This window comes from Balaenoptera physalus (genome assembly GCF_965194825.1).
Source record: "Balaenoptera physalus genome assembly, chromosome: 7".
NCBI classification, from domain to species: Eukaryota; Metazoa; Chordata; class Mammalia; order Artiodactyla; family Balaenopteridae; genus Balaenoptera; species Balaenoptera physalus.
The window spans coordinates 30,482,608-30,770,965 of NC_138886.1; the positions used below are offsets into that span (position 1 = coordinate 30,482,608).

A 288,358-nucleotide genomic window follows, 5' to 3' on the forward strand; every position below is an offset into this window, starting at 1 on the left:
TAAAGACAAATACTGTATGATCTCACTTATATGTGGAAGCTAAAAAAGCCAAACTCACAGAAACAGAGAAGAGAAAGGTAGTTTCCAGAGGCTGAGGGGTGGGAGAAATGGGGAGATGTCGGTCAGAGGTGTACAAACTTCTGGATACAAGATTAATAAGTTCTTGGGATCTAATGTAGAACATGGTGGCTATAGTTAACAATACCGTATTATATATTTGAAAGTCGCTAAGGGAATAAATTTTGTGTTCTCATAATAAAAAAGAAAGAGTAATTATGTGAGGTGATGGAGGTGTTAACTAACCATACTGTGGCAATCACTTCACAATACATAATTATATAAAATCAACACACTGTACACCTTGAATTTACACAATGTTACATGTCAATTATATCTCAAAAAGCTGGAAAAATAAATAAATGTTTTAAAATATGACTAGCCAATGGGCTGTCTGTTCAGCACAGATTGTATCTATAGCAACGCTGCTTAGAAAACAGCATCTGTTAAAACCCTTTTTACCTCAATTTCCTCATTTGCAAGATGAGGGCAATGACACTTTTACCTACTCCAAAAATATGGCGTGATTATAATGAATAAGGAGACTACATCAAACGAAAACACTTTGCACAGCAAAAGAAACAACCAAAAAAATGAAAAGGCATACCTACAGAATGAGAGAAAATATATTTTCTCAGGTTGTGAAATCACCTAAAATAGTTAAAAGCCATATACTGTGGTTCAGTTATTATTATACCTAATATACTATTACTGTCATTATCAAATTAAAGATATAACAATAGAATTCTACCATATTGCTATAATATATTAAAGGAGAAGGATAATACTTGTGATCTCAATCTCCACTTTCATCATGATCTCACTTCTTATTGCTGTATCATTTATCATAATATCTGTGTATATCTCTATCTCCTCCACTAGACCATTAACTCAGCAAACAATTTTTGAGCCAGGCACTATGCTAGGAATTGGATATGTAACACTAGACAGCTTAGAATGGTCTCTAAACTCAAGGAGCTTATTGTTTAACCAGAAAGACAGTCAACTAAAAAGCTATACCTCTAAACAGTATTAAGCATATAACAGCTTGTATGTCCTCCTTAATATACAGCACCTAAGTAGGTATTCATGGCGGGCAGTGACCATATGTCTTTAGGTTCTGGGACCCAATTCCACTTTGGGAGTGGTAGTTCTACATACCAAAAAGCCATTTTCTGAACACCAATTGGTTTTCCAATAATTCAACTCAATTCTGACATTATCTACTGGAAGATAGCATCAAATTCCACAGTTAAGGGTTCAGTTCCACAAGACGCCCCCCCACCCCTTCCCCTACCCCCGCTACCGACTTCAGAGGCCAGTTACAAGCCCAGATAACTGGTTTATTATAAAAGGACATAACTCAGGAACAGCTAGATGGAAGAGAAGCATAGGGCAAGGTATGGGGAAAGGGCACCATTCTCTCCAAGATCTCTATGTGTCCACCAATCTGGAAGAACTCTGAACTCAGTCCTTTTGGGTTTTGATGGAGGCTTCATTACATAGATATGACTGACTAAATCATTGGTCATTGACAGTTGATTCAATCTACAGTCCTCTCCTCTCTAGAGATCAGGAGTGTGGGAACAAACGTTTTAACACTCCAATCACATAATTGGTTCTCCTGGCAACCAGCCCCCATCCCTCCATAGGTTCCAAAAGTTGCCTCATAGCATAACAAAGCACACCTTTTTGCTCTCTCCACTTAGGAAATCCAAGGGTTTTAGGAGCTTTGTGACAGAAAAGGGGATGAAGATTAAATATATATTTCTTATAAATCACAATGTGCAACTGTTACTATCATGCCTCTCAGTAGATAATGCAAGTGCCTATCACCTACCAGAGGGTGAGTACACGTTTAATAAGCTCAACCTTATGGGACCCAGTCTGGAAATAAGAGGAGGAATTCTCAGGAGGAAAGCCTTTGCCAACTTAGGCCAGTACCAAAGAGTCAGTTGCTAAAATAAATAAATAAATATGTGTATATATATATACACACACATATATATATACATACATATATATTCTATAAATGGAAGTAATAGGCATATAGGAAGCATTCAATAAATGTTAGCTACTATTATTATTGTTATTACTATTACTACTACTATTGTCTCTGAACTGCAAATATTCCATCACAGTGAAGAGCCAAGCCAAGCATTTAGACACTTTACATATCATATTAAAAAGCTTCATGTAAATTATGTACAAAGAGCAAATTATTTGACTGGCATTGCAATTGAATCAGGGCTAAAATGAGGTGTCTCCTAGTGGAGGCTAAAAAATCATTCTTATTCCTCTCATTGTCTTTGAAAAATGACCCTGTAAATATATGATAGAAACAATAAGGACAAAGAGGGAATGATCAAAGGAGTTATATTTTGTGTGAACAATGATTGTTCATTGTGTTTAAACTTCTAGGAATGTGATACACTGCATAACTGTGTTTCACTCTCATTGCATTTCATTAAGTTTGGAAGATGGTTGGTTATGCTGAGTGCTTCTTTTCATTGTCCTTAGAGCACAAATAATAAGTTGATTTGAAAACTGCAAATGCTTTCTTTTTAATCAAGCCTTTGCCAGAGTGGAGCTTAAGTTCAAGAGTTGTTATTACCTCAAAAATCTGTTTTAACAACACAAATCACTACGGTTTCTAAGCACTCTACTGCCTCCAAATCATGTTAACATGTGTACTCAGAGACTTGGGTGTTGGGCCAAATCTTACAAATCAAAATGAGGAAAAAAAAAAAAAAAGTTCAGTGACTGTAGACAGAAAAACAAGTATGGTGAATGCCCTGGTTTAAACACTTTTGGTTATTTTAAAGATCATATAGACAAATAACGTGAAGACATTTTCTACATATTTGTTCTTAAATTACTGAGTCTGAGAAGTACAAAGAATGTCTTCATTGGATATGTGCATGTATGTTGATTTAAAAAAAATTTTATAAGAATAAGATCTTCACAATTAGGTAGAATACCACATAAATAAATGCTTGCCTCTACTGAATTTGTTGGTGAGCTTTTAGGGTATCAGTTTAATCACTTAAATGATTATTCTAGGATCAATTACCCAAATTAAAGATAGACTATTGCATTTCTTTTGCCAAAAATTCAAAACAAACTATGCTATATTTCATGACTCCGTATGATGTTTGACTAATACCAAGAATTCAATAACTCTAAATCCTAAAATTGCCAGTTTCCTGTGGTATCATCTACAGTTTCTATTTTACCTGCTTCCTTAATCTTCTCAATGTCAAGCCTGAGGAGCAGTCATCCTACCTCTGTCTGAACACCCCCAATGGCAAGGAAATTACTATTGCTAAAGATAACTGAAACCCTCTCCTAAACTAGGCCCAGAACCTTAGAATTTACCTCCAAATAGGACCAAGAGATTACAACTAGGTTCTCCTTAGGTTCTGCCTTTCCCTCTTGAATTTCACCCTTGGATTCCTGCAGCCACCATTACACCAGTCTTTGGAGATTGTACTATTCTCTCACTAAGTCTCTGGCTCAGGAATAGATGATAACTCTTCTCTTCTATTTTTTTAGTATAGTTAAGCAGGCTGAGAGATTTCAAAATACTCCTGAGTGTAAAGAGAAAGCATAGAGTCTAAAAAGGCTGCAGTTTGGCTCCTATTACAGCCAGTGCTCTTCCTTCTCCTTTTAGACCAAGCCTAACAACATGTTGCCATCACCTTGTCCTTTTGCTTCTATTATACTAGATCCCCAGGAGCACCTGGGCAGATTGTTGGTTGCCTATAGAAATAAAAAGCAGGATTATGGGCCTAAGATGCCTTCAGCACAACAACCCTGCTATCACCAAAGACAAACATTGTCCATCATATTGAGAAAAGACAGGCAGCAGGTAGGGGGCGGTGCGGGAGAAAGATGAGACCACAATGAAGAGCTTAATGGAGCATGAATGAAGGAGTCTAAGCAATGTCTATAAGTAGTGTGCCATGACCACACTGAGTCTGAGAAAAACGTGCATCATTTAGCAGAACAAGGTCACTTTAGCAACTATAACCCATGTCCTTATTTTTAATTACCACACATGTTTCTTGTGGTTCCCTCATCCAGTCTCTGGCATCACTCTCACTGTATTCATAGTTTTTTCCCAGGAAACTTCTGGCCTGTGGCCTGGGAAGCACAACTCACATTATCGCTACTTTGCCTCTTGGACAGGGGACCAAAGTACAATGGTTGCTTCTTACATATTGACCTCCCATGTCTCCCAGTTTCAAGGAGCTGAAGTCCTTCATAGTAGCCTTCGGAGGTCCACAATATTCAGAAGCCTGCCTAGTCCATTTTAGGATCATGGTTTTGCCTGAGGTTGGAAGCACAAGATTATGGGCAATCAGAGAGACTATCAGTGGGTTCATTAGAAAAAGTACTGAGAGCTATCAAAGATATCACTGGGGGGAAGGGGCAGATCAAGATGGTGGAACAGAAGGATGTGGAGCTCACCTCCTCCCACAAATACATCAAAAATACATCTACACGTAGAACAATTCTCACAGAATACCTGCTGAATGCTGGCAGATCTCATAAAGCTAAAATTACAAGAAAGATCACCATGTAACCAGGTAGGATGAAAGAAAAAATAAGAAATCTGGACGGGATCTGTACCCCTGGGAGGGAGCTGTGAAAGAGGAAAAGTGCCCTCACACTGGGAAGCTGCTGCACTGGCAGGGAGATCAGCCAGGATAGAAAGGGAGCATCAATGGCTCAGAGGAAAGCGCAGCAGCTGGTCTGCAGCCGGCAGAACAGAGAGAGAATAGCACAGAGGGTCCTAGCCACTTCCTGGAACTGTCCAGCCCAAGACACACATCTGCTGGTGTGCTTCAGGGCTGGGTGCTGAAACTTGGGCTTCAGAGGACAGACCAGGGAGAGGACTGGGATTGGCTGCGTGGAGACAGTCTGAAGGGGCTGGAGTGTGCTCCAGGCTGCAACCAGGGTTGTACGCAGGAAGGAGCCTGGGTATGCCACTGAAGTCCCACTGTTAACCTGTGCGCTTGAAGGGAGGGGCAGAGTCTGCCATAGCAGCCTCATTCTAGGTGCACTCCCAGTGAGTATGGCTCTGCCTCTACAAGTTCTGGTAGCACGCAAGCACTGGCGGGCTGCCCACACGCAAAGGTGGGGCTAAAACCTGAGCGGATCTTCAGGGACCAAGCAACTTTGGGAGCAGGGCTGAAATCTGAGTGTCCCAGCAACTGTGAGATCCACGGATTTACTTGCCACAGCTCATTTGTAAACTCAGTGCCTGAGGTGCATCTGAATGGAACACTGGTGCTCCTGTGGCTGGGGTGGGCATTTGATAAAATTCAACATCCATTCATGATAAAAACTCTTACGAAAGTGGGTACAGAGGGAACTTATCTCAACCTAAAAGCTATTTATGACAAACCCACAGCCAACATAATACTCAATCGTGAAAAGCTGAAAGCCTTCCCGCTAAAATCCAGAACAAGACAAGGATGTCCACTCTCACCACTTCTATTCAACATAGTATTGGAAGTCCTAGCCATAGCAATCAGACAAGAAATAAAAGGTATCTAAATTGGAAGGGAAGAGGTAAAATTGTCATTATATGTAGGTGACATGAGACTCTATATAGAAAACCCTAAACAGTCCACACAAAAACTACTACAACTTATAAACAAATTCAGCAACGTACCAGGATACAAGATTAACATACAGAAATCTGTTGCATTTCTTTACACTAACAATGAAATATCAGAAAGGGAAAGTAAAAAAAAAAAAAAAATCCCTTTTAAAATCACATCCAAATAAAATAAAATAAAATAAAATACTTAGGAAGAAACCTAACCAAGGAGGAGAAAGACTTATATGCTCAGAGCTGTAAAACACTGAAAAAGGAAAATGAAGGTGATTCAAAGAAATGGCAAGATATCCCATGCACATGGATTGGAAGAATTAACATTATTAAAATGGCCATACTACCCAAAGCAATCTACAGATTTAATGGAATCCTTATCAAATTACCCATGACATTTTTCACAGAACTAGAAAAAGAAATCCTGAAATGTATATGGAAACATAAAAGACCCAGAATTCCCAAAGCAATCCTGAGGAAAAAGAACAAAACTGGAGGCATAACCCTCCCAGACTTCAGACAATACTACAAAGCTACAGTAATCAAAACAGTGAGGTACTGGCACAAAAACAGACATATGGATCAATGGAACAGAATAGAGAGCCCAGAAATAAACCCACACACCTATGGTCAATTAATCTTCAACAAAGGAGGCAAGAATATACAATGGAGAAAAGACAGTCTCCTCAGCAAGCAGTGATGAGAAAGCTGGACAGCTGCATGTAAATTAATGAAGTTAGAACAACACCATCACATCATACACAAAAATAAACTCAAAATGGCTTAAAGACTTAAATACAACATATGACACCATAAAACTCCTAGAAGAGAACATAGGCAAAACATTCTCTGACATAAATTATACCAATGTTTTCTTAGGTCAGTCTCCCAAGGCAATAGAAATTAAAGCAAAAATAAACAAATGGGACCTAATCAAACTTATAAGCTTTTGCACAGCAAAGGAAACCATAAACAAAACAAAAAGACAGTCTAAGACTAGTAGAAAACATTTGCAAACAATGTGATCAACAAGAGCTTAATTTTCAAACAGCTCATACAACTCAATAACAAAAAAACAACCCAATCAAAAAATGGTGGAAGACCTCAATAAACATTTTTCCGAAGAAGACATACAGATGTCCAATAAGCACATGAAATAATGCTCAACATCACTAATTATTAGAGAAATGCAAATCAAAACTGCAATGAGGTACCACCTTATACCAGTCAGAATGGCCATCATTAACAAATGCTGGAGAGGGTGTGGAGAAAAGGAAACCCCCCTACACTGCTGGTGTGAATGTAAACTGGTACAGCCCCTATGGAAAACAGTATGGAGGTTCATTAAAAAACTAAAAATAGAGTTACCATATGATCCTGCAATCCCACTCCTGGGCATATATCCAGAAAAAACTATAATTCAAAATGATACATGCACCCCAATGTTCATAGCAGCATTATTTACAATAGCCAAGATATGGAAACAACCTAAATGTCCACTGACAGATGAATGGATAAAGAAGATGTGGTATATAAACACAATGGAATACTACTCAGCCATAAAAAAGAATGAAATAATGCCATTTGCAGCAACATGGATGGACCTAGAGATTATCACACTAAGTGAAGTAAGTCAAAGAAAGACAAATATCATATGATATCACTTATATGTGGAATCTAAAATATGACATATATGAACTTATTTATGAAACAGAAACAGACTCACAGACATAGAAAACTAATTTATGGTTACCAAAGGGGAGAGGTGTTGGGGGAGGGATAACTTAGGAGTTTGGGATTAGATACAAACTACTATATATAATGTAAACAATAAGGTCCTACTGTATAGCACAGGGAACTGTATTTGATATCCTGTAATAAATCACAATGGAAAAGAAAAAAATAAAATAAAAATTTTTTTCAATTCAAAAAAACAAAGATATCATTGGAACATCTGAAATCCAAGGGTTAAGCCTATTTGGCATCCAGATGAGCTGGTCACATAAAGGGAAAAGAGTAAACCCAACATTTAGAGGGTCAAGTTAGGCTGCAATATTGGGCAACTGAGTAATACAGATAAGAACAGTGGGGTTTGGACCTTGGGAAATTCTAATGAATTGTGCTAAATGATTGTTGCTATCCCCCTGTCATTTAAGTCCACTTTGCCTTGGAGGTGATATACAAACACTAGGAAACTTTTGATGTTAACCTGCCTTGATCATAGGATAGCCTCTTATGAGTAGATAGAAAATGGTCAAACAATAGCCCTCTTCTGCAGTCCTCTTCAAAAAAGCAAATAAAACAAAGAGGAATAGTATGGTAGACACAAACTCTTTGTAAAAAGACATACATTTATTTGCTTTCTTTAAATGTACACACAAAAAGAAAGCCATGAATGTATTTGTGTGTATATATATAAAAACTTCAAACAATAGTATGTCCACTTTCCAGATAGCTTTCCCCAATATAGCTGCTACTCTATTTGGTTTATATGCATATGGTATACATGTTCATATAGAGGTGTGTAACTTTGTCTTTCTTTGATTAACAGGTACCTTTATTTTTCTAAAAATTGCCTTTTTGGGACTTCCCTGGTGGCGTAGTGGTTAAGAATCCACCTGCCAAAGCAGGGGACACGGGCCCAATCCCTGGTCCAGGAAGATCCCACATGCCACGGAGCAAATAAGCCCATGCACCACAACTACTAAGCCTGCGCTCTAGAGTCCACGAGCCACAACTACTAAAGCCCAAGTTCCCTAGAGCCCACACACAGCAACTACTGAGCCCACGTGCCACAACTACTGAAGCCCGCGTGCTCTAGAGCCCTTGCTCTGTGAGGCTCTAGAGAAGCCACCGCAATGAGAAGCCCGCGCACCACAATGAAGAGTAGCCCCCACTTGCCGCAAATAGAGACAGCCCGCGTGCAGCAAGGAAAACCCAATGCAGCCTAAATAAATAAATAAATAAATAAAAATAAAAATAAAAATAAAAATTGCCTTTTTGCATAGTAATGTATCTTGGAGCTTTTCAGATGTCAGTACATATATATTGGGTTGGCCAAAAAGTGCTTCAGTTTTTAAGTAAAAATAAAAGACACATTTTTCATTTTCACCAAGAACTTTATTGAACAACGTATTCACCCTTTTGTTCCACTACCTTCTGCCATCTTTCAGGCAAATTCCTAATTCCATCTTCCAGAAGAAACTTTTTATCGTTTTAAGCAAAGAACTGTTCCAGGTGCCTTTTACAGTCTTCCAGGGAATTGAAATGTTTTCCATTAAGAGAATTTTGTAAAGACCTAAATAAATAAAAATCCAAAGGTGCAATGTCTGGTGAATATGGTGGATGAATCAGAACTTCCCAGCTAAGCTGTGACAGTTTTTGCCTGGTCATCAAAGAAACATGTGGTCTTGCATTATTATAATGGAAGATTATGCGTTTTCTGTTGACTAATTCTGAACTCTTTCCATAGAGCGCTGCTTTCAGTTGGTCTAACTGGGAGCAGTACTTATTGGAATTAATCGTTTGGTTTTCCGTAAGGAGCTCATAATAGAGAACTCCCTTCCAATCCCACCATATACCCAACATCACCTTCTTTGGATAAAGACCAGCCTTTGGTGTGGTTGGTGGTGGTTCATTTCATCTGCCCCACGATCTCTTCCGTTCCACATTATTGTACAGTATCCACTTTTCATTGCCCGTCACAATTTGTTTTAAAAACAGAACGTTTTCATTACATTTAAGTTGAGAATCCCATGCAGAAATATGGTCAAGAAGGTTTTTTTCGCTTAACTTATGTGGAACCCAAACATCAAAGTGATTAACATAACCAAGCTGGTGCAAATGATTTTCAGCACTTGATTTGGATATTTTGAGTATGTCGGCTATCTCCCGCGTGGTATAACGTTAATGTTCTCAATGAATGTCTTTATTTGATCATTATCAACTTCAACTGGTCTACCCAACCATGGAGCATCGTCCAGTGAGAAATCTCCAGCACGAAACTTCACAAACCACTTTTGACATGTTCAATCAGTCATAGCACCTTCTCCATACACTGCACAAATTTTTTATTTTTTTTTTGCATTTTGGTTGCATTTTTACCTTTCTTGAAATAATAAAGCATAATATGCCAAAAATGTTGCTTTTTTTCTTCCATCATCAATATTAAAATGGCTACACAAAAATTCACCAATTTTGATGTCTTGTTTTAAATGCACGCTGATATGACATCTGTCACATACAATCTAACAAAATTGTTTTGAATGAAGTTAAAGACAACTAAGTGCTACTAGAGCCATCTTACAGAAAAAAAACGAACAAACCTTTTGGTCAACCCAATATTTACCTGATTTTTTGGAACTGCTACATACATGATGTTCTATGAATACAAGTACCACAATTTATTTAACTTATTATCAATTTGTGGATTTTGCTTTTACTAATAATGCTATGGTATACATCCTTCTACTTACTATGTCCACATCTGAACAGTTCTCTAAGACAGATACCTAAAAGTGGAATTGCTGTCTTGAAGATTATACATATTTAAGTCTATAAAATGCTGCCAAATTGCCATCCAAAAAAGGCTATACCAATGTGTACATCCAGCAGCAGAGCATAAATGGGACTTCCCACAACTTTGTATCATGAGTAAAATTTTGCCAATGTGTTAGGTGAAAATATTTTATTGTTTTTATTAGCATTTTCCTGATTATTAGTAAGGTTCAGCATCTTTTCATATGTTTATGGAGCATTTACATTTCTTCTTCTGAGTCACATTACTTTTTACTATACATCCCCTATTACAGGGGTCCCCAGCTCCTGGACCGCAGACCAGTACTGGTCCGCAGCCTGTTAGGAACTGGGCTGCACAGCAGGAGGTGAGCGGCGCACAAGGGATCTTCTGCCACTCCCCATCACTCCCCATCACTCCCCATCACTCGCATTACCACCTGAACCAACCCCCCTCCCCCATCCGTGGAAAAATTGTCTTCCACGAAACCGGTCACTGCTGCTAAAAAGGTTGGGGACCACTGCTCTATCAGGATTTTCTCCTAATAAGACAATTAAAAGAACTAGGCTTTGAGGGGAAGGATGGTACTTCAATGGGGAAATGAGAAACTCTATAGACAAATGTATCTTACATTGTTAACTGAATATTGTAACCCAGAACCCACTTTTTTTTTTATTGCATCCCACTTGGGGATGAAGAATCCATACTGTCAGTGATTGAGTAGACTTAATGTACTAACATAGTTAGAACACTGTATAAGTTTCATTTAGTAATATTTCAGGTAACCTTTGATGAATTACTTAACTTCTCTGCAGCTCAGTTATCTCATATGTAAAATGGAGATAATATTACCTACCCAACAGAGTTGAGGATTAAATAAGTTTGATGTGTATAAAGTGCTTGGAATAGTACCTGGCATACAGTAAGTGCTATATAAACATTAGTTATTATAATTTCCAGCAGGAAACACGTGAAAATAATACATGTGTGCAGTTGAGCAGAGTTTATGCAAGAAATGGTGGTGTACAAAGCAATTCAAGAATTGTATATAATATATATGAATTTATCATGTGAGTTGGGGGATGGGGTGGTGATAATTATGAAATCCCCCAAGAGTGGGGCAAGTATCTGAAGAAGTCTGCCTGATGCCGCCAACCAGCTGTTTGGGTTGTATTATCTTCCTAGAGTGTAGGCAGGTAAGTAAGTTAGGAGCAGGAAAGCAAACTAGGGCAGGGTATCCTAACAGAGGACATTCAAAGCAGTAAAATGTAGAAGTCAAAATCTCTGAGGCTGACATGGAAGTCAGGAGCTCCTCAGACACAATGTAAAGAGGTGGAGAGACTCAGTCCAGTGCCAGGAATTGAACAGGAGCTGAGTCAGAATGAGAACAGGCAGCAATAGAAAAACAGAAGAGAGAAAAACAAATACCACATGCTAACACATATGTATGGAATCTAAAAAAAAAAAAAAAAAAAAAGAAGAAAATGGTCATAAGAACCTAGGGGCAAGACGGGAATAAAGATGCAGACCTACTAGAGAATGGACTTGAGGATACAGGGAGGGGGAAGGGTAAGCTGGGACAAACTGAGAGAGTGGCATGGACATATATACACTACCAAACGTAAAATAGAGAGCTACTGGGAAGCAGCCGCATAGCACAGGGAGATCAGCTCGGTGCTTTGTGACCACCAAGAGCGGTGGGATAGGGAGGGTGGGAGGGAGGAAGATGCAAGAGGGAGGAGATATGGGGATATATGTATATGTATAACTGATTCAATTTGTTATAAAGCAGAAACTGACACACCATTGTAAAGCAATTATACTCTAATAAAGATGTTAAAAAAAAAAAAGAAAAACAGAAGAGGAAGTGGGACAACTGCATCAATCTTGTTGAAACTACACGCCTCACTGTTGAGTTAGTGGATGTTAGGCAGGCTTAAATGCAAAAGATAGAAGGATTCAACAGCTAAACGAAGTGGAGAATCACTGTGATCCAGACTGACTAGACTAAAACCACCATGGCCTTGAATTTGTATATTGTTCCTTTATGCCACAGACACGATATGCAGCAGGCACCCTAATGTCTCTGAATATGATGCTAAGGACCTGCTCATCACACTAGATTCCAGGGTTCAAAGACATGGGTCAATTTTATTAGGTACTGAAGCAGTGGACATCCAGCATTAACTTGTTTCTTCCACTCAAGAAAACGCTGCACTCCCAGTTGATAAATGTGAACACTAAAATGGATTTTAAAGATGTAAATATTGAAAGGCTTCTGTAACTAGCAAAAAAAAAAAAAAAAAGGACTTTAATGAGGCAACAAGAGATTGTATTTGATTTTCTAAACCATGAAGTGCAATTATCATGAATCCTTCCTAAACTAAAAGAACCACAATGAAAAGTTTACTTTCATGCTCTTCTGCCACTTCTAATCTGCGCTTTGTATTTACAGAAAGTTATCTTTAGTTCTCTTCTTAAAATTCTGTCTGAATATTTAAACTTGACATATCCTCTGAATTATTTCTGGGGATTCATTCAGGTATTGTGGCCTTCCACAGTTTGACATAGTTGTATGTTATTGAAACCTTGCTGGGATTTTCCATGAGTTTAATTTTAGTTTTAGGATCCATTTTGAGTATCAGGTCTGTGCAATTATATTACAGTTACATCAGAAGCATAAACTGTAACAGCATCTTACCCATGTTTTGTTGGGGAGGTGAGGACAAGGTGTGGGGCTGGGGGTGAGGGGAAAGGGAGTATGAGGAGGGACCGGAAGCAGGTTGTGGGAAAGGCCCTGAACTTGGAGTCAAAAGATCCATGACTGAGACAGCGTCACCACTTACTAGCTAGACAAATCACTGAACTTCCCTTCTTGCATTTGTAAAATAAAAAACTGTGAGAGTTAAAAAGCTATCGTGTATGAAAATTTCCCATAATAATAGCTAACACCTTTGAGGGCATACTATGTGCCAGAACTCAGCTAAGTGCCTCATATGGATCATTTCATTTAATTCTCAAAACAACCCTGTGAGTTTGGAATTCTTAGTTGTATCATTTTACAGATGAGCAGCTTAGAGAAGTCAAATAACTTGCCCAAAGTTACAAAGCTTATAAGTGTAGTAAGTGGAGTTTCAAGCTCAGCACTAACTCCAAAATTAAACTTAATCACTGTTTTATACACTACTTTCTTCCATGTTTTATTGGCTCCTAAGACGCATATCAGCACAAAAATAACTTTCAGCTATTGTGCCAACTCTGACTCTTAGAGTTCTACCTTTCACAAGGATTTTTTTTAATAATGCCACTTATTGCTCAATAAACTGTGCTGAGGGTTTTACATATATTCTCATTTAATTCTCCTAACAATCCTATGCTATAAGATTATCCCCATTTTACAGAGGAGGAAAATGAAGCATGAGAAGTTAATTGAATTCCCCAATATCACCAATGTTATGTGGGAACTGTGATTTGAACCCAAGTTTACCTGGTTGCAGGATCCATTTACTTAAGGACAATACTATATGAAGTCACATCATATTCAAGGGTTAAGTTCTAAAGTCAATATACAAGGCAAAAATTGCATATAATCAAAACTACCACTAAAAATCCCTGTAATCACAGATCATGCCTACCATACATGGGCATATTTTATACTACACTGGAGACCAATAAGCTCAACACCAGAAATTTTTCCTTCAGGATTGGAACAGATTGCTGTTTCTTCAATTCAGCACAGATTAAATAGTTAGTTTATGTTTAGAGGCTATATTTTTGAAAAGTAAGTGTCTTTAACATGAGAATCATGCCCAGCTCGATAAAGTGTTCATATCATAGAAAATAAATGGAAACTGAAGTCAACTGACTGAATAGCAAAGTAATGTTTCCCATTTCATGCTCTCTCCAGGGCATATAGCCATTGAATGAAATAGCTCACCTGTACCACGATGATTTCACTTTTTTATTTTCCTTTTGAGCACATGTAATGTGCTTCTACTACATGCTGTGAGGCCACATCAAGGGTCAGGCGGAAACAGGGTGATCATTAGTGATTCTTGTAGGTTATGAGTATGAGAGTGGCAGTTTTTGCCATAAATGTAGTAGGTTCTTAAGTATTAACTAAATCTGAAACTCGCTCTTCCTCTCATATCCACATAACTTATACTTATCTTTTATAAAATTTAGCACGCTATTCTGATTTGATCATAAGTCCTCAAGGGGAGGAAAATGAGTCTTGCTAACCGCTTTAATACCAGAGTCCAGCAGAACAGCTGAAACACTATGGCCCAAGTCAAAAAAAAATTTTGTTGTATAATGAATGAATAAACAAATAAATGATTATTTTCTCATATTATTTTATGGAGTTAATCTTCACACAGTTGGACCCTCTTATCCAAAAGGCATGGACAACACAATTTATTAGATTTCCTGGACCTCTACCTATCACATATACTTAGCACTTTATTACAGAAAGTGTTCAATAAAGGTAAGAGAATGGACTCAGTAGTCAAATTACCTGAGTTCATGTGCCTTAGCATTTACCTAACCTCTCCAAGCCTCAGTTTCCTCATCTGTAAAGTGGGAAAAACAATACTTATAACTAACATTTCTTAAGTATAAATTATATGACAGCACTGATCTAAATGCTTTATACAATTAAGCTCATTATTTTAATATTTCAAGGTGCTCTGGGAGATAGCATCTGTAAGTTTAAGTATCTTGTTCTGGGTTGCACAGGTAAAAAAGCAGAAAGCCAAGCTGGCATTTTACCCAAACACTTTGACTCCAAAACTTGTATTTGTAACCACTGCTCTATATTGCCTCACAATGAGGTCACGCTTAAAGTGACCAGCCTCACAAAGCATTAGGCACAGTACCCAATGCATGAAGAGGTCTCAATAAATGTTAGCTTTGATCACTAATAATAACAATAGTAATATAATCATTGCATGCTCTACATTCAACAGGGCCTGGTAATCACAAAGAATGCTGTGGTCAGGCCACCATAATCCCCCTTCAGAACAGAGACCTCATTATCCCAGCTACCAGGAGTACTGATAGCTGATAGCTCATGACCAAGACAGTCTTTGGCAAATGCCCAGTAATAAAGGGAGCAACCCCACCCAAGATTCACACCCTCTTGAGGCAGCCCTCTTCCAATGCCTGGTTGATAAGGGAAGGTCGGAGGAGGTCGGAGGAAACAGAGCAAAGGCCCTGTCCCCTTGCCTCAATTTGGGACAGCTCTGAGAGGCCAGGCCTGCTCCAGGGCTCCCTGGGGGTCTATTGAGGACTCTGCTGCAACTACATCACCTTCCCTCTCTGCCCAATTCCTCACCCCTCACAGGTGCTGTTCCCAAGCACATTCTCCAGTAAACTTCCTATATTCAACTCTTCATGTTTCTGGAGAACCTGGCCTAGGACTTCAAGAGAAGACTCCACAATGCCTCACAGCTACCTGAAGCCACAAGATGCTCTACAAGTGCTTGGTTTTTCACAGAGAACTGTATCCTAGATCTCTTACAGACCATGAAGAGTGGGACTTACCCATGATGGGCCCACTCTGTTTCTGGCATCATCTTTCCTTGACTGTTACATTCCTGCCCAAACACCTTTCTTGATACATAGCTTTCTCTACCCTCCTGTTTCCATATTGAATCTGTCATAATCATTTTCACTGAAAAACCAATGATAAAAATACATAAAAGTACTTAACAAGTATGGGGTCAATTAATCAAGCATAATGAAAATAAATAAAAACATTAAAACATGCCAAAATTAGAGTTTCCCAGGACATCTAAAACTGTATCCAATTTTAAATGTCCTTATATTTGTTTCTTAAATTTGGTGCCTAAATTGGGGTGTCATCCTCAACATAATCTCGATATGACTTATGCACAAAGATCAGCTGTCATGTTTGTAACTTAAAAATTCAAGTCATTAACAGAAAATTGGTAATAATCTTACAGCTTCCTTAAATTTTACTGTAAAAACAAAATCTCCATCTCAGATTATTCCATGATGGAACCCAAGAGAGGCTGCACTTTTATATACTCTGCGTTGCCTGAATTGAGCTTTTCTGACTAGAACTTCTCCACGCAAATTATGTATAGGTTAATAGAATTAATCAGGAAAAAAAAAAATAAGGAAAAAGACGTTCATGATTTTTCAATGCCTGAGTATAAAAACACCATGATCCACACTGAATTCTAGCAGAATTGTGTGGGTCACTTGCATGCTCTGGCAAGTGATACTGTCTCACCTGACAGTTGATCAAGTCTGGTTGGAATATTAATATTTGAGTGACCTTGTATGGACATTATTTTGAAAATAAAAAGCCTGTGTGTTTTTATCTATATCCAAACACTTCCACGTATGACAATAATTTTACACTAATTGGCTAACTGAACATGTGATGTGCTGAAGTGATACTAACAAAGCACAAACATCAGAGAAAGAAAAGAGCAAACACAAGCTGTCATCCCAAGACTGCAATCCTCAAAGGAAATGCGGCATTTGCCCATGAAGAAATGCCCGTGGTCTTCCATTTGGAAAGCCCTCAGCCTATTTTTGGTACTGGTATAAATTTAAATTGGAGGAAACAAGGGACATTTTGCAAAAGGTTTGCTATGGTCTGAATGTGTCCCCACCCCCAAATTCATACGCTGAAATCCTAAACCCCAAATGTGATGGTATCAGTAGGAGGGGCTTTTGGGAAGTGAATAAGTCATGAAGGTGAAGCCCTCAGAAACAGGATTAGTGCTTTTATAAAAGAGACCCCACAAAGCTCCCTAGCCCCTTCTGCCATGTGAGGATACAAGGAGAAGTATGCAACCCAGAAGACCATGCTGGCACCCTGAAATCACACTTCCAGTCTAGAACTGTGAGAAATAACTTTCTGCCATTCACAAGCTACTGAGCCTGTGGTATTTTGTTATAAGCAGTCCAAACACACTAAGACGGGGTTCTCACCTCTAAAGAAATCTTCTCTAGGCACCCAAAGGAGTACTTTAAGTCTACCCAAAGTAAATGCGTGAAGCTTTTCTCCTTTTCCTTTTCAGGGAAAGGGAACTTCACAACCATTTGCACATGACTCAAGTTTTTTTAGAAGGAAATGTTTCCACAAGACAAAGCATTGGAAGAGGCTCACTGAATCAGGAAAGTGGATGATTCTATGGGCAGGATACTACCACAACAGCTAGTGGGAACCTCTTCTCTCAACACAGTCCAGCAACCCCAGCTGTGATGACTGCCCATTCCTACACAAAACCAACCATATCTGGCAGTTTTATTTTTTTTGGCAGCTACTTTCATGATTCAGATGTCCCCAGTTCCTCAGTTAGATTTTCCAGGGCTCCTAAACAATCTTTCCATATTTTCTGCAACTTGACAGAGTATTGGGTGAGGTGGGATGTAGGTTACTGACCGAAACTACAATTCACTTTTGTTATTCTTTACAGCTAGGGTATACAGATCCCTGTGTTTGAGATTAACTATTTACTAAGTTTCTACATTTTTAAAACTTACTACATTTTCAGCTCACACCCAAATTTAAATAATAATGAAATAAATTGCTTTCTCTTTTTTCTCAAGCTTAGAAAAGTTTACAAAGGCACAAATTCGATGTTATTTTTAGATAGAAGATAACTCTTACTAGCATTTAGATGAATATAAATAATTCAGAAACAAGTGCTTTGAATAAGCCTTAGGATATTTATAAATGTATAAATTATGAGGAAAATAAAAGAGAACAAAATACTTTCACTTTTAGTTAAAATTATTTGATATGCTGTGATGTACATTATCATTATTGAACAATCCTACCTTAATTTGAGTGCATCTTTTAAATGCTTATTTATCACAAGATTTAAAAATGGAAGAACTGTATACCGAGCTTTACAAAACCTTCAGAAAATCATGTCAATAGGAATGCAAAAGCTAAGAGATTGAAGGTGTAACTAGGTGACCTCCAAAGTCCTTTCAATCCTAAGGGTCTAACATCTAGAAGTTCTTTGTTTGCATTTTGGCTGAGTATTTCCCTTGTCAAATTTAATAAATTTAGATAAATGCATAATGTGTCCATTTTAAATGTATCATTTGCACACTTCTCTCTTAATTCAAACAACATACACAGAACTTGGTGGAATTGATTGATTGCATGGTTAAATTTTGATCACAAATAATTGTGATTATTTTCCACAAAGGATTTGAGACAACAGGCCACCAAAAAAAAAAAAAAAAAAAAAGCATGAAATGTAATAGTGGAATATAAATGATATAAAACACAAAAATCAAGAAATTGGTATTTAAAAAGGCTAAAAAAATGTCAATATGCTTGCTTTAGCTAAATTTCTAAGTTGGTACTACTGAGCTTCCTGGTAAAGACAGTGAAAGAGGTATTAGAACACATCATATTTCTCATTTCTAGAAAGGAAGGGGTATCACAGTTCTTAAAGGGGAACCAAGATTTTTCTATAAATTATTTCTAAAAGAATTATTCAGAGAATTTTATCTAAGCGCAACTAAGGTAGTAGAGAAAATTTTCAACGTTATTTCCAGAAAATGCTTAGCAAATCTTGTCATAGTAATTAAAATAAAAGACAAGTGCGGGACTTCCCTGGTGGCACAGTGGTTAAGAATCCTCCCGTCAATGCAGGGGACACGGGTTCGAGCCCTGGTCCAGGAACATCCCACATGCCGTGGAGCAACTAAGCCCACACACCACAACTACTGAGCCTGCACTCTAGAGACCATAAGCCACAACTACTGAGCCCACGTGCCACAACTACTGAAGCCCATGCGTCTAGAGCCCGTGCTCCGCAACAAGAGAAGCCACCGCAATGAGAAGCCCTCGCACTGCAACGAAGAGTAGCCCTCGCTCGCCGCAACTAGAGAAAGCCCGTGCACAATAACAAAGATCCAACGCAGCCAAAAATAAATGAATAAATTCTAAAGTTTTTTTAAAAAAGACAAGTGCATAATATTAAATAAAATTCATTACATGCAGTTCTTCAAAGGAATAAACTAATGCAATCCAAGTGTACAGGTTTGTGATGATTCAATCTAATTGAAAGAGAATAAACAGCTGTCTACTGTACTCTATTGAAATGCAGAGATGCTTTCGAAGACTAATACAACTTGCCTATATACTAAAACCCTATGCTTTTCAAAGTTGTTTTTGTAGTTTTTTTATGGTATATAGAGTTTGTTTTCAGTCAGTAATAATTACAGTTAATACTGAGTGCACAGTATGTGCCAGAGTGACAATTCAGAAGTTCAGAAAGGTTTCTCCATTAAAAATCTGAACCTTCTTTCCTACTCAGATGCTAGGTCCTCTTGTTGATATTCAATCCATTCCTTTCCCTCTACACACCACTTGGTTAACTTTCTTTATGAATTTTCTAAAATCACCAGTAATATTCCCCATCAGTTGTCACCTTAACACAAAGAAACATGTATTAGAACATTTCAATCTAAGATTTGATCCCAGCTGTGGCTTAGTCTAGTTGGCCACAGTCATAAGCTCAAATGTATCACAAAAGGGAGGACACAGCCTGGCATTTTAGAAAGATTGTCTCCATCTGTAGGTCCTAACCCCAGTAGCTTCTACCAGGTGCTTCTCTGTCTTGTTTGTTTGTGAATGAGGATTTTGTTTTGTTGTTGTTCTATTGTTTTGTTTTTCAGAAGTGTTTATGAATCACTTTTGTATTCTTGCGGACGAGTTGTGGAGGGTGGGAAGGAGGACCAGAGCTGAGACCTTCAGTGGTCCCTGCCATTTATTCATTCATCCCAGTATGTGATACATCTGTTCTTCTGACTGCTAGAAGGCAAGTAAAATATGGTTAATTCAGCTAGTACCTGGTCTGCTGGAAGTAGGAAAGTCTGAATTTGCCACTACTTATTGCACACCTATTTGGTACCATAAGCAATTTTGGAGAGGTACCAAAGAGTTAAGTGCATATATATGACCCAAGAAAGAGTAAATCCCATTATCTTTTTATACACACAATCGGGTCTATTTCCCTGGGTTCAAAGGTTTACCTATTAAAACAAAGACATGACAGAAATTCGATACAGGGCAGTCAAGACAGTCGAGGCCAAGGATGTGTGGTATGTGTGTGTGTGTGCTTGTGTGTGTGTGTGAAAAAATTACCAGCACCAAAACTATTTCTTTGATTGGCCCTTTTATGGGTGTAAGATAATCTAGAAAATACCAATTAATCTGGCCAGAAGGACTTTAAAAAATATATTAAGTACTTCATGAAGTCAAAAGACAGCATGAGAAAGAATAACATGATGCCTCAAGCTCATTTCAAAGGAGTACCACTTGACTCAAGTTTCTACAGGTCACAGAAATCTTTTCTTATGATGGAAGCTTTTGATGTCCATTTTTTCTGGGCCTTGTATTCCTTCTAAAAATCCACAATATAAAGTAGCATCAGGTAGAATTCTATGTATTTCCAGTCATTAAGATTTTCTGGAAGGAAAACTGTTACCTGCACTTGAAAAAGCACAGTGTTCCTAACTTTTTAATTTCGTGATTCGAATGAAAACCATGGAAGCTAAGAGAACGATGAAGAAGCATAGTTCATCGCATATAGGCATAGTGTAGGCGTTTAAAACTTTCCATATTACTCTAGACTCTAGACTCTAGGCCAAGCACTCCACCTGCATTTTCTCATTTAATTAGCACAACAGCCCAATAAATGTTTTCCCCATTTTATAAACAAAGAAACTGAGGCTAAGAATTCTCACAAAGCTGGTAAGCCAGGAGGCAAAACAAGTCTGACTGATCCAGAACCCACTATGCTGAAAAGTGGGAAGACAGTCAGATGTCACATTTCACCATCTTGGGCAAACACACTTAACTATTTAAGTCTCAATGTCCTCTTCTGTAAATTGGACACACTCTAAAAATAGTATCTCAAAAGTCTTGTATGAATCAAATGAAACAATGTATGTGGATGCATTTTATAAAAAGTACAAGATATTATATGGATTTTATTATTATCATTAATTTTCTGAGGTTTGCTCCCTGTCTTCTGACCATCTCTTCAAATCTGCTGTGATATAGGAATAAGGCTGGTTTGAATGCTCTGAGTAACAGCTGGAAGTGTTTTTTATAAATAAAGTGTGTGAACTTTGGAGCATCAGCATTCCCAATTTTTTTTTTTTTTCTTTTTTGGCTCCTGGGATATGTTTTTGCTTATTTTCTGGTTCCTAAACATGTTTCAAATATGAGAGGTAACTGGGTAATCACTTGCTAGATTAGTTATAACTTTAATTTGTATATTACTTTTTCACTTTAAAATATGTAAATGAGGCACTAATTTTTTTTTAACATCCTTATTGGAGTATAATTGCTTTACAATGTTGTGTTAGTTTCTGCTGGATAACAAAGTGAATCAGCTATATGTATACATATATCCCCATATCCCCTACGTCTTGTGTCTCCCTCCCACCCTCCCTATTCCACCCCTCTAGGTGGTCACAAAGCACCGAGCTGATCTCCCTGTGTGATGTGGCTGCTTCCCACTAGCTATCTATTTTACATTTGGTAGTGTATATATGTCACTGCTACTCTCTCACTTTGTCCCGGCTTAACCCTTCTCCCTCCCCGTGTCCTCAAGTCCATTCTCTACGTCTGCATCTTTATTCCTATCCTGCCCTTAGGTTCATCAGAACCTTTTTTTTTTTTAGATTCCATATATGTGTGTTAGCATACAGTATTTGTTTTTCTTTTTCTGACTTACTTCACTCTGTATGACAGACTCTAGGTCCATCCACCTCACTACAAATAACTCAATTTCTTTTCTTTTTATGGCTGAGTAATATTCCATTGTATATATGTGCCACATCTTCTTTATCCATTCATCTGTCGATGGACACTTAGGTTGCTTCCATGTCCTGGCTATTGTAAATAGAGCTGCAATGAACATTGTGGTACATGACTCTTTTTGAATTATAGTTTTCTCAGGGTATATGCCCAGTAGTGGGATTGCTGGGTCATATGGTAGTTCTATTTGTAGTTTTTTAAGGAACCTCCATACTGTTCTCCATAGTGGCTGTAGCAATTGACATTCCCACCAACAGTGCAAGAGGGCTTCCTTTTCTCCACACCCTCTCCAGCATTTATTGTTTGTAGACTTTTTGATGATGGCCGTTCTGACTGTGAGGTGATACCTCACTGTAGTTTTGATTTGCATTTCTGTAATGATTAGTGATGTTGAGCATCCTTTCATGTGTTTGTTGGCAATCTGTATATCTTCTTTGGAGAAATGTCTATTTAGATTTCTGCCCATTTTTGGATTGGGTTGTTTGTTTTTTTGATATTGAGCTGCTTGTATATTTTGGAGATTAATCCTTTGTCAGTTGCTTCATTTGCAAATATTTTCTCCCATTCTGAGGGTTGTGTTTTCATCTTGTTTATGGTTTCCTTTGCTGTGCAAAAGCTTTGAAGTTTCATGTGGTCCCATTTTTTTATTTTTGTTTTTATTTCCATTTCTCTAGGAGGTGGGTCAAAAAGGATTGTGCTGTGATTTATGTCAAAGAGCATTCTTCCTATGTTTTCCTCTAAGAGTTTTATAGTGTCTGGCCTTATATTTAGGTCTTTAATCCATTTTTAGTTTATTTTTGGAGGCACTACTAATTTAAAAGAAATAATAACCATTATGTTATTTTAATATTTTTCTGACATTCTCCAATTTCTATCAATGTGTATGAAATGGAGCAGAACCCTGTGGGGTCCTCCCTGGTACAAATCCTTTCAGTGTCCCCCATTTCTTGTTTGTAGGAAATAGGCTTCATTCAGCCTCCTTAACCTTCCCTGAGTTCCAAAGGGCAGATTCAAACAGTTCCTAATCAGGGAAGGGAGGGAATACAGAGACAAGGGAGGAGCAATCAAGAAACAATAGTGCAGCCTTGGGGCGGGGTCCTGGTTCCTCCTCAAGGAATATACATAACAGTATCTTGAGTTCTTCTTCAGAACTAAGGCCCCCAGCCAGGTGGAGGATGGTAACTTCAGGCTGAGCACAAGATGCCCGGAGCACTGCCCTGTTACCTCATCCCCAAGCCAATCAGAAGAAAGTCACATGCCCTGCAGCCCTCACCCCAAATTTTCCCTATAAAAACTTCTCCCCAAAAACTATTGGGGAGTTCAGGTTTTTTTGAGCATGAGTCACCCATTCTCCTTGCTTGGCCCTGCAATAAACCTTTCTCTGCTCCAAACTCTGACTTTTTGGTTTATTTGGCCTCACTGCGCATCAGGCACAGGAACTTTTGTTCGGTAACATGTAGAGTCCGTACACAGATTTGTAAGCAAAGTATATGCAATACATACTCAGGTTTTTTTTCATATTTGTAGGTGATTTACCAAAAGCTAAAATTTTCAGGTTCATCATTTTTACTGAATGAATGAAATAACATAGAATTAATATGTCATAAATAACTTAATCATTCCTCTCTTGTTAAATATTTATTTTGCTTTCCAGGTTTGTACAGTGTTTCAATTGTACTGCAAAATACCTTTCTATTTACAACTTTTAGTTTTTCTTCCTTTCTTCCTTATTTTTCTTCTTTGTTTTTTGGTATTAATTTCCATGTACCAGATCATTTTATCAAAAATGTGTGCAGCCCTCCATATTTGTTGATAGCTTGATTTTATAATCATCATAGGAATATTCTTGTTTCTTCAAAGCATCAACAATGTAGCCTTAAGTACTCTGATCTATATATTTTAACTTTCCTATGTGATTATACTCAGCTCTTTAATCCAACTGAATTATATTTGGTAAAAAGTGAGCTTTCTCAATGTTGATATGCAAGCTTTCAAGAAGTAGTCATTTAATAATAGCATTCCACACTGTTTTCATGCCTATGGACAAGAATTATATTTTGAAATATCACCTGATCTATTTTTCCTTCTTGATAATTTGTTTTTAATTTTGCATCTATCCCATCATTAGAGCTAGACAGAGAAAAGAGGTTTATTGCATAATTTAAGGCAGAAAGAGAAAAGATAGAATCATATTTTGGCTTTTTAGCTGCTGAGTAGATTTTTGCAAAATTACAGCATAGAGGATCATTCTTAAAGCCCACATTTTCAAGAGCCAGGCTTGAGAGAGAAAATTTTTGTTTTTGTTTTGGAATTCTAAAAACTTGAAAGATCTACAGACCAACCCTTAGGTCATAAATTTTATCCATAGATAGATTAGAAAAGTGTACATGATAATGTAAGAGTTAGCTGAAGAAATACAAACATTACCAGCTGACAGGAAAAGGAGAAGTAGAGGGGATGTGACTACAACTTTTCTGCAGTGGGCCTCTGAAGGTACCCAGCTCTCTACCTCATTTTGGGGTCTGTGATGAACAGACCTCAGGGTGGTCCCCATAATCCCCACCTCTTTGTGTCCACTCCCTTAAATAATCCCTACCCTTGAGTAAAGGAAAGACCTGTGACTTGATTCTAACCAATAGAATATGGAAAGTTAACAGGATGTCAATCCCATGATTAGGTTATGTTTTATGGTAAAGGTAATGGGATGTTATTCCTTTGATGATGTTTACATAAGATTATCTTAGCTGAGTCTCTCCTTGAGGGCTTGAGAAAATAAGCTGCCAATTTGGAGAAGCCCAAATGGAAAGGAAAGCAGCTTCTAGGAATTACTGGTGGTCTCTAGGATCTGAGGGCAGCCAACAGCCAATAGCCAAATACCAGGGCTCTCAGTCCTACAGCACCAAGGAACTGAATTCTGCCAACAACCTGAATTAGTTGAAAGTAGAGTCTTTCCCAGTTGAGCCTTCAGATGAGAACACAGCCTGGCCAACACCTGGCTTGCAGCCTGGTGCGACCCTAAGAACAGGACCCAGGTAAGCCGTGCCTGGACTCCAGACCCACAGAAACTGTGAGATAATATGTATGTTAATTTAAGCAGCTAAATATGTGGTGATTTGTTATTACCACCAAGAGAAAACCAATATGGGGTTGAAATCCTTAAGGGGGAGAAAGATTGATTATATGAACCCCAAATAGGTTAAGAGGATCCCACAGAAGGAAGAACTATTCCCTAGGAACTTGGAGCATAACTTATGGGTTTGGAAGCCTTGTAGAGAAGTCCTTAAGCATTTGAACAGTAGCTGAGGGCAGCACCTAGATAGAGGCCTGAGGGCAACCTCCCCATATTCCACACTCCCCGGTGTTGTATGGACAAGCGTCAGAAAATAGCTGCTTAAGAGATGTGTAGAAGTGGCTGAAAAGCCAATGGCTCAAAGAATCCTGGAGTTAGAACAAGGAGGACACAGAAGGCATGTTGCTTAAGGCTTCAAAAGAAGATGCAGCCCACATCAGGAGATGCCAGTGTAAGCCAGAACAGAGAGAGAGGTGCCCACAAAACTAACTCCCCTCACTGAACACCAGGACAATTCATAAATCCACTTCCACCCCAGGAAAGGGAAGAAGGGAGAATGGGAGAGAAAGAACCCTAAGGGATTGTGTTAAATCAAACAGATTGAATACCCTTAAATTGGCCTATTTTGTTTTTCACCATCAGTAGGAATGGAAATTTGAAAGCTATATTAAATTTTAACTATAGAAAGTAAAGTGGCATTTTTACAACCCAAAATGCCACTGATTTGGAGACCATAAAATTTGGGAACCCCTATATTTACTATGTCAAATTAAAAACAATATTTATATGTATATATGTGTATTAATAATATATTTAGGGCTTCCCTGGTGGCGCAGTGGTTGAGAATCTGCCTGCTAATGAAGGAGACACAGGTTTGAGCCCTGGTCTGGGAAGATCCCATATGCCGCGGAGCAACTGGGCCTGTGAGCCACAACTACTGAGCCTGCGCGTCTGGAGCCTGTGCTCCGCAACAAGAGAGGCCACAATAGTGAGAGGCTCGCGCACCGCGATGAAGAGTGGCCCCTACTTGCCACAACTAGAGAAAGCCCTCGCACAGAAACGAAGACCCAACACAGCCATAAATAAATAAATAAATAAATAAATAAATAAATAAATAAATAAATAAATTTATATAAAAAAATAATATATTTAGGCTTTATTTTATCCTATTAGGCCCACTTTCTGATTTCTGGCATATATTGTATTTTCTGTTGTCTAACATTTTTCTGTTGATTCCTTTATGTTTGATATTCTTACAAAGAACTCAGTAGCAATTCAGGAAGTATCTTCCATTTCAAGCTTTATTTCTCATATCTTTTTAATGCTTTGTTGGAACAACAAAATTCTCTAACACCAAAGCAGGGACCTTTTCACTTGTGTCTGCATTCTACACCAAACATTTATCATATCCCTAACACAGAGCTGATTTCGTTTCCACAAGTGATGTGTCAACAGTTATTAAATTATGAGTGTTCCCAGTCTTTATCCTAACTCTGGGCACTAAAGAAGATTCTGGCTTGAAGTCCTCAGTCTCCTGACAGCTGGATTGGGCTCAGTTCTCTCAGGGTTTGTTATGCAGAACCCCGAAGAAAGCTAGAGGCAGAGAAAACAGGCTATGGCTGAGAAAATCTTTGAACAGGGAAAAGGAGATTTTAAGGACAATTTAAAATGAAAGAAATGTGGAAAAAGTTGCAGTGAATAAAGGAAATGAATGGGAAAGATAAAAAATGTTTTAATATTACTACACTGTATGTATCTCTCTTCATGCTATTTGAAAAGTGCAAATAAAGTATATGTTATTTTAAGATTATTTTGTGACTAGATGTATTCATTTTAACCTTGATAATGCTTATTCTAGGCACTATATGAATTTATGTAATTGTTTTTCATAAGTACTTGCTGAATATGTTCAATTTCACGCTGGTTCAATATCTTCATTGTGTTGGGTCATGAAAAGAGTGTGAATATTCACGGTGTGAGGTTACAAAAGCATTGGATTGGCCAAAAATTTCATTCTTCTTTTTCTGTAACATCTTACAGAAAAATCCAAACGAACTTTTTGGCCAAACCAACAAATTTAAGAGCTTGGACTGAATGTGGGCTAACCCCAGGATATACTATGGAGATGTTTGAGAGTTTTTTCTTAACCTGTAATTCTCTGGTTTATCTTTGGCATGTTTCTCCTGAAAGTGAACACAATGCATCTAATTAATTTTTCCCACAGATTTATACATGCGTATCAGTCACTTTGCTGCATAACAGATAACAAAACAATCTCAGCATAAAGCATAGCACTTATTTCTCACTCACCAGACAGTTGTTCACTGGAATTCAGCTGATCCAGGCTGAAGTCATTTGGACTTGGCTTCAAGCTGCAGTTGGGTCCAGGTCTGTTCTACATACCTCTCATGGTCTTTGGACCAGCAGCTAACCAAAGAATATTTTTCTTTAGGTGAAAAGTGGAAGCTCAAGAAAACAAGTCCAACTGTGCAAGCACATATCAAGCCTTTGTTTGCATCATATCCACTAAAATTCCATTGGTCAAAGCAATGGGTTAGGGCTTCCCTGGTGGCGCAGTGGTTGGGATCTGCCTGCTAATGCGGGGGACACGGGTTCGAGCCCTGGTCTGGGAGGATCCCACGTGCCGTGGAGCGACTGGGCCCGTGAGCCACAATTGCTGAGCCTGCGCGTCTGGAGCCTGTGCTCCGCAACAGGAGAGGCCGCGATGGTGGGAGGCCCGCGCACCGCGATGAAGAGTGGCCCCCGCTTGCCACAACTGGAGAAAGCCCTCGCACAGAAACGAGGACCCAACACAGTCATAAATAAATAAAAAATTAAAAAAAAAAAAAAAAAAAAAAATCTTTAAAAAAAAAGCAATGGGTTAGCCAAGCCCCAAATCAAGGACTAGGGATATATATTCCACCTAGCATGAGGCCATGTTACTAATACAGGGGAATAGAGAATTGAGATTAGTAATTCAACTCGTACCTACTGATAAATTATATTTTTATTATACACACATCTATTTTATAATACATTATACATGAATATATTACTAAAGACTTTCCTAATATACTCATAGGATTCAGTGTAATTTCACTATCATATTTTCTGACCTTGTGAAAAATATAGTCAAAGATTGCATTAGCTAGTTTCATTTCTTTAAACCACAGCCCCCGACTATGTAGACAAAGACTTGCTGGCATTACAGAATCAGAACAAAATAATATACAGGCAACCTACAGATACTGTAGTCACTTGAAAATTATGGATGCAAAAGCAAAGAAGCTATAGACAATGGGAGATTATATCCCATATACATACAGACTGTATCCCATACATACACAGATGCCTGCACCACTAACTGTGGATGCTGCCAGGCCACCCACTTCTGGAGTGAAGATGATATATTTCGGCACTGGAGAAGATACCAGTAAAAAAAAAAAAAAAAAAAAAGTCTCTAATAGCAAGTTTAAACCCCATGATGTTGAGGCTGATAAACCAGGAAAATCACAGCTTGATTTAGAAAGCAGCAGGGAGCTAGCAGGGAGTCTTAAAAAGGAAGATTGAATAGCTGGTACAATAGCAAAGGGAGATTGCTTTTGCTGAAGACCATTTTCAAAACTCCGCAGAAACATGACTGAGCCACCAACCAGATGAAGGACTTCAGGAAGAAGCCATACTAAGGCTGGAGGAAACTGCAAACCTCTCAGCTAAAAAATACAAATGAAGACTAAGGCAGATACAGCCATTATAAACAAATGGGCTGCAAGTGTTTTCATTACCAGAAAAGCTCAGCCCTCACCTTAATGGCATCAAATATCAGAACCAAATAGGGGTCTCTTTGCTTGAGAGCAGATCAGAGGAGAAACACCAGACTACACAGCACCAGCTCCCCCATCTGTGGTCACAGTAGTAAATTCTGCCTCCCATTTTTACTGCTATAAAAGAAATGGGATTTTAATTCTGCTGTGGAACCTTGGGCTATTCATTTATTGACCCTCTGCTGCAGGCATCAGCTATTTATAATTGATTTAAAACTACATAAATATATTGTCTACCCTCTTCTTTAGAGATTTTTTTTAATTTTGCAAAAATGCATTAAGCTCTTCCAAAAAAAGAGGTGTCATCCTATTCCAGAATACAGTAGTTATTATTTTCAACCTGCTTCATCCTAATCAGTCTCATTATACCAGCATTTTTAATGGACGGAATGTTTTCCCACTGAGCTCTTGGTAGAATTCCATGTGATCATAAGCTAATCACTGCTGCTACTGTCTCAGTCTTTCTCAGTCTGCCCTCCATAGTGTATACTACAGTGATAGAACTGTTGGGGAGGGGAGCAATTGATTTTTTAACCCAATTATGGCACCCCCCCAGAAGAAAAAGGTACAGTGTTTTTTAAGCGGGTTTCAAATTCAGGAAGAGGTAATTCCTCTTTCACTAACAATTTCTAGATGACTAGCTCTCATTTCAAAGAGAGGTTCAGTTCCCAGGAGGTTATCCTTCAGCAAAATCATGAGATCTTTTTCTTTTCTGTCTGCATCAATTGTAGCACTTAGAAATGGCACAGAGGATAACTCTGTTTAGCCAAAACTCACACATCACAATATAAAGTATATCCAAACTCATTTTTGAGTGAGCTAGCTTATACCAAGCAAACTCTTCAATATTTTGATCAGGATAGAAGTCTTGTCAATTACAGTCTATGAAGAAAAGACTCTGGTCTTCCTTATGGAGAATAAAGGTTGACCTTGAACTAAACTTTTCCCAAGAACGTTCCAGAAGCACCATCCCAAATCACCTAAACTTTTACATATTGAAATATTTCTTGATATCCTATATGGTTGCTGAACAGAGATCCTAAAGAGGATAATGAGTTATGAGATAATATTTCCAATGACATTCCAACTGTAGCCATGGTAGGAGTCATTTCACAACTGAAATAGATAATATATCTCCTGGATATTTTGTGGCCCAATATGAGAATAGAAAATTATGATTCATGCCTATTTATGTGCATTATTAAACAGTGAGAAAACCATTCCCTAAGACCTCCTTCAATGTTAAAACTTTTAGAGTTTTCATTTATATACTCTGACAAGTGATAATCAAGTAGCTCTGTGATTATGTTCATCCCTATACATTAGTTAGATAATGGTTCAAGAGTCAGCCAGGTCTGAAGTGGAAATTAAAAGAGCATGGACTTCGGAGTCAGAGAATCAAATCTAGGTTTGCCTCCCAGTCCTTTGCAAATGACTCAACCTCACCAAGCAACAGTTTCATCATCTATAAAACATTAGCAGATCATGTATACAAAGTGCCTGACATGAAAAAGACACTCAAGATAATAAGCTCTAGAATAACGAAGATTTACCAATTCTTGTGCATGTTCTGAAAACCTCCCTTAAAATCTCTTTCTAAAGAAACAAAAACTATTTTTTTAAAAACAAAATGCTTTTCACAGATGTAAGGCATGAGATCTAGAAAGGCAAATAGCCTTTAGAAAATTCCCAAATTCTTTTGGCTAGTTATATAATTCATGCTACAAACTGGGCAAGAAAAAGTCCTTTAAAAATGTCACAATCTGGGCTTCCCTGGTGGTGCAGTGGTTGAGAATCTGCCTGCCAATGCAGGGGACACGGGTTCGAGCCCTGGTCTGGGAAGATCCCACATGCCGCGGAGCAACTAAGCCCGTGAGCCACAATTACTGAGCCTGCGCGTCTGGAGCCTGTGCTCCGCAACGGGAGAGGCCGCGACGGGGAGAGGCCCGCGCACCGCAATGAAGAGTGGCCCCCGCTTGCCGCAACTGGAGAAAGCCCTCGCACAGAAACAAAGACCCAACACAGCCATAAATAAATAAATAAATAAATAAAATTAAAAAAAAAAAAAAAAAGTCACAATCTGTAATGGGCCAAGTTTTATTCTATAACTCACTTGGATAAACACTAAATTGGAATGATTAGAATAAAAGAAAGAGAGAGATGGAGGGAGACTGCCATATTGGCCTCTCCGAGTCCTATTTGAGTTCCCTGTGGTGCGTTGTTTAGGACAAGAATCAGGAGATCCAAACGCTCAGCTAACAATCCTGGTGGATGTTGAAAAGGCCACGCTCTCGTCACAGCTGATAACTTACTGCCCTGACAACTAGTCTGAAGACACCACAGCTGTGTTCTTATTCACAGCTGAAAGACAACTATTGTCAGTTCCTAATTTATATGTTGGTAATAACTTTGCACTGAATTTGGTTTCCCAGGTATAGGTGATCATGTGGTACAAAAGAGAAACCATTTCTCTTTATTTTTCCAGTATAAGGGCAAAGCTTAAGCACTATTTGAAATAGTCAAGATGGACTAATAATTTTTTGCTTCCTTTTCATCATCCCATTTTCTTAGTTCCTAATACTCTTTTTCTCCTGTTTCCAGTCCCTCAGATTGCCCAAAACTTCTTTAGTGAAATCCCACTGGTTCTTTTCTATATCCCCAAATTCCCTTATAATACAAAATGAATTCCTTTCCCCCCCCACCAAAATTCCCAACACGATATTAATTTTACAACAATTGGGGTAAAATAATTTACACTAATGTGTGATGGGTAGTCCCATAATCATGAGAGTTATTTGCATTTTTAGAAGAGGATGACTACTGCCAAAATTAATGCCTAATTAGTAGAATATAGGATAATGTTACAAGGTTTCAAGCCGACCTAGGCTTTTTTTTTTTAACTAGGGGAACAAGAAAAGAATAATTAAGCTTTATATAGATGAGCCCTCAGGGTCTGCTCCTCTAAACTGACTTGCTTTTTTTCTAGATTCTCTAGATTCATTCCCTCCTCAAATTCTGCTACCATGGCTCCTCTACCAACTCCACATATTTTCTGGTTTGTTTGTTTCTACCCAGAAAGCTTCTTATAACCATGAGGTCTCTCGCAACAGAGACAGAGAAGTTGACGTGGGAGAGGGCACAATTGGGCTCATGCGTGTTATTAGTTAAAGGTGAGCACACTTTTCATCTGAATATTGATTTTAAAAACCTACACGGTTACTATTGCATAAAAGACAGACCCAGATAGAAACACGCCATTTAATATTGTTGCCATCTACAAAAACAAAGCTAGATATGGGTAGAACTTGAAATATGTCAGGGTATAGGCAAAAAAAAAAGATAGTTTTCCAAACCTTTATAAATGTGACAGAACTGATAGCCCTACAAGAAGCCTCCTCTTCCCGTGGAACTTGAAAGGGTTCACAGGAGTCCATGCACTGCCATGCAGACAACCACCAAGAGCTGTCACCACAACCCCAGTACACAGGTGAAAGCTTGAGCTCCAGGAGGTTAAATGTCACATCCATAGGGAACCAGAGATGAGAACAGCACCCAAGTTCTTGACTCACACAGCATCCTTCACTGCAGCCTTTCCTGGGCTACCTCCGAATATCTCAACTTTCAGTCTACCCGTGCCGGGTACCAGAAAACAGAGATGTGCACAAAAGCACATTTTAAATTGTGAACATTTGGATTTGTTTTTGTTTATTTGACTCTCCAACGTGGGTTCTTAGACTAGTAGTTCTCATCTCAAATCTGGTAATAAAAAGAGCTTCATCTTCTCTGAGTGAGCCAATTTCGAAATTTGGCTGATTCTTGCTACCAACAATGCAGCTGGGATGAACTTAAAATTTCTAATCCACACTGCCACTCACTATGTGATGACTTTGTGCAAATAACTCAACTTTCCTCAGATGTGATTTTCTATTCTGTAGAATGTGAATCATAAGACTAATGCAATAAAGTTGTTTTATGATTTGACAGTAATATTATCTCTCGTGGATTACTGCAACAGCGTCGTACCTGGTCTCCTGACTTCCATCCTAGCCCATCTTTCCTCTAATTATCAACAGAGCAGCTAGAGTGGTCCTGCTAAAACATAAGTCCCTAAGTTCTTCTTAACTCTCTCCTTTCCAGGGCCTTCTCATCCCTTTCAGAGTAGAAGTCAAAGTTAATGATTGGCTTACTTTATCTGCCGCCTCCTCATTGCCTGTCTGACCTCACCAGCCATCACTCTCGTACTGGGTCATGTTGCTCCAGCAACTCTGGACCCATCACTACTCTTCAAACATACTGGAAACACTCCTGCCTCAGGGCCTTTGCATTTGCTGTTTCCTCTGCTCTGAAATTCTTGCTTTAAGTATTCATATGAATCACTTCCTCACCTCCCTTTAGGTCTTTATTCAAAAGTAATCTTCTCAGAGAGGTTTACCCTGGCTCCCCTATCTAAAATTACTACCCAGTCTCCTCCATAATACTTCTTTTTTGCTGCTTTATTTTTCCCCTTAGTATCAACTAACACATCCTACATTTACCTACTTGTATGTTTTATTGTCTATCTCTCCCACTAAAATATAAGCTCGATGTTAGCATTTTGTTCACTCATTAACTATGTGACTTTGTGGAGGAAAAAAAATATCCTCAACTTCTCTGAAGAGTTTATTCATCCATTTCCCTGGACAGTTCTGCAGCAATGCCTGCACATAGTAGGAGTTTCATAAATGGTCATTGAACTGATGACTGAATCTTTAAAAAGCTTTCAAAATTATGACCACTGAAGCGTGAAAAAGGGGAAAGAAAAAGGAAGATGTGGGGAAAGGAGAGAAAAGAATCATGTCAGAGATGTTCAGATTACAGGGATATGGAAAGAGAGCCAAGCAGCATGAGAAAATGGGAAGGAAATCAGGGTAGCATAATTGAAAAACCCTGAAAGAAACCAGAGGAAGCACAAGAAGGAAGGGCTGCTCTTCACCATTCAAACAGCATTTGAACGATTTGGCTATAGTTTTATCATGAGCCAGCACTGTCCTCAGAACTGTGGGAAGCATCCTCTATTCGATGAGCAGCCAGGGGAGGCATTCCCCCCCAGTAGCCCAGGACTCGTGAAAGGCCTAAAGGACACACAACGGGCACCAGCAGAGCCCATTAACAATTCCCAAGAAGTAAAAACAGAACCCGGGTAATAAAATAAAGCCTAACCTTTCTTTCCTTGGCGCTTAGTCCAGTTTCACTTATTCATGGGGTGCCGGCGCAGAGGCCTCACGTTCAGCACTTCAGACCCGTGTCCCTGTGAGAAATGGCTGCATCGACGCCGCAGCTCGGGAGCGGTGTGAAGAAACCGCGCGGGATACTCAATTCAAGATGGCGGCAGCGGGCCCCGCCCAGAGACCCTGCGTGCTCCGTCTGGGGCGTAAGCAGCACAGCTGTGCGTGCCCGGTGAGGACGCTGCCTCCCCCCCGCCCCGCCCCGCCACTGACGAGATCCCTATAAAGCAGCCCCACCTGTAGCCTGTCAGGGAAAGCATGTTCTCTGGGGTGCGAGCCTGCACCTCTCTGTTCTCTGATCAAAGAAAAAAACTTTACTTTGCTTCTAAACTGAACTTGGTCTGTTCTATTGGCTCCAAGGACACGGGGCAGTAGGACCCTTGTTAGGGCCTGACTGGAAAGGGTTAGTAACACAGCGGCTCTCGGATGCCATTAACAGATGAGATCCAACTGTTCTTCATCACCGACTACTTTCTTGGGAATCTGGTTTGAACATACACGTAATGCCAAGTACTAAGATAATCACTCGAGGGCATGGTCATAATGTGGACTGTCATATTCCTCCATGCACACATACTCATACACAAACACGCCTTCTTCCTACACAATTAATTCACAGTCTTCCTGTAAGGCAAGGACCACAAAATTCTATAGTTTTCTTATTCAGATCCCAATCAGTGGAATCATCTGGAGCAAGAGGAAAGTTCCAGCGTCCATGCATGAGAGCCCCTCTATAGCCTCAGGAAGAATCCTTCCCTTCTGGTTCAGACTCTACTGTGATTTCCACTTTTGCCTCATGGGAGTCTTTTCTCCGGCATCCCAGTCTTGCAAGAGCTAATTAGAATGTCAGGTAAGGTTAGCTCTGAGATGACTTTCAAGATCTGTGCTGAGGAAAACAACATTCACTTTGCAAGCTTCTTGGGAATTTTATTTAGCTAGAGCCTCTTCAGCCCAAGGATTTAAAGCAAGATGGAAACTGTAGCGCATGAATCAAAACAACTCTCCAGAGCTAAAAGCTAGCTGCATTTGCATAACAATTTACCAGATCCAAACAGCAGGGCAAGGTCAGGTGAAATAAATCGCCAAGGTCATGGTTCTCTGGAAGTGTTACTGAAATTCAGAACTCCTGATCCCGGGTGCTTGCTCTGCCCCATGGACATCTCTCCTACTCTCCTTCTAAATGAAACTGTGGCATAAAATAAAATAAATGTACTGTATGTGTGGAAACCACAGGCCTACCCTTAACCCCCTCCTTCCTTCTAACTCCAGATCGTTCAGATCATGGAGGAAAAGATCAAATCATAACTCACTGACCTCATTGTATTACCACACAAATGAAAGCACTTACTAGTAACAGTGATCTGGAGGACCCTTGGTCTAAACTACAAACTGCTGTTGACTGTGCTTGAAAGTATACTTTCAAAGTATTTTAAATCTCTTTAATTTCTTGATCAAATAATTGCTTCGAATTCACTGTTATAATTTTGAGAACCCCAAAACACTGGGATCCTTAAAAATTGGCAAAGGCCCATGTGCCAGAGAGCAGGAAGCCGAGATTCAACGTGTATATGATTCTTGCTTTAATACCCTCAGCTAGAAAAACCGTTAAAGCAAGACATCGAAGAGAAGCTTCTTAAAATCACGGCCTCTTTCAACCTACTGGATTTCAGATTCCTCGGGCGCAACTCCGAATCCAGAATTCTCCCTCTTAGGTCGCAAGGAATTTCGCGAACTATGACCCCTAGCCTTGGAGGGGAGAGAACTTGCCAGGGGCGCGTGAAGCGCCACCCGGGAATCTCACCAACAGTGGGCGTCTAGCACAGCCAAGCGACAGGCTGGCGCCAGGGCTCAGCAGCAGAGAGGCGCCGGCTGAGGCGGGGAGAACTTTGCGCTCCCAGCAGAACCACCCTTTGCTGGCCAGTCGCGTCGCTCCTCTGAGGAAGCCAGCGGCGGCGGCGACTGGGCGGAAAGAGGACGAAAGAAAGGAAGAGAGGAAGTAGCGAGGGAAGAAGAAAAATGAAGCCAGCGCTGGGGGAGCCCGCGAGAGGGTGGCCGACGGTGGAGCAAGGAGGCTTTGGCTGCTTTTCCGCACCCCGGGCGTGAACGCCTTCTCCTGCGCGACCCCAAGGAAATAACTGGGTCTCGCCTGGGCGAGACAAGAAGCCAAGTGAGAACCTTGCCTCCTCGGTCACCGTTGCCCCCTAGGAATCCCAGCCGCGTCTCAGTCCAGCTTTCCCGCGGGGCCGGACGCAGTGCCCGAGCCGCCCTGCGGATGGGGCGGGCGGGGAACAAGCGCCCAAGCCGCGGGTGACCAGCGCCGCCCGCCCCGCTCAGCGCAGGGACCGGGCGGGCAGAGGATGCGAGGCGGAGGGACTTGGGAGCAGGTCCCGAGACTGCCTAGGGCGCGCTAGGCTCCAACTTGGATGGCCCGGAGTCCGCTTCAGCTCCTGGGACAGCTTCGCTGCGCGGAGTGAGCTGCCAGCGGAACCTGGGGGCGGAGACCTTAGGCGGCGGCTGCCCGGGGGAGAGCCGGGGGCCGGAGGGGGCGCGCTTTCTCCCTGCGGGTCTCAGTAATGAGGAGACTGAGTTTGTGGTGGCTGCTGAGCAGGGTCTGTCTGCTGCTGCCGCCGCCCTGCGCACTGGTGCTGGCCGGGGTGCCCGGCTCCTCCTCGCACCCGCAACCCTGCCAGATACTCAAGCGCATCGGACACGCGGTGAGGGTGGGCGCGGTGCACTTGCAGCCCTGGACCACGGCCCCCCGCACGGCCAGCCGCGCCCCGGACGGCAGCCGGACAGGCGCCCAGCGAGATGAACCTGAGCCAGGGACTTGGCGGCCCCCGGCGCCCTCGCCGGGCGCACGCTGGTTGGGGAGCGCCCTGTATGGCCGGGGGCCGCCGGGCGCACGGAAGCCCGGGGAGGACGACCAGGCCGAGACCCTGTGGCCTCGGGATGCCCTCCTCTTCGCCGTGGACAACCTGAACCGAGTGGAAGGGCTGCTGCCCTACAACCTGTCTTTGGAAGTAGTGATGGCCATCGAGGCGGGCCTGGGCGATCTGCCGCTCTTGCCCTTCTCCTCCCCTAGCTCGCCGTGGAGCAGTGACCCTTTCTCCTTTCTGCAGAGCGTGTGTCACACCGTGGTGGTGCAAGGGGTATCGGCGCTGCTCGCCTTCCCGCAGGGCCTGGGCGAGATGATGGAGCTCGACTTGGTCAGCTCCGTCCTGCACATTCCAGTTATCAGCATCGTGCGCCGCGAGTTTCCGCGGGAGAGTCAGGTGAGAGGAGTCTGGCGCGTGGAGTGGAGATGGGCACCGCTGGGGGCCGGGACGGTAGCGGGGGCGGAGGGAGGGCGAGGAAAGGGAACGCGGATGAAGACCTGAGGGTCGTGGGGCTTTGCAACTTTGATATTAAGGATCGGACCATATCCGTAGGTAGAAGGATCTCAGTAGAAGTAAAATAAAACATTTTAAAGCGCAGATGGACATAAAATGAGAGGTAGAGTAGCAGATGGAAGTAAGGAAGTGGGAGAATAAGCGAAAAAAATCTTCACATTTTGACCAGTTGGGAGAAACCTAGTGGATACCCTATGGAAGTGTTGAATAGAAGTCGAAGTTCAGGAGCGTGGAGAGCAGTCGAGGTTCTAATGACTAGCGCGGGGAATGGGCATAGAAGATCCCAGACTGCCAGTCTTTCAGTCCCCTGAGGAACTCTAAAAGCACCTGTCGGAAAGAGCACCTGCTCCTTCTGACTTCTTTAGACGATGTCCCTGAGCTTTAGGCGACGGGGTAAAGAAGAAAACACCTCCCTCTGAATTCCTTTGAGTAAACAGGAAATCTGCAATTAGTACAGAAGCAATAGGTAGAGTGGTTAATTAGTCTTGGGTATTGAAAGGCATTAGAAATATTATCTGATACCGTAAAAATGGATGGGAGGACTCATTTGGGATTGTTTCTTTGTCCCTACTCTCTCTCTATGTGATGTGTGTTCAAAGACTGGCTATATTTAGTTGTGTTCAGCCCATTTCTGCTCCAGTTATCTAGAAGTAAAGAAGACTATAATGATTTAATTTCCTATGGGTTAAAAAATATATATATATATGTATAGTTTCAATAAAGGAAGCTATTTGAGAACTTAACTGTTGACAATTAATAAGACAAATATTTACGGAGAAGGTGGGGTCCTTTTAGCAATAGGAGTTTTCTGCATTTTGTGCATTATTTTTAAATAAAATATCAAGCATTACTGAGTCTTGCACAAAGTATTTATGAAACATAGGTAGTTGGTGTTGGTCCCATTTTAAAAACTGAGAAACTGAGGAAAGTTCTGGGGCTTGATCAACATTGGTTGGTGTACTAATAATAGAGTCCAGACTCGGGAGAATTTCTAACTCTATATCATTTTCATTCTATCACTGCAGCTGAAAAAAAAATATTTCTAATCTCTCTTCCATTTTCGATATATATACAGAGATAAAAAAATAAAATGAGTAAGAACAAATATATGTGAAAAGTTTGATCAAATCTATGCGTGAAATATAAAGAGAGTACTAAAGGTTTCTTTTTCTAGAAAAACGAATCTTACATTTTTAATTTTAGGAAGGGCAGCCTCAGGCTACTTTCAGCAGTTGCTCAGAAGATTTCTATTTAATGCTGAACTGTAGAGATTTGATCTGCAGAGTGCAGGCTAATTAACTTTTATCTGAAATATTTCCATCACCTGAATCTGAATGACTGTAGGCAGCAGATGGGAGGGCATGGAAAACACAGGTGCACAATGCTGCCAATGCCCAGAGTGTTATAAACATGAAATTGCATCCATAAGGTGTATCATTATTAATAGATATGCAGAATAAGATCTAACAAATGCAAGAGTCAGCCTCACTTGCTTCTCATCATTGCTTCTTTATTACCTAGTACTTCATACATGCCAATAGTGTTCACATTCTCCAGACTCCTTTCCATTTGTAGATTGTTTGGCAAGAGTCTTAAATAGCAAGAATTTTCCCCAAAATTAGTGTTCCTTAGTTAGAAGTGAAATTGTCTGTGCTCCATGATGAATTTTTGTAGTATACAGCACACTACAACTTGGAGACCAGAGAAAGTGTGAAGAAGCATCTAGAATAAGTAAATTTCAAAGCTTTAGGACCACTGGAGGACGAAGAGTCCTCCAGGGACAACCCTTGCAAGCTGACAATAAAATAAATACTCTGTCAAGCACATTTACTTCTGTATTTCAATTCAGAAGTGTATTTTAAATCACTGTTGTCATTGTTACTTTCATGGCACACATCTTGAAAGGGAGGGATTATTTTATTAACGCAAATCTAGTTTGGCCAACTGAGGACATTTCCTTTCATTCATCTTTGTATTTTAAATTCAAACATATCTAACCTGTCTTACTTTTAGTATATAATTTAAATGTCATTCTATAATGTTCTATATTTAAAATGTCCAGCTCAATGTCAAGTCACTGTAACATGTAATTTTAAGATATGACCATCAAAAAAAAAAAAAAAAAAAAAAAAAAAAAGATATGACCATCATCTGCTTTCAGCAAAAATAATAACCGATCTTCCCCTGGCTTCTGAAAAGTGGACCTTTCTCTAATACAATGATGTGATTTTTTTTTTAAACTTTCTAAATATAAAAGAATGATGAAGTCATTTTACACATTAAATCAAATTGACTTAATTTAGCCACTGTCCTTATTAGAGTCTATGGCCAGTGACCTAATTTGTTGACTGTGCCAGTGCATGATTAAAGGATTCTAGAAGAGAGTGGACTTGTCCACACGATCAGACAAATCAAAATTGCTTTTAGAGCGGGAACAGCAACAATGTTTTCTCCCACTTTCTTTTGGGCTACTGATTTCTTGCATATGAAACCTTTAATTAGTAAATAATGGTTTTGATAGCACCCTGCCACAACTCCTGAATGGAAAGAGATACCACTGATATGATCAAACCCCTGAGAGTAGCATAGTCGTTTTTTTTGTTTGTTTGTTTTTTAATTTTTATTTATTCATTTATTTATTTATTCATTCATTTATGGCTGTGTTGGGTCTTCGCCTCTGTGCGAGGGCTTTCCCTAGTTGCGGCAAGTGGGGGCCACTCTTCATCGCGGTGCGCGGGCCTCTCACTGTAGCGGCCTCTCTTGTTGCAGAGCACAGGCTCCAGACGCGCAGGCTCAGCAATTGTGGCTCACGGGCCTAGTTGCTCCGCGGCATGTGGGATCCTCCCAGACCAGGGCTCGAACCCGTGTCCCCTGCATTAGCAGGCAGATTCTCAACCACTGCGCCACCAGGGAAGCCCAGCATAGTCGTTTTATTTCAGTATACTATTTATTCGAAATATAAACGCATAGGTTCATTAGCTTGGAAGGAACCAACTTCCTTCAATCAGGGAAATCCATTAAAATAAGATAGTTAGCTACCCACTTTTGGAAACCGTATGTGTATTATCACTACATAATAAAAGCTTAATACAACATTACATATAGGATAGAGTCAAAGCATGCTTCCACCCCAAAAATTCTGACTTTATCACACCCAAACCTCCACTTGAGGCCAACTAAATTCTGTTCCCATGACCTTCAAATAATGATTCTGCACGTGGATGTAGTTAACATTTACATTTAAGTAACATTCAGCTCCTACAGTTCTTTCTTTCTCTTCACTCCCCCTACTACTTTTTCTTCTGAGAGTTTGTATTGTTTCTCCAAAGTTAATGCCTCAAATTTACCTACTGAGGTAGTGACAGATACACATTTCTTTCTAAAATGTGTATTTCATGTTAATTCCATATTGGTTTCATTAGGCAGAGTTAATGGAGTAATATAATTGGCTTAGATTCAAACCCATGCAATTAAAAGGTGACCACACTACTACTTTCTTCTCTTGTTGAATGTACCATGTGCCTGTCTCGCAAGCCATATATGCTAACTAATTAGCATATGTTTATTCCCATGGAAATATGTTTTGGATGGTCCATTTTTATAATACAGGACTAAGTACTGAATTCTGTTTATTAGAATTTCGCTAGCATGGTGCCGCTTTTGTATGGTACAAGGGACAAAGCAATGATATCACAATATAACTTATGTGCCTCATGAGGGGACAAGTAAAGGACATTTATTTTTAAAACATCTGCTCTCAACTGTGGTGGTTTTCCTTGACTTTCTCTATTCAAGGCACTGTTCTCTCTCCTCTGGGGGAAATGTATTCTTCTGCAATTCATGATGAATGGCTGATAGTAGCACCTAATTGTTGCTAACTTGAAGATAAATGATTTCAAATTAAATGCCAAGTGATGCAAAACTTTTCTTAGCAGTGATCTTTTAGAGGTTCCTCTTGAAAAACAGAGACCTGGGATTAATTTGGAAGTTTTTATTTCCATTCTGGGAATTTTGTTTACAACACTTACTTATTTTTCTAGATAAATAGAGCAGAAGAGACTAGCACACACCATTCATTGGGCAATTAATCTGTCTCACTCCTTTTCTTTGCGCCTGCCATAGAATAGTCATAGAGAATCTTGGGTCTTGATCTCCTTGGCTATTACATCTTGGAGTTAACTTATGATTGAATCAACTGAAAACCAGTTTTGGTGTCTAATTCCCTAATGTTTTATCTTCTGGTGTGGCAGAAATCACCTTGGATTTTGTGCCACTAGATTTTATTTCATGAATACCTCCAGTCAAATTCCAGTCATGTTGGTTAAACGAGCATGACATAATGGAAGGTATATTAAATAGTACTCAAAAAAAGACTCAGTGTACCTCTGCCTCTTACTGGCCATGGAATCTTGGTGACTCTATCTGTGAGCATATCTGTGAGCTATCTGTGACTCTCTCTGTGAGCATCTAGGCTTGTCAATCAAAAGAAGGTTACTTTACCAATCTGACAGAGTTGTTGTGTGAATCAAATAAGAAAGTGAAGTACTTTGGAAAAATTTATAGTGTTAGCTAAATAACCAGTAGAGAGGTGTTGGTTTTGATCTGCTAAGAATCATCCTAGTCTTAATTCACCACTAATTCTCCATTAGTTGCTACTAATCAAAATAGAATGTGATTCACAGTGTAACATGTCTTCATCTTCCACCTTACTCTCTACCCACTCCCTCATTTTATTTCTCTTAAAAAAAAAGTAAGTGGGTTTAGTACCCACTCCCGAAAAGAACTATGTTCCTAACTAGCTTGCACACTTGCCTAGGATTAGAAGACATGCCATAGGTACTGTTTCTATACCAATGGCAAATCTTTATAAATGCACATCATCAATGCAGTTTCTAGAGCCTTAGGTATTGCCATAGAAGCTTCAATAAGATGCCCAAGGTTTTTCAGAAATGTTGGTGTCTCTCATTTCTCCTATAGGAGAAATTATAGTAGATTCCTCATGAGACTATGGACACAGTCTAACCTCTCTACCCCAACTCCGCCTACCATACCACTAAGCCCACTGTTTGGCTCATCTGACATTATTTTCTTGGCAAGTCTTTCTTGATGAAGAAAGCAGTGTGTTGGTTCATATTTGGTTCATACTGGCACAAGCTCCTTATCTCATCTTGGATAGACAACAGTTTGCAAACCAGCTACTTTGAGTATCATTGCCCTAGGCAAATATGTGGAGCTCTCATAGCAAGGTATTGTACACTTTAGTGGCACCACTAAATGCAGAGATGAGAATCTCATTGTCTTTTCTTCTGCCTACTCTAGCTACTCACATTCATATACACAAAAGAGTAGAGAAACAGTACAGCACTAGAAATGGGATGTGGAATCTCTAAAACTAGGCAAGAAGGAAGAAAGAACATCTCAGCATCTGCCACATTGCTTTTTGAGTAAATGCATGAATAACAAACTAATGGCAATCTTTAAGCCACTCATTTCTTTCTCAGATCTTTCCTGTATGGGATGGTGGGAGAAGAGAGCAATGGGGAAAAGGTAAACAAGGAGTAAGCCAGCCACCTTCCCTCAACCTAACACCTCAGCTAGACTTTCAGATCTCGTGACTGTGAAGGAGTCAGACACTTTCAGGGGAGACTGTGTCCCTCCTGTACTGAGGGAGTCGGTTGATCCTACTTACCTGGGCTGGTATTGTGTCAGCTGGAGTAAACTCTGACCCTGAAAAGCTAATATCTGCTTGGCCAGGGATGGTCTGTCTGTAGAGATGAGCCTTCAAGGGTTCAAGTGGTAAAGAATTAAGCAGGATGACTTTTAGTGAGGCTGAATTATGCCTCACTGCTTTTCATTTGAGACAGATTTAGGAAAAAACCCAGCCATATATATTTTTGTAGAATGTATGCTTTTCAAGGCTCCTTCACAAATGCGCTTATAGCAAGCATCCTTTTAACAGTCCTGTGAGGTAAATAACAATGTATAGACAACATAAAAGGACTAAAAGAGTTATGCATTGTAGGAAGTGAGACGTCACCAAGGGGAAAATAGACTAAAAGCTCCTTCTGAATTTAGTGTATTTGTCAGCCTACAATCCGAGAACAGACTGGATCCATCACTGCTTTTGAATTATTGCAGAAAAAAGAAAGATAAAAGAGAGAGAGATCTACTTCTAGGTTCTATGGTTTAAAGCATATTTCACACTAAATATCCAATAATAGAAGTTTATTACGTATTAACTTTGTCTTCATTTTCCTTATATGCACAAAAAATAGTGGAATAAAAAAGTTCAAGATTAACTTGGAAGACTAACCACTTGATCTAAATGAAAAATCACTCTTTACAGCGTGATATCTAAATGTAGCATCTGCTGCTGTACCAATTAAACCATTATATTAGTGCACAGTCTGCTGACAATGACTTTTAAATTATGAAGTAGAGGTCTATACTTCTTAAACAAATTTTCGTTTTCTGGCTTACATGTCGTTAAGTGATAGTTCAAAGTCCTCCATGATGAACACCAAATTTTGATAAGCTGTACAAGACACATTCATTGTCAACTTTCTTGAGAAACAGAGATGTATTTCTTAATTTATTATTTAACAAATACTTTTTAGTAAAGTATTGATACCAAGTGTGTTTATTTCAGAATAAAAAGTTGTTACCAAATATAAAAAAAAAGTTTAATTAAATGAATCATGATTTATCAATATCTTTACAATGGAATACTGCATACCCATTCAAAATGAAAATGTTTGTTGACACAGAGAGATAAAAAAGTATACATTGTATGTAAAGTGTAACCTTCTGTAAAATATAAAGTCTAGAATTTTATTTATAAAAATGTTAAATGTGATTGTAACTGAATGGTAGAAGTCCACATTTTCCCCTGTGCATGCTTCTATTGATATTTTTCTAAAAATAAGTATGTATTGCCTACACAATTAAAAATAATAAGAGAAAAAAAAAGACAAGTTTCCTTCACATTTCCTCACCAGAGCTTTTAATACTTCATATGAAAGTATAGACTTCAGGAACAAATTAATTGTAGTATATGTTTAAATTTATCCTTTCACATCTATATTTCGATTTTATCCTCACAATTATTTTGTGAAGTGAGCAAGACAGTTAGTATTTATTTTACAAATCAGACAATAATAACATATAGATGGAAGAAATACAAAGTAGGGGTGAAGAGAATAGGTTTTTGAGAAGCACAGACCTATGTTTGAATCTTAGCTCTACAACTTTCTAGACATCTTTCCTTGAGAAAACATGCCTGATGTCTCTATGCCTCAATTTTTGATCCACAGAATATGACTGTCTCATAAAGTTACGGTGAGGATGATATCATGTATGCAAAATTCTAAGCACAGTACCTAGAGCACTGTGTATTCTTATTCTAATGATCATTCTTTTAGCACGTAGTATTGACGTAGCTTACTAAAAAAACAAAATAATCAGAATGAGAACTCAAATATTCTAGCTTGCTCTCTCCAGAGTACTTCTACATGCATTTTCAGTATGTATATGATATTTAGGCTTAAGAGATCTGGTTCCAGTGGACCAAGCCTAAGAAAAAAAAAAAGATTCTGCTGTTTTGAAACCCCACTTAGAATTCCAACTCACTGAGGTGCACCTCAGGTTAGGTATGTGTAAATTTGTTCAGCAATGAAGTGAATTTTGAGGTCCAGTTTCAACTAGTTGCTTTTTTTGTATGGATTCTAAATGATTGGATCTCTGGACCAGTTACGTCAGAGGTAAAAAGCAGTGTTCTATTTCTATCTGTCGGTATTAGTGAGGAACTCACAAGTCTTGTCTTATCTACTACCCTGATTTCTCATAGGAGGCTTCTAGGAACTAAACTTAAGGAACAGTGGAAACATGACCCAGTTGACGGTCTAGACTTCTTGGGGGAGAAGGGGAGAAAGGGGTTGTTAGAAGGGGGAGAAGGGGAGAAAGGGGTTGTTAGAAGGGGGAGAAGGGGAGAAAGGGGTTGTTAGAAGGGGGAGAAGGGGAGAAAGGGGTTGTTAGAAAGGGGAGAGTCTCACCTGACATGGATTGAATGTTCAGAAGTTTCCCTTTTTTAATGCAGGCTTTATCCATACTAATGGAACTGACTTATGGCATTTATTAGATCAAAGTTTAGACAGTAGCACTGTTATATACTAAGGATTATAAAAAAGGATATCCATAAGGCAGACTGTGTTTGGTTGAATCCTGACTATAACAAAATTGTTTGACGCATACAATTTTCAGGGACTTTTAAAATGTGTATCGCTTTTCTGATTATAAAAGTAATGCATATGCGCTACTACCCCATGGGTGTCCTCATATAACCTTGAGTAACATTTTGATATACTTTATTCTCTCAAGGATAATGGTTTAAAATTTTTAGAAACACTTGGGTCCAAGTAAAAAAAAGCCTTATTGTCACTCCAATTGGAAGATGGCATCAAAGAACAGAAGAAAGGAATTCATCTTTTTTTTTTTTTTTTTCTGAAAAGTCAGAGTTGACATGGCTTTTGAAGCATGGACATTCTGAGTTGATGGTATTTCTGTATTAAAGGGTGGTATTTTCCTTTGTATTTGAGCCTAGCTTTATATTTTCATTGCTCTGCAAGTGCTAAGCCTGTACAGTTCCAGACAATGGCTCTGTCTGGATCTTTCAGTAGCATTCTTAGGAATGACTTAGACATGGGTTGTCACTACTTTCTTCTCAGTTAGGGGTGGTCATTAACTGAACTTTCAGTATCAAGCACTTTGATGGCTGCACAACCTGCATACAATCAATTGGTGTATTTTTCTATTGAAAGCCTCAACTCAAAGCCAAACAGAAGTTGGGTGAATACTCTCCAGTTTAAAATTAAAAAATTTTATTTCCATAAACGAAGTTAGATGCTCAGCATGTCTTTATCTAATAGAATTACAATCTGGCTCAGTTGTGGAATTCTATTTGTTCAGTCCCAACCAGATGTACTTAAACAGGGATTCCATTAAACAAAGAATTTGCTTCTATGTATTGTGAATTTAATAGGTTCATATAGAGCGCTGTTATTGTTTTAATGCTATACAAGGAGTTAATTTGAGTCATGACACACAGTGTGTTATACACATAAGGAAATGCTTCGGTGTATACCTGAAAATGAATGATAAACGCAAGCCTGAATTAATCCAATGTGTCTTCACCTGGTTGCAGGCACAGGGCGCCATCTAGTGGTCTCTAAAATATAGCTTTAAGTTAGAGCATCCTAAGAATTCAACCTCTCAAGGCAGGAAAGGACTCCAAGCAGCGTTTAGTCCATTTCTTGGTCTTTTGACTATGGGAAATCTAGGTTAGTCCATCTAAGAAAAGATCTTCTTCTGCCTTCTAAGAAGATCCAACAATCTCTGCTGTTCTGTCACCATAATTGCAGTTATAAACCTTAAAGTAAGATATCTCAGAGTGTGTGTCTAGAGAGGTTGGGAGGAAAATTTGAATGACTAACTTTAGAAATGTAAGATAGATAATTATTTTTAGCAGCTGTATTTACTATCACTTTGGTTTATGATGCAGCTTGAAAAGATGTAGCCATTTTATTGTGTTAAGCATATCATTTGTTCCTTTATTTCTGATTATTAAAAATTATGTTCTTTGTAGATAATTCTTCAAGTTAATAAAATGCCAAAGAATAAAATTAAAATCACCCATAAACCCACAGCCCAGAGATCTAGACATATGTATGTGTTATAAAATTGGGATCATGATATTTTATGAAATTGTTTAACTTTTGTATTATAAACATCTTCCCATATCATTAATGATTTTTCTATTTTTTTTAATGGCTAGTTTGAATGAGTTGTTTCATGATTTGTTGAACCAACCCCTGTTGTTTGGACCAGGTATTTACTGTGAAAGGATAAATAACACTGCTACTAATGGGACTTTACCAGACTCATCCTCCTTAGTTTTTGGTGCTGTGGAACACCCTCTACTTGAGTTCTGTGACACCATTATGGTTTCCTTTTTTCTTTTCTTTTCTTTTTTTTTTTTTTTGGCCCTTTCATTGTCTTTTACTAATTGCGCTTCTTGTATTTGACCTCTTGTAGTAATAACCATAGTGCTGGGCTGTCCAATATTGATAGCTACTAGCCCTATATGAATACTTAAGTTTAAGTTAATGAAAATGATATAAAATTTAAAAGTCAGTTTCTTAGGCACTCTAAACCCATTTCAAGTGCTCAGTGGCTACATGCGGGTAGTGGTTCCTATATTTGACAGCACAGATATACATTTTCCCTCTTCACACAAATTCTGTTGGACAGTTTTACTGCTGTCTGGGGCTTGGAGTTTGAAGGAACAGAAAACTCACTCCATGGAGCTCAAAAGCAAAGGGTTTGTGCTGAAAAACTACAGGAAAATGACGAGGAGTGGAACTGCTTGAGTAGAAGCTGGACTGCACCACTGGGGAGTGTTGGGCAGCTACTCTCTTCTTCCCTTCCTCCGGGGACCAAAAGCTCTTCTCTTGGCTCTCACTTCTCATCTGCTCCATCCTCCTGTCTGGGCAGCAGCTTCTTCCTCTTTCCTGCTATAACTTCTGCATGGACGTGGTTCTAATTTACCATGACAGAACTTAGCCTGAACTCTGTATGACTTTATAACTCTAATCAAATCATCTGACTGTGTTCCTTAAATCTCATAGCCCACATTCTCTGGACACCTGATTGGCTCAACCCACATAGAATGGTTTCCCCTCCATGCCAAGTTATATGTCCTCCCTTACTCCAAACAGCAGTGACCAGCCTCCCAAGTTAAGTGCTCAATATAAAGCTTAGAATACAGCAAGAAATAAAACAGCAAAGCCCTTGCTCTTAAAGAACTTATATTCTAGTCAGGGAGGCAGACAATAAGACATACAAACAAATAAATATATAATATGGTATTATTAAGTAAAGGCAAGTACAATGGAGAAAATAAAGCAGGGTAAAGGATTAAAGAATGATGATGGTTAGTCACAAAGTCCTGTCTGAAGAGGTGACATTTGACCAGAGATTGAAGTAAGGAGTGAGCCATGCAAATTTCTGAGGGAAAAGCATTACAAGCAAAGAGAACAAAGGTGCAAAGACCCTGAGGTAGGAATGAGCAGAGCAATAAATATTTGTTGAATCCATAACACCATTTGCTGACAAGTTCAAACAATTTCAAAGAAGGAGGTATAAATAGTGAGGCAATAACCAGCTTTAGTACACTCCTACATATGGGCATTTCCCAAGGTTTAGACTCTTGATTTTGTCTCTTTGCATATGGCAACACCAGGAATTTCTAACTGGAACCTCCAGTTATATCTCTCATTCTCACCTTAAACTCAAAATATTTAAAGACATCCTGAGATGGTGTCCCCTCCCACCTATAACGAGATTTCTCATAGCATCTTTGACTTCTCCCTTGTCTTGGCATCTGGTTCTGTTGCCTTCCTCAGTATGTTTTGCATGTCCTTATTCTTCCTTCTTATTTTCACAGGACATTAGCTCCTCCCACCAATACTCTTGAATAGCCCCTAATATCTCTAGTTCCTTTCCTCCAAACCATTCTGCACACCACTGCTAGATAAATCTTCTTAAAGCAAAGCAACTTTCATTCATTTATTCATTCTTTCTTTCATTCAGCAAACATAAAGTATACTGCACTGAGTCTAATGCCTCCCCATTGCTCAAAACACACTTTACTATGGCAATATTATCATTCTTTTTCCACTCATCAACACTCCTGATGGATGAAACCCATACCTTAATAACAATCACTACAAGAGTAATTCACAAAATTGGAGCAGGATCCACCAGCCTTAAAGGAATATATCAGATTCTCTAGCTTTTTTGAATATAGTTCAAAAAAGCATTCCATCCCCAAATCCCAAGATTCTGACATGCCTCCCCTAAAGCCAGAGAAACACAGGTCAATAACTATCAGCAATCTTACAGAACCTGGTCCTCAACGCCTTCCACAAACATGTGCAGATAATTCTTTCCAATTCGTGACATTCTGTTGAGATACAGGTGCCCAGAAAGCATAAGATCTCTAGGAATTAAAATGTGGTGTGATTTCTTTTTAAAAAATCAATAAATGTAAATCATTATATTAAAAAGCATTTCTGTGTTATATATCTATATAGAAAGATATGCACCAAGTTGTCGTGATTTGCAGATGAATTAATCTCCAATACAGAATTGATTTTTCCATTGAAACAATGTTATCTGTGGCTGTTAAGACCTCAGGCCAAGGCACAAGAGCCTGTTTGATGATAACATAGCAGAACTCTGATTTTTATAGTTCTATAGACACCAAACACTATCTGTAACAAGGCTCTTCTTGTTTGAGATCAAGGGGATGTGGAGTGAGGAGGAGAACCAGAAGACCTGTCTTCAAGTTATAGCTCCAGAACCATCTGAATGGCTTTGGAAACCTCTCTGAGCCTCAATTTTTTCCATTATAAATTATAAATAGTACTCATTAAACAGGTATTTATTGAGCACCTACCACGCTATTTTAAAGAATTGATAAGGGTTTCAGTGAGTTAATATACATAAAAACACTTTGTACATTCAAATCTTAAAAACAGATGAGAAGCATTTTTATTGAAACATCTTTTTCTTTGGGAAAATGATTCTAATTCCAGTTTGATAAGGCCAGGGCACATTTTCCTGGGTACTCATTTGGCAGTAGGAACAGCCCACCCATGTTCTATCGCCCTGCATTGAACTGGAGTGTTCGTACTGTAACTCCTAAATGGTCAGCAGCAGCTGGAGAGGGAGGAAAGAGGAGCAGGGTTTCCCACTTCCCAAACGGACTAAAAAAGTGCTCACCCTAACTGCCTGCATAGTCTGCCACCTATCTTAGACCTGAGGGGGACTGAGGGAGTTTAAGGAGCTAACAGGATAGGAGACCCACAGCCAGGACACAGATTAGAATGAGACACTTTGGAAACCAAATACTAAAGCTAAGATTGCCTGCTTATATTCATAAAAATCCATTAGTTAAGAGTTTTGAGATTGCATCAGTTTCTAAATAATAGTCCATCATAGGTTAGAATACTGGAAAATAATTAAATCTCATTCTGACCTTTATTTCAAGTCTGCCTTTAACACTTGCTGGGCAGCAGCCACTTAAAGATCTTTGCATCTTCATCAAGAAATAGCCGCAGCTCAGGACAGGAGAATGCTTAGGATCCCCTTCATGTGATGATGTAACCCTAGGAAAGATCAGGAATAAACCAACAGGCTAACCTTGGCCACACCACGTCTGCCAGTAGTTCAGTCACCTCCATTCTTGACTTCTCTGCCTCCATTCTTGGATCCTCCATTATATTCTCCAAGCTGCTGTCAGAAGAGTAGTTAACTAGCTGCTTGAACCCTTTCCCTACTTCCTAAAAACAACAGCATTGTTTCCCAAACTTTAGGCATTCATGTACTGCCCTCATAATTTCTGCTGTATCTCTGATCACCTATTGCTATTTTTAAAATTAACTGTTTCATTTAAATTTATTTTTAAAGATCTTTTCATCATGACACTAATGAAAAACCAGTACCCCTTGCCATAAACAGAAGTTAACTGTGAAAATAAGTACACAATGAAAACAATAATTCTGGCTAGGTAGAATTGCCTGAGCTTTTTTTTTAAAAGGGAACTCTTCCAGGTGTTAGAGAAGTGTTAAAGATATACTGACACCAAACTGAGGCCTTCTCCTTGATTTAGCAGAAGGATTAAACATTTAATTGAAAAGGGATTAACTTTCTTACTATGCAATTCAGAGTTTTTTAACGTCAAGCCCCCCGAGGAACCTAAAATCATCTCAGGAACCCCCAACACTCTGCAAAGCTCTAACCTATAGGATGAATTCTAAGCAGCTTTTGTGTGGTATTCAAGACCTTTCATCACCTGAGCCTGGCTTAATTCTTCTCGTATCTTCTAGATACTAACCTTCACCCCGTGCATTCCGCTCAGCAATGCCCATGTTCACATGCTGCTCTCACTGCCTGGAATGCCCTTTCCCCGGTGTCTGCCTGAAACTCCTATTCAACATTCAAAACTTTGCTTACGTATCACCTGTGCAGTCCGCTGCCCACCCTATCCCTACCCCAGTTTATCACTTTAACTTCTGTGTCATTTCTACCATGAGCATTCTTCTTCTCTAGATCTGTTGCACAGCCGTGTAATTATTTGTTGACATATGTGTCTCTCTCCTCCACTAAATTGAACCCTAAGCTTCTAGCACAGTGGGTGGCTCATAAGAGATGCTCAGTGACTATTGATCAAACTGAATCAATGGTCCGTTTCCATCCTTTCCAGTGTAACGGAACTAAGTAACACCTGTGGAAAAGTCCTCATCTGTCAAGGTGGGGGTGATGTGAACCTAAGAAATGTCCCACTTTATGAAAAAGAATTCTCATTGACTGGGGGGATAGAGTCCACGACCACCCAGAATTTACTGTGTTATGTAGAACAAAGCTGGAAGAGTAAGGCCTTGAGGAAATTGATTTTGTAAGAAGTAGAAAAAGTGTTTCTACTACCCTATTAAATTTTTCATTGTCCCCAGATAAAAGTGATGTCGTTCTCCTGGCTTTGAGTCACTGCTTTCCCAAATTCTCGCCCCCATACCCCATCCAATGTCACTATATTGTGTGGCCAAAAATTCTTGACATGTAAAATTAGAGAAAGTCAGAGTTGATGAAAAGTAAAATTACTGGAAATAATCATTAGTGAAAAAGAGAAAAAGCCTGGAATTGTATTTTATCCTGTCATCTCTTACCAAACAAAATATCAGGGAATCAGACAAGAAAGAATTCAGATCTGGCTAAGGTTAGCCAGTTCTATTCCTAGCTTCCCATTGTCCTCACTGTTTTTCTGTCAATCAGTGTAATTCCTTAGGCTTTCAGCCCCTGGAGTGGTGGCCATCTGTGTGTCAGCAACACCCAGATAACTTTTCAAAATATGTATTCTCAGACTTATCAAATCAGAATCCCTGGGGTTGGAGTGTAGAAATCTATCCAAAAACCAAACAACTTCGCTGATGATTGTGTCCACAGGTGATTCCGAGTATATTTTGGGAACCACATTATCCTAAGAGTCTCCCCTAATGTTCAGACTGTGACTGGGTACCACCTGAAACAAAATCACAAGTAGGTAATTTCTTTAAAGTCTAGATTCTAGACTCACTGAATTCCACTAAATTATATGCCGTGGCCTGATATCTGCTTTTTTTTTTTTAAAGAAACTCCCCCAGGTTATTTCTATATATATGCATAGTACAGTTTGAGAATCTGTGACCTGGGGCAGAGGTCTCAAACTCAGATGCCATATAGGAGCCAGGATGGTAATGGAAATGTGAAAAACAGTCCCAAATAATTCAGTAGGGAGTAGTAAAAATTTTAGTTAACTGAAGGGTGCCTAGCCTTTCTGAAGGAGACAGCTGGCCACCACTCACCTCCAACCAGCTGTTACTCATGGGATGTTGCCAAATATTCTGAGTGTTCAAAGGAAGCCAGAGTGTGGATTTTTTTTAATGTAAAATTGTCCTTAAATGTTGACAACTAACCCCCTTTTTTTTAGCTTTACTGAGGTATATTTGACAAATAAAATTGTAAGATATTTAAAGCACAGAATGTGATGATTTGATATACATATACATCGAGTGAATTAAGTAACTGATGTTTTAAAAAATAACCTGCAGGCCTGCTAGAGCTTGGGGATCAGCCATCTGGATTAGAAATGTTAATGCATTTGAGTAGGCAAGTATTAACCAGAAATGCCTCAGTGACTGGCTAAGCAACAGGAGGTGACATAGGCCTGTAACCATAAGTACAGCAGCTTTAAGGTGCAGTTAGGAAAAACTAGAATACGTACCTGTTGTAAAGGAGGGGTGGCCACCCTCACGTGAAGCAAGAGAACAAGAGGGAAAAAAAGGTACTAAAAGATAATGAGGGCTTCCCTGGTGGCGCAGTGGTTGAGAATCTGCCTGCCAATGCAGGGGGCACGGGTTCGAGCCCTGGTCTGGGAAGATCCCACATGCCGCAGAGCGACTAGGCCCGTGAGCCACAACTACTGAGCCTGCGCGTCTGGAGCCTGTGCTCCGCAACAAGAGAGGCCACGATAGTGAGAGGCCCGCGCACCGCGATGAGGAGTGGCCCCCGCTTGCCGCAACTAGAGAAAGCCCTGGCACAGAAACGAAGACCCAACACAGCCATAAATAAATAAATAAATAAATAAAAGATAATGAATGTAATCCATTCCAGGTGTACCCATAAATGAATCTTAGAAACCTTACTCATAAAATAGAGATAATAAGATGATGATAACTACTCATAGTGTTGGAGGTACTGATTGAGTAGAATAATTTATCTCAAATGGATTAGCAACATCATATGATACATAGTAGGCACTCAACTTTTTTTAAAATATGTTAGTTCCTTTTTTTTCCCTTTCCCTAAACCTCTGTTCCCATACACTAAAATTCAACAGGCACTAAAGAAAAGCAAGCTTATGGCAAAAATCTGACAAACTCCCTTGATTTTGTGGGGTTTTCTTAAAGAAAACTGATAACTTTTCTATGATGAGACAGTTAATGAGATAGTGATGACAAAGTGATTCAAGTCCCTCATAAGAGGGACTCATAAGACATGTCATTTCAAAATACAAAAATGTCCTTGCATCTCATCACTGGCATTCTTTCTTCTACTGTGGGTTCAGTGATTCTAAATCCTGTGCAAAGGAAGTTGCTAAGCAAATGGTCTGCAGAATTCTTGTGGATAATTCTGAAAAAGCTGATAGAACTCTGGGCCAGAGTGGTCTAGGAAGGTTGCTTTTACTTTATTTTATTATGTATACATATTTACTTATATTTATGTAAGTATTTATATAAATATACATATATGTATTTAATATGTACATATTACTTATGTATATCACATAAGCATTTATATATTCATATATATACATTTACTTACTTATTTATGTATACATATTTATTTACTTTATTAATTATACTCTTATTCATTGACTTTTAAAAATAATCATTTTTATACAAAAAACAATGCAATGGTGATGTTGAAAACTGTCTTTACAATTTAAGAAACTAATAATTTCACCATCATAACATACATTTCCTTTCAATGTTTGTCCTCTTGTATACATGTTTGTTTGGTTTTTTTCTCATTCTATTTTATTTTATTACTATTCTTTTTAAATCAGTCATCAATTTTATACACATCAGTGTATACATGTCAATCCCAATCGCCCATTTCAGCACACCACCATCCCCACCCCACCGTGGTTATCCCCCCTTGGTGCCATACGTTTGTTCTCTACATCTGTGTCTCAACTTCTGCCCTGCAAACCGGTTCATCTGTACCATTTTTCTAGGTTCCACATACATGCATTAATATATGATATTTTTTTTTCTCTTTCTGACTTACTTCACTCTGTATGACAGTCTCTAGATCCATCCATGTCTCAACAAATGACTCAATTTCGTTTCTTTTTATGGCTAAGTAATATTCCATTGTATATATGTACCACAACTTCTTTATCCATTCGTCTGTTGATGGGCATTTAGGTTGCTTCCATGACCTGGCTATTGTAAATAGTGCTGCAATGAACATTGGGGTGCATGTGTCTTCTTGAATTACAGTTTTCTCTGGGTATATGCCCAGTAGTGGGATTGCTGGATCATATGGTAATTCTATTTTTAGTTTTTTAAGGAACCTCCGTATTGTTCTCCATAGTGGCTGTATCAATTTACATTCCCACCAACAGTGCAAGAGGGTTCCCTTTTCTCCACACCCTCTCCAGCGTTTGTTGTTTGTAGATTTTCTGATGATACCCATTCTAACTGGTGTGAGGTGATACCTCATTGTAGTTTTGATTTGCATTTCTCTAATAATTAGTGATGTTGAACATCTTTTCATGTGCTTCGTGGCCATCTGTATGTCTTCTTTGGAGAAATGTCTATTTAGGCCTTCTGCCCATTTTTGGATTGGGTTGTTTGTTTCTTTAATATTGAGCTGAATGAGCTGTTTATATATTTTGGAGATTAATCCTTTGTCTGTTGATTCATTTGCAAATATTTTCTCCCATTCTGAGGGCTGTCTTTTTGTCTTGTTTATGGTTTCCTTTGCTGTGCAAAAGCTTTGAAGTTTCACTAGGTCCCATTTGTTTATTTTTGTTTTTATTTCCATTACTCTAGGAGGTGGATCAAAAAAGATCTTGCTGTGATTTATATCAAAGAGTGTTCTTCCTATGTTTTCCTCTAAGAGTTTTATAGTGTCCGGTCTTACATTTAGGTCTCGAATCCATTTTGAGTTTATTTTTGTGTATGGTGTTAGGGAGTATTCTAATTTCATTCCTTTACATGTAGCTGTCCTGTTTTCCCAGCACCACTTATTGAAGAGACTGTCTTTTCTCCATTGTATATCTTTGCCTCCTTTGTCATAGATTAGTTGACCATAGGTGCGTGGGTTTATCTCTGGGCTTTCTATCTTGTTCCATTGATCTATGTTTCTGTTTTTGTGCCAGTACCATATTGTCTGGATTACTGTAGCTTTGTAGTATAGTCTGAAGTCAGGGAGTCTGATTCCTCTAGCTCCGTTTTTTTCCCTCAAGACTGCTTTGGCTATTCTGGGTCTTTTGTGTCTCCATACAGATTTTAAGATAATTTGTTCTAGTTCCGTAAAAAATGCCATTGGTAATTTGATAGGGATTGCATTGAATCTGTAGATTGCTTTGGGTAGTATAGTCATTTTCACAATATTGATTCTTCCAATCCAAGAACATGGTATATCTCTCCATCTATTTTTATCATCTTTAATTTCTTTCATCAGTGTCTTATAGTTTTCTGCATACAGGTCTTTTGTCTCCCTAGGTAGGTTTATTCCTAGGTATTTTATTCTTTTTGTTGCAGTAGTAAATGAGAGTGTTTCCATAATTTCTTTCAGATTTTTCATCATTAGTGTATAGGAATGCCAGAGATTTCTGTGCATTAATTTTGTATCCTGCAACTTTACCAAATTCATTGATTAGCTCTAGTAGTTTTCTGGTGGCATTTTTAGGATTCTCTATGTATAGTACCATGTCATCTGCAATGTATACATGTTTTTATCTCTCTGAGGTTAGTGTTTTCTGTTTTACTTGCCATTATAATCCAAGGGCCTATTATAGTGCTTTGCACATAGTAGTACTCAAATATTTGTTTAAGGGATGAATGAATGAACTTCTGAAATTATAAATGTACAGTCAATTTTGTATTCTGCCTTGCTCACTTCCATCATGTCATGAATCTTTTATAAGTCACCACGGACTTCAAATAAATCATATTTCTCTGTTTTGTTTACCTTTTTCTAATTAAAAATAAGAAAAATATGAAAGCTTAGAAAAAAGTTCTTAATTTCACTATCCAGAAACAATCACTCTTAACTTGCTGAAATATTTCTCCTAGTATTTGTTATAACGTGGAGAATTTCTATTCAGATTCTGTTATTTGATGTGATGTTGCTAGTGTTTTCCAAGTCATGGGAAACCCACTGTCACCATTATTTTATTAACTGCATATTATCCCAAGCTTTTGAATATGCCTAGAATGTTGACAGTTAAGTTTTTTACAATTTTTGTCAAAAAATTGACAATTATTGTGGAATAAAGTGTTCCACAATAGAGATCTTTGTTCATAGACTCTTTGTCCACTTGTAGATTATTACCTTAGCACAGATTCCTGGAAAGGGAAAATAAGTGCTAGTTAATTGGAGTATTTCCAGGGATCTTTTTCACATGGGATATATGAATGGCATATTTTTATTTTCTACACCTTTATATATCCCAGCATGGCTTTGTTATTTTTCTTACAGATAAAAGACAACTTGACACAGCATAAAATTCTTTCCCAAACAAATTCAGTTAAGTATCATTTTATTGTCTTTGAGCATCTAACGTAGCAGTAATGAGAAACCCATTTTTTCTTTCTCTTTTTTTCTTTTCTTTCTTCCTAAATGCTTGACAGTTTTTTTTTTTAATTTTTTTTTTAATTAATTAATTTATTTATTTTTTATTTTTTTTTTTATGGCTGTGTTGGGTCTTCGTCTCTGTGCGAGGGCTCTCTCCAGTTGTGGCAAGCGGGGGCCACTCTTCATCACGGTGCGCGGGCCTCTCACCATCGCGGCCTCCCTTGTTGCGGAGCACAGGCTCCAGACGCACAGGCTCAGCAATCGTGGCTCACGGGCCCAGTCGCTCCACGGCACGCGGGATCTTCCCAGACCAGGGCTCGAACCCGTGTCCCCTGCATTGGCAGGCAGACTCTCAACCACTGCGCCACCAGGGAAGCCCCTTGACAGTTTTATTAAAACATTTTTACCAGATATGTGTCTAAGCACAGTTTGTTTTTATTGATTTTGTGAAGAATAAGGTTGGTCCATCGAATTAAGATTTAAAAAAAAAAAACAAAATTTTTCTGCAGATATGTCTTTGAATAGTCCTTCTGTTCCTGTGTATATGGCTTCTTTCTTAGGTACACCATAATTCTGAGGTTTGTCCCCCATAGTTAGGTGATCAAATAATTTATATTCAAACCAGGACAATTTTGAAAGTGAAAAAGGAGGGAGTGGTTAATAATTACATAGGACAGTGGGCATAAAACTGGAACTGAGTACAAACTTAGATGCACAGTCACCTTCCCCATCCTTTTCCATTATTTACAGTTCTTGATCCTTTTATTCCGTATTCTGAAAGGTTTTCTAAATTTTGTCTTCCATGTCAGTAATTCAGTGCTTTGCAAGAGCTATCATGCCTTTTATGCTTCCAAAGCATATTTGAAATCTGTTATTGGAGTCTTAATTTCCGTTTCTTTCCATTTAACATTTATTCTTTTTCATTCCATTCTATTATTGTTCATCTCAGCATTTCTCCTCTTGTGAATTACTCATGTTTCATAGAGTCATGTTATCCATCTTAATGTTTAAAAATCAGGGGTTTTGGTGGGTTTTTCTTTTCTCTAATTTTCCTTTAGTTTCTAAAATAAAGTATTTTCAAATTATGTCTTTCCTTTCCTTTGTCTGTTCTACAGCATGTTTATAGGGCCCATGGCTTGTTTTGTTTGTTTGTTTGTTTGTTTTTAAATTGGGTGGAAGGAGTTCTTATCCTAGAACAATAAGAAATCTATCTATACCCTCTGTCTGCCATCAAACAGACTGCTTAGATTGCTAATTGCCTTACACTGAATTCACTTTTGTTCTGACTAAATCCCCTTCTAATAAATAAAGCTAGACAGGATGTTACTGTGCCTATTGCCTAAACCAAACCTCAGTCTTTAGCAGTCATCAAGCATGTGGTGTGACTCTGCTGAACCAAGCTGGAATCTGCTTCTCTGAATCAGCGAATTTGCTGAGTCACTTTCAGATTATGAACCAGTGACTCTTAATTAGTTCCTCAACCTAGGCAACCTTTTCAAAATACACACCTAGGCTCCATTCTAGACCTCTTGGCTCAAAATCTTGAGAGACATAGGGTTGTGTATGTAAAAAATTTCCCAGGTGTTTCCAATGTGCCCTCTTTGTTGAGAATCATTGATCTGAACCAATGAATTACATGAAAAAAACGAAAACAAAAAACCACCATAGCAGTTGGTTTTGCATGTTTCTAGAGTAATTTCTGATCCTGCTACCTTCTATGGTGCTTTGCTTGTGGGCATTAAACCTCTCCCATACACACTCCTCTTGGATATGCAATTTCTCTTTTATCTAGATTCAGGAATAAAAATACTAATCAGAGAAGGAAAGTAATTGAATGTCATTCTGACTACCTCAAAAAGCAGAACTCATGCAATGGAGAGGCCTTGGTGACTCTTCTAATTGAGCTAAGTGATAGAAGGAAAGAGGTGATAATCATTATAGGAGTCAAAAACCAGGGGACTGATGAGGATGATTATAATTTTTGTGACTTTCTGTTTGAATTAAAAAAAAAAAAACAAAACCAGGGGACCCAGAGTACTGAGTTTTAATCCCATCCCTGCCATTGACTAGCTAAAGGTAACCAGGTAAATCACTTAACCTCTCTATGCCTTAATTTCCTCATTTATAAGATAGAGATAGTAGGATCTATCTTATTGAGTTTTAGGAAGATTAAATGAAATAACTTATAAAAAAGTATTAAGAAATGCCTGGTATATATTAAGTATTCAAGAAATATTAGCTATTATTTTCAGATACAATATCAATTTCATATTTTTTTCTTCTGGTTCCACTAGCTTGCAGTTTGTGCAACATCTTTCCATTCTAGCAATAAGTTGATTGTTAACAGAAGCTTTTAGAGTTGTGAGCTTTCATATTTTTATGTCTTATTTGATATTTTAATAGGAAGTTGAGGAATGTTGCATCAGACCAGTTCCTGAATTTTATTGGAATTTTATGGATAAGTTCTAGAATGGTGATTCATCACTGTAGTTTTGCTTTGAACAAGCAATCAATCATTTCATTTCTATCCATGCCTTCATGCCATTTCCTACTGGCTGCCTTGTCTACCTCATAACTTCCACCTAGTTATGTGACTTTGGAGCAGTAACCTTATTTGAAACATGTCAATACTGGATAAGCTGGTGAAATTCAGAAAGTTGTTCTGTGTGGTTAAAAAGGGCCCCCTCTCAAAACTGAGATCTTTCTAAGCTGTCCAAATGATTAAATAAACTGTCAGATATTGAGTGTGTCAGTGAGCACTACTCAGGAAGTAGAAACCATACCACTTATTTGAAGAGAGGAAATTTAATACAATAAATAATTAACTAGGTACAAAGTTGTCAGTCTGGTAACTGGAAGGATAATAAGAGAACTCTGTGGTGTGAAGATAGCAAATCCTGAAAGGGGTTACCATCCCTGCAGCTGAGGAAACAATAGGAAGAGGCTAGAAATACTAATACTTCAAAGCTTAGAGGAAGAGCCCTGTGAAGCTAAAACTTGGACATCTGAGAAAAAGGGGTGCTGCTCAACTAGTGATGGTGCCTCTGAGCTCTAAGGAGGGCACATCAGGGCTCAGATACAGAGCTCTAACTGGCTGGTTGGTGGTGGTATCTCTGAGTGTGCAGGATAAAGTGGTTCTGCAAGTGCCAGAAAAGCTGCACTGGATTTGGCTTCTGCTCTGGAAAGAAACTGTTGAAAGAATGAAGAAGCATTGCTTCAATCGAAGCAATGCTTAATGGAAACTGGAGCAGGCAGAAAACCCACAAGAAGAAAGTCCCTTCTCTTCTCCAGCCCTGCAGTCTCCCTCTAGTGGCCTCTATTGGCAGAGCCTACCAGAATCCCCTGGCAAAACAGAAATGTGATTTGTAGTACACTAGCTCCAGCATCCCAAAGCAAAGAAGAGGAAGGTGGGTCTGGAGCTGAGAGACAATAGACACAGTGTGTCACTCAGATTTCAAAGAAATAGTAGTAATGATTGGTAGCATTCAATGCACCATTACTATGTGCTAGGCATCATGCATTATCATATTTAATTCTCACCAGATCTTCTCACATAGCTAATATTTTTCTTCTTACATTATTGGCAAAGAGATTAGGGAATACTTACTTAAGGTCACTTACTTAAGGACCTTACTTGCTTAAGGTCACTCATCTAGTAAGAGGCACAGTCAGGAATCATATTCATTCTTTGTAGCTCCAAAGCCTCCACGCAGCTCTGACTAGGCCTATAGTGGATGCCATTGATGCTATGACATCTTCTAACTCTGAGATGTATTTGTGAGTGATTAATGTCTCCTTGTTCAACATGGTTTGATACTGTTTTATTATCAATAAAATTATTATTTCACAACATTTACCATAGTATGTTAGGCATGTGTACCTGAGTGCTGAGAACTGTGGAGACTGGGCAATTTTCCAATTCATCTGAACTAAACAGATGATAGTTGAATCAGACAGTACAGAGTTTAAAGAAAAATACATTAATGTGAATTATTTGCTTTGGCCATCTACTTTGTCTTTCAGATTGCCTGGGACAATGCCTAGGTGCCAGTTGACTTTATGCCACATAATGTCACTGTAATTGTTTGGCAAAATTCCTCCCTCAGGTACCTCATCACCAGAGGTTGACTCTCTTCAGGAGCCTCTCCATTAAGAAAGCAACTTGATTAAACTGCCTATACAATTTTGCCATAAATATAAATCTCTGAGTTATAATATGGCTCTATGGACCAGGGTAGAAATTGGAAAGTATCAGCCTACTACAGACCTCTACACTAGTTGAGCTCTCTTTTTAGCTAATAAATTATTACTGTTGAGAATAGACTTGAGACACTGGTCATCTGTCAAGACTTAATATATCCACTGATAACTGCAAAAGATTACTAGCATTTGCACATATTTGGGCATTCTCCATGCAACAATAAATGAACTTTTGTCTTAATTTATATTTATGCTTGATGCTCAAAAAAATAATAAGAATTCTCTGACATAGAGAATTTGATTCAACACAAAATCGCTATTATCTGTCATTTGAGATTTTTTCATAATTGAGACTTAGATCCTTAATAATCTTAGCTCCCTAGTTTCCACTCGCCCACCCCTAATCTGCTCAGACTCTCAATTATCATTTACCTATAAATAATTCTCGGGCTTCCCTGGTGGCTCAGTGGTTGAGAATCTGCCTGCCAATGCAGGGGACACAGGTTCGAGCCCTGGTCTGGGAAGATCCCACATGCCGCGGAGCAACTAGGCCCGTGAGCCACAACTGCTGAACCTGCACATCTGGAGCCTGTGCTCCGCAACAAGAGAGGCCACAACAGTGAGAGGCCCACGCACCGCGATGAAGAGTGGCCCCCGCTCGCTGCAACTAGAGAAAGCCCTCGCACAGAAACGAAGACCCAACACAGCCAAAAAATAATAATAATAATAAATAAATAAATAAATAAAAAATAATTCTCTCGTTTTTAAAGACTGGACTGTTACTGCCAGCACTTTAGTTCCTTCTTCCAGCCTTCCAAATTACTGAGGTAAACTCAAGAGTTCTCTAAAACAAAAGATTTCCATGAAAAAGAATTTAGAAGAATAACTGTAACTAAAAGAGACAGGTTGTATATATAATAAATTTGTTTGGCATATACAAACAATACTTTTTGAAAGGCCTTTTACACCATCATATTGATAGCATAAAAACACCATTCCTACATTCTCCAACAGACTTTTTTTTATAACTGAAGAAGGAATAAGTACAGTGTGAGGTTATGACAGAGTGTCTCATTCCCTTTAGGTCTTGGGGACAAGGCATGAGCTTTTTTTTTTTTTTTTTTGTATCTGTATAATAAAAACAATCACTCTCATTTGATGAGTCTTTTACAATTTACAAAATAATTTTAGTTCACATAACCTCACACAACACCCTACAACTCTAGGAGGAAGATATTAATCCATCAAATTACAAATGAAGTTTTAAAGAAACTGAGCTTCAGGTGTACTATTTACCAAGCAAGTATTAAAATGAATTTTTCTGATCTTAAGTTCAGTCCTCTGTTTTCTAAATCACTACAGATTCAGAGATTCTCCTTCTGAGAACTTAGATAGTAAGTGTATGAGCTGCTCTGGCACCAACTTCAGAATCCAAAGGTCCTGGCTCCTCTCTTGAGACTTTAATCACCAGGTTCTGCTGCCTCAAAACACCAGGGATATTCTACCAAAGATTCTATAAGCAGGTAGCTGTACTCTGTTTCAATAAATGGTGTGTTATTTAAAACTGCCTTTAGATGACCCCTTTGGCATCTTAAAATGTTATTTATTATCATTGGAAGCTGCTGAGATGGACAAATAATGGCTCTTGTTTCTTTCTGGAAAAGATTATTTGAATTTTCTGAGACCTATCTGACCTTGACTACATATTAACATACTTACCATTAACTTCCCTTACTCATGTCCAACCTCTAGAAATGTTAAGCAACCCATCTTCCTAGGAAAAATCAATTTCAAAAGAGAAAAAAAAATTAAAGAATCAGGATACAGGTTATGGCTGGGAAAATATGAACATGCCGTTAAAAGAGTAAGTCCATTGCCAAGGGTCACGGGAGAATTTTGAAATTGCCTGTGTGTTATGATCATTTTGAATCCTTTTCAAAGCTTTTTGAAAACATTTATAACAGTCAAAAATTTAATCCTGAGCTTTCTGCTATCATGTGAGATTCATAAAATACGTCCTAAGACATATGCATATATTGGGGAATTTACTGCGAAATTTTATGTGAGAGTCTGTATAGTTACTTTGAGGACTTTTGATAAACATCTGGGAGACATTAGTGTAGACCTTATAACTTTGGAGCTACATGCTCACTCATCTGGTATAAAAATGTCAGGCTAGCCATAGAAATGCATAAGACAAATCATTATCCCATTCTTTCTGAAGATTTATGCCTTGAACAGATGATAAATTTAATTCTGGGTCTCTAAACCAAAATGACTTATTCATTATTAATTATAATTATATAAATAGAACCCTGTCATGGTAGGTATCATACAGATAATTCCCAGGCCACATTAATATCAATGACCTTCAGCTCACTGGGGGCTAAGCCACAGTACCCCATCTCTCCCTTTCGTACAGAGCATTCTACTCCCACTTTGGCTTAGCAATACTATCATGTAGTCCTCTAGTGCCGCTGGAGCAAAATATGCTTTAATTGGCTCTACCTATAAAAAAAAAAAACAAAAACCACATTATCTTGTTTGAAGAGGTATTTAAAAGGCATATGATGCTCGTCTTCCCACCACTGGACAACCCATTGCCCATAATAATGTTAAATCCCCGAAAATCATAAAATCCAATTAGCTATTCAAGTCCTAAAATGGGATTGCATTAGTCAGTAGTGATCTTTCGACTACTGTTAGCACTCAATCACTGACATGGCCTCAGGACCCTTTAGAATGACAAATATTTTACTCTCATCAGCAAACTCATTTTAGGCTCTTCCTCCAAACGGTAGGATTGTTCTCATTCTCTTCCTGTCTATTACACATGCAGCACCTCTGAGCACCGCCCCCTACCCCAGTCTTTTTCATTGAGGGACTCCATCTTTTCTTCACCTAATGATCGGGGAGATGCAATTAATTGGTTAACATTAAAGGGAAAGCCTTGCCAAAGAACTATCAAAAGCATAGTGAGTAACTTCTGACTTCGTGCTCCTTTTCACTCTCCTCTTTGGCAGAAACGTTAAGCATAAAAAAGAGTAGAACATTACCCTAACATTCCAAGAAGGGAGTCAAAATTCACTGCCTGCTAATCCCAAATTCTTAGGATGCCACAGTTAAGAATGAAAACAATTGCCTTGATATTACCTGAAAACTGTAGGCATATTGTATAGTGTTAGAAATGTCTCTATTAGTACTGGGAGCAATTGTAAAAAGTTAAATCAAAACAAAAGCAGTGTTTGCTTAAACTAGAAAGATAAGTACATTAATAATTTGTTTACTTTTTAAGTAATATGACTCCCATCTATATCCATTTCTTATTTCTGAGGAGCTGTCCATCTGGGATATTTTAAAAGACATATGAGGAAAGCATCACCAGGGCAACCAAAAGGGAGGCCTTTCTTGATGGTGCCAAAGATATGTAGGATCAGACAATAAACTAGCCTTCAAGAAGAGCAGTCAAATGGGTGATATAGGATTTGGGTTTGAATTTCATCGTTTAACCTTATTAGACATAGACAATTAACTGGTGATAATAAATTAAGCTAGCCAGTGTGTCCCCAGTTGCGTTCACTAGTGATTACCATGGACAGAGAAGTAAAGAGATTTCTGCTGATGTAGCTACAACCCTGAGGCTACTGATGGACTATTGTGCATAAGGCTACACCTTATAAGACAAAATATACTGCTGGGAAATTTTGCACTGCATTTTTAACATACTATTTCCACAGTTGACATTTCAACATCATGATCGTTCACTCTCCTGGGAGATACTGGCATATTTTGCAAATTTCAGCGGCTGTTGAATTGCTGTTGGGATGTTTCCCGCTTCTCATTTGCTGATTTAGTCTCACCACCTCATTACACGTCTGTGACTTCTTTTCTGAAATCCGTAAGTTTCATCTGCAAGTGAAAAAAATAAAGAGATCAATCCTCCTGGATTTGAGAGACTATAAAACTTTGTCATTTGGCAACACATTCATCTTCATTCTTTCTCTTGGTCTCCCTTGTGTGCAACGTTCTACATTTTTAGATAAGTGCTGGGGTGAAGAATGAAATCTGTACCCAAGGAACAAATTGAAGCATCCTGGCCTATGTGGGAATTAAATGAGCTGTTGCTTAAAAAGAACCTACGATGACCTCCTCTGGCAGCACATTCTAGTGTTCTGTCACATGGACGGTGAGGACTGTTTTCCTAATGACCTGTGTTAAAAGGAGAGGTGCCATTTCCCTGAAATGATTTACTACAGTGTCATAAATTAAATGCAATAGTGTCAGTCCTTCCAGGACCTTAATTGCATAATCTGATTATGATGCTCTTAAATAATTCCTCTCCAGATTGTAGCTAATCTACAAGTGGCTAGAATGGGTCACAAAAGAATTGGAGTTAATATTGTTCACTTGTTAGGGTTATTATTGAAGGTGCCACATTCATCCTGAGACAGACCCCATTGCCACCCAGGGTGTTTTTACGTGTATCTGACCTATATTCATTTGTTCTGACTTTGCACTATGTTAAGCAACAGCGAAGATTGATTATATTGCAGGAAGTGGAAAGGTCAGAGAATGAATTAACTACCAAATTGTCAGTGAGGAGCTTCTCAATTCCTTTGAAAAGAAGGTTCTTGTAGTATTAGGTAGGGCAGAATAGGGCTGGAGGGAATGAAATATAAATTAATTAAATCCTCCCCCTCTCTTCCCTAAGAAAATCTTCCCTGATTCCCCAGACTAGGTCACTCTGGACTGTACTCTCTTTATACTGTTCACTTTAGGTTCGTAGAACTTATCATTATAATTATGAATTTACTTGGAATGATTCTTGCCTTTCATTTTTTTTTCAACAAGTCTCTCCAGGCAGGAAAATGTAGTGATTAAAAGTATGGCTCCTAGAGACTGATTCTGAATTCCATCTTGGTTTCTTACCAGATATGTGATCTTAGTTTCTTCCTCTATAAAATGGGCATGTTAGTAGTTCTTACATCATAGAATTGTTGTAAGGATTAAATGAGTTAATAGTTGTTAAGACACTTAAAACACTGACTGGCACATAGTAAACATTCACCCAATAACTGTTACCTACTATTATTTTTTATTTTATTAATGTATTATTTTATTAATATCCACCTCCCCCTTAAGACTCTGAGCTCCATAGAGACAGATGACATGTCTGTTTTGTTCATTCCCATCACACTTCCAATATGTATTACAGTGCCTGCCATATCGTAGCAATTCAACAAATAAAAATATACTTAAAGTATATTGCCTAAAAACATGAGTTACTCTGAAAGTGAATACGACTTCAGACACCAAAGAATTAAATTGAGACTCTCTGTAACATTACATTAATTTATTGAATGGACTAGTCCTATTCTATCGAGAAATACTGTATGAGAATATTTTAGGAAACATGATTTGATCCACAGATAGCCAATTTTGCAGTAAAGAGCTGTGCCATAATGAGTCATATGTGCCATAATAGCTAAAATGTCTCATCTTTCAAAGACAGTAGCCAAAACAGCAAGCTGTTTGAATATGATAATGGTTTCTAATGTTCAGTAAATACAGTCACTTGCCATTATTATGTTCCTTTTAAAGGAAGCCCTTTGCTTGTGTTTAAACAAGAGGGAAAGCTAGAGATAGGGCCACAAAGGAGACAAATGTTTAGACAAAGAAATTTAGACACAAAGATAGAGATTAAGATCAAGACAGAGACAGAGGGAGAAATAAAGGCAAAGGGAGCACCATGGAGGCATGGATGGAGACAGGTAGCAAAGAAGACAGATTTCTATAGATCAACCACCCCAAAATTATTCTACTGGGACAATTTCTAGGATACGCCTTATTGCTCAAAAAATGACCTTTTGAAGTTTTTGGTAGAAAGTTCAGTTTTAATATGTGATAGAGAGATATCTTGAGTCAGTCAACCAACAAACACCATTCAACAATACTCTAGGCCCTGAGGAGATAGTAAGGATCTAGTGTCTGGGCCCTCTAGAAACTTCGTTTTAGCAGTGAGAAAATAGTCAACAAATTCATCAACAAATGAATAAGATAATTTGTTTTTTTAATAAATTTATTTATTTATTTATTTTTGGCTGCATTGGGTCTTCGTTGCTGCACGCAGGCTTTTTCTAGTTGCTTCCAGCGGGGTCTGTTCTTCGTTGTGGTGCACATGCTTCTCATTGCAATGGCTTCTCTTGTTGCGGAGCACAGGCTCTAGGCACGCAGCCTTCAGTAGTTGTGGCAGGCGGGCTCAGTAGTTGTGGCACATGGGCTTAGTTACTCCACAGCATGTGGGATCTTCCCAGACCAGGGCTCGAACCTGTGTCCCCTGCACTGGCAGGCTGATTCTTAACCAATATGCCACCAGGGAAGTCCCAATAATTTCTGTTATTGAAGAAGATAAAATCATGTTCTGTGAAGAAAATGATAGGAGGGTGATGCAGTGGAGAGGCTGCTCATGTTAGATAGAAAGTCCAGAAATTTGAGCTGAGGTCTCAATGTTGAGAAAGAATCAGCCACATGGGGGAACAGTATTCCCACTTTGCATAAAATAAGAAGGAACACCAAATACAAGGTTTGAGTATAAGGGCTTTGAGACCACACAAGTGGAGTGGGGAATTTAGAGAAATAGGCAGAGCCAGATCATTTAGGGCACTGGGCAAACAGCTTACATTTTGCTTTAGTTGCAGTGGAAAATTATTAAAGTATTTTAAGCAAACGAATGATTTTAGATTTTAGATTTTTTTAAAAGATCACTTTTCCTGCTATGTATAGAACTGATTGCTGGACCAGCAGTGGTAGAGGCAGGGAGACTAAATGAGGAGGCTGTCACATTAGCATAGGTGACAGAGGGGAGGGAGGCTTGCTCTAGAAACCGTGAGATGGGGACTTCCCTGGTGGCGCAGTGGTTAAGAATCCGCCTGCCAATGCAGGGGACACGGGTTCGAGCCCTAGTCCGGGAGGATCCCACATGCTGTGGAGCAACTAAGCCCGTGTGCCACAACTATTGAGCCTGCGCTCTAGAGCCTGCGAGCCACAACTACTGAGCCTGTGTGCCACAACTACTGAGCCTGTGTGCCACAACTACTGAAGCCCGCCCACCCTAGAGCCCGTGCTCCGCAACAAGAGAAGCTACTGCAATGAGAAGCCCACACACCACAATGAAGAGTAGCCCCCGCTCTCCTCAACTAGAGAAAGCCCACGCATAGCAACAAAGGCCCAACACAGCCAAAAATAAATAAATAAATAAATAAATGTATTTAAAAAAAAAAAAAAGAAAGTGAGATGACGAAGGTGATTGAATTTGAGATATATTTTGGAGTGAATGAGACTTACTGATGGATTAATGAGGGATATGAAGACTTCTTAGTTTTTGGTCGGAGCAGTCAGTGTGGATGATGGTACTTGGGGAGGGCTTTCAAGGAAGTGGATTTGGCAGGGGTGGAGTGGGGGTAAGAGGAAAGAACACAATGAATCTCTTTGGACTTGTTAGGTTTCAGATGCCTAACAGGAATCCAAAAAGAGATATCAAGAAGGCAGTCAAATACACAAGGCGCAGGTTAGAGAATAAAGGGTATACGTGGTACTTAAACTTAGTAGGCTGTAGCGTAGATAAGAAAACAGGAGGCAAGGACAGAGCCAGGGGCATCAAATTTAGAAAAATGATAGACTGATAAACTGGTGAGGTAAGAAGAAAACAAGGCCCATCTATGGAATTGAGAAGCCTAGAGGATAAAGTGTCTCAAGAGGGAGTGAAAAACTGTGTTGTATGGTATTTAGAGGTGAGTCACCTGTACAATGAAAATCATCCTTTCACTTCAGTAGTATTTGGTCATTGTCTGCTTCAATAAATGTTGTGGTGGTGAATTCAAAAGCCTGATTAGGTGAGAAAAATGAAAAATGAGGAATAAGTAATTTTAAGTATTGATACATCTTCAGACTTGTGCTGCAGAAAAGGAGTAATAACCAGAATAGTAGCTGGAGTAGGAAAGTGGATGATATTGAGGATATTTGTAAGCTTATGGGAGATCCCAGGGAGAGAGAGTAACTGCTGAAGCAAATTCCAGAACAAGGTCATTACGGAGGTGAGAGAGAAGAAAGAAAAAATTCCCCATCTTTTCTCTAATTGAAAATTACTAGGACTTCCCTGGTGGCACAGTGGTTGAGAATCTGCCTGCCAATGCAGGGCACAGGGGTTCAAGCCCTGGTCCGGGAAGATCCCGCATGCCACAGAGAAACTAAGCCTGTGCGCCAAAACTACTGAGCATGCGCTCTAGAGCCCGTGAAGCCACAACTACTGAAGCCCACATGCCTAGAGCCCGTGCTCTGCAGCAAGAGGAGCCACCGCAATGAGAAGCCCGTGCACTACAACGAAGAGTAGCCCCCGCTTGCCGCAACTAGGGAAAGCCTGCGTGCAGCAACGAAGACCCAACACAGCCAAAAATAAATTAAAAAAAAAAAAGAAAATTGCCAGACACTGTGTGTTATGATCATTTTGAATCCTTTTCAAAGCTTTTTGAAAACATTTATAACAGTCAAAAATTTAATCCTGAGCTTTCTGCTATCATGTGAGATTCATAAAATACGTCCTAAGACATATGCATATATTGGGGAATTTACTGCGAAATTTTATGTGAGAGTCTGTATAGTTCCAGACACTGCAGGTACCAGTTCTGGACCCACCTTACTTCAACTCATAACAATCTACACTTTATTTTCTTGAGGAAGAGTAAGCATCTTCATACTTCCACCATCTACAGTAAGTGGCAAACTAGACTAACGCAGAGCGAGGAGGGGGGAGAGTTCATACTGTAGTTCAGGTGTCCATGTTCCCCTCTCCCATCCTCCAAGCCAAGTTGTGTCTCTGAATTCAAGGAGAAGCTTAATTACTTTCTCTTTTATGCAAACTCCAAGATACTTTCTGTTATTCGTAGTAATAATAGGTGTGTTATTTTAAGGTTTAAAATCCTGATAAGACTTCTGTCATCTTCCTTTGTCCTCTTCTTTCCCTTAACATAGTTTTTATTTATTGTCATTTCCAGTTACTTTGTTAGAATCCCATTGTAGGTTGGTCACGGAGATTTCAAAGTCATTTCTCCAGTTCTATAATGGTACCTCACTCTAGATAACAGATAGGTAACTGAAAGGTTGCCTCAGTATTTCTACTTTTGTATATTGAATCATGTTTTAAATGCATCACTGTTGAGCATTTAAACAAATTCAATTATGAATAATTTATAAAGCACAATAAATATTTCTCTACAACCATCTTTAGTGTAAAGAAAATGACTGACACACACTGAGTTTGAGCATATCATGATTCACTTGTATTTCTAAACAGTGCCTGGGGCGAATATGCATTTGAGCAATTCTGTCAATCCTCTTGGCATTCAGGTGCCACTTTTCTGATTGACATTAGAGAAGATTTGTGTCATCTGGAAGGATAGGATTTTATGGGAAAGCAGATAATAATCATTCTTGGCTCTAGAGAGACACCATATTAGTCAAACAGGAAGGAAAATGACATAAAAAATAGACACACATCTCAGCTAAAGGTCAGACTTCTCTAAATCTAAACTTACATATCACCATTTATTCATTCAACCAACACTTCTCTGTGAGTCTCTTATTTTCTGGGCAATGTAACTCAGGATTTTCACTATATGAGGGAACTTCTCTAGCCCCCAAATATTCCAGGGAAGGAGAGAGATGAGTAAACTAATGATTATGCCATGTAAAAAATGAGAGGCAAATGTACAAAATATGGTGGGGCTGCAGATGAAAGGCAGGCAAGTAATATAACTTGAGGGTGAGGCAAGTAACAATGTTTAACCAGAGAAAAGAAACCTGAGCACAGCCTTGAAAGATGACTGGGAGTTAGTGATGCAAAAAGAGAGGTAAAGAGTGTTCTGGGCAGAGAAAATGATCCATGGATGTAGAGGCAAGAGAGCTGGGAATTCCAAGGTTTTTGAAATGGCTTCCAAGATCAAAGGAAACTAAGATATATTTAGACAACTGAATAAACAGTACCACCCCTGTTGTGCTTCAAAGGAGATAAGGATGAGGCTAGAAAACAGAGATGTAACAGTCAGCTCTGATGGATCTTGCATAATCTGGAAAGGGAGGCAAGAAATAAGATATCAGGACTCTCCAGGATCACCCAAGACACAGGCAGAGGGAGAGAGAAAATCATCAACATTGTGAATTTAGCACTTTGAGATGCTGGACTGAGTTACAAAGGCTGGGTTATCAACTCTCTTTTATTCTGGAAACAGTAAAGACCTCTCAAGGTCCCTGATCTCTTTGTGGGTCTATGTTCCCTGGACTGACTTAGAAAACATAATGATGATCTTTGGTGGTTCTTCTCATTTTAAAGCCTAAAGGCCTTTGGTATGATATGCAAGAGTTTAAAAAAAATAATAATGCCAATAGAGGCTAAATAATGCTAACAGAATGAATATATATGGACAGTAAGTGATTCCAGAAAGAGATGATTCCGGAGTTCATATAGTAAGTTGGATGGAAACCCAGAAAATCCATTTTATTTGATTTAATTCTTTTTAGCACTAGATATGTTAGCGATTAACGTTTCCCTTTCAAGACATGATGTGATTGTATATGTTTGTCACAGTGGAGAAGAAAAATTAGTGAATTCATAAATCAGTACACTCTTTATACCTCTTTTATAAAGAGCAATTATTTGTGGTTTAAGGACTGCAGAGAGATATTAGAGTGTGCAAGTTTGGGCTGAGCCTGAATCTTTCCTTTAAAATAAAATTAAACACAAGTAGATATTCATAAATATTAAAAATTTAGTCATATTCACAAAAGACTGTAAGGAAGACAGACCACCTCAATTAAACAAATTATCAACTTTCCAAATAGAACGAGAAAGACCTTTAACTCACTCTTGCACCTTAATACATGGCATTCTGTAAACTGTACAGGAGCTTGAATTAAGTGAGCTTTAAGGTCCCTTACAAACCAAATGATAAAATCATAAGTGCACTGATTAGCTTTTGGTGGACCTTCAAACTTAATATTTCTGCCTTATCTGATTATCACTGGGCTTGAATGGATACGGGCAATGATGTGACAAGTGAGTTCACAACAGGGCCAGATGCAATCCAAATCTTAAATTTGAAAATAACCAAATATTTCATTTTTCATTTCATAATAAGTGACAGTGCTCACATAGACCATCCTGAATGAACATAGGTCTGTTCATTCAGGATTCATCATTCTGGACCTGAAGTCACCAGAACTGCTTATAGAGGCTTTAAGAGTTTGAAGGCTCTAATTCTACTTTCTCTAATTCATGAGAAAGTACTGCCTCTGTGACCAGAGACTTTGAAACTAAATTCAATATTTCTAATGCCTTCTTACTTTGAACCAGGATTTGAAAGGTACAAAGAATTAACTATGCTAATGTGTGCCTATTAATGCAAGTGAAATAAAATGTATTGCAGCAAAGCTTAATCATAATGAATAGATCACAAGTTTTGAAATAAAGTGGTAAGATGGAAATTTACTTAGATACTATTTAAGGTCATGCTAATACTATTTCTAGTATTAAACTGGTCAATGTCAGGCAGCAAGCAATGAATGTGAGTCCATTTAATTTTTCAAATGAAATAAGAAGCCATTATGCAACTAAACTGATTTTATAAATTTTATGATATTATGAAAATTAATCTGGAATGCTAAACCAGAATATACGAAAGCCATGTTACATCACAATTAGTTGAACCATGGTTTAAATGTACAAAACATGTACTTGTATCAATTTAAAAATGGTGTCAGTTAATAGAAATAATCAACATTTAGCTGACTTTTCATTCTTAGTATAATAAAGCAAATTAGCATGTGACATAAGCCATCTCTTAATAATAGTTTCAAGCTGCACTGACATAAAATAATCAAATTTCCATAGGAAATTTAACTTGCATGCTAGACAGTTTATCTGGTGCACATTTCAACAGTTCCCATTATAAGAAAATATGCTCCAGTTTGTCACCGAGAGAGCGTCTATAACAACAGTTTGAATACTTCAATAAATTTTAATTATCTTATAAATCATCTGCCCTGCTGATAATATAAATGTGGAGGTTCATTCAAATACTACTTAATTTGACGAAAACCTGAGCGTGGAAATAGGAACTAAAATCAGTCTTAAACCAACATCTTTATTCCAAAAGTTTTTGAAGTGTAACAAATAATGTTATCCTCTGTAATATGAAGATGAAAAAGTTGGCATAGAATTTGAAAATTATATCTAACTTGAATATTCTACTCTAGAAATGCCTCCTTTACCTCTATCCAGCTTATTGATCCTGCCAACCCCCTACTGTCCAGAAAACAGACATGCAAATGCATCGTGTCCCCTACTGTAACAGTGCTTTCTACTTCATAAATCACTTTCACATGCATATCATCATGTGGTCTCCACACTGTCCTGAGGTAGTTGGTTGACTATTATTATTCTCTTGTCGCAGTTAAAGAAGTGGAAGTCAAGTTCCCCAGAACAGTCCTGATATCAAATCTAGTCCACAGCCTCCTTAATATTTGCTTATGAGATGGTCTTGATGTATTTTACTCTTATTTGAGACAAAATAGTGACATGAGAGTTATACCCTTTCTAGCTCAAAGTATAATAAAAAGAGGCTGCAAGGAGTTGCTGAAAGTTGGCAAACTGACAAAACAAAAGGGGATAGTAGGTAACCCTACGCCGTGGCAGGAAACAGAAAAAATATACTTTCGAGAGAGGCTCAAGAGCTCCAGCATTTCCATAAGCTCAGCCCTACTTAGTTCAGTCAACATGGAAAGCAGCTGGCTCCATGGCCCCTGAGCACATCATGGTCCCGCAGTCAGGCACAGTGACTGGTGCTGACATCAGAATGCTCTGAGTCATGAGGGAAGGATCAATTGTGCCAGCCCAAGTAAGTGGGCTAATTTTGTTAACAACACCAATGACAGTAATAAGGCTAACATTTACCAGATACTTACTACATGTCGGGCATGTGAGGACACCTCCTTAATTGTCAGATCCTGACTTCTTCTAGCCTCCTCCTCCCTTCCATGTCATCCATGACCTTCACCTGTAAACTTGGTCTTGCCCCAGTACCCAGGGCTTGTCTGAAATTCAGCAAAGAAGGGTGTGAAGATATTTGCCTCATAATCTAAAACTGAAAAACCAAATCACCATTCCTTTTAGTCTGGCTCAAACTTTGGGCCCTATTTCTTGTCACTGGTCTGCTGCTTTATGTCTAAATTAATCCTCAGTTTGTGTCTTGGTGCTGGTAATAGTATCCTCTAGACTTTAAAGTCCATAAAAGAAAAGAAAAGACAACTCTGGCCTTATTCGCTACTGTAGTCCCAGTAGTCAGTACCCAATGACTGGCACAAAACAGATACTCAATTATTCATTCAATAAGCTGAATGTACCACCAGTCTAGCCCTTATACTTCAGTTCTCTTAGCATAATATTCCTAACCTCATCAGCAACAGCATCATTATTATAAGCTACCGCTTACTGTTTACTGTGTGCTGATGTTTTATATATATTATGTTATTTAATAGTCACAAACTTTGCAAGGTAGGTGGTATCATTTTCATTGCACAGAAAAGTAAAGTGAAGCTCCACGAGGCTAAATGATTTTCATAAAGTCTACCACACAGAACTGGTAAATGGCAGAGCCACAATTCAAACAAAGGTCTGAGTTACTCCAAATAGAGCCAAAGTATTCTCTCCTCTGGGCTCCCCTGGGAGTTGCAGTGACCTACTGAACCCCAAACCAAGGTTTTGGACCTTGTTGCCTGCTACTAGTCTTTCCTGATGTCAAATGGCCACATTTCCAGTGACTCCCTGTCCCTGGTTCACCTTTTCCTACACTGGGCCATTTTGCCTGTACTGACTGCTCTCTTGAGCACCATATGACTACATATCTTATGTAGCCACATCCTTTTAAACAAAGTCCTCCCCCTCCCCAAGTATACTGGTGACAGTTTTAAGCCCCAGAAATTGTACCTGGGCAGGGTATATCTTGTATGCATGGGCTGAGAGGATAGAGCTCAGAGAGTGAGTGGCAGCTAAAGGCTTTCAAGATTACCAAAGGTCAGGTGAGAGAAACAAAGTATAACCATCCACAACAAAAGGTAGAAGTGGGTGGAACACAGATGAAAGAGTTGAGTATCGATAATTAGATGGATCTAGAATGGGAAAAAATACGTGATCAAAAGCCCAGCACAGGAAGCTTGAGTGATTGCCACAAGCTGACCTGCTATGCCCCTGACTTCTCTTTCTGGAAATCGGCCTAAGGTGAAAAAGGATTGAGTTGGTTCAAAGAGTACCTACTGCATGCATGTGTCTGCTCATTCCTCTGCCTGAAGACATGCATCACTGTACCCATGGCCTGACATATAATAGCCTTTCAACACTTGCTTTGTTGGATGAATCCATCAGCCAGTTGTTGTTGAAGACAGTGTATCTGTACCAATACTTCCTCCTAAAACTGAGCCAGTCTACCGGTGTCTGCTCTATTTCCAGGAGGGAAGACCAGCTTTCCTCAAACTGCTGCAGTGAAATAGACCACACCCAGCATGATTGGCAGTATTATGCCAACTGTACCATGTATCCATAATCCTGCCTTCTGAAGCATTCCTTGTATTCTACTACTCTCTTATATATTGCTTCATATATCACTCAAAAATCCTGAGGGATATGTCCTAAGATCTTTGTTGACAGTCCCATACATAATAGTCAAACATCATTGTAGATTATAGTTTCGTCCATGAAGTTCAGTAGAATCTAAATGAAAAACTTAAGTGACCTTCTCCAAACTTTCTTATTTTACCAAACACAAAACTGATGTCATTAATTATACCACTGGCTTTCTTTGTTAAATTGTCATTATTGAAGAAACACAAGTCTTGTTTCACAAGAGTTGCTACAAATGGGAGGATGAGGGAAGAAAACGGCTGAGAAGCTGTGTGCATGCTGAGCAGCGGGCTTGGCCCCCCTCACTGGCTCCCGTGTGCCAGCCGCGCAGGGCATGTCATTCTAACCCATACCATGACACATCTTAAAAGGGACTTGATTCCGTGGGATTTTAGGATTACTTGCAAATAACTGGAGCTATAAATTTTAAATCTACAAATGTCAAGACTCTAATGCACATTTTATTCTTACCAAGTGGAGGGAGCAGTATAGAGTACTGGCCCAAAGCACAGGCTTTCAAGTCTTACAAACTTGGATTTTGGACCCAGGCTCTATTTCTCAGTAGCTATGCAACCTTGGGGAAATTACTCACTCTTTCTGAGCCTCATTTTTGTCATCTGTTAAAGGAGGCTAATCATCGTAATCGCCTCATGAGGTCATTGTGAGGATAAAATAAGACAATATGCAAAAAGCACTAGGGCCATTGGTAGGTATTAGCTTTTCATTTGTATTATTATTATTATTATTAGATTACAATTTCTGGGCAGGGACTATGCCTTATGTTTGCCTGAATCCCTAATTCAACCACAAAAACAGTTAATTTATTTAAAAGCCTGGGCTTCTAAAGGAATACGCTTTAATTTTCAGAAAGAAAAAGACTTTATTATCAAATGAGCTGTGCGGTAATGAGAAACAGCAAACCTCCTGCAGCCTCCTTGGCTGAGGAGAAGCGATAGCAGTGTAGGAAGCAGTTCTGAGCCCCTTGAACACCTTTAGCAATCAGCAGACTTAGGAATAGCAGGGAATTTCATCTCCATTAAAAGTAGTGGAAATATTATGCTCACTTGAGCTTTCTGAGCTTTGGCCTAGAAGTCAAAACTAAATGGGTTTGCTTGCCCAGGAAAGAGCTGAGAGAATTTCATCTTTTCTCCTCTCTTAAAGCAAACCCAACCTCATTACCTCTTTTCTTCTGTCAGGGAATATCTCAAAGCATCTGACAAGCTCGTTGCTGCAATGAATCCTGTTTTTGAAACTTTTACTGATCCCCAAAATAGCTGAATCTGTGCTCTTGGGAAGAACAAAGATTGATGGGGGATCTCCAACAACTGGCACCCAAAATTCCTTAACTCGTGATGTCACACTGGAGCTAGTTACCAAAGAAAGAAGTTTTTTGCTTTGGGGATTTTTTATGGGGGGGTGTGCTCTGCTGTGAATATGATGTCTTCCAAATAAATAGCAGCTCCCATCCTGAGATGGAGTTGCTCTTTTCCTGCTAAGGAGTTGGTATAATTGGTATTTGTAAAAGATATTTATTGCAGGGACCATTGGGTGAAAATAGAAAAGAGAAAGGAAAAAGAGCAATAGCAAAGAAAAAAATTGTATTGCAGTCACTTTAGCAGGCATGTCCAACACAATGACTTAACTCTAAGAAAACTGTAACAACTATTACTTACTGGGCCTTCACTCTGGGCCAGTTACTTTCCATGCATTATCACATTCTCATATTTAATTCTCTAAATGATTCTGTAAGGTAGGAGGAAGTATCTTCCTCGTTTTAGAGATGAGAAATTTATGACTCAGAGACACTGAGTGACTTGTTGAAAGCCACATGGCTTGTAAATGATGGAGCCAGAAGCTAAGGATAGGTTGCTGGGACTACTAAGTCCTAAGCACAAAACTTACTGTCCCACAAAAGGAGAGAAAAGCTCAGCTTACTAAAGACAGTGGTCCAGCCAGAAGGGACAGTTTAGGATTTGAGCAAGAACATTGAAGACACTGCAAAAGGGAAGGGTAAAGAATCAAGCAGAGGGGACTTCCCTGGTGGCATAGTGGTTAAGAACCCACCTGCCAATGCAGGGGACACGGGTTCGAGCCCTGGTCCGGGAAGATCCCACATGCTGCAGAGCAACTAAGCCCCTGCACCACAGCTACTGAGCCTGCGCTCTAGTGCCCACAAGCCACAACTACTGAGCCCATGTGCCACAGCTACTGAAGCCCACATGCCTAGAGCCTGAGCTCCGCAACAAGAGAAGCCACCGCAATAAGAAGCCTGCACACCGTAAAGAAGAGTAGCCCCCGCTCACCGCAACTAGAGAAACCCCGCACACAGCAACGAAGACCCAACGCAGCCAAGAATAAATAAATAAATAAATAAATTTAAAAAAAAAAAAAGAATCAAGCAGAGGGAATGTAGAAGCAGGTAGTGGCTCCAACCATTTGTCTGGGACTAGGAAGATTGTACCTAGTCAAAGAGGAATGGATGGTCAAAATGAAACTACATTTTTAGTTAAATGTGTATTTTTTAAAAAATCAATATTTGTGTTTACATATATATAGTGATTAATCATTTTTATACACATCCCTTATTTTTTCTAAAGTCCCAATTAGAGAGTGCTTATACAGTGCAAATACGTGCATCCACCTACCCTACGAATCATAATTATTACACTTTTCCTGGGATACTCTTTCCCCTTTCCTAGTCTTGCTACACGCTATTAGTTTCATTTACAGTAATTTCTATAATTTATAATTATATTAAGTGTTTATTTGTCTACTTATCTGTAAATTGTCTATCTCTCACCCACTGTATAGACAACAGGAAATTTTTTTACAGAGTATGGCTCACAGTAGGAGCTTAAAATTAATTTTCTTGATTGAATGAATGCTCAGTCAAGGGTTCTATTTCCTGATTGATTAGTAAATGTTCTTTAAATTTTGTGACCATTAACTCTGTCAAATATGTTGCAAATATTCTTTTGTTTCTCATATTCCTTTTTTTGTTTGTTTGTTTATGAGAGGTGTTTAATGCTGAAAATAAAGCATACTGTAATATTTAGTTTAATGTATTTCTCTTTATCATTGTGATTTCTGATACATTTACCTATTTGCTCTAACTTTTAATGATTTGACATTATACTTTAAACTCTTAAATGGCCTGGAATTTATTTTTAATATATGGTAGAACTAGGACTTTAAATGATATTTATTTTCCCAAATAATCTATTTTCTCAACTCCTAACTTCATATGTGTTTCTTCTGTATTCCTTTATAATTTTCAGTGTATAGTATTCAATATATTAATATAGTATATTAAATCAATGTGCTTCTTAATGTGCATTAACATCTGTTCTATTTATTTACCTGTTAATCCTTTTGTTAATACGTACCTGTTTTAATTATTATGGTTATATAAAAATTGCCTTTTCTGTTGTGTTCTAATATCTCTTAAGGCACGGCCCCTCTATCTTTTTATTTTTCCTCATTTTCTTAACCTTCTTGCCTGGTTTTTGTTTCTGTGGAATTTTAATCTTTTACTAGTTGTAAATCCACTGTGCTCCATAACAGCTAAAGCAATCTTCCCTTACACAATTGAATAAATCTCTGACACTTCTGCAATTCTCTGACACTGGCAACTGCACTGCTGTCTTAGCAACTCCTCTCTCCTTCCAGCTCTGCACTTGACTTGTTGAGATTTCATTCCATCAGTGCATTTCAACATGGCCATTTCCCATCCACACTTCTGGCCCATACTTTTGGGAATGTCAGCCCCCAAATAATGTAGAAGCAGATTATGATGGGAATAAAACCCTAAAACTCAATGAAGTGGAGTGGCGTGTTATCTTGCTTAGAAATAAAGACTCAATTCAAAGTATAGGAAAATTACATTAGAAAATTCCTTAAGTTAGCGAAAACATAGAAACGACCTAAGTGTCCATCAAAAGATGAGTGGATAAAGCAGATGTGTGATACACACACACACACACACACACACACACACACAATGGAATATTACTGAGCCATAAAAAAGGATGAAATCTTGCCACTTGTGACAACATGGATGGGTCTAGAGGGTATTACGCTAAGTGAAGTAAGTCAGACAGAGAAAGACAAGTACCATATGGTTTCACTTATATGTGGAATCTAAAAAACAAAACGAATCAACATACAAAAACAAAGCAGAAACAGACACAGATAAAGAGAACAAACTGGTGGTTGCCAGAGGTTGGGGCGGAGGTTGGATGAAATAGGTGAAAGAGACTAAGAGATACAAACTACCAGTTATAAAATAAATAACTTATGAGGAAGTATTAGACAGCTTAAGGAATATAGTAGTCAATAATACTGTAATAATTTTGAATGGTGACAGATGGTTACCAGACTTATTATAGTGATCATTTCATAATATATTTGAATGTCAAATCACTGTTGCACACCTGAAATTGACATAATGTTGTACATTAACTATACTTCAGTTTTTAAAAATTACCTATTTAATGTGGCATATATGATTTTGTGTATATAACTGTGTGTAATAACATGTATTTATTACAATACATAATACCTATATATAATAGTCATAGGTAATAAAGAATACACTCACTTAGGATAATTAGAATTATCAGTACTACTTAACTTCATTTTTCTCTCCCCCTACCTCTTCCTACTGAGCCTGTATATTTTAATTTATATAAATTGAATGCACTTATGAAGCAGTTTTTACTGTCAGCATGGTTGAGAGAGGCTTCCTGACTCAAGTTGTTTTGTTATTGGATCTCTGATTTAGGAGGTAAACAATATAGAAATTTTTTTTAAATTATACCTTCCTTCAGGCCATGGGTTGTTCTGCAAACAGCAAACTATCTGTCAGACATAGATTTTGATTCTCAGTTTCATTTGATAGGTCTTGTTTAATTTTTGTCCCAGATTTTGATGAAAGTTTTACTATTAGGCTTGAATTTTTTGTTATAAGTTTTCATATCTGTGTGTGTGTGTCACACACACACACGCACACGCACCTTTCCCTTGATTATTATATGGAGAGAAATAAGGAGATTTTGCTTCTGAGGCTGCCAGATAAATACAATATCACTAGATGTTTCTAAACTATTATTTAATAAATATTTACTTGAAGAATTGTGTTCCTTAAATTCATGTAAGGATTAACTTCCACATCTAGACTTTCTTACTAGAATTGTTTGTAGGGATGAGTGTGATTATACGGATCACATAATCCACGGGGAGGGGCTTTCATTTTACTCCTCTGTCACTTTCTCATGCCAAATGCATTTGTCTCTCTGGTGCTGAATGCTCAATGAGATTAGCTAATTTTACTTCCCTATTTAGCAAGAGGAGAACATTTTCATCTCTGCCTCCATTAGAACATGATCCTCACATACTGATTTAATGAATCTCTCTGTAGGAAGTGGATAGATGGGCCTTTGTCCCCATTGGGGGCAAAATATTGGGTCATACAGCTCTGCTGGAAATGGTTTTCTTCTCAGTCTTTCAGTGACAAGATTATGATCATAGCCCAGGATGGACAAAAGAAAATTCCAGTTGATAAATACTATCTCTGGTTAACTAATAACTGTGTTAGAAGAGATGACTGAGATATGGTCCTTATCCTAAAGGAGCTTCCAGTCTAGTGTGAGAGATAAACACTTAACCAAATAACTAACTTACAGTATGAAGGGTGCTGTAATAGAGGGATGAACAAAATGACACCCTGACATAGACATGAGACGATTAATTCTGCCTGGGCAACAGTCAGAGGAGCAGTCAAACAAAAACCCAGTTCACCATTGCAGGAAATCAAAAGGGCCAAAATACTGTGAGAAAAAAAGCTCAGCAGCAGAAACAGTAGTAAGTGGAACATAAGCTAGTTTCTGGAAATCTGCATGCAAGAGTTGAGTTCTGAAGGATGAATATGAATATAGGCAAGTACATTCACAGGTGGAGAATTCAACATATCAAATTTGTGTAGATGTGAAAATGCTCACTCTGACACAAGAAAAATAAATTGTCCACTATGACCTGTCTTGGGGTACATGTTTGGAGTGTTAGAGGTGAAGTTTGAAATTTGTCCTATGGGTGATTCAGAGGTTATGGTGCAGAAGAATGATACGGTCATATTTATGTTTTAGAAAGAAAACTGGCAACAGAATAGGGAACTGAGGCCAAGAAAACAGTTGGGAATAATTTGTTCCTGCCAGCTAAATGCATAGCTTGCCTTCCATTGCTCATTGATTCTGGAAGAGGGTTAAGGCACAGGAGGATATAAAAAGGAAGAAGGAAAGGAAGAAAGTTAAAAGAGGAGGACAGAAAGAACTCTCTGGAGAAATTTATATTCATCAGTAGTAAGAGTGAGGAAATGAAGCTTCTGGTCCTTTATCTTATATGGCATCCCAAGCCTAGAAACAGGAACTACCTACCTCCTTGGTTTTTTGACACCTTTCTCTTTTCGCTTCTTCCATCTGACCTTGTCACTAAATTTTAATTTTAAAAAAATCTTTTTTTAAATCACTCTTCCTATCATTACCAACACTGGCTTCCAGTTTAAACCCTTAGCACCTAATCGAAATCTTAGAAGGCTTATTTTCCCTCTCCCTTTTGAATGCTACCCATAGATGATCCTCCAAAAGCTCTGGTTTTATCATTACAAGTCTTGCTCAAAAGCTTAATTTGCAAAAGTCAAGTTATCAAAATAAATTTTAAGACTCCCTCCTACTTACCATTATGATTACTCTCATTTACTGCCTTTGGTCATAGTTTTTCTCCCATAAATTCCTTTGGAATCCTCACTCCTTATTCTACACATATCAGAATCCTTTTAACCCTTCAAAGAATTCAAAGTTCAGTTCAAACTCTATTTCTTCTTATACACTTTTTGGTAGATGAAGGAAGGCCACACTTCTTTCCTTTTGTACAAGGGCATGAAATCTTACTGAGAAAGCCCTCCTCATGTTATTGACCTGAATGTTTGGCAAGTTCTGAAAAATATTTCAATAGTCTAATAGCTCCAAAATGGGACCATATTTAGTTCAATTTGGACTGTGTCTATTGTACACTACATTGTGTAAAGCATTGTGCTAACCATCCTCAGGATGTCAGTGTTAAAGGATAAATATGTCAAAAGTCTGCTCTCAGGAAGAACAATTAACAGATTCATTCATTAGAGGACTATTTCCACTTCATCTATATGATTAATAGTTTGTGATTTTTCAAATAAGATACTTTTCTTTCATTGAGTTGGTGAGTTCTATAAGTAGATGAAATTGTGGTGGAAGTTACATAAATGCATTTAAATGGCACACATTTCACCTTTCACAGCAAGAATCCAGTCTCAGTAGATACAGAAATGCAATCAAACCTTCAATATTAGACTATGTATTTAATTTTTATGAGTATATTGTTAATTATTCCATATGTATTAGTGTATTTAGGCTGCTGTAACACAGACTGGGTAGCTTGTAAAAAACAGAATTTCATTTCTCACAATTCTGGACGCTAGAAGTTCAAAATCAGGGTCCCAGCATGGTGGCAGACTGCCAGCTTCTCACTGTGTCCTCATATTGTGGAAGGGATAAGGGAATTCTTTTGAGCCTCTTGGACATTAATCTCATTCATGAGGGTTCTGCCCTCATGACCTAATTACTTCCCAAAGGCCCCATCACCTCATACCATCACATTGGGGATTAGGATTTCAACATATGAATTTTGGGGAACATAAACATTCAAATATAGCACCACATATATTAAATGTGCCTTCCTCAGGGGCTAGAAGTTTGGGAAACTATGATGCATCCTTTTTCCACACCATCCTTAATACAAGCACCTGCACTGTTTTAAGATTTTTCTACTAGTAGTTTTAAAGGAAAGCAAAAGTAATTTCTTTCAATTATTTCACCTGACAGGAAAATTGAACAAATGAGTTAAGAAGAGGGATAGTTAGAAATGGGATGCCTAAAGGAGACTGTCTGTAGGAAGTAGACAAGCCTGATAAAAATTTAAGACTAAATGTATAGTTGTGTCACCCCTGACATTTACACCAAGAATCATCTGCCCTTTGGTAGTTTGAGCAAAACTTATAAGGAAATCAGTTGTAAGGAATCAATTCCATTAGACAGGAAACATAGCTTTCAAAATTATGGGAATTTTATCCCAGAGGCACTTGAATATCATAGGGAAAAATAAAAGATGAAGCCTCATAAGAAAGCAAAAGTACCCTATATTATAATCTTTGTCCATTACTTTCTAATTCTTCTTTTTCATATCTTTAAATACAGAATCCCCTTCACCTCCAACTGAGTTTAGAAAATTCATTAAGTTCTGATGCTGATGTCACTGTCTCAATCCTGACCATGAACAACTGGTACAATTTTAGCTTGTTGCTGTGCCAGGAAGACTGGAACATCACCGACTTCCTCGTCCTTACCCAGAATAATTCGAAGTTCCACCTGGGCTCTATCATCAACATCACCATCAACCTCTCCTCCACTGAGGACCTCTTGAGCTTCCTGCAGGTCCAGCTTGAGAGCGTTAAGAACAGTACACCCACAATGGTGATGTTTGGCTGCGACATGGAAAGTATCCGGCGGATTTTCGAAATTACCACCCAGTTTGGGGTAGCACCCCCTGAGCTTCGTTGGGTGCTGGGGGATTCCCAGAATGTTGAGCAACTGAGGACAGAAGGTCTGCCCTTAGGGCTCATTGCTCATGGAAAAACAACACAGTCTGTCTTTGAGTACTATGTACAAGATGCCATGGAACTGGTCGCAAGAGCTGTGGCCACAGCCACCATGATCCAGCCAGAACTTGCTCTCATTCCCAGCACGATGAACTGCATGGATGTGGAAACTGCAAATCTCACTTCAGGACAATATTTATCAAGGTAGGATGCAAGACCTGGTTTACATCCCCAATCACAGGGCTGTGATAGGAAGTAAAATCTCCCTATCTATCCCATTTGCAGAAAGCACATGGCATATAGTGGGGAATCCTCAGTCCCACTTTTAAATCCTGGCTTAGTCCCATACTAGCTATATGTTCTTGGCAAGCTATTTAAAAACTCTGAGCCTCAGTTTTCTAATTAGTAAACTAAGATAATATTAAATAGCTTGATATATTATAATAAAGACACCACGAAATTCTATATGAAAAGTACCTAACACTGCTCAGCTCATAGTAGATGCACAACAAATGTTTCCATCCCTGCTCACTCATTCCTATATCAACAGACTTGGACAAATCTCTCTAAATCTATACAGAGAAAAAAATTAGTCACGCTGGAGATAGACTTTTCTCTCTACTCCCAGGCCATGATGAATAAGGCAGAATAGAGAAGGGACTAAAGACATAGACCCTGGAGCCAGACTCCCTATGCTTGAATTTTAGCTTTGCATGACTTGGTCAAGTAATTTAACTTCTCTGAGCCTTAGTTTCCTATGTCCTATACCCATTTATGTAAAAAAGATATAACAGTAGATCCTACTATCCATGGAGGAGTTGTGATAGGTAGATGGTAGATGATAGGTAAGTAGATAGATAGATAGATAGAACTAAGAGTTCCACAAGAGTAAAATGTATACCTTTCTTTTCCAGTTCCTCAATCTGGTTCAGAATCTAGAATGAAAAAGCCTGTTTAAGTTAAAGAATAATTCATCCTATAGACATGGTTTTCATGATCCCTGGAAAAAGGAGAAATCCTTAAAGGATATTTTAAAGGGGCGTAGATTTTTTCCTGAAATGGAGCACCTACAGTCAGAGAGGCCAAATCAGAGAATTATTGCTGTTTCAGAGATGAAGGCTTAGCTATAGTCTGGCCCCATTTTAGGAAGTCCTCTTGGAACAGGGACATTTGACTGTGTTGAGGAGCACAAGGTAACCTCATGGTGTCTTGCCTTTTAAAAGACAGGAACGTTTGAGGAAAGATCAGAAGGTGCAAAGCATTTTACTTTTAATTTCACATGTATGGATTGAGCACGTACTATGCGCAAGGCAACATGCTAAATGCCATATATATGGCAGAGTTTAAGCACAGCCCACAGACTCCTTAAACAATGTTGTTAATAAAATATCTCAAAAATTCACTTATTAGGAATCTATAAATGATAAAATTAGATGTCCTATCATCAAATGAACTTTCCATTTTTTCCATAATGTATTTGAATTTCCTCAAGATTAAAGTCTATGAAAAAAAAATAAGGTCTACGCATGTTTTATTTTATAGCCACTATCCAAAACTAATCTGGTTTTTTTTTTTAATCTTTTTTTTTTTTTTGGCTGCATTGGGTCTTCGTTGCTGTGCACGGGCTTTCTCTAGTTGTGGTGAGCGGGGGCTGCTCTTTGTTGTGGTGTGCCGGCTTCTCATTGTGGTGGCTTCTCTTGTTGCAGAGCATGGGTTCTAGGGTGCGCAGGCTTCATAGTTGTGGCACGTGGGCTCAGTAGTTGTGGTGCACGGGCTCAGTTGCTCCGCGGCATGTGGGATCTTCCCAGACCAGGGCTCGAACCCATGTCCCCTGCACTGGCAGGCAGATCCTTAACCACTGCACCACCAGGGAAGTCCTAATCTACTGTTTTTCAACTAGCACTTCACTGAGGCTCAGGATTTTATCTGGGATAAGAAACATCCTCCTTCATAACAAAAATATAAGCAAAGCCTTTAGTTATAATTTCAAATAGTCATTATTTTGGAAGGACAATCTTAAACAATAGACAGGAAAAACCACTTGTGAAAACTATATTAAATTTTTTAATGTCTTTCTGTCTTATATAAAATGGAGAGCACAAGAAAAATAATTCTGTTTGGATCCTAAAAATGTTTAGAAGCTACAGAGAGAAATATTTGTTGACTTGGGTTGTATATACTTTAGGGGTTCATTTTATCAAGATCAAACTGATCTTTCTGGCTCCTCAAAATTTAATTTATATTAAAGTTATGTGCCTCCTTCTATAAAGATCTCATGGTACTTTGTACCTGAAATTATATGATGGTACTTAGTCTATTCCATCATCATTATTTGTCTATGTGTCTGACTTCTGAACTAAAATATAAATTCTATTAAGTGGAGACACTACTGAACTTAGTTTAATGCCTGGCATATAGCAGCTACTTAATAGACATTTATTGAAATTAACGTAGAAAGAAAAGGAAATTTTATATTATATTTACAACCTACACCATCTGTTGTTCTAGAAGAATAATGGGTGGTTAATAAATAAAATTTTGTCTAAATTAAAAACAGAGTTTTTTTTAACTTACCTAGATACCATCCGGTTTTCTTTTCCTTTTTTTTTTTTTTTTTTTTTTTTTTGATAGAATGTTAGGTTAGCAGATAACCTCTGCCCTTGTGGCTATTTCCACATGATTATTCCACAAACTTCGAAAGCTGTGAAAGAAGAATGTGAGGTTTGGAGCCTGGAAGCAATTCACAGTGTATACAGGTCAGCAACAATATTTTCATCTCCGTGGATGTGTTTGAGAATGAACTTAAAGAACTTCAGGAAATATGCCTAGGACTTCTTAAACTCCCTGAGGAATACAGTCAAAGAGAAAGTTTCAAAGTGTTCAGGAAAGGGTCAAGGGAAGTGAGCAAAAGTCTTCAAGGAGTCTTTATAATGAATAACTGAAAAGCTGCCTTAAGCTATAAAACATCTGTGGATTTTTCATCATCCTTATTTATTTTGTTGAATACAGTCTTTTTAGAAAGTTCGTTATTCTCAGTCCATAAGTCACATCTCCATATAGTAATTTTCTTAATTATTCCTAAATTTTGTGAGGCTGACCCTACTTCCTCACTGCATAATGAAAGTCGTGAGGATAATGAGCCATGAATATCGAGTGTCAGAGTTATGCAAGCTTTCATTTCTCACACAGTCATTTTCAGTTTAGGCTGACAGAATTGTTAACATTTTAAAATGTTAATGAAATCACCAAAACCGTGGCTTTTTCAGCATAGGCCTTTAGACTAGAAAAAAATCATTTCTCATGGCAGACTACATAGACGTAATAACAGGTAAAAAGGATTTAATTCCTCCTGGGTCCCCACATGCCAGAGTAAACATCCATCATAACTAAATGTAGACAAAACCACTTGGGGGCCAAGTTCATACTGTGATCTTTAACAATTTATTTGCAAGTTGTTTTATTAAATGTTAATTACTTTGAAGCAATGATATCTGATATATTATTTGGCAGTAACTTCACAAATACATGTGCAAAGGTGTTTCTGTGTAGTCAGTGACTATTTGTTGAACTAGGGTGAGGCAGACAAAATGAAGAGTTGCATCCTGCCATTTTGGAGCTGGCAGCCTAGTGCATGAGGTTGAAAAGTAAGTAAATGGTTATAAAACAAAGGGATATGTTATTCTTAAAAATAGAAATATGTTCAAATACACAGAGGAGGAAATAATTAACTCTTCTCAGAGAGTTGATGATGAGGAAGAAATACTGGAACTGGATCTTGATAAATGAATAGGAGTTTTCTGGTTTGGAGCAAACATTTCCTCACAGGCACAGAAAATGGCATATGCAAATTTACCAAGATCTGAAAGAAATTTAGTAGAGTTGGCGTGTACATTGCATACGAAGAGAATCTGACATGATTCTGGAAAAGTTGTTAATTTGATAGCATGCCACACAAAGCTTTTATGCCAAGCTAAGGAGTATGCATTTTATATGCAGTCTGGATGTCACTTGAATGGCAGGACATTAGGGATGACATATTTATAAAATCATAATCCTGTAACAAATTAACCAAATAAAGTAATACAGCATAAAAGCCTTGCGAGTAGTTTTTTAAAAACCATTAAGATATAAAAAATTTTTATTTCTCCAAATCTGTTTAAGCTTTGCCCACATTTACTCCCTTACCTCATTCTAAACACCAGACTCTGTTGAAAATGAATAGGAGTTTGAGGACTTCCCTGCTGTTCTTAGGGTTAGGATTTGCCCATGCTTATCTGAAGGCCCAGGGTGGTAATGAATCTATGTTTCTGGAGAGAGAGCCCCTTGAGTTATTCATAGCCTGGTCAAAGGCAGTTATCCTTCCTTTAATAATTCCAAGACCCTAGACATCGACAGACACCTTGTTCCCCTTGGCCTAAGAAGTCCCTGACCCTTTAGCTAATTAATCATAGTCCTGATAGTTATTCTAGCTTCTCAGCAGGCTATGGAATCATGCCTTTCTTCTTGGAATAGCTTCTGCACTTCAGTTCTGTATCAAGTGGGCAGTGATTAATTCATTTATTCATCCACAAACATATGTTGAAGCTTACTAATATTAGGCTAGGACCTTAGCTAATGCTGGAGACACAAAGAATAGAAAACAGGGGCCCTGCTCCCAGGAAGCTTACAACCCCGTTCTTTTGTTCTTTCAGCGAGAGACAATATGCTCCTCCACTTATCCATATTTTTTATCCATTTTTTTTGACCTAGCAGTTTGGTTATCATTCCTCACTGAGACAACACCCATTCTACTAGTGATTATCCTCTGGCATTACCTGGCATTGTTAGGCCCTCTCCTCAGTTGTCCTTGAAAAATGGTTCAATGTGCTAGAGAGACTCTTTCCCCTCCAGGCTATCTTTATGCTTACATGGTCAAGCAATACCAAGATTCACTGGCCTTTAATTAATAGTAAATGTTGCTTTATTTATTGATTCTGCATGTATTATCCAGAACGTATATGTGCCATGTATTATGAGGCACTAGGAAGCTTCAGAAAAAAAAGACTAAAACAAATACCCATTCAAAAGTCCCAAGGTATAAATTGATGATGTTCCTGGTCTCATTGCTGGATAGTAGAAGAGTTCCAGGAGAACCTGAGGTGGCATGATATAATTCTAATCTGGGGTATTCCCATTCACCTTTACAATAATTTACTGGCATTGTGACCCTGCCAAAGTTATTTAATCTCCAGAAAATTTTATTTCCTTAATTATAAGGATTCCTACCTTGAAAAGTTAAGTGGTATATGCCTAAGGTCATTCAGTTAGTACTTTATAGGGGAAGGTTTAAACTGTCTAAATCCAAGTTGCAGGCTCTTTCAGAATTAATATAAACTTTCCTTAACTGGGATCCCATTACTTTGTCATTCATATTCTTTCAGCCAAAAGCTATATATATCAGGAGGTGCGATTACCCATGTGTAAGTGTTCTTGTCCTAAAGACCTCTACTGAGCCAAACTAGTTAGCCTGTGTGTTTCAACATGTACTCAAAAGAAATGCAGTTGCATTGAACCTGAAAGCCAGGGGTTGGATGATGTTAACACTGGTTCCTTGGGTCCCCAAGGAGAACCCATTACTGTGGGGTGACCTAGTGTGTCCAGCTGTTACTCCTAAGTTAACTTTCTCTGCAAGGCTACCACGGAGTCAGTACTTCTAGAAAACACATGCTTTGGTGTCATGAATCTTAAGGACAACAGTTAAGGTCTGTGTTTCCAGATGTTTCCAGTAAGAACTCCTGTCACTGGACTAATTTGGCTAAATCCTTTGAATTTGCCCATCCCTCTATGTCACTTAAGTCATGCCAAGAGCTGTGTCGAAAATCTTCTCTAAGTCATGGGGGCCTCAAATAAGGAACAGTGAAAGATGTGTATTCCCTCAGGACCCTGTTTTGAAGAATACAGCTTAAATTTGCTTAATCTAGCTTCCAGCAGGTTTTAAACTGTGGACATTTCCCACATTAGGAGAACTTCCAAGCTTCTCTTTGCCTGAGTGGAAATTGTGATTATATTCTTTGTTGAATACTTTTTACTTTGTATGCATCTACTATAAAATTTGGAAATATGTCAAAAAAAAGAGGTATTCTGAATTCTAGATCTATCCCAGGGCCACTTCAGCTTCCAGTGGCAAATACTACATAGTGTCCCATTGACAGGGCTATGCTAAGGGAAGGGATATCATCACCTGGACTAGTGCTGGAGCCAGATCTAGAGAGCTAGAAGGAATTAAGGTGGGATATTACACAAAGCAAGAGGAGCCGTCCAAGGGATGGGCACAGGCCATAATTGTGGAGAGAAGTCAAGGTTTATATCAAAAAATGAAAGGAAAGGAAAACAACCTAAGAATATGGAACAGATCTAACTACTGTGGGAGAAAAACACAGAAAAAAAAGAAGTACCAGCTTGCCAGTTGTGCCACATGAAAGCAGAAAAATAGAGCACTATGTCTATGTGTCTGACTTTTTGACTTAGTGATCCCATCACATCACACACACAGCCCAAGAAGTATATTCAAACATGACTCAATCACAAAGATTAGTATTGATATTTTTCTCCTCTTGGGAAAAAAGTCAAGAAGGACAAGAGCTCTCCTTCCACTCTATAGTTTCACTTATTGACAAAACAGACCCCAATGGTCCATGTGTGTACGTATGTACATTTAATATGTTATTAAATTGCTGTTTGTTCATTAGCTGATAGAAATCTATTTTAAAAGATGAGCTTTGTAAGTTGTTTTAAAAGAGGATATAGTCAATGGTTACAATGTGGGGCCCTCTACTTTAAAGATTGAAATTTAGCAATTTCCAATTCCTATTAAATTCCTTATCGTCAGAGAGGTTTCCCATAGAACTAATTTCTATTTTTGATACTCTCCATTGTTCAGGGAGAAATGTACTGGAATTTTAATGCTCTGAATAATCTATAAATTACAATTACAATATCAATACTTCCTCGCTGATTGAGTCCCATTCTTCTGGCAATGTGAGGAAGTGCTCTTGAAGAGACCCATGTCTGATTTAAGCAGAAAACATGTGTTTAACTGCATTTATCCCACAAACATCACTGAGCAGTTATCCTGTCCAGGTACCGTGTTGTGCCTAAGATCCTAAGATGACTCAGTGTGATAGATGCTTAGATGAATGCTGAAGTCTCAGCTGGACAGCCTGCAGTGTTATGAAGCAGAGCAGTGGGAAAGGGAGGATTTGTTTATTCCTCACAGCAACTGTATGGAAGAGGCTGCTCTCAGAATGTGGAGAATGTCAAAATCCATGCCGTTGAGGATCTTACAGTCTGAAAAGTCAAAGATGGAGTTAACTGGCCGCAATTAGGTGGTTGCTAGGAAAAGGAAACATAAGGATGACACCAAAGTTTTTGCCCTGAGCAACTGGAAGGATGGAGTTGCCATTAATTAAGATAAAGAAAACTGTAGAAGAATCAGGTTTGTGAGGTGGGTGAGAACCACCAGGAATTCAATTTTGCTAATGTTAAGTTTGAGATAATTCATAGATATCCAAATGGAGTTGTCAAGTAGGTAGGTGGTGATCTTCCAGAGTTCAAGAAGGAGTTCTGGACTGGAGATACAATTTTCCCCAAAGGGAAAAATAAATTTTAAGGATTTATAGAGCAAAACAGATATTCTCAGATACAGATATAGTTAATGGAAGGCAACTATAACAGGGGAAAAAAGCAAAGATAAGAGGGCAATTTTAAAAGAAATGGAAAACAAATGAGAGCAATAGACATGCAAAGAGACAAGCTGATGCGTGAAAAAAAGATCAAAGTAGAAATAAATATATGACTTATAAACAACTGGGCATGGAAGAAGACACCTAAGGATGATGATGCATTTAGACGACACAAAGGTCGATTCATACGTCTCCAAAACGAAGACTGGAAACAACGGGATTATGACAGAACTAGCTCAAGACAAGAGAAGATAACAAATTTATAATGAATATAAAAACATAAGATTAGTAAAACGTTATATGCTGAATAAGAAGAAAAATCAGGGGCAACAGGTCTTAAAATCTTTAAGAACATGGCAACATTATTTACAGTAGGAGATTTTAACTTAACTTTAGTAAATTTTAGAGCAAGTTTTTAAAAAGTAAAAATAATACATGAATATGTAATTAAGCCAATAAATTAAGATAAATACTGCAGTTAACATTCTATTATTAAAGAATATACGAACACAAATATTTCCTCTTCCAAAAACCCAGAAAAGAGAGAGGTGGGAGGAGATCTAGAAAGAAGGAATTAACAAAACCCAAATTAAGTAATTAGAAGAAATCCTAAGATTAGTATAAATGATATTATATACAGTTCTATAGCAACAAATTCTTAGGAGGATATCATTCGCCAAGATGGACCCAGAAAAATAGAAAGTTTAATAGAAGAGATTGAAAAAGTGATTGAAAAATTACAATTTTTTAGAAAGTGGCAGGCCCAGGTAGTTTTACAACTTACTCTTGCAAACTCAAGTGGGAAAACAAAACACTAAACATTTTAGTTGGAATTGATCTAATACATTTCTTATGAAAGTTATTTGCTTTCTGCATTTTTAAGAGTGCCTTCGGTCTCATTTTCAGAGTAATACAATAAACCTTCTCTCAAATGAATTATAAAGGGGAGAGTATAATGAGCTCTATAATTTACTTTTTAAATGCCCTAAATGAGTTAAAGCAATCAAGAGAGAACTTCCACAAGCTCTCTTGTCCATATCCACCCACCTACTTGCCTCTGGACCCTGTATTCTCTCTGCCTTCTCTCATGTCCATACTCCTCTTTTGTCACAGCAAAGAGCATCACCTCCTCTTGCACCTTAGAGCACAATCCCTTTTGGCCCTCAAGGGAACTGTCCCAGGAATTCTCTCTCTTCTATCCTACATCAACAATTTTTCTATTTTTACTAGATCATTCCCATCATCATAAAAGCCTGCACGTATATATATACTTATATTTATATATGTACTTAATTTTTCCTCTCCACCACTATTCCATTTTTCTCCTCTTTATAGCATAACTCTCTAAAGAGTTAGCTCCGGTTTCTCTCTTTCCATTTTCCCTTGAAACATTAGGCTCCAATACTTCACTGAAATTACTCTCATGAAGTCACCAGTGGCCTACATGTTTCTAAAGCGAATGGTCAGTTCTCAGTCCTCACTGCATTTGAGCTGTTAGAAGCATTGACACAGCTGATCAGTGTCCCCTCCTTGAAATATCTTTTTCACTTGGCTTCTAGAACACAACACAGCCCGCTTTATGTCTCTGGTTACTTCTCAGTTTCCTTTGCTAGTTCTTCCTCACCTGCACCACCTCCAAATGTTGAAGTGCCCTGGACTCATTCCTTGAACTTCTTCTCATCTACAATTACCATTGTGATCTCCTTAAATACCATATATAGACTTTCGGCTCCCAAACTGTACCTCCAGTCCAGACCTACTTCCTGAACTCTGGAAGATCACCACCTACCTACTTCACAACTCCATTTAGATATCCATGAATTATCTCAAACTTAGCATTAGCAAAACTGTACTCCTGGTGGTTCTCACCCACCTCACAACCTGATTCTTCTACAGTTTTCTGTATCTTAATTAATGGCAACTCCATCCTTCCAATTGCTCAGGGCAAAAACTTTGGTGTCATCCTTATGTTTCCTTTTCCTAAACTATATGAGCCATCAGCAAATCCTGTCAGTTGCAGCTTCAAAATTTATCAAGATCCAACTAATTCTTCTCACCTCCACTGCTACTACCTCAGTCTAAACCATCATCAACTTTTGTCTGGTGTTTGAAACAGCCTCCTAACTGGTCTTTCTGCTTCTGCTCTTGTCTCTCTGTAGTCCATCTCAACACAACACTGAGACGAGCCTGTTAAAATGTAGGTCATATCTTATCACTTCTCTGCTCAAAACCTACCAGTGGCTTTCCATCTCACGTAGAGAAGAAACAAAGTCCTTACAGGGACCTACAAAATCCTATTTTCCCCACCTCCCACTCCCCATAAGTTTTTTCTGACCTCATCTTAACTCTCCTGCCCCTCCCTCCCTTAACTATTTCTCAAACATACCCGGTACAGTCACACTCAAGGACATTGGACTCCTTGCTCCCTATACAGGGAATGCTCTTTACCCAGATATCCTCTTGGTCAGCTCCTTCCCTTTCTTCAGCCCTTTACTCAAATATCACCTTCTCCTGGCCTCTCTAATCTAAAATTCCACCCTACTGCCACCAACCCTGACACATCTTATCTCCTTACTCTGCTTTATTTTTTCTCCTTTGCACTTAGCACTAACATCCCATTCATATTCCCTAGTTATCATATTTATTCTGTTCCCTCGATAGACTAAAAGCTACATAGATTTTTGTCTCTTTTGTTCACTACTATATCCCCCAGAATCTGCAATAGTGCCTGGCAAAAGTGAGTATTATGGAATGAATAAATGATTGATTGGGTGATGTTCTGTTAATATCTTTGTTCATTTATTTTAATGAATAAGAAAATCTTTTAATTAGTAAGTCAAGTTTCGTATGCAAATGTGGCTTCTAAAATATATTAAATACATTAAACACTGATCTTGCTTATATTTGTGAACTGTCTCAAAAACATTTTTTACATAATTTGAAAAGTTCAGATTTTATCTCAGCTCCTATTCAAATCAACACATATTCTTAATTAGTGACATAATTGGGAATTTTACTGAAGTAATAAGTTACCTCCATGCAGATTAACCAATGACCTTTATTCTTTCAAGCAGAGTGGTATCTTGGGAGATCTGCTGATAAGAAAGATGTATACCTGAACTGCTTTGTTAAACACTCACTATGCACAAGGCACAGTGCTAAACCAGATTCTCACTCATGGAGTGTGATTCAGACCCTTATCATACCATGACAGAGCTACTGTACTAGTCTTCTAAGTGGTCTCCTGGTCACTATCTCTTCCTTCCTATGGACACATTGTACCTGTTGCCAGAGCAGTATTACCAATGCAGACTTATGGTTACATCATTACTCTACTTCGAAATCTTCATGGCTCCCCTCTTCCTGTTAAATAAAATCCAGTCTCACAAAATGGACATGCAAAGCCTCTAGAGTTCAGTTGCAACCTGAATATATTTCTACTCTGCTCTCCAATCAGATTGTTATACTTACCACCCCTTGTTAAATTTTCCACCTCCTACCCTTCCTCATCATATTTGAACTGGAAGATTTATTGAGAATTCATAGCTAGGCTGGAGCAGTAGTATGATCAGCACAGAATGTAGTGGTATTATTATTGGTCCCTGTGACCCAGGCTCTAAATTACTATTAAAAGAATTTAAGATTACTTTTCTCTCTTTTTTTTCCCACAGTGCTCTGTGGGCTTACATTTAGCTGATAATCAACTTAAATACTCCAGGTCTTATTTATATGACCTTCCATCAAGCCCAGTTTTACACATTCTTAATACAGTTTGTGAATTAAATGCAATCATGTGCATTTGACCCTCTCAAAATCACTACTTTTCTTTTTGAAACTATGTATCACTTGATTTTGCCATCTTCTCCACTTCTGTTATTACCTTAGCCCTTGTCACCTTAAGGCCCTTGTGAAACAGGCAGAGAGAGAGGAAGAGAGGAAGCAAGAGGCAGAAAGGAGCATTATTCCTCACAGCTGAAACTGTGCTCAGCCACCTTCTCCTTCCAAACCATTTCCTATATAGCTAGCAGGAAAACAAAATCTTTCTAAAATCAAATCTGATGATCCTGTCCCTCCCCAGAAAAATTCTCTCGATGGCTCTCCATTAGCTTTATCGTGGCCTCAGTCCTTTTGTAACTCATCTCCCACCCTCATCTCCAGCCTTATTTCTCACCACTTACCATCATGCAGCTTGCTCTCTCTGTCTCTGGCATTTGCACATGCATCTCCCTGTGTTGACAGCATCAAGCCCCAGCTTCTCTTCCTGGTTAACTGTAATTCCTTCTTCAAGACTCAGCTCTTGCACCTGCTCCTCTCAGAAGCCTTCCTTGTCACCCCTAGAGTGTGGGTGCCCTTGCTTTCTGTTCCAATGGCACCCAATTCTACCTCCATCAGGATGCTTATTTACACTGGTTTAGAATTGCCTGTTCGCTTTTCTTACTCCCCATCACTAGACTTTGAGCTCCTTGAGAACAATGAGTGTGTTTTTCATCTCTATAACTCATACTAAGAACAGTGCCTGGTATTTGTATCAGTTTATCTTGCCAATAAAATTATTCCTGATTTTCCTTTTTCTTGTTCATCCAAGAAGAGTCCAGGACAAGATAAAAAGGAACATGGTAGAAATCACTTCAAGCAAAAGCAAGATTTCAACACTGTAATCTTTTAACTAACATAGTGAATATTCAAACTTGGCTATGCATTGTCATTCCATTACAAAGAATACATAGTGAAGGTGACAATAACTAAAGCTATTAATGAGATTATTTATCCTCTCTGTAAAACTGAAAATAAAATAGAAATAATCCATCATTAATGGGGATTCTCTGACACCCAATTTCTTGGTGCCAACTGCACAGTGAAACAAACACTGGATTTTCCAATCTGGGAAAATGAAAGACATTTAGATCCTGATTGATATGTCTTTCTGTGATAGATGAGTGCCTCAAAGACAACTGAGCATTGTTCTTTAGTCATGGCCATGTTGAATGCTATTTAACATCGATAATGAGGAATAGGTTTTACTGGAATGAGGGAGTTATATAATCTCTAAAAGATTCCTGAAGACCGCTTTTCTGAGATGATTTAAGTATATATTTACTCAGTGGTAGCCCTTCGTAGGTCCATCCAGTTAAAAGTCTATAATCATTAAGCCCCAACTATTCTTAAAATAATGAAGGGCTTCTCTTTCTACAACTTTAACTTTACTTTCCTGATCACTAAATTGACCAAATAAAATTAACCTATTTACTAATAACTGTTTTATTCCCTAGGCTATGTCAGTGTGTGTGTGTGTGTGTGTGTGTGTGTGTGTGTGTGTGTCTTAACAAATCTAACAGTAAACTGCTCATCAGAAACACAGTTGTAATCACCCTTCTATTATAGTACCTAGGTAATTATCAGTTGATTAATCTGTATATTTTAATGATTTGGTTCCCTACTTCCCTAAAGAAGCAGAAAACTGTTTGAAAGTCTAAGATAACTGAGACTTCACTACTTGTTGCTAAATAGAATTCATTTTAAATGGTAGAGTCCCACTGGGGAGAGCTAACATGAATAATTACTATTATACGCAATCTACCAAAATGAGCAGTTTCATTGCATTTAGTGACAGTAGCATCTTCAAATGTGATTTACATTTATATCTCTAATGAAAATTAGTATATTCTTCACACTTTCTGATTTTTCTATGTTTCTTCTGTGGCAGCACAACTTCTTACTACTGGTATTTGCATTTATAAATTACAGAGTAATGTTTGTGGCAAGCAATGGATGAATGTGTTTCACGAAGAAACACATTCTGTATCATCCAACTCCTCATAAAAATCTTCTATGTTACAGTCCACATTTCAATTTAATTTCTTTTAATTTGAAATAAATCTTGAGTACCCTCTATGAGTTTATCATAATGCAGTACTTTGTGCCTCCAACTAGAAAAGTTCTATTAAAAGACTAGGAAAAGTGACCTGGGACAGCCTTGATTGAAAAAATTTGAATGACATTAAATAATAGTTACCATATCTGGAACATCTGTTCTATGTCAAAGGGTGTGGTATATACTTCACATGCATTATTTCTAACCCTTGCAGTAGAAATAATTTAAAAATAAAAATGTAATTACCTCCACCATTTTGCTGATGACAAAACTGAAGCTTAGAGTTCAGTAAATTTGTGTCCAAGGACAATACTAGAAGGTGGGTGGACCAATATTCTAACACAGGAGTGTTTGATGTCAAAGTTTGGGCTTTTATTCTGACACAAGGCCATAATTAAGAGTACAGAGGTGCCTCAAGCTCATATGTTACCTCTTACTGTCTTATCTTCCCAAACTCAAGAAAGACAGAGACTGACCAAGCATTTCCCTGCCTTGTCCATAGCAGAACATATACTGACAGTGCCCTGCTTCCCAGGGTTAGGAATCAGTATATCATTCAGTTGGTAATTTTCCTTTCTTTGACTTCTGGCAGAAGCTCTCTCTAGAGCCAATTGTTTTTCTCTAATGACTTAGAGGGAGGTTAGCCTGAGGCTGTCCTGGGAACTGCAAGTCTATTTATCATCTTTTTCTTTATTCCATGGATGGTATCCAACATGCAGCTTAGACTGGCCTCATGGGGACAGACATGTTGATTGCTTCCACGCTAAAAGGAGAAACACTGATAACAAGATTTGGCTATTTTCTAGAATTATGAATATAATTTTAAGCAATTATAAAAGTATATACATATGTATTATAACTTATTCCTTGCACCAAAGATAATATATTTATTGAGCTGATTTATTTGCAATTGAATGTGGTGAGCAGTAGAAATGAGACATGTTAAAGATGCTGAGAACCTTCATAGCTTGGAAATTTGTGAGAATATATAATTAACCATTTACAACAGAAAACAACACATACCTTAACTAGGAATAAAGATTTGGAGTAAGACCACAAGTCAAGCACCCAGCCCAGGTGTTAGAACCTGAGGGTGAGATCTCATTTGCTCAATGAAATAGGACTCTTGTCCTAGAAAGAGTCCAGCTTATTAATTCCTAAAGTAATTATAGGCAGTGCCTTTTGAAAAAAAATAGAGTTTCTTCTTATTAAGACAGAGAAGAAAAGATGAGCACTGCTTTCGGACTTTGGCCTCACCTCTCTTCCTCACTTTTTGCCTTTGCTCCTCTTTGCCAGGTTTCTAGCCAACACCACTTTCAGAGGCCTCAGTGGTTCCATCAAAGTAAAAGGTTCCACTATCATCAGCTCAGAAAACAACTTTTTCATCTGGAATCTGCAACATGACCCCCTGGGAAAGCCAATGTGGACACGCTTGGGCAGCTGGCAGCAGGGGAATATTATCATGGACTATGGAATATGGCCAGAGCAAGCCCAGAGGCACAAAACCCACTTCCAACACCCAAGTAAGCTACACTTGCGAGTGGTTACTTTGATCGAGCATCCATTTGTCTTCACACGGGAGGTAGATGATGAAGGCTTGTGCCCTGCTGGCCAACTCTGTCTAGACCCCATGACTAATGATTCTTCCATATTGGACAGCCTTTTTAGCAGCCTTCATAGCAGTAATGATACAGTGCCCATCAAATTCAAGAAGTGCTGCTATGGATATTGCATTGATCTGCTGGAAAAGCTAGCAGAAGACATGAACTTTGACTTTGATCTCTATATTGTTGGGGATGGCAAATATGGAGCCTGGAAAAATGGGCACTGGACTGGGCTGGTGGGTGAACTCCTCAGTGGGTCAGCCCACATGGCAGTCACTTCCTTCAGCATCAATACTGCACGAAGCCAGGTGATAGATTTCACCAGTCCTTTCTTCTCCACCAGCTTGGGCATCTTAGTGAGGACCCGAGACACAGCAGCTCCCATTGGAGCCTTCATGTGGCCACTCCATTGGACAATGTGGTTGGGGATTTTTGTGGCTCTGCACATCACTGCCATCTTCCTCACTCTCTATGAATGGAAGAGCCCCTTTGGTATGACTCCCAAGGGGCGGAATAGAAGTAAAGTTTTCTCCTTCTCTTCAGCCTTGAATGTCTGTTATGCCCTCTTGTTTGGTAGAACAGCAGCCATCAAACCCCCAAAATGCTGGACTGGAAGGTTTCTGATGAACCTTTGGGCCATTTTCTGTATGTTTTGCCTTTCTACATACACGGCGAATTTGGCTGCTGTCATGGTAGGTGAGAAGATCTATGAAGAGCTTTCTGGAATACATGACCCTAAGGTAATACTTCTTTTAACTCTAGATTTCCTTATTGTCAATTTTAACTCCATATATTGTATTTTATGCTGTAGTATGTCTATATTCTTTCATCTAACAGAAGAATATTCTCTGAACCATCCATAGAGACTAGTCCAAAAAAGCCTGTTGCCTGGTTGCACTAAATATTTCATTGTTTTATTAAATGAAACAAAAAGAGTGAGGGATGTTTTTAGGAGATGTTTGTTCCAGAGAAAGTCCTTCTGGTAGAAACATCTATTTGTGCAGTTTTTCCTTTGTTAGTTAACCATCTGGCAGAATAGCTATCAGGGAATAGTCTTACGAAGTATTTTCACCCAAAGTAAACTTCAAAATTGATTAATTACTTCTCTTGGGAATTAATGGAAATAAATAGTAAGGTCCATATTTTAAATTGTAAAGAAACTTTTTTTCATCATGAAAAACTGTAAAATGGAAAGAACTAACATTTTATCATAAGCACCCAAAGTCGGATGCTAGAAAACTCAATGGGTATAGACAAGGAGTACTGAGCTAACTGAGGTGGCAAAGTTAGCTAGGAACAGGGTGTCCTTATAGAGTAAGGAAAACTGGTCACCTTGGGGTTGGAGGAGTGTGCCAGCAGTCACATTACAACGTCCAAGAACATTCAAGAAAATTGTATCTATTCTAGGCCGCCTTTGATATCCTAGACATCTGACTGTAAGGGTAGAAGGGAGGAAGGGGTTGAAGTTCAGGTAAGCAGGTAAAGCAGTGGTGATACTTGAGTAAGGACAGCCATGTCTATGTTCTCTCTGGATTGAAACAAGCCCTCTTTCGTGACTGGGAGTATGGAGAACTTGGTCCAACCTGGTGGGAGTAGAGAGGAGGCGGTTGTCAGGGCTCAAAGCAATTAGGATAGGACTCCAGGGAGTACTACAGTCCCAATGGGGAACAGAATGCAGATCCAGAGCAGAAGCGTATTCCAATGTGTAAGACCCATCTAGGAGAGACTGGAGAAAGCTGCAACTCAGTGGGCATCCCCAGGACACACTGTGTTTAAAGCAACTTGAGCTAAGCTGAGCGTTTCAAACTGTGAAACATTCACCATGCCTTTTCAAATATCCCTTTTCACATCAAATCTCATGGTATTGAACCATTTACTACATATTTTTATCAAACATTTAAAATTAATTGCACAGAGCATGAACAAATAGGACATTTACAACTGTCTTTGTTAAATGATGGAGTGGCCCAGAAGGCTGGTGGCAGCTTTAGAGAATTCTCATAAATGGTTTGGATTAGGATATGGTCTGTTTTGCAAACAAATGAACATGAGAAATTTGACCCATATACTGAAAACCTCCTCGTAAGAGACGTGAACCTCATGAAAAGATTCAACAAACAATGGGTCACTGACAGGCAATGAATTGCATCACTTCTTATTGTGCACTCAGGACTTTAGGTTATCAGCTGGAGTTTAGTGAATACAAATAAGTTCTGTAGTATAAATACATGTGTTACCCTGAAAAGAGATTTTGGTGATGCTTCAGCATTCACACTGCACTGGTATTAGCAGCCTCTATTTATTCTTTGCCCCAAGAGGCCTATAGATCTCCCAAAGGTTCACCATCTTAATAGAAGCTTACTGGAATTTTCTTGCAAGAATCTTGCAATGTGATTCTTAAATTACAAACTCGACTTGGAAACCATTCAATCCAATCTAGTATAAGAAACAATCTAATATATATGCCTGTTGTTGTGAAGATTCCAGACCATTATCGTATGTAAAAAGGTGAACACAATACTGACTAGAGTTTCATTAATCAGAACCAAAGATTACCAAAATTGTTATGGATGTTATGCATGAGAAACCTGAAGTAATGATTATTTTAGGGATTAGAAAGAAAGCATAAAGATAAACCATACAGAGCAGTAAAAGTTTTTTTAAGCAAAATGAAACAATCATTCCAACCCCAACTCCACCAGAATAAAAAGGTGACACTTTTATAATCTAACCCACAAGACAGAGTGAGAGGAAATGGACAATGTCAACTTTGTGTTACATCTAGTAAGGTCTTAATGAAGTGGGACAAGCCTAAATCTAAAACATTTTCAATTTTAGATAATAAATGAAGATCCACTAAGGTTCCCAAAAATGTATTTCTCTTTCCTAAAGTTGTTTCTATATTAAAGTCTCTCACTTTTTTTTTTTCATATAAAGACACCCAGATTACTTGATTAAGCAATACTCGACATCTGGGCTTTTGGCAAATAATGTTGGTGACAGAATTGTTCAGTTTTCGTCCAGATGTATGGTATTATGCAGATGACATAATGTCCTCACCTTCCCATGGAGAGGTATGATCAAAATAATTTCCATACCCTTTCAGTCACTCAGCATTCATTCTTAAGTATATTCCACTCACTCACATGAGCTCTTTTCTCTCCTACCAATGCTCAATTCTTTGAGTGACTCTATCCTTTTTTTACACTAAATGATGTGGAGAAATTCAGAAGTAAATAAGTCAAGTAGGGGAGAAAAGATAAAAAAGATAAAAACACAAGGAGAAATAACTTAGAAAGTTATAAGTGTTGGTAGGATTGAAAATTGGTACAGCCACTATGAAAACAGTCTGGAGGTCCTCAAAAAACTAAAAGTAGAACTACAAAAAATAAAGTTATAAGCATGCCAAAGTTTAGAAACAAATAAATATGTCAAAGTTCAAGGAAAGTGTGATCACCTTCAAGGGAAGGCTTAATTAATAAGATAAAATGTGTGCTTATTCTTGAAGAAGACTTGGAATTTGGACATGTGCGTCAAAGAAAGAAGAATGGACATTCCAAGCAAAAGAACAGAATGAACTACTTGGACATGGAAAGTATAAGGCACAGTCAGGATATCTTGAGGAGTTCACTTTAGCCACAGCATGAAAGGAAAGAGAAGATCCAAGTCTGAAAAGTAAGTTCGGTTGAGATATCACAGGATCTTTGACATCAGGCTAAGAAAAGTGAATACTTGACACTAGATATCCATTGACATTTTGAACAATGGAATAGCACAGAGGAGCAGAATCCATTTAGGATGGTTTTTTTGGCAGCAGCATGTAAACACGATTAGAAGAGAAAGACAGTGGACAGAGTTGAAGTTATAGCTACTGTCACTGATAAAAAGAAGAAAGACTCAAGAAACATTGCGGTGACCAGGTCAGTAGGACTTGGCAATTAATTGGATATGAGAGGCAACAAAGAGCCACACCTTCAAAGTTGCAGGCCCGAGTGTCTGAGGGAATGGTACCATTCAAGGAAGCAGAAAAGGCAGTTTAAGAGCTAGAAAATATGATGATCAGGTCAGTTTCATACTGGGCATTTGAAAAGCTGTATTGGACATCCAGGTGAAATCCACCAGGCACTGGGAAACATGGAGCCAGAGTTCAGGAGTGACATTGAAGCTGGCGGGAATCTTGGGCAGAGAGGTGACACTGCGTATTAAAGCACTGAGGGAGTATGAGATTCCCAAGGGAGAAGGCAGTAGGGAGAAAAATTACTGTCTGAGGAGAAGCAGCAGGCAGAAAGATGGAATATAGGTTTGTGGAGAGATGAGGTGTAGAAGGTGAGGAGATAAAAGTACCTTGAAGCAAAGTCATGCAGGCCCTTGAATGCCTCTCTGTAGATTGAATTTTAACTTTTTGAGATGAAGAGTGATATTATCCCATCTGCCAAGGCAGTTATCAAATAGAACAAAGGCTGATCAGTGCCCAGTCCAAACCATGAGAATTAGCGTGTGTGTGTCTTTGAATGTCTGATGAAACTGGGTTTATGTGGTTTGCTTTTTTCCGGTATTTTTCAAGATTCCATTTTCATAGCATTTTAGCTGAGGAGTGAAAAGATATCATTTACATAGAAGTCACAGATCTCCTGTGGTTCTCTTGGGATATTTGTTTTTCCATGTAAGGTAAAAATCTCCTAAATCTGAATGAGGTGGTTTATATGGAGTGTTGGTCACACTCTGAAAATTCTTCTGCCCCTTACTCACAGTCTGTCTCATTTATTTTCATATCTTTTCATCCCCCTCACCCACTGGGTATCAAGACAGGTCCCATTGTACTATGCTGCCATTTTCATTCCATTTTCCCACAGCTCATTTAATTCACCCCAGGCAAATTTCCCTGTGCCTCCACATTAATGCTCTTGAACACCTGCCTCTTTCCCTTCTCTAACTCTTCTTTAGTTATATTGGGATAATCTCCCCATGTCTTCCTGTTATAATTGTGTGCCTGAAAACTTTGAGAATAACAACTCCCAGACTTCCCTAGAAGAATTTTATTAAGAAATGTGCTCCTGGAGGACCTTCAAGATGGCGGAGGAGTAAGACGTGGAGATCACCTTCCTCCCCACAAATACATCAAAAATACATCTACATGTGGAACAACTCCTACAGAACACCTACTGAATGCTGGCAGAAGACCTCAGACTTCCCAAAAGGCAAGAAACTCCCCAAGTACCTGGGTAGGGCAAAAGAAAAAACAAAAAAACAGAGACAAAAGAATAGGGACGGGACCTGCACCAGTGGGAGGGAGCTAGCTGTGAAGGAGGAAAAGTTTCCACACAATAGGAAGCCCCTTCACTGGTGGAGATAGGGGGGTGGGTGGGGGGAAGCTTTGGAGCCAGAGAGGAGAGCGCAGCAGCAGGGGTGCAGAGGGCAAAGCAGAGAGATTCCTACACAGAGGATCGGTGCCGACCAGCACTCACCAGCCTGAGACGCTTCTCTGCTCACCCGCTGGGGCGGGTGGGGGCTGGGAGCTGAGGCTCAGGCTTCAGAGGTCAGATCCCCGGAAGAGGACTGGGGTTGGCTACATGAACACAGCCTGAAGGGGGCTAGTGCGCCACAGCTAGCCGGGAGGGAGTCCGGGAAAAAGTCTGGAACTGCCTAAGAGTCAAGAGACCATTGTTTTGGAGTGCGTGAGGAGAGGGGATTCCTTCCTAGTCTGCACACAGAAGGCAGAACACCGCTTAAACAAGCTCCCGAGATGGGCACAAGTTGCGGCTATCAGCGCGGACACCAGAGACAGGCATGAAAATGCTAAGGTTGCTGCTGCAGCCACCAAGAAGCCTGTGTGCAAGCACAGGTCACTATCCACACCTCCCCTCCTGGGAGCCTGTGCAGCCCGCCACTGCCAGGCTCCCGTGATCCAGGGGCAACTTCCCCGGGAGAACACACGGCGCGCCTCAGGCTGTTGGCAACATCACGCTGGACTCTGCCGCCGCAGGCTCGCCCCGCATTCCATAACCCTCCCTCCCCCCACGGCCAGCCCGAGTGAGCCAGAGCCCCCTAATCAGCCTCTCCTTTAACCCCGTCCTGTCTGGGTGAAGAACAGACACCACAGGGCAACTTACATGCAGAGGCGGGGCCAAATCCAAAGCTGAACTCCAGGAGCTGTGTGAACAAAGAAGAGAAAGGGAAATTTCTCCCAGCAGCCTCAGGAGCAGCGGATTAAAGCTCCACAGTCAACCTGATGTACCCTGCATCTGTGGAATTCCTGACTAGATAACGAATCATCCCAAAATTGAGGCAGTGGACTTTGGGAGCAACTGTAGACTTTGGGTTTGCTGTATGCAACTGACTAGTTTCTAATTTATATGTTTATCTTAGTTTAGTTATTAGTGCTTGTTATCATTGGTGGATTTGTTTATTGGTTTTGTAGCTCTCTTTTTTTTAATTACTTTTTTTATTTTTTAGTTTAATAATTTTTTATTTTAATAACCTTATTTTATTTTATTTCATTTTATTTTATTTATTCCTTTTTTTTTCTCCCTTTTCTTCTGAGCCATGTGGCTGACAGGGTCTTGGTACTCCTGCCGGGTGTCAGGCCTAAGCCTCGGAGGTGGGAAGGCCGAGTTCAGGACATTGGACCACCAGAGACCTCCCGGGCCCATGTAATATCAATTGGCGAGAGCTCTCCCAGAGATCTCCATCTCAACACTAAGACCCAGCTCCACTCAACGACCAGCAAGCTCCAGTGCTGGACAACTAGCAAGACAGGAACACAACCCCACCCATTAGCAGAGTCTGCCTAAAATCATTAAGTTCACAGACACTCCAAAACACACCACCAGACACGGTCCTGCCCACCAGAAAGACAAGATCCAGCCCCACCCACCAGAACACAGGCACCAGTCCCCTCCACCAGGAAGCCTACACAACCCACTGAACCAACCTCCCCACTGGGGGCAGACACCAAAAACAACAGGAACTATGAACCTGCTGCCTGCAAAAAGGAGACCCCAAACATGGTAAGTTAAGCAAAATGAGAAGACAGAGAAATATGGAGAAGTTGAAGGAGCAAGGTAAAAACCCACCTGACCAATTAAATGAAGAGGAAATAGGCAGTCTACCTGAAAAAGAATTCAGAGTAATGATAGTAAAGATGATCCAAAATCTTGGAAATAGAATGGAGAAAACACAAGAAACGTTTAACAAGGAACTAGAAGAACTAAAGAGCAAACAAACAATGATGAACAACACAATAAATGAAATTAAAAATTCTCTAGAAGGAACCAATAGCAGAATAACTGAGGCAGAAGAATGGACAAGTGACCTGGAAGATAAAATATTGGAAATAACTACTGCAGAGCAGAATAAAGGAAAAAGAATGAAAAGAATTGAGGACAGTCTCAGAGACCTCTGGGACAACATTAAAAGCACCAACATTCGAATTATAGGGGTCCCAGAAGAGGAAGAGAAAAAGAAAGGGACTGAGAAAATATTTGAAAAGATTATAGTTGAAAACTTCCCTAATATGGGAAAGGAAATAGTCAATCAAGTGCAGGAAATAGAGAGTCCCATACAGGATAAATCCAAGGAGAAACATGCCAAGACACATATTAATCAAACTATCAAAAATTAAATACAAAGAAAAACTATTGAAAGCAGCAAGGGAAAAGCAACAAATAACATACAAGGAAATCCCCATAAGTTTAACAGCTGATCTTTCAGCAGAAACTCTGCAAGCCAGAGGGAGTGGCAGGACATATTTAAAGTGATGAAAGGGAAAAACCTATACCAAGATTACTCTACCCAGCAAGGATCTCATTCAGATTCCACGGAGGAATTAAAACCTTTACAGACAAGCAAAAGCTAAGAGAATTCAGCAACACCAAACCAGTTTTACAACAAATGCTAAAGGAACTTCTCTAGGCAGGAAACACAAGAGAAGGAAAAGACCTACAATAACAAACACAAAGAAATTAAGAAAATGGTAATAGGAACATATATATTGATAATTACCTTAAACGTAAATGGTTTAAGTGCTCCAACCAAAAGACATAGACTGGCTGAATGGATACAAAAGCAAGACCCATATATATGCTGTCTACAGTAGACCCACTTCAGACCTAGGGAAACACACAGACTGAAAGTGAGGGAATGGAAAAAGATATTCCATGAAAATGGAAATCAAAAGAAAGCTGGAGTAGCAATTCTCATATCAGACAAAATAGACTTTAAAATAAAGACTATTACAAGAGACAAAGAAGGACACTACATAATGATCAAGGGATCAATCCAAGAAGAAGATATAACAATTGTAAATATTTATGCACCCAACATAGGAGCACCTCAGTACTTAAGGCAAATGCTAACAGCCATAAGAGGGGAAATCGACAGTAACACGATCATAGTAGGAGACTTTAACACCCCACTTTCACCAATGGAGAGATCATCCAAAATGAAAATAAATAAGGAAACACAATCTTTAAATGACACATTAAACAAGATGGACTTAATTGATATTTATAGGACATTCCATCCAAAAACAACAGAATACACTTTCTTCTCAAGTGCTCATGGAACATTCTCCAGGATAGATCATATCTTGGGTCACAAGTCAAGCCTTGGTAAATTTAAGAAAATTGAAATCGTATCAAGTACCTTTTCTAACTACAATGCTATGAGACTAGATATCAATTACAGGAAAAAATCTGTAAAAAATACAAACACATGGAGGCTAAACAATACACAACTAAATAACCAAGAGATCACTGAAGAAATCAAAGGGGAAATCAAAAAATACCTAGAAACAAATGACAATGAAAATGTGACGGCCCGAAACCTATGGGATGCAGCAAAAGCAGTTTTAAGAGGGAAGTTTATAGCAATACAATCATGCCTCAAGAAACAAGAAAAATCTCAAATAAACAATCGGACCTTACACCTAAAGCAATTAGAGAAAGAAGAATGAAAAAAAACCCCAAAGTTAGCAGAAGGAAAGAAATCATAAAGACTAGATCAGAAATAAATGAAAAAGAAATAAAGGAAATGATAGCAAAGATCAATAAAACTAAAAGCTGGTTCTTTGAGAAGATAAACAAAATTGATAATCCATTAGCCAGAATCATCAAGAAAAAAAGGGAGAAGACTCAAATCAACAGAATTAGAAATGAAAAAGGAGAAGTAACAACTGACACTGCAGAAATACAAAGGATCATGAGAGATTACTACAAGCAACTATATGCCAAAAAAATGGACAACCTGGAAGAAATAGACACTTTCTTAGAAAAGCACAACCTTCCGAGACTGAACCAGGAAGAAATAGAAATTATAAACAGACTAATCACAAGCACTGAAATTGAAACTGTGATTAAAAATCTTCCAACAAACAAAAGCCCAGGACCAGATGGCTTCACCTGTGAATTCTATCAAACATTTAGAGAAGAGCTAACACCCATCCTTCTCAAACTCTTCCAAAATATACCAGAGGGAGGAACACTCCCAAACTCATTCTACCAGGCCACCATCACCCTGATACCAAAACCAGACAAACATGTCACAAAAAAAGAAAACTACAAGCCAATATCACTGATGAACATAGATGTGAAAATCCTCAACAAAATACAAGCAAACAGAATCCAACAACACATTAAAAGGATCATACACCATGATCAAGTGGGGTTTATCGCAGGAATGCAAGGATTCTTCAATATACACAAATCAATCAATGTGATACACCATATTAACAAATTGAAGGATAAAAACCATATGATCATCTCAATAGATGCAGAAAAAGCTTTTGACAAAATTCAACACCCATTTATGATAAAAAAAAAACCTCCAGAAAGTAGGCATAGATGGAACTTACCTCAACATAATAAAGGCCATATATGACAAACCCACAGCCAACATCGTTCTCAATGGTGAAAAACTGAAACCATTTCCACTAAGATCAGGAAGAACACAAGGTTGCCCACTCTCACCACTATTATTCAATATAGTTTTGGAAGTTTAGCCACAGCAATCAGAGAAGAAAAAGAAATAAAAGGAATCCAAATCAGAAAAGAAGAAGTAAAGCTGTCACTGTTTGCAGATGACATGACACTATTCATAGAGAATCCTAAAGATGCCACCAGAAAACTACTAGAGCTAATCAATGAATCTGGTAAAGTAGCAGGATACAAAATTAATGCACAGAAATCTCTTGCATTCCTATACACTAATGATGAAAAATCTGAAAGAGAAATTAAGGAAACACTCCCATTTACCACTGCAACAAAAATAATAAAATACCTAGGAATAAACCTACCTAAGGAGACAAAAGACCTGTATGCAGAAAACTATAAGACACTGATGAAAGAAATTAAAGATGACACAAATAGATGGAGAGATATACCATGTTCTTGGATTGGAAGAATCAACATTGTGAAAATGACTCTACTACCCAAAGCAATCTACAGATTCAATGCAATCCCTATCAAACTACCACAGGCATTTTTCACAGAACTAGAACAAAAAATTTCACAATTTGTATGGAAACACAAAAGACCCCGAATAGCCAAAGCAATCTTGAGAAAGAAAAACAGAGCTGGAGGAATCAGGCTCCCTGACTTCACACTCTACTACAAAGCTACAGTAATCAAGACAGTATGGTACTGGCACAAAAACAGAAATATGGATCAATGGAACAGAATAGAAAGCCCAGAGATAAACCCACACACATATGGTCACCTTATCTTTGATAAAGGAGGCAAGAACATACAATGGAGAAAAGACAGCCTCTTCAATAAGTGGTGCTGGGAAAACTGGACAGCTATATGTAAAAGAATGAAATTAGAACACTCCCTAACACCATACACAAAAATAAACTCAAAATGCATTAAAGACCTAAATGTAAGGCCAGACACTATAAAACTCTTAGAGGACAAAATAGGCAGAACACTCTATGACACTAATCACAGCAAGATCCTTTTTGACCCACCTCCTAGAGAAATGGAAATAAAATCAAAAATAAACAAAGGGAACCTAATGAAACTTCAAAGCTTTTGCACAGCAAAGGAAACCATAAACAAGACAAAAAAACCTTCAGAATGAGAGAAAATATTTGCAAATGAAGCAACTGACAAAGGATTCATCTACAAAATTTACAAGCAGCTCATGCAGGTCAATATCCAAAAAACAAACAACCCAATCCAAAAATGGGCAGAAGACCTAAATAGACATTTCTCTAAAGAAGATATACGGATTGCCAACAGACACATGAAAGAATACTCAACATCACTAATCATTAGAGAAATGCACATCAAAACTACAATGAGGTATCACCTCACACCAGTCAGAATGGCCATCACCAAAATATCTACAAACAGTAAATACTGGAGAGGGTGTGGAGAAAAGGCAACCCTCTTGCACTGTTGGTGGGAATGTAATTTGATACAGCCACTATGGCGAACAGTATGGAGGTTCCTTAAAAAATTAAAAATAGAACTACCATACGACCCAGTAATCCCACTACTGGGCATATACCCTGAGAAAACCATAATTCAAAAAGAGTCATGTACCATAATGTTCACTGCAGCTCTATTTACAATAGGCAGGATGTGGAAGCAACCTCAGTGTCCATCGACAGATGAATGGATAAAGAAGATGTGGCACATATATACAATGGAATATTACTCAGCCATATAAAGAAACGAAATTGAGTTATTTGTAGTGACGTGGATGGACCTAGAGTCTGTCATACAGAGTGAAGTAAGTCAGAAAGAGAAAAACAAATACCGTATGCTAACACATATATATGGAATCTAAAAAAAAAAAAAAAAACGGTTCTGAATAACCTAGGTGCAGGACAGGAATAAAGACACAGACATAGCGAATGGACCTGAGGACACGGGGAGGGGGAAGGGTAAGCTGGGATGAAGTGAGAGAGTGGCATGGACATATATACACTACCAAATGTAAAACAGATAACTAGTGGGAAGCAGCCGCATAGCACAGGGAGATCAGCTTGGTGCTTTGTGACCACCTAGAGTGGTGGGATATGGAGGGTGGGAGGGAAACGCAAGAGGGAGGAGATATGGGGATATATGTATACGTATAGCTGATTCACTTTGTTATACAGCAGAAACTAACACAACAATGTAAACAATTATACTCCAATAAATATGTTAATAAAAGAAAAAAAAAAGAAATGTACTCCTAGGAATTGATGTCTTCGGCTCTTAGAGGCCATCTAAGCAGCCCCAACCTAAAAAAGAGATTCCCAAGAGTTCCATCTACTGTTTCCTTAAAACTACTTGTCCATTACATAAAATATTTTAAATTATAGAAATAGTGTTTTACTATTTTCGTGTAAATAGTATCTATTTCTAGCCCAAAAATTTGGCTATAGTTTTTTGATATCAGTCTTGGAATCTAAAAAAAATACTTATAAAATATTCCTATGGGAAATGTGTTTGGATGAAAACCTATTGACTTAAAAAGTAAGATTTATGATCTGTATTTATACCCAATCCATCAGAAAATTGAGTCCTGGCTTATACGCATCTGTAACCCTGATATTAGCTAACTTACGATGACTATAATAGCTCCATTTTTCTTCTTGGACATAACTGTTTCACATGCTGGCTATACATTTAACACAATTAAAAAAACTGTTAAGCGTTAAGAGTGTGAACATTTTATCACCCTTTCAGAGTTGAGATTCACTGGCTTCAACCAACCACTTTGAATCAGAAATAAAATTAAAGGCAAAAGGCTGTGCAGGACAGACCAATTTATGATTCACTATATGTTACAGCAGCCAAGGCAAGTTGGAATGCTTTTTTTTTTTTCTGACAGGGTGTTGGAGGGAAGAAATAATCTTGTTGCTGGCTGCTCCTACAGATAACCCCAAGGGAGAGGGAATGGCCTGCTGTACAAATGAAATTCAAGAGGATAGTTCTGTCCTCACTTAACTAAACTATTTTGCCAGAATAATTTACTTTACACTAAAAGTAATATATGTAGCTTCTCACAGCCTCCCACCAACTCTTCTGGGAAGCAAGCTCCGTGTTTCAAAGCGGGTGGGCTGTTGAAGCATGAGACCATGAAAGCAAGAATTTGTGAGTAATATATTTAATAGAGCTTATATGGGTATGTCTCTGACATAAAACTAGCACTACTCACTATAGGCAATGCAGAAAATAGAGTAATGTAGACAGATGGAAGCAAGCACCCATTCATTGCCTCATCATCCAGAGTCATTTACTCTTAGCCTTTTGGGATGATTGACAGGTGGATAAAACCTGCAGCATTATTTTTATCCAGTGAGCTCTTCATCTGGGTCTATGGTCTAAGGAGTAGACCTGGGCATTCTTAGAACATTCTAGCCATTGACATACAATCTGGTGAGGTATAAGAGATAAGAAAATCACTTCATAAATCATAAGGTACACTGAAAAATAAAGCCCTGCCTCCCCTCATATCGTTGAATTGACCCAGTTGAAAGGATACATGAGCAGTTAAAATGAACTATTTGCTGATTTTAATGCACTTTCTAGTTGTTTTTTTCCAGCTTCTCATATAAAATGCTCCTTTTAGCCCCCTGTCTCTAACATATAAAAAAAGTCACCTCCTTACAGGGATTAGGAGACTAATGCCATATTTTGTACAGGCAAATGATGGTGCTGCTTTAGAAAGAGTCCTGGTGAACATTCAAGTAAATATTAAAAATTAAACAGTCCTGCCTATGAAGGCAAGAGAAAACTTTAATAAGAAATATTAAAGGACACTCACACAGCCCTAGTATGAAATGATAAGCATTTCCCCAAATAATAAAAACCACCTTCATTGATCTTCATATAACAGCATGTGGCTGCCCAAGAAAACATATGAATTCATATAATAAAAGCTGGCCTTAAAGAAGGGAGGGGTGCCAGAACTCTAGGTCAAACAAGACATTGAAAATGGAGTTTGAGGTGGGAGGGAAGAAAACTAAACTACACCACACCATTTATTTGTTCTCCCTTTAATTCATCCAATAACAGCAACTTTTGTTCCAGGCACCATGCTAGGTGGCTGGGAATTTAATAGTCAGCAAAACAGACACTGTCCTTGCAACATGGAGTTTAGTGGGGATGAAAGATATTAATCAAGGGAACACATAAATCAGGTAATGATTTAAACCGTGGTTAGTTACTGTGAAGGAAAATACAGCAGAATCTGAGAGCCTCGCAGGAGACCTGATCCGAATGGAGAATCAGAGAAGCCCCTCCCCGACCACCACCCTGAGGAGAGAAAGTCTGGCTGAGATCTGAAGGATAAGCCCTTAAGGAGGGAAATGAGAAAAGAGGAGTTGGGTGGGGTGTTAGAGCATGTCAGGATAAGAGCATCTCAGGGTGACGTGGCAGCCCGTGCAGAAGCCCCAAGACTGGAGGGAGAGGGTGTAGTCGTGACCCTCCATCATGTGCTACGAGATTGGAAAGCCAAGAAAAGGGGAACAAGAATACGATAAGCAATAAACTAGAAGGGTTTTATTACCAGACATTCTAGAGAGAAAATTTCTCAAAGGAAGAAAAATGTAAGAAATGCTGTAGTTTGAGTGGAGTGGCACTTCCCATGGGCTCCATGTACTTCTAGATAGAAAACATAACAGGAGAAACATCCCAATCACTCTAGCAACAAAAATTCATGATAGATCAGGGAAGTGTCCTCTATAAGAATTGCATTAAAAGAAAACAACTTTAATGTACAAAACATAAAAGATGGTTTGGATAAAAAATTGAATGTGCTGATCGTTGCACATATCTTGTGAATAAAATAAAACCACTGAATCATAAATGGGTGGATTGTATGGCCTGTGAATTATATCTTAATAAAGCTATTTTAATAAATTCCAAACAAACTGCCATATTACCAAACTGAAAGACTAAGTATTATATTTAAAGATGTCAAATTTTTCCTTGATTAGTTTATAGGTGTAAAGCAATTCCAATCAAAATCCCAAAGGATTTTTTTGTCCGTTTGTTTGATAGTTGCCGAATCTTCTAAAAAATTTATACATATATATATATATATATATATATAATTTTAAAAGAAGATTCAAGGGATTTTTTCTTCTAAATATTGAAATAATATTAGTAATAATAAGAGAAAAAGCTAATACTCACTGACCATTCCTATATGCCAAGCACTGTTGTAAATGACATTAATAAAGTACCTGCCCCCATTAAATAGTCATAGAAATTAAGATAATCCAAGTAAAGCAACTTGCATAGTGTCTGACAACTAGGGAGCACAAAATAATAATAAAAATAGTTAAAAGTCTTGTCAGATTTTAATACCAATATTAATTATATTTATCTTGAACAATTAGTTCTCTCTCTCCTCTCTCTGTCATTGCCAGTGTGAACTGGATAAAGGGCAAGATTCTCTTTTTGAACTGAGTTCTACAGAGCTTGGAGGCAAAATTCTTGTGCACTAATAGCAGATTTATTGTCATTGTGGTATGCATTTTAAACATCATTCCTGGCTTCATATAGTTTCTTTTTCTACTTCACCCTATTTTAATTTATACTATCTTGTATTTTACGTGACCATTAAGCTGCCTTAAATCTTTCCAGGAAGAGAGGAATGTATACAATAAGTAATGTTAAAATCAAGTAATAAATACAGAATATTAACAGCAATTCAGAAAAGAAACAAAATTAACCAGTAATTTTTTAAAATATTAAATCTTACTTGTAATCAAAGAAACGCTAATTGAAACAGTAATGAAATGATGTTTTTACCTATCAAAATAGGCATCTTCTATTGATAGTTTTAAATCTTGATGGAAGCACATTAAGACTAGCACCAGCATACACTGCTATTGTAAGCTGTTACAAGATGTTCATAAATCAATTTGGCCATTTATATCAAGAGCCTTAAAAGGGTTCATGCCCTTTCACCCTTGACTTCCACTTCTAGGAATCTGTCCAAAGAAAATAACTTGATAGATAACAGGTTATTGCAAAGATTCACTGCAGCCTTTCTCAAAATAGCAAAAACTTGGAAACCACGTAAATGTCCAGCAACAGCACAGTTAATGCATTACAATGTTCCTATGTGCTATAAAAATGCATCCAGTAGAGATGATTTTGAAGAGCTTTTAAAATGTCAAAAAATCAAAATATAATGTTAAGTGAGAAGTTGGGATACAAAACCATATATTATATTTCCAATTTTATAACATGCATATGTACAGGAAATATGCATAGAAGGAAATATAACACAATGTTAACAGCACTGGTATCTGAGCAGTGTAATTACAGAAAATATTTATTTTATTATTTCCACTTCATATTTTCTACAATGTTCATGTATTATTTATGTTATGAGAAAGTGCATAATAAGCCAAGTAAGAATGAGAATAATTCAGACATAACAATAGTCACAACAGCAATATTTGCTACACATGCACTCCTGCTGTCTGCAGCCTTTCAAGTCCAGGTAGAATGAGTTCCTCACTGAGTAGCATTTCCATAGTAAAATCTTTACATCCTTAAGATGCTATGCTTTCACAGAGACTTGTGGAAGCATATTTTCATTACCATCCAGTTTATTCCCTTCACAGGACTTAACACAAACTGGAATTGTCATGTTATCTATTGGTTTAGTTGTTAATTGTTCCACTGTGTCTTACTGGATCCTCACAGTGTTGGGGAAACAGTAAATATTTTACAAATGTTCTTCAATTAATAAATGAATGAAAAATGGCAGCATCATAGGAATAGGGCTATAGCATTATGCAGGGATTACTTTGTAATCGATCAATCAATCAATCAAATGCTTTTGATAAGACCATACAAAAACGTTCTCATACTAGATGCTATGGAATGAATAAAGCCCCCCAGTAAGGGACAATGTTCTGTGATACAAAGAGTAAAATCCTGGTGTTGGACAGATCTAAATTTGATGTATGTTTGTGTGGAGTTTGGCAGGTTACTTGCCATGGCCTCTGTATCCTCATTTGAGAGGATTACAGGAGATAATGGATGTAAAATATCTGTCTGAAGTTCTTATTCCATCCACCACTAGATTAATAAACTCCATGACAGTAGAAATCAGATGTATCTTACGCACCTGTATTCCTAGAGCCTAAGCATATGTCAACCACTCATTCAGATAATGGACTTGGCCAAGAGCCCAAGCAGAGGTGACCAGCATGTGTCCAGTAGGAAAGAGGCAGAGGGCAGGAGCACCTCTCACTTGCAGCTGGAGAGTATACCCAAGTGAGTTTCAAATCCAAGAGTGACCCATAGTGTTTGAGCCATGAGATTGATCTAAGCAGATTATCAAAGCAAAGAAAACCTAAGACCATGATGCCCATAGTGGAGACAGGGGTCAGAGATATAGGATCCTTGAATGGGAACATGAGACAGATTAATGCTGCCACAGCCTAGGTGGTTCTGGGTCCCTGGCAGCAGATTGTGGAGTTAGGTCAGAAATATTCAATGGTCCAGTAAGGATCATATACACAGTACATGACACTTAGTAGGAGTTTTGAAAAATGGATATTTCTCTTCCCTTCCTGAATATTCTTTAACTGAAGGAACTTTAAAAAAAAAAAATTAAGACTTTGCTAATTCAGGCTGATAAATGGAAAACTGAACAAATGAGCATGCAATCTGTTTATTTCCTTACCTACTACCAAAATAATTTTGAGACGGCATCTTTATAGAACTTTTTAAATAACTGCAGCTTTACTACTTTCAAACAGATACAGTAATTCATACTAACTGCAGCAAAATGTTTTCAATTAGACACCCTGTTGGGTTTTCTTTAATGAATGTCAAACATCACTTCCTTCATTTGAATACAAACAGAAAACATGCCAAATTTTTGCAAACCCTTCCCTTAAATTAGGGGAAAACTGGCCTATAACTTTGTTTACATTATTAATCTACTTAGCAAGCACTGTCTTTATACATAGATACTTTCTAAATCAATGAATATGTCCTAGGGTATCTGTAAATATTCACATATATATTTTGTAGTTATAAACAATTATCCACATACATGTCTATGGACTGTATGTATGTTCACACACATACATTTATATTATATAAAAATTAAAACAGTTTAAATGGACACACACATTTGTAATTAGAAAGAACAATTACTCCAGGTCACTGCTGGACATAATGTGGAAATCACCTGGCTACACCCTTCAACTGCAGGTAAGAGGTGCTCCCACCCTCTGTCTCCATCCTACTGGACTCATCTTGACCACACCTCACTGCTTGGTCTCACAATCATTCAAAGCATTCAGATCATTCCATACTCAATGTTATGGAATGGATAGATGGAGAGCCCTTGTAGGGGGTGACGTACTGTGATACAAAAGGCAAAGTCCTGATATTGAATAGATAGATGTTTGATGCTAAGTTTGACGGTTTGCCCTGTGAAAAATCTCATTTTCATCCTCAATAAGTATCTATGTGGCAACCCCCAAAGGGACTCCTTTTATGTCTAAAATACATATTTTAGTTCCATTAATAATGTGAATTAAGGTGAGTGTTGGATTTTTATGATTTAGTCTCAACTTGACATTTTGGTTCTTTATCAAATCAGAAGCTATGTGATCTAACCACTAGTGTATCCAGTGGCAAGTCAGGAGGCTTAACTGTGAGTTCACTTCTATTATGAACTCAGTCTGGGATATTCAGCCAGTTGGGGCGCATTTTTCCCAGTTGCAACTGCATATAAGCCTGCTCCAGCCAATTTGATTGCATTGTGTCTGTGTGTGTGTGTATATATAATATAGATTCAATTGCACTATATATATAATATTATATAATAATATATTATTATATAATATATAATATAGATTCAGTTGCACTATATATATCATATATATATACATATAATATAGATGATGTTATGCATAGCTGAAGTTCAGACAGACATTTTGTCAGAATCCATTCATATTTTTCAAACTTGGAAGTGCACTTACCATCACATTTTATCAAAAAGCTGCTGCCTAAAAAATGCCAAAAGACAGTAGAATTTTAACAGTGCCAACCAAAACAGAACCTATCAATGTTTATTTAAGTTATATTTGAACTAGGCTTTTTTCTCATGCATGATCTAAAGACGTAGAATTAATGGAAGTGAATCTTACTGCAAATAAGAATGTAAGTGAAAGTAGGTATATAAATATGTGCATTTCCTGTGGTTTACGTGTTTAAAATGATGATCAATCAGCATCCTGAGGGTCATATATGAACTACTTAGCTTCATAATAAGACCACAGACATAATGTCAGGAATAGGAACTGAAAATATCATCAATAAATAATATTTATTGGACTCCCGCTATGTTCCAGGGACTATGCTAATTGCTTTACATGTATTTTTCTCATTTAAACTTTACTGCATCCATACAAATGAGGAAACAGGGCTAAAAGAAATTAGGTAAGTTATCCAAGGTCATATAGCTAATAAATGGTAGAGGCAGGATTCATTTCCAACAATATCTGACTGTGAATTATTCCCACTCAGTGTTTCATTTACACATGCAGTAAGAATGTCCTCCCCAACCTGATTTACTCCAACCAGCCCTTTCTCCACCCCTGGACTTAGTCTGGGAAAGCTGTTCATGTGCAAAGATGATTCAAGGGCAGAGACAGCTGCTGAGGCTGTGACATTTGAATTTGTGCACACACAGTATAGTATGTGACTCAGTATGTGATGACAAAGTGAGAGAGACACAGATCCAGGAAGTTAACTCCCATCTAACCCTCACAATCAGCATCATTACAAGCCTACCCAGGGAAGTGTTGCAGCAAGACTATGCCCTCCCGGGTACTTCATACACTAAGAAGAAGCAGCTATTATCTGCAGAGTGTCTTCCATCTACCACCACTGTGGCATAAGGTCACAGTCTCAGATGCTGCCCTGCTCCCCTGCCTCCGCTTCCTGTGAAATGGTCACTTAAGTTCTCCTCTTAGCCTGCAGTTGGAAAGCTCCAAATGAAGCTGTAGTGTCTGATTATGAACTCTGGTGCTAATTAATCTTCCCCCTGTTAAATCCCTCAAACTGGTACTCCACTCCACCTTCAGCACTGCTCAGGTCACATAAATTTTGTTCAAAGAGACTAAATCAGTCTCTATTCATCAAGCTATTGTTTATACTATTAAAAGCTAGACATAATTCATAGTCATTAAGAGGAGGTTGATACATAATGATGCCATTAACAAAAAAAAATGAGCTAGATATATTATATATCATCAAGTAAAAAAAGTAGATTATACAAAATATGTATATAAAATAAGATAGTAAAAACATTCTACTAACATTTTTAGTTTTACTGAATTGGCACTCATGTAAAAGGGTTGCTCACCCCTAGAAATAATGATATCAGAGGCACCTCACATCTTTCTTCCTGCCACAGGTCCTGAAATTCTCCCATCAGCCATTTCCTTGTATTAAGAAAATTTCCTCCAAAAGGCCCCTATATATTCTGCATATATTTTGAGAAAAGACCTGTTCCCTGAAGGAGGGGAGAGACTTCTCTTGGTTTCTTATATGGGTTAATTTAGACTAGATAATTCTGCTTACATAGAGCAAGGAACATATGTACCACTGCACAGTTAGATGAATTTTAGGGAGAAGACACCAACCATCAGGTTTGTGGAACAGACCAAAGGAAAAGGCAGCCAGCATAGCTTCCTGCCAAGATCAGTTCCCTCTATCTCTACTTCTCATAGCTGAGGTCACTTCTCCCTCACGTTCAGGCACAGCCCTCTTTCTTATCTTTCCCCCAACCAGGTTCAGGATCTAATCCCAATTTCATTCAGGGAGAATTTAAGTTGTGCTATCTAAATCATTTCTCCTCAGAAGTGTGGTCCAAGTACCAATAGTTTTGGCATCTCCGGGAGCTTGTTAGAAATGCAGAATCTCAGCCCTACTCCATACCTACTAAATCAAAATCTGCATTTTTAACAAGATTCCTGGGTGTTTCATTTGTACAATAAAATTGGAGAAGGATTTAATGTTGTATCTCCATGAGATGATGGATGGTCACTAAACTTACTGTGGTAATCATTTCACAATACATGTAAGTCAAATCATCATGCTATACACCTTAAACTTATACAGTACTGTCTGTCAATTATATCTTAATAAAACTGAAAAAAAAATTGGATAAATAGATAAATTTCTTAAAAAAGATTGAAGAAGCATCTCTGTAGGCCAGTTCTCACATGAGCGAGCATCAGGTCACTTTGCTCCTGGCCCTTTACCCTTGAATCATGACATGCTCCAGGACTAAACTTTACCTCCATCTTATAAGTGGTGCCTTGCCTATTAACGAGTTTAAGGTTCCAGTCACTTTCATACTGCGATCCTGTTTAGCTCTGGTCCTCTCCCAGCATTGGAGCAATGCTTTGACTCAGAGCCCCAGCCTTAATTTTAGCCCAGCTGGTAGACATCTTGGATAATGGACCTATAACACTTTTGTTCTTCATGGTCCACCCAGAATTCTCCCTTCCCCACTGTCAAACTGACCTATGCTGCTTCTGCACCTTCCAGCCAAACCAGTAGCACAAAAGTCCATCTTCTAAAGAGTTTCGGAAAAGAACTCCTTGTCTCTGTCACTGGTTGACCCTCACTGCCAAGAAGCTCTTCCTTGTGTTGCTTTGTGAGCCTTTTCATGCTTGTTCTTTCCTCTGTAGAGATAGCAACCAGCTTATCAGCTTCTTCTTTGAACCATTATTAACCCATTTCTCACCCTGCTCTTCACATCTGGTAAATCACTGGACAAATCATTGTTTCCAGCTAGCCTGGAGGAATGAAAGGAGATGTGTACTCACAAAAGGTTGCCATCGGCACAGGCCTGCATTAGCTCTTATCTACAATTGAGTGCTGAAAGAAGAGAAAGTATTACGTATAGGAAATACAAGCTTTTAGCCTGATCCAGTGATTTTCTTTTCATTTTTACATGAAAGAAGAGAAAGTATTACGTATAGGAAATACAAGCTTTTAGCCTGATCCAGTGATTTTCTTTTCATTTTTACATGGTTTTAGAAAATGACTATTTTGCTTCACTACTATGACAAATAATAATGATACAAATGATTTTTAAAGCTCTCCATTGCTTCCCAAATGCTTTCACTCCAGCACCTCAATTTATCCCTTATGTCTTTGGGAGGCAGAAAAGACATTTAATAACAGAGAAGACTGAGGCTCGGAGAAGTTAAGTGATTTTTTGAAAGTTCAAGCTGCTACCTGAACCGAAGTTTCCTCATTTCAGATCCATCACAATTTTCAGCACAACGTGCTGCCTCCTATTAAACTATGTTCAAAAACTTCTTAAGGGCTTCCCTGGTGGCGTAGTGGTTGAGAATCCGCCTGCCAGTGTAGGGGACACAGATTCGAGCCCTGGTCCGGGAAGATCCCACATGCCACAGAGTAACTAAGCCCATGCTCCACAGCTACTGAAGCCCGCGCGCCTAGAGCCCGTGCTCCGCAACAAGAGAAGCCACCGCAGTGAGAAGCCCACGCGCCGCAACGAAAAGTAACCCGCACTCGCCACAGCTAGAGAAAGCCCACGCGCAGCAATGAAGACCCAACGCAGCCAAAAATTAATTAATTTTTACAAAAAAACTTCTTAAGCATGCAAGGGTAGGAATGCTCGCAGCTCCCAAAGCTCTGCTCAGCATTTCAGGAATGTAATTTGAGAAAAACAATTATCAGAACAAATAAAAAATTCATAATATGTTCACTTAATTACTGCTTGAGGTACATCTAGTACTTGCGAATTACCTTAGATTTTTAGATGGATTATGCTTTCAGGGAGCTGAATATTTTGCAGGTCAAATATAAAATCGAGCAGCCAATATACTAAGAGCCAAACTGAAGTCCGAGAATGCAGAATATATTTTGCTTTGTGTCATGTACCAAATGACTAATAGGCAGCAAGGGCTTTCAGGGTTATAATTTTACCCCAAGGTTCTGGTAACTACATGAAATCCTTGAGTGGTTTATGATATCATAAGGTGAAATTATAGTTCCCCATGGGCAAAAGTTGTTGAAATGCTTTCAGCCATTGAGTACCATAACTAGCCTGTCCTCTATAGCAATTATAGGAAAAACTATATTAAATGCCTAGTCATACTGACTAATGACTTTAAATATAGAAATTATTTTTTAAAATGAGAATGGCAGGCAGGCGATTCATTCATCCAACCATTCCATAAATATGTATGTCACCCTATGTCTGCCACTAAGATAAGGCCTGGGGTTACAACAGCAGACAAGCCAAATCCCAAAGCCTCCCCTTGGAGAACTTTCATTCTAGCAGGGGAATCAGACATTAAATGACCATAATTATGAGACAAGCGTTATGATGATGAACAGAGTGCTATGCCAGTATATTATAGGAAGCTTACCAACTTGGGGGTGGGGGGAGCAGGAGACACAATCAGAGAAGGCCTCCTCGAGGAAGTAAACACAGAGCTGAATGAACTCTGAATGATGAAACAGAACTATGAAGGATAAGAGGAGAGGAAAGCTCATTCTTAAGCAGATAATGAGAGTGAGAGAGAAAAAAAGAGACCTTGAAAGGAGAACACAGAAATCTAACCTCCTTCCAGATGATGAGAATGGCTGTGTGGATATGCTATAGGAAAAAGGGGGAAAGAATCAGAAAATAATGTAGCCTAGACATTAGCAAGAAATATGCATATTATATATATAATACACATATACATAATATGTATACACATATATAACATAATGATATATAATATATATGTGGATACATATTTCTTATGTATATGTATATTCCATATGCTAATATATATGTCTTGTTATAATATACATTTATAATATATATGTTATATGCTTATATATTGTATGTGTATATGTCATAATATATTGTGTATAATATTTGCATATTATATATGTGTATATAATGAGAAACATAGTATATATAGTACAGTCTATGATATATGTATATTTTATATATGTGTGTATGGATGCATATAAGTGCGTGTGTATGTACCAGAACAGAATTTGTAATGAGAAAACACCTAGCCATTTTCTATAAAATGCCTGATCTCCAGTCACAAAAGAAAAGAATAAGATTTAAAGACTATAGAGATAATATTCAAAGGGTAACTAATCAGGATGGTAAGCTCATAAAACACTGTATTGAATAGAATAAAGGTACAAAATTCTAAAAGAGACCAAGAGGTTATTCAGTGTGAAATATTTACCTAATGAAGATGTCATTCATTTTGGACAAGAATGTAAAGATTGTCACCAAGTGGAAAAGCCGAGAAACAGCTACTGACCATACAAGACAGTTCTCAACAATATTTCAATATCATTGCAAACAATTAATTGTATTATTATTTTAAGTGATAATACAATTTTCATTTGTATCAAACTTTACAATATACCTAATATTTTCTCAGCTTAGTGACTAGGTACATTGGCAGTATTTTAGCATAGGTAAAACATAAATAAATTATCTAAAGTCATACACATAAAACAAAAAATAGCCACAAAAAAGATTATGTTTCAGAATATCAAACTATACCAATAATAGGTGGAAGGGAAAAACAAGTTAGAGACACAAACCAATAGAACAAAACACTTACTACATACGTGCCCCAAGTTCTAAATAGATATTCTCAGATATGGGAAGAATTGGTTTTGGTTTTATGATAATTATTAGTAATTCTGATCCCCAAAAGTTGGTTTCATTTTTTTTGTCTCAATACTGTGTCATTTACAAGAGACACACTTAAAACAGATCTAAGCTAAAGAATTAAAACCACGATTACTATAGTTCAAAAAGTATAGAAATTATTTTTAAATGTATTTTGTCACTTTAGAGTTCATTATAAATTTGAAAGTAGTAAAAGTAACCTAAATATTTATTTCCACTGTGAAAAGCTGTGTGCTAACCAAGCACTACAGTGAAACTCTGAAACTAATGAAATATTTTAACCATTTTTGCACTAAATGCTATAATATGGTTGTACAGAGAATCTAGCCTTTGGGAATTATAATTCTTTTACAGTTGTACTCAGATGTCATTCCTGAGACAAGTGGCATGTGATGACTGAAGTTTTAATAGCCATCCGTACTTGGAATATTTTATGCATTAATACTTGGAGTAAAAATGAACAGCATTTTCCAAATACAATAACTCAAGAAATAAATGGAGGCATTTGTGCAAATGTTTCATTTTTGAAAATCACCTTGGGCTGAGTCAAACCATGGAAAATTTTAGCTCAAAGGAAAGTTCTACCTCCCCTTAATCCCCCCTAAAAAATCATAAGGATGTGAAAACAGGATTATAATGGAAGCTGTCTTGCAACATTAACCGCAATGTTCATTCCCCTAAGAGCCATAATTCATGGCTGTTCTACAGCCTTTTTCTTTCAGCAATTATGCATATTAGAGGAAAGTCTGAATACATAAAAACTAAATGCTGATAGAAAACCAAGCCTCATAAAAGAAAAGTTTACTTGACCAGTTGGCTTTGAAGGAAAATATGAAAGCCAGTTTGTCCCAGGTGTCCCCTGGTCCAAGGAGGTTGGGAAAAACACGTAAACCACAGTCACGGGGCATGACACAAGGCTTACTGCCTGGGACCCCTGATCAACCCATTGGCGGTCAGTTCCATCCCTAGGGGACTGTGTCTTCGGTGGGAACAGAATATTGGGAACTGCTGGCTCTCCAGGGAATTCAATGCAAAAATTGCTCTTCTAAATTGACAAACTGCTACACAGAACCCCTCAAACCCACTCTTTCCTTTTCTCTTCTCCCTCTCTTATTCGGAGGTTTATGGGGTGACATAAAAGCATCTCATGGGAATTGCCCCATGCCATTTTGATCATTTTTGTATACAGAGCCTGGTACTTGATAAACATTTGCTGACAAAAATGAAAGACCTCTAAATCCTGTTTCAAGTCAGAAAACTTGTATTTGAATCTTGTCTCTGGGAAATAACTGGGCTTTGTGATCCTGGGCAAGTTACTTAAACTCCAAGCCTCAGATTCCTCACCTAAGAAATAGACTTGAAAATAATACCTACTCATAGCCCTGTCTTTATGCAATTATGAGATAATGTGTATAAAAATTCTGAACACAGTGGCTGGCCAGTATCAGTGCTCTGTAATTATTTGTTAAATCTAAATTCTCCAGAGTTGTAGATGACCATAATCCCAGATGACCAGATGAATGAAGAAGAACAGATTACATCTAATATAAGGGCTGAGGATCCACTCTAGCTATTTTTCTCATACCTCTAACTTTAGGCCAAGAACAACTGCATCCTTGACTTCTCCCGGAAGAATTACAGCCAACAGTCATGGCATTCAGGATTTATGCTTTGACATACATCTTCAAAATAAAGCTTATGACCATTTCCAAATGGGAAATCTCAGAAGCAGCCCAGAAGTATTACCAAGGAATATGAAATTTATTTGTAGAATTTACAGACTTATAATAACCCTCCAAGCAAGTAGCATAAATTTCAAAATCTGAAGGGAAGACACCACACACACACACACACACACACACACACACACACACACACACACATACACACACACAATGAATTTAATAAATCAGCCAGCAAGCTATTCTCTGTGCCTGGAGTCTATGTAAGATGTAAAGAACATTACACCCAATTTTTGTTCTCAGAAAATGTATAATCAAGTTAAGATTAAACCCTGCAGTAAAACCAGGAAAGGAAGCGCATTCACCATTAAGTACCAAGTGAGGATGTCAATATCCCTGACCACCTCACCTGAATTTCTATCTCATCATACCATTTTTTTTCTTTCTTTCTTTAATGTGTCACTATCTGTAAGTATCTAGTTTGCCTTTTGTTAATCGTTTTTTTTCCATTGGAGTAGAGACCTGTCCTATGCTACTCATGGTAATGGTACACAGTATATATAATATATATGTGCTGAATTAATGGATTCTTTGTTCTTGAACCTTCACCTGACCTAGGGATCCTAACTTAGATAGCAGGCAAAACCAAATCAGAAATATGCTTAAAATCATTCAGCAAGAAATTATTCCTTTCTTCTATCATGTTCTTCTATCAATTACTATAATTCTAAAAATATTAATGAGGGCAATATGATGATTTCTAAAAGAGTTCAAAGAAAATCATATTCCCTTCAGAAACACATGCAAATAAACAACTAATTGCTCTGCAATGTGATTAATGAAATAATAAAAATATGCAAAAGGGAGAGGTGGCACCCACAAGGATAGTTAACTCTTTCTTGGGAAGATCAGAGAAGGCTTCTGAAAAGAGATGGTACCTAATCTGGATTTTAAAGGAAGAATAGGAGGAACAGAAATAGGAATTCCATGCAAAGGTAATAGCATGTATAAACGCAAAAAGGCAAAATTGGGCCAAATAACATGAGCACCAGGCTTAGAGGCAGAGTCTTAGTTAAATTTGTGGATTCTCATTTATAGTTATTACCACTGTATCACTGTATCAATTTCCTGTTACTACAGTAATACCACATAACAAGCAGCCATAAACATCAGTGGCATACAACAAAAAAATTTATATAGCTCACAAGTTTGCAAGGTTTGGCTGACCTAGTACAGGCTTACTTATGTATATGGGGGCAGGTAGCTGTTGACTGATCTGGGGTGGCTTTAATATTTGCTGGGGTGACCTGGCTCTACTCCACATGTCTCATCATCCAGCAGGCAAACCAGGCATGTCCTTCTCGTGGTGACAGTAGAGGGTTATAGCACAAGCAGAAAGGTACAAGCACTTTTCTGAGACTGTTCTAACATCATGTCTGCTAACACTCCAATGACCAAAGTAAGTCACCTGCTCGGGACCAGAGTCCAAGAGGGAGGGCACTCATGGTGAAATGGCAAAGGAAGTGAATCAAAGAGGGGAGAAGAATTGGAGCCATTAATACAATCAATAGACTGCACCCACTTAATCTCTCCAGAGTTTGGTTTCCTATTCTATAATGGAGAACACAACAATTCCTTCCTCCTGAAACCCAGGATTGTTGGGAGGAAATGTATGGAAGGCTTTTTTGAAGTTCTTTAGCTGAAAATAAATAGACAAATACAAAAAAAACTTACTATAGAAATCTAAGAGATTGGGGTCACTCTGTTTGTGGCTTGCACGCCAGCTAACTCCATATTTAGGCTTAAACTCCTATTTCATGTTCGTTAAAACCGTAGTCTCAAACAAGTTAGAACATTTTCCAGGCTGTAATCAGAAAAGGACATCTGAATACCAAATTCTGCCCCTTAGAGACTGAGGTAAGCTCAAGAATATGCATGATGACAACTAAAATATCAGCAATGGCTACTACTGGAGGAGGCTGTAGAATCAGGAAGGAAAAAGAGCTACTATAATGTTCTATGCTATAAAACTTCTGTTTGCATTTTACAGTGAGAATAGATTCATGTTCTGTTGTGGCATTAAGTAAATGAATGTTTTTTTCATAAAGTGAAACTAGTTAAGTTTTTCCATAATTTCCATTTGAACAGCTTAAACATTGATCTGGATATTCAAGGTTGTTTCTGTTCAATTTTCATCCTTAAATATTACCTATTTAGTCATACTTTATTTTTATTAATATGACTCATGTTATCTCAAAAGTCCAATAAACTAGGTTCTGGTTCCAACTTTGTCATAATCAAGTCTTTGACCTTGGGCAAGTCATTTAACCCTGATCAACTCTATTTCTTCATCTGCAAATTAAGGATTATGAATTAAATGGTTCTAAGATCACCTTGGGTCTAACATTCTATAGTTCTCAGAAGAAATGGTCTATTTTTTCAGATAAGCCCACTTATCTGAAAATTATCCTTCAGAATATGAACCCAAAAAAAGAGGAAGAGTTAATTCAGAGTTCAATAAGTGACCAAATTTTATAAATCAATATTTGTAGTTAAAAATATTTTACTACTTTTTAATGTACACTGATGTTAACAGATGATCTTAAAACAATCAAACAGCTTCCACTTACAATTACTTCTAAACTGATGAGATACATTTAACTTATCTTTTTAAACTCAGTGTAGATTAATTAACACCATGAATTTTTGGTTCTGAGCAAACTGTTTTTTCTTTCCACTCTGGGCATATTCATTCATCAAACACTTAAAAGCATTTACTGCTACTATCTAGACACTAGAAAAAGTTCCTGGACCTGCTTTTTCAGTTTGCATCAAGCCAGTTTCTGCATATGAATTATAAACTCCTCAATTCATGCTCCTAGTTTGTTTGTGAGAATTACTCAAGATAGTGGAATTTAGAACTTGCATTCAGGTTAAATTCTAGAGGCAGCGCACAAGTTCAATCTGTTAAATGTGTGTATGACATAGTTCCACTTAGCTATCTAATCTTGGTCAAGTTGCTTAATCTTGCTGATCTTCATTTTTCTCAACTGCAAACTAAATGAATCATTGCATGTCACTTTTATTGCTGCATGAAAATTTTCTGAAATTTGCAAAAGAAGGAGAAAGAAAATGCCTCTTTAACTCAGCTGACTGCTACGCGCTGGTGCTTGGCTCACAAAGCAAAAACGCTACTTTAGTTGTGCTGCTCTTGTGATTCATTTAACAGGAGCAAGTGTGCTGAACAGAAGAGAAAGATAAGCAAACACCAGCTCACTCATAAACTGGGAGATGGTCTGAAATGGAAAAGCTGGCAGCAAGGCTACAGGCAGGCTGACCTGGAGGAGGGGGAGTGAGGAGGTATCTTCTCCTGGATGCATATATTCAGGATAGATGCTTGAATCTTTGAGGGCCCCTCCATCATAATGGCTCAGTCACTGATTCCCTGAGCACTCTAGAGCAAAGATAGATTGACTCTTCAGCCATGGCAAACAAAATTATTAAATACAGCCCAAGTCACCACCAAGGGCTAGCCTAAGGGAAAATTTAAGCAAGAGGAAAGCATTTCTCTTCTTTCTGTTATTCAGTAGTTTGTCTTTCTGCTTGTTTGATGCTTTGCTTTAGCGGATCTCTAAGAGGCTGGTTTCCTGGGGTCGATGCTGTGGGATTACTGACCTTTAGGCTAAACCTCCTACCGTACATTTGCATCCAGCCCACCCTGAATGAAGGCCCAATTGGACATACTTTAATATTTAATTATTCTGTTATATAATTAAATAAAAAATGGCATTAAAACAAGTCCCTGTGCCATAAGGATTTGGGTAGAGTTGTGCCAAAAAGCTTACATCACTAGACTGCAGGTAAATTTATAGCTGTTTTCATTCATTTGCATTTAATCAGCCCAGAGTTGCTGAGTCTAGGTTCAGCAAGCACCTTACTGCCTGCTCAGTCTGCAGGGTACAGTACTGCTGGTGATGCGCAATGACTCAAGTGAGAAGTTTGAATTCCACAGTCCACAGGTCATTTTTCACCTTGAAGTTTGGCTGGATAGCAAGTCAATTATATAAACAAAAAGACAGGGTTTTCCTGATGCCATCAGCTGAATGGAATCCTCCCATTTTCTGTAAGAGGTGTCGGTTCTGGCCTCAGTTGACCTGGTTCAAACTTCAATTCTGTCACAGTGGAATTACATATTTAGAGGAATTATGGTTCTAAAGTAATTGCACTGTGATCATAATTACCTTTGAAAATCCCATTAAGACAATAATTTTACCTGTAGCTGGGTTCTAGAGTCAGCTGATAAGTGGGTATAACAACAGCATGGGCTGAAGAGCCTGGGGAAAGTTCTTTCAACTTTCTGAACTTGCCCACAACCATGAACTAGAGCTATTAACAGAACCTATCTCATAGGGATATAGGAAGGCTGAAATGAGATTATGAGTACGGAGGGCCATGCATGTAATCAACACAACAGATAGCTACTAGTATTAAGAAGTTGTTAGGGACTAATTAAGCTCCCCCACTGGCTGTTGGGCTACATGTACAATGGCTGAACTCTTTCAGTTAGCCGCTTTACATATAAGGGAACTGATTCTCACAGCAATTAAGGGAATAGCTGGTAAAGCCAAAAACTTTTGTGCTATGTATAATGGTAGTCAAGAGCATAAATAATGGAGCCACACAGACTGCCCAGTTCTGTCATTTACTGGCTCCATAAGCTTAGACAAGTTAGTTAGTTGCTCTGCGCCTCAGGCTGCTCACCTATAAAATGGATATGATAGAATCAACCTCATATGATTGTTGTAAGGATTATAAAAGTTAATATCTCCAAAGTATTTAAACAATGCCTGGCACAGGGTGAGCTACATCATCATCATCATCACCACCAATGCGATTATTATTATTCTATGTCTCTGTATTTGGAAACACCAGTAGTGTTATAGTACCCGTAGTGAAATAATTAATCTGGCATATAAGGGAGAAATGGACATAGCTCCAAAAGATCACACAGCATAAAATGGGATTTGAAGGGGATTTTGAATAAATTGGAATGGTCTCAGTGAACTGAAAAGGGTAGCCTGCTCCAGATGAATAGAATGACACATTAGACCAGGGTCAGAGAAGAAGCAAAACAAAGTGAATTTCATCAAAGAAAGGGAACAGTCAACAAACAGAATATTGGGAACTGCTGGCTCTCCAGGGAATTCAATGCAAAAATTGCTCTTCTAAATTGACAAACTGCTACACAGAACCCCTCAAACCCACTCTTTCCTTTTCTCTTCTCCCTCTCTTATTCGGAGGTTTATGGGGTGACATAAAAGCATCTCATGGGAATTGCCCCATGCCATTTTGATCATTTTTGTATACAGAGCCTGGTACTTGATAAACATTTGCTGACAAAAATGAAAGACCTCTAAATCCTGTTTCAAGTCAGAAAACTTGTATTTGAATCTTGTCTCTGGGAAATAACTGGGCTTTGTGATCCTGGGCAAGTTACTTAAACTCCAAGCCTCAGATTCCTCACCTAAGAAATAGACTTGAAAATAATACCTACTCATAGCCCTGTCTTTATGCAATTATGAGATAATGTGTATAAAAATTCTGAACACAGTGGCTGGCCAGTATCAGTGCTCTGTAATTATTTGTTAAATCTAAATTCTCCAGAGTTGTAGATGACCATAATCCCAGATGACCAGATGAATGAAGAAGAACAGATTACATCTAATATAAGGGCTGAGGATCCACTCTAGCTATTTTTCTCATACCTCTAACTTTAGGCCAAGAACAACTGCATCCTTGACTTCTCCCGGAAGAATTACAGCCAACAGTCATGGCATTCAGGATTTATGCTTTGACATACATCTTCAAAATAAAGCTTATGACCATTTCCAAATGGGAAATCTCAGAAGCAGCCCAGAAGTATTACCAAGGAATATGAAATTTATTTGTAGAATTTACAGACTTATAATAACCCTCCAAGCAAGTAGCATAAATTTCAAAATCTGAAGGGAAGACACCACACACACACACACACACACACACACACACACACACACACACACATACACACACACAATGAATTTAATAAATCAGCCAGCAAGCTATTCTCTGTGCCTGGAGTCTATGTAAGATGTAAAGAACATTACACCCAATTTTTGTTCTCAGAAAATGTATAATCAAGTTAAGATTAAACCCTGCAGTAAAACCAGGAAAGGAAGCGCATTCACCATTAAGTACCAAGTGAGGATGTCAATATCCCTGACCACCTCACCTGAATTTCTATCTCATCATACCATTTTTTTTCTTTCTTTCTTTAATGTGTCACTATCTGTAAGTATCTAGTTTGCCTTTTGTTAATCGTTTTTTTTCCATTGGAGTAGAGACCTGTCCTATGCTACTCATGGTAATGGTACACAGTATATATAATATATATGTGCTGAATTAATGGATTCTTTGTTCTTGAACCTTCACCTGACCTAGGGATCCTAACTTAGATAGCAGGCAAAACCAAATCAGAAATATGCTTAAAATCATTCAGCAAGAAATTATTCCTTTCTTCTATCATGTTCTTCTATCAATTACTATAATTCTAAAAATATTAATGAGGGCAATATGATGATTTCTAAAAGAGTTCAAAGAAAATCATATTCCCTTCAGAAACACATGCAAATAAACAACTAATTGCTCTGCAATGTGATTAATGAAATAATAAAAATATGCAAAAGGGAGAGGTGGCACCCACAAGGATAGTTAACTCTTTCTTGGGAAGATCAGAGAAGGCTTCTGAAAAGAGATGGTACCTAATCTGGATTTTAAAGGAAGAATAGGAGGAACAGAAATAGGAATTCCATGCAAAGGTAATAGCATGTATAAACGCAAAAAGGCAAAATTGGGCCAAATAACATGAGCACCAGGCTTAGAGGCAGAGTCTTAGTTAAATTTGTGGATTCTCATTTATAGTTATTACCACTGTATCACTGTATCAATTTCCTGTTACTACAGTAATACCACATAACAAGCAGCCATAAACATCAGTGGCATACAACAAAAAAATTTATATAGCTCACAAGTTTGCAAGGTTTGGCTGACCTAGTACAGGCTTACTTATGTATCTGGGGGCAGGTAGCTGTTGACTGATCTGGGGTGGCTTTAATATTTGCTGGGGTGACCTGGCTCTACTCCACATGTCTCATCATCCAGCAGGCAAACCAGGCATGTCCTTCTCGTGGTGACAGTAGAGGGTTATAGCACAAGCAGAAAGGTACAAGCACTTTTCTGAGACTGTTCTAACATCATGTCTGCTAACACTCCAATGACCAAAGTAAGTCACCTGCTCGGGACCAGAGTCCAAGAGGGAGGGCACTCATGGTGAAATGGCAAAGGAAGTGAATCAAAGAGGGGAGAAGAATTGGAGCCATTAATACAATCAATAGACTGCACCCACTTAATCTCTCCAGAGTTTGGTTTCCTATTCTATAATGGAGAACACAACAATTCCTTCCTCCTGAAACCCAGGATTGTTGGGAGGAAATGTATGGAAGGCTTTTTTGAAGTTCTTTAGCTGAAAATAAATAGACAAATACAAAAAAAACTTACTATAGAAATCTAAGAGATTGGGGTCACTCTGTTTGTGGCTTGCACGCCAGCTAACTCCATATTTAGGCTTAAACTCCTATTTCATGTTCGTTAAAACCGTAGTCTCAAACAAGTTAGAACATTTTCCAGGCTGTAATCAGAAAAGGACATCTGAATACCAAATTCTGCCCCTTAGAGACTGAGGTAAGCTCAAGAATATGCATGATGACAACTAAAATATCAGCAATGGCTACTACTGGAGGAGGCTGTAGAATCAGGAAGGAAAAAGAGCTACTATAATGTTCTATGCTATAAAACTTCTGTTTGCATTTTACAGTGAGAATAGATTCATGTTCTGTTGTGGCATTAAGTAAATGAATGTTTTTTTCATAAAGTGAAACTAGTTAAGTTTTTCCATAATTTCCATTTGAACAGCTTAAACATTGATCTGGATATTCAAGGTTGTTTCTGTTCAATTTTCATCCTTAAATATTACCTATTTAGTCATACTTTATTTTTATTAATATGACTCATGTTATCTCAAAAGTCCAATAAACTAGGTTCTGGTTCCAACTTTGTCATAATCAAGTCTTTGACCTTGGGCAAGTCATTTAACCCTGATCAACTCTATTTCTTCATCTGCAAATTAAGGATTATGAATTAAATGGTTCTAAGATCACCTTGGGTCTAACATTCTATAGTTCTCAGAAGAAATGGTCTATTTTTTCAGATAAGCCCACTTATCTGAAAATTATCCTTCAGAATATGAACCCAAAAAAAGAGGAAGAGTTAATTCAGAGTTCAATAAGTGACCAAATTTTATAAATCAATATTTGTAGTTAAAAATATTTTACTACTTTTTAATGTACACTGATGTTAACAGATGATCTTAAAACAATCAAACAGCTTCCACTTACAATTACTTCTAAACTGATGAGATACATTTAACTTATCTTTTTAAACTCAGTGTAGATTAATTAACACCATGAATTTTTGGTTCTGAGCAAACTGTTTTTTCTTTCCACTCTGGGCATATTCATTCATCAAACACTTAAAAGCATTTACTGCTACTATCTAGACACTAGAAAAAGTTCCTGGACCTGCTTTTTCAGTTTGCATCAAGCCAGTTTCTGCATATGAATTATAAACTCCTCAATTCATGCTCCTAGTTTGTTTGTGAGAATTACTCAAGATAGTGGAATTTAGAACTTGCATTCAGGTTAAATTCTAGAGGCAGCGCACAAGTTCAATCTGTTAAATGTGTGTATGACATAGTTCCACTTAGCTATCTAATCTTGGTCAAGTTGCTTAATCTTGCTGATCTTCATTTTTCTCAACTGCAAACTAAATGAATCATTGCATGTCACTTTTATTGCTGCATGAAAATTTTCTGAAATTTGCAAAAGAAGGAGAAAGAAAATGCCTCTTTAACTCAGCTGACTGCTACGCGCTGGTGCTTGGCTCACAAAGCAAAAACGCTACTTTAGTTGTGCTGCTCTTGTGATTCATTTAACAGGAGCAAGTGTGCTGAACAGAAGAGAAAGATAAGCAAACACCAGCTCACTCATAAACTGGGAGATGGTCTGAAATGGAAAAGCTGGCAGCAAGGCTACAGGCAGGCTGACCTGGAGGAGGGGGAGTGAGGAGGTATCTTCTCCTGGATGCATATATTCAGGATAGATGCTTGAATCTTTGAGGGCCCCTCCATCATAATGGCTCAGTCACTGATTCCCTGAGCACTCTAGAGCAAAGATAGATTGACTCTTCAGCCATGGCAAACAAAATTATTAAATACAGCCCAAGTCACCACCAAGGGCTAGCCTAAGGGAAAATTTAAGCAAGAGGAAAGCATTTCTCTTCTTTCTGTTATTCAGTAGTTTGTCTTTCTGCTTGTTTGATGCTTTGCTTTAGCGGATCTCTAAGAGGCTGGTTTCCTGGGGTCGATGCTGTGGGATTACTGACCTTTAGGCTAAACCTCCTACCGTACATTTGCATCCAGCCCACCCTGAATGAAGGCCCAATTGGACATACTTTAATATTTAATTATTCTGTTATATAATTAAATAAAAAATGGCATTAAAACAAGTCCCTGTGCCATAAGGATTTGGGTAGAGTTGTGCCAAAAAGCTTACATCACTAGACTGCAGGTAAATTTATAGCTGTTTTCATTCATTTGCATTTAATCAGCCCAGAGTTGCTGAGTCTAGGTTCAGCAAGCACCTTACTGCCTGCTCAGTCTGCAGGGTACAGTACTGCTGGTGATGCGCAATGACTCAAGTGAGAAGTTTGAATTCCACAGTCCACAGGTCATTTTTCACCTTGAAGTTTGGCTGGATAGCAAGTCAATTATATAAACAAAAAGACAGGGTTTTCCTGATGCCATCAGCTGAATGGAATCCTCCCATTTTCTGTAAGAGGTGTCGGTTCTGGCCTCAGTTGACCTGGTTCAAACTTCAATTCTGTCACAGTGGAATTACATATTTAGAGGAATTATGGTTCTAAAGTAATTGCACTGTGATCATAATTACCTTTGAAAATCCCATTAAGACAATAATTTTACCTGTAGCTGGGTTCTAGAGTCAGCTGATAAGTGGGTATAACAACAGCATGGGCTGAAGAGCCTGGGGAAAGTTCTTTCAACTTTCTGAACTTGCCCACAACCATGAACTAGAGCTATTAACAGAACCTATCTCATAGGGATATAGGAAGGCTGAAATGAGATTATGAGTACGGAGGGCCATGCATGTAATCAACACAACAGATAGCTACTAGTATTAAGAAGTTGTTAGGGACTAATTAAGCTCCCCCACTGGCTGTTGGGCTACATGTACAATGGCTGAACTCTTTCAGTTAGCCGCTTTACATATAAGGGAACTGATTCTCACAGCAATTAAGGGAATAGCTGGTAAAGCCAAAAACTTTTGTGCTATGTATAATGGTAGTCAAGAGCATAAATAATGGAGCCACACAGACTGCCCAGTTCTGTCATTTACTGGCTCCATAAGCTTAGACAAGTTAGTTAGTTGCTCTGCGCCTCAGGCTGCTCACCTATAAAATGGATATGATAGAATCAACCTCATATGATTGTTGTAAGGATTATAAAAGTTAATATCTCCAAAGTATTTAAACAATGCCTGGCACAGGGTGAGCTACATCATCATCATCATCACCACCAATGCGATTATTATTATTCTATGTCTCTGTATTTGGAAACACCAGTAGTGTTATAGTACCCGTAGTGAAATAATTAATCTGGCATATAAGGGAGAAATGGACATAGCTCCAAAAGATCACACAGCATAAAATGGGATTTGAAGGGGATTTTGAATAAATTGGAATGGTCTCAGTGAACTGAAAAGGGTAGCCTGCTCCAGATGAATAGAATGACACATTAGACCAGGGTCAGAGAAGAAGCAAAACAAAGTGAATTTCATCAAAGAAAGGGAACAGTCAACAAAGACAGAGATTGAACATTTGTAGCAGAATAGCAATAATTCCCCTCTAGAAGTCCTATAATATCTAGCTTTTAGACACTACAAAGACTATGATAATAGACCCTACCCTTGCATGACTATACATGAGACAGAGAAATACCAAGGACCTCCAGAGGCCTGGTAAATGAGTACCGTAGTGCCATTTATGGATGTTGCTGAGCAAATTTAACTCAGGAAATTATTTTTTAGAGAAGGACATAAAGACTGGAAACCTGTGGTTTCATAAATAGTAGATGGGAAAGTGTTGTTGAACATAGCTTACTATAAAGAAGAAACAAAGAACAATTTTTTTTATCAGCCATACTCATTTGGGGAAGGGATTATACATTCAACAGGATTCTACTTGGGCCTGAGTTCAGGTTTTTCAAGCTCACCTTTGCATTATTTGTGTGACCTGGAGCAAGTCTCTTGTTCACCTTTTTCATCAGAGCCTAAGTCTCTTTATCGTATAGATCAGGAAGTAGTGCAGTGGAATGTTTACATACAAAGTCTCTGCAGCCCGACCAAGTTCAGAACCTTCCTATATTGGCTGAGCAATCTTGGGCAAGTTATTTAAACACATACCTTACTTCTTATGTGAAAGTTGGAGATGATAATAAATACCTCATAGGGTTGCTATGAGGCTTAAAATATACAATCCATGTTAAAGTTTTAGCACAATGCTTGACACATGGAAAGTTCTTAATAAATGCAAGATATATATAAAAATGAATGGATTAAATGATCTCTAGCATCTCCTGCAGCTAGTCATCTTTCCTGTAGTCTGGACTCCTTATTTTTACAGCGTCCCTGACTTTGATACCCCTCTTCAAGTTCAGTCCCTAGCCCCCACCTGTAACCCAAGCGGAGTGGAAAAAAGAAGCATTAAGATGGCCAGTGTGGCAGCAGAGATGTGTGTGAAGATGTGGTGATGCCAGCAAGGGGAGGAAGGAGCAGGGAGGGCTCAGTTCTCCTACGGCCACTCCCAAGACAGCTAGGTATTGAACACAAATATTGGACCCCCAGGGATTCAAGGATGAATGTGCTTGTTTTAGGGAGCTTGGCTGATCCATCAAGCTTGTTTTAACCTTTTATGAACAGAACACCCACAATAACCAAAAATGATATTAGCTGTTATTTTTTTATTATTATCATTATTATTACATATTCAAATAGATAGATTTGTTGGGTGGAACACAAAGGCACCCTTCCTATACAGAAGATATGCTTCAAGAGAAGTGATTTCCTTGTCACTGGAGACATTCAAGCGGAGACTTAACAGGCAAATAATAGTGACGTTATAAGTAAAGCCTTGCTACTTAACATCTGGTCCATGAACCAAGGTATCAGCATCACCTGGAAGCTTGTTACAAATGCAGATTCCCAGGCTCCAACCTAGACCTAATGAGTCAGAATCTACATTTTGAAGAAATTCCAAGTAATATATTTAGCTTTGCTATCAAAGATTCAAGCATCAGTGAACAGAGTAGATGACTTTTAAAGCCCCTCCGAACTCTGAGACCACCCTCTATTATACAGTCCATAGGTTTTAACTGGACATTATATTGGCACGGGGAGGAACTATGGTCCCAATACCTAGTATATCCCATTCCATTGATGAAATTAAGAATGGTCTTTTCCACCCACCTCCAAAGGACATTTTACCAGATCTAGTGACTACATTCCACTCATACTTAAGTAACAATCTCAGATAAATACAAATGTAGAGCTTAAATGAAAATACTTAATATTGAGATTGTTTTTGAATCTAAATCAACATATCTACCATGGACAGAGCAGCTTGATTATTTCTTGAGTTTGCGTCCATCTTGTTTTGAGCCACTTCTCCGCTTTCTGCAAAATGTCTATCTGATTATTCTCCACACAGGTGCTCTGGGTAGAGTTCAGTATTCCATTAATACTGAACAATTCACATACAAATACGTGGTTTAACCTTAGATATTTCCACAAGGTCTGAAGAGGCTGACACAAATATAAACAGAATTGGAAGAGCTGGTGAAATATTTAGCTGAAACTTTAAAGAAATTTTTCTCTCTCTGGAACTTCCTGGTGATGCTTGTAATGCAGCTCAACTGCTTTAGCTCTTTGTATACTTTTATCCTCCCTCCTGGATGCAGGCTTTCTGACATCCTTGGCTCTTTGAATTACACACCACATGGACACAAAGGGCAGACTATGCTAGTCCATCCAATTGCATCAATAGCTTCTTAGATCCCTTTTCTGATTCTATTATTCTGTGACTGCTCAGTAGCTCATGCTTTTTTTTTTATTGGAACTCACACATAGAAATAAAAAAGAACATACTGTTTTGAAAGAATTAAGATAAGAATTAAAGGAAAAAATTTAATATTTAAAAGGAAAGAAAGACAACATGAAGTGTGACAAAAGTATCTAATTTGTAATGTATCTAACCTAAGAGAATTTGTGTTAATAATGAAGACTTATTACACCAATACTTATCAAACATCTGCTCTGTACCGTGTTTGCTGCATAATGATGATGATGATGATGAGAGTAATAGCAGCTAACATTTGTTGAGGGCTTAGGACTACACGAATGAGACAGGCATAGGCCCAACCCTCACGGAAGCTTATAAGCTAGCAGGAAAAGCAGACATTGAACAAATAATCCCAAATGTTATTAATGCAATATGAAATTGCAGGGTACAATGGGAGGGTGCTACAGGTGGCCTAATCTAGTTTAGGGGTCAGTGAAGTCTTCTTTGAGGAAGTGACATTTAATTTTTTATTTTTTTTAACTTTTTATTTTATATTGGAGTATAGTCAATTAACAATGTTGTGATAGTTTCAGGTGCACAGCAAAGTGACTCAGTTATACATATACGTGTATCCATTCTCCCCCAGACTCCCCTCCCATCCAGGCTGCCATATAACATTAAGCTGAGTTCCCTGTGCTATACAGTAGGTCCTTGTTGGTTATCCTTATTAAGTATAGCAGTGTGTACATGTCAATCCCAAACTCCTTAACTATCCCTTCCCTCTACCCTTCTCCAGCAAGTGACATTTTAGAGTTAGCTACACAAAGGGAAGTTAGGGTTGAGGAGGCAGAGCATCCCAGGCAGAATGAAGGCTATGGGGCAAGAGCTCTGATCAAGCAAAAAGTATATGCTGGAAGAACTGAGAGAACTGGCTAAAGCTTAGAGGCCAGGGGGAGAGTGGGGAGAAGAGGCTGGAGAGAAGAAGACAGGAGAAGGATCATGCTGAGGCCACGTGAGGAATTTCAACTTCATCCCAAGGGCTATGGGGAGCCATTGATAGGTATTAAGCAAGTGAGTGACATGATCAGTTTTGGGCTCTAAGAAGATTATCCTGACTGGATTGGAGGGGAAGAGAGGGAATGTGCAGAGGGCAGAAACGATGGTGGCTTGGACTGGAGAAGTGGCAGTGTTTGTAATACATATCCAGGTTAGAGTGGGGTTCCTGTCAGACTAACAAAATTCTTCCTCCCATAGAACCTAGTTATTTATGTTAATGTTGAAGGAACTTTCCATTCTCAAAACTGCTCCTTCACAGGCATGAGAGCCATGTCAGGGAGATGTGGGAGCCCATTGGCAAAAGGCAGCGGGAAAACATGAAAAGGAGATAACACAAAGGGCTAGCTAGTCCTCCTCAGGAATTCCGAGCTTTGATCTGCTGGTTCACAACTCCCTCCAGTGTCTTGGGAAGGAGTGCTGTATTGATGCACTCAGCAAAGCAAAGAGGTCCAGAGTTTGCCTAGAAATAGTTCATGGGCCATAAAGATAGTGTCACAGCATAATGTGAGAAAATGGACTTCTAAAAAGGATTATTTTCATGTGTAAGACAAAAGTATTCTAATTACTGACCTAAGACCCTTTTACCTTAAAAGGAGGGTTCGTTTCAAAAGCTTGAGTTGTAAGCTATATCATTAGTCCCTTTTGTGCTTAGTAGGATGACAAAGTTCTCATCTCCCTGTGGGTTCAAAGAATCTGTCAGTCATTCATCAAGCATATTATTGAGCAACTACATGGTGAAAGGCATTGGAATACAACAGTTAATTAAATGTTTTACATAGACTTCCAGTCCAGTGAAGAAGCTGAAAGTCTAGACATTAAACTATTACACAATTAAATTTTAAAAGTGCAACTGTAATAAGTTCTACAAAAGAAAGGTATGCGTGCTATGAGGGCTTAGGAAAGGAGCATCTGGCCTAGACAGCAAATTAGGGACGTGATTACTCAGCTGAGAATAGAAGGATGAATAGAAGTTAAATGGGTGAAGAGAGGATAGAAGAATAGTGGTAAAATTAATTGATTTGACAAACATGTATAGAGCCCTTATCAGGTGCCAAGTGTCATAGTAGGTAACTGTGGTCCACAGATGAATGAAACCTGGTCTGCATGTTAGGGAAAAGAATAAGCTGAATCTTGCTAATGGCTAGCTATGAGAATTTGATTATTAATTTGCCCAAACCTCAGCATCTTAATATGTAAAATAAGAAAATAACATCTATCTTGCAGGATTATTGTGAGAATTCAAAATGTGCAAAGCCCTTAGCTCACTGACTGTCACAAAAGTAGCAAGTTTTGTAATGACCAGACCCAGAGTCAGTATGACATAGTGTCAGAAGCTCTGTTCATGGTGTTCAGAGCTCACTATTTTCCATCAGACTATCTGGGTTCAAATTCCAGATCCAACGTTTACTAGCTCTATGACCTTGGGCAAATAACAAACTTTCTAGTCTTTAGTTTCTTTATCTATAAAAGGAAGATAACAGAAATACCTCATAAGTTTCTTGGGAGGCTCAGAGGAGATAGGCATGAAAAGTGTGAAAGATGGCTAAATAAGTACCTAGCCTACATATTCTGTATATTCAAGGTGCTGTATCAGCACAGATAAATAAGCAGTAAATTATTTTTGTTTTTGTTCTTCCTGGATAGGAGGGTGAAGCTAGATAAGGCCAAAGACTTCACACAGAGTCTTGTTCTAGGCCTTAAACAATGAATAGGTGTTGGACAAACAGAATGCTGATAAATTTGCCTTGCTCAAGCCGTAGGGCTGCAGTTTGCTATTGTGAGAGCAGCCCAGGCCTAAGGCTTAAGGAAAATATTTTAAAAGACTAGTGAGTTCATTCTAATAAACATCTCCTCTCCATTTGCTGCCATGAGCTGGAAGGCAGGGTGATGTGGTCGGTAACAGCGTGGGCTCTGAAGTCAAACAGACATGGGTTCTAATCCAGTCCCTTCTACTTATAGCTGTGTGATCTTATTACTTTTATTACTTACTCTTACTTATTACTTACTATATTTCTCTGAGCTTCAGTTGATTAATCTTTAAAAAGGAAGTATTAATAGAGCCCTCTTCATAAAATTTTTATGAGGATTAATCAAGATAATGCAGGTAAACATCATATTTGGCACATAATACTCAATAAATGTTAGCTATTATTATTGATGCCTCATTAAGGTTATGCTGGCATAAAACATTAGAATTTGTTCAGTGTATGGAACACAAGGGTTTGCCATATCACCTGCTCAACAGTGGGATGTCCAAAGAAATACCACAAACCAGGTGGTGAGTCCCTTTGTGGCAATGATTGCAGGTATTTACCTTTGTGGGCCCAGTAACTTTGAAAATTATACAAAGTTGCCTCCCCCAAATATTGAATAAATTAATGAGTGATTTATTTCACTGATTGTAAAATAAAGGTTTTTTTTACTTACAAACATGAGGCATGTTTCTATAAACAATCTATAAATAAATAAATACACCTGTAGTTTCACCATCAATGGAAGAACCATTGTTAATATCTTGATATATTTTTTTCCAAGACGTGTGTGTGTGTGTGTGTGTGTGTGTGTGTGTGTGTGTGTGTGTACGTGTACATATATGATATCTGTCGGGGGGTCATAGCATTTAAAATAATTATATACATATTTAATTTTGATCAGACCATACAAAAGCTTTTTCTCAATTTGTCATATGAGCATTTGCTTTGTTTTATTAAATATGCTTCACAAACATGATTTATACATTAGATAACATTCTGTAAGGATGTGGCATATAATTTATTTAACTATTGCCATATTGTTAGACCCCTGGTGTGTGTCAAAACTAATTAATCTTCAAATATAAGTTATTTGTTACCAAATTCAGTGATTTCTTAACCTGTAGGGGCTATAAACAACTTGAAAACCTAATTATTTAAAAAAATATGAAACTCTGTACTATCTTCCTTATAGAAGAAAATTACAAACACATATTTACAAAAAATGTTGCCTAGAATTTCAGGAGACTTATAAACTCCATGAAACCCATCAGTGAATTCCTGTCCCCAGGGCTTCAGTCAGAACCAATGATATCAAATACGTTAACACGAAGCAGAACAAAAAAGTTAAAGAACTTTAACATACTAATTGTGGAGAAGTATAATCTCTAATATACTGCTTACTACAGTACATTTGACAATTTTCATAATACAGCCCAATCCCAGTTCATTCTTATATTTTAAATAAGTCTAGATTCTATATTAACACTTCTGTACAACTTTCAAGAACTATACTGCCTCATGTGCTGTATTCTTATTATCCTTAGTGACAGAAAGCTTCTACAGGACTCCCAGTACACTGCCTCTCCTCACTGTGAGGTCTTACATTCTGGAGAACTGTGCCATTACTGGATCTATTCCTGCTACCCTCCTCCTCTGTTGCTCCTAATTGTCTTACATACCATTCCATTTGAGCAAATATAAAGCATGACTGGTAACACAGTTATTTAAAGGAAAGAGGTCATTTTGTAATTACACCAAAAACTCAACAAACTTAAAATATACTGCAGCATAAAGACCAATAAACATAAAAGACATGTATTCACTCTTTGGGGTCATGTATATTTCAATCTCAGGATGCAAGGTTTTAACTTGGCCTTTGTGTAGTTCTAACCAAGGAAGGGCACAATCTTTAATTTACTATCTTAACTTTATGCTTTGTCTGATAAGCAATTTTTAATACCAAGTTTGATTCTACACACCGTTTTATAGTTTCTAAAGAATTCTGACAGGTTCTCAATATAAAGGAGAAAGCTGTTTTGTACTTTGTGTTTGTTGTTTTCATCTGTTTGCTTCTGAAGATAGAACAATTATTTATGTGAAGATTGAACAGTTACTTATGTGCAAGCTTGTATGAAAGAGCATGTACACATGGCACATGGAAATTTGTTTATGACTGTGTGCATTTGAAAAATCCTAAGTCATTATTAGATTCCAAAGAATGATGGAAAAGAAAATTTTGAAAACAACTCTAAGAATAATTTGTATTAAAGACACTTCTTTTTCTGCCTCATAGCTTCATCATCCCTCTCAAGGTTTCCGCTTTGGAACTGTCCGGGAAAGCAGTGCTGAAGATTATGTGAGGCAAAGCTTCCCAGAGATGCATGAGTATATGAGAAGATACAATGTACCAGACACACCCGATGGAGTGGAGTATCTGAAGTGAGTGTCAACCTCTTGCATCCAAAAAGTTGTCAATGAAAAAGAAGTCTTGCTATTGAGGTAGTGTTTGTCGGTTTTTTAAAATGATAGCTAAATATATCCATTGTGTGTTCAGTAATATCTCACACCATGTGAGATCCAGGAGGCAGTATGGAATAAGTGTGCATTTAATTATGTGACCTAGTTTACTAGTTCCTGCACAGTCCCAAGTTGGCCGTAGCTTTGATCAAAGTGCCAGTGCAGTCATTAGTGTAGCAGATGGTGGGGGAAGTAAATGTTGGTTTGACATCACTTGGGAAAACAATGGTGCTGAAATGATCAAACACTCAGGGAATGTGGCCAGAGGATAAAGTGCCGCAAAGCAACCCTTTCCTTCACAGTGAATCTCTAAGCATGTGGACTGTCTCCTCTTATCACGAGGAAGTGGACTTTATCTTAGAGCTTTCCTGTAGAAAGAAAATAAGATAAAAGGCAATGATTCCCATGCCTGCATCCTTCTCATCGTCATTTATGAGAAGCAATCAAGAGCAATCACATTACCATGGCAGATTACCAGAGCCTGTAATTCAGTGAAGCTGAATGCAAAAGAGGTTGGTGCAGTTATGGGTCTGCTCATCTAGTCTGCCTGGGAGAAGGGGATGAATGGCTCCTGATAAGCACCACAGCATGCAGGCAAGCAGTCCTCTCCCTCCTGCTTGATGGTCTCAGGACAATGACATACACTCAAACTCCAGTCCCTAGAATTGTGCAGCACCAGGAAACTGGTTTCTCTATTGTCAAACACAATAATCTCCCCAAAGGACAACAAGACTTGGCACCTCAAATTTTTTTTAAGAAAGGGAAATAAATAATTGTATGGAACACAGGGGCTCTGTGTTTCTCAAGAGCTCTAGTAATCAGCCCCTAAAACAATTTTATGGACTAAGCTAGAGTCTAGAAAGGAAGCCTTGTGTTCTCAGATTTGCAGTTATATATAGTGTTGAAGCACTATGAAATGGCACTTGCAATTTTGCAAGAACATTAAAACATTAGAGTCCCTCTCTGACACAGAGTTTAGTGCTCCTTTGCCTCCCAGCTCCTCCTCTTTATCCTCTCCTTTAGGAAAATTCATGGCTGAGAAAAAGAATAAGATGTCAGGGAGACAGCGATGGCTCCCCGCTAGATAGTAATGGCTGACAAACTGGGCCCTTATGGCAGTGTGAAAGGGTGAGATAAGCCACTGCTGCAGTCTCCAGTTCCACTCCACTCAGGGTATTCATTTATTCTGGAGGCTTCACCCAGAAGGCCCAAGTGCTCAGAGTTGGCCCTCCTCTAGCCTGGGGAGAAGAAATTGTTAGGCAGGAAAACAGGCACAGATGAAGGAGCTGAGTTCCAAAAGAAGCAACTTGTCCATGGAAATACAGCTAGCAAGTGGCAGGGTCAGGACTAGAACCAGGTCTCTAGAATCCAACCACTGCTGCAGGCTAGTCTGGAAACCAAAACCGGAGAGTAGGTCCTTGGTGTTCAAAACACAGTCCATGTTTCAGCAGCATCCGTGTACCAGATAGCATTTGGGTGCATGTGAGAAATGCAAACTCTCAGGCCCTGTCCCGGAATCTGCATTCTAAAAAGCTCCCCAGGTGACTCATAGATTGAGGTGAAATTGGAACAGAGCTTATCATCAATGCCCTCTGCCTTCTTCTCTCTGGGCTTCTCTCTCCACTTTTGGCCCAGATAAAGCCTATGCTCTTAGCCACCACTCCCAACAACCAGTCTTCAAGTTACCCCCTGACATCCCAGTGCCCTGACCTGCAAGCACAACCCTTGGAGTCGCCTATAAAGACAGGTTCCTGTGTTAAACCTGTCCCTCCCCTCTCCCATCAGAATTCCCCTGGGCTTCATCCTACTCACTTAGGGCCCTGCTTTCTGAGGTGACAGTATTCCAATAAATTAATCCCTAGTAAAGTATTAATTACTTTTAGTATGTTTATATCTGACTGGTTTTTGTGGTATATGTGTTATTAAATGAATGCTCAAAAAGACAGCATGATTTTATACTGGGAGAAACAACTGTAGGCCATGGCCATGCCAACTATAAGGATGATCCAACCAGTCTAGAAGGTCCTTATACCTGGATCAAACACTGCCACTTCCTCACCAGTGACTTAGGGCCCCATGGGAGTCTGTGAGCTAATTGCTTCTTGCCTTGCTATGCAATAGAGACCTGCCATAGATAACTTCACTTTGCAATTCAAAATCCTGAGTTATTTAGGGATACCACTGAGATGGACCTCAGGAAATACTGGTTAGAAAAACTGAGCCCTAATTTTTTGTATTGTTATTGCTGCCACAAATATTTGCAGAGTATTAGTAAATGGTAACTTGTTCCTGTGTAGCTCACAAGGTACATTCTGGTACTGTGAGAGTCAAGATTTGACTGGAGAAGCATCTTTCAGCTTGATTTTTATCTTACTGCCAGGATTCCATTAAGGTTCCTCATCTTCAGCTTCCAGGAGACAGTTCTTATCCCCAGCCCTTTTAGAAGCTTCCCACAGCTCTGGAGCTGGGAGATGTTTTTCATTTTGGCTAAAGTTAAACATAGGCCTCACTGTAACTTAAATTCAATATTCCTGGAAAAGGGATTTATTTTGAAGTGGCTATTTTACCTCCTAAAAGAGTAGAGAGAGGTCATTGGCACGAAGAAGGGATGTTGACCTACTTAATGTATGTCCATGTGTGGCTCAGACAAAGCCATCAAAAAGGTACTTGCCGCTCAATGATGAATCTTAGAGATGTCTAAGGGTGCCTTTCTCTTTTAGATTTTTGATGGGCCCTAGCCATGTTCTCCTCTGAGTTTAGAAGCTACTCCTATGTATTGAATTCCAACAGCCTCATTTTTGGCTCTAAGAGAGGGATGACTGGACCCAGATGGGATAGAGAAGAGTTGTTCTCTTTGCCAAGCTGTTTGGACAGCACTGAGGGTCAGAAAGCCTTTATTAAATGGATGTATGTCCTATATCTTTCCAAAAAAAGTTTGAGGTAGCTGAAAACAAGAGTCATTGCATACACCTTAAACATTTCCCTTTGAAACTCATCCTCCCTTGCCACCTTTGTAAGTGGAGCTCAGCCAGTGCTGACTGCCTTCCTTGGGACCATCTCTGTGCCTATGTCCAAAGACTGGGGAGAACACATGAAGGATGCACAAGGATGTCTGTTGGCACCTTGAGCCCAGCCCACAGCCGACTCACTGATATAGTCCAGAAACACCTGCCTTTAAATGATTTTTGCCTGAACTGCCTCCTGGGATGGGAGTGAAACATGAGTCTCTGGAGATATATTTATAAATCAGATTACAAAGATCTATTACATATGCTTCCCATTCCATTTATTGAACACCAGCCTATGGACTTTAAAGAGACCTGAACTCCCTTTTCCCCAAGAGTGCTGGATCTCTTATTTGCACTTCCTTAATATGTACTCCCAAATATGAAATAATGCCTGATCTCTGAAGAATATGATAGTGATCATGACAGAAAGAATTAAGAATTTTCACACACTGATTAATGAGACCCCCAGCTCCAACACTTACTGGCTATGTAGACTGGATTAAGTTACTTTGACTCTTTGAGCCTGAATTTTTCCATCTGCTAAAATGGGATACTACCACCCCCCTCAAGGTTATTATAAGGGGTAAAATGTATGGAGAACAATAAATACAATGCTTACACAAAGAAGTCATTCAGTTATTGTAAGAGAAATGAACCTTGACTATTTACCTTCCCATTCAATTCATAATCGCTCTGGTTTTGTTGTTGGATTTAGAAGTAATGAAAGAAACTGGTAGATGAATCCACTGGAAAGATGTCATGCTCTCTTATAAGAGTGTCTGTTTCCCCTGGTCTATTCTCTGCAGGTCAGTGAGATGTCAGCAAGGCAGAGCCAGCAGCTGCCCAGCTTGTACTGCCCTTATTGTCCAGGTTTCTGTTCCCTAAACAAAAGCCAGCTGTCAGCCTTAGGGTTTCCTGTCTATTAATGAATCATTTTTCACTTTTCTTCTCTTCGTCTTAAACATAGGAATGATCCAGAGAAACTAGATGCCTTCATTATGGACAAAGCCCTTCTGGATTATGAAGTGTCAGTAGACGCTGACTGCAAACTTCTAACTGTGGGGAAGCCATTTGCCATGGAAGGTATTACTCAGTCATTCTTGATTCACTTTTACTCGGAATGTGCTCAGTTTGCCAACCTAGCAAGTCACAAATGCCAATGTCAGAGGCAAAGACCTATTCATCTTCCCTGTTTTCATTTTCAGCTCTTAAGCACTCAGCTATTAAGTTGCTGAAGTTAGGTATTTATTTTCTCCCTACTCCACAAACATACTGTTATCCAATTGTTAGAAAAACAACAATCAAAACGCCATTGTTATCCAAACAATGTTGCTTTAGATATCTGGGAGTGGTGACAGTGTAATAAATAGGGAGTCCAGTTTTAATTTAATCTGTATTTTCTAATGTCCAAATCCTGTAATGAATCTGATGCTAAAACTAGAATGACTGCATTACAACTGGAAGGACCCCAGTGTTGATTTAATCCAATCTACTCAGTTTTATCCACAAGAAAGCCCAGACACATTTTATCACTTTCTCATAATCACACAATTAGATGATAATACTGGAATTAGAATCCAAATCTCATGGCCCTTAAATAAATATTTCCACTAGTTGAAAAATAAGTAGAAAAAAATCAAGTTTTGTGGTTTAGTAACCTCTAAGAGTCCTAAACAAAACCTTGTTTGGGACCTTGAGTTTGCCTTTCTTCCCACTGGCAGCAAATTTTTGCTTTCAATTTGGTCAACCAATCAATCAAACTTCAGGACCAAAGAAAGACTGCTTTGTCAGTAGCTCCTTGCATTCTGGACAACAGTTGATATATGGAGCTGGTAGCTTGAACCAGCAAACTTCACATCTCCCAGTTCCCAGCTTCCCTCCTCTGACAGTACATGCTGGCTCCCAAAACAGCCATACTCACTTGTCAGAAAGCACTTTGACTTGAAACAATCCCATGGGGGTGCCCAAGTCCTATTTGCAGAAAACTATACTTTCCTGTATGTTAACTAGTATATCGAGACTATTCAGATTCCAATTCCCCAACCACAGTTGGTCCCTGTCTCCCCTAAACACATCAGCAAATTTTTTACTTCAGTCTTCGTTTTTGTGATGAATGAGAATGTAACAGCTGATGCTGTTTCTTCGAGCCTTCTCCTAAGAGAAATCAATCCCCTCTCCAGGAAAAGCTACCTCCACCTGAACCAGGAATAGAACTCAGGAAGAGAGAGATTTAGTGGTAGGGATCTTCTATTAAGATGACAGTCTGACACAAGATAGAGGAGATATGGGGATATATGTATATGTATAGCTGATTCACTATATTATAAAGCAGAAACTAATACACCATTGTAAAGCAATTATACTCCAATAAAGATGTTAAAAAAAAAAAAATGACAGTCTGATGTAGCAGGGCACAAAAAGAAAAGCCAAAGAAAAACTAGAAAACCAAAGAACATTCATTATATAACCTCATTTTGATGTAACAGTGGGAAAATTCCCAGTTTTTGTGGCATCTAGGGATATGGAAGAGATGTTACTTATTTTTTTCTGTCCTACATGCACTGGGTAATTGAGGTCCCTTTTGCCATTAGCAGCTGTTAACAATGAATTATCTGTAGTGGGCAAAAGAATGAAGGACTCTATTTTCCACCTTTGTCTTAGGGGGCAACTCTATCTTGTCAAAAGGCAGTGGTGAGATAGCTTGTTTGCCTCTGCTAGACCCCAGTGCCAGATGCCACACAATTAACTCCCCACTGGTTTCCTGTTTACATTTCCATCTGTGCTCCTGAGACTTGGTGTCTTGCAGTTCCCATCATCTCCAGATACCGCGTTGTTTTCAAAGGGGATAAATACAAAATGGCGCAAGGAAGTGCTCTCTCTGCAAGAGAGCAGAGAGACTACAGATTTGAATACAGAGAACGGTGTCGTCATTGTTGGCTTATTCTAAAAAAACCATTGCAGGTTTATTCTGGGTGAGGTGCAAATCAGAAATTTTAATTCAATACTGCCTCTGTGAACAAGTTTACAACCTAAAAGCAGAACTTTGTAAAACACAAAGGGAGGACACATAAGTTAAAAACAACATGATAGAGATACTAGTAAAAGTCTTGATTGCTGCTTTTAACAAAAAAGTTAATCTCATAGATTTTTATGGAATATTTCTCTCTCATGAAATTTTTAAAAAATATTATATGCTTTCCTTTAGCAACATTTAGGATTCGTGAACTTATGAAAATGTGGACTTCATTATTAATTAATTAGACTTCATAGGCATAAATATATCATAAAAGCAATTTATGAACAATTTTTACCCACTTAGCTTACAGGAATGTTTCATATGTCTATCTGTATCCTGTCATAGGACCTAGTATAATGCAAAGCATATATCAGTTATGTAATAAATGATGTATTACGTATTATATAACTATTAGGTTGTATTTGAAATAAGTACCTAATTCACTTATTATTGTAGGTAATCAAAAGCACCCTGAAGGTCTGCATACACTTTCCAAAGTGCTTAAATGACTTCGGGAACTTAGGAAAGAAAACGGAGTCCACTGATTCCTTCATGCTGAATGTACATTCGCTCTCTGTAGTAACGACATTATACCAACTCGGTGTGACTACTGAATACCCCTCCCAACTTCACCATCCTGCATTTATTTAAGGCTTAAAGGTCAAGTGGGACAAATGAAAGATAATAGTCCACATTGAGTTTGAAACCTTTTCGTAAGTCTTCAGTGCAGCAAACCAAAACTGTTAAGAATTCAAGAGCATATGGAAAGTCTCTGGTCATATTAAAAACCATACACCAGGGACAAAAAGACATATTGTGCGCTCTGGAAAAAAAGAAAGTGTTGAGATAAATGAATACATGTCCCAAATTTATGCATTGGAGTTAGCTGACAGTAAAGGTCAAATGAGAAGAAAGAGTAATGGAACTGCACAGTACTGATTTGTGACCTTTCTGCTGAAGACTTTGCGCGTTTTTGAGTTTGTTCTGTTACTTGCTTTCCACTAATTATTTAATACAGTGCTTGGAGCACTAGCTCTGGAGTCTGAGTACTTGGGTTAGAATAGAGTTTCTTTTACTAACTGTGCTACATTGGGCAGGTCACTTAATCTGTTCTTTAGCTTCCTCATCTGCATAATGGGTTTGTGAATAATACATCTATGACAGAGTTGTCGTGAAGAGTAAGTAAAATAATATGTGTTAAGCATGTACAAGCACACAGTAAGTGCCCAATAAATTATTATTATTATTCATTATATTGAATTAATAGATTGAGACCAATTCATTATAAATTATCCTAGGATAGATAGCGTTCATATATCTCAGCTTCACACACATACTTCTCTCTCCACTTTGATGTGCTGGGGATAAGGGAAACCCATTTTTAAAGTCTCCTTTAAGGTTAGGACTATTCCAATATGTTCTCAACCATTGCCCTGCAGTAGCTAAATATGGTATTCCAAGGCCAGACCATAAAACAGAATTAATTTTTCTTCCTGAAGTGTTTTTAACCCTATCTAAGACCTTATTTTCAAAATATCTATTTTCCAACCACATTTCAGGAAGATTTTTGAAGTCTATGAATTTCTAACTACACATTTGCTAGCCAAAATATATTTCCACCACTCTTAGCTGAGTAAAGCTGATTTATCCATGGGGAAAAGATCAGAATTCTATTCTGAAAATTGTTCTCTTGGGCTATTAAGCTGTATCCAATTTCAAGGGTGCCTGAAGCCTTCATCCCTAGGGTTGAAGGATTCCATTTTGCTTCATCTATCAACCACAAAATAGTCAACCTCGTCTTTATTGCAAAGCCACGTTTCTAATGATAATGAAAGCAACTCAGGCTGCTAAGTTGAGTCAGCAATTTAAAAATAAGAATTCTTTGACCAATGAACACAATCAAATTTGAAAAGCAGCTGATAAAGGGGACAAAAATGGTTTTACTATTTTATGTTTCTGAATAAAATTGATTTTTATGTCTTTTAACACATACATCTTCTAATTGCCACATAACTTTGTTTTCCTGTTTCTCCCCTTGTTCCATATGCATAGTTTGTTTTAATTAGATAATAATAATAATTATTTATGCCAATAATTATTAAAATATCAATATTTAATATATGCATTAATAGAAAATTTTAAAGAACAGGAATCTATTTTTAGCGGTCAATTACAAATTAACCTTGACATGATGGAATGGAGTGATTTAATATTTATTATCTCCTATGTAGCAATTTTTTATAAATGTCTCTGCAACTTCAACGTAGCTTTTTCCCTAAGGCAATTTTTATACTTTTGTTGTACTGCCAAAATTCTATTCTTAGAATATGTAAATTTATCATAAATATTAATTTCCAATTTTTAAACTTTCTTATCATGCATTTTGGTCTCATCTATCCAAAATACCACTATCAAGAATCACTCCAAGATGCCTTCTCTCATCCTTTCATCTGGTAGCAATCTCTCTCCTCCTAACAACAGAGTTTTCTTCATCCTCTTCGTTGCATCCCTGTCATTATATTTTATGTTTATTGAATTTATGACTCACCTCTCTTTTTTCTCAAGAAAAGTCCTATAACATTCTACCATGCTGTGTAGTTATTTATGCATGCTTCATCTCCCCCGTGCCACCATGAGCTTCAAATGGATAGACTTGGTGTCTAATTTAACTTGGTAAATTCCATAGCACTTGGCAGAGTGTCTGGGACAGAATAGCATTCAACCCCTGTTTGTGGAATTAATGAATAGATGAATGCAATAAATGCTTATCAAATGAAAAATGAAAACAATTCTGCCATGATTACAGTAACCTGTGCTGGAATTACTGGCTTTAAGGGGATTTTTAGGAGAAACAATATAGTCAGGGAGGGTCTTTGCTAGTTAATTTCCTCATTTATGTACAATCATATACCAATTGGGGCTGTACTTACACTATATTTACACAACTTATTGAGAAGTTTATGACAAAATCTGCCCGTGAATAATATATATACTTGTGTCTGCTGAATTCAAACCACCAGTTTAGATGATTGTAGTTTTTTACTGCATTGCCTGGTTTAGGGAGATTATATCAATATGATTGTAGTGATAGGGCCTGTTTGAAGGGGAGGAATAGGTCAAGTATTCCTTTGCCTTGGTCACATGCTATAATGGATACAGTGGAGGGAGCATTGGTTTTAGACTCAAACAGACCTAATTTCAAATGTTAGCTTTGCCATCTATGAGCTGTGTGAACTTGGGCTGTATATTTATTCAATCTTTTTTTTTTTTAATAAATTTATTTATTTTATTTATGGCTGTGTTGGTTCTTCGTTTCTGTGCGAGGGCTTTCTCCAGTTGCGGCAAGTGGGGCCACTCTTCATCGCGGTGCACGGGCCTCTCACTGTCGCGGCCTCTCGTTGCGGAGCACGGCTCCAGACACGCAGGCTCAGTAGTTGTGGCACACGGGCTTAGTTGCTCCACGGCATGTGGGATCCTCCCGGACCAGGGCTCGAACCCGTGTCCCCTGCATCGGCAGGCAGACTCTCAACCACTGCGCCACCAGGGAAGCCCTATTCAATCTTTAAGTCTCTACTCTGCATGGGTTCACATAGGGGTTAAACACATGGGGAATGGTATCTGACACACAGTAGGGCTCAGTATGTTCTAGTTCTCATTATTAGAATCCCAGAGTGATTTAACTGACCTGTATGCCACACTCCAGTATGCAATCTTAGACTAGTGCATGGTCTACAAAGTGGGGTAAGACATGTAAAAAGTTTATTATAGAGCAGTACTTGGTGTATAGTAAGCCCTCTATAAGTATTATAAATTGTTGTTGTTGAAAATTATTGCCTCCAGGGGAAAAAATATAAAATATTCAGCAAACCTGGCCTAATGATCCTGACCATCAACCCATACCCACCAGACAGTTCCAAGATCTTCTACTATTTGTTTGTATAAGTCTCAGTTCTTCTCCCTCAAGCTGGTACAAGCTGGGATGCCTCAGTTGTAATGAAATAATCATTATGCAGTGCATTGTTTAATATCTGTCTCCCTAAGAGAGTGTATACTCCATGACAGCAGGGACCATATTTACCTTGCTCACTGCTAAATCCCAACCACTTAACACAGTGCCTATTCACTCATAAATATTTGTTGAATGAATGAATGAGTGAATGAATAAATGTGTGAATTAGTCAGTGAATATTATCATACACATTACTAGTATTGTGCCTGACATGTAAATAGGTACTGAATGAAAATCTGTGCAACTGAATTTGTCAATAGCATTCATTATAATAAAAGTTTCTAAAGAAAATTGGTTACTTCCATATAGTTACCCATTACTTTAAAAAAATGTTATTTCATGGTAGAATCAGCAGAAGAACAGACTGCCTGTGTAAAGTCTTTTATTGTCAGTCTTGCCTTTCAAACCAAAACTACTAGGCACAAAATAGGCACTCAAAATAGCTCTTTTTTTTTTTTTTTTTTTTTTTTTTTTTAATTTTTTATTTATTTATGGCTGTGTTGGGTCTTCGTTTCTGTGCGAGGGCTTTCTCCAGTTGTGGCAAGCAGGGGCCACTCTTCATCGCGGTGCGCAGGCCTCTTACTATCGCGGCCTCTCTTGTTGCAGAGCACAGGCTCCAGACGCGCAGGCTCAGTAATTGTGGCTCACGGGCCCAGTTGCTCCGCGGCATGTGGGATCCTCCCAGACCAGGGCTCGAACCCATGTCCCCTGCATTGGCAGGCAGACTCTCAACCACTGCGCCACCAGGGAAGCCCCAAAATAGCTCTTTGAATGGAAAATTCTAATCATGCTCTTGACATTGTCATCATTTCCTTGACTCGCCATTGTTAAGGAACAAACAAAATTACCAGGGGGAAAAAAACATATAGCTCTTTAAAACGCAAAAATTTTTTCTGTATTACTTATTTCCTCTCTTTTATTAGTTATACACAAATCTCAAGCCCTATATTTTTTTAAAAAGGATTTGTGTATCTGTAATTTAAAAAAAGAACAAAAACTAATGTCCTTGGAAATAAATTGTAAGATGGAATCATTGGGCTTCCCTCGTGGCGCAGCGGTTAAGAATCTGCCTGCCAATGCAGGGGTCACAGGTTCAAGCCCTGGTCCGGGAAGATCCCACATGCTGTGGAGCAACTAAGCCCATGCAACACAGCTACTGAGCCTGCGCTCTAGAGCCTGTGAGCCACAACTACTGAGCCCATGTGCCACAACTACTGAAGCCCACACGCCTAGAGCCTGAGCTCTGCAACAAGAGAAGCCACCGCAATGAGAAGCCAGAGCACCGCAATGAAGAGTAGCCCCTGCTCGCCGCAACTAGAGAAAGCCCACACACAGCAAAAAAGACCCAATGCAGCCAAAAATAAATAAATAAAAATAAATTAAAAAAAAAAAAAGATGGAATCATTATAGCAAGTATTTGTTTCCATGAAGTATCTTTGGATTCTTGACAGCCTTTTGGTCTTTATATGCGAAAAAAGGAGCTAGCTATAGTTTCAGTTTGTCTTCCTCAATCATCTTGAGGGCAATACATCTTTTTTCAACTATGCTATCCAATAGCTACAGACAAAATGTAGGTAATTAGCTCTTTCACATGGCTCTTCAAAGAGATTAACATTGAAGTAACAGTTTGGAAAGCAAGTAAAGCCCCATACTAAGTGAGGATACAGAGTCCAAGCTAATTAATAAAACTCTGACAACAATTACATCTTCTTTACGCTCCTCCTTCATCCTTTCCCCTTCCTCTCTTGCCTTGAATAACCATTGTCACAGATATTTGGTTTATCAATTCCTTGACTTTTTTCTGAATATACTTTTATCACATACATATGAATTCTTAAAAATACAGTGTTTTGTTCTGAATGTTTTTACATTTACACAATGGATTCAGGCTATAATCTTCTGGGATAGACCTTTTTCATTCAGTGTTGCTAAGAGTCATCCATATTATTCCATGTCATTCTAGTTCATTATGTTTCACACTATACAATATTCCATTGTGTAAACATTCCACAATTTATTTACCCATTCTCTTGTCAACATTTGGGTTGTTTCCAATTTTTGCTATTATGAACAATGCCTCTAAGAACATTCTTGTACATATCTCCTGGTGTGGTTATGGAGGAGTTCTTTAGGAATGTACTTAAAGTTGCTTGTCTTAGAGCTTATAAATCTTCAACTATACAAAGTAATAGCAAACGGTTTTCCAAAGTGGGTACATCAATCTGCATTCCCACAAGCAATGAATAAGTGATCTTATTGATCTACATTTGTACCAACACTTGGTTTGATCAGATTCCCTTTTTTTTGACAAGTTTTTGCTGATGTTTTAGTACTTATGCTATATTGTACATTCACATGGTCTCATTCTATTATTAAAAAATAAAATAAAAGTAAAAGAGGGTCATGCATGACGAATGATAAGAGTATTTCATAAACCAGGGATTGTAATTCATCTAATTTTGTGTATTTAAGGTCCAGGGGAGGGGTTCTGGGAGAAGTAGATAGGGAATCCTAGCCCTGGTAAAGACCTCAAAGATGGCTTCTAAAGAATATCTTGAAGGGAAGGGCAGAAAGCCTTGGAATACAGTGTGCCCCAGTACACACTACGCAGCTCATTCCTCTCCTTTCCAGACTCATCTCTTTTACTCAGAGAGCAGATCCAAGGTAATCATACCTTGGACATTTTTTTAACATCTTTATTGGAGTATAATTGCTTTACAATGGTGTATTAGTTTCTGCTGTATCACAAAATGAATCAGCTATACGTATACATATGTCCCCATATCCCCTCCCTCTGGCATCTCCCTCCCACCCTCCCTATCCCACCCCTCTAGGTGGACACAAAGCACCGAGCTGATCTCCCTGTGCTATGCGGCTGCTTCCCACTAGCTATCTATTTTACATTTGGTAGTGTATATATGTCCATGCCACCCTCTCACTTCGTCCCAGCTTACCCTTCCCCCTCCCCGTATACCTTGGACATTTTTGAGTCCTTTGAAGGAAAGATGGTGAAAGCTCACTATGCCCTTTTTACCAGGCCTGACAGCAACATCACGCAAGTGTGGTGGCAACATCTCAGGAACCTCTCAGGTGAAACACTCATCTGAGATTATATTTTCTCCTAGGATATGGCATTGGTCTCCCTCCCAACTCTCCTTTGACCTCCAATATATCCGAGCTAATCAGTCAATACAAGTCACATGGGTTTATGGATGTGCTACATGACAAGTGGTACAAGGTGGTTCCCTGTGGCAAGAGAAGTTTCGCTGTCACTGAGGTAAGGGAAAAACTGCTGATAATGTTGATGCTTTGTACAGCTTTACCTTGAAAAATATGAGGAAATGCTGTCATATGTGGCCAATAATCCAGGCTATTACATCTCCTAAGACTCACCATGGTATTTAGATTACTCCTGATTTCACTTGAAGGATGCCTATTCAATAGGAATTTTCTGTAAGACAAGTTTGTCTTGGATTTAACTGTGATGCTATTTTGATGAGTAAATGTCTGAATTTCTATTTTTTGCCTATATGTTATATCCACAAGTGCAGAAGAAATGCTGTTCTGCATTACAGAAATAGTATCTGAGATTGACATTAACAGTGTTTGGTTTAACTGTTAATTGCTGGTCACAATGTGGACTTCAAAATATTCTCAAGATCTAACTTCCCTGTGGTCCAGTGATGAATCCTGCTTAGAGAAAGAGATATTAACTTATAACTGGTAATTCTTAGATAATCCTAGATTTTTTAAACTGAAAACAACCAATTCCCTTCTTTTGCTGATGGAAAACTAATATCCAGAGATCCTAAGTGATTTGCCCAAGGCACACAAATAGTCAGAATCTACATCTTTTTATTGCAATGCTCTGCCTTTACGATGTAATTAGAAAGAAACCCGCAAAGTGAGCCAGAAATTGGATGATTAAGATAGGAGACTAAAAGGTGTAACAAGAGCCACAGGCTCCAGTATTTAAAAGAGAAGCCAAATAAAGCAGTACGAGGTCTGCCTGACATTTAAAAAAAAAATCTAAAGCCAACAATAATGACTCCAAATAGCCTCTCTTCGCCAACAACTTTCACATTTGTATTTCAACACCAACTCTTCTTCTGGGCTCCAGAACCATATATCTACCTTCCTATTTGACATTTCCACTTGAATATCTTACAGGCATCTGACATTTAACTTGTCAGAACTGAACCCTGCTCTTCTCTCCTAAATCTGCTTTTCTCCCTGTGCGTCACATCTTGGATAACGGCACCTCTGTCCATCGAGTATCTCATTCCAGAAACTGGCAGGGATTCTTAATGCCTCCCACATCTCACCTTCTGCATCCATCAACAAGCCATATCTTTTCCTCTATAAAATATGCCTCAAATATGCCCATTTATTGTCATCTCCACTGTCATCACTCTAGTCCAAGCCATCATCCCTCACCTGGACCACTGCAAAAGTCTCCTAACTGGTCTGTTTTCATGCCTGCCGTTCTCCAATTTGTTTTCCACATGGCAGATCACTCTCCTACTTAGAAGCCTGCGATGGCTTCCCACGTTAATTAGGGAACAATCTGAAGTGCTGAATACGGCCTGCAATGCCCTGCAGGACTTGACCCTGCCTACTCCTTCAGCCTCATCTCATGCAACTTTCCTCGTGGCTCATTACACCCCACCAAAATGGTCATTCCAGATGGAGATACACCAGTGGCTTTCCTGCCCTGAGGTCTTGGCACATGCTGTTGCATCCTCCTTCCCAGATACTCTTCCTCTCCCCACCCCCCGACACTTACCTAGCTAATGCCTTCTCATTATAAACTCCCAGCTGAAATCTCCCTTCTTCACAGCCTGCCCATAGTCCCTGATGCAATCTGAATCATATCTCCCTTTATAATCTCATATTATATCTTATTTAGAAGATGGTCATTGAGCAAAGATTTAAAGGAAGCAAAGAGGGAAATGAGGAATTAGGGAACTAGCATGCTCTGTTTCTTATCACATGACAAAAACTGTTAGGGACATTAACTCATTGGTTCTCACTACAACCCTGTAAGGCAAGCATTTTTATATTTTTTTGGAGATATTTGCATGGCTTTTCCTAAAAGAAATAAAATTGGGCTTACACTGGTCAGCTGAATTAATTCAGCCTAGAAAATAAACAAACCAATTGCTTAAACTGTGCAAGGAAAGCAACAATCATTTCGTGTTTCCTACCATTTGTTGTGACCATGGTTAACTCAAGCCAAAATCTCCAAGTGATTCAAAGTTGACAGCAAGACATTAGACAAGACGAAGGGAGCCTCCCCATCATGCCCCCAAAGCCAGCAATACAGAATGACTGGCACCTCCCTGATCACAAGCATACCTCTAGGCTGTGCCATTTCAGAGGACCATCAGACCAAGACATCAGCTGGATGGACTGACTCCCAGGGCAAGCCTCTGAGGGTACAGGGCTCTTCAGGCTCAGAACCTAACTCCACCTGGGCACATACAGGGGAACATACTTTTGGAGACTAACAAGCACTAACATACATCTATTGATTCTAGTGTGAAAATATCTAACACAAAGCATGATAAATTTGAAGCCATACATTTCTGGACTTGCATCCTGGCTCTACCAATTAACAACTGAGTGACTTAACTGCTCTTAAGTCTGAATTTCTTCATCCATGAATGGATATGATAAAACCTGCCTTGTCATTTTGTTCTGGGAATAAGAGATCATTTATGGAGAGACCAAGTAAAAAACCTGGCATAGTAAATAATAGAAATATTAATACTTCCTCCCCTTCCATCAGGAAAACTTCCTGGGGTTCACAGATATCTTCAGGTATCTTTCTGCAGCTTTATTTAGAAGGAAACCTTCCCAGAAATTCTCCAGTAGATTTCCTCATATTCATTGGCCAAAATTACATCATCTGTCCATGTCTAAAGCCAATCAGTGGTGAGGGGAATGAGATCACCATGATAGATTAGCCAGTCGTGACTCATCCTCCAGGACTTATTAGCTGCTCCAGGGGCAGCTTCCCTTGAAATACATGGCCCCGTAGAGAATGGGGTTCTCTAAATGAAATGAAACGAAAGCAGGGTTCCCTTAGGAAGGAGGAGACAGGAGAATGAATGCTAAATAGGCAACCAACCACCTCTTCTACACTCTCTCCCATCCTACCCACTTCTAGTCATCATTACAATGAGGTATTTGGATTTAATCATATTCAAGAGCCCTCCACCTTTGATACAGTGATTACGGTCTTTCCTTTACGTCATCCTGAGATGAGAATATTTAATATATTTACAGTATAGCATAATGGTTGAAAGCATGGGCTTTGGAAACAGTTCTAGGTTTGAACGCCACCACCTGTGTGATACAAGACATGTTACTTGTCCATTCTGAGCCTCAGCTTCTGCAAATTGGGGTGATAATGTCTACTTTATAGGATTGTGGTGAAAATTAAGGCAGATAATTAATGCTTATAAAATACTGAGCCTATATCCAAGTATGATAACCACAAAGTAACTTATATCCTTAAGGATGATGAGGTTTCAACTGTTCCAGGGCTGTAAGGATTTATCAGTAATTTCAAACAAAATCAAATTAAGTGTGGACAAAAAAGAAGGCAGATTTTGAAAAACAAACAAATAATCAGCAAAAGCCATAAACTGTTCAGATGATATGTGCAAAACACACCACATCTTTTTTCAACCATGGTTTTTAATGGGACAAATTCAGGGGAGAGGCATTTGGGAAATTCTGGATGTAGTAAGATGGAAGCAACTGGATAAGAGGCTGATATCAGGATCAAGTTATGGTTGTTAACACAACCCTGGGCCCATTTTCCAGGTCAGCTGAATTTGGAACGGGGCGAGAGGTAGGAATGAGGAGAATGGAAGAGAGGTGTACCCTTAATTGGAACTTCAGAGACAGAAATAAAGATTATAATAACATCCATGTGTGTGTAGAGATGGGGGTGCCACCCCCAGCTTCAGGGAATGTTAAGAACATGTATGGAGCACTTCTGAGTGATGGTGGCCTGCACTACTGCATATTCTGGTCTGTGCAGTTAACAATCTGCTTTGCAATGTTGCTCACCTGTGTGCATTTAAACGGAGTGCATATCCTTGTGCACTGACTGGCATGTTTGTCTTGAACAACCTAAGACAGAATTTCAGGATGTCACCCTCACAGAACCTAAAGGTACAATGTAATTAAATGAAACCCATCTTCAGCTCATTGGCTGAGCTTAGTCTCCTCTGTGAAGGCCCTGTGCCTGCTGGATTTTCTATCACTCAATCCATGAGTTTCTACCTGCTGTTTGGGTGGGGGGTTTAGCTTTCTCCCAGAAAAGGTCAGAAGGAAGCATGCTTGTCAGTACTTTGCTTGCCATCCCTTTTGCCTCAAATGTCATACATTGCTGGGCTATTAGTGTGAAGAAAGTAGGACTGGATTTGAATTCAGAGAAGCCATATTTGAAGCCTGCCTCTACCATCCACTTGACTTAGGAAAAATCACTAACCCACCTCAGTCTCAGCTTCTTCATCTCTTCAGTAACTTCTTGTGAAGAGTTAATAAAATGGTAGTTTAATGACCACATCCCTCCTCCTTCGTCCTCCCCAGGCGGAGGGGTGCAGAGCACAGCACAGCAGAAGCAGGTATGTTCTGGAGGGTACCTCTCCCAACAGGTGCTCCTGAGAAAGACACTCCTCTGACCTCCCATTTTCCAGGTACAGTCCTAGTCCATGTATGCTGTCACAAAGTAATTAAACAATTTCACTCTGAAAAAAATATCCTCATTTGCCTAATGAATGATATATGGTCACCTAGTAACATGACATGAAAGATGCTTTTTTCCACCTGTTTCTCACAGTTGGACATTAATACTTGGTCCCCTGTCAGAACCTTGATCTATTCACCTCCCATCTCTTCGCAACACCAGAGCTATCTAGTTGCAATCTCTCTGGAGAATAAACTCATTTTTTTTAATTTTAGGGCTTTATCTGCTCCCAGAGTCACCTAGGAAATTGCAGGTCCAATTCTGCAGGCCAGACTCCAGCAATTTTCAGAGAGGAATTTTAAACTGACCTCAGATGTTTCTTCACGATCCTCCTAGCATAGCTGTGCCTCTGCCCACAGTGGGCTCGGGGATCGATTCCACGGGGGAACACGTATGGCAGGCTTTAAATTGCTTTCATTTCCCTCTGACTCAGCAAAAAAATATAATTTTTTTTTTTTTTTTGAGCCACTGACTGAATTTAAGAGTTCCAGGGCAACAGTTTTGTGAAATCTGTTATTTACAAACCAGGAAAAGGAAGGCAGCAGATCACAGCTTAGGAAACTCCCAAAATTCTTCAAGGAATTATTAAGATATATGATGATACCTCTTTTTGAAAGTCTCCTTTAAACATTGGGTTGAATAATGTGCCTTTTAACCAACTGGGAATAGTCAAGAAGGAAGAGGAAACAGTTTGGGCAGGGAATGGATAGCATACTCAAACAGTCTAAGGAGAGTTTTCAAGAAACTCTTGGCAGAGGTATGGTTTAAGGAAACCAACAGAAATAGTGCAATCTCTCAGGGCAGGTAAATTGAAGGAGCCATTACCACACCTTAGCTCAAAGGGGAAAATGGAGAGAGCCACTCCTAGAACCCACGGAGGCACAAGAGAGGGCATTCTAATAGGAGCTACAGCCTTTGGTTAGGGACATAGCCATGCCACAGTGACCTGGCTGAGAGAGAGCCAGGAAGTAAATACCTGACCTTAGTCTCCTCTGGCCCTCCAATCTTCCACCACTGCCTTAAGCCAAGGAAGCCTGTCAATGTGGTCCATATAGGACCTCCCCAGGGCACAAAGAAGGATGGGAAGAGGTGGAAAGTGGATCTGGAAGGGCAAAAGAATGTCCAGAGCAGCCCCTCCTGGCAGATGAAGGTGGGGATGGGGCCAGCTGAAGGAAAGCGCTGGCAGCCTGACCATCTATGAATGTGCGGCTTCTGCAACTGCAGAGGTCCAACCTCTGGGAGGGAGGGAGATCATGCCTTGCACGGATCAGGAAGAAGGGAGAAGGACAACCAGGCCACTGGAATGACCTTGGTCTTGGGAGTCACCCTTGCTCCATCATTACTGTGAGGAGGCAGTTTTATGTCCTCGGGAAAGTTACTGAATCTCTGTGAGCCTCAGTTGAATCCACATCTTCCTGGGTTTTTACAAGGTTTTCTGCTTCTGAATCCATGGGTCTCCTTGTGTTATCACTGAGTATTTAGGGAAACAAATACGTACTAAGCAAGAAGTGGAACACTGCACTGGAGAGAGCTCTATTTCAGGAATCCAGAGACCTCGATTACATAGGGTAGGGAAAAGGAAAAGGAAATGTTGAAATAGTCTAAAAATAAATCACTAATCTTTTCAGTGTTTTTTTATTATTAAGGAAAGTGCACATTAAGAAACGTTGCCCCATTCCACCCATGACCTCACCTTCAACTTGACCCTCACCCCATCCCTGAACTTACTCAGTCCTTGACCTCACCCCATTCCTGGCACCCAACCCCAACCTGACCTTTAATTCATTCTTAATCTTACCCATCCTTGGCATCCCCCATTCCTGAACTTCATCCAGTAAGGGATGAGGCCATGGAACAGGGGTGGAGTGAAGATGTTTGTGAAGCTCATTATTAGGTAATTTTTTTAAGCTGAAGTGTAAATGGTCTGTCTTTAGGACCACGGTAGAGGTGCAAATGCAAAAACAACCACGGTGTCAAAATATCCACATGTAAAAGGTACATCAAAACATCACGAACACATATTACTTAACCTCTCTGAGTTTCCTCCTATGCAAAATAGAGAGAAGAATATTTGATGATTCGGCTTGGTGTAAGGAACAGAGATAATGTACATAAAAGTGTCTGACATGTGGTAGCTGCTGAATGAATGGTAGTTACCATATTTGTCCTGACTCTGCCATGAACCAACTGAGTGACCTTCAGCAAATCACTTAAGTTCTCTGAAGCCTGTTTCCTGCCCTTAAGATTGAGCCGAGCAGCATGTCCAGCTTAAGAGAATGCTGTGGTTCTCAAGCAGGTGCGTTTAGAGGGATCCCAACCTAACTAGCTGAAGATCTGGATCCTGGGACACAGAGGAGGACAATGAACTGACTGGCCTCCAGTGTGGGCTCTCCATCCCTGACCACTGCCCCAGACCACCAAAACGTGCACCTAGTGTGAAACCTAATAATATCTGTTCACTGAGAAAATGGAGCTTTCTCACGGCAGACCCATTCTTCCCTCTGTTAATTTTTTGTGGGGAGGAGTAATGCGTTAGTCAACTATACACTGAAATCTGAAAAGATCACACAGTCCCATCAAGAAGCTTCAATGCCTGTCAATTTTCTTTGCAGTTTATTTTTAAAGACCCAAATGGAACAGTATGGGAGTGGGGGAGGGGGGAGTCTTAATGCAGTCCTTTTTTGCTCTTGACAACTACGTCACATCTCAACAGCCTCCTGCACCTCTCTCATCCCTACTCCTTCCTTTTTCAATTTAAAATGTCACTGTCTGCTCTTCAACCTGATGAAAGTTACGGCGAGGCAGGGAGAGTTAATGACTGCAGATTGCTTTAAATTGAAAACCTGTGTAAGTCAAGAACCATCTTGACAGCTGAGTGCTTCCCTTGGACTAGCCTAAGTAATTAAGTTTAGTATTTAAGCCAAGCAGATGGAACCTATCCAGGTAGCGCTTTCTGGAAACCTGAAGAAACACAAAGCTGTATCTATGTCCTTTTATGATGTGGAGTGGAATTGTGCATGAAGAAAGGGAGCCCAGTCTCAGAAAGGCCTCACCTTCTCTTATTCCGCTACCAGAACAAATTCACTCATTCATTCATTCATTCATTCATCTGTCAGCAAACATGTCTTGAATCCCTGTGTGCCAGCTCCACGCCAGGTGCAGCTGATGCAGAGATGAATACAGAGCTCACAGGCAGGTAGAGACAGACTTGTGAAGAAACCCCCTGGACCAGCGGTCCCCAACCTTTTTGTCACCAGGGACCGGTTTCGTGGAAGACAGTTTTTCCACGGACTGGGGGGGAGGGGGATGGTTCTGGCGATAATGTGAGCAAAGGGGAGCGATGGGGAGCAGCAGATGAAGCTTCGCTGGCTCCCCTGCCGTTCACCACCTGCTGTGCACCCCGGTTCCTAACAGGCCGTGGACTGGTACCAGTACCAGTCTGTGGCCTGGGGGTTGGGGACCCCTGCCCTAGACCACACCCCACAGGGGCAGTAGTAGAAGAAGATGCAAGGTGGAACAGTGACACAGGCAAGCCCATGGTTCACTCACAGAAGAGCGAGAAGGAATCAGAGAAGGCTTTCTGGAGGAGGGAAGCCCCTGTAGAGTGAAGAGCCCTCTGGTCAGAGCGTGAGCAAGACACCAAGGCACGAAATTAAAAGCAATGCAATTTGGCCCCACCCTCCAGAGACACTGCACCAAACCACACTGGATGCACAGGACTCCACATGCTTTTAGTGGTGCCCTCCTCAGGGATTCTAAAATTACAGGTGGCCATCTTCCCTGGCCCACTTGTTATGCAGCCACAGCTAGACCCAGGAATAAATTATAGGTCTTTGACTTTTCCTGTGTTCTGCCTTGGAGCCCACCATTATCTCCACGAGGGCAGGGACATCCTTTCTAGTATGGAAGGCAGTCTGGAATAATGGAAAGAATTTCAGTTCTGGAAGTGGACATCCTAGGGTTTGACCCCTGGCTCTATCACTGTGTCTGTGCAAGCCGTGAAACTTCTAAAACTTCACATCCTCACCCCAAAACTGGGGATGATAATAGAGTCTACTTGTAAGTAATAAAATGTATTTAATGAGATAGTTTATGGAGAACACCTAGCTTAGCAAATGTTCCCCCCTCCTTCCCTGAGTATAGAGCTATGCACATAGAAGAAAAAATATTTGATAAATAATAAACACATGCAAAAAATTACTCCTGGACCCATCTCCAAAAAAGCAGAAGCACCTTATAATTCCAACATAAATGTTCTTTATATTATATTAATTACATGTTCTAGAACTGAAGACTTTTGGAGGGAGGACTTGTGAAATACATGATTCTGGAATTTTCTGTTTTGCAATGTGCTGGATTAACCAGCATTTACAGTATCATGTTATTCCTTTTGTCCAACTCAGCTTCTAGGTTGAGTGGGAAAACAGGAAGGTGGCTTATACAAACCATTAGCCTGAACTTAAAACAGATCTTTAAAGAAACAACAGTAACTACTTTCTTTAAATGTGGTCAATGGTATTTCAAAGTCCGGTTGCTGGGTGCACAAGCTGGAGACCTACAATTCTCTAGTCTTGTTTTCTCCTCACCCCATATCATCACAAAGCTAGGGCTGCTTCTCTGTTGCTCTCTGGTTACTATAAATGACAGAAGTTTTAATTCTGATACAGTGAAAACTAATTCCAGCAAGTGTCCCGCTTTACCCATGCTAATGAGCAATTAAACAGATAACATGGAATAACGGTCTCCTCTTTTATATACCAGAGATGCTTGAGCATCTGTTATACCCAAGATCGCATACTGTTAACAGTCCTCGTTTTTCCCCTGGTTGAATTCAATGAACTCATGCTCAGACTGATTAGGACTATTGTGAGAGACAGTCTTCCTTCCACTTTTTTAGATTTCCATACACTGAAATCTGTGGGGGAATCACATGAAACGGGACTCCTCCCTAATTATTCCCAGTGCTAAACAGTTAACTCTCCAGGCTCTGAAGATTCCAGCTTGGAAAAAAAAAAAAAAAAAAAAAAGGAAGGAAATGTGTGAAGATCATCACCTAGTGGCTATAATGTGAAGTGTCACAAAATATCAGAAAACCATCTTTTTTATATCTCACAGATGGTATTAACCAAGTCTAAGAATGTGAGAAATTGCCCCGACATTTCCTCTGAAGACACTTCCTCCCATGTGGCTGTGGGAGTTGGATGAGAAGCCAGTATCGTCAGCGGGTGCGGGGCGGGGAGCCCCGGAGCCCTTACACACACCGTGTGAGCCCTTCATCACACAGTAGAGGTGGCTTCCTGCAACATCCAAGCACAGGGCTGGTTAGCCAGGGAAGCCAGTGCAGTCACATTTGGAGTCTCACCTTTGCTTCCTCCCTCTGTCCTTCTGTCCAGTAAGACACCGGGCCTAGTGTTATGGGTCTAATTGTACCCCCCCAAAAAGATAGGTTTAAGTCCTAAGGCGCTAACCCCTTGGTACCTCAGAATAGGGCCTGGTTTGAAAATAGGGTCATCAAAGATGAGATTAAACAGTCACACTGTAGTAGAGAGAGTCCCTAATCCAACATGACTGGTATCCCTATAGGAAGACAACTAGCATGCAAAGACAGACACACAGGGAGAACACCATGTGACCACGAAGGCAGAGGGTGGATTTATGCAGCTTCAGGCCAAGGAACACCAAAGATTGCTGGCAAACTATCAGAAACTAGGAATAAGCAAGGAAGGATTCCTCTACAGGTTTCAGAGGGAACATGGCCCTGCCAACGTCCTGATTTCAAATTTCTAGTTTCCAAAACTGGGATACAATAAATTTCTGTTGAAAGCACCATCCAGTTTCTGGTACTTGTCATGGCAGCCCTAGCAAATGAATACACCTCACCTTTCACCTCTAGTGCCTCTTTCATCCTAGCTCAGGCTCCCATATTCCAGGCAAACATGCATAGTTGTTGTTTGCTGGCCACTCTCCCAACTGCCAGGCTCTCCCCCGTTCAGCTCACCCTTAACAATGCCAGATTGATCTTTTTAGAACAAAATTCTGATTTGGTCACTCATCTGTGCTTTCCCTGTCATATGGAAACCAAGTGTCTTCAGCCAAACATTCAAAACTCCCCTTGATCTGTTTCCTTCCAGCTAACCTTCTCATATTTTGCTCAAGTATTTCAGCCGCATTAAACTAGTTGCTGGTATCTATGCCTACTCCCTTTCCTACTTCTATGATTATGGTATTTGTCACCCTTGTCTTCATCAGGATCAAACAATACTTCTTGAGAAAAAAAATCTTCCTCCATTTGTCCCCAGCAAGAATTCTAGGAAGTTCTCAACAATTTCTCAGTTCTCTGAATTCTTATAGCTCTTTGCCCTTACCTCTCTGATGACATCTTTCTTTTTCCATCTTGTGCTATAATTAATCACAATCTCTAATGCCTCAGTTCACTCAGCAGTAGGTAAGCTTTCTGAGTAGGGACCATCTCTGAATGCCCTCAATGCTTTATATGTCAAAACATAATTGGATAAATGATGCCCTGTAAAGGAATGATTGAATAAATGTTGCCCTTTCTTCAGTGTCTAAGGCATGGTCAGATCATCTCTTCACTTCATCTAATACCATGCTCTCCCTTGTCCTCCCTGTTCTGGCCACACTGGCCTTTACGTTTGTCCTACTTGATATGCTCTTCCTGCCCCAGTGCCTCTGCACATGGAAGTCCTTCTTCCTGGAACACGCATCCCTGCCTAAACATCCAGTTAACTTCTCCCTGAGACTTCAGCTCAATCATCACTTCCCCAATTAAAGTTCTGTTAATCTTTCTGACTAGATTAAATTCCTATTGTGTTACTTCTCATCTGTGACACTCACCACAGGTGCCCCTGCACATTTATAGGCATGATAATTTGGTCCATGTGCATCTTCCCTACAAACGGTAAGCTCCATGAGGACAGAGACAGCTGGGAAAGTATCTGCCTTAGGTCACTACCATATGCCTCTCATATTGCAGATGCTCAAGAGATATTTGTGTAGAAAACAAATGAGTACTTGAGTATATTTGCATGTGTATATATACAAACAATCTACTAGAATTAGAATTTTCTAGACAAGTCTGCAGTAGGCAATAATTGTAATATCTACAATATTTGTACCTACTATGAGCTAGGCACTGAGTCTAATACTTTATGCATTTTATCTCATTTAATTCTGAAAATGATGCTATAAGTTAGCAATTGTATCCTTGTTTTACACATGAGCCAACAGTGGCTCAGATAAGTAACTCTGCCCAAGATCACAGAGTTGTTAAATCGCAAAACTATGATTGAAAAACCATATATTCCAAAGCTCATATTAAACACCATCCCAGAATTACAAAAGAAAATCAAGCATATTACTCTTGATCCTTTTGAATATACATGATAAACATAAAAGACTGAGCAAATAGTGATACATCCTTAAAGCCATACCACTTACTATACTGTAGATTTCTCAAGGGACTGTGTCTTGTTCACCACAGAAAATTCCATTACCTGGCACAGGGCCTGGCACATAGTAAGTGCTCAATATATATGTGTTAAATGGATTGTTTTATTATTGAAGTAGAGTTGACTTACAATATTAGTTTCAGGTGTACAATATAGGGATTCACTATTTTTATAGATCATACTCCGTATAAAGATATTATAAAATATTGCCCATATTTTCCCTGTGCTGTACATTACATCCTTAAATCTTACTCATTTTATACCTAGTAGTACCTCTAAATCCCCGTATCTTCCCTTGACCCTCCCCCCACCCCTCTCCTCAATGGGAGCCAACTAGTTTGTTCTGTGTATCTGTGAGTCAGTTTCTGTATTATAATATTCATTCGTTTTATTTTTTAGATTCCACATATAAGTGAAAACTGTATTTGTCTTTCTCGCTCTGACTTATTTCGCTTAGCATAATACCCTCTAGGTCCATCCATGTTGTTGAAATATTTGTTAAATGGATTTAAACTTCAAACAAGGTTTGTCACCTCCAAGGAAGATAAAACACATAGAGCCAGAGTCAAATTTCTGCTTTGGAGAAAGCAAATAAAGGAGTAGGAAAGGGAAAAGTAAGGAGACAAGGTATAAAATTTCTTGAGCCCCTAATGTGCGCTGGTGTGCTCTTTTAGTTGTGTTTTTTTTTTTTTTTTAATTTTTAGATGTTATCCCACTTAAACCTATAATAACATTATATGACACCATTATAGTATTTCTGAGTTGCAGGTGAGAACTCTGATGCTCATGAATGCTTTTAAACTCACGGCGATGTGGTTCCACAGTCTACACAGTGGCTACCTCAATACAAATAGATGTTAAAGATGGTGCCCAGCAAAATCACAGAAAGGTGAGGGCTTCCACCTGTAAAGCTCCCAGAGTGACTGTGTGAATTACTCAGAAACTTGTTCTGCTGAATAACTTGGAAGATGAAGCTTTATATGAGCCTCAATTCTCATTACTTCTGTTTCTATTTTATTTTCCAGTGTCAGTTGTATTTGCATGTAACCCCTCATAGTCCTTTTCCTGAAAACTCGTGAGGAAAAAAAAAAATGGCTTACTGAAATGGAAGTGGTGTCAGAATCCTGATTTCTTCCAAAACAATCAGCCAGTCCTTTTAATGTGCTTCCTGCAGTGAATGTCCAGCAATCCAAATCCCCCCACAGTGATAAATGGAAAGAGTGATAAATAGTGTTTTCCATGGAAATGACTAAGAATAATGGCTGGAGAAAACTGAAACAATGGCACTGAGTCCCATAATAATGCTGAACTACAAAGTTTATAAAATGTGGAACAATGGGGAACTCGACTTCACACTGACTAAAATTTCAGATCCAGCATCACATTACCTCCTCTACAAGGCAGGAGTAAAGCAGTTCTGATTGTGCACCATTTTATTTCAAAGAAGTGGTACCATCTTCCTGGTAATGTCTGTTTGACCATTAAATTAGGTAACTCTTGGGACGATATTTCTCCTTCTACATAATATTTCTATATGCAATCCCTCATCTCACTCTTAGAATATATAAAGCAGGTGATTATTATCACCACTTTACAGATGAGGACACTGGGGCTGGGACAGTAACAGCTCCTCTAAGAGCTCACAGCTCGTGGGGCAGAGCAGGGACTGGAACCTGGTCTATTTAATTCCTATGCTCTCACCACTGCCCCTCGCTACCTCCTAATAACACACTGCATAGAGGAAGACACTTACTTAAGAGTTTCCACACTGATGACTCCTTCCTAAAGGACAACCATCAAGGCATTACTCAGGAGAAAATCATGAGGACTCCATAAGAGTACGAGTGAGGTCCGTCACTGCATTCCTCAAGCCTGCAATGGAAAATCTGCCATCAGCCCCCAAAGAACAGTGCCCTGGAGGAGCTGAAGTTAATGCTGGCAAAGGGCTTAGAGCAGCGATTGGCATATTGTACATGGTACAATTGTACACACAAGGAGTGTGCATTAAATGAATGCACATACACTTAAGTGCCCAGGCTGCCAAGTATTCTTTCTTTAAGCCTTCATCTCCACCAGCAGGGTAAATAGTAATAAAATTAGTAATAATAACAACAATAATAATGATTTATCATATTGGCTAGTAACAGCTTTAATCCTCATACAACTGTTTAAAATATATTACTAGCCCCATTTTACAGATGGGGAAAACTGACATTAAGCAACTTCTCCAAGTTGCTTACTGCTACTAAGTGGACAGTTAAGATTTGATTGCCCTATTGTTACAGAATACAAGTCCGTGTGCCCCATGCGCAGTAAGGCCAAACAATCCCAAAACGTCAGAGTTTGGAGCAGAGAAAGGTTGATTACAGGGCCATGAAAGGAGACGGGTGGCTCATACCTTTAAAACGCCGAACTCCCAGAAAGCTTTCAGCAAAGCCCTTTTATAGGGAAGGTGAGGGAGGGGCGTGGTTAGTTGATGCAGGCTTCTTGGTGTCAGATCCTTTGTTCTTGAGGTCATGACGTTCCTGTAAACCTCACCAAAACAAATGTTATTCTCTGTTCTGACAAGAAAGGGAAGGGGAGGCATTTAGTTCTGTCTCCATGCCTCCTTGCGGCTTTAAACACTTAACAAATTCTGTAAGCAAAGCGACATCATTACCCCTCATTTTACTTGTTCAAGGTCCCAAGGCTCGACTTTCGCCCTCTGAGGCCCAGGCCCTGGCTAAGAGGAAGGGGTCCCTGCGGGGGCCGGTTACCCTGCCCGGGAGCGTTAGTCCAGCACTCAGTCTGGGTCCTCCCGCCAGTGCCCAGCCCGACTGAAGAGGCAGAGCTCAGCTGGCAGCACCCTGAGAGCCAGGCCCCCAGATCCTGCGCAGCCGTCATCACTGAGGCAGCCAGGCGCCCAGGACCCAGCCGGCCCTCAGGCTCCTCAGGGCCCCCAGACGAGGGCCGGGTCCCACGGACTGTGACCCACGGTGACTGCCGCCGCCACTAGGTGGCGGAGGTGGGGATGGGGCAGAGGTTCGCTGCTGCCTCAGGGCCTGGGCCCGGCCAGTAGGGGGCCATGGCGAGGGCTCTGGAGCTCTGCAGGACACAGCCCTCAGCCTGTCCGCGGGCCGCCCGGCTCACCCACCGGCCCGAGGCCAGAGGGCCTGGAAGGGAGGGCCCCTGACAAAAGACCGCGATCCGCTTCTCACCTCACTCTCTGCCGTGAGGACCACTGCCCGGCTGACTGTCGGCCGAGTGAGACCTCTAAACGCTGAAAACTAATGGTCTCGAGGTCTGGAGGTCTGGAGGTCTCGAGGTCTCGAAGTCTCGAGCTAAAGGTCTCGCGTTAACCATCTCGGTCTCGCGCTAACAGCCGCCGCCCCGCCCCTATTATACTATTCTAAATTCTTTCCACCCTACCGTGCTTCTTCAAGATCTAGTTATTTCAGTCAGGATAATAATTCAGTCATCAAATATTTTAGTCTCTAAACCTTTCCTTTTCTTTTAAACTGTGTAGATCTAATGGTAAGGTATTCCACGGCTTTGTTGTGCCAGTTTCAGCATGGTTACCTATAGGCTGATATTTTGGCTGAACTAAAGCACAGAAAAGGTGGCAGCCTTTTTTTAAATGAGAGAGGGTTTGGTCCCTTCAGTTTGATTTAGTGTCCTGGGAGTCCCCCAGGTCCCTTAGAGCTGCATTGTTCTTGAACCAAATGTACTTCGTATGCATTTGGAGTAACTGAGGTCTTCCTAAAGGAGGAAGGAATATGGGAGGCAGGGGTGAGATTCATCTTCAACAAAAAAGGACAAATCCACTTGAAACAACAAGGGAAAGAGTGAGACAGCCTAGGGGCCACTTTTACTCTCAAAACATGGCAGAGGCTTCTCAGGACACATTACAGCCTTTCCCCAAAGTGGTCTGCAGGACGGCCGCCAGGCACTAGCCCAACAAAGATAAGGACTGGGTATGAAAGGATGGATTTGAAGTATTGTAATAGGGTGACAGAGGCTATGGTCTTGGGGCCTGTGTCTTCTTGAAAAGGGCCCTGAATTCAGCATTGTGTATATTCCTCAAGAATATGTTACTGCCTGTAGATGATCCATGTGAGAAATTTTGTGTAATATCTGGGTGGTCTCTTACAAAGACCCTGAACCCCACGTTCTGAAAAAGGTCATTGGCCACTGTACCAGAAGGATGTCAATCCTGGCTTTCCCTCCCAGAGAATTTAGGAAAAACAGTTGACCCTTGAACAATGCCAGGGGGTTAGGGGTGCCAACCCTCTGCTCAGTGGAAAATCCTTGTATAATTTATAGTCAGCCCTGGGTATCCTTTCTCAGTATCCCCGGTTCTGTCTCAGCGGATTCAACCATCTGCTGACCTTGTAGTACTGTAGTGTTTACTGTTGAAAAGTATCTGCATATAAGTGGGCCCACACAGTTGAAACCCGTGTTGTTCAAGGGTCAACTATTGATGTATACATGACATCACGCTTTGATGTATTATCTAGTCATTACACTAGGCCTGCAAATAAGCATCAAGAGCCCCTGCTTGCAGTTTACACGGTCATTCAACATATATTAAGCACATACTGCATTTCAGACACTATGCTGGGGATACCGCGGTGATTAATACAGCTGCGGACCCGCCCCCTTGGAGTTTAATTTCCAAGGGAAGAAGGAAAAGTGACACGAGAAGGTTTTTAAAAATAGCAAGAGAGATAAGGGTTAAGGTACTGAGAGAAGGAAGAAAGCGGGTATCCCTGCTCTTAGCCTGTCCCGGGCATTCCCCCTAGCTCCCCTCTCCTACTTATCTTCCTATCTTACCCCCTGCAAACTCCCCCCTCCCACCCCCTCTTCTCCCCCTGCTCACCCACTCCCCCGCCTGGCTCCCAGAGCTGCCCATTTTCTTGCCGGGGGGTGAGAGGAGACGGTGCGGGGGGGAGAGGTCCCACGAGCCCGCCCCCCCCAGCCCCCCCCACCCCACGTGGCGGCGTAACAGTCCTTCTCCAGCCCTGCGTGCGCCCACCGCCCCTGCTCCCTCCCCCGACCCTATGAGCAGACTGGCTCCACAATGGGAAATGAGTCCAGTTACCCGGTAGAAATGTGCTCCCACTTTGACCAAGACGAAATTAAACGGCTGGGCAAGCGGTTTAAGAAGCTGGACTCGGACAGTTCGGGCGCTCTGAGGGTGGAGGAGTTCACGTCCCTGCCGGAGCTACAGGAGAACCCATTGGTGCAGCGAGTGACAGACGTCTTCGACACAGACGGCAATAGAGAGGTGGACTTCGGGGAATTCATCCTGGGGACCTCCCAATTCAGTGGCAAGGGAGACAAGGAGCAGAAGCTGAGGTTTGCTTTCAGCATCTACGACATGGACAAGACGGCTACATTTTCAACGGGGAGCTCTTCCAGGTGCTGACGATGATGGTGGGGGACAACCTGAAAGACTGGCAGTTACAGCAGCTCGTGGACAAAACCATCATCGTCCTGGGCAAGGATCACGATGGGAAAAGATCCTTCCAGGAATTCAGTGCTGCTGTCGGAAGCCTGGAGAGCCACAAGAAGTTGGTGACAATTGTGTGAGCTTTTAGAAGAGCACCACCCGACAGCAACTTTTTCTTTCTTCTCAAAGATCAGCTCAAGAGGCCCAGCAACCGTCTCTCTGACCTGCTGGGAAGTATTTCTCTTTGTGAAGCAACATTTGCTAACACCAACCTCTTGACCACCTCAGTGTTATTTATTCTCCTGGTAATGCCCTAAGTCAGGGAGAACATAATGAAGGAGCATGGGCGGGGAAAGAAAAGGAAATGGCTTTTATGAACGTATTTTTTCCTTTGTTTTGATTCAGATGCCAAACTATAAAGAGTGAAGAAGAACTTTTAAAGTTCAAAAATAAGAAAATATACATCTTTTCCTTTACTTCTCATGGTTTTATATGTGGGGAAAAATTCCAAAAAGGTGTTAGGTGAACTATTTTCATTTACTTGTGGTGTTCAGGCATCTTTTGACAGATTGTTATCTACTTATTGTAGCAACAGGGATGAATATATTTCTCTTGGCTGAGCATCTTTTAATCACCTCCCTCTGGGCAACAAAAACCCATCTTTCCCTTTTGAAAGCCGCAGCCCACTCCCCATGGTACATCCAGAAATCCCCGAGCATGTCTTGAGGGTTAGGAATCCAGCTGGGCTCCTCCTGTCTCATTGCTCCAGCTCCTGAACAGTTTCTGTTCAGAGCAGAAACTCAGGGCTCTTGTAAGAAATGCTAAGACTGGACTAAATGCCCAGTCTAACTATCAGTCTCAGTGAAGGTGGGTTTTCAGGGTTGGCTGCCCACCCCAGTATTAAGTTCAGTTAATGGGGCTTCCGCTCAAACAGGGCAGAGACCTTCGTAGGAAGCTCTCTCACCTCCAATACTCAGCCCCACTCCAGTTGGAGAGAATAGGCCACATTCAGAGTCATTCTTCCCACAGGCAGAGGCAGTGAAGATTCCAGCTGCAGTGGACTCTCCCCGGGATGCTGAAGCGGTGTTGCTCCTGGCACTCAAAAGATGCAGAGGCGAGCAGGTACACCTCTGCAGCAGGGGTGGACGCTGTCTACACTAACAAAGCTTACTTTTTAAAATCAGACCTGGGCCTGGCAGGGAAGGCAAGAGCTCTCATGGTGGGAAGCCTTTTCTCTCATGTAACAGTCAGCCCCGAGTCCCTCACACCCTCATAAACCTGCAGCCAAGGGGTGTGCTGGAGCCTATTCATACTGGGTGAGAATCAAAGTGTGCACATCCCTCCCCAACCCCATGTTCAGTGATGTCATGTTGATCGCTTGAAATCAGCCATAGTGGGAGTAGTAAGTACATCACAGAAAAAAGCAAAAAGTTTTAGTTGTTTTGCTTCTGCTTGTTTTGGAGAGCCAGTGTACCAGTAAGTACACTGCTGCCTGCACCCTAGATGTTACCAGCTCTCTGTGGTCCCACTTACTACTGTCAGATCCCAGAGAACAAGCTGTCCTCAGAAGAGCTGGGACAGGACTGGTCCCAATGTCTGCCACTTCACATCAGGCCTGTTTCTCAGTGGTCCACTCCCTGTAGAAGGTGCTTAAGCCTCTCAAAATACCAGGACAATGAGACGTACTCTCCCTACACGTACTTAGCCAAGGGACAAAACCCAGGTGATTTTTCTCAGGACAAGAAAGATCTGTTTCAAGATTTATTATCCTTATATTTCGAAGAGGCTGCTAGCTAGTCTTCCCTGCCCCCATCCCCCCGCAAAAAAAAAACCAAAAGTGGGACAAGTAAATCCACAAATTGAATTACTGTCAGAGTACCCATCTACCAAGACACCCTGCCATACTTGTTATTTAATAAATTACTTATGAACCACAAAGAATAGGTATCCAGCCCCTTAACTTCCGGCGCAGTCCTAAAATAAATGTATTAATGATCAGTAAATGCTCCCAAACCTGTAGTTATATGAGTCTTACCCCCATTTCAGGGTAACATAGTTCAAAGACTCAGACTGGGTTTGGATGCAGTTACAACTGGGTTTTTATCACAGTCACTTCTTATTAGTTGTGCGAGCACGAACATGTTACTTAACCTCTTTTTGTCATTTCTCCTGATTAAAATGAGGATCCATCCCCAGGTTATTCTGAGGATTCAAGAAGATTAAACATGTAAAGTGCTAGAGCACAACACGTTCACGCTACTCAGGTCCTTCCCTTCCCCCTTTCGTCCTCTTCTACTAGATCAATATATAAGGGAGAGGGAGGCCTCTTGGTTCCTTTTGAACGCTTACTTAGTACTTAGCCACACCCAGTCTCAGATTACCTGGACATTTGTGTGATCCTAATCCAGAAAGGAAACAATGGAAATAATGTCAAGATCCTCCCCACCCCCGCATTTGCAGAGGGGATAACAGATGTCTTGACTGGAGAAAGTTTAAAAGAGAGAGAGTCTCATTCTAGCCCAACCTACTTGACTTTGTGGAGGAAACCTTTCATGAGAAAAGTGAGCTTCTGTAATGCCAGCAAAGAGGATTTCTGAAAGAGAGACATTATTTGTATATTCTGCAATGTGCACGTTAAAATATGGAAATTTAAAATTAGGACCGAGAGTTTGAAACATGTTGGATTACACGTTCAAATTTAACAAGAGGAGGAAAACTATTTCAGCTTCTAGAGTGGCTGGAATTCACAAGCTAATTGCTTGATCAGTCTACCTAATATAGTTACCCAAGGCTTTGTGGCAGTGACCTTGAACTGTGAGCCTGTTTCTAGCTTCAGCAACTAGAAAGATCTGACTGTATGAATAGTTGGGAAGAGAGATCACATTTACTTCCAAATTAGAATGCTTTGATTCTTCTCTTTGTTAATTGCCAGTTGCCAACAAATCTAGTTCTGTACAGTTCCTTGGGGTAATAATAGTAGTTAATGCATATTGAACAGCTGTTCCAGGTCCTGTTACATTTGTTATATCATTTAATCATCATAACAACACTGTGGGGTGGGTGCTATCATCTCAGTTTTACAGATGATGCTATGGAGAGATCTAGAATCTTCTCCAAGATATCCCAGCTGGTAAGTGGCAAAGCGAGGACTTGAACCAGGCTCTGTGACCCCAGATGCTGAGCTTTTTTCACCTCACTCCACTGCCTCCGATTTTTATGGTTTTTGTATTTACCTGCCTCAAATTATTCCTGATAGTCTTATTAATATAATCAAACCAAGCCTCAGTTTTTACAAAAAGGTGAATTGCTTTTCAAGGAGCAAGCAGCTTCTACCTCTTTGGTTCTATACAGTGCAAAAAATTAAAAATTAAAATTAAAAGTATTAGGCAAGGCAGTCTTACATCATCATCCACCTCCACCTCATCTTGAGAAATAAGTGACAGTATTTAGATTAAGCTGGTAACAGCAACCAGTATGTTTTGCGGCTGTAGACATCAGTAACACTATGTTGTTGTGAATCGTATATTAATGGATTGTGTCTGCTCTTACCATATGTTGCAATCCCCAAACCACTAGACACTTCTTTTTTTTTTGAAACGTAGGAAAATATATGGCCTTAGCATAGTTGGTTTATTCTCTAAATCTATCTTGCTTTAGAGGAATTCTCAAGGAAAAACCTTCAGGAATTTTTTTTTATTACAAATTCCGTTCTTCACTTATGCTTATTGATTCTCTCTGTTAGGATTTAAAGTGGTTCGTGAGTCTGGCTACTGTGTTTTATCTCTTTTGCACGCCTTGAAAAGGGAGAGGCTTGGATGTTTTTTAAGACAAGGTGGCATCATGATAAAGGAGTCAGGTCGCTAGACAGAATCAGAACTGGACCTCTCTCCTTTTGTATTGGCTGCCCTAGCTCTTCCACTGGCTGGTGACTGTGTAAATAGCAACAAACCATGTGTCAGCTTTAAAGCACTAGCTGATTCATAGTGAAAAACCATAACACTGAAGGGACATGAGCAGCAATAAAAGCTGTGTAGATAAAGGATACAATCTGACAGCTCTTAGACTAAATCTGACACACAAATAAATTGTTTTGTTGTTAATTTTACATGGTGTTTGTTCTCACAATGTTTTGTGTATGTGTGTGTGCATGTGTATGTTGCCAATATTTTTTTTTTAAATAGGATTTTAAGTAAAAATCAAAATTAGCATAAAGGAATGCAGACCACCCCGGGATGGGAATGGCCTTTTACTGACTAAGGTACCTCTGCAGCATGGGGCTGAAATCAAAAGTCTCAATAAAGAGAAAGCAATATGTTCCACTCTTGTTAAAAAAGCTCAAGATGGACTGAAGTGTTCATTATTTTTCAGAAATAAAACAATTGGTCATAAAACATCCCAACAACTGCTATTTCTAATGACTGAATAACAGAAGAGTTTCCAATAATCAAAACAAATAGAGCCATATAGAATTCAAACACCTGTATAATAAAATCTAACAAAACAAAGCTAACAGGAAAACTTAAAAATTGGGACACATATGTAATGTGTTAGGAAAGGGGTTAATAGCTTTTTTTCAGTAAAAATCCATGCCTTTTCTGAAATGCATAATTGAGCAAATCATATAAATATATAACACATACCTGGGGCAACAGGAAAAACAAACATGAAAAAGTAGCCTGAAAAATTGAATAAATACAAATCAGAATACCTAAAACAGGAAAAAATGATTAGTTGCAAAACAGGGTTGGAGAGGATGTGAGCATCCTGTGCAATGGGGCATATTGGGAATCACTGGGAATGGTTTTCACACTCTTGAGGACCATTTCACACATCACAAGGCATCAGAACGGTTATATGATCTTACCTGGTAATCCCACCCATTGCAATATATATCTCAAAGAAAGGATCAAAAATGATTTTTAAATGCTATATGCAAAAGATTTTTTATTGTGGCAATATTTATTATATATATATATAATAAGTAATATTAAACACCTGACCGTTTGGGAGTAAAGTCAATTATGATAATAGTTACTGATAATATAAAGCTATTAAAGTTAGTAAATAAAATAACTGTATAAATCCATAAATTTTTAGATTAAGTTTTTTAAAAAGCATAATTGTTATATTAACATATAACAGAGTTTACAACTCTGGAAAATATATGTGCATATGGTTGTAGTTCAGAGGAGAAAATGAAGAATTGAAAGTATATAGTAAAAGGATAATGGTAATCATCTCTCAAATTTAATTTTTAGAAATATTTTTCTGAGTTATTTTATTAATAAATTAAGACTTTTCAAAAGACCGCACAGTGGAGATAATGTAGCACATTAAGCATCAGGTCCAAGGCTAAAAGATGGTTTCCCAAACCTAGAAGGGGCGGGGGCTCTGGCAGCACAAGGAACAGAAAGAGGGCATCTCCTCAGCAACCTGGGCTGTGCCATGTTGAGGAGCCATTAAGCAGATTCCAGGTTAGAAGAGACAGAGGTGCCACAGCCCCCAGGACCAGGGATGCGATGGGAAGTTCCTGCGGACCCTAATTTTACTGTCCATCTAGATTATTTTCTTATCCAAATGTGTGAAGACTGTTAACTTCACTCATGCAGTGTCTCCCTGGATTTTGCAAATCATTTTTTGTTTCTTTTGTTAAATGTAATCTTTCAGTCTTTCAGTCTTCATTGATGAGAAAGTTCCAGATTCTATGAGTGAATATCTTCTTTATCCCTTTTCATGATTGTTGTTACAATTTTTTAGAAATCCCACATGATTACATCACACAATCTTACCTCATTGTCTCCAGCCTGGCAAACTCTCTCCAGCGGTAGCTGTCCTTGTTACCTCTGGAGCCCACACCTCATGCAGGTGGAGGTCTCCATCTTCTGTGCCCCTCCTCCTGCCCAGACAAAGGGCTATATGTACAGACACAACAAGTCTGCCAAATTTTATTGAGCTACTTGCTCTTCTGAGCAAAATAGTGGGGTGTCAAAAAAAAGGAAATCAGGTCTTCAAAATTACAAACAGCATTTGCCTTCTCCTCATCCTGCTTCCAAGTATCTAGGAGAGGAATTGAAAGCAATGATTACAGACTCTTTAGAGGACCAGAGAAAATGGGTAGCTGCTGTGTATTGGGAGATGTGGAGTGGGGGCTAGGGAGGCTTAGATCATAAGATTTAACCAGTAACATCTGAGGCAAATGATGACTGAAATACTTTAACTGCATTTCTTGCTGGAGTTTTCAGAACCTAGTCAGTTATCTAACCAGCTGTCAGATGTTTCAAGGGTCCACATCTGAGCAAGATGCAAAGGAGGGTTTAGCAGCAACAAAATTGGTGGTCTTGGCCTCTACATGTCACTGATGATCTAGGCAGAGACCACTCAGAACCTTTGATAGTACAGGCATCACCCTTTATCTGAATCTAGTCTGTTCCTGGAAATATGTTGGCTGGTAAATTTCCAGATGGTAGGAGTCCTTTCCGTTATCTCGTATGAGATGAACAATAAAGCATTCCCACCTCATCCAAAAAGCCCAACCAGTTTCCCTAAATATCACTAAAATATTCTTAGACATTTATTAGCGTTTAATATCTAATGCACAACGCATGGATTGTTGTATATGACAATCCACCAATGATTTCTGCATAATATGAAGCATTTAAAACACCAGTTCTTTAATGCTTAATCAGTGGTTATTCATGTGTGCATAATACAGAGTATGCTTTCCCACCACAGTACAGTGGATATATATTAATGTAAATGAACAATAAAATAAAATGTTAAAGAAATATAACAAGTATAAATAACATTTAGCAAAATAAAATAAGCAAGCAAGACAATTTTTTGAGTGGTTATGTATTGATTAAAGAGTTAACAGAGTGAGATTGGATGGGCTAGAGTGAGCCTACGAAGGACTAAGTGAAGCCATAAATGCCTGAGATTTGCCTGTGGCTAAATCCTGGGACAGTCTTCTCTCCTTGGCTCTTGAGACTCCAGAAGTATGTGGCTGTGAGCTATCAAATGGGATAAAGTAATGGGATGAAGAAAATAAAAAACTTATGTCTGTTTGCATTTCTTTGCTTTCATTAATACAGCTCTTGACAACATGAGACTGGGCTGTGATTGTATTTCTGAATGTGATGTTTCTACTCCTGTCACTTGCACCTGCAGTCATTATTTTGTCTGCATCACTTAAATTTATTTTAGAGATTGACATTGAATATTCATTGCTCCTCTTCTTCTTCCTCTGACCAATGCTAAATGTCAAGTTGAGCAAGTTCCACTCTATCAGACGAAAAGTTTTCACTTGATAACATGGGGCCGATGCACATATGTAATGCATAGCACATTGAAGCAGTGTGGTCCTAGGGGAAGGACAGCTGAATTACAACTGCAGCAGTACATCTTATCACTGAGACCCAGACACAGTATAAACATTTTCATTGGTGCCCAAAGGCAGATTATAGTGGATTTTCTATTCAGATGGTGAGTTCTGAATAAAATTTTTTGCAAGTTTTAACAGGGAATAGTAAGAGTTCAGATAGCAAGGGGTACCTGTGAATGGTGTTCGCTTGAAGGCAGTGTGGGCTTTGGCATCAGACAATCCTGGATCCATAGCCTGGCTTCCCCATTTATTAGCTTGTATGATCTTGGGTATGGTAGTTAATGACCCTCAGTTTCCTCAAATGTAAAATAGGGATAATAATACTTAACTTACAATGTTATTATAAGATCATAATATGCATATATGGTGTCTGACACACAGATGTCCAATTAAAAAAAAACAGCAACTACTTCTATTAGTCTATTAACATGTGGATGTAAACAACAGAAATTTAAGAAAGAAATGTATAAAATAAACTGAATACAGCCTCTTTGTTATTGGGATAATAAGAGGAAAATGAGACTAATTACTGTTATGCACAAAAAAACAGAGGGAACACCACGCTTTTAAAAGCAGGATGATTCACTGTAAGTTACATTTTTCTTCTTCATCTTGGCAGCACCTTATAAGAGAGCAACACCAGTCTGTTTAGTGTTTTGCTGAGTGTTTGATGCTGTTAGTGTTAAAGTCCAAAATTAATTCCCCCAGTTCATTCTTCATCCACAGCAGTAGTAATTGAATCCTTCTGTAATAGCCGTGTCCTGTACACATTACAACAGGCCCAGGCCAAGGGCTGTTTTCAAACACATTTGTGTATACTTTCTGGAGGTCAGGTTGGTCACCACTTGTACAGAGATGTCTCAGGAAAAGCCCTCGTACCCGAGTAGCCTTCAGGGCCCGATACACCTCTCACATTTCCTAGACCAGCATTTCTTGTTCCCTAAGGCTGGGCTTCCTCCTTCATTCTCAGGTGTCTGCTAGTTTTCCTGCCTGTGTCCCAGTCTCCTAAACCTGGTGCATACTCTATGCCCCTGCTCACCTCTAGTCTTTTCTTCTTCAGGGATCCTAGCACCCATCTTTGGTCCAGAGCCACTGCCAGAAGTAGTGTCATGGAGGAAAAGAGATTCCATGACCCAGGCTCCCCCAAAGACTGAAATCTCCAAGCTCTGCCTCTGAGTCTGGGCCCCCAGATAGACTTCCTAGTATACCACGGAGGTCTAGCCATGTCTGAGCCATCCCGAATGGCTGCTTCTCCAGGACTGTGGGTAGAGGTGGGGAGAATGAAAGAAAGGAAGACCCCATCAAGAGGATGGGAGGATCACTCATGTCAGTCAAATGAGGTGGTTAAGAGTGTAGGCTCTGGAGCCAGACTACCTGGGTGTGAACTCCAGCTCTGACCTTTACTAGTTATGTGACCTTGGACAAGTCACTTAATACTTTTGTTCCTAAGTTTCCTCACCTGTAAAATGGAGATGGTAACAGTACCTCTCTCATAGGTCCTTAGGAAGATTAAGCAAGTTGCTACATTGATAAAGAGCTCAGAACTGTGCCTTCCACATATTAAGTGCTAAATAATTGTTGATGATGATGGTGACCAAAAGCCTCCAGCAAAGGAATGACACCTAGGCTCCTTAGCATTGGCTTGTATGATCTTGGGTGAGGTGCTTAATCTAGGCTTGCCTAGCGCGGGCCTGTTTCTCCCTCAGGACACAGGCCTTCTGCACCCTACCCCTGAACACAGCTCTCTGTTTCACAAGCCCCCAGATCACTGTGCTGGAAGTTCATGTCTTTGTTACATTCTTTGTTTCTGCTTCCCTCAGCTTAGAGTGCTACTTTCCCACCCGAGCCTCCACATTCTACCTCCCTTACTTTAAGTCTTATCTCATGAGCCAGCTTCTCTGCAAAACCCAGGAGGCGTGGATCAATTTATCATGGGGTATAAATGTTTGCTTCGTCCCTAGATTCGAGCTGATTGAAGGCAGGGACATAACCCTCCTATCTTCACCCCCCGGTACTTGGGAGAGTGCCTGGCACATAGTAGGCACTCAAGGCATCAAATGTCTTTCTTTCTGCATGACTGACTGGTCATCGATGTCAGTGACTGGATGATATCTATTTCATAAGGACTTCGTGTAAATCATTTAGCAAAGTGCCTGTCACAGGTGTTAAAGTTATTATATTTATGACTGTTGCTGCTCTTTTGTTGTAGAGTAGAAAGAGCCCAGGTTTTGGAGCTAAACAAACATTGACTTATAGACCAGCTTTTTCACTTAAATGCTGCAGGAACTTCAGTTTCCTCAACTATAAATTGCAGTTATCATACCTATCTCGGCACAAAAAAAAAAAGTAAGCAATCAACAAATAGGTCCCTTCTCTTTCTCCTCTGTGGCTGTCTAATTTTGTGACCTGGCTCAATTTCCTTCACTTCTCTGGCCCAGGTTCCTCACCTTTAAAATAAGGACATTCAACTAGATGATCTCCATGTTTCCTGTCAGATCTAAATGTCAAAATTATTGAACTCATCATCTTTTCCCCTTAAATCTACTCATTCTCTGTCCCTGAGAGAGATTCTTTCCTTGATAACTATTTAATGTTTTAATATATTAAACTGTTCCAATTTTCAGTCTCTCTCGATGTCTATCTCTCTGTGTCTCTCTGGAGACCATAGGGTGGTCCAGACGCAGGGCCTCTGCACGACTCCAGAAACCATTCATACAATAGGACTGTATGTGAGTAGCACCCCAGGAATTGTGCCCTGCAGCAGCCCTCAGTCCTGGATGGATTCCCTTCACAGTGTAGTTTAGTGATGCCTGTGGAGCACGCAGAGGAACAGTCTCCAGCTTTCCTTGGGTCCAGCAAAAAAGAATCTGCACCTAAGAGTGAACAATCTTGGGACCAGATGGAGCGTCACATTCATGGCCTTTCCTTTCCTGTTCTGCCACAGACTTTGCAAATGGGCATCAAACACTTCTCTGGACTCTTCGTGCTGCTGTGCATTGGATTTGGTCTCTCCATCTTGACCACCATCGGTGAGCACATAGTGTACAGGCTGCTGCTCCCACGCATCAAGGACAAATCTAGGCTGCAATACTGGCTCCACACCAGTCAGGTGAGTGCCACAGGCATCTTCCTCCAATATTCCTAAACGTCAGAATTCCCAGTAATGGGAGAATCCAGGGCCCCAAGTCAGACTGACAAATGACAGGTTACCAAGAGAATCAGGGTGCGTAGACACTCTCAACGTACAAGATGGAGTTCCCTCTATCCCATTAATTCACTTGCCCCTTAAATTAAGCTATCCCATAAGGCTCGTGCCTTTCATATAACCCTCCACTGTTGCTCAGAGTGGAAGCAACAGCGTCGCTTTTAACCTGGCTTCTCTTAGTGACAGTCTGAAGAGATGGTGTGAAAGATTTGTTTCCTATAGACTCTTTTCTTGCCAAAATTGAAACCCATTAAATGAGCTTGAAGTCCATTTCCCTTTAGATGAACCTACCAGCCCCTGTTCTCACTGCATTTCAATGGTCCAGAGCTTTGAAGTCCACTGGTGCCAAGGCCAAGCTCATAGGATCAAAGTTCCTTCATGTAATCCAGACACCTACACACTCACTTACAGAGAGAACTGAAAATGTCAGGCAGACCACCATTCAAGCGTATTCCTTTGCACATCTCACCCTGATGGAAACTGGCACTGAGAGCCGAAATGTACTCCGAAGACTTCTTACTGATGAAGGAGCTCTAGCAAAGGCAGCAGTTCCCCCCTGAGCGCAGTGTCGGGCGAGGCCGGAGGAGCCATCCTGACCTCCCGACGGACTCCCTCCGACTTCCCAGTGCACTATCGCAGCCTCTCAGTAATGAGGCTGCCAGTTCTGCCATCTTTGCCCCCTGCATTGTTATGCTGACTATCTGCTTTGTTAACACAGTACTTTTTTTCTAGATAGGTCACTATCATTGGTTTGGTTACATGTGAACCCTGTTGTTCCTACTTTCATCCTAGGACCTATTTGGTCTCCTAAGGAGGACTCTGCAGACAACTGATCCTCTCCATTGTATGTTAGCATGATTAATTTAATTAATCAGGAGTTCTTACCTTCTTTGTTTTGGCTGTTAACAAGTCAGACTTAAGTTTTTGACTCACCGTTAGCGATTGTACCAGGCCCTTTGCCACGCGTTGGTTATGATAACTCTTCTTTATATCACATACCTTTTTACAACTCAGAGTATTTCTAAGCTTCCCATCAAATTACTTTTCTTTCCTCCAGGTAGAATAATAACATAATTAGAATTTTTGCTCTCTTGAGATTTGGGACTGAATATTGATCTTTTTTCCGGCATCACTGTTAAGTTGTTTCAAGAGGCCTAGGTTTGTAGTGAAGAGATTAAATCTCAGGGGGTACTTTGTCCCCTGGTTGTGTGTTTCTAACAGTCTCTGTGTGTGAATCTGTTCTTTCTGCCAGAGATTACATAGAGCACTAAACACATCATTCGTAGAGGAAAAGCGGCAGCGTTTCAAGACTAAGCGTGTGGAAAAGAGGTAAGAAGAGGCCGGTTCCAGGTGTCATGTATGTTTGTTAAAAGTTTAGAGATGTAACTGAGACTTCATGCTCAAAAGGGAAATTATGTATAATGAATCAAATCAGGACCAAGTTGATAAACACCATCAGTAAAAATATGTGGTCTCAAATAGAAATAGAACAGACAAAATAAAAAACATATCTGTACATACATGGACACTGAAATGCAGTAGAAGCGATATATGTTGTGCTTTAAGTGCTGGTTTGATCTCTAAGGTCAAGCATCTGGATCCAAATACTGACTCTGACACTCACAATATGTGTAGTCTTGGGCAAGTCCTTTATTTAACCTCTCTATGCCCCAATTTCCTCATTCGTGAAAATGAGATAAATAGAGTACCTACTTTCTAGAGATGCTATAAGAATTCAATGAGATAACACATCTAAAGCCCTGAAAACAAAGCTATTTTAGCTATTGTTGTGTACAATATACAAGTTAGACTTAATTCATAAGTACCACAGGCAATTTCATGCAATATTGCCCTTTTGGCATGTTTCCACTCCCCACTCCTTTCCAGCACTCCTAGGAATATTTGAAATATGCAACAGACGTGTTCTGTTTAACCCATTTCCCAGCACTGTTACTACAAACTCCCCAGAAAAGAGCATCTCATTAATAGGAAGTAACAAGCATTAAATGCATAGTTGACATTTGAAAATTGAAACTCTATACCTTCCCCACATCCAGCCTGTGGAAGACTGTTGCCTCATTCATGGTGGCTAAAGATGTTAGAAGTATTTGGGTCTAGTACCTGGCTGGCCTCTGTTTCATGCTGCCTAAGACAGCCTCCTTGTTCTTTCTTATGTCCAGAGGCCTCGGTTTACAGCATTTCCTCCAAGCAACTCTGTCATCTATGGCAGATCCTCAGCTCCAAGCATGGCTTTCTGGGTAATTTTAAACCCTGACACTCACACTTCCTATTCACAATAGAGGACAAGGAAAAGGGGGTGGAAAACATGATTCTTTTTCATTGTTTTTACCTCCTCGGGGAATGCTGCAGTCCCCTTCTCTGCAATTTGCATCGAGCTTGTCAGAATCATTTCTGTTATCTCTTAAAGCCTCTCTTCCCAGGCAGCGAGCACACCCCCCTCTCCCTCAGGGTCTGTGGTGTTCCTGTATCACACTGCGGCCCCATCAGCAGCAAGCTGCCTACTAATCAGGTCACAGCTGTTCTATGTCGTGTTACATATATTTTTTCTATGATTATTTTTAACATAAATTTTTAACGAGAGAGGAACACAGGAAGACATAGCAGCAAAGACACCATCTCATAATAACAAAGCATTTGTTTTCCAGCCATAAGAGAAACAGGGAGCTGCCAGTGATCCCATTTCCAACTGTGAGATGACTCCTATTCACATTTCTCTCACCTAAATTCAGAACCAAATGCATCTTTCACTCAGCTTATCCATTTTTGTTGGCAGATTCCCTTCTGAAATCCTTTATTTTGAGAAGGAGCTAAGGCAACACACACTCATGGCTTATTGGGCCCATGTTTCCTGTGGTACCTCCCTACAACCCAACACCCACCTATAACCTTTCAAACGCAGTGAGTGTTTGAGGGCTCACAGCTGTCACATCTCTTCTGAATGGTCTAGTGGAGTATTGAAACTCAGCGTTACAAAATTGTCCTGTGAAAGCTTTTTAGTGTTAACTTCAGTTAACTCACTGGTCGCCTTACACTCTAAGGCTGAGGAAAGCTTACAAACCACAGTCAAAGCACTGTAGAGGCCAACAATATAACACGTTCATTTCTTCCAATTAGACACCATATCTGGCATTCAGCACCTATCACCTTGCATTCATTCATAGGTGGCTCAGAGCCGCATGTCAATCATCAGAGCACTTGTGATGCTACCACCTAGAGTATGTCATGGAAGCCAGCTTTTGCTTATTCTTCTATATTATATTCCCAGATATATGTACAAAGCTCTGGAGAAAACCAGATTGGTTATTTCTATTTGCCTGATTTCTGAGGTTGCCTGGACATTCCAGGAAAATGTGTTGATGCCTAACTCCCAGGTTTTCCCCACTATGCATCATTCCATGATGCTAGAGTTAGGTCCGTTGGCTCAAAAACTCTCTCCCTCTTTTTTCTTTGGAAGAATATCTATGCAAATACCTTTATCTGCTGCAACTTGACATCCCTCCCCTATGTTTCATATTTATGGAGTGAATAAAATAATAGATAAATGAATGAATTACTAACATACGGGTTTGAGGAGAGGCCTGGGGAAATTATGGGCCATGGTATGAAAAGATTTTGCTCCTTTTTTATTTAAAGCAGAGGGGAAAAGTAGATATTGCAAAAGACTATATATATAGTCCTTAGTTTATTCAACATGTGATTTCATGTAAATTTTGGTCTGTTCTTCACTCCACTGGGTTTCCAATACACCTCCTCTTTTCTCTTTCCTCTCACCTCAAGATATACAAAAATTGTAAACCATATATTTGCAAATAACACATGCCACAAACAAGATTGTTTTGAAATTATTCAAACTCAATAGGAAAAGATTGGAAGGAAGAATTAAAGGGAACTGTAAGGCTAGAAGGAAAATTATAACCACACCTTTGACCCAGTGTAAAGACAATGGAGCTGTAAGTGAGCTCATTATAGAACTTTTACCCAGCCCAGGACACAGGAAAGCTGGGCTGTGGTGCTCCCTGCTCATTTATATGGGACTTAAACCATGAGAAATGTTAAAGAACTGCAGAGTGGTTTGGAATGTGTTTGTGTGTTTTAATGGCTCGGAGCACGTATCAATCAGTTTTTGCTGTGTGAGAAATTATCTCAGTTCATAACATTTTAAACAACAGTGAGTTGCTTATGAATCTATGTGTCAGCTGTGCAGCTACTGATTTGGGCCAAACTTGGCTGATCGTAGTCACATTTGCTCCCGTGTCTACAGCCAGCTAGGGGAAAGGAGGGAGAAGCAGAGGGCTGGCTGGTCTAGGATGGCCTCAGCTGGTTAACCGGGAAGACTGGGGACTCTCTCCAATGGTCTGTTATCAACCAACAGACTAGTCTGGACTGGTTCCACTGTAGCAGCAGGGTTCTGAGAGAGGCAGTGGAAGTGTGCAAGACTTGGAACCACCACCTGCCATTTCTGCCACTTTCTATTGGCCAGAACAAGTCATGAGACCAGGCCAAATTCAAGGGGGAGGGAAAGAAGACTTTCCCCTGGAATCCCCCTTGATAAGGGTGAGTTGCTAAGTCACACTGCAGAGGGATATGGATGAAAGGAAGAACGAAGGATTATGACCACTTTTGCAATCTACCGCAGGGCAAAATGAAACAGGATCACCCTAGTTAAGTCCTTGTGTTTTTGTTCTTATCCATGTAACTGAATCAACACTTAATTATTTCTCCCTCTTCCCCTCCCCTGCAGGTCCTTCCCTTCTCCTCCTGGTTAGTAAGAGTCCAGGAATAAAGTCTTGATTCAGTTACATGGTTGGGAACAAAGACACAAGGACTGAATAGAGTGTTTCTATTTTGTTTTGCCCTGTGGTAGATTGCAAAAGTGGTCATAATCCTCCTCGGCCTCCTCCTCCTCCTTCTCCTTCAGCAAGGCTAGAAGAAATTAGCAGCCATGTGCTTAGGGCTCTAATCTGTTCTTATAGCAAGAAGCTCTTCTCATTGCATCTGTCAAAGTGTATTTCAGAAACCAGACCCCCTCTTCCTGTGCCTGGTCAGCAATTACTCTTTTGCTGTCTACAGCCATCTCAAGGATGGTGGTAGGTGGCTCGACACGAGCCTGAAAGAGGATTATGAATCTATTTCAATTTGACTTTCATTATTCCAGCAAGAACTTGAGGCTTTCTTGTGTCATGTTTTTTTTAAGCTTCAGACCTCAGCTGTCATTCTCAACTCACAAAGTCTCCCTATAATGGGACACTTTTGGCTGAAACCTGCAGCTTGTATGCTTTTACTCTCCTCAAACTCAACTAGTAAACATCAGGGTTGTCCTGCGGGGCTAAGGATGAGTCATATTAGAGTATCTAGCAGCAGGACCATGCTTAGAGTCCAACAGCTGAATAAACAGAATCTCATTTCTACCAAAGCATCATCTTCATAGCCATAGACTGTTTCAAGTCAGTGCAGATTTCTGAGCCTCACTGGCAGGAAGAGAACAGAAAAGCATCTAAGGTTCTTCATAAAAGAATGTGCCATACCCTGGTCCATCAGCCCTCCAGGTAAAACACCCATTCCAGTTTCAGGACAGCATGAGACTTGACGAACCATTGAACTTCAGTTGAAAAGAATTGCATTGGCTCCTTTTATTCCCCTGACACTCCAGCAGGCAGTCTGTCCATGGTTTTGTGACTCCATCTCTATCTGCGTACCCAGTTCCATATTACTCACAAGGAAGTAGCTAAAAGATGGGGGGAGCTGCAGAGTAGAAAGTCAATCTAAAGTGTCTCTTGGTTTCCTAGGTCCAATGTGGGACCCTGTCAGCTCACTGTGTGGAATACGTCCAATCTGAGTCATGACAATCGACGAAAATATACCTTCAGTGATGAAGGGGGACAAAACCAGCTGAGCCTCCGGACCTACCAAGACATCCCTCTCCCACCAAGAAGAAGAGAGCTTCCTGCCTCACTGACCACCAATGGGAAAGCAGACTCCCTAAATGGGGCTCGGAACTCAGTGATGCAGGAGCTCTCAGAGCTGGAGAAGCAGATTCAGGTGATCCAGCAAGAGCTGCAGCTGGCTGTGAGCAGGAAAACGGAGCTGGAAGAGTACCAAAGGACAAATCGGACTTGTGAGCCCTAAGTGGCCATGCTGCTCTCTTTTCTCAGTTCCTGGCCTTCCTCTGAGCCCTTAAGACACTTTGTAATGCTCTTTTGTAACTACTGACCAAGGTGGGGGGAAGCTGAGGTCTGGGTCTTCTTAGAGGTCAAGTCTGCTCTCCCTAGCCTGCAAAGCAGCAGCCAGTCTTCTCAAGCTCATTCCTAGGTCTCCAGGGTAGGAGTCTTTTTCAGAGCAGGAATCTTACATTAGTCAGAAGTAAACACCGTGTGAGGGATCTGTGAAGAACCAGACAACCCCAGCTCCTGTTAAATCTTTTCACCTGGTGCCACAGTAACATTTCTGGTTTTTAGCCCTTTCTCTGCACTATCAACAAGAGATAAAATTGTTACTCATACCTGTGTCTTACTGGGTTGTTGGTTTTAATCTTAGTATAGAGCAGGATTATTCAGGGTTGTGACTTTTGCTATAACTCCCCAGTGTAGATTTGTTCCTACAGTCTGAATGGGGAGCCAGGGAAGAGCTAGAGAAACTTAGGACAGGAAGGTGGGTACTTAGAAAAATTAACTGAACTCATTCACATCATAGCAGGCCAAGGATTGATTGGATCAGGCAAGAGCCATGTTTTTGAAAGGGTCCTGGATCTCCAACATCATCCTAACGTTTAGTAGGAACATGTTTACGTGCCACTATGAAAGGGAACAGGGATGTGGTGAGCGGAAAGAGCACAGGCAGAAGAGGCATTAAAATGTATCCCATGCTTTTCAAACAAAAGCTCTGGGCCAGAAAAGCAATTTGGCTAAGGAATGAATAGGCCCACACTTCTAATCTAATTAAGCATCTCCACTACAGTGTGTGCCTTTCATAAAGGAAAGAGAGAAAAGCAAGGCAAGGATGTGGCCTTAGGATGAAACTGGAATATTCCTGCTAATTGCCTGCACACGACATGTGAGCTGGCACTGTGAGTTAAGGGAAGATGTTCTGCAAGCCATATATTTGGCTATTTTCAGATCAGCAGTCACCTATGTCTTAGCTGTAGGAATCCCGGAAGTGAACTTCAAGCCTGTGAACACCACAAGCTTAAACATTCAGGAATGTGCCCTGTGCTTTTCATACCTATATGGATCACTAGCAAGTCAGTCTTGCAGCCTCACACCCCCTCATCTGTGAGAAACTGTGAACAGGCACTGGTCCCTCTGATTCTCCCCCAAACCCCATCTAATGCCTCCAAGAGATTGATATGAGTAAGCTGTTTCCCCTCTGCCTAGGTATCCTTTTCCAGTGTGCATAGGCTTGGACACACAGAAAGGGAAAGGAATACGTGAACTATAGAACTTCAGTTCTCAGTCGCCTAGGAACTCGTTAGGATGCTGACTGCTAGGGCTCTTCTCCCAAAGGATGAGATGGGAAAGGGGGTGGATGTGGGCTCAGAAACCTGTCACCAACACTCCCAGGTGACTGACATGTGGTCTAAAAATTACTCTTCAGGAAACATTGTTCTAGAAATTTGGCTGCTCCAGGCATGGGGAGAATTGAGAAGAGCCTTTTTGAGAGTTTCTCAAAAGGCTTTGGCACACACCTGATGATTCACTGTCCACACAGCCACGCCCACCCCAGGACACCATGTAGGACTAGACTTCCTTGTCTATCAATTAATTGCTTTATCTTCTCAGTTGCTTATCATCTTTGCTCCGCTCCAATCAGTTTGAAGGCCTATAAAGAGTGCTCAGCTCTGTGCCAAGCACCGTGCTCTGTAAGCTGCAGATCATTGGGAAGGCTCCTCAACCACAAAATTTCTTCGCCTACTTTTGGATGCAGTCCCTGCATTTCCACCAAGAGCTGCCCAGTCCCCCAAGGAAAGATAACACTTTAAGCTGCAATTAGATAACACTCTACCAATTAGCTGTCTGAGAAAACCCTGGGGGGGGTGGATATAGGCTTAGAGATTCTGATGAGGGAGGTGGACGGGTTCTAAAGTTAGACTTCATCAACCTCACAGATGAAACAGTTCAACAATGAGGGAACAGTGATCCCTGGAAACAGAAAGGACAGCTCTGCTTTGAAATGCCCATCCTCCCACGTTCTCACCCCAGACACAAAAGGAGGTTTGCAACTGCCTTTGGAAGATTATGCCCCTTAGCCATCCCCGCCCATCTGCAACAGCTAAGGATGCTCTAGAGACTCTGCCATCATGCTCTGCACCCCTAACCTGCGCGCAGCCTGGGAGGCTGACGTATAGGTGTACCTCAACTCACGTAACAACCATGCTCCTAATATTGTACCTGGACATTTTTTATAACGCAGCTCAGATTCTGACTGTATTTGAGAAGTTGGCTATTTAAAGGAACCCAGAGGTGAATTCTTTTGTAAAGAATCCTTTTGTAATGCAATTAATTATCCCTTAATGTATTTGTTTTGTAAGTTTGGATTTTTGTACATCAGGTTTACCTTAAGCTTCTCTACGGAGGCATTCTGAGCAGTGGTGATAACATGCCAGACCACCCTGCCTACCCACAAAAAAGTAGACGACCAGAGCATGGCTCCTCGAATATCTTCTGAGGAACTACTTGGCCAAAACTGCGGCCAGGATGTGGCCAGAAGCAGCAGGAGCTGAAAGCAGGCTTACTGCCGTCAGCATTGCTAGAAATGCCTCCATGTTCTGGACAAAGAAAAACAAAGCATAATCGCTTGTGTTGAAATGGTGCAGTCTTCATGTTAAGTAGGAATGGTAATTGAACAGTGTTTTGCAATTTGTGAAACAGTGTGTTGTGTTTTGTAAAAAGAGTTCATGAAATGGTGGGTCCTTTGAAAACCTTCCTTCCTGTTCTGTTCCACCTCTGTTCTCTCAACTCCCCTCAGGCTCAAGAAACACAAAGATCAGAAGTCTTCAGGTGGAGGGTGGTTTTCTGGTAAAGAAGAAAGAGATAAGGGATGCTACCTTGCCTCCTGCTGTGGGCTTCTCTTTCATGAGATCAGGAAGACCTCCATTTTATTTTTTTTTTTAATTTTTATTTTTGGCTGTGTTGGGTCTTCGTTGCTGTGTGCGGGCTTTCTCTAGTTGCGGCGAGCGGAGGCTACTCTTCATTGCGGTGCGCCGGTTTGTCATTGCGGTGGCTTCTCTTGTTGTGGAGCACGGGCTCTAGGCGCACGGACTTCAGTAGTTGTGGCTCGCGGGCTCTAGAGAGCAGGCTCAGTAGTTGTGGCGCACGGGCTTAGCTGCTCTGCGGCATGTGGGATCTTCCCGGACCAGGGCTCGAACCTGTGTCCCCTGCATTGGCAGGCGGATTCTTAACCACTGAGCCACCAGGGAAGCTCAAGACCTCCATTTTTTTCCAAGCTCTGATGCTAGGAAATCAGGTGCATGACAAGTCCACTATCACACCCCCCAACCCTGTTTTCCAAGGGGGAATTCCTGGCGCAGGAAGCATATAATAAAGTAGGACTGGGCAAGTTGGAACAGATAGGGCTATTGGTTCATGTAAATAAAGAAAATAAGGGCCCCAGAGTGTGGCTGCCCAAGGTGGAGGAGCAGGGGGATCCCTCCAACAATTGAAGACAGGTTGGAAGAATGACTGGGACAGACAAGTGAGGCAGCCACAGGGACCCAATCAGTCGAGGTCTTTAAGGTGCCTGGAGGTGACTCTCCATTATCCACGGATCTTGCTGTTGCACAAACCTTATATGCGAGCTGCTGCTTCTATGCCAACCAGCTAAGCGGTAAGTGGCGCAGCTGCTGAGCAGGACAGAGCTATGTCATCTGGGCAACAGACTTCTCGGTCATGGTGCTGGGTCTGTTAGAGCCTTGGAGCTAGTGACCACTTCCTCGGTACAGATGAAGACTTAAGGGGAAAGAAACTACTAGTCTCTCCTCCTCCCAACTCATATATTTGATAGGCAAACCAGAAAATCCATTCAGTCTTCAGAAGGAACTGCTTTCTAGTCATCAAAACCACTTCACTCTGCAGTGTTTACTTATTCCTTTCTTCACCCACCCACACCCATCTAATCCAGGATTCCCTCATGCTTTAAGTTTAGTTCCTAATCATTTTATGAAAATAACGTACCTATAAGTATTTTCTTAAGGTTTGTAAAGAGTGTTTGCATTGTGTCTTCACTTTAATGTGTTTGCAATCGCTCCGCTCCAGGAAGAACTGAAATGCTGTCTTGTGAGCATGAGGTGAACAGGCTGTTTTGCTCCAGCCACTTTTCTTGTACAACCACGTGGATGGACTAGATGTCCTCAGGCCTTTTCCATTTTCAGTTTCTATGACTGTGGAATAAATGTTGAGATAAAAACTTCACTTCCAGATGTACTGCTGGCATTGTCTTTGGGGACTCAAATGTTGACATGATACCAGCCCCTTCCTAACAGGAGACCCGTGATGCTGTGACTTATGCTTATTTCTTTGGTATAGTCCAAAGCGACACAAAACGTGCTGAGCAAACTCAGAGCCCTGGCATCATGCAGTTAAACTGAAATAGCTTCGTCTGACACATTCTAGGAAAAGCCACACTATTAAGAGATCTCTGAAAAACTCTGCTCCAACCACCCTCATTTAGTAATTCAACAAACATTTGTTAAAGAGTTTATATTTATGTGCCAAGTGCTGGAGACCATCATAAGATGGGCATGGTCTTTAACCTCAGGGACTTTCTCATCTGTCCCTTTCACAACCTGTAAACTGATAATACTATATATAAAAGCTGACATTGATAGAGCATCTATTTTAGTAACTGTGATCTCATTTAATCTCCATTAAAATTCCATGAGATTGGTACTCTAGACCTAGTCTAGAGTAGATAAACTGGACCTGTAGTTTATAGATGGAAAGTTCCACAGCTAATAAGAGTAGTGGCAGAGATTCATATGCAAGCAGTGCAATTCCAGAACAACCAGACTATGTTGTCAGAACACTGATTATTTCCTTACAACTTCCCCTTCTTCCTCTAACCCTCCCCCTCTCTAGTCTTTCTGCCATACTGCCTCCTGCCCATGCCTCAGCCTGGTCTCCAGCTCCACAGAAAGCTCACGTGGTAATTGCACCTGCCATGGTCCACTGAACTCCACACTGTAGCCCTTGAGTAGCACAGAAATACTGTTTCAGGCATCTCTTTTTGCTTTCTAGTCAGTCCAACCAACAACTGGTGCAAACACAGCTGCAAATCACTCAGCAGTCCTGTAGTCTCAGGCATTTTGCGATTAGCTGCTGGCAAACTTGCTGTCATGAATTTGCTAGCTGGATGGATGCAATCTTCCCACACAATCTTTTGGCATATACCCAAATCAAATCCTACAAAAACATAGACCTACTATAACCTAGTTCAACCACCAACTTACCCAAGTCTGTTGTGCATCATTTTTTAGATGATTATTCTGAGCCAGGCATTGGGCTGGCTGCTGGAGATAGAAAGACATAAAGCAGATTCTGATCCCATGGAGCTCAGTCTAGTGGGGAGACACAAACTGGGAAAACAATGTGGCGTGTACTCTGATAAAGAAATGCACATAGGGTACTACGGGAGCAAAGAAGACACTTTTTCCCTTTTTCGTGTGTGTGTGTGTGTGTGTGTGTGTGTGTGTGTGTGTGTGTGTGTGTGTGTGTGTGTATGTAGTGTGCAGTGGAGAAATCGAGTGGAGGGTAATAGGCAACCCAGGTTAAAAAAAAAAAACCAGCACGTGCAGTTCTGGAGTTGGGAAACTATGGCAATCAAGGCACTTAGGAACATCAAATAGTTCAACATGACAGAAACATAAAGCACAAGGTGGGTAGCAAGCTATCAGGCCCAGAAAGAGAAAAGCAGAGGCAAGATCACTGTGCTAAATTGGATTTGTATCCCAAAGACTATAGGAATCATTCAAGGATTTTAAGCTGAAAACGGATTTGAGAAAAGATCGGGATCCTCACCACTAGGTGGGCGTGGCTGTCATTCACATGCACTTGTTCGCAGGGCAGTGAGCAAATGAAGCTAACCTTTTGATGTTCTGGAATGACTTGGCCATGGCATCATTTAACAGGGGCAGGTGGACTTAGAGACAGACAGACACAGATAAACACACATGGCCTAGATTCCAAAGAAAATGTCAGTCTTGTTTTTCCTAGAAACAGAAAGAAAATGTAGAAGAAAAATTGACCTCTCAATTTCTTTATTTGCAAAATGCTGTTTTGAGCATTTACTAGGTGCCAAGCTCTGGGCTAAATCTTTTGTATATGTTGTCTCATTTCATCCTCAAAACAATCCTACAAAGTAGTTATTATTTTATAGATGAAGAATCTGAAATAGAGAGAGCTGAAGTAACTTGCTAAGCAGCTGGGCCATACTCACCCAAGTCTGACTTCGTGAGAAATACGTTTAGCATAGTGCCTGGAATCACAATAAGCACTCCACAAATGCATAAATGGGTTGGGTGAGCAAGGAGAAATCTAAGATCCTTTTGGTTCAATTCTACGCTAGAACAAAATGCTATGGGAACTCTCATTAAACAAGGGAATAAAACGTAGTCCTAGGGACTTCCCTGGTGGTGCAGTGGATAAGACTCCACGCTCCCAATGCAGGGGACCCGGGTTTGATCCCTAGTCAGGGAACTAGATCCCACATGCATGCTGCAACCAAGAACCCTCATGCCACAACTAAGACCCAACACAGCTAAATAAATAAAATAAAATTAAATAAATAAATAATTTTTTAAAAAACCAACACAAAAAACCAAGAAATCCCAGTGTAAATTCATATGAGAATGCAGTCGCTAGCAGAAACAGCCAAAGACCTTTGAAAAAGATCCCTAGAGTAGGTAAGAAGGTAAGAGCCAAGCCATGCAGTTAAGATATATGCCTTAGAGCACATCAACCCTGATTTTGGTCCAAACTGCCAAGATAATTTCCAAGGTAACAACTGAAGAAAAAAGAATAATAGACCATCTCTACAAGACCTGAAATGTTTTAAAAAAAGTGAGAAAGAGAGACTCTAGTACTTCTACAATAATCTTTGAAACTGGCATTTATAGGCATTACTTTAAAGAAATCCTCAAAAAAATCTCTTATGCATCTAGGGAAGTGATTCTTAACTTTTTTGGTATTGGTAGGTTTCAAAATTCCTTTAAGAAATTTTGATTCTTAAAGGATCTGAAAAAAGCTATGACTAATGTACACACACACAAACAAAATTTCATATACCATTTGTGGGTATTCCTGAAGCCCATTCATTGACCTCTTCTCTAATGAGAAGCCGGAGTGCACCAAGTCACCACCGTTTTTGGTCGTTACCTAAAAATGACTTTAAGAGCTCCTCCTGTATTGCCTGGACCTGAAGCTTGTTGGGACCAGGGGCTCCCTGCTCTCTCCACCTAGAGGAACTTCTCCTAAATCCAGCTCCCCATGGGACTCCTGGTTTCTTCCACAACATTCCACAGGCTCCAGGGTCCCCTGATGTTGGGCAGCTGCCTTTCCTAGCCAAGTGTCATAAACAATTAATATCCAAACCCAAACCACTAGCTGCCCAAATAGTCTGTTTGCCCTCACAACAAACTTATGCTCATGCTTGCCTTATAAGAAGACAACAGTAAGGGGAAAGTGCCCTATTAATGAATGCAAAGGCACCGTGTATCCTGAAGCAGGGCCAGACCCCCTTATGGCTCTGTGTGTGTGTTGGGTAGGGGAGTGGGGGGATCGAGAGGCCCGTGACCTCTTTGATGACACTGTAAGGGTTTCTCAGTTAGACTCATTTATTAACCCGTTCCACATGACTCTGTAGAACCCATCGCAAGTCCTTCTAATTACAGGTAGTGACCACAGAAGGACATGCAATTTGTCCTTACCCATCTTCTAGGACAGGTAGTGATCAAGAAGGGATCCATTTTACACAACCCCGTACCAGAGATATAGAAAACCTCTGGTTTTCTGGTTACTATAAATCTTATACTTCAAGAACTCTCAAACTAAAGTGCCAGGCAGTCTGATACCCTCTGGAAAACAAATCACAATCTCTTACCCCCATAGCGAACTAAATAGTCAAATAAGCCATCATATTTTAGGCATAATCTCTCCCCAGAGCAGATTCAATAAAAAAACTGGGAGAAAAGTGTTTCAATTAATCAGAGAAATAAATACTTTAAACAGAGCTAGCCCCTTAATCTAAGTTGATTATTTCTGTTCAAGAGAATTCAATGCTAAAACAGCAGGTATAAAATCAACTAATACTGACAAATAGAAAAATTTCAAAGGAAAACATGAAAACAAAAGCAAACTGAATCCTGCTTTAATTGAAGCTTGTGGAGTAAAAGTCCTACAGAAACATTACAGAGAATCTTTTGGAAAACAGGAGTCACGACAACCCCTGTGGAGAGGCAGATTAGAGTAATTCATAGCTCACCAAGGCCTCCCTGTATCGGTCGCAGAGTACCCAGAAGATCTCTTCACCATCTCAGTCCTGTGCTCCATCCTCTCCAATCTTGATTTCATTATAAGATAAAAGGGGCTATAGTATTTGAAATTATTCTAGCCTCGAGAAATGTAAAGGTATCAATGAGTAGAACATTCAAAACTTACATAACTGTAACAAGGAGGCCAGCTGACCTTAACAAATTACTTAGCCAGTGAATAGGAAATGGATTGAATCATCCTGGACATAAATTTCATTAAGGCTTCAAACCATCCAGGAATAAATAGCATGATGATACCATTTTATAATCCAAGTTTACAAAAAGTTTACTGCCCAAATCAAGTACTGTTTATGCCTGCAAACAGCTTATTTCTAAAAGACCACTGCCCACTGCAAGTAGCCATGTGTCTCTACTCTTCTTTGTTTCTTTCTCTGTGTCAAAAATACCAATTTGACTTCTTCAGGAGGAATGGACAATCCAAGATTATACAGTAAGCCTGAAGATGTTGAAAAGTCTAAAAGCAGGAAATACACAAAGCTGGTAGGGAAGACAAATAAAAGTTGTTTCTAATCCATTCTAAAACCCAAGACTTGCATTACCAGTCCTCTCCTCCAGAAGTCACCTAGGTATTAGAGAGGAGAACCTGGACGTAAAGTCTGTGAAGGAAAGGGAGCTGACGGACAAACTGCCCTGTGGGTGACAGTCAAGGAGAGAAGAGGTGGAGGTTTGGTGGTTAATGACTAAGTGCCTGTCCAGCCTGCCCCTCTTCTTCCCTTGGCTTGGATCAACCAATGTAGATGCGATGGAAATCATTGGCACCAAAAGCAGCATTACACTTGGGACATTTGCGCTGGCGGGTGTCATAGCGGGTCTTCACACACTCAAAGCAGAAAACGTGAAAACACTTGGTAAGTACAGCATCCTTTTTACGCATGTTGCAACACGGACAGGTCAGGCGTGCCTAGAAAAAAAAGAAATCAGGGTCAGAGCAACCATAAAGGTTTATGACCCAAAGGGCTCTTATATATAAGCAAAAAATCCACTAAGCATTAAGACAGTAATAGCACCACATGCCCACCCATTCACACATAATAAACCATTCTCTGTTACCTTCAAGTAAAGAGGTTCAGTATTTATTATCCCAATCTGCTAGTAGGCCATTGTAGGCCAAAACAAAAAAACACACACAAATCACTGAGGCAGTTTTTCTAACCTTGTAATCCTTAATCTCCTCCATCAGAATCTCATCACATTTGGGTACATTGTCTGGTTTCTTTGTGGTCTCCAGCTTCCTTCGAAGTCTAGAGATGTCCTCCTGTGGTGGGATAGCATACCCATTACACACTCCCCCAGATCTGTCATTTTTGAGAAAAATTAATTGCTCCAACCTGAACTTTCTTTTGCAGAAAGAAAGGACTTTCTGTCCTTTCATGCCTAACTATATTTTAGGAATGTAGAGAATTGCAAATGACCAGCTATTTTCTTTTGTTTCGGAACAGGCAACCATAATCATATCACCAAACTTCAGTTGCATCTAACTACTGTCAGTTCAGTTCTGCAAAACTCCAGTCTAAGTTTAGAGCGATTAAATTTAAAAAAAAGAAAAAAGATGAAAACTTGATAGGCCATCTTATTTTAAGGCAATTAGTTTTTAAGCTGAAGATAGATTGGATCAAAATTTACAGATTTATAGATAAGTATAGAAAGGCATCTGGAGAAACAGTTGGCATGCAAAAAATAGAAAAATTGTAGAAGAATTTAAAGAAGAATTTTAAAATTCTCTAGTGTTTTTTTTGCTGCTATTTCTTTACGATTTCACTAACTCATTCATTTAAATAAATAAGTATTTATTTCATGCCCATTAGGTGGCAGCCACCATGACAGGCTTTGGGGATAGTTTTCAGTGAAGAAAACAGACTCTATCTCTTCACTCAAGGAACTTACAGTTAAATAGGAAATGACATATTGATACGATAGACCAATGACTCTTTTATAACATAGGTCATTTTAGAGCTCAGAAAATACCTAAAAGGCAAAAAGTGAAGAAAAAACAACTGACCTGGGCCCGTTTGAAATTGAACATATCTTTTTCTTTGGTGACACTGTTCTCCACAATCTCATCCTGAAAATCATGTAGCTTCTTCTGAGCCAACTCCAACTGTGCTTTGAGGTCATCTGCAAGCTGGGCTGCCTCCATTGCCTGTGAGGGATGTATGAACAACGTTATCTTATCACCACTTATTTCCAGTGAGACAAAATGTTACCAAGCCCAAGGAATAAAGTGAACCTGTAATTTCATCAGTGTTAAACTTATTTGTTCCTCTGAAGACTAACTGTCACTTTAGACCACAGAGTAATCGATCATACCTTGCGTTTATTCATCTCTAAGGCTTGGGTCCTAAGACCCAGCTCCTTCTCCCCTGTGCCAATGTTGCTTTGTAACAGATGCTCCTTCTCTTCCAGTTTCCTCACTACCTGTAACTGGGCATCAACCTTAGAAAAAGAAAATCACATTTTAACACAAACAGGAAGGAAAAAAACAAAAAACTGACTGGGCTCTGTTAATCCACAGGCCCACAAAAGAGAATCTGTTAGAAAACTCGAACTATTACTGATTTTATCCATGAACCCTTCAAATTACATGCAAGACTTTGGTAATTCTCTCATCCCAACGTTCAGACGTAATCAGGTAACCACTCTTACAGCTTCTCATGCAGCCTTCCAGAAATTTTTAAGATACACAGCACGTGCACAAAAGACATACACATTTTTAACACAAAAGGGATAAATAGATGAATCCCTTAATGATATATTTAAACATTTTTCCTTATTAGCAGATCCACTTTTGTTTTAACAGCTGCCCTGTACTCCTCTGTAGGGATGTATAATTTATTTACCAGTACCCTAATCATGTACATTAGTTTTGGGGAGTTTTTCCTATTACAAAAAATGCCACAATAATCATTGTTTTACTTGTATCTTCGTGTAGAAAGCATCCTACTTCAACAGGATTCTGGAAAGCTTTTTTCATTCTAGTTACCTGAGTCTTCAGAGTCAAAACCTGGTCTGCCAGCTCCTCCTTCTCTTCTTTCAGCAGCTTATGGATCTGATTGGACTTGATACGTTCTGACATGAGCTTGAAATTTGCATCATCCTTCTCCCTCAACTGCTGCATCAAACGGATATTTTGCTCCTGCATGTCTTCAAAGGCCTGGCCTGTGACGTCCATCTCAGAGAGGAGAGCTTCTTCCTCCTAAAATAAGAAAGAAGAACCTTCATTTTAATAGAATCTTCTAACTCCAAAGAAGTGCACACAGGAAACTAAACTTTCCTACTGTTGTTATGGAAATAACCTAGTGACAGAGAAGACAGTTTTAAGAAGCTTAGTTTTGTCACTAGGTTAGCCCTAGGAATCTGAAGCCATTGGCATTGATTGTTGGTCTGATGCTCATTAATTGATCCATATTTGAGGTCAGCTGAAGCAGACTAAAATTATACACACCATAATCTAGCAAACTGATCAAGTAGGAGTTGGTTAAGAAAATTTCTGTCATAAAACCTCACATTTTCTCATACTTTCCCACAATTATAATACTGACTTGAATCTACAGACTTTTCAACTCTGAAAGCATCTGTTTCATAACAACCTGATAGGTGAAAAACTGAAAGTAAAAATAGTTTTAATTTACATTTGTCTTATTATAAATTACACTGAGCATCTTTTCATACGTTTAAGAGCCATTTGTTTTTCTATGAATTATTCATATCTTTTGTCTATTCTTCTATTGGGCTTTTGAGTTTTCTTCCCTATCATTTTTTGGGCATTTTTTAATATGTATTAGAAAGATAAGCCCTTTCATGATAAGAGTTAGAAATATTTTTTCCAGGTTTCTCATTTACCCTTTGGCTTTGCTGTCATGTAGAAGTTTTGTGTGGTTTTTTTCATAAGTCAAAATTATCAATCTTATCTTTCATATTTTTTAGACTTTTATTAATAGTTAGAAAGATCTTCTCCACTTCAAATTTAGAAAGAAATTTATCTGTTTTCTTCTGGTTCTTTTATGGATTTCTTTAACATTATATATATGTTCCATTTGGAAATTATCTTAGTGTAGAGCGTTCAAATATATCTCCAACTTTTTTCCAAAATTATTTTGTTTTTGCCCACCACATTTAATCGTCTTCCTTTTTCTTGCTGATTTAAAACTATATCTTTTGCACATATTAAATACTCATGTGTACTTTGGTCTATTTATGTACCTATATGGTTTTTCCAACCATTTTTGGTATCTTTATTATCGAATGTTAATAAAATTCATTGGGACTTAAAAATAAAGAAATATATGTTCCTTATGAGAAGGGGACAAGTCTCTATAGTTCTATGGTCCAGAAACCACTACAGTTAACATATTGGTTATTTATTTGTAACCTACTTGGGGAACATGTTTTTCCTGGTTTCATGTATTTATAATCATAATGTGTATAAAATTTTATATCTTTTTATAAAATTTTATATTCATTACATCCCCTGATTGCAGATCAGCAGAGAAACGATACATCCCTCAAGAAACAGTTTTTGAATAACTGGCTATCCATGTGAAAATAGAAGTAAATTTCCTTCCTCACAAATACACAAAACAAAGTAACTGAAGGATGAGAGACTTCAATGTAAAAACAAACATATAGGAGAAAAAAATATTAACCAAAAAAAAAAAAAAAAAAAAAAGACTGGAATGACAGGGTAAATTTCACTGTCAATAACTTACTTATCAAGTAAAATTTACTTAAAAAGCTCATCGAATAAAGAAAGTATGCCCACCTGCTTGGCCATGGCCAGCTTCTTCTGCAGGTATTCTATCTGCTCCTCTACTGCCCGGATCTTCCTCAGGGCATCTTCATCAGCCATTTTCTTGTTCTCTTTTTTCTCCTTATCCTCCAGATCTTTGAGTCTTTGCCTTAAATCTTCCAACTATAGGAGGAAAGAAATCACACAAAAAGGAAAACAAAAAAGCTATAATACAATTTCAAAAATCAATTAATATTGTACACAGATGGAGGGCCCATAACAACAAAAGAACCTTTATAGGATTATGGAAGGAGACAAATGATACACTAGTGCCACATCACAACCCTGCTTTAACATCACTCCATTCCAACATCACACGCTTCTGCAAGCAGCATTTTTGAGGAGTGCGAATGTACTTTTCTTTAGAATAGTTCTCACCCTTTTTTTCCCTAGCCTCCCAATTTTAAAAGAATAAGGCATTCTTCCCAAAAGTAACCAGAAAAAAAAAATCAGTATGACAATGATTTATATGGCACAAAGGGGAACAAAAAGTTTGAAAAGGTTACTCCTATTCCCCGTAATTCTGATATACCTTACCACCTAGTGGAAAATCTGGAAGTCTCTATATTAGATGGTCTTTGAAAGGCAAGAAAATGTTGCTAAGTCTTAAATGCCAACTTTAAAGAAACTACAGCCTTCAGAAGTGTGAAGGAAAATCCCACAAATGGAAGATTTTGACCAGAATGACAGGCAACGGCAGATTAGATTACCTCTCCCTTAGACTTCTTCTCAGCTGCCATTAGCTGAACCTTGTCTCTCTGTTCCTTTGGGGCAGAGCGGTACATATCTAGCAATAGTTTCATCTCCTTTTGGCTCTCCTGTGCCTTCCTATGATGAGGGTGGTAGAGGGGAATGGTGTAATGAGAAAACAAAGGGCATCAGAGCAAGGGAATTTTGAATTATGCAAAATATTTTACAACAGTTCTATTTTACACTTTATATACCACATCTAAAAGACAAAACTTTTGCACAGACTATCAAGAGATTTCTGGATACACTCAGAAAGTATAGAAAAGTAAGTTGTATAAAAAGACTCATTTCTCCCGTCAGACCAAGTTCTCCAACATAGTTATAAAATAAACACTTATGGCACTTGTTAAATAGGCAAAGTTCTGGGGCGCCACTCTTAGAAACTGAGACTTTGTAGGTCTGGGATGGAGTCCAGGAATGTATTTTAAGTAAGTCACCCAAATGATTCTGATACCACACTTGGAGGAGAAAAAAACTGCCTTAAAGAGAGCAAGAGGAAGAGAGAAAAAAAGGGAGAAAATTCAAAGTTTAAAATATACTGCTAATCCTAGATTTGACAATTGAGTGATTAACCATCAGCTAAAGGCTAAAACTTTATCTTACTAAATTTTCGAACCTCTTAACTATCCTTTTATATACCAAAGAAGTTCAAATGTTTTGGGCACAGTAGTCCCTTAAATCCAAACATCAATAAAGGCTCAACCATGACCAATGGGGAGCAAGAAGGAACCAGTTCTATCAGAAAAGGTACGGCTGAGCAGGATGAGAAGCGGCGATATGTGAGATTATGGCAGTGTTTCTCGACTTAAAGGTCTGTCCTACCGTTTCAATGCCTGTAGGAGTAAACCTCCTAGAAATCTCTTAAAATGATCTGATATATACACAGACTACTTAACTGTCAGGCAAAGAGATCAATATTGTTCAAGTTATAGCAATACATATTCTACCTACTATAATTTAAATTATAATTAATGCCAACAATTTGCCCAAATCTAGTAAACAGCAGAATTTATTTCCAATAATTCTCATGAGTGTTACCTCAATCATGACATCCTTTTCCTTAATTTGGATTCATGAAGAATAAGGCTACAACAATGGGGTTTACTGAGACCTGATCACTGAACCAGACTATACAATAGCCTCACAGGCCACTGAAGTTGTACACTTGATCAAGAATTGAGACCACATTAATTGTACATTTAGTTACACCTGATACATTACAATTATTGAATAAGCCATGCCATCATTCAAACATTTCATGCACAATGTCCTAACCTTAGCTTTTGAGTCAGAAACAGTTACTCTAAACATTGCTCTTACTTGAGTTCAATCTTCAGTTGTTTGATAATTTCTGCTTCCTTTTTCCTTCCATCATCATGTTTCCCTTTCTCTTTATCCTTAGCAGAATCTCTCTCTTTTTCTGACTCTTTTAGTTTCTGTTTCTCTCGTTCTCTCTCCTTTTCCTTCTCCCGCTCTCTTTCTCGCTCCCTCTCTTTCTCCCTCCTTTCTCGTTCTCGCTCTTCCTCATCGCGCTTGGACTTAATTTCGTTGACTTCCTCCTGAGATGCCTTCGATGCGGTGGACTGGGCAGACAAGTCCTCAGGATCTTGTTTTAGCTCTGCAGGCTCGTCCTTAGGGTCCTCGGTACTGGACTGAGACTGCAGGAGGGCACTCCCACTCCGCAGCCGTGTCTGGGAGGGCAGAGAAAGGAAAGCAGCACCCACACTTATGGTGACCACACCACTCTCCTCACCCCAAGACAGCTTTGCAAACTTAACAGAAAATAATACTTATTCTCCTCCTCCTGGTTTACCTTGTTCAGGTCAGACTGGGCTTCTCTCAGTTTCCGCTTATACCTTAGGACCTCCCCTTTCAGCTGGTGATTGTGATTCTGGAGGCTACTGATGAGGTGGCGCATCTCCCGGTTTATGGGGCCTTAAATACAGCAATAGCAATGTCAGGAGGAACTGTGACGAGGGCAAAGGCACAAGGAAAGAAAGTGTAGAACACGTGAGGGACCTCTGAGAAACAGGGAGAACTGACAAAAGGAAGATTCCTTCTCAGAAGATGAAAACAAAACTGGCCAATCTGAGTTAAAAAACAAGCACCCAGGGCTTCCCTCGTGGCGCAGTGGTTAAGAATCCGCCTCACAATGCGGGGGACACGGGTTTGAGCCCTGGTCCGGGAAGATCCCACATGCCGCGGAGGAACTAAGCCCGTGTGCCACAACTACTGAGCCTGCGCTCTAGAGCCCGTGAGCCACAACTACTGAGCCCGCGAGCCACAACTACTGAAGCCCGCGCGCCTAGAGCCCATGCTCCGCAACAAGAGAAGCCACCGCAATGAGAAGCCCATGCACCGCAACAAAGAGTAGCCCCTGCTCAACGCAACTAGGGAAAGCCCGCGCGCAGCAACGAAGGCCCAACGCAGCCAAAAATAAATAAATTTAAACAAACAAACAAACAAACAAAAAAAATAAGCACCCAGGCTGTAAACCAAAATGAATGACAGGATCTGAATTAAGGTTCTTTAGGACTTCTGAGCTCCATAACAAACCCTGGTGACCACGCTGTTTCTTTCAAGGAAGGCATGTGCAGCAGACGAACTAGAGGGTGGAGCCAGAGTAACTGTACCTGCTTGTTCATTGGCAGCAAGGGTCTGCTCAAATTCTATCCTCAGCATTTCATACTCCTTGCGGACCTGGGCCAGTGTATCTTCTAGCTGGATCACTTCGGTCCTCAGCTTCTTATGAAGACTAACCTCATCTCGCTACACACAGAAAAAGGAACCAATCAAAAATTCTTATCAAAATGTGGACATGTCATCATATTCTATTACTGTTTCCTAAATTTGATCTATAAGGATCAAGATCCTTATCTATGTATATAGATCCTTGATCTATAAGGATCTAAGAAGAAAAAGAGAAAATATCAAGAAAAGAGGGATTACTCTGAAAAGTTCCAATTCAATCAATACTTAACGAGCACCAGACAGCTACAAAACACTGATCTGAGAACTAGCAGGAGACTCAGGAAATATAGGAAATGGTTCCTAACTCTGAGAATATTACAATTTGGTTGGAGAACTAAAGAATAAAACAGTATGTAAACAGCAAAGTAAGATATACTCAACTCTTTGGCAGACATACAGTAAAAGACCAACTACTATAAACATAACCTTAAAGGCAATGGAAAATACAGAAGTGAACACATGAATGAAAGTTTCTGCCTTAAAAAAATTATTTACATATGCCATTATACGATATAATGGCTCGTAAGCAGTGATACAGCTTCTATACACTATTCTCCCCAATGCACATAAGACTCCAGCCATACTAAACTATTTTTTTTACATCTGCTGTTCTCACCGCTGGGAATGCCCTTCTCCTAATTTTATCTACCAGTAAACTTGTATTTATCCTTAAGAGTCATACTGCACTTTGGTAAGTGGAATCAGGACGGCTCCACAGTCAAATCAGATGTTCTGTCTCCTTTATCACTGCACCTTTTGGATATGCTCTATTGCAACACACTGCATTCTACTGGATACTGTTCTCCCCACTAGACTGTAAGATCTCTGATGGCAGGATGCCCACCATCTAGCAGAGTAAAGACCTACAGCCACTCTATAAATGTTTGCTGAATGAATAAAAGATTGAGCATAAGAGAGTAAAATTATAAAATTTATGAGGGAGAAAGCTTATATACAGAAGACAAAGCTAGGCTGTTACCTCAATGAGCTCAACTTGGCGTTGGTGGGTCCCCCTGGTGCCATGAAGCAGGGTCCGAGCCTCATCCAAGTGGGCTTTCAATTGCAGGCTCTCGTTGTACAGGACAGAGAACTGTGACTGCATGCAGCGATATTCTGGAGTCTCCTTGACCACTTCCTCCACAGCACTCCGCAATTCCACCTTAGGAGGGCCCAAAGCAAAGGAAAGTCAGAGGCAGAATCTAGGATGCTACTAGCCTGGAAATAAAATCTTAAACTCTCTGACGTCTTGTGCAACTGAGACAAACTTTAATGAAATCTATCTACCTATTCCTCTAGTTACATAAAATCTATCCTAACTTAAATTAGACCCTCCAAGAGGTGGTATCTGGTACCTGTATTCTTCCACCCAAGGACTGTTTTAATTGATACATGTTTTACATTATGTGTCAACCGAGATCCAAGGACACTAGAAGAGCCCTATGAAATCTGTCAGATCTAGGGACAGAGAAGAGCACTATGAAATTTGTCAGGATACTTATTTTAAGAACATAGTTGAGGACCCTAGCCACTAACTTGTTCTCTTTATTGACAGTCACGGAGAAAAATATTTTTGTTATTGTATCAAAAATACTTATGCTTCTCCTAAGTAACTGTTTACTTTAATTACCCAAACACTTCAACTGATTCAACTCAGGTTGTTTTTGTTCTTTTTTTTTTTTGTCTTTTCAGTTCAAACATCTTTATTCATATATTTACCTAGAAACAAATCAAATTATAAAAGATGGGTGGTTGTGACTGAAAGAGGGGTGGGAAGACTTTCGGAATCTACTTTCTTCCCCCCAAGAACCAGGGAGAGAAAATTCTAATGGGCAGGTTTGAAAACCAACAGGATCACTGACCATGTTTCTTTCTCTGTTTTGGCAGTTAGAAACTGCAGAGGCAAATTCTGTGGCCCACATTTGGCAATTACTGACCTGGGAGTGGCCTACGCACGGTCGCTACATGCTTCTTGCGTATATCCTGTATACAAGCCCCATTTTGAAAACCCACTTTGGATCCCCACCCTAGTTCACCCTACTCCTCATTTTTTCTCAACAATTCTTAAGTTAGTGCACTTTGATTCAGCCAATGCATTTTTGTAGGTTGCTTTAAATCCTTCTCAGAAAAGGCAGGGTACCAATATTAAGTATATATATATAACTAAATAAATGGATATAGCAACAAAACTTACATTTTTCTTTTCCGTAATAAATTATGACGGTTCACAACACATATGTGAGTTGATCAGCAAAAAGTTTCATTTTACTGCCCCTCAGAGCTGTGTCTCCTACCTTCAGCTTTTCATTTTGTGTAGTGACCTCCTCAAAGTCTTGCCGAAGTTTCTCCAGCTCACAGTGACGGTTCTGAGCCAACTCTTTGTTCTCCTCGAGCTCCGCGTTCATTTCCTCAAACTGGAGAAAAGGAGGAAATAGCAAAGTGAGAATAGAGAAAAGGAATTTCTAAATCATTCCCATTCCTAAGCTTCCAGCTCCAATGATCCACTCTTCTAGCAAAACCCCACGCTGTCACTTGTGAACTTGTGAACACAATCCTAAGCACCGAACACAATACCTGACACCAGGTCAAAAAAACACACCCTCAGGGAGTCGCGATTTTACCTTCCGGGCATTGATAGTGATTGTGCCGCCATAGAGACTGCTCCCTGCACCGTATACTTTATAACCTTTTGAATTCACCTATGGAGAAGACAAAGATACTTTAGTGAGAGACCCTAAAATTTTAGTCTGATAACCAAAGTACTTTCAAAGAAGTCCATTTTTTCTCCAAGTACTACTACCCAAGTCCATCCTTTCTGAGTAGACTCCTTAAAATCATTCTAGACTTCAAACTATGCATAAAACAGCACTTGCCCGTTCTAGGACTTCTACCAAGTGTCGATTGAGTCGCTGTTCCCTCTTTCGAATTTTGTCAATATCCCACTGCAGGTCATCAATCATGGACTCCAGGACAGATACTCGTGACTCAGCTGTCTCCACTTTACTCTGCAACTTGGCGAACTACATCCCAAACACAGGTGTTCAGAAAAATACAGCAAAAAAAGACCAAGTTAGAAAAGGAATGCCTTATATCCCAAATCCCACAAAATTAACCCTTGCTTATGTGTCATTAAAGAAAAGATTTAAGTAAAAGCTACTTCACCCTCTTCCCAACACATGAGTATAAAACGGAAATCACAGGTTTAACAGTTCTGGGTAAGTCACAATCATGAAAACTGTACAAGGCTACAAGAACTCTCACAAAGAAAAGACTACTTAAAATTCAATAATTTTTCTACCTCTGAGAAGCACCATTTCCCTATATAGACCACAAACCCATCAGAAAATATGTTTTTTAAGAGACAAAAGATAACATCCTTGATTTTACCAGACAAATATTTTAAGAGATAAAAATTCAAATATTTATTTAGAAAAAACAACTATCTTTACCCTCTACTTTCCCTTCCCATATTTCAACAAATGATAATCCAAAGAGAATGGAAGGAAAACTTCCATTCTCTTTTTCAAGCTGAGCCCAGGGCAATCTAGAATCAGATGCTGTAAAGATACAAAAATCTATGTTGTTCTCTGCTTATTTAGGAGATATACACAGCTAATGCTATTTAATACTTTAATTATAAAACTGTTACATATTCACATTAATCTCCACGTATGTTTTGTGTTGGTTTTAAAATATGGCCCCAAAATTCTTTGACAGTCCTCCCAACAAAAGGCGAGGTCATTGTCCCCTCCTCTTAAGTCTGGGTCAACTTTGGTGACCCAGTGGAAATGATGCTACATAACTTCAAGGCTATGTCTGAAAGGCCACGCAGGTTCTGCCTGATATTCTTTTTTTTTTTTTACCCTATCCCTAACATGTACCCTAACCCTAACCCATACCCTAACCCTAAAACGTACCCTAATCCTAACCTGTACCCTAAACCTAGCCCAAACCCTAAAACTAAACCTATCCCTAACCCTAACCCATACCCTACGCCGTACGCTCACCCATACCCTAAGCCGTACACTAACCCTAACACTAACCCCAAACTACCCTTGACTGCTTCTGCCTCCAATAGATTTTCTAAGCACTAGTGTTTTAAGGAATAGGTTAAAAAGAAAATCCTAATGTGATTTCTTTATAATGTGTGTATTCTTTATCTTATCCTAGGGTCTAAAAGCTTCTCCATGGCTGGACCCCAAATAATATTCCTTTACGTGCAAAGTGGAATCTAGAGAGTGGGATAGGTTTAATAAATACCCTAACCCTAACACGTACCCTAACCCTAACCCATACCCTAAACCTAACACGTAACCTAATCCTAACCCGTACCCTAAACCTAGCCCTAACCCTAAAACTAACCCTAACCATACTGCCTGATATTCTTGAAACACTCATTCTCTGGAAGAAGTCAGCTGCCATGTAAGAAGTCCAACTTCCCTGAAACTTCCGTGCTGGAGAGGCGACACTCCAGTGGACAACTAAGATGAGCTCTCAGCTGACATGCAGCATCAACAGCCACCCATGAGTCGGGGTTCCCTAGTGGCCCAGTGGTTAGGATTCAGTGCTTTCACTGCCGTGGCCCGGGTTCAATCCCTGGTCAAGGAACTGAGATCCCACAAGCCACGTGGCATGGCCAAAAAAACCCAAAAAACAAGAGAAAACAAAACAAAAAAACAACCAGCCATGAGAGCCATCTTGGATATCAGCTCAGCTGAGCAGAGCAATATGTCTCTCCAGCTTAGTAATGCTAAATGAAATTTGGGAAAGGGCTGGTAAAGGAAGACCTTTTCATCTTGGTAGCACCTAGCTTATGCCTTAAAACATGACAGAAAGTTATACTGATTTTTTTTACTACACTCCTATTTCTTCATAAGCACGACTATACTCTAAGCCCTTTGAAGGTTGATGAGAAGTATTAATAAACTTCCCAAATGATTCCTATGCAACCAGCCCAGCATGCACCTTGGCACTGCAGTTTAGGAAAGAGGGCATAATGAAGAACATAGGCTTTGAAGTTAAACAAACCTACATTCAAATCACAGTTCAATCACTTTCTGGCTGCGTGCCCTCAGACCAGTCACCAATTTCTTTGAATTTGTTTCCTTAGCAGTAAGATGAGAGTTATTTGACCATGAGAGATAATATTCGTAAAGTACTTAAGTGCTTGGCACTAAGTAAACGGTTAACTATTAACTTACCAATATGCATAAGAGTTGGGTGGCCAAACTAAGGTAGGGCAAATTTCAGCAGAAGGCTTATCACCACTTTGTCTCAATCATTTTATACAATAAACAAATACCCAAATCTTGACATAGTTTGGTCATGGCACTATTTGTGTCTAAGTTTGGACTGAAAACCCACATTCCTCAAGTTCGTAGGTCATCATAAATGCAGTATTTCCTACTGCTCCATTCTCAGATAAATTTCTACCAACCTATTCCTCAGTAACATTGTACATGGTCTTTTATATTTGGAGTAATTTAGTATTTGGGGGTTTGGTGTGTTGTTTTGCAAACCTCCATGATGGTAATTCTTCCTAAAAACTAAGATTCTAAAATGTCCACTTAAACAGAGGCAGAGTCAAGGAGAAACATTCAATTATTTCCTTCCATTAACCTTTCCTCGGATTTTGATTTCTCAGAGCTGGTTGCTTTAACCTGCCCTGCATGCTCTTCAGTATAAAAACAGGCTTTCTAGAGTAAGATGATGTTTGAAGCACTTAGTATTCTGAGTCAATGTCTGCCACAGGCCACTGGAAACTGCCATCTCCTTTCTGGTCAAGTACCTCCTGAGACATGGTGCAATGCTTCTCCTGAAGGAGGTCTGTCAATTCTTGTAGCCTCATGTCCTCTTGTGCAAGGAAGGAATTCAGCTCCTGCACTGCTTCCTCCACTATCAGATTATCTGAGGGAGAAGAACTGTACTTTAGTTTAGCATCTATAGTGTCAGATTTTACAACTGTGTATCCCACCAAAGCATTAACGTGCTATCTCACTTTATTTTCCTGAAAACTTCAAGAAGTAGGCTGGTTTTTATTATCTTCACATGACAGATTAAGAACCCAGGCTTGCTTAGAGGACTTAGTCCTTAGTTAAAGCTCTTGCTTAAGGAAGTAAGTCAACCTTGTGTTTCTGTAGAGGTAGACACAGAGGCAAGGTCACCTAACGCCCATCCCTTTCTATAAAACTAAAATGCCTTGAGAAAAGAAAAGGAGAGGTACTATAACTTTATTCAGATAAGGCACAATCACCCCAAAAAACTGCATTTTAGCATTGTAGACAAAACAGAAGTATCTCTAATCAATGTCAGACTTAATAGCAAATAAAATTCTATTTTCTAAGGCTGTCACAAATTCCTATTATTCACTAACACCAACATGAAGCATCTCTCTGTTGGGAGAGAAGGGAAGGGCAGGGCAGGAAGCAGTAATTTCCTTGTTCAAATGAGCACCTATAAAATCATGAAGAATAAAGACAAGAGCATAGAATTACTTATCATATTCTGATATACTATGCCAGAGGCACTCCTGAGGCTCAAAAACCAAAGTGTGAAAAAAAAAAAAAAAATGGTCATGAAGAACCTAGGGGCAAGATGGGAATAAAGACACAGACCTACTAGAGAATGGACTTGAGGACACGGGGAGGGGGAAGGGTAAGCTGGGATGAAGTGAGAGAGTGGCATGGACATATATACACTACCAAATGTAAAATAGATAGCTAGTGGGAAGCAGCTGCATAGTACAGGGAGATCAGCTCGGTGCTTTGTGACCACCTAGAGGGGTGGGACAGGGAGGGTGGGAGGGAGGGAGATGCAAAAGGGAGGAGATATGGGGACATATGTATATGTATAACTGATTCACTTTGTTAAAAAGCAGAAACTAACACACCACTGTAAAGCAGTTATACTCCAATAAAGATGTTAAAAAAAACAACAACAAAAACAAACAAAAAAACCCAAAGTGTGCAGTATTATTTACAAAGAAGGTAGTAAATCTACAGAACTTACCATACCAAATTAGTATGTTTAAAATCAGAGTCACAAATACTATAGCTGAAATCCAAATGTTAGTAAATGAAACCACATACTCTCGGGTTATGTACTGCCCCTAGAGACAGTTATCAGGAAGTAAAATTGACACCACTCTTAGAAACATAATACAGGTTGGTCATGCGGTGGCTTTCATGGTTTTCAACCAAGATTACCCATCAGAATCACTTGTGGAACCTCTAAAATTAGATACTTACCTAGGACCCATCCTATACCTACTAAATAAGAATAAACATGGGCAGGGCCAAAAAAGAGTATGCTCCGAAAACTCTCAAAGTGATTCTGATTCATAACCCAAGCTAAGAACTAGGGGCTGAATTTTAGTCCTCTTAATATCTTAAAATATTGAGAATAAGGCCCAGAATACAATAAGAGCTCAATAAATATTTAGTGAATTAATAAACAAGCTGATAAATATAATTCTTTTGAATCAAGGACCAAATAAACATGAGGAAAAAAATGAACCGCCAAAAGTTACAGTTGATGCTACAATTCATACTTTATACGCCTTTATCTCTTAGAACATTCAGCTTATCAATGGCAATTGCCTTTTATGTTATAAATAATAGCTTAGCAGTTTGTAACTTGTAATGAATGTTTTTATTTTTTAACTTAAATCCTACCTTAAAATGCATGCCATCAAAAAGAACAATTTTAAAGTACTGTTTAATGCGCTACTCATTTTAGTTCCTTTTTAAATACAGCAATTCCTTTACTTGATATTCATTTATAAAATCAAGTTTAATAATGACATAGCCTCTGCATATAGCATATTATCTGGTATACCATGCATATTGTATAAACCATAATGCATATGGTATAAACCATAATGCATATGGTATATCCGTGTGGCATATTACTAATGTTTAATAATACCTTCTAACTATTCAAGTGGAGCCAAGGGAGAAAGAAGTAACATACAGCTCGGTTTACATTAGGTGACGGGGAAGATTTATAGCCATTCATTCACCATTATGTAAGCACCCACTAGACACCAGAAACAGTGCTAGAAAATGGAGAAACAAAGAAGAGTGAGGCAAGGCACTGCACCAAGAGACATAGCTTAGCTGGGAACACACAAGTAGATGTAATATATGAACACAAAAGTCTGGGAGGACACGAATAATATTGTTTACAATGGCTGTCTTTGGAAAGTAAGATGGAAGGACTTTTGTAGTGTACTTCATGTGATTTCTGATTTGTATATCTTAAAACAAGTATCTGTTATCCAAATAATAAAATACAGAAATACACAAACATCTTATTGGAAAAGCAAAGGAAACCTTTGCCCACAAAATATTCACAAGTCTTTAATATGCCTCTTCTTTTAATTCTATTGATAATTTAGCCCAAGTATCTTAAAAAACAAAATTACAGAGTAAGAAAATTCTTATTTTCCCAGCCAATGGTTCAACCTCCATTGCATTCGACATATTTCTTTCAGAAATGAACGGTTAAACATCTTAATGACAATCAGAGAAATTAAGATATTACAACTAGACCAGGATTATTATTTAAAGCATGAAATCAGGACACTTAAGAAGATGCAACCTGGACTTCCCTGGTGGTGCAGTGGTTAAGAATCCGCCTGCCAATGCAGGGGACGCAGGTTCGAGCCCTGGTCCGGGAAGATCCCACATGCCATGGAGCAGCTAAGCCCGCGCACCACAACAACTGAGCCTGCGCTCTAGAGCCCACACGTCACAACTACTGAGCCCGCGTGCCAAAACTACTGAAGCCCGTGCATCCAGAGCCCGTGCTCCGCAACAAGAGAAGCCACTGCAATGAGAAGTCCGCGTACTGCAATGAAGAGTAGCCCTGGCTCGCCGCAACTAGAGAAAGCCCACGCGCACCAATGAAGACCCAACACAGCCAAAAATAAATAAATTCAAAAAAAAGAAGATGCAACCTAACTACACAAATACTTAACTACACTGAACAAATATAAGTTTTTGCATTAAATCTAATCAGTAACATAAATTAATACTTTTATTTCAAATAGACACTTTTCCATCCCTATAATATTTTGTTGTTTTATCTTTTTAAACACTGAAATCTAACAATTCTAAAGCCTGAGTCAACTTTTTGAAAATATTAGAGATAACAGAAACACAAAAATCAAGGACATATTGAAACTGACTCCAGGAAATTTAATTAAAAATAAATATGTGAGTCTGAAAACTACAAACTAGCATACAAAGGTGAGTTCCTATTTCTCCCCCTCTGCTTCCAGTCTCCTGGTTTTCGCCTCACCTCCACTGTTCAGCTTCCGTGATAAGAGCTCCACTTTTTCTTGCAGTTTATCATAGACGGTCACAATCTGGGACACAGCTCGGCGGGAGGACTCCACGCGCTCCTGCAGCTGAGATTCCATCTCTTCACTGGAACTGCTGGCCAAAGTAGCAAGGAAAGAGAAAGCTGGCTCTTGCCCTTCCCCTGAGGACACAGGGGGAAAAAAGAAGCCCCTAAAATTATAAAACTGGAAATATCAAAATCTATTTTTTCTCCTCAAATGGAGAGCCTCAAAGCGAAGCTCTACTTCAAACACCCAGAAAGCCTGAAGTGGCAAATCCGCCACCAACACTCACCTCTCTCTCGGTCATCTTTCCGTTCCTGATTGCTATCAGAGTCTGGTTCCGGCTCAGGCACAACAAGGGCTTTTCTTTCTGTGAGTAGGTCTCCCAAACCCTGCTCCAGATCATAACGTTTAAGGATGATACGGATGTTTTCATCAAACTGGAGGAGGGAAGGTACAGTTATGAAAATACAAAAGGAAACAACTTTGGAAATAAAGAGACTGCTAAGGAGAACTACAATGCTCAGATAAAAACCTGAGTACATTAACAAGCTAGCTACCTGACTCCAGTACCGGTTGACGATCAATAGTGAGGCATCATCGGTGGCCTGTCTTCGTTCCAGTTTTTCGATGTGCTCACGGAGTTCATCTTCAATGGCTTGCCGTTGATCCAGCATTTCTGCCAGTTTGCGATTTTTGGCTTGCAGTGTTCGAATGTCTAACTCCTCCTGTCCCAGGAAACCAGTCTTATTAGTCTCCATAAAGAAATTAGACAAATCAGTGGTTAAACTCAACAGGGGTTAAAATGTGCATTACTTAGTTCCTATGAATAAAGCTATTTATTAAAAAAATCTTACAGCAAATAATGAGATAAGAAGTAGGAGCAGAAGAAACACATAAAGGTAAAGGTCTGTGATGATGGGAGGAAAGAATGACACACACAAATACACTAGAACCTTGACTTCACCCAGCTCACTGTTCTAGTCACGTGGACATCCACAAAATACTGCTACTGTGAGGCTCCACCACCCAGCTAGACCACCCTCTACCCCAATCAATCAGCTATCTCCTAACCACTGCCCGTCATTTATTCAAGACTTTGACAACCAGGTCCTTCTGTATCCCAGTCCCCGTCAACACATCTGGTGACTTCACTATACATGTGGACATGTACATGTGTGGACAAACCATCAAATCCTCTAGCACCTACACTGTCAGCATTTTGAATCCCTTAACTCCAATGATCACTTCCTTCACTGTGCTTCAGCCAGACATTTCAAAAGCCACATCCTAGACTTTTGTCATTATCTAGAACTGTGTCACATCTGAAATCTTAAATTCCGACTTTCCATTCTCTGAATAAAACCATCTTTCCAGATAGCTCATGCTCTTATCTCAATATACCAGTCTTCATCTGGATCTCCAAAATCTTGAATTTTCTCCTTTCTCCTCTGTCTCCACTATCTTCCATACCTTGACTATACCCTATAATACATTCCTTCAAACTCCTGCCTATCAGGCTCCCCAAGTTCTCTGCCTTTAATCTTTTTATTTTACCTCTGCGAACAAACCCCAATCTGAATTAATCCACGTATTAGACTATTCCATTCCTATACCCAGTATGCTGAGACTTCTAGATAAGGAGGTCATTAAACCAGGGAGACTGGTGCCTTTATAAAATGAATTCTAACCTGAGCAGATCTTATCATTTGTCTGGAAATGTTTCTTTCTGGATCAAGTGATCTAGCTCCTATTCTACACTGAGGCAACGTCAAACTACCAAACCCTGTCTCCTCTCACATCACACTAAGCAGGTGACTTGGCCTCCGTTTTAAAGAGAAAACAGAAACCATCAGATGGAAAGTTCTTCAATTTCCCATCTCCTAAACCCATCCACACAACTTACCAACTTATGCCCATATTCTTAAAACCTCAACCTGTGCTGAGGACCCCTTCTCTTCTGTTTCTGCCAAAACGTCACTCCATCAGTAATTGGGTACCCCTCTCAGTATCTTTAACCTCTCTCTAAGAAAAGCTGGTGGGGGGATGGGGGGTGGGGGGGGGGGAGGGAGGGAGAACCTCAGACAAAGAAACAGCATGTCGAAAGGATTACATTTTTACTTTACTTAGAAATTAATGAATATTTTAAAGTAAGAACCATTTATTAGAGCACCAATTTCTTGTTTCACTTTTACTTTCTCTCTTCCATTTGGTTAAACAGTCTTGACACGCCAAAACAGTCAACAGCTTCCCAACTGTACCAGTTTATGAATACTATTAATAAACTATATCTTTAACCTCTTTTCTGAGCATCACCTCCCCCTTCTTTGCTCCACCTGAAACCTGGATAAGAACACTGTTTCCCTGCAGGCTTCTCCAGTGATGGCTGTTTCTCTCCCACATGCTTTGAAGCCCTGTGCCTGGAGGCAGGTGGGTGTCCTCCTTGTTCTCCACTGCCACTAAGCCATTATCCACTTTGCTCCCTAAAACCTCCTAGCTTTGCAGCTCATGCCACTGGTCTGGACCACCTGCCACCCTGCCTTGCTGCACTCACCTATAAATGCCCAGGTCACTTCCCCACATTTCCTGAAGATTTAGTACCTGGCTTGTCATCACTCTCTCCGATACTACTCATGTTGTACTTCTTACTGATTTCAATTCCCATATAGATGATCGTTCCTGTATCTCAGATCCTGTATCCTGACCTCCTCTCCTCCAATGATCTTGTCCTTTACCTCCCTCAGTCACCAAACTCCCAGTTATTCCTATTCTTGGTCTTAGCTGTACCTGGATGTTCTCTATAAGCTCAATTTCAAACATCCCATTCTCCATAATTACCACCTGTTTTTCCAGCTCACTCTCTCTAGTTTATCAACTCCAACAATTCTTCAACTCCTCCAGGATCTATTATACAATCCACTGGTCCTATACCTTCGTCTTGTACCTATGTCTTTCACTCCTCTTACTTCCTCACTTCCTTATCAAACTTAAATTCCATGACCAGTCACACTGCTTTATAACCTTCTCCTCCCTTGCTCCATATTTGCCTGCTAAAAACCCCAATCCTGGTAACATCCGACTCTCCACCTACATCCATGAAGCTAAATGTGACTAGAAAAAATAAAGCACCATGCTGACTGGCCTCACTTTAAACTCATGCTCACAGACTCAGGTAGGTCCTCAGTGCTGCCCAGCAGCCCTACTCCCTCTCTCGAGTCCATTCTCTCTTCAAGATGACTACTTCCTACCTTCTCCTGTCTCTTCGCACCTCCAAAACTTCCTCCCCCATCCTCACTCTCAGATGAGTCTTGCTTCTGATTTCACTGAAAAAAAACAGAAGCAATCAGAAGAGCATGTCCACATCCATCTCCCACAACCCTCACTACTGCCCTGCTTACATCTGAACCCACATCCCTTGCCTTCCTTCTTGTCGATAAACCGTCCCTCTCCTAGTCAAGGTCCATTCTCCCACTTGTGCATCATATTACATTCTCTCTTCTATTCAAGGACATCACACCAGTAACTGTCTTCTTTTTCTGCTACATCATCAACTTTATCCTCTCTAGCAAATCATTTCATCAATAAATAAAAATGGGGCTTCCCTGGCGGCACAGTGGTTGAGAATCTGCCTGCCAATGCAGGGGACACGGGTTCGAGCCCTGGTCTGGGAAGATCCCACATGCCGCGGAGCAACTGGGCCCGTGAGCCACAGCTACTGAGCATGCGCGTCTGGAGCCTGTGCTCCGCAACAAGCGAGGCCGCGACAGTGAGGGGCCCGCGCACCGCGATGAAGAGGGGCCCCCGCTTGCCGCAACTAGAGAAAGCCTTCGCACAGAAACAAAGACCCAACACAGTCAAAAAAATTAATTAATTAATTAATTAATTAAAGTAAATAAATAAATAAAAATGCTGTAATATCTCCTACTTTAAAAAACAAATTAAGAAAACCTTCCCTCAACCCCACATTTCCCTCTGGCTAAGGCCCCATTTTCTTTGTTCTACTTTACATCAATACTCCTCCAAAGCAACATCTCTGCCCTCTTTTCCCTAATTCCCCTCCTCTCATATTCTCTTAAGTTCACTGCAGTCAGGCTGCCATTGCTGCCACTCCACCAACACAGTTCTTGTCAAGTCTCCAGTGAAATTTCTATGGCTAAATCTAAAGTCTCAGTCCTCCCCTTGCTCAACCCAACAGGTGCACCTGATCAACTCCTTCTTGAAACACTTTCTTCTTTTGACTTCTGGGACCCCACTCTCTCTTATTCTCCTCCTACTTCAATGGCTCCTCTTCAATTAGTCTCTTCTCATCTCCTTGACGTGAAGGGTTGCAGTGCTCCAGGGCCCTGTCCTCAGACTTCTTTATCTATGCTCATTCCTTATGGGAGAGTCTATAGTCTCATGGATTTAAATACCAGTTAAAAAATAATGATTATCAAATGTACAGCTTTAGCCCAGATCTCTCCACAGACGGCAGATCACCTCATCCAACTACCTATCCACTCACAGGTCTAATAAATACCTCAAACTTATATGTCCAGTATCAAACTCATGATTCATCCCCCACAGCTCCCAGAAATCTGCTCCTCTCACACCCCTCCCTAGCTCAGTTAGTGAAAACTCCATACTTCCAAAATCCTGGGGTCATCGTGCCTCCTTCCTCTCACAGACTTCACCCAATCCACGAGCAAATCTTGTCGACACCACCTCCACAGTGGCCCAAGGCACCGTGATCCCTCAAGATTACGGCAACAGCCTCCTACATGTAGCAGACACTTTTGCGTCCCATGCCACGATCTGTCAGCCTTTCAGACTCCAGCACACCTCCGGTGGACAGCTCCAGTCACCCTACCATTGTCCCACTTCAAGCATACCTTGCAGTCTCAAAAGTTTTTTGCTTCACAATCTCAGTTTGTTTACTACAGCAACCTCAAAGTGCAAAGGAGGAGTTACTGCCTTCAAGGGCAACCTTCAACCAACTGGGGCAGGGATCAGTGGATACATGCCCCAGCTCCCCACCCTTAGAGAGGGAGAGTGGGAGGGAGGAGAGGGAGAAGGAATGAGGGAACAATTTTGCTAACTTAACTCCTGCTTACAACCCTTGCTCCCCTACAGTCTATTCTCCAAACCTAAGTCAGAGCATGTTATTCCCCTGCTTAAAACCTTCCAGTAGCTTCTCACTGCCTTCTAGATAAAGTCCAAAATGGGACGTGTGTTCGGTGCTCCCCTTAGCACATGTGGTTATCCCTGTGAAGAGCACATTTCCCACTCTATTATGACAGTCTGTTCCCTTCTCAGTGCCAACCTACAAACTGAAGTCCAGGGGCTGTCCTTAGGGTAAAGCACAGTGTCCGGCAAATAACAGATTCTCAACAAATATTTATTATTGAATGAATAAATGTCCTCGGGATGCATGACGTGAGACAGTGCCAAGACAAAAATCACCTCCTGGCAACAGGAGGCTGATGAACCCCAGACAACTTCAGAAATGATACTTAACAACAATTTACTCTGAATGTTCCTATTATTCTCTCTGATCCTCAATTTCAAAGAGTAGATGTGGTTTTGTAGGCTATACAAATGTGAAGCATTTTTACACCATATCACCATGGCTGAGTTCCAAAATACAGACTCCTGACCTATTATAGTGAGCTTCTGATGTCTAATGGACATATAACATTACTATAAGCTGTTGGTGTATAACAGTCTAATACAACTGTCAACTCCACAACAGCAAGGACAATATCTATTTTATTCACCATTATAGCCACAATATCTAGCCCAATAAAAACTATTAATAGTACATTACCATGTTAAAGGTAATATTCCTTAACAGGAACTCTTTCATTTCATCCTCTCAAAAACCCAGTGAGTTAGGCACTATAATTACATTTTACAGACAAGGAAATAAGAAGACACTCTCTCAGTGATTTTGCTACATTGCCTCTTAGTACCTGGCACCTAAGTTTTCAGTGAATGAAAAATCAGTGTATAGCTCCCTCACTGCTAAATGCCTATAATGCTAAATACCTCAGTGCTGTATCAGGGACCAGACTCTTCAGAGAATATAAACATACCTTCAAAAATAAAGATCAAATGTCAATATATTTCTTCTTCAGAAATGAGCAATGCATCATTTCATCTACTTCTGGCTGTTATATTTCCCTCTTCTTTTCAAATCAATTTCCCTTACTCCAGAAGGCTTTCATAAATTATTACTTTCAGATTGCCACTGACAGAAGAAAAACACACTCTCACAGCATTGTTTCCACATACCGTTGAAGAGACACTCCCGAGCTTAATTGTTTCCACCGTGGTCCCTGAATCTTCAACAGCTGTCTTCTTCTCCGGAGGCACAGATGTGCCAGGCTCTCCGGCTGCTCTTTTATTTCCAATTCCTGACATCTTGGCACAAGATGATAGCTCTTTTCCTGGAGAGAAAAAAAGACAGAAACTTAGTTAAGTTTTGCAAAGAGAACTAAAGAGGGTCCACCTATGATGTAAAAACTAGCAGTTTTTCTGGCCAATCCTTTAACCTGGATCCATTAATTCCACACTCAGCAACATGATCCTTAAGTTCCTCTTGGAAAGAGAAAAATTGTGGAGTAAGAGTCACAGCTGAATTTACGGAACTACAAATTTCTAAATAGGATGCTGCTAAGAAATAAGACAATGGGCAAAGGGTGAAGAGACCAAGAAAAATTTCAGGAATCTCATTTCCTGAAATGTCAACATCTGAAAAGTTCAGTTTGATTAGAAAAGAAGTTAATTCTATAGTGTTGGGAGAATCAGAGAGCTGAAAGAGACCTGGGAGATGTCTACTAAATTACTAATACTGGACAAGTCATTTATCATCTCTGAGCCTCAAGTTCCTAAACCAGAAATAACAACAATATAAGCTTCCTATGCTCCTTATAAGGAAGAAATAAGTACAGAAAGAACTCAGCATAATGCCTAGCATGAAGTATGCACTCAGAAATGCTAGCTCTCCTTTTTATATTTGCAGTTTCTTCTCTATTTCCAAACGCTCTCCCCACGAATTTGTGCAACCCGGTGGAAGCTAGACCTGGGTGTGAATCCCAGTTCTAACTTTTAGGGAGCCATGCTGCCTTGGAAGAGTGAGTTCTCCATATGCATAATGCAAGCGAACGGATATTGTCTGCCCTACTTGCCTCCCAAGGTTTCGGAGCTCAAAGGAGGCGGAATAGATGCTAAAGCACTTTGCTACTTTAGGAAATAGCCCTGCCATCAACGAGACTGCACACTACTCTGCTTCCAATTCAAGCTCCAGGAGAAGGGTATCGGTGGCAGCAACCTGAGTGGGATCTCGCCTGGAGAGAGAGGAGCAGGACAAGGGCCTCAATCCAACTCGAGAGGGGCCAAGGACCCCACCCTCCGGATGAGCCAAATGCAGGCCCCGGAGAGGGAGGCCTGGGAGCTGGAGAGGGTGGAGATCCCGTTGCCTGCAGAGTCCCGTCCCACCCTTGTCAGAGATCTAACCTGAGATCTTCCAACCTGCGCCGCCCGAGAGCGGAACTCTGGGCAGTTATTCACCAAGGTCCGTGCAACCCAACCACCTCTCACCCCTTACCCGCAAGCGAAGACCAAGCGAGGCTTCCGGGAGGCGGGGCCAGGGAGAGGAAGAAGGGAAAGAAAAGAGGAAGTCGCTTCAACCTGGCGCAGTGGACCACAAGACCCAACCGGGCGGAAGTGACGCGCTTCGAGGGAGCCCCGGCACAGAAGTAAGCGTCGTCTCTCTAGCAACGCTTGGGGGCCCGGCGGCAGCTCAGAACTCCGGGCGTCCCAAGGCCTCGCTGACGCCGCAGGGGGTGCCCCTGCTTTTTTCCGCTTGTTGGCCATTGCTACTGCGACCTGCTTTTTCTACTGAGATGAAGTGCCTGTTTATTTAAAGTGCGTATTTTTTTGTTGCCTATTATTGGTTCTACCTAGAGTCAATTGGTTATCCTTAGACTGCCGATTGGCTGATGGCCCCGTCAATCTCCAGGGGAAAAAACTAGTTTTCAGACACCTGGGGAAAATATTACTTCTAGCCCCTTCTTGATGAAATGAAGAGTTCTGGAGAAAACCCAAGAGATTCGGTAGGTTTCGGAGCTTGTAGACTTTTCTTACAGGGAAATGTATAAGAGCTCTGTCTGCACATTAGAGTCACTCGGGGAGTTCTGTTCCCTCTAGGGTAGGGCCTGAGCATCCACACTTTCTTAAAAAGCATTTCCCCAACCCTCCCGCACCCGCACGAGATTCTAATGTGCAAACGGGATTGACAATTGCTTTTGTGCTTCTTTTGAAGCAGAAATTGACCAGGGAAAAGATAAATGTAAATCAATAAGTAGTTTCTGATCTCAACACTAGCCTATTTTAAGCTAATTAAGCATTGATTTTTTTAGTTAATAACAAACTATTTCCCTCCCAATTAAACTAAATGTCTGTGTTTTAATGATAGGAAGGTAATCAATCTAATGTATCGATAAAAAGCTGTATGCCTCGTAGAGCTATGAAAAACTACGTAATAACGTCAGAACGTAAACAATGGGATACAAGTGTTCACGGTTCCTGGTACTAGCACACTTTGCCTAGCCTAGAAAGAAGTAACTGGCTCCAAATGGACTTCACGTTTTGTTAGGTGAAGCAGAAGCCTGAGAACCGTGTTTGGGGACCCACCACGGAAAACCATTGTATGAAATAATGACATTCTCTGACTTCCCTCCTTTGGCTGCTCTGCTCTGCTCTCGGCAAGCATTTCATCCACAGAGCCACTGAATGGCAAGCAATGATTCTAGCCCAACGTTTGTAAACTTGAGGTTCACAGGCTGTGTGTGGCCAACAGGTATGCTTTGCTTATTTTGGACGGTATCGGCTGCCTTTTATGGTTGAAAACAAAAACTGACTTAGTTGCCAACATTTAAAATAAGATATTTTACATAAAAATCCAGATTACCAACTTCTCTTGAAAATGTTGAAGATCTAGTAACACTGGGTTTATATTCTTGCGTGGCCACATTGCCTAGAATTGGGTTGTTCTTTTATTCCTGTTTGCCATGATCCCCACTATTCATTATCGATTCCCTGACACTAGTTGGATTTCATTTGAACATTATCACCTGTGTGCTGTATTGTGCTAAGTCAATCCCTGATACTAAGTGAACGTTGTTGATTGCCTACTCAGCATCCATTTCCCCTCTCACCTTCTTAATAGAACACAACCAGGATTTTATTCATATGATTATTTATATCCATTTAGACCCCTTCATTCTATATGTCTTGAAGGAAGCTGACTTCACTTCCATCTCCAAGGATTGTCTTAATTTAAATAGTAAGTCCTATTCCCCAAGCCAAAGTTCTAGTCTAAACAGTGGATAGTTTAATCAGGGTGAATTGCTTGGAATACTAGGACTGAAGCAGTTTATTTATCTTCTGAATTTCTTGTGAGGCCTGAAACTGTTGGAGCCTTCTTGCTACCCAGCTTGATAATGAAACCAACACAGAGATGAAAGAGAATCTCAGGGATGTTAAATAACAAAACTCTGAGTAAATATTAAAGATCTAATTAGCTGTATTGAACGATTCATGAATTGGGCAGCATCCCACTTAGCAAGTAGAGGGGAGCTCTAAAAGGCTATAGAAAGGGAGAGGTTTTTAAAGGTAAGGCAAGGAAGTCAAAAACAAAACAAAACATAAAGATCATTTCAGGCTTAGATAATGTATCTCTATGGGATGAAGGGGATCTATGTGCCAGGTTACCTCATCTTCCTTTTGGAGGATGGAAAGAATTACCTCATTGGTGCTGACTGGAAAATTCCACACTGACCAGTTAGGATTACATTCTTGGAGAAGGTTGTAACTGCAGTAAGGTCAGGTATTAAGTCTTCGTTTTAGCACAGGTGATTCCATTTTGGGCCTGTCATTTCTTTTTTTTTTTTTTTAATTCATTAATTTTTTTTGGCTGTGTTGGGTCTTCGTTTCTGTGCGAGGACTTTCTCTAGTCGCGGCAAGCGGGGGCCACTCTTCATCGCGGTGCACGGGCCTCTCACTATCGCGGCCTCTCTTGTTGCGGAGCACAGGCTCCAGACGTGCAGGCTCAGTAATTGTGGCTCACGGGCCTAGTTGTTCCGCGGCATGTGGGATCTTCCCAGACCAGGGCTCGAACCTGTGTCCCCTGCATTGGCAGGCAGATTCTCAACCACTGTGCCACCAGGGAAACCTTGTCATTTCTTTTTTAACAGGGAAGTGGCACCAGATCAACTCAGCTAGGACACCCCTACTCCACCCATACTTCAGAGTGCTGAAGAAGATATTGAGAAGAAAGCAGACCTTTATAGAACCTTTCACTTCTCACCATGTAGATAACCAGATTCTCCAGCTACTGGTGAGATCTATCTTTTCCAAAAGCCACAGTCATCTGACACCTTCCCAATATCCTGTCCTGATCCAAAGAGATAGCCTAACCCTAGAGATTTGGGAAAATGGAATAGATGAAATGGAGGATGTCAGAGACCTCTTTCATTGACCATGTTTCCAATTTCTGATCAGCTACCACATGTTCACAATCGTAATCAGGAGAAAAAAAGAATAACCCTGGAAAAATAATTTTGGCTCTCACTACTAAATGGCAGAACGTTTGCTGTGCTATAAGAATACTTGCTATTTTATACCACTTGTCTTTGAAAGTTCTAATTGCTTGTATCAACAACGTTATAATTTAAGTAATATGGTAATAGTTCTTTTTTTAAAGGAGCAAACAGAGTCATAAAGATTTCAAGTGATTTTTCCTAGTTGATTAATATTTCTCAAAGGACCCAAGTCTTCAGACTTGCTGCCTGTCTTCGTTAAATATACACTTCTGCCACCAGGTGGCAGCAGGCAACATGCTTCCACCCCCAGTTCCTCTTGTAAAACTTTGCCTGCAGAGAGTACTGTACTTACATCAAGGTGGGGGTACAGAGCATAATTACAAAGGTGAGTTTTGGAATTTTCATTTCCAGCAGCACAGTATTTGTCACACTGGGCAAATATGAACTTAGGTTTTCATGGCCTTGAAGGGCAAGGTGGGGCAGGAGACAAAGCCCAGGAACTATCAAGGTTGGGTGCCTATTACAGACCCCTCCCCAAAAGAATAAACTAGATATAACTCTTCTAACATCCAGGGAACTGAAAGAAAATTGTCTGTCTCAAACCTTCGTATAAAGATTTTTGCTGATTGATCAGGAATTCCAGAAGGCACTTAGAAAGAATTTCAAAGAATGCAGAGGGGTGAAGGAAGGATACATAAAGGCCACGGGCAAAGCCAGATAGGAACAAGAGATTGTTCCTTATCGGAGTCTTCAGGAAATAGACTCTGAGATGGAGATTTGTGTGCAAGAGGTTTAATACCTAAGGGAAGTAAAGGAAGCAGGACTGGGGAGAAGGAGAAGTTGGACTGTGTTGCTGTCACAACAAAGGCCTCTGCTGGTAGGATGGGTAGCTCTAGAACTGGGAAAGCCTTTCAGAGTTGCCCTGAATTGAGGCAAGGAGGCCAGGCTTTTATACCCCTACATCAGTCAGTCATTGGATGTGGCTATTGGGTGGCCTGGGGAAGGGGGCAGGAGCTTGAACGAGGTGGCTTCCTTCAGCCAAGGGCAAACTCTGGAGGGGAACTCAACTCACTGCTGTCAACGTCCAACATTCCCAGCAGCTGGGGAAAATGAGTTCTTCAGTTCTAATGGGGGGTGGGGAAGATGTTGGCAGCACACCATGGCATCCACTGGTTGAGCAAAGGATAGGGGTAATCAGCGCTGGAGGTCCTAGAGCTATGAGAGTTGAAAGAATGTCAGTTTAGTCTTGCTAAGAGACACAGAGGTCGGGGGCTCCCACTTGACTTCTGCAAAAGAAAGTGTGGTGTCTTTGCTGAAAAGTGGTCTAACTCCTAGCATATAGGTACTCCCTTGATCCCTTCAGATGATGGTTTGTATGGAGATTATTGTATTTTACTCTGAAATTATGGCTCTGTTTTTATTCCTGCAGAGATAAAAATGGAAGAAGAGCCCATTTCCCAACACTTCCAATAACCCAGTGCTGTGGACTGAATTGTGCACCCCTCAAACTCATATGTGTCCCCCAATGTGATGGTATTTGGAGATGGGGCCTATGGCAGGAGCAGGGAATCAAAACCATCTGTAAACTTTACAAACAAAATTCCATTGACATTTTGATATAATGCATTACATTTATAGACTAATTTAGGGAGAAATGAAAATTTTCTAATATTCTTCTCAACCAGGGATATATCATATCTCTCCATTTTCTCAAGTCTTCCTTTATGTTTCAGTAAAATTTCTTGGTTTTCTTCTTATAACTCTTTCACATTACTTATTAGGTTTATATCTAGATAGTCCATAGGTTTTGCTACTATTGAGAATAAGACTTTTTAAATTATGTTTTCCAATTGTTTGTAAGTGATGTGTAGGACAGTGCTATATTATATATGTATACATGTGTGTGCATATGCATATATATATATATACACACACACATATATATACATATATATAGCTTGTGACTTATTATCTTACAGTACTCTCTTGTTGATTCTCTTGGATTCCTTTTCCTTTTTTTGGGTGGAGAACAACCATATAATCTGCAAATAATAATAGTTGTCGTACTTCCTTTTCAATATGTATACTCCTTTTATCCCTTTTCTTATCTCATTATGTTTTGAAGAGAATGATGATACTGAAGATTCCCTTCCTCATGTTTTTTTCCCCCACCACATGTATTTTCCCACCATGTTTGTTTTCAGTCCATGCCAATCACCTTACATACTGTCTTTCAGAAGTTGACAGCTGAATTTGCTTGTGTGATATGACCCTCATTTATTAATCACCATGCCCCATCTGGGTCATCCATGTAAATCATATCTGTCTTTTAAGGCCCAATTCATATCTCTATTCCTTTGATTAAGACTTTCCAGATCATGTCCCAGACTCTTGCTGCCAAAACTCACCAACTCTGACAATGAAGGTAGTGTTAAACCTTGAAATGCAATGCAAGAAGGAGGCATCCCCTAAGGAAGGCTGGCTGGTTAGCATAAAGATATCTCTCCAGGTGGTATGTAGGTGAAGTCACCTTATTTCCTATTCTGGGGCAAACACAAAACTGATTAGAGTTTTAGGACCCCCAAAGGTGATCAGGGAGTAAAGAAAACACTCATTATCCAAACTTATATGTAGTGTTCTAACAAAAATGACCTTTTGTTAATTATTTCAACAAGACAAGAATTTTCATTCTCTGGCTATTAATTTCTCTTCTTGTAGCTGGTGTGTGCATGAACCCACATTTATAGATAATCAGAAGGCTACTTTGTGAACCTGGAATGAAAACAAGCAGGATTAGATGTATTATTTTTGCGGTACATATCAAGAATGGCTGGCTAAATAATGATACAGCTTCACAATGGAAAACGTATCTAAATTTATAGTGCTAATATGAAACACCATGACAATATGAATAGTATGCTCTCATTTTCATGAAAAAAATTGAACCATATTTATAATTAAAATTTACTAAAATAGTAGAACTTAAATGTTCTCACCACCCCCCCAAAATTTTTTTTTTATAATGCAATAATCATTATCCCAGCCCAGGGTAATTGTGCTTGCTTGTTCAGTTCAACCCCCCTAAGCACAAATTTGGGGCAGTCAGGTTTCCAGGCACAACTCCCTGTCCCCACCCTTGGAGTTTATAGGAGTCTCAAGAGAATCCACATGGACAGAGGTCAGGCATCTTCCCCAATGCGCAGTCAAGAGTTATGAGATGGATCATTGAACTCCAAAGAATCTGTATCATACCATATTCACATTTTGGGTAGGATCTTAATTTCAGCAAAACGATATCAAGTGTCACATCAAATGTTGTTCAGGTGAAGCTTATTTGACTTTATTTATATTGAATTTGTAAATATGTTTTGGTTTTATAGCTATATAAGCATAAGGCATTTATACCAAGATTACGTTGATATATTTTTACCAAACATTATAATAAAAATAATTTACGTAAGCACTAGGTGGTCCATGAGAAGTTTATTTTCCTTTAGACAGGAATCTGTACATTACTTAAGTTTGAAAAATACTATTTATTATTTAATTCTATATATACGTCTTGTGTGGTTCATGATTATTACTTATTTCTAGTCTTTTTCATTCTCTATCTTTTAAATTATTCTGAGATCAATAAAGGAGAATTGATGTCAATATAACTGGCATGGTATATCAATTTAAATATTCATTGATTCTAACAAACTACATGTATTAAGATGTTACTCACATTCATTTGGATATATTCAGTTACTAATTTCTGGGGCTTGAAGTCATGTGACCAAACTTAGCTGAAAGGAGATCTTTTTTTAAAAGTATTTATTTATTTATTTATGGCTGTGTTGGGTCTTTGTTTCTGTGCGAGGACTTTCTCTAGTTGTGGCAAGTGGGGACCACTCTTCATCGCGGTGCGCGGGCCTCTCACTATCGCGGCCTCTCTTGTTGCGGAGCACAGGCTCCAGATGCGCAGGCTCAGTAATTGTGGCTCACGGGCCTAGTTGCTCCGCGGCATGTGGGATCTTCCCAGACCAGGGCTCGAGCCCGTGTCCCCTGCATTGGCAGGCAGACTCTCAACCACTGCGCCACCAGGGAAGCCCCTGAAAGGAGGTCTTGTAGTAGTAGTATCAATATATGGCCAGGACCCCATGGATGTTTAGAATCTTGCCTATTGGCACTCCTTCTCCACCTCAGAGGAAGAATAAGGCTGACAACACTGATGACTAACTCCGTTACAGTTACTACAGAGTTGTGAAGTCAGCCAAGACTCCCTCCAGCATCCCAGCTCTTATAAAGTCCTCAAAGCTGTGTTCCTACTCCCATCACCTCGTGATAACCTCAGCCAACTGTCTTCTCTCTTCTTCTCAGAACCTCAGGAAACACTCTGACCTTGCACATACACAAACTGAGTATTGTGAATTTAAGCTGATGTGTTACCTGTCACAAGTGACTCATTCACATTTGCAGTTTGCTTGATCTTTACTGTAGGATGATGGTAATATTTCCTGTTGGAGACATTTATAAAGCAGACACATGATCTTATTTGGAGCAGGTGGGAGACAGTTCAGATGACATCCCTTCCCTGTTCTTCCTCCCAAGCATAGTCTGGTAGGTAACCTTTTGCACCCTGAAGGGAATGAAGATGGAAAAACAGGATGAAGCATTTTGTGCTTTGGAATGTGTCCCTAGATAGTTAAGATACGTATCTGAGGAAGAATTTCAAGGATCCCAGATTCTTGCATCTTCCCATACACAGAAAAGCACTAAATTCATTAACTTGAGATATCTTTTCTTTGTGATTAGCAGTAATCTTTTACAAAGATATGTGCTTGACTACATGTATTTCCTAGCCCCCAAAATTCATGTATATACTGGCTCCTCCCCTACCTCTTTGGAGCCGTTCCTCAGAGCTGCCGCCCAGGCTCTCATCCTCAGTAAGTTCCCTCAGTAAAACTGAAACAACTTTTAGATTGTATGTTTTTCTTTCAGTGGACAGTTTGGGTGACCATGAAGGGAACTGAGCAGATTTCTCTCCTTCAACTGAGCTCTATGAGGATCCAGAGCCTTGGTACCAGCAAGGGCCCCTTGTACCCATCTACCTCCTCAGGGAGTCCAGACACCTGGGTATATCTTTCCTGGGTCTCAGACCTCCCATATTGGTTGATAATCTTGAGTTTTATCTGGTGGTTGATAAACTCCTTGCTGTAAGGAGTAGGGTTTCCTTGAACTTCAGGCTGTTCAGGAAAGAGGTACCCTCTTTGGCTTGTTGACCAGTGAGAGAATTCTCTTTGGTCTCTGCCATCTGAAAGGTATGCATATGGTGTACATTTGGCAGCCAATCAAATACACTGGGATTCCAGACAGTCTCTTTGTCTGGCCATGCCAGCTCTCAGGAAAATTTGTCATAAGGGGTCCCAGTCCACAAGGGGCCCTTTGTCATTTAAATCTTCATTGCATCCACCTGTACAACAAAGACCTTTTACTTTCCAGACTTTTTTTGGAGGGGAGTAAACTTTCTAGATCTTGTAAGGGCTACATCCTTTGCACTCTCTTGTGGGGACACCTCTTGTGTGTTGTTGATTTGAGTTGCTATTAAGATCCTCTAGATGAGGGACCCTTTAAATTGTAATAAACTAATAAAATGGAAAATTTTTAGAGAGCTCTCATCATGAATAACTGCTTATTGGTACCTATGGAAAGACCAAATTAAAAGGTGGATACAAAGACATATAATGGCTAACCTTAAGAACTCCCTTATTTTAAACAAACAAACAAAATGGTTTGGGAAGACTTACTGAAATTGTGATCTCACCTTCCCCTCAATGGGTCTTACATATGTTAATAAAAATATTAAGTTAATGCTAATTAGGTTAGTTAACAAGGGAATAAAAAGCTGAGAGGAAAGTCAAGAGACTCTTCCCAACAAGGTGGAAAATTTTAAAAGGACTTGTCCCAGCAGAATGGAAGTCTTTAGATGGCCATTAAGAAATCGAATAGGTAAAACAGACATTGATGGGATTAAAACAAAGGTTTGAATACAGCACTACCTAAAGTTAGATGAGCCAAAAGGACCCTCTTTGGTCCTCCAACATTAAAGGGCCCCAAACGATGAAATAAAACTCTTATTTTCTGGAGAGACAAGAAAAACTTAAACATAGAATTTTTCTTTGCCCGTTTGGGCCTCCTCCTTCCCCTTTAGTGTGTGTTGTGCATCTGCTTTAACCAGACTTCCTGAGGAGATAACATTTCTTCTTAATTTCATCTAGGGTCACAACTCTTTAGGAGATAATTTTCCTTCTTAATCCTGTAAAGGGCTTGATGACCCATGACCCACTCCTTGCTTTGTACTTTCTTTAGATCTGGATTGTGTAAACTGTCAATAATACATCATTTAATGTACAACCCTCTGTCTCAAACACTTATGTAACTGTGCTTTGAGCTTCCTGAGAACTGTTCTCAGGTTATAATCATCAATTTGGCTTGAATAAAATTTTCCATTTGTTTTCTTAGATCAACTGATTAATTTCGTCGTTGTTGTTGATACAAGTCTACTCTTTCACTTTAGAAAAATTTAAAAGGCTGGAAGATAAAATTACCCTGAGAAACCTGACCAGCAATTGCTTGGGGCAACAGTTAGGCCAATTAATCAAGTTAAAGATTGACAAATGGGCCTGGGTCCCTTGGCTCCACCCCTCACCAGAGACCCCAGAGCCTTTTTATACAGGAATGGATAAAATTGCCAGGGGATAAAAAAGTTTCCAGGGCTCCTTGTGAGACCAAGACTTTGTTAATGGGGTCCTAACAGATGCTAAGGTTAAGGGTGTAAGAGTTAATAGAATTGAGATGAAGTTTATAAGAAAGTTGGTTTATTTGAATGGCTTTATATAAGATGGGTGCATCTCTTTTGGTTGATTATATTGTGGAGATAGACATTATGTCTCAGCTGTTGAATGCTTTCCCCACCTGCTATGATAAAACAGGGCATATAAATCTGCCCCCCAGGCAATGTTAATTTAACATAATAAAGGGGAACCAGTCGGGTTACTGGAGCCCACACAGCATGAGGTAAAAACTGGGGGCTAATATTCAGGGGCTAATAAAAGCAATAATGGAGACTTTTTTGCCCCTAGGGTTAATTGGTCTGGGTTTGACTTGTGTCCCTTGGAAGAGGGCCTTTGTTGAATGCCTTGTACAAACTTTTGAAAGCATGATACATTGAACCTTAGAGTTCCAGAACATGGAACTCTTTTGATTTCCGGATTAGTGGGAAATCTCGTGGATATAAGGAAGCAAAAATTTTTTAAATATAGCTGTGTAATAGGGAAGAACCTTTGTAATCTATTACAAGTTAATCAGTAAAGGGATGTTGCCTGTAAGTTAAATTATACATAGTGGAACATCTCTGGGAACCCTGCTTCCCAGGTAATGAGCATTAAGCTAAAATACCTTTGTTTAGTTCACAGGAAACATCCTGACAAGGCCCACCTGTGAATGACTGCAGGAAGGAAGAAATTAACATATCCCCTCTGGAAGCTGACCAGAAGCAGGAAATGTTTGACTTTACTCCCTCCCCTTTCAGTGTAAAAGAAGCCTGATTCTAATTATGGCAAGATGGTTCTTTGGGACATGAGTCTACCATCTTCTCAGTCTGCCGGTTTTCCAAGTAATGTTGCTGTTCTTTGCCCCAACATCTCGTCTCTAAATTGATTGGTCTGTCATGTGGTGAGCAGTATGAGCTTGGACTCGGTAAGAGTTGGGCAAGTCAATCTTTTGATATCATTTAGGCAGCACCCCAGTTCTTTGGGAAATTGAAAGCAACTGTCTTTGTCTTGCAAGTATTTGCAAGATCAGAAATATAAACACAGCCCAAAATTGCCTGAGACTGAGCCTAGTTAACTCAATCAGGTAGAACCTGAAACCTAAAGGGAGAATAAAAAGAGGGAAAGAAGCCTTTTTAAAAGTAAAAACTGCTGGCACCCAGACATATTGTAATTATTCCATTTATATGAAATACCCAGAATAGGCATATCCATAGAAAGCTCATTAGCGGTTGCCAGGGACTGAGTGGGAAATGGAAAGCGATTGCTAATGGATACAGGGTTTCTTCTTGGGGTGATAGAACTAATGGTGATGATTGTACACCTCTGTGAAAAAACCACTGAAATGTACACTTTAAAAGGGTGAATTTTATGGCATGTGAGTTATATCTCAATAAAAATTACAGCATTCATCAGAAAAAAAGATGTTGTATATATATATATGTATATATATATATATTTACAATGGAATACTACTCAGCTATAAAAAGATGAGATCTTGCCATTTGCTATGACATGGATAGACTTTGAGGATATTAGGCTAAGTGAAATAAATCAGAGAATGACAAATTCTGTATGATTTCACTCATATGTGGAATATTTAAAAAGTAAAATAAAACCAAACCAAACAAAAACAAACTCATAGATAACGAGGCCAAAGTACTGGTTACCAGAGGGAGAGTGAAATGGGTAAAGGGGACCAACTGTATGCTGATGGGTGGAAACAAAACTTTTGGTGGTAGGTGCACTGTAAGTGTATACAAAAGTTGAAACATAATGTTGTACACATAGAACTTCTATTATGTTATAAACCAATGTTACTTCAATTTTAAAAAATCTTTCTGAGGTCTTTAAAAAAAGAAATTATGTTTTATGATATGTCTATTTAAATAGTTTCTCCAAATCTTTTTGGTAATTTAAAACTTTAGAGTTTTTTCTAAAGTAAGCTAAATGATGGAAGTTTATTGAATATCCAGATCATTTCCAAATAAGATAAAATAATGAAACATTAATTGTTGAGCATGTCTAAGTTTAACTACTTTCATCTTCTTATAAGATTAAGAAGCCAAAGATGTTTGGGTTTATCCCATACATCTTGTACCACATTAAGGAGAGAAATTATGCTATGAGAAAATCTGTGTTTCTAGAGGTTGTGGAGCATGTTCATAAGTTTTCCAGTCAGGAAATGCTAGTATGACAGCTCACAATTACTTGCTTCTTAGTTTTCTCTAGAGATTAGGGGTTTTAAGAATACAATTAATACATATAATTGGGACTACTAAAATTAATAAGGAAAACATCTTCATATGCAACGGAAAAAAGAGTTTAAGGATTGTAAATGCATTTTGTTAAGGGAAAAGAAAGTAATTTTGTCCTAAGAGAGGTTAAAAAATAGAGAAAAGGGGAAAGCATGGGACAAAATTTGAAGGTGAAAAAGGAAGTTACAGGTTTGTGGAAAAGAATCCCTGAGAAAAGAGTTTTGTATGTGATCAGGACTGGCTAACACTGGAATAAATTTAAGTGAGTGAATAAGTTTTAATATTAAAAGTAAGCTGGTCCAAAAGTAGAGTCTGGTTTTCTCTCAGTTAATAGGACAAAGTTTTCTTGGAATATTGATCTGCTTTTGATAATAGCTTCTAAAGTTTCTTTACCTTTTAAGTTCCCTGTCATAACTTTCTGTAGTTTACCTTTGAAATATTTTAGTGTCGCTTTGGTTAAATAATTAACTGAGTATTGTTTCACAGTGACTGTGATTCTGTTTGACTAAGTTTTTCCAAGTGTTTTAAAACCTTTTGATATCTTTGACTAACCCCCCAAATCAATTCTAAATGAAGTCCTTTTGACCTCTAGCTAACTTTGGGGGTTCCCTGAAACATCTCAAAGAGAGGTATTAAACCAATGATGCTTATTTGGGTATGTTGAATTATGTCGGAAGCATTGTCAAATGAGTGATGATAAACTTTCTTAGATTATATTGTATGGGCAAATATTAATATAAATGTTCTAGAAGTTATTTGAAATTCCTAAAATTCAGATATGTGCTGGTATGTTGTCAGTCATAATTCTGGTTATTATCTTAAAATTTTGTATGCCACAGAAATATCAAAATTTCCTTTTCAATTGCGTTGTAGTCATGTCTTTAACCATGCCGTTTAAAGTCTTTTGTCATTTACAGACAGTTATTGTTTTACTCTGATGTCTTTACAAAGATGAAACTCTTCAAGAAGATTAATAGAAAGGACTTTTTGACAAGTGCAGGTTTCTGATAACTTTTAGATAATACCACTGAACTGGGTAAGAAATTCCAGAACACTAATGGAAAAACTTTATGACTTCATAAACTGTTAATGGAAATCATGATCAACAAGAATTAGTTACACAGGGCTGAATGATCATTTTTATGACTTTCTGTCTGAAATATTACTGTCTTTTAATCTTCCTTTTCCAGATATAAGGAAAGTTTCCCCCTTAAGCTAACTATAACTTGGAGCAATTTGGTAAATTACACCTTTGTAAGCAGAATTGAAACATTTGTCTTTTTCTCTGTAACATCTCTCCAGAATTTGAAATTCTTAGTGAGTATTCTTATTTTTATGGCAGTATAGTTATTTGCATAAGTTCAATAAAAATCTGTTCTCCTTATAACAGGACACAAATGGGAGCATTGGTTATATTACCAAGGCTTTGACTGGAATGTCATGTTTGAGAAATACATAGAATCAGATATAACCAGACAGCTTTAAAGAACTAAGATGGACTTTATGGAGCCATTTCCTTAGAAAAAACAGTCTGATACCTTGCTTACAGAGTTCCCAGCAACCTTACCAGGGGACTAAGAAAGGTCACTTCCTGGCAGGTGTAAGAACCTAAAGATATTTTGGGAGCCTTGAGAAGAAAGGAATTCACCCAACTCTATAGGTATTCCAGTCAAATCTCATGGTGAGTCCTTGGAATGACGTTTCTGGCCTCAGGAGTCTTTCAACAGTCAATTTGAGATTCCTTATAAAAAGTTCTATTGAAGTAAATTTACATGATCAATTGCCATTCTTGTTACACTTATGTAAATAATCAGGTCAAACTTATTGAAACCAAACTTATTTTGCAAATAAATTAGTCTTAATTTGACTATGTTTGGTGGAAATTAAAGTAATTATAGAGAAAAAAAAATGTTTTAGTGGATATTAAGTTCTAGTGCTGCTAATTGTATTCCAGGTTAGGTAATTACAGCCTAAACTCACTTCCTAGGTGGCTTCTTATTGCTGTATTACAGTATAGCAAAGTTTAACTGAATTATTAAAAGGACATTATAAGTCTGTTTCTGAAGTTTATCAAAGATAGAACTATATCTTTGGATGAAGATCAGATACCCCATAACCTACAACCAGGAGATTATATATACTGGAAAAGACATCATTTAAAGGACTCTCTCCGGCATAGATGGGAAGGCCCTTATCATGTATTCTTAACTAGCTTACAACAAAACTGAAGGGAGTTGACTCTTGGATTCATATTTCCCACTTAAAAAGGACCCCTGCACTGGACTGATCTATAGAGAGGGGTGCTGACCTGAAAGTCACCTTAAAACAATGCTCAAACAGAGAAGAAATGAAATCCACACCAGGATGAGAAGATGACATCAGAAATACACAGCTATCCCAAGATGCTGAACCTGACCTATGTGGTTACTTACAGTGTTTTCTTGATTTCCTGGACTTTTATATAATTCAAATGTTTTTCTATCATGGGCATGATTCTATGTAGACTTGTAAAAACCAATCCAATTGTTGGGTTTGTGGTCAACTGTCTATGTCCAGTACTTCTGATTTACCTTGGTGGATTTTTCCTCTTCAAGACTCTGATTGGATGGCCCTTAGAAAATTTATTTTAGAAAAGTAAAGTTGTAGTTCTGTTTGATCCACTATTGATATTACTAGATGGGATCCCCTCATTTGGCTAATCAATTACAGTTGCTCTGAACCTGTCCCATAAATATGAATTTTCTTTTAAAGTTACTCAAGCTCAGTCAGAGCAATGAGCTAAAATTCAGTCAAAAAATATAACTTCCCAATTATATCCCTCTGTTATGGGATGGATTTATATGGCTAATACAAGGCTATGGTCATTTAAGTTTAAAGGGCCCCTGTGTTAGAAACAATTAAATCATACTAAAGATAATCAGCCTAATAACACTAGGAAATTAGGCTGGGTGCCTTATGAAAAATGCCAACACATTATTTCTCTTAAAGATATTGATTTGTATGAAATAGACTGGGTCAGGAGACCAGGAATATACTGGGTCACACCTAATGGAACTCACTGGCTTTGCAGCACGAATTTATGGCCCTGGCTTCAGCCAGAATGGATGGGAATATGTCCCCTAGAATTCCCTTGAGCTCAAGGCTACACGTGTGCATATTTATATATGACTCCAGCAAATTTACCGGTAGTACAAGCCTGATGGGTCAAGAGATCTGCCTTTCATTGGTATGACCATTTAGCAGCTATTTTTGTGCCTTCAGCAGGATTGGAAGATGTAATTGCCCACATCGAAACCTTAACACCTAAGAGGCCTAAAATGATAGTAATCAAGCTATTAGCTTACTGAATTCTGAGGTCTCTGTGATGAGAAAAGCAGTATTACAAAATGGCACGGCCCTTGATATCCTTACAACATCTCAAGGAGGCACCTGTGCCATAATTCAAATTAAATTCTGTGTTATTATACCAGATGAATCCTCTTATATAAGACATTTAGTGACCTACATGAAAAATTAGATTTCTACTTTAAGTGATCCACTTTCTAGGCTTGTTGATCTTTTATTTTTTTATTTATTTATTTTTTTCACACACACACACTGTATTTTATTTTTACAAGAGATAAATAGACTGACACCAAGCATTGTACATGGATGACCACAACAAAAGCAACAATGATTGCAATTACCAAACATGAAACACACTCATACTATGTCATAATATTGACATTCAGTCCAGTAATCCTCCACTGTAACAGCTCCTTTACTTTGCAGTGAAAATTGATTTGTATATTCTTTGCCTCTGAGTCCTTGTGGGATTTTTTTTTTTTTAATTCAGACAGAAAGTCACAAAAATTATACTCATCCTCATCAGTTCACTCAGTCTCATGTAATTAATTTTTTTTTCATCTTGATCTTTTGTTAGCACTTTTATGAGTTCATCAGTTTTCCATTAGTGTTCTGAAAATGCTTATTCATTCAGTTCAGCAGTACAGTCAGTTACGAGAAACCTGTACTTGTCAGAGTCTTTTCCATGAATTTCTTGAAGATGAAACCCTTTTATAGGAACATATTTGCAAAATCATCAGAGTACACCCAGAACTGTCTGTAAATGACAAAAGACTTAAAAATGACCACAGTTAAAGATTTGATGCAAGTTCATAATAATGCAGTTGACAAGAAAATTAGTTATTTCTGAGATACACATTTTAAAGTAATAACTAGGATTATGACTTATAACATTATACCAGAACATATGAGATTTTTAGAAATTTCATGTAATGTCTGAAACATTTATATTAACATATTTCCATACAAATAACCCAATGAAAGTTTAGTATTAGTTGTTTTGTTTGTCTTTTTATACTGCAGGTTCTTATTAGTCATCAATTTCATACACATCAGTGTATACACGTCAATCCCAATCGCCCAATTCAGCACACCACAATCCCCATCCCACCACAGTTTTCCCCCGTTGGTGCCCATATGTCTGTTCTCTACATCTGTGTCTCAACTTCTGCCCTGCAAACCGGCTCATCTGTACCATTTTTCTAGGATCCACATACATGCGTTAATATATGATATTTGTTTTTCTCTTTCTGACTTACTTCACTCTGTATGACAGTCTCTAGATCCATCCACATCTCAACAAATGACTCAATTTCATTCCTTTTTATGGCTGAGTAATATTCCATTGTATATATGTACCACAACTTCTTTATCCATTTGTCTGTTGATGGGCATTTAGGTTGCTTCCATGACCTAGCTATTGTAAATAGTGCTGCAATGAACATTCGGGTGCATGTGTCTTTTTGAATTATGGTTTTCTCTGGGTATATGCCCAGTAGTGGGATTGCTGAGTCATATGGTAATTCTATTTTTAGTTTTCTAAGGAACCTCCATATTGTTCTCCATAGTGGCTGTATCAGTTTACATTCCCACCAACAGTGCAAGAGGGTACCCTTTTCTCCACACCTTCTCCAGCATTTGTTGTTTGTAGATTTTCTGATGATGCCCATTCTAACTGGTGTGAGGTGATACCTCATTGTAGTTTTGATTTGCATTTCTCTAATAATTAGTGATGTTGAGCATCTTTTCATGTGCTTCTTGGCCGTCTGTATGTCTTCTTTGGAGAAATGTCTATTTAGGTCTTCTGCCCATCTTTGGATTGGGGTGTTTGTTTCTTTAATATTGAGCTGAATGAGCTGTTTATATATTTTGGAGATTAATCCTTTGTCCGTTGATTCGTTTGCAAATATTTTCTCCCATTCTGAGGGTTGTCTTTTCGTCTTGTTTATGGTTTCCTTTGCTGTGCAAAAGCTTTGAAGTTTCATTAGGTCCCATTTGTTTATTTTTGTTTTTATTTCCATTACTCTAGGAGGTGGATCAAAAAAGATCTTGCTGTGATTCATGTCAAAGAATGTTCTTCCTATGTTTTCCTCTAAGAGTTTTATAGTGTCCAGTCTTACATTTAGGTCTCTAATCCATTTTGAGTTTATTTTTGTGTATGGTGTTAGGGAGTATTCTACTTTCATTCTTTTACATGTAGCTGTCCAGTTTTCCCAGCACCGCTTATTGAAGAGATGGTCTTTTCTCCATTGTATATCTTTGCCTCCTTTGTCATAGATTAGTTGACCATAGGTGCGTGGGTTTATCTCTGGGCTTTCTCTCTTGTTCCATTGATCTATGTTTCTGTTTTTGTGCCAGTACCATATTGTCTTGATTACTGTAGCTTTGTAGTATAGTCTGAAGTCAGGGAGTCTGATTCCTCTAGCTCCGTTTTTTTCCCTCAAGACTGCTTTGGCTATTCGGGGTCTTTTGTGTCTCCATACAAATTTTAAGATAATTTGTTCTAGTTCCGTAAAAAATGCCATTGGTAATTTGATAGGGATTGCATTGAATCTGTAGATTGCTTTGGGTAGTATAGTCATTTTCACAATATTGATTCTTCCAATCTGAGAACATGGTATATCTCTCCATCTGTTTGTATCATCTTTAATTTCTTTCATCAGTGTCTTATAGTTTTCTGCATACAGGTCTTTTGTCTCCCTAGGTAGGTTTATTCCTAGGTATTTTATTCTTTTTGTTGCAATGGTAAATGGGAGTGTTTCCATAATTTCTCTTTCAGATTTTTCATCATTAGTATATAGGAATGCAAGAGATTTCTGTGCATTAACTTTGTATCCTGCAACTTTAGCATATTCATTAATTAGCTCTAGCAGTTTTCTGGTGGCAGCTTTAGGATTCTCTATGTATAGTATCATGTCATCTGCACAGTGACAGTTTTACTTCTTCTTTTCCAATTTGTATTCCTTTTATTTCTTTTTCTTCTCTGATTGCCGTGGCTAGGACTTCCAGAACTATGTTGAATAATAGTGGTGAGAGTGGACATCCTTGTCTTGTTCGTGATCTTAGAGGATATGCTTTCAGTTCTTCACCGTTAAGAATGATGTTTGCTGTGGGTTTGTCATACATGGCCTTTATTATGTTGAGGTAGGTTCCCTCTATGCCCACTTTCTGGAGAGTGTTTATCATAAATGGGTGTTGAATTTTGTCAAGAGCTTTTTCTGCATCTATTGAGATGATCATATGGTTTTTCTTCTTCAATTTGTTAATATGGTGTATCACATTGATTGATTTGCATATATTGAAGAATCCTTGCATCCCTGGGATAAATCCCACTTGATCATGGTGTATGATCCTTTTAATGTGTTGTTGGATTCTGTTTGCTAGTATTTTGTTGAGGATTTTTGCATCTATATTCATCAGTGATATTGGTCTGTAATTTTCCTTTTTGGTCGTGTCTTTGTCTGGTTTTGGTGTCAGAGTGATGGTGGCCTCATAGAATGAGTTTGGGAGTGTTTCGTCCTCTGCAATTTTTTGGAAGAGTTTGAGAAGGATAGGTGTTAGCTCTTCTCTAAATGTTTGATAGAATTCACCTGTGAAGCCATCTGGTCCTGGACTTTTGTTTGTTGGAAGATTTTTAATCACAGTTTCAATTTCATTACTTGTGATTGGTGTGTTCATATTTTCTGTTTCTTCCTGGTTCAGTCTTGGAAGGTTATACCTTTCTAAGAATTTGTCTGTTTCTTCCAGGTTGTCCATTTTATTGGCATAAAGTTGCTTGTAGTAATCTCTTAGGATGCTTTGTATTTCTGCAGTGTCTATTGTAACTTCTCCTTTTTCATTTCTGATTTTATTGATTTGAGTCCTCTCCCTCTTTTTCTTGATGAGTCTGGCTAATGGTTTATCAATTTTGTTTATCTTCTCAAAGAACCAACTTTTAGTTTTATTGATCTTTGCTATTGTTTTCTTTGTTTCTATTTCATTTATTTCCGCTCTGGTCTTTATGATTTCTTTCCTTCTGCTAACTTTGGGTTTTGTTTGTTCTTCTTTCTCTAGTTTCTTTAGGTGTAAGGTTCAATTGTTTATTTGAGATTTTTCTTGTTTCTTGAGGTAGGCTTGTATAGCTATAAACTTCCCTCTTAGAACTGCTTTTGCTGCATCCCATAGGTTTTGGGTCGTCGTGTTTTCATTGTCATTTGTCTCTAGGTATTTTTTGATTTCCTCTTTGATTTCTTCAGTGATCTCTTGGTTATTTAGTAATGTATTGTTTAGCCTCCATGTGTTTGTGTTTTTTACGTTTATTTCCCTGTAATTGATTTCTAATCTCATAGCGTTGTGGTCAGAAAAGATGCTTGATATGATTTCAATTTTCTTAAATTTACTGAGGCTTGATTTGTGACGCAAGATATGATCTATCCTGGAGAATGTTCCGTGCGCACTTGAGAAGAACGTGTAATCTGCTGTTTTTGGATGGAATGTCCTATAAATATCAATTAAATCTATCTGGTCTATTGTGTCATTTAAAGCTTCTGTTTCCTTATTTATTTTCATTTTGGATGATCTGTCCATTGGTGTAAGTGAGGTGTTAAAGTCCCCCACTATTATTGTGTTACTGTCAATTTCCTCTTTTATAGCTGTTAGCAGTTGCCTTATGTATTGAGGTGCTCCTATGTTGGGTGCATATATATTTATAATTGTTATATCTTCTTCTTGGATTGATCCCTTGATCATTATGTAGTGTCCTTCCTTGTCTCTTGTCACATTCTTTATTTTAAAGTCTATTTTATCTGATATGAGTATAGCTACTCCAGCTTTCTTTTGATTTCCATTTGCATGGAATATCTTTTTCCATCCCCTCACTTTCAGTCTGTATGTGTCCCCAGGTCTAAAGTGGGTCTCTTGTAGACAGCATATATATGGGTCTTGTTTTTGTATCCATTCAGCAAGCCTGTGTCTTTTGGTTGGAGCATTTAATCCATTCACGTTTAAGGTAATTATCGATGTGTATGTTCCTATGACCATTTTCTTAATTGTTTTGGGTTTGTTTTGTAGGTCCTTTTCTTCTCTCATGTTTCCCACTTAGAGAAATTCCTTTAGCATTTGTTGTAGAGCTGGTTTGGTGGTGCTGAATTCTCTTAGCTTTTGCTTGTCTCTAAAGCTTTTGATTTCTCCATCAAATCTAAATGAGATCCTTGCCAGGTAGAGTAATCTTGGTTGTAGGTTCTTCCCCTTCATCACTTTAAGTATATCATGCCACTCCCTTCTGGCTTGTAGAGTTTCTGCTGAGAAATCAGCTGTTAACCTTATGGGAGTTCCCTTGTATGTTATTTGTCGTTTTTCCCTTGCTGCTTTCAGTAATTTTTCTTTGTCTTTAATTTTTGCCACTTTGATTTCTATGTGTCTCGGCGTGTTTCTCCTTGGGTTTATCCTGTATGGGACTCTCTGCGCTTCCGGGACTTGGGTGGCTATTTCCTTTCCCATGTTAGGGAAGTTTTCGACTATAATCTCTTCAAATATTTTCTCAGGTCCTTTCTCTCTCTCTTCTCCTTCTGGGACCCCTATAATGCGAATGTTATTGCATTTAATGTTGTCCCAGAGGTCTCTTAGGCTGTCCTCATTTCTTTTCATTCTTTTTTCTTTAGTCTGTTCCACAGCAGTGAATTCCACCATTCTGTCTTCCAGGTCACTTATCCGTTCTTCTGCCTCAGTTATTCTGCTATTGATTCCTTCTAGTGTAGTTTTCATTTCAGTTATTGTATTGGTCATCTCTGTTGTTTGTTCTTTAATTCTTCTAGGTCATTGTTAATCATTTCTTGCCTCTTCTCAATCTTTGCCTCCATTCTTATTCCAAGGTCCTGGATCATCTTCACTATCATTATTCTGAATTCTTTTTCTGGAAGGTTGCGTATCTCCACTTCATTTAGTTGTTTTTCTGGGGTTTTTTCTTGTTCCTTCATCTGGTATATAGCCCTCTGCCTTTTCATCTTGTCTATCTTTCTGTAACTGTGGTTTTTTTTCCACAGGCTGCAGGATTGTAGTTTTTCTTGCTTCTGCTCTCTGCCCTCTGGTGGTTGAGGCTATCTAAGAGGCTTGATGGGAGGCTCTGGTGGTGGGTAGAGCTGACTGTTGCTGTGGAAGTCAGAGCTCCGTAATACTTTAATCCACTTGACTGTTGATGGGTGGGGCTGGGTTCCCTCCCTGTTGGTTGTTTTGCCTGAGGCAACCCAACATTGGAACCTACCTGGGCTCTTTGGTGGGGCTAATGGCAGACTCTGGGAGGGTTCACGCCAAGGAATACTCCCCAGAACCTCCGCTGCCAGTGTCCTTGTCACCACGGTGAAACAGAGCCAGCCCCCGCCTCTGCAGGAGACCCTCCAACACCAGCAGGTAGGTCTGGTTCAGTCTCCCCCAGGGTTACTGCTCCTTCCCCCGGGTCCCGATGTGCACACTATTCCGTGTGCGCCCTCCAAGAGTGGGGTCTCTGTTTCCCCCAGTCCTGTCAAAGTCCTGCAATCAATTCCCGCTAGGCTTCAAAGTCTGATTCTCTATGAATTCCTCCTCCCGTTGCCAGACCCCCAGGTTGGGAAGCCTGACGTGGAGCTCAGAACCTTCACTCCAGTGGGTGGACTTCTGTGGTATAAGTGTTCGCCAGTCTGTGAGTCACCCACCCAGCAGTTAATGGGATTTGATTTTACTCTGATTGTGCCCCTTCTACAGTCTCACTGTGGCTTCTCCTCTGTCCTTGGACGTGGGGTATCCTCCTTGGTGAAGTCCAGTGTCTTCCTGTTGATAATTATCCAGCAGCCAGTTGTGATTCTGGTGCTCTTGCAAGAGGGAGTGAGAGCACGTCCTTCTACTCCGCCATCTTCGTTAATCCTCCAGATCTTGTTGATCTTTTAAAGAGCTGGTTTGGTTCCAGAAGCTCATGGCTTAAATCCCTATTTAAGACCTTATTAATACTGCTAGCTATATTACTTACATCCTGTTTATTTTTATAAGATTATTGTTTCTTGTATTACCCAGTGTGTAACCAGGTCTCTGACAAAATTAATGATGGCCAAACGCCTTGATGCAATTGATCACATATATAGCCCTAAATAAAATTAATAGTAGTAGTGCAACTCTAGATATGGGAAGAAGCAACAAAGGAAAACATGTCCTGGATCATAACAGACTACTAAAAGAGGTGATCCAGAGAATTTTTAGGTTATCAATGGGGTCTTATCCAGATATAGCGCATGAATGGCCTATCAGTGAAATCCTTGCCTTACCTAAGAATGAGCCTTCCTAATGCCGTGGGACAAATTGGTCATGAAATGCTTCCCAAACCTTGGTCAGATTTATGACCAATAGGGGAGAATCTGTGAACAAAAAAGAACAAAGTGTGTCACTCATCATCCATTTATACAGAGGGTTAAGTTGCACCCCACTGCAGTCGCCCACCAACAGTGCACCCTGCAGGGAATGCAGGATGGAAAACAGGATGAGGCATTCTGTGCTTTGAATAAATGGGCCCCTAGATAGTTAAGAATCTAGGAAGAATTTTGGTGATCCCAGATTCTGGCATCTTCCCATACACAGAAAAGCACTAAAACCATTAACTTGAGATATCTGTTCTTTGTGATTAACAGTAATCGTTTACCAAGATGTATGCTTGACTACATGTATTTCTTAGCCAAAAAATTCATATATATATATCTATATATATATATCTATAGATATATATATATAGATATATATATAGATATAGATATAGATATAGATATAGATATAGATATATATACTGGGTTCTCCCCTACCTCTTCAGAGCAGTACCTCAGAACTATCTTGAGAGTCTGTTTCCTAGGCTATAGTCCTCAGTAAGTTCCCTGAATAAAACTGAAACTCACAACTCTTATGGTGTGTGTTTTTCTGTCAGTTGATACCTCAAATTATAATTTATGCACTAGCCTAGCAGCTGGATTCATTTGCAGCTTGTAATTGAATAAGGCTTTACCAGGAATTGGATGCCAGGATAATAGGCATTTAAAAAGTATAGTTATAAAGATACTGTTACTTGAACATGTCCAAAGCATGGAGTACATTTTGACACTGCATTGACATTTCAAATGTTCAGTTAACTTTGAAAACTTTTTCCCCTAAGACTATACAGGATCTCTCTTTTTGGCTTGTGCTTATTTTCATTAATCTAATACTTATGTATGTGGACACTTACAGCTGAATGATGATCACACCTAATTAGATCACCTTGTTTGAAATATGACCTTAATATTTAGACTAATAGCAAAGACAAGGGGGGGTCTCAAGCTGTTAATGCTAAATACCTGAAGTACTGAACATCTTGTTTTGTATTGTTTTTATTCGTGTGTAGACTGTCCTACTTTTAAAATGAGTGCCAATCCATCTGTCAGTTTGTGCTAAAAGTCTATAATATGTCATACCCAATGATCCAGCAATTAAAATATGTAATTCTAGTTGTATACAGATGGTCTCTGACTTACGATGCTTCAACTTCCAATTTTTTGACTTTGCGATCATGTGAAAGCAATACACATTCAGTGGAAACTGTACTTAGAATTTTAGATTTTGATCTTTTCCTGGGCTAGTGATACACATTCATACTCTTTTGTATTGCTGGGCAGTGGGAGAGAACCTCAGCTTCCAGTCAGCCACGTGATCACAAGGATAAACAGGCAATACATTTACAATCATTCTGTTCCCATACAAACATTCTGTTTCTCACTTTCAGTACAGTATTCAATAAATTACATGAGATATTTAACACTCTATTATAAAATAGGTTTTGTGTTAGATAATTTTTCCCAACTGTAGGCTAACATAAGTGTTCTGAGCGTGTTTAAGGTAGGCTAGGCTAAGCTATGATGTTAGGTAAGTTACATGTATTTAATACATTTTCAACTTAAGATATTTTCAACTTAAAATGGATTTGTGAAGATGTAATCCCATTGTAAGTTGAGGAAGATCTGTATTCTCAAGAAAATAAGATCAAATAATTGTTTAAATATGACTGTACAAAAATGTTTATCATAGCATTATTTATAATTTAAAAATTTTTAGAATCAATCTAAATACATTATGGTATATCCATAATATAGAATTCTATATAGGCATTAAAATTGTGATATGGAGCTGTATTTCTTAATATGAAATAAACTTACAATGTATTGTTGAATGGGGTAAGCAGGTTACAGGAATATATGGGTAGCATTCATTTTTACAAGAAATTAGTACTTAGCACTAGTTGTCTCCACTTTCAGTCTCCACTTACTCACCTCCCATTCACTCCATTTTCTAAATCAAATATTTCAATTCACCAACTATTTACATATGAATAAATATGAAAAGGATTTAATACATGGACTGAGTAGCAAACACAAACCTAGCTGTTTAAAGAGAGGGCATTATTGCCATTGTTAAAATGCATTCCCTCTGAAGCGAATAGAGTCTGGTTTATACTTTGTTAAAAGAAATTGAGGCCTATTTAAGAGTTTATTTGAGGAAAAATTGACTGGAATTAGGCAGTGCCTAACGAGAACATTAGGAGCACTCCACCAAAACGGGCTTGTGAAGAAATTTTTATAGACAAAATACAGAAGCAAAGTAAGGAAATTATTGATTGGCTATAGCTTAAAACCTAGTTGGCTGCTTGTGATTGGTTGTCCTTAGTGTTTTGATTTTGTAACCTTGAGGCATTTACAGGCTTATATTTTGATTTGCTGAGGTAGGCACCATGACATTAGAGCCACCTCAGTCTAATGGCCTCCCTGCTTATTAATTTAAGAGCTTCAAAAGAGGTCCAAGGTAAGTCCTGAGAAACACTGTTCATGTGGCAGTCTCTGGGCTGGATACCAAACCTCCCAAAACAAAACTAGGACCTCAGCAGCAACTTACACTAACCATATGGTGTCCCCCATCCTATTTATTGCTTCTGTCAAAAGAAAATTCAGAGAGCTTAACTTGCTGTGAATATTTTATTGAACAAGAAACAAACTGTTCCAGAAAAGGAGACTTCCAAACTGAAGGTGGTAAAGAAGCTCAGCTCTCAGTAGTTACAGCTAAGTTTATAAAGCATGAATAAGTAGATTGTTTTCCACTGTGTTCTGGAAAATTATGGTATTCCTTATTTGCTTAAGTTTACATGTCTGTAACTGACTTTCCAGGAAGCTGTAAGGTCGTGCTCTAAGGCCGTGAAGAACCTTCAGTTTTGTTTAGGATTAGAGTTAGTATTTTGGGGAAATCAGGACACACAGTTGGTTATGATGATCACCAAATATTATATGTTGATGCGACAAGCCTTTTCAAAGTTCAAAACCGTCAAGAATTTGTGCAAAGAAAAACAGACTCTCAAAGTGGCCAATAAAGAGTTAAACATAGATTAGATCCTTTATTAAGAGGCAATCTATACATCATAATTTATATGAAAAAAAAGAAGGCAAGCACTCTTCAAAATACTCTCAATGCTTTTTTACAAACAACATTTAATTCTCAATGTTTCTAAGGTTTAAATTATAATGTACTAAATAAATATTAGCTTGACTATTTTTTTCATTTCCCCATATATTTATAACCAACAGTAAGAGAGTTTGTAACGTTTTGGCAAAAAATTTTAAGGTCATAGAACAATCACAATTTTCTGATTAATTATTAAAATGCCTTTGTATGGTTTCAGCTTACACAATCATTTTTAGTCCTGTGCTACTGTGCAAAGTGAGGACTGATTATACTTGAGAACATTTTTGTCAAACCCCCATATTTGAATAACAGTTTGCTGGATATAAAATTTTCTGGATTCTAAATTTTCTTCCTTTAATAATTTGAAAGCCCTATTCCATTGTCTTATTGCTTCCATGATTACTGTTGAAAAATCTATTCACAATCTGATATTTGTTCGTTTGTATTTGATCTGTTCTCCTCTGTAAACTTTTAACATTTTTCTTTGCCTTTCATATTTTAAATATTACTAAAATGTGTCTAATTGTGGGTTTTTAACCTCTCCTCTTTGACATTTCTTTTCATCTTTTTATGATATCAAAGTTTTACCTTTTATTTTTTCAATATTTTCTCCTCTGTTGTGTTTTCCCCTCTCTCCTTCTGGAACTCCTATTTCTATCCTCCATATCTCTCAGATTTTCTTTTATACTGTCCTTTCCCACTTCTTTCTGGGAAAATTCCTCAATCTGGTCCTTCTCATTACTAATTTTTTTCCTTGACTTTATTCTGCTATTTCACCTATTCTTCATATCTAATATTTCTCCTTTATTCTTGTTTTACATTATCCTGTTCTTGTTTCATATTATTAACATCTCTAATCTCTTTTAGTATGTTTAGTATATATAAGCCATCCAGTCTATGACATTTTGTTACAGCAGCCCAAATGGACTAAGACACAAGGATTATCCTGGATTATCCAGGTAAGCCCTAAATGTAATTACAAGGGTCCTTAATAAGGGGGAGGAAGAAAGGTTAAAGGAGGATGAAAGTGATGGGATGATGGAGGAAGGGGAAGAAAAGTTGATGTGGTGTGGGGCTATAAGCCAAGAACGTGGGCAGCCTCTAGAATCCGTCTGGAAAAGATAAACAAGTGGATTCTTCCCTAAAGCCTCCAGAAGGAACCAACTCGGCTGACATCTTGATTTTAGTCCATAAGACTTAATTCAGACTTCTGGCCTTCAGAATTATAAGATGATACTTTTGTGTTTTAAGTTTGTGGTAATTTGTTACAACAGCAATAGGAAACTAATACAGCACTCAAAACATTGGTTGGAGAATTGAATGAATTTAAAGTAGCATCACATTTATATATATAACCAAATATGATACCTCTGAGCCATCTCTCCCCAAAGCAGAACCTTAGTCCCAATCGAAGTGTCCCCTAATTATTTTGGAAATTAAGTGACCAACAGGAGATGTTATATATGCCCACATTACTGCAAAGTGATGATGAGGGAGATGGTGCAGACCTGACCTAACTACAGTTTGTTCCATTTCTGACTCTAATCAGAGTGTCCCAAAAGCAGCTCAGTGGGTAAGAGGAGACACACATCATCCTATTCCTTTTAGTTTTCCTTCATCTCTTTTCACCCTGCCCCAAACCAAACTGAACTCTATTCTCCTCTAGTTAAAGAATAAAAGCCCCAGTATTTCAATGGATGCAAACACACATCAGTGGGAAATTGCAGTGATGTCATTGCCAGCATCAAAGAGCCAAAAGTGTCCTGTTTTACACACACACACACACACACACACACACACACACACAGAATAAGAGAGATGGAGAGAAGGAAATACATAAAGATATTAATAATTGTGTAATCTGACAGGTTTTGATTTTTACTTGATTATATTTGTGATTTTTCACAATGAGCATGAGTTCTTTGTAAAATAACTAAACTTTAAGACAGAAAATAGAGCAATTAGGTATAATCTATTTTTAAAATGACTCTGAAGTTGTTGACAAGAGCTTGACAAAAATATGAGAGGAATATAGATTCCATTTGCTGCAGCAGAGGCTTAATATGATCAGGGTGATGGAAGTTAGTTACCAACACAAATCAAGAAACCAAAATTGTTGCTGAGAGGCATGGACATAAGAGTCCCCAATAAAAAGAGCAGCATAGTGACTGTAATATGTCTCAGTCCTCAAACTCTGATATGCTTCTGATTCCTATTTCTGAATTTTTGACCCAGCATCTTCAGCTTCCCTGAGAGGGCAAAACAACTCTTCTTAGTTAGGTAAGTGACTTTTCAACTCTGGGAAGATTTATAATTAAGTCTAGAGAAAATACATTAAGTGCATAGTATTACTACTTTCATTTAATTCAGGAAAATCTGAGTATGTTTACAGTGTTTAAGAAAACCTGGCAGTTAGTCTTATAATTTTAAGTTGAAAGATGTGGAAGAATTTGACTCAATGCGGAAAATACATTGAAGGGGTTACAAGATTTTGAGAGGTATTCTCTACAGAAATGTATTCAGTGTTCAAAAGTTGTTTAAATGCTTAGTAAGGTTTTGCTTATGAAAGTGCTGAGTTTACTGTCTGGTATTCAAAACATGTTAAAAAATCAAATATATTTAAATGTACAAATGTAATTGAAATTATTTTTTAAGAACGTGCTTATTTGCATATATAACTATTAGATTTATAAATAGAAAAACATTTATAAATTATAGTTAGGTTTAAAAAAAGTAGGTTTCAAAATTTTCAACATTAATAAAACTAACAAAACATTGTAAATCATCAACTATACTTCAATAAAGAGTTGTTTGTTAAAAAAATTAAAAATAAAAATTTCAACATTAATATATTGACTTAATTTTCAATACATGTAACTAGGTAATTCTTTCTAAGCAGAAAACCCATCCCCTCCAAAATTAAAACTAAATAAACAACTCATTATCATAACTAAATACTTACAGCAACCATAAAAGAAAACAATCTCAGGTTTTAAAAATGTGATGATATGTATATCATATTTAAATATGAAATGTAAAAAAATGTATGCCAATCAAATAAAGGCTTAATTTGACATCCCCCTAGAAACTTGAAAAAGTTATCACTTGTGAACTCTAGGTCTAAAATAAATTAGATTGAACCTACAAGAACATTAGGCAGTAAAAATAAGCACAATTTAAAATCAGACTTGCAGCAAAAATACCAAATTGTGTTTCTTTAAGCAACTATTGCGTGCAGATATCAAAAATCAACTGCAGTCCCCACCTGATCAAGGCTACCTCAAATGGTAATACACACGGGTAGTATCCAGACCTACTTATAAAGGATTCCTTCATTTGTTTATTCACTCACTCATTTCAAAAATATCTATTATCAGTAACTGGTGTGTGAGAAGATAGCTCCATGCCCACGCGGAACTCATTTTCCAGAGAGGCAATCCTGCCTGGGCAGAAGCTATTGGCAGAGGCCAGGTTATGAATGGCCTTAAATGTCATGCAAATGACTCTTTGGCCAGGTGGAGTGTTTTAAGCTGGAGAAAAACCTGATTTGGTTTATGTTTTTAGAAAACTCACCGGGTAGCCCTTTGGGAGGTGTGTTTAGAAGCCAAAGACTAAAGAGCCTGAGATTGAATAGGAGACTATTACCAAATGAGTAATATCTATGAGTATCTATCTATGCCCTGCTGTCCAAAAGTCAGGTGAGTAGAGTAAGTGCTCTGACTATTCATAGATTCAAAATGTTAGTTCTGGCTAATCAAAGTTTTACTTAAATAAAAATAGATTAGAATATCTACTTTTAGATTTACCCAGGAGAATCTCTGCTTTTTGGATTGTTCTCTTTTGTGAAATGGGAAGAAGCACAAGATTAAGTGATGGTTAGAGTTTACCATGGCACCATTTCCACGTTGAGGGTGATGAGCAATTGGAGATACTTCTGGATGTGGGCAAAGAAGGAAATCAAGCATGTTCATATAAGTTGTAGGCACTTCTTGGGACACAGTCTGCAATATGTCTTTAATGAAGTGTTTATAGTGTTTTGCTAAAGTAACAGTTTTAATAAATTAAAGGTTAAAAATTTCCTATACTTATGAAAAGAAAATGTTTCTGCCTATGACTAGTGATAAATGCAACAACAGGACTCACTTATATAATGACACTGCCAGTACTTCTTCCTCAGAGTACTAAAAAAATTAAAATGGTGGGCGTGTCTAATCATGTTATGGAAGTATGCAGGTCTCTTTATCCTTTGACATAGCCCCCTTATAAGGATTACCTCAATTTCTCCTTGTACCTTCTGTCCCAGTACATTTTTAAAAAAATATTTATTTATTTATTTTGACTGCACCAGGGCTTAGTTGTAGCACACAGGATCTTCGATCTTCATTGTGGCATTCCGGATCTTTAGATATGGTGTGCGGGATCTTTAGTTGCAGCATGTGAACTCTTAGTTGCGGCATGCAAATTCTTAGTTGTGGCACGTGAGATCTAGTTCCCTGGCCAGGGATTGAACCCAGGCCCCCATTGAGAGCACAGAGTCTTAGCCATTGGACCACCAGGGAAATCCCCCAGTACATTTGATACAGTGAGATCTTTAGAAAAATTCAAGGCCGATATCTCCTTTTCCCTAAGGGCCAGATTAATCTTGAGGTACTGAACCTTTTTGATAATTCATCTACACAACAACTAGAATTTAGAATTCCAGTGCAGTAATAGCCAAGCAAACCAATAGTAAATTGTTAGAATCTGTTCCTCCTAATTTGTGGTCACAATCTTTTAATGATATTGGTCTCATTCATTCAACTCCATCCATTAAAATTCAGGTTGATGCCTCCAAACTCTTAGCTAATATTAAGCAATATCCTCTAAGAGTAGAGGCCCATAAAGGAATTCATCCCATAGTAAAGGCATACATTGCCAAGGGCCTGATTATTCCATGTACTAACTAACCCCTGTAACACTCCAGTCCCTCCTGTTCGTAAGCCAAATGGGCAAGCATGGGTGTCTGTTCGAGACCTTAGAGCTATCAACAACATTGTTATTCCATGACAACCTACTGTGCGTAATCCATACACAATCTTTAATTCCATTACTACAGATAGAGCCTTCTTTACTGTTATAGATTTATGTAATGCCTTTATTAGCATCCCTGTTGACTCAGAAAGTCAATACCTTTTTGCCTTTTCTTGGGAAGGCTGACAACACACCTGGACTGTTAAGCCCCAAGACTATACTGAAAGTCCATCCTATTTCTCCCAAATACTTAAGCAGGATTTGGCTGATGTAGTTTTCCCTCAAAGATCTACCTGTTACAAAATGCTGATAATCTCCTCCTTTGTTCCCCCTCTGAGGAACAGTACATTCAAGACAGTCTTTTCCTCTTGACTCAGTTAGCCCTAAGTAGACATAAAGTCTCTAAGGAAAACCTTTAATTCATTAAAACCCAGGTTAAATATTTAGGACATCTAATCACACCTCAGGGGTTAGTTAATGCTGGACGCTAACAACATCCTGGGAATCATTCATGTCCTTCTCCCTGAAACCAGAAGTCTTCTCAGGATATTGCAGAAACTGGATTCCAGATTTTTCCTTGTATGCTCAGTATTTATCTTCCCTGTTAAAGGAAAATGAACCGAATCCAGTCATCTGGCCAGGAATATATGAATCTGCCTTCCAGGCTGGAAAACATGAATTAATAACAGCCCCACCTTAAAATATTTCAACTATTCTCTCCCCTTCCCTTTTCATCTGTGAATGAGAAGGAAATGCCTTGGGCATCTAGTCCATTAATATGGGGACCATAGAAGACCAATTGGGTACTATAGCCAACTAGACCCTGTTGCTAGAGAACTCCCTCTTTGTTTACGAGCTTTCTCTGCTACTGCCCTCCAACTCAAAGCAACCAAAGAAATTGCCATGGGTTCCGCTTTAAGAATCTATGTGCCACATTCAGTAGAAGCACTTTTTAAAATATTGAATTATAGTTGATTTACAATATTGTGTTAGTTAAAGGTGTACACCAAAGTGATTCAGTTATATATATATATTTTTTCAGATTATTTTCCATTGTAGGTTATTACAAGATACTGAATAAAGTTCCCTGTGCTACACAGTAAATCCTTGCCGCTTACCTATTTTATGTACAGTAGTCAGTAGAAACACTTTTAAACTTTCACACACTCAACATCTTTCTGCTAGTAGATGCACATCTTAGGAGATTTTGTTACTGACCCCTTTGAGTCAGGTCCCAACGAGTGTTCTCCCGCCGGCGGTTGAACAAGACCAAGGAAAGCTTGAATCTGAGCAAAGAATGGAGGGATGTGAGCTTGTGCTCTAGAGCACACACTCTCCTCCATCTCCACAAGCCATGGACAGAGCTGCTTTACCGAGTTCCCAACAGCGGGGCGGAAGTGGAGTCCTCGCCTGTCCGGTGAGGCTGCTCTGCGCACGCTCCACATCACAGCGCGAGGAGCGTCTCTGCACACGACCCGCCGCCGCCATCTTGAATTCAGTGTCGTGCGCGGCTCCCGCACATGGTCCTGAGCTGAAGTGTTGGGCAGCCATTTCTCACTAGGAACTGTGGTCTGAAGTGCTGGGTGTGAGGCCTCTACACGCAGCACCTTATGAGCAAGTGAAACTAGACTAAGCACAAAGGAAAAGAAAAAAAAGGTTAGATTTTATTTAATTACCCAGATTCTATTTTTACTTCCTGGGAATTGTTAATGGGCTTTGCTGATGACAAATCCTGCCTCCATCTCTAGTTCCACTCCTCATTCTTGAGGGGCGCTGAGAGGCGCAGGTCTGTCTTCTGTAATTGCTTCCTGTTGAATTGGGAGGTAGTTATAACCCCGGGGAGAGGAGCAGAACTTTTCCCCAGCCACCTTTAGATGTGTTTGATTGTCGCCAGGCCTCAGCCCTAAGCATTTGTATCCCTGAGCAAAACCCCCTTTTGTCTAACCTTTTAGAGACAAAGAACACCAGACAATTTAAGATATATGGCCCAAATATTAGCAAGAGAATAATCGTCACATGTCATATTTTCCTAAACATGAAGGTATCTAGGTCTTTTGCCTGTAGGCAAAAGTGTGCCCTGATGTACAGGCTCACTGCCGTGGCCTGAATCTCTCTGGTTACACTTTTGTAGTTTTCTGAAAGAGAAGCTTCAGGTCAGAGGGGTTCACTCTCAAATAGTCAAGGGGGTCTGTTGCCCCAGGTTGTCTCTCTGGAGGTTGGGGCTCAGGGACCCTCTACACTTGAGTGTAATGTCCCCACAGAGTGATCCTCTGCTACTTCAGGACAGAGTGGGTGTTTAGGATCACCAGGTGGGGTCCATTCCCCTTAGGAGTGAACTGACCTTGCAAGCTACCGGTTTTTCAGGTTTTTAGGTGCACCCAGTCTCCTGGCTTCAGCGGGTGGAGGGCCAATTCGGTGGGTGTGGGCAGCATTTGGTTACCGTGTTCCATGACAGCTTTCATGGTTTCTCCTACCTAGAGGGCATGCTTGAGTTGTTCCATTTCAAGAGGGTTAAGGTGTCCCTTCTCTCAGTCTTGGGTCTACCATACATGAGTTCAAATGAACTTAACTTTAACTTATCCCCTGGGGCTGACTGCATGCCAAGCAGGGCAATCGGAAACAACTTTATCCAATTTTCTTAAGTTTCCTAACATAGCTTGGCTAAGGCCCATTTCAAGGTCTGACTGGATCTCTCTACTTTCCCTGGTGATTGTGGTCTCCAGGCTGAGTGCAAGATCCATTTTATGCCCAGGGCACTTGTTATCCCCTTTGTCATTTGAGACACAAATGCTGGACCATTATCACTTTGTAGGGACCCTAGGAGCCCAAACCTAGGGATTATTTCTTTTAGTAATGCCTTAGCCACCTCAGCTGTGGTTTCAGTTCTAGCAGAGAATGCTTCTTTCCACCCGGAAAATGTGTCTTGCTAGCACCAAAAGATAGCTGAAGTTGCCTGGTACTCTTGGCATGACAGTGAAATAAATCTGCCAGTCTTCTCCAAGATATGTCCCTCTGGTCTGAACGGGCCTTATCTAGGGGTCTCTGGGAGGTCTGGTTTTGGGGTTGTTCATTGTGCAGGTGAGGCATGTCTCAACTATCTGCCCGATTGTATTTTTCATGCCAGGAGTTATCATGACCCCAACTAACCAATTATATAGGAATTCCTTTCCATAGTGAGTTTCTTGATGAGCCTCCCTGATGGCTTGACAAGCTGCAGTTTGGGGAAAGAAGTATTTCCCGTGTTCATTAACTAGCCACCCAGGGCCTCCTAGATCTCTACTGAAGCCCCATTTGGGGGCTGTGTCTAATTCTTCCTTTGTATAGACTGGGGAGTAATTGGATGGATCTGGCCTCTTAGGTATGAGGGGTAATTGCCAAGTTAGTAGTTCTAGGGCCATCCTTTTGGCAGTTGCCTCTGCCTACTGTTTCCCTTTATTACCTCTGCATCCCCTTTTGGTGACCCCTACAGTGAATCACTGCCACTTTTTTTGGAAGCTGCACTTCTCCTAGGAGTCTCAATATGTTTAAGCCATGTTTCACCTGCTTATTCTCCACAGTAAGCTATTTCCTTCCAAATAGCCCCATATGTGTGTAGGATGGCATACGCATACCAAGAGTCTGTGTAAACTATTTAAAGTCTTCTCTGTCCTGAGCTCTGAGGCTTGGGTGAGGGCTATCAGCTCTGCCTTTTGGACAGAAGTCCCTGGGGGTAGGCTTCTTGCTTCTGTGACTTAGGTGTGGGAGGTCACTGCATATCCCGCCAGCCCTTTTCCCTCCCTCATAAAACTGCTCCCGTCTGTGAACCATTCTTTTTCGGCGTTTGGGAGAAGCTCACTTCCTAGATCGGGATGAATGGAAAAGATCATCTCTATGATTTCTATACAATCATGCTCCAGGGGCCACATTTCTGTGCGTAGCAGGGTGGCAGCATTTAGTGTGTGATAGATTTTTATGGTAGCCACTGGGTTGTCTAAAAACATAGCCTGAACTTGAATCGACCTTCTGGGAGATAGGTATTCTGTTTCCTTCGAACTTAACTAAAACCTGAAACTGATGTGAAGTCCATATGGTGATTGGCTGACCAAATGTTAACTTTTCAACCGCCTTTAGCAAGGCTGTAGTAGCTGCTACTGCCTAGAGGCAAGGAGGCCATCCCTTAGCATTTTGATCTAATTGTTTAGAGAAATAAGCAACCACCCGAGTTCCTTCCGGGTCCCAGTTTTTGAGCTAATACCCCAAGGCCGATTCCCCTTCTCTCATTAATGTAGAGGTCAAAAGGTTTAGCTAAATCTGAAAGGGACAGGTAAGGGCCTGAAGTAATTGCTTTTTCAATTCTTGAAAGACTCCTTTGCATTCTGAATTCCGTTCAAAAATATCATCATTCTTTCCTTTCAACTTTTCATGTAGAGGCCTATTAGACCATATTTAGGGATCCAGATGCAGCAAAACCTGGTCATCCCCAGGAAAAACCCCTAAGCTGTCTTCTAGTTTTAGAAGGTGTGAGGCTTCAAATGGCTTCTTTTCTTTCCTGGTGTAGGCTTCTCTGACCTTCTGTGAGAAAGAAGCCTAGGTGGGTCACCCTAGTTTGTGATATTTGAGCCTTTTTGGGGGGGCACTTTACAACCTTTATTGGCTAGGTGGTTCAGAGTGGTTACAGTATTTTTGTCAGAGGCCTCCTTAGTAGGGCTGGCATTGAGAATGTTGTCTACATACTGGAGGAGGGTAGGGAAGAGATCAAGAAGGTCCTCAGGGGGAGGGTCAAGAACTGGTATTACCTCAGTGGAGGAGAGCCCACATCCCCTTTGAAGGCCTTTGTTCTGATATAAGGCTATTTGAAAACTGGACATAGGGAATTTCATCCCATTTCTTTTTTTTTTTTTTTTCTTTTTTTTGGCCACATCGTGTGGCATGCAGAACTTCCCAGACCAGGGATCAAACCTGTGCCTTCTGCAGTGGAAGCATGGAGGCTTAACCGATGGACCACCAGGGAAGTCCATCCCATTTCTTTTGTCTCTGGCATAGCAGGTCCAACTGTAAAATGGTGTTGTAATATAGAGACCCATTGACGGGCCAACTTTCCCCATCTCCCAGCCAATATTGGGGCCAGGCTGTATTATATAGGAAGATTAAATGTTTTGGGGTCGGGGGTGATACCCAAAAAACTTCCAGTTCTGTGGGGTACACCCTAAAGGGCTATGGTTTAGTATGGTGGATGTTTTGTTCCTTATACCTTAGATGTTCTGTTTTGGATTTGTTTCCAACTACCTGCGGCGGGTGGGGGGCAGGGGCGGGGGCAGCGGGGGGGTGCAGTTGGAGTGATTTGTTGGCAGACAAATACCACAATATTTGACCCAAATAAGGTTTATGGTTCAGGAAACTTGGAATCAGTACCAAACTGTTCATGGATTCCTCAAAAGACCAAAATAAGAGGTGTCAAATTGGCATGGATTCTGATATAACTGAGGGTCGTCCTTGAATTTATAATGATCCATGCCTGAGATAGTAAGTCCCTCCTCAGTTGGACTATCTCGCAGGAGGTAAGACTGCCTCTGGGCCAGAGCAGCTTAGCCACCTTAGTTCCTGACCAGCTTAGTCTGTTAGGGAGTGGCACAGCTGTCTGAGGCGGGGGTCTCTTTCCTCCTTTCAGCTGAAAAGGAGGAGTTTTTGGACTTCTGAGTGAGGGCTAAAATCAGGAGGGATTCCCACCGGGTACTTCACAGATCTCCGGGGCAACTGGCATTCTGTGCTGGTACCGGGAGGAGAGCCCTAGAATCTTGGTCGATAAGGAATCCAAGGTTCACTTCACAAGCAGTTGGGGGAAGAGAGGTTGGGTGGTGGGTGTTTCCTTTCTCGCCAGCAGCTCACAGGGCATCCTGATAGTGGGGTTTCTGGTCTTGCAAACAGCTTACAGGAGAAACTGGCACTGACCAGAAGAGGTCAAGTCACTGGTCGAGTACCTACCTTAAGACCTTTTCCCACTCGGGCATCCCTGGTGTCCTTTCCTGAATTCGGATTGAGCATCCTCTCTCTGGTCTGTCAGGTGGTCCTCACTATCTGGGTCTTTTCCTGGTCTTGCCTCTTGGCACATGGGGCTGACCACTTTCCTTTACCAAACTGGAAGTGACTATGGAGAATGCTACTGTTGACCCCAGGAGGTCAGTGAGGAGGGCAGAAAGCCCTGGTGCAGCCAATACTGCCTAGTATAGGGGTCAAGAGGACAGCACTACTGGCAAGACAGCAGCCAAGACTGCGGTGGCTCCTTCTCATCCACAGGTCCCCACTGTCCCTGTGTTACCAAACCAAACTTGGGTCCGCTCACCTACATGAATAAAGCCAATCTACTGACACCAGGTTGTGGTGAAGGAAAGTGCAGCATTTTCTGTAGACACCATACAAGGAGTCCAGGGCAGCCAATACTCAAATAAACCTGAACTCCCTGATGCGTTTCAGGTAAGCATTTTTAAAGGCAAGGTGAAGGAGGGAAGTCACAGGGTGTGTGATCAGTTCGTGCATAATTCTCTGATTGATTGATGGTGAAGTAACAGGGCAGTGTCACAGGGGTTAACATTATCAATCCTCAGGCTCCAGTAGGTCTGGGGGCTATGTGCTCATGGTCATCACGTAGTTAACTTCCTCCATTTGGTGGAGGTTTTAACATCTGTAAAACAACTCAGGAAATGTGCATCAGATACTGTTATCTAGGTACTTCAGGGAGGAACTAAAGACTGCCGTATGGCTGATTAACTGTTTACATTCTAACTAGTTCTCCTAGCTCAACTGCTGTTTTTGTCACTACATGTTCACATCCTTTCAATCATTAATTCTCCTAAATAGCTCCTATGTTATTGCCTTGTTAGATGCCATCTTACTGCCAAAACAATTAGCAATTATTAAGGTGCCTGGTCATTTAAAGTTTGATATTGATGAAAGTCATGGAAACCATCAGACCTATGAGGCAGCTAAAAGAGCTACTCTCCCAAACTCTTCTTGTTTACTTATGATTTCCCCCATTGTGAATGACACTAGAGATTTGAAAGAGGTAATTAGATATGGGAACAGCATGCTACTGCTAAAGAAAAGCAAAAATGGAAAGATGCTAAATGCATCTATAATCCTGAGTCTAAGTTATGGGATAGGCTAGACATCGTCTGGCCCTATCCAATGTCACACAACAAACAAATAATATTAAAATTGACACATGAAATGATACATTGAGGTACAGACAAAATATTAGATTGGGGATGACAATATTTTTGGAACCCTTCTCCCAGAGTTGCCTCTGAGGTATTTCAAAGGTGTCTTGTTTGCCCAAAACATAATCCAGGCAAGCTTGTACACACATCAGTGGGCCATTTCCCTTTACCCAAAGGCCCTTTCAAGTTATGGCAATTAGATTTTATTCAATTACCTCCTTCACAAGGTTGTAACTCTTTTGGTAATGGTTTGTATGTATTCTCATTGGGTGGAAGCTTTTCTTGTCAAAGGGCTAGTGCTCTTGCCATGGCCAAAATTCTATTGGAAAAAATAATTCCCACTTGAAGAATTCCATTAGAATTACCTAGTGATAGAGGAACCCATTTCACTGGTCAAATTCTTAGTCCAGTCTGTGATACTCGGCCTATTCTACAACATTTCAGTTGTGCTTATCACCCTCTGTTCTGGGTTGGTTGAGAGGACAAATGGTATTATTAAAACACAATGCTAAATATGTAGAAATTTTTAGCCTCTCTCGATCACAGTTTCTGCCCATTGTTTTAATGAATTTGAAATCTATCTCAACTATCTATGTGCTGCTAAACATAAGGGTGTTGACCCATGATTCTCGTTTAAAGAAGGCTCCTGTCCCCCAGTGGACAATGGAACCAACTGGAAATTTTAAACTCAAGTTGACCTGGAATTGAAGAAGATGACATCTGAACGAATAGCTTTCCCAAGACTGGACCAGGTCTGTATTTTTTTCCACAGAACAATTTGTTGATTTGCTATTGCCTTTCTAATTATTCTACTAGGAGAATTTTCTATATATTATAAACACGTTACCATTTATAACCTGTATTCTTGTATTCTTTCTTATGGACCTCCTTGCACATAGTGAAGGCTTATGCTTGATATTTAATTTAAAGAGCATCTCACAAATTCTTTGGAAAACTGGACATGAAGAATTGTTGGATTGAAGTATTTGGACTGCTGTTTATCTTAATAGGTATTCTAATGGTTTTTGCCTTACTACACACAATAGGAATTCTCAGTTGGTGGTAAAACCCCATGAAATCAGAGGAACTTGCTGCCTTTATATTGCCCTGCAGTTTGAATGCCTTGCTTGTTGACTGTTTGTTTATTCCTGGTACTCATATACTGGCCAACATAGTGAACCACCCCTCTTTAGATTCTCCTTATAATGACTTTTGTTATTAGGAATAATTTTAACTCTTGGTTTGGCCTTTTATCTTCTCTTGTGAGCCTCATTGCTGATAATGATGCCTTACCGCACTTTTTTGTTTCTACCCTGCAGAAACTTTCTGATTTTGCAAATCTTATTGACTGTTGGATTTGTGCTAGAGCAAACCACACTCATGATGCTCCAGAATTAGTGGATTGACCTCTGTCCTCAGGGGAATGGAAGGCCCTAACAAACAAAAATGTAGGGTTCTGTTTTGGTATCTTTGAAAGCAAGCACTCATCACCTTCCCTCTGGGAGACATGTCCCAGATATTACTACTTTCCATTGGGTTTCCCCTGCTCATAAAGGAATACTTCATACTCGAATCTGGATGTTGACTCATAATACTTCCCTATGTTTTGAAAATATAAATGGTACTGGTAAAACATTATGTTACCTTCCATTGCATGTCTGTGACTATACACTCGTATGATTCGGATGATCCTGAGTTCACTCCTCCTTGGAGTCTACATGACTACAGTGTAACTTCTCACAATGAATCCTTGTGGTAGGGCAATGAAATCTATAACAGAACTGGATATTGGGACACTGAGGTACTCCCCCTTAATAGGACAATGTGGGGAATTTATCAGAAATCTGGAAAATGGTGGGAATTTAATTCCACCTACCTCTTCTCTGGAGACTCCCCAAATCTTAGGCAAAATTTTGATCCATAATAAACTCATTTATTACTTCAGGCATATAGAAATATAAGATGTTCTTATAGCCACTTACACAATTCCAGTCAACCAGATTATCGTGTACTCAGTGAAGATGAATTTTTTTGACTATGAAATTTCTTCTTTTGAAACTGATAAAAGAATTTCAGTTCAAGAACCTACTTATTCTTTGTCCCTAGAAGGTTCTGGGCATTTTGTGTGTGTAGCACAAATATTTACTCAACTTTTCCTACTAAATGGAAAGCGTGTTGCGGAATCATTGCTCTTGCCCTTCACGTCACTGTTAGAAAGACCCTTCCCTCTACTGCTCACATACCAAACTTAAGGTCTTTCTCATATCAGTTAAAAAGATCTCGGAGAAGCTGAGAAGGTTATAATTTTGAATATATGCCAACTAATAACCCAATTGTAGACAGAAAGGGTTTGGTCATGCTTTTGCCAGGGCCTTCCTCCCTTGGTTTGGGGTAGAAAAAGCAATACACAATTATCCAAAATTATGACCAACCCCTTCAGTGCTTCTGTCTAAGCATTTGAATATCATGAAACTCAAATTGATAGCCTGGCAGAAGTTGTCCTACGAAATAGAAGGGCACTTAATATCTTGACAGTTCAACAGGAGGCACCTGTGCATTACTAGGGGAAGAATGTTGCTTTATATCAGTCATTCTGGCAAAGTAACACAAGAACTAAAGGTAATAAAAGGTAATATCAATCTGCTGGCTGAAATAGGATACACACCAAAACCTGAGGATTATCTAGATCTCTCTAGTTGGTTACCATCAGGAATAGGGCCATGGTTAAGAACAGTATTACAAACTGGATTATTATTGTTTATCTTAATAATATGCATTGTTATATTAACCAAATGCTTGCTAAAAATTATAACCTCTGTTGTAACTTGCTTAACTACCCAGTTTATGTTTGCACAGATGGCTATGTTAGATGTTCTTCATTGAGACAGACTTTATGAATCAGAAGATTTGGAAGAAATTATTGATATTGCCTTCACTAGACCCTCCCCTCCCCCAACTGAGGAACTAGATGGAACCGGAGCAGGTAATCAAACCACTCTGGCCATGAGCGACTAATGGTGCTCTGTTGACATTTTGTCAGGAAAAATCATGAGCCAAAGGGGGAAATGTGGAAGGAGTTGTCAGTAATAACTCCACTTTGTACTTTAGGACTCCATTTTGTTAGACTGTGAATTGTGCTTACCCTGCTGGAAAAAAAAAAAAAAATTATTTGCTCAGAAAGGAATCCCTAAGAATTGTGCAAAAATGTGCCTTAACTAATAACAAATGAGACATCATTGACAAGCCAATAAATTGTAACATGGAAATCTAGAGGAAGAATGTTCTAAGCAGGGGAACAGCAAGTGCAAAGGCCTTAAGGTGAGAGTGTGTTTGATGCATTGGAGAAAGAGCAGGGCCAGTGTAGCTAGAGTAGAGGGCAAAAGGGGAGGGTGGTTGGATAGGAAGCCAGACAGGAGCCAGCAGCCACATCCTGCAGGACCTTGCTGGCCATTGTAAGAACTTTGGCTTTTGTTATGAGTGAAATATACCCAACTCTGATCTGCCCCTAGAAATTATGTGTGTTGCTCTTCAGGAAAAACATCAGAATCCATAATAGTACAGCCTGGGCCCTATACACAGAAAGCCAGCCACTGACTAACAAATACTTGAATTTATTAAGTGCTGTGCACGTCATTCAGAAGATGCCTTGGCAAATGAGCTCAGTACTAGGCTAGATGCTGTTACTATGTCCTGAGCCTCTGGATAAAAGTTAGGTACTCCACTCCTCTCTGGCAAAATCTAAAAGTAATGGAAGGAGCAAGAAGGTGCATAGTGTAGGGGAAGAATGGTTTTGGAGACTTGAAGCATCCGTAGACAAAAAGACCTAGATTTAAATCCAAACTCTGTCACTTACTAGCTGTGTAACCTTATACAAACTCATAATCCCTCTGAACCTCAGTTTTCTTAATTCGGAATGAAAATAGTAGCTTCCTTATAAGAGTGTTGTGAGCACTAAAATAATGTGAATTATGTGTTTTGCACAGTGCCAGCAAATAACCACTTCATTATTAAGTATTAGGCTAGGCTGACCAGCTCTGTCACGTGAACAAGATCATTCCATTGGCCAAACCTCAATTTTTCCATCTGTAAGATGAGTATGACTATCTATCTGCCAAAATTAAGTGTTGAGGTTCCTTTGGACTCAAATGAACCACCAAAGCCACTCCTGGGAGAGACTGACAGGTGAGTGGAAAGAACCACAGACCTAATTCCCATGCCTGGCTAGGTAATTTGATTAGAGCAAACCTTTCTGTTTGTTTGTTTTTAAATTCTGGCTTTTGGAGTGGCAAATTACCTTCTCAAATATCTTTTCCTCATTTACAAATTGGGGATGACAGTCTCTAATGTACAGGAGTAAAGTGAGAGGAATTTTCATACGGTGTCTGGCATAACGCGGGGTACAGTGGGGATTAGGGGTGGAAGTGGTGTCCGCTATTATTTTTATTATTGGCAAAAACAAATCCCCTAATGGACCTGAGGACACGGGGAGGGGGAAGGGTAAGCTGGGACGAAGTGAGAGAGTAGCGTTGACATATATACACTACCAAGTGTAAAATAGATAGCTAGTGGCAAGCAGCTACATAGCACAGGGAGATCAGCTCGGTGCTTTGTGACCACCTAAAGGGGTGGGATAGGGAGGGTGGGAGGGAGACGCAGAGGGAGGAGATATGGGGATATATGTATCCATATAGCTGATTCACTTTGTTATACAGCAGAAACTAACACAACATTGTAAAGCAATTATACTCCAATAAAAACGTTAAATAAATAATAAAAAAAAATAAGACTGCACATAAAAAAACAAAAAAAGCCCCAAATCTCCTCCCACGATTAAGAGAACGCGCTTAATGGCCAGCTGGGGCTGTGAACACTGCCGATACCTAATCCTTCCAGCATTTCAACTTCCTTTGCCCTGAGCCTGCTTTTCCTTTTCTGCCCATCAGTTGGCGCCTTTTCCGTCCTTTTTTCCCCAAGCTGGCTTCTGGGGGCTGCAGTCGCTCCCCAGCTCTCAGGTCACATGGCCTGCCAGAGCGAGGGGACTCCGCGCCGGAGCTGCGCCGCAGGAGGTGAGGCTTCCGCGCGCACCCGGCTGCGCCCGCTCCTCCGAGGCCTCAGGGTCTGGCGATGGCTCCTCCATGGGCATGAGCCAGATAGCCGAGGCGACACCAGCAGCAGCCTTCAGCGTGCGCAGGGGACGGAGCTGACCGCCCCCACCGGGTAGGTTTCCGCTGCGCACAATCTGCTCAGCCCCCTTGGCATCATGACTGGAGCGCCCACCCCGGAGATGTCTCCAGAGCGAGGGAAAAAGAATTAGGGTTGCTGCAGCAGGCACGCGGAGAGCAATTGCAGGGTCTGGCGCAGCCTGGGAGGGCCTGCGACCCCGGCGGTGTTCTCTGGGCGGGCGGGCTTCGCTGCGGCCCCGCTCGTGGCGGTGGCTGCTTCCTGCCGGAGGACTGCGGGGACCCCAAAAGGGCGTCCCCCGCGCGGCCAGGGCCGGGATCTGCGCAGGGATGACTGAGTGTCGCAGCGAGCTTGCCTCCCTACCCCTCGTCCGCTTCCGTGGCGCCGCGAGGCCGACAGAAAGGCGGGAGCCGGGCGTGTGCGAGTCCAGGTAAGACCCAGCTGCTGCCCAGCGTGGCCCGGCCGAGCAGACTAAGGGTGGATCGCCTAATGGCCGCCCGCTCGTGGCTGCCTCTGCCGCGCGTCGGCCCCTCGGGCCAGCCCCGCGCGCCGACACACGCGCTGCTGCGGCGTTGGGTTTCTGCGGGCGACCTCGCAGCCCCGAGACCGAGGAAGGGCAACCGGACAGAGGAAGGCATCCTTCCCAGCTCCCGGAAAGACCGGACCGAGGGAGGCAACCCGGCGATTGAGACAGTTTGTTTCCTCCTACGGGTGGGGAAACTGAGACCCGAGCGCGGCGGGGACTCCCCAAGGTCAGTGGCAGACACTAGATCCACTCTGGTCCTCCGCTGCCATTCTCTTTCCATGAGGGATAGTTAGGACCACCCCGTTTCGTCTCGCCCTCTTCCTGGCCTCTGGGTGCGGGCGTTGCCAGTGCCGCACTGCGCCCGCAGTATTGGAGGGTGGGTGTAACCCGGGCATCCCTTGCTTGTCCCTTTTTCTCCCCTAGGTGAGGGGACACAAGGGCGGATCCAATGATGATCTCACTATGCCGATCATTAGCAAAACCTGCAGGTGTGTGTGTGTGTGTGTGTGTGCGCGCGCGTGTGTGCGCGCGTCTCCCCTAGAGAACTAAACCTCGTAAGGCGGATTGGCTTTTAGGGATGCATTTTTAGAGTGCACTGCACCAGGTATTTTAGGAGGTTAAAAGAGAAAACCATGTTTGTCTAACATTATTAAAATTAGAATTTTTTAACAGGATAAGCTTATTACAAAACATTCAGGAAACAGAAAAATGTAAAGGAGAAACTAAAGATAACTTAAAACTTCATCTAGATTGTTGAGATTTCCTAGATATCTTAAAATTTTCTCTGCATGCACACATTTAAACCAGTAACGTGGGCAAAACAAATTGTTTCAATTTGTACCTCTGATTACCCAGGGGGAATCAATTCTTTTTTCTCTGTGTATTGGCCTTTTGCATTTGTGTGTGTGAATTGACTATTAATTCTTTTGCCCCTTTTTCAGTTGGAGTGTCTTTCTGTTTCTGATTTTTAAGTGCTGTTTATATATTACACATTAAGTTAGTAATCCTGTCATCTATGTTGCACAGTCTTTCCCAATTTACTTAATGTTTTTGTCAGTTTTTCATCTTTGGCCATTCAGCTCTATTCTTCTTTTTTCTTTATGGTTTCTGCTCGAGTATTTTGCTGAGAAAGGCCTTTCCTAACCCAAGTTTGTATAAATATTCTCCTGTATTTTCTTCAGGTACTTTTAAGCTTTGGTTTAAAAATTTTAATGTGTAATTTATTCTAGTTTAAGTTGTAAAGTGGAGAGCTAATTACTTTTCCTAAATGGTTAGCCAGTTGCTACAAAGCTATTAAGTTCATTGTTTACCCCTGATTTAGACTGCTACAATTATGGTATATTAAATTATTATGTATTTATATCTATTTGTAGATTTTTGCATGTGTCTCTCAGTATATTTTGGTGCCAGTGCCATGTTATTTTAATTACTGAAGTTTTATAACAAGTTTAATATCATATTACCCAGTATCATCTTCCTGGCTTTTAAAGAAATCAGTTTTATTAAGGTATAGTTTCCATGCAGTAAAATGCACCATTTAAATGTATATTTTGATGAATTTTGTCAAATATAACCACCATCACAATAAAATATAATGGAGTACTACATAAACTTGATGTCATCATTGCACAGGGGCCATGCTAATCTTAAATATATCATTCCAGTTTTAGTATATGTCCCAGCAAAGCGAGCATTTCCTAGCAGTTTTTATTAGTACTAATTCCAGGTTATCTTTAGAATACTTTGGTCAAGTTAACCAGCCTCCTCCTGTTCCACCAAAAGAAACAAATCATGTTTGGATTTCTATTGGATTTTTGATAATTAGGGTCCTGAGAGTAGGACCCCTGAGTGTCGTGTTCACTATTCCAGTGCCTGGTACAAGACTCAGTATTTGTTGAATTAAACTTTTAACAATGATCATAAAAGTAATATATGCTCTTTGAGAAGTGTAGAGGGCAAAACAGGAAACCTCCATCCTTCATACCTTCATCTCTCCTTCACTAAATTATACTCCTTGTTAAAAATAAAATGATCATACTATGTACACTTTTCTACAATTTGCATTGACATAGTTTGCATTTTTCCCTTAGAGACTTTTTCAAACTGCCTGGTTCGATATAACGAATTACCATAAACTGGGTGGCTTAAGCAGCAGAAACATTTATTTCTCACAGTTCTGGAGTCTGGAAGGCTGCGATCAGGGTGCCAGCACAGTTGGGTTCTGATAAGGGGCCCTCTTCCTGGTTTATGGATGGCCACCTTCTTGCTATGTTCTCACTGGCAGAGGAGAGAGAGGAAGCAAGCTCTCTTCTGTCCCTTATAAGGGCACTAATCCCAACAAAAGAGTTCCACAAACATGACCTAAATATCTCCTAAATACCCCATCTAAATACCCTAAATACCCCGAATCACATTGGGGATTTGGATTTTGATATGTGAATTTGGGGGGAACACAAACATTCAGTCCACAGCAGAGTCTTAGCTAAGACTTTTTAAATGTCAGTATATTTAAACCTTTCTTTTTCTTTTTAATGTCTCCATATCATCCCCATGTGTAGTTATCTAAACATCTGTTCCCTATTGCTGGCCATTTCCTTTCCCTGTAGTTTGTCTATCCTTCTCCCTGCCCGGTCCTCTAGTCCTCTCCGCCTCTTTCTCCCTCTCTTTCTTACTTACAAACAAAATTGCTGTGAACATTCCTTGTCTATGTTTGGTAGCATGTGTTGGCATTTCTGCAGGGTAGATTCCTAGAAGTAGAATTTCTGTGTCAAAGGAGATGCACATATAAAATTTTTGTAGATACCATCCCAACTTTCCCTCCAAAGGTTCCACCAATTTATATGAAAGTGCCCATTTACTGTACTGGCCCACTCCCTCTTGAAGTAAATTGGATTGACATTATGTTAAATATAGAGATTAATTTTAGAGAAAGAGACCTCCATCTCTTCTTTCATTAGTGAGCCTTCTCAGCTGGGAAGATGTTATTTTATCCATTTATTTCACTTTTAGAATGTCCTTCAGTAGAATTTTATAGGTGTGTATATTCTGCATATTTCTTAAATTTATTCTAGATATTTTTGGTTTCTTTTTTTTTCATTTTGACTGAGATATTTTATCCCATTGATTAATTTAGTAATTGTCTGATTAGATGAAAGCAATCAGTGTATATATGTAGTGTGTGTATAATATTATATATTATTTTTGCTTATTAATTCTGTTACTGAACACATTCTGAAAGTCTGTTACCATTTCTAATGGTTTTTCAGCTGATTTTCTTGGGTTCCCAATCCATGCAGAGACAATATTGCGTATTGGTTGAGAACATGAGTTCTGGAACCAGTCTGCCTGGATTTCAAGTTTTGCTACCCATTTAAAACTTTGTTAACCTAGGGTACAAGTTAATTGTGCCTTAATTTTTTTCAGGTATAGAATGGACTTAATAATAGTACTTCTCATAGGCTTCTTGTGAGGATCAATGAGATGCTTAGAACAGTGCCCAGCACATAATAAGTGCTCAGCAAGCACTTCCAAGTAAGTTGATCTCTGCACATTAAATTGGGAGTCTTTGATACTCCCAATTTTATAGCTGAGGAATTGAGACCCATAGAGATCATTTATTTGCTTAACAAATATGAAACCTTTTCTATGCATAGAATACTGTGCTGGGTCTGTGAGGGCTATCAAAGATAAATTAGACTGAATCCACTAATGAGGGATTTATAAGGCCAATTGGGTTGTAAATCAAGGGCCATGAAAAAAGCCATGTAAGGCAGCAGGCATCATGAAAATAGCATAGGCTTTGAAATTTTTCCTGTGTTTGAATTTCCTGCTTTCAACTTGGTAGCATTTTTTTTTTTTTTTAACTTAAATGAGATTAGTTCCATTACTGTTTGAGAGTTGCTCTTTTGGTCAAAAGAAATATACGTAAGAGTCCAGTACAGAACTTGGTTATGTAGTAGGAGCTTAATTAGTGGTAACTGTAGATAGATACAGTCTAAAGTAGAAAGTGACAAATGAATGTCCTTGGATGAAAGTTCATGTAAAGGGCCTTAGCACTTGAGGAAAAAGAGACATTATTTCTGGTTGGGAGTGTTTACCTAAAACAAATAGACTGGCAATTATTTCTCCAACAAAGATGGGTTTATTTGGGATCAGCAGAGAAGTGCAATTCAGGGTCTGCAACCATGGTGAGTCATGTGCAAGTCCCTGCACAGCAAGGGAAGGCGAGTGCTTTTATGGAGGGGAAAAGAAATTTGGAGGGCAATAGTAAATTAACAGCCATGGCTTTTTGTTGGCTGAGCCCTTGCCAGGAAAAGAATAATCTTTTTCTTGCTCTTGGGCTCTGCTGTCATCACAGGACAAGAGAGCTCCCCTTTCTGGTCTCCACACTCTATTTAATTGAATTTTCCGTTTAATAATTTTTTACATTTCTTCCTTTTGATGAAGATCTTCCTCTGAAAGCATTGCTGATCAAGTGTCACGTTTTCTACTTTCAGAGGCTTTTTGTCCCTCAATGTCAGGAAATACCTTTCCTGGGTTCAGCGTCTCATGTCGGAGGGAATAGATTAGGAATCTATTGAGATCACATGTAAGTAACAAGGAGGGGTAACAATCTCTCTTCTGATGTCCTGGCTGTTTGCAACTAAGCCAGGCCCTCAGGGAGTAGCTTGTAAAGTATTCAGTCAAACCCCTACCCGGGAAAGAGTGGGAGATGGGCGGGTTTTGCCTTTTCCCTCAGCACTGAGCCCTGGGGGTTCAGCAATGGAGAGTGCTCACGTACCCATTAAGAACAGCTTCTTTCTTTGCTAGTCCTGTTGGTCTTATGGATGTATTGCCACATTGGCTTTCAGAGTTACGTGTTTTGGGGCCTGTCCCTCAGGTGGGAGTCTTAGAAGTTGGGGCTCTGGGTATGTGGTCCAAACCCTTCACTCCTCGGGGAGCAGCTGGTTGTTGGGGGGCTGTTCCCGATTGTCTGGCACTGTGCCAGGGGTGGGGTTTATGGAAAGAGCATGTCTTAGCCTTTCCTGACTGTTTCGACATGGGTATTTTCTCATTTGCCTGATGTGTAGGAGTCACTCAGCTAGTTTCTGGATTTCTCTCAGAAGGAATTTCTCCTCATGTACATTCGATGTGTCCATGGGAGGAAGGAAGATAAGGAGCCTTCAATGTTGCCATCTTGGTCTCTCCCTGAGTTTGCTTACTCTGTGTGTGTGTGTGTGTGTGTGTCATCTTGCCGCATATTCATACTTGCCTTGGAATAGGAAATAAACACTCAGTAAAAACATATAGGCAAAATACATTGTAACCATGCAACTGTTAACCTACAATCACTGTGTATTGGGTTGACCAAAAAGTGCCTTCAGTTTTTAAGTAAAAATAAAAGACACATTTTTTGTTTTCACCAAGAACTTTATTGAACAACGTGTCCACCCTTTTGTTCCACTACCTTCTGCCATTTGTCAGGCAACTTCATAATTCCATCTTCCCAAAACCTTTTATCTTTTTGAGCAAAGAACTGTTCTAGGTACCTTTTACAGTCTTCCAGGGAATTGAAATTTTTTCTCTTAAGAGAATTTTGTAAAGACCTAAATAAATGGAAATCCGAAGGTGCAATGTCTGATGAATACGGTTGATGAATCAGAACTTCCCAGCTAAGCTGTAACTGTTTTTGTCTAGTCTTCAAAGAAACATGCAGTCTTGCATTATCCTGATGGAAGATTATGTGTTTTCTGTTGACTAATTCGGGACACTTTTTGTCGAGTGCTGCTTTCAGTTGGTCTAACTGGGAGCAGTACTTGTTGGAATTAATCGTTTGGTTTTCCGGAAGGAGCTCATAATAGAGGACTCCCTTCCAATCCCACCATATACACAACATCACCTTCTTTGGATGAAGACCGGCCTTTGGTGTGGTTGATGGTGGTTCATTTCGCTTGCCCCACGATCTCTTCCGTTCCACGTTATTGTACAGCATCCACTTTTCATTGCCCATCACAATTTGTTTTAAAAACGGAACGTTTTCCTTACGTTTCAGTAGAGAATCACATGCAGAAAAACGGTCAAGAAGGTTTTTTTCGCTTAACTTATATGAAACCCAAACATCAAAGCGATTAACATAACCAAGCTGGTGCAAGCGGTTTTCAACGCTTGATTTGGATATTTTGAGTATGTCGGCTATCTCCTGCGTGGTATAATGTTGATTGTTCTCAATGAATGTCTCGATTTGATCGCTATCAACTTCAACTGGTCTGTGTGACCGTGGAGCATCGTCCAGTGAGAAATCTCCAGCACGAAACTTCGCAAACCACTTTTGACACGTTCTATCAGTCACAGCACATTCTCCACAAACTGCACTAACCTTTTTTTGCGTTTCAGTTGCGTTTTTACCTTTCTTGAAATAATAAAGCATAATATGCCGAAAATGTTGCTTTTTTTCTTCCACCTTCGGTATTAAAATGGCTACACAAAAATTCACCAATTTTGATAAGTCTTTTTTTAAATGCACACTGATATGACAGCTGTCACATACAACATTGTTTCGAATGAAGTTAAAGACAAAATGCTACTAGACCCATCTTACGGAAAAAACTGAACGAACCTTTTGGCCAACCCAATACTTTATATTTTTGCACGTAGACCTAACATTGCAATTAAAAAAAAAAAAAAGTAAACCAGATTGAGACCCTTAGGAGGAATTTTTTTGGGGGGGGAGGCAGGTAGATTTCAAAAAACAACATGAATTTTTTATAATTAAATACAGAAAATATACTGGTTTTCCCAAATGAATAATTTGATATGTTAACACTTCACCATAAAGAATGTATACCACCTGGATGGGATCCTAGTGTAGAAAAAGGACATTAGCTAAAAACTAAAGAAATCTAAATAAAGTGTGAACTAGTTAAAAAAAAATTGAATTAGTAGCCTCAAACTATAAGGCAGTTACTTTGTGAGTCTGCTTACTTTTAATGGGTACTTAGTATTCCATTCTTTGGAGGTACCATAGTTTATTTGACTCACTCGCAACTGATGGGCACTTGGCAATATTTTGCTCTTACAAATGATGCTACAAGTCATTTCTCACACATGAGAATATATATCTAGGAAAGAATGCTAGAAATGGAATTGCTGAGCATTAGTGTGTTTTGTTAGATATTTCTAAATTAATTCTACAGAGGTTGTGCCAATTTATACTCCCATTTTGCTAATGCAAAATACGTGAGTACTTGTTTAGTAGGCCCTAAGGTAACACAGGCCAGGGATGGCCCCTCTAGGAGATTGTATTACAGGATGAGAAAAAGCTATCTATGTGAAGAGACAAGGAAGGTGTGGGAATAAGAATGTTCCAGGGTAAGGGAGTTGCATGAGCAAAGGCCAGGAGATGGGCAAGAGCTTAGCATAGTTGATGTTCGAAAAGAAGGTCAGCATGTCTAGAGCTGCCCTGCTCACTGGCCGCATGTGGCCATTAAGCCACATAAAGTGTGGTTTGTCTGAATTGACATATGCTGTAAATGTAAAATACACGCTGGATTTCAAATACTTAGTATGGAAAAAAGAATGTAGAATACCTCATTAATTTTTTATATTGGTTTCACGTTGAAATAATAGTTTTGATGTGTTGTAGTAAAACATATTATTAAAATTAATTTCATCTGTTTCTTTGTACTTTTTTATTGTGGCTGCTAGAAAATGTTAAATTACATATGTGGCTTGCATTATATTTCTATTGGACAGTGCTAGTCTAGAGCAGGGGTTGATAAACTATGGGCTGCAGGCCAGATTTGGTCTACAGCCTGTTTGTTTGTTTTGTTTTGCTTTTTTTCCTACAGCCTGTTTTGATGTGGTTGGAGCACTAAAAAATAGCTTTTACATTTTTTTAAAGAGTTAAAAAAAAAGAAATAGTCTAAGAGGAATATGCAACAGAGACAGTGTGTAGCCCACAAAGTCTAAAATATTTACTATCTAGCCCTTTGCTAGTCTAGAACATACAGAGAAAAGAGGGCAGTAGAACAAGATGCCAGGGGAAGGCAGCGTCCAGATCATAAAGGGCCTTTTGGATCACGATAAGATGTTTAGATTTTATTAAAAGAGCAATGGAAAGGTAAAGAAGGCTTTTAAGCAAGAGAGTGACATGATCAGATTTATATTCTTAAAGGATAATTGTCTATGTGTGTGCATGTGTCACATTCTCGCTTTACCAAAAACTCACTAGAAGAGGGTATTGAAGGAGGTTGGATGGCAGTTTTACACCAAACACTGAGCTCTGCATTTCCATCATAATCGCATTGTCATCTTAGCACTTAATATGTGCCTGGCATTTTCTGAGCTGTGTGCCTTATCTTATTGACTGTATTTTGTTCCTTCTTCAAGTGGTTACAGCTCTCTTGGGTAATAGCAAGGGCAGGGAGAACAGTGTGAGCAGGAAGCCACCTGAATGACTCCATTCCCAAGATCAACTAAGGTAGAGTGTGAGCTCAACCCAGTTTCAGCCCTTGGCTTCCACTGGAAGTGATGTGGAACTGGCGAGGCCATGGGGATGTGCAGCCACGTGATTTATTAACTCCATTGGCTTGAACATCACAGGGCGATGCAGCAAGTCTTCAGGTCTTCGGAAGTCCACATAACAGCAAACCTGGGGTCTCATACTACTCAGACCTCTCCCTGCTTATTTCCCTCTTTAATACCATCCAGATCTCTTACTAGTACTGGGATAGTCTGTCTCACCTCTGGGGTCCCACAATATAATCTGCTGCTGTTGCTGAAATGAGACTTATCCCTCTACTTCCTTGAGTTACTATGTCATCATGCCGTAGAGAGATGTTTGGTATTCTACACAACTCTATTGGCAGGGTAGGCTAACTGCTGTAATAATAAGCAAGTCAAAAAATCATTAGTGGCTAGAAACAACGGTTTGTGTATTACTCACAACACAGCCCACTCTAGGTTGGGCGGGTGCTGGGAGGTGAGCTGTAGGAGGGACCTCTGTTCCAGGCAGTCATGCAAGGACCCAGGCTCCCGCCATCTGGTGGCTCATCCCTCCTCTAGATCCACCAAGGCTGTCCAGTCAGCAGATGGAGAAAGAGAAAGTCAAGAAGGCACATCTGCTCTCAACCACCTTGTTCCAGAAGTCATAACTGTCACGTTGCTCACATTTTACTGGCAAGCCCTAGTCACATGACCCCACCTGGAAGAAGGCAGGCTAGGAAATGTGGTCTTTCTGTGTGCCCAAGAAGGGGAGAATGTATGAGAGCACTAGAGACTGCACCACAACAACGTCGTATGGTACCTGGGCAGTGCTTCTTCAAGATAACTCACAAGCTAGGCCATTTTCTTCCCAATACGTGCAAACTTTATTATGCTTCTGAGGTAAGAGGTTTACCTTTTATTCTATAGACACCGTTTAGTTTGGCATTGATCTTACTGGAGTTATACTGGCTTTGTCCTTTTAGTTCTGTTTTCGGGTGCAAGTCTGTTTTCCCTCAGATTATTAGACCTACTTACTCCTAAAATATTACTAAGTTTGTACATATGGGGAGACTATATATATATATATATATATATATATATATATATATATATATATATATATATATATATACTGTTTTTTTGGCTGCGCTGTGTGGCATGTGGGATCTTAATTACCCAACCAGGGATCGAACCCGTGCCCCCTGCAATGGAAGCACAGAGTCTTAACCACTGGACTGCCAGGGAAGTCCGGATATGGATATATTTTAATGGCATTTTTATTCTGTATGATTTTGCTCTGTAACACATTTAATCTTCACAGTAACCCTATGAGATAGGTATTATTATTACCTCCATTTTAGAGGTAAGGAATCCAAGATGTGGAGAGGTGAAGTGACCTTTCACCGAGTGGCTGAGCTGGTATTCACTCCAGCATGTGCCTGACCTCAGGCTTGTATTCTGAGAGATGATGTCACACTACATTCCTTCCTGGACCAGGCTTGCGGCAACTTTCTGTTTCATCTTCATCTCTGCCTACCCTCTCCCTACCTCACTGAAAAGCTGCTTATAGATCTTCCTTCAGTTATTTCCTCCCCTCCCAAAGTCTGGGGCTCTAGAGTTCTCTTGAATATGGGGGAGAGATCCTTTCTCTCACTGGTTCCCATGGCAATTCTGTAAAATATAAAACGGAAGAACAATCAGGATTAAATTAACATGTAATTTTAAGTGTAGTTGCATGAGGTTAGAGAAATAGGAATGGAAGATCTTGATAAAGACATTTCAGGGAATCCTAAATAGTCCTTTTCTTGTTTGGGATGTGCAAAAAAGTTTTCAGAAACTACTATGCACAGTTAGTCCACAAGTACTTACAATGTACTTACCTTGGAACTTACTTTAAATGTGTCTTTCCTTGTGCCTTGCTTTTTTGCATCTGTTTTAAGAACCTGTGGCTATGTAGCTGCTGAATTGAAATAATGATTTTGCTAGCCTATCTGGTGATTTTCTGGGACACTGTAAACCTTAACTAAGCATCTGTAGGTGTGAAGACTTGGTTGGATGCACCAAGGTTTCTTTACTCATAGAAATGATCAAAGAATCCCAGAGATCATTAACAGATACAACCAAAGAAGAGTATACTGGAGAAAATACTTAAGTCTCTAGTAGCTACAGAGCCTAGAATTAGAATTTCTGGTTTGATATGTGCTGAGTTCCATCCCTGGATTTTTTTAAAGCCCTGTACCATTCTTTACTTTTCTCTCTTTAGGTTTGACTTGCACTGATTTTGGCCTGAGGTCCAGGATGGTTTGTTCTTGGGACCAGACCTGACCAGAAGTCGACCTCATGAGCACTTCGACCTCTCCAGCTGCCATGCTCCTCCGGAGGCTGAGGCGGCTCTCCTGGGGCAGCACTGCTGTCCAGCTCTTCATCTTAACGGTGGTGACCTTTGGTCTGCTGGCCCCCCTGGCCTGTCACCGGCTTCTGCACTCTTACTTCTACCTGCGCCACTGGCATCTGAACCAAATGAGCCAAGAGTTCCTGCAGCAAAGCTTGAAAGAGGGTGAAGCTGCCCTCCACTACTTTGAGGAGCTGCCCTCTGCCAATGGCTCGGTGCCCATTGTGTGGCAGGCCACTCCCCGCCCCTGGCTGGTCATCACCATCATCACTGTGGACAGGCAACCTGGCTTCCACTACGTCCTGCAGGTGGTGTCCCAGTTCCACCGGCTCCTTCAACAATGCGGCCCCCAGTGTGAGGGGCACCAACTCTTCCTGTGCAACGTGGAGCGGAGTGTGAGCCATTTCGATGCCAAGCTGCTGTCCAAGTACGTCCCCGTGGCCAACCGCTACGAGGGCACCGAGGATGACTACGGCGACGACCCTTCGACCAACTCGTTTGAGAAAGAGAAGCAGGACTACGTCTATTGCCTGGAATCCTCCCTGCAGACCTACAACCCAGACTACGTCCTGATGGTGGAAGACGACGCCGTTCCAGAAGAGCAGATCTTCCCAGTCTTGGAGCACCTTCTGCGGGCTCGCTTCTCCGAGCCGCACCTCAGAGATGCCCTTTATCTAAAGCTCTATCACCCCGAGAGGCTCCAGCACTACATCAACCCAGAGCCCATGAGGATCCTGGAGTGGGTCGGTGTCGGCATGTTGCTGGGGCCCTTACTAACCTGGATATACATGCGGTTTGCCAGCCGGCCAGGGTTTAGCTGGCCCGTCATGCTCTTCTTCTCCCTGTATAGCATGGGGCTGGTGGAGCTGGTGGGCCGGCACTATTTTCTGGAGCTGCGGCGGCTGAGTCCTTCCCTGTACAGTGTGGTCCCTGCTTCACAGTGTTGCACCCCGGCCATGCTCTTCCCTGCCCCGGCGGCCCGGCGGACCCTCACCTACCTGTCCCAGGTGTACTGCCACAAGGGCTTCGGCAAGGACATGGCACTGTACTCACTGTTGAGGGCCAAGGGGGAGCGGGCCTATGTGGTGGAGCCCAATCTCGTGAGACACATCGGGCTCTTCTCCAGCCTTCGGTACAACTTTCACCCAAGTTTGCTCTAGCCTGCCAAGAAATGCCTTTCTGAAATTGGCCACTTCTTGGAGATTCAACTATTGAGCTCTTTATTTGGACATGGTTGCTTGCAGATATTTCATTGTTTTAGGGTTGCTAGGGATATAGACACTGGGCTGGCTGAGGAACATACAAGTCAAGAACCTTGGCTTTGGTAACTCTCTGGCAGGAACAAGCTGTTCACCGTGGGTCCAGACCTCTCGCCCTCCACACAGCCACACTGCCTCATGCAGTCTGACCCACCCAAAGAGGGGCATTTAAATACCACTTATATTCTCCAGTTGTTTTTCGCTCTGCTTCATGACAGAGTTTGTGACTGCCAAAAATATTGTACACAGTGATATGACCAGTTTAGGATTTTAAGCGTAGAATTTGGTGAAAGGTGAGATTCTTTTGCAGTGATTTCTTTCTCATAGGGAATAAGAATGGATGTATGTTTAGAATATATGTCCCAAGAGGCAGGACCATGTTGATAGATTCTATTTGTTTCCCTGACCTGGAGTAATAAAAGCCGCGCAGGGCCCGGCATCTTGGAGGCAGGTGACCCAGCTTTTGTTACCTGGTGTTCTCTTTTCCACACATCTGTAGTGCACTGATAATCAATTTTGTTTGTGAGAACTTTAAGGCACAGCAAGATCTGAAAGCACCTTCTGGATCATCAAAGTCAGATTGCTATGTTTAGTAGTGATTTAATATTGAAGATTTCTATCACAATCTGATTCTTTGAAAGTTGGACATTGCAGAATGATATAGAATGGGTGAGCTCTTTACTAATAGCATATCCTTTTCCCTAACTTTGCTGGCTAATCATTCACCTTCACTTCTTTTTCTTCTATGTAGCATGATGTTATAGAAGAAAAAGCATGGACTGAAGTCAGAAGACCTGAATTTTTATTTCAGATTTCTGTTATGTCCTAGTGGTGTGAACTTGGGCAAGTCATAAGCACTCTGAGTCTCAGGTTTGTCACCTGTAAAATGGGGACAGTGATATCTACTTTTTTAAGTTGCCTTGAGGATTAAATGACAGAATGTATGTAAAACACTAGCAAGTGCTTATCTCACAGAGGGCACTTGGTGAATATTAGTTCTTCTCTCTTCTATAATAAGCATATGAAACTCAAGTGTATTTTGGATAAAGGTATTAGTGATATTATTTAAAGTATGATATGGGGCATAGGGCTGACACCTATGGAGCAGCTGTTCCAGACCAAACACTGCTAGAATAAAGGCTGACTTTTCCTTGTGACTTCGGAAGGATATGCAGCTCAGTTTCTTCTAGCCCCACCTCCAACCAAACCCGAAATAAGAATCGTTCATTCAACTGGAAATGATCTGAGACTCCTCTTGAGCTTATTCCAAGACTAGCATCTGAAAACTACTCTTCTCAAAAGTTACAAGTAAATTTCATTTGACAATACTGATCAAACCCGTGGCCAACTGTCCCTTTGTGGGGATGGATGATTATACTAGAGTGCGAGCAGCTGTCCACTTTGTTTCAGTGCCACGTCTTCCCTTTGCTTTTAAGTTTCCACAGGGAGCTAACATCTTGGGATCTGCTCAAGAACACTGAGGGAGTAACAGGGGTTCATTACCACACTTTATAGGTGAACAAACAGGCCCAGAAATGTTAAAGGATTTCTTCAGGTTCACACAGCTGAACAGCAGCAGAGAGGACTGGAATGTAGTAGATTTTCTGACTTCCAGCCCCTGTACTCTTTTCTTAACTGCATTCATTTTATAAATATCTATGTAGTCAAATTCTCTTTTGTGAAATCTGATTGTAACCTGGACTAAATAATGTCTCTGTAAGCTAAGATGGTAAAAACTCACTGTGGTGTTGGTCTTGGGGAACAAACAGGTATCAATATGTGTTGTGTTATTATAGTGAGCTGTTATGTATCCCCCAGGAATGTCCAAAGTGACTATAGCTACTAGATGACTTACTGAGATTCTCAGATTCCACCCCTTCATCTCTCCTCTCCCAGTAACTGGTTCAGCCCCATGTTTGAGAATTGAACCACCCTCAACCTAGAATTCATTTGAGTTTGTTGCATTAGTGATTGGGTCTCCTCATGAAAAGTTTGTGTCCAATGACAAAACATGTAAGCTGGCCAAGCCCTAGATCAGAATCATTGCTGATTTCCATTTCTGCTCTTTCTAATTCAGTTGTCTACCACACGCAGACATTCCTTCCCCTGACTCCTTCATTCTCGATGGCTAAAGTCATCTTTGCCTTGTCTTATTTCTCTACCTACACACTAAGACATCTTCCCCCACTGATCTTAACTAGAGTCTGCCATCCTTGGACATTTTCTGCAGAAGCAGAAATCCTACCCACTTTTATCCCTACCCACTTTCTAGATCGCCCTTCCTTTTGTCTCTCATTCCTAGAGTCCAAACTGTGTATGTTGTCCTGGATTAGGACAGCTGACAGTTGTCTCTCATTTAATTAAAGCTGAAGTCTCTCATTTAATCCTAAGCAGAGGGCTAGGGGAGAACTGAAGTCCCCTTCCAATATCAAGGGACATAGTTTACCAGGAGGGTAAAGGCCTCTAACAGTCCTGCATACTTTTCAGAAGTTAAATCATTGTCAGGCCTAAGAACCTCCCTATTGTGACTGACTGTATTTGCATAGACTTATCAGTTCAAATAAATGCACCCGTTTCACCAAGGCATCCTGAGAAAACTGGTCGTTCTCTTGTTTCTACAGATGAGTTTTTCTGATGTGGTGAATAGTATCGAACACACACTCACACTCTTGTGGGGTGTGAGCCATTCAAAAGTATGGGCTGTTTGCTTAAAAATTCATAACTGAATCTTGTATTTCTTAAATGGAAACATTTGAATTGTGCTTTCTTTTTTTTTTTTAAAAGTGGTGAGAATACTATAGTGCAACTGGAGAATACAAGTAGGATGAATATAATGATAGGATTAATTTAATTTACCTTGGATACAGTCCTCATTTGGGGGAATTTATTTAATTGGTAACTTAATTTGGGTAAAGAGGCGTTCTCTTTGGATTTGATTACTGTGGCATTTTTATATACACTATGATGCATTGTGAATTACTGTAACACAATATAAAATTGGGTAATTTTAAGTCACATGATCCATTTGGATATTTTTATCCCAGCTACAATGAGTTTGCTGAGAAATGCTCATTAACTGGCACTGTTTTTTTTAGGTTGGATTTTGTTTGGAAAAAAACCCTGGAATTACATCAAAGATGATTGGAAATGTAATTTTAAAGTACTTAATATAACTGCAGTGGAGCTGTGCTGTGGCTTCCAGGTCATTACAGTACTTGGATTACAACATTGTTGTGAGTCATCACTCTGCAATGAATGGGGATTTTTGGTTTAAAATTTAACAAATTTTCTTGATCTTTTCCCTAACAACCTATGCAGAAACATGGATGAGTGATTAAAAAAAAAAAAAAGCATCTATGTTAATAATTTGGGGGTAAAAACAGATGAAAATATAAAGGCAAATGATGAATTTATCAAAAAGAAACAAGGACCAGATGGCATAAGTATGTAGGAATGGGTAGCTCAGAGAGATGGGAGAAGTAGACAAAGATGTAGAGTGAAGCAGAGGGTCTCACATTTGTCACCTGTTGTGTGTCCCAAACTCCCTTATGTAATAAATCCTTTATGTCTGCCCCACTGTCATGAAATCTTTATAGGACCAGCCTATGGAGAATACAAAGGAACGAAACAATGGATAGTCAGTGTTCTGGATAAATAATTCATCCCTTTGCTAGGACCTGGCTTCCTATTGCATTTAGAATAAAATACAAACCTCTACATTACCTCCCAGGCCAGATGTGACCTGCCCCTGCAAAACTTCATTTCTTAACCACTTCCATCCTTTTTCTCCAAGCTCTAGCCACACCTGCTTTCTTTAACTTCCTCGGACTTGTTACAGCAGTTCTTATTACAAAAGGAATTTTCACTGCTGTTCTCTCTGTCTGGAGTGCTTTTCTCTTAGCTGAATCTTTCCTATAATATAGATCTCAATTAAATTTTAATCCCTCTTCCCCCAACAGACTTTCCATCCCATCTAAAGCAGTCTTTCCCCTTCCCAACCACCAGGTCATCTATCACATTACACAGTTTGATTCCCTTCAAAGCTCTTCTTATTACCTGAAATGTATTATTTTTGTTTTTTTCCTCTATTCTACAACCCCCAGAATATAAGTTCCAGAATATCAGGGGTCTTCTAGGCTTCATTCACTGCTCTATCCCTAGAACCTAGAACAATACCTGAGACATAGTAGGAAATGAATGAGAGAGAGAGATGGTGGTAGTAGAGGGAGAAATAAAGGAAGAAAGGAAGGGAGAAAAAGAGCGAAGGGATCCACAGTGGAACTGCCTCCAGAAAAAAAGAACACTGGAAGAAAAGAAATGGGACTAGGGAAGAAAATTAGAAAGAGAGGAACAAAGAGGGATCCAGGTAGTGAGGGCTGGTTATGATGTACAATTTTGACACCTGTAAAAAGAAGTTTTTTATGTGTTTTCCAGGCAAAGGGAATGACAAATGCAAAAAAGAACTTTTTACACCACCACACAGCTACTTTTTTCTCTGTTGTTATTAGGGTTTTGTTTTCAGTGTGTGTGTCGGGGTTGTGTGTGTTTTTGGTGGGGTGGGGGGTCCCTGTGTGTTATTCTAAGGGGAGGGCTGGGTTTTCTCCTTCAGGCTTCAACTGCTGCATCTTCCTGGTATTACCAATGGGAATCATCTAGACATGACCACCACCCTTGGTGGCTCCACGGCCTATTCTAGGACTTTTAGGCAAGAGGCTGGAAAGAGAATGAAGGAAAGATCACCACCTGGCACCAATGAACTCTTCTCAAGTTCTATCAGTAAGTGGCGAGATGGTTTAAGTCTTACCACGTAGCTCTGGGTGATAGCGGTGGGCTTTCCAAAACATTATGACTTAACACAAGCCAAGAATAGAGAGGAAAACCTTCCCTCTACCTCTTCTAATGTACCTCTTCTTCTGGTACATTACTTGTGTGTCCTTTATGTTCTGTTAGCGTAGCTTTGTTTAAATGTGAGCAAGCTGAGTCCTCCACAAAATTCATGCACTGGCAACATGTTAGACAAAGAATGCACCCCACCCCAATTTGTTTTTATCCAGAAAAAATGTAAACCCTGGCATTGCTGTGACCGAGGACCTAAGACTATGGTTGCTTATACAGGCCAGCAGCTCATACTTTTGAAACACAAGTCAAACCAGTGTTTGTAGATTTCTTTCTAGCAACATGTTTGGGCAATTACTCTTGTCTTCAACCAAACCCCTTTCCAGCCCCAGTACATACAGATCCAGAATCCATAACTAGCTGGGGTTCAGCAAAAGTAGCTTGGCTTCCATCTATCTCCCCTCCAATGAGGTTTATGATAAAGGAGGGGTAGGATTACATCTTCTTCCTGCAATGTGCACAGGAAGCAATCATATTTTAAAAGTTATTAAAAAAATAGTATGTATCTGTCACATTCCAAATTGTAGTTCATGTATTATTCTGCAAGGAACTACATCAAACAAATTAATCATAAGTAAATCTAAATTTAGCTGTTTCTCCCCAACTTAATAAATGCCTAAATCATATTAGCAGCATTCAGATAACTCAAGCTTTTTTTCTTTTTTAATCCAGCTGAACTATTAGCTGAAATGCCCCAATCTGCAGAAACACATTCCTATATTTGAAACAGAAAAGGCTTTGAACAGGTTAGAATCACATTATTTTTCATTTACCCGTTAACACCAAAGGAAGAAAAGAACTGTTTCAGCCAAATTAACACCTTATTGTCACACTTAAACATTAGTCCTCACACTAAGGCAGACACACATTAAAATTCTGAATTGCATCTCAGGAGCCCTTTAGGACAAAGAATTTTTGTTTTGTAAGAGGCACCAGGTGTCATGTCTCACATATTAATTTACATTTGTGGTGACAGGGACTGTGCTGAATGCTGCAGACACAAGGCTGAGTGAATAAGACATGGTTTCTTCCTTTCAGGACCCTGGCATCCAAGGGGGCAGCTAGTACAGGAAGGTGAGTCCTGGGTTGGTGGGGTCACAGGATGCTGTCTGTAAATTACCCCAAAGTGCCAGGAGTCCAAGGTACCCCAACTTCCTCAGCTCTTCT

General features: G+C 39.7%; 4 protein-coding genes and 1 long non-coding RNA gene across 14 annotated transcripts; 4 read left to right on the top strand and 1 right to left on the bottom strand.

The window, feature by feature from the left end:
- The first annotated feature begins 34,407 nt into the window (after window positions 1-34,407).
- GRIN3A (glutamate ionotropic receptor NMDA type subunit 3A) lies at window positions 34,408-195,492 on the top strand. Its single transcript, XM_082471185.1, has 9 exons — window positions 34,408-37,459; window positions 84,752-85,356; window positions 100,042-101,089; window positions 145,103-145,248; window positions 149,302-149,417; window positions 158,485-158,636; window positions 186,350-186,514; window positions 187,863-187,939; window positions 192,418-195,492. The coding sequence occupies exons 1-9, from the start codon at window positions 36,761-36,763 to the stop codon at window positions 192,755-192,757; spliced, it is 3,348 nt and encodes a 1,115-aa protein (XP_082327311.1). The 5' UTR covers window positions 34,408-36,760; the 3' UTR covers window positions 192,758-195,492.
- On the top strand, window positions 175,623-179,713 carry PPP3R2 (protein phosphatase 3 regulatory subunit B, beta). The gene is given in 2 exon segments (XM_082467664.1): window positions 175,623-175,956; window positions 175,959-179,713. Coding segments are annotated over 2 exon segments (510 nt in total). The 5' UTR covers window positions 175,623-175,652; the 3' UTR covers window positions 176,165-179,713.
- A 5,478-nt stretch (window positions 195,493-200,970) lies between the features above and the next one.
- RNF20 (ring finger protein 20) lies at window positions 200,971-226,460 on the bottom strand. Of its 8 annotated transcripts, none has more exons than XM_082471189.1 (20): window positions 226,389-226,460; window positions 225,074-225,228; window positions 219,361-219,528; window positions 219,093-219,240; window positions 218,758-218,940; window positions 215,243-215,361; window positions 212,328-212,474; window positions 212,076-212,153; window positions 211,749-211,868; window positions 210,437-210,616; window positions 209,340-209,475; window positions 208,520-208,641; window positions 208,027-208,397; window positions 206,667-206,784; window positions 205,930-206,079; window positions 204,151-204,363; window positions 203,478-203,603; window positions 203,170-203,310; window positions 202,324-202,425; window positions 200,971-202,071 (listed from the first exon to the last, which is right to left on the bottom strand). In XM_082471189.1, exons 2-20 carry the CDS (start codon window positions 225,200-225,202, stop codon window positions 201,895-201,897), a joined length of 2,928 nt encoding a protein of 975 aa, XP_082327315.1. In that variant the 5' UTR covers window positions 225,203-225,228; window positions 226,389-226,460; the 3' UTR covers window positions 200,971-201,894. The 8 variants fall into 8 exon arrangements, with proteins under 8 accessions (XP_082327315.1, XP_082327319.1, XP_082327313.1 ...); XM_082471193.1 differs by having other exon boundaries at window positions 219,361-219,555; XM_082471187.1 differs by having other exon boundaries at window positions 219,361-219,555; window positions 226,375-226,425.
- A 41-nt stretch (window positions 226,461-226,501) lies between these two features.
- Window positions 226,502-242,276, top strand: LOC309665075. Its single transcript, XR_014266189.1, has 4 exons — window positions 226,502-226,896; window positions 229,039-229,181; window positions 233,869-233,988; window positions 236,837-242,276. It is a non-coding gene; the product is annotated as an uncharacterized lncRNA (long non-coding RNA).
- Window positions 242,277-256,416: 14,140 nt separating this feature from the next.
- On the top strand, window positions 256,417-284,881 carry PGAP4 (post-GPI attachment to proteins GalNAc transferase 4). 3 transcript variants are annotated; one of them, XM_082468725.1, is made up of 2 exons: window positions 256,417-267,457; window positions 280,908-284,881. In XM_082468725.1, exon 2 carries the CDS (start codon window positions 280,985-280,987, stop codon window positions 282,194-282,196), a length of 1,212 nt encoding a protein of 403 aa, XP_082324851.1. In that variant the 5' UTR covers window positions 256,417-267,457; window positions 280,908-280,984; the 3' UTR covers window positions 282,197-284,881. The 3 variants fall into 3 exon arrangements, with proteins under 3 accessions (XP_082324851.1, XP_082324849.1, XP_082324850.1); XM_082468723.1 differs by lacking the exon at window positions 256,417-267,457 and adding an exon at window positions 267,469-270,085; XM_082468724.1 differs by lacking the exon at window positions 256,417-267,457 and adding an exon at window positions 267,469-269,691.
- The last annotated feature ends 3,477 nt before the right edge of the window (window positions 284,882-288,358 follow it).

Coding starts and splice junctions, on each gene's coding strand:
- GRIN3A (XM_082471185.1), top strand. CDS start 36,761: ATGAGGAGACTGAGTTTGTGGTGGCTGCTGAGCAGGGTCTGTCTGCTG. Junction 85,357..100,041: donor TCAGGACAATATTTATCAAG/GTAGGATGCAAG, acceptor CCTCTTTGCCAG/GTTTCTAGCCAACACCACTT. Junction 145,249..149,301: donor GATGGAGTGGAGTATCTGAA/GTGAGTGTCAAC, acceptor TCTTAAACATAG/GAATGATCCAGAGAAACTAG.
- RNF20 (XM_082471193.1), bottom strand. CDS start 225,202: ATGTCAGGAATTGGAAATAAAAGAGCAGCCGGAGAGCCTGGCACATCT. Junction 219,241..219,360: donor TCAACCGGTACTGGAGTCAG/GTAGCTAGCTTG, acceptor TCCCTCCTCCAG/TTTGATGAAAACATCCGTAT. Junction 212,475..215,242: donor ATTGCACCATGTCTCAGGAG/GTACTTGACCAG, acceptor TTTGGGATGTAG/TTCGCCAAGTTGCAGAGTAA.
- PGAP4 (XM_082468725.1), top strand. CDS start 280,985: ATGAGCACTTCGACCTCTCCAGCTGCCATGCTCCTCCGGAGGCTGAGG.